General features: G+C 52.9%; 18 protein-coding genes across 21 annotated transcripts; 8 read left to right on the forward strand and 10 right to left on the reverse strand.

Annotated features, from left to right (window-relative positions):
- Positions 1-1,558: 1,558 nt before the first annotated feature.
- On the reverse strand, positions 1,559-4,290 carry LOC311194137 (aquaporin-12-like; the record flags this gene model as incomplete). Its single annotated transcript, XM_084267160.1, has 3 exons — positions 1,559-1,749; positions 2,752-2,868; positions 3,684-4,290. 3 exons carry the CDS (start codon positions 4,288-4,290, stop codon positions 1,559-1,561), a joined length of 915 nt encoding a protein of 304 aa, XP_084123286.1.
- An 8,674-nt stretch (positions 4,291-12,964) lies between these two features.
- PAK2 (p21 (RAC1) activated kinase 2) lies at positions 12,965-33,555 on the reverse strand (the record flags this gene model as incomplete). Its single annotated transcript, XM_084267643.1, has 14 exons — positions 12,965-13,111; positions 13,232-13,369; positions 14,706-14,902; positions 17,274-17,373; positions 18,919-19,036; positions 20,011-20,123; positions 22,115-22,163; positions 22,930-22,993; positions 23,633-23,765; positions 25,238-25,345; positions 25,664-25,695; positions 27,188-27,338; positions 27,837-27,937; positions 33,369-33,555. The coding sequence occupies 14 exons, from the start codon at positions 33,553-33,555 to the stop codon at positions 13,025-13,027; spliced, it is 1,578 nt and encodes a 525-aa protein (XP_084123769.1). The 3' UTR covers positions 12,965-13,024.
- A 27,478-nt stretch (positions 33,556-61,033) lies between these two features.
- PIGX (phosphatidylinositol glycan anchor biosynthesis class X) lies at positions 61,034-69,200 on the reverse strand (the record flags this gene model as incomplete). The annotated part of the gene is made up of 6 exons (XM_084267322.1): positions 61,034-62,264; positions 63,516-63,616; positions 64,492-64,705; positions 66,312-66,453; positions 67,863-67,926; positions 69,131-69,200. 6 exons carry the CDS (start codon positions 69,198-69,200, stop codon positions 62,091-62,093), a joined length of 765 nt encoding a protein of 254 aa, XP_084123448.1. The 3' UTR covers positions 61,034-62,090.
- Positions 69,201-69,743: 543 nt separating this feature from the next.
- On the forward strand, positions 69,744-71,148 carry CEP19 (centrosomal protein 19). Of its 2 annotated transcripts, XM_084267220.1 has the most exons (3): positions 69,744-69,853; positions 69,949-70,135; positions 70,422-71,148. In XM_084267220.1, exons 2-3 carry the CDS (start codon positions 70,006-70,008, stop codon positions 70,781-70,783), a joined length of 492 nt encoding a protein of 163 aa, XP_084123346.1. In that variant the 5' UTR covers positions 69,744-69,853; positions 69,949-70,005; the 3' UTR covers positions 70,784-71,148. The 2 variants fall into 2 exon arrangements, with proteins under 2 accessions (XP_084123346.1, XP_084123345.1); XM_084267219.1 differs by having other exon boundaries at positions 69,769-70,135.
- A 5,645-nt stretch (positions 71,149-76,793) lies between these two features.
- NRROS (negative regulator of reactive oxygen species) lies at positions 76,794-79,103 on the reverse strand (the record flags this gene model as incomplete). The annotated part of the gene is made up of 2 exons (XM_084267484.1): positions 78,981-79,103; positions 76,794-78,761 (listed from the first exon to the last, which is right to left on the reverse strand). The coding sequence occupies exons 1-2, from the start codon at positions 79,086-79,088 to the stop codon at positions 76,794-76,796; spliced, it is 2,076 nt and encodes a 691-aa protein (XP_084123610.1). The 5' UTR covers positions 79,089-79,103.
- Positions 79,104-90,205: 11,102 nt separating this feature from the next.
- FBXO45 (F-box protein 45) lies at positions 90,206-95,709 on the reverse strand (the record flags this gene model as incomplete). 2 transcript variants are annotated; one of them, XR_014617441.1, is made up of 4 exons in its annotated part: positions 90,206-91,587; positions 92,114-92,644; positions 94,892-95,248; positions 95,395-95,709. XR_014617441.1 is itself a non-coding variant. In XM_084267365.1 (3 exons), 3 exons carry the CDS (start codon positions 95,707-95,709, stop codon positions 92,459-92,461), a joined length of 858 nt encoding a protein of 285 aa, XP_084123491.1. In that variant the 3' UTR covers positions 90,206-92,458. The 2 variants fall into 2 exon arrangements, 1 of the variants encoding a protein (XP_084123491.1); XM_084267365.1 differs by having other exon boundaries at positions 90,206-92,644.
- A 1,601-nt stretch (positions 95,710-97,310) lies between these two features.
- On the forward strand, positions 97,311-101,523 carry WDR53 (WD repeat domain 53; the record flags this gene model as incomplete). The annotated part of the gene is made up of 2 exons (XM_084267145.1): positions 97,311-97,790; positions 100,282-101,523. The coding sequence occupies 2 exons, from the start codon at positions 97,311-97,313 to the stop codon at positions 100,867-100,869; spliced, it is 1,068 nt and encodes a 355-aa protein (XP_084123271.1). The 3' UTR covers positions 100,870-101,523.
- A 641-nt stretch (positions 101,524-102,164) lies between these two features.
- Positions 102,165-106,880, forward strand: SMCO1 (single-pass membrane protein with coiled-coil domains 1). Its single transcript, XM_084267380.1, has 3 exons — positions 102,165-102,311; positions 105,740-105,889; positions 106,498-106,880. The coding sequence occupies exons 1-3, from the start codon at positions 102,262-102,264 to the stop codon at positions 106,697-106,699; spliced, it is 402 nt and encodes a 133-aa protein (XP_084123506.1). The 5' UTR covers positions 102,165-102,261; the 3' UTR covers positions 106,700-106,880.
- An 899-nt stretch (positions 106,881-107,779) lies between these two features.
- On the forward strand, positions 107,780-115,897 carry RNF168 (ring finger protein 168). Its single transcript, XM_084267517.1, has 6 exons — positions 107,780-108,081; positions 109,416-109,492; positions 111,176-111,355; positions 112,033-112,157; positions 112,442-112,529; positions 113,166-115,897. Exons 1-6 carry the CDS (start codon positions 107,781-107,783, stop codon positions 114,195-114,197), a joined length of 1,803 nt encoding a protein of 600 aa, XP_084123643.1. The 5' UTR covers position 107,780; the 3' UTR covers positions 114,198-115,897.
- Positions 115,898-118,720: 2,823 nt separating this feature from the next.
- UBXN7 (UBX domain protein 7) lies at positions 118,721-149,357 on the forward strand (the record flags this gene model as incomplete). The annotated part of the gene is made up of 11 exons (XM_084267146.1): positions 118,721-118,793; positions 124,464-124,611; positions 126,656-126,723; positions 129,406-129,471; positions 131,705-131,817; positions 137,468-137,614; positions 138,428-138,518; positions 139,672-139,799; positions 140,208-140,601; positions 141,891-141,970; positions 149,196-149,357. The coding sequence occupies 11 exons, from the start codon at positions 118,721-118,723 to the stop codon at positions 149,355-149,357; spliced, it is 1,470 nt and encodes a 489-aa protein (XP_084123272.1).
- Positions 149,358-163,726: 14,369 nt separating this feature from the next.
- On the forward strand, positions 163,727-165,988 carry TM4SF19 (transmembrane 4 L six family member 19; the record flags this gene model as incomplete). The annotated part of the gene is made up of 4 exons (XM_084267568.1): positions 163,727-163,903; positions 164,012-164,089; positions 164,644-164,828; positions 165,802-165,988. The coding sequence occupies 4 exons, from the start codon at positions 163,727-163,729 to the stop codon at positions 165,986-165,988; spliced, it is 627 nt and encodes a 208-aa protein (XP_084123694.1).
- A 1,683-nt stretch (positions 165,989-167,671) lies between these two features.
- Positions 167,672-169,741, reverse strand: NEU4 (neuraminidase 4; the record flags this gene model as incomplete). Its single annotated transcript, XM_084267587.1, has 3 exons — positions 167,672-168,711; positions 169,121-169,376; positions 169,541-169,741. 3 exons carry the CDS (start codon positions 169,739-169,741, stop codon positions 167,672-167,674), a joined length of 1,497 nt encoding a protein of 498 aa, XP_084123713.1.
- Positions 169,742-173,350: 3,609 nt separating this feature from the next.
- Positions 173,351-174,789, reverse strand: GAL3ST2 (galactose-3-O-sulfotransferase 2). The gene is made up of 2 exons (XM_084267092.1): positions 174,516-174,789; positions 173,351-174,424 (listed from the first exon to the last, which is right to left on the reverse strand). The coding sequence occupies exons 1-2, from the start codon at positions 174,756-174,758 to the stop codon at positions 173,561-173,563; spliced, it is 1,107 nt and encodes a 368-aa protein (XP_084123218.1). The 5' UTR covers positions 174,759-174,789; the 3' UTR covers positions 173,351-173,560.
- Positions 174,790-184,119: 9,330 nt separating this feature from the next.
- Positions 184,120-195,237, reverse strand: D2HGDH (D-2-hydroxyglutarate dehydrogenase). 2 transcript variants are annotated; one of them, XM_084267090.1, is made up of 9 exons: positions 195,077-195,237; positions 194,177-194,234; positions 192,134-192,273; positions 191,323-191,516; positions 189,450-189,618; positions 188,491-188,634; positions 187,135-187,277; positions 186,166-186,331; positions 184,120-184,535 (listed from the first exon to the last, which is right to left on the reverse strand). In XM_084267090.1, exons 1-9 carry the CDS (start codon positions 195,147-195,149, stop codon positions 184,276-184,278), a joined length of 1,347 nt encoding a protein of 448 aa, XP_084123216.1. In that variant the 5' UTR covers positions 195,150-195,237; the 3' UTR covers positions 184,120-184,275. The 2 variants fall into 2 exon arrangements, with proteins under 2 accessions (XP_084123216.1, XP_084123217.1); XM_084267091.1 differs by lacking the exons at positions 192,134-192,273; positions 194,177-194,234; positions 195,077-195,237 and adding an exon at positions 191,866-192,108.
- Positions 195,238-195,689: 452 nt separating this feature from the next.
- On the reverse strand, positions 195,690-206,541 carry ING5 (inhibitor of growth family member 5). The gene is made up of 8 exons (XM_084267239.1): positions 206,410-206,541; positions 203,971-204,042; positions 203,346-203,512; positions 202,813-202,924; positions 201,888-201,981; positions 199,872-200,007; positions 199,647-199,708; positions 195,690-198,807 (listed from the first exon to the last, which is right to left on the reverse strand). The coding sequence occupies exons 1-8, from the start codon at positions 206,444-206,446 to the stop codon at positions 198,765-198,767; spliced, it is 723 nt and encodes a 240-aa protein (XP_084123365.1). The 5' UTR covers positions 206,447-206,541; the 3' UTR covers positions 195,690-198,764.
- A 245-nt stretch (positions 206,542-206,786) lies between these two features.
- Positions 206,787-213,680, forward strand: DTYMK (deoxythymidylate kinase; the record flags this gene model as incomplete). Its single annotated transcript, XM_084267251.1, has 5 exons — positions 206,787-206,916; positions 207,911-208,019; positions 209,827-209,917; positions 211,260-211,457; positions 213,185-213,680. 5 exons carry the CDS (start codon positions 206,787-206,789, stop codon positions 213,293-213,295), a joined length of 639 nt encoding a protein of 212 aa, XP_084123377.1. The 3' UTR covers positions 213,296-213,680.
- A 36,591-nt stretch (positions 213,681-250,271) lies between these two features.
- Positions 250,272-251,210, forward strand: LOC311194482 (olfactory receptor 14A16-like; the record flags this gene model as incomplete). The annotated part of the gene is made up of 1 exon (XM_084267588.1): positions 250,272-251,210. One exon carries the CDS (start codon positions 250,272-250,274, stop codon positions 251,208-251,210), a length of 939 nt encoding a protein of 312 aa, XP_084123714.1.
- A 7,638-nt stretch (positions 251,211-258,848) lies between these two features.
- On the reverse strand, positions 258,849-259,772 carry LOC311194558 (olfactory receptor 14A16-like; the record flags this gene model as incomplete). Its single annotated transcript, XM_084267676.1, has 1 exon — positions 258,849-259,772. The coding sequence occupies one exon, from the start codon at positions 259,770-259,772 to the stop codon at positions 258,849-258,851; it is 924 nt and encodes a 307-aa protein (XP_084123802.1).
- Between the last annotated feature and the right edge of the window lie 18,241 nt (positions 259,773-278,013).

A 278,013-nucleotide genomic window follows, 5' to 3' on the forward strand; every position in this document is an offset into this window, starting at 1 on the left:
AAGTCCAGACTGTGTTCCCACTGCCCTTCCCCACAGGGACTGGGCAGCAGCCAGCACCCAGCCAGGCAGGAGGCAGGGGGTATGGCTCTGGGGGCACTGGCTGCAGGGCTCCTGAGCCACTGTTTGTTCCATAGTTTCCTCCCTCACTTCCCCTGCTGGGATGTGGTGTGGTCTCCTGTTTGGCAGAGGCTCAGCTCTGCTCTCTCAGGTCCCAGGCAGTCTGTGGGTGATCCCACACGCAAGCAAGGGAGATGGGCAGCCCCCAGGCAGGGGCATCCCCTCCAAACCCACCAGGGACACGCTGGGAATGCAGAGAGGGGCAGGGCTGGCACCTGGGGCAGCGAGCAGCACGTTTTTTGGGTACCAAACCTGCACCTGACACCTTCCTGGGCTCTCAGTTGACTCCAGATTTTAACCAGGTGCCACTTTCCCCATTCACCTCGATGAACGGGAGCGGATCATCCCTGGGCCAGCTCCTGCCAGGGTGACCCAGGGGAGGGAGGGAGGGAGGGATGTCTGTGCACCCAGAGCATCGCATGAAACCACAGCCTGCCCCACAGTCGCTCTGGAAAGCTGCAGCACAACAAAAATACAGGTGGCTCAGGGAACAAGATCCTGCAAACCCAGCTCATTTTCGGCAGGGACATCTCTGGGTGGCAGCTCAGCACCCAGCCCTGCCCAGGGGACTGCCCCAGCCCCTGCTCAGCACCATGGAGAGACCCCCAGGGTGCAGCACGCAGGAGGTGCCTGGGGGGAGCCCCCCATTTACTGCCCAGATGCTTCCACCCAGATTATCCCCCTGCCAGAGTGAGCAGCAGGTGGAGCAGAGTCACATCAGGCACTTCCATGGCTTCTCTCATGTTCGGGGCTCAGATGGGCTGATCCCCCTCCCCAGAGCTCACAAGGAATGACATCACTCACCTGCACACCAACCACAACGTTTATTACTGTTTCCACAAGCCATGACTGCACCTTTAGGAGTAGTTCACACAGAGGAGCCTGGGACACCCTCACACCACCTGTGTCCAAATACCCACTTAGGAAACAGACAGGTCAAACCCTGCTTCCTCCTCATCCCACATTTCCCAGGCAGGTAACTGGTTCAGGCTTTGGTTTGATGGCTGCAAGAGACCCTGGCAGATTATTTCCAGTACCACACAGTGCAGTAAACTGGGAGCTGCTCAGGTCCTGGCTTTCTGGAGCCTTCCTGACAATACAAGTCAACCAGCAATTTATGTAAAAGCATCAGGGTTTATTTTCTTCCCCCCCTGCCAAGCCAGCAACAGAGGCTTGAAACATGTCAGGCTCTCCAGGGAGATGTTCCAAAGCTTTTCCCAAGGGAGCTGAGGGATTCAGACACCCTGCAAGGCCAGCTCAGACAGCTCCTTTGCAATGCTTTAAAAACCAACTGCAACCCCCCCAACAAAAACTTCACCCTGCAGCAGGGATCCAACAGGGAGCACGATGGATGCAGGATGAGCAGCGAAATCCTCCGTCCTGGAAAACCTGTTCCTGGGTGAGGGGTGGGCAGGGACCCCCCTTGTCCCACGCCCACCGCTCAGGCACGGGCCTTGGAGCTGCTCCTCTCCCCTCTCCTCCTCTGTGGCTGCTCCGCGCCCTCTGCACGCGCCGGCGCCGCGGTGGCCCTTGCCTTGGGAATCTTGTACTTGCTCTTCTGGCTGTAGAGGAGGTTTTTGTGGAAGAGGCGGGGGATGTTGCCTTGGCACAGCAGGAGGGCAGCGAGCATCCCTGAAACGAAGGCCCAGACCCCTGGTGTGAGCTGCTCAGGGCATCCCCACCCTCCCCACGGCGCAGCAGCCACGCTCAGGGCCCTGGCACAACCCTCACCACAGCCACAGAGCCGCCCACGGCCGCCGAAGCCCCCGCGCACAGCAGCTGGGAGCCCCTCACTGTGTCACTTTCAGGCTACATTAAACTCATGAAGTTAAATTAGTAATTAAACCATTGTGCCTTGAATACCACAGCAAGGGTCCTCTTGGCTTGCTCCTGTACTGGGCACTGGGGAGGCTGCACCTCCAGTGCTGGGTCCAGTTCTGGGCTCCTCACCATCAGAAGGACATGGAGGTCCTGGAGCGAGTCCAGAGAAGGGCAACCAGGCTGGGGAAGGGACTGGAGGGCAAATCCCATGAGGAGCAGCTGAGGGAGCTGGGGGTGTTCAGCCTGGAGCAGAGGAGGCTGAGGGGAGACCTTATCACCACCTCCCCTGCCCTGCCAGGAGGGTGCAGAGAGGTGGGCGATGGTCTCTCCAGCCAGGGGACAGGAGATGGGACAAGGGGCAATGGGCTCAAGCTGCCCCAGGGCAGGGTCAGCTCAGCTGGGAGGGAAAAGTTCTTCCCTGGCAGAGTTGTCAGGGCCTGGCACAGGCTGCCCAGGGAGGGGGCTGAGTCCCCACCCCTGGGTGTGTTTAACAGAGGGGAGATGAGGTGCTCAGGGATCTGGGTCAGCACAGGATGGGAACGGTTGGATTCCATGAGCTTAAAGGGCTTCTCCAACCTGGTGATTCTGAATCTGTGACTCAGAAGGGCCATAGGCCACGTAGAAATGGCATTAAAAACACAGCAAAGGGATGATTCGAGTTGTGGGTGGGTTGGTGGGGGGGACAGGACAGACAAAAGGACACTTGCTTCTGGCAAGGCACCTGTTCAGCCCTTTGTGTTACCCCGGTCTGTGCAACGTCACTCCTGCCCTGCCCACTCCCCTGCCCCCCAGCACCTCCCAGGCAGACCTCACCTGCGAGGGGTCCCAGCCAGTAAACCTGGACATAGTCCCAAAAGCTGCTCCCCGAGCACTGGAAGGTGGTGGCGGCGGCCAGGGCGGGGTTGAAGAAGGCGCCTGTGGACGGGCCGGCTGCGTGGGGGAAGGAGCACAGCCATCAGTCACACTTGCACCCTTTGGAAGGCCAGGGGGAAGGAGCACAGCCATCAGTCACACTTGCACCCTTTGGAAGGCCAGGGGGAAGGAGCACAGCCATCAGTCACACTTGCACCCTTTGGAAGGCCAGGGGGAAGGAGCACAGCCATCAGTCACACTTGCACCCTTTGGAAGGCCAGGGGAGAGCTGGAGCAGGAGACACGTGAGGCCTCCTGCCTGCCCAGAGCATCTCCCTGGCCCAGCTCCAGCAGCTGCATCTCTCAGGCTGTGGAACAGCCTGGATGCCTATCTGAGTGATATGTCCTAGGGAGCTGCTCTGGCAGGGGGGTTGGACCCGATGATCTCTCGAGGTCCCTTCCAACCCCTACAACTCTATGATTAAGGAAACTAACTATTTCTGTATCAGACTTTCATGTCATATTATACACCCACACACACCTATATACTGGGGATGAGGAAGACATACCTGTGGTATGATAATCAAACAGCAGCAAGGAGGGGGGGGAAATCCCACCCCATCGCCTCAGGCAGAGCTCAGGGTGGGACCCAGGGGTGTATCAGGGGATGTTGAGGGACAGTGCTCCCAGTCTGGGGCTCCTCAGGGGCCGAGGTGTTTCACCTGCTCCCCAGATGATACCCTGAACTGCTGTCCCCATCCCCAGATAAGTACAAACCAAACAGCTGGGTGATCAGTCTCTCTCAAGTCCTAGAAGATGAGAGGACTGTTCCTCCCCCCCACACGTTCAGCACCGTTCTGAGTGGCAGAGGAAAAGGCACGTGCTGCTGCTCACCTGCGTAGGTCAGGACAGTGACAGTCGCTGCCAGGGCAGGGACACGGAACGTCGGGCGCCTCTGCTGCGACTTGAGGAGGACGAGGTGGAAGAGGAAGGAGCAGGTGGCCTCCAGGAAGGCAGCGTGGCGCAGAGGCGTGCGGATGGAGGAGCTGCACTCCGACGCGATCAGGTTCTGGATCAGGTGGAAATGCGTCAGCTCCCAGGACCAGTACAGCCTGGTGACAGCCCAGCCCAGCCCAGTGCCCGCGCCCTGGGCCAGCAGCTTGGCAGCGGTTGCGCCAAGGCTGGACTCAAGGAGCAGGAACTCCTGGAGAGAAACGGTTGGGTTGGCGGATGCTCCATCAAACGAGACGCCGTGAACCACGCAGAGGAGGAAGAGCAGAGTCAGGACCACGTCTAGGCCAAAGCCACCGCCCCACGGGCCGATCTCCACCAGCATCCTCAGCTCAAGGCAGCTCGTGCACAACTGCAACGAGCCAGCAAGTTCTCTGGCAAGGCAGCTGTAGACCCCGGGGGACAGAACCCTCTTGGAAATCCACCTGAGCCCCTGGCACAGCCCGACAACCAGGAAGAAGAAGGCAATGGAGACGTTGAGGCCAGCCATAGCGAAGGGGCTGCGCTGGGCTGGGGTGGACTGGGAGCAGCAGGGAAAGCTTCTCCTCTGTATAAAGCCTGTAAAGCAAACGTGGCGCAGCCCCACAGGCCTGGGAACCGCCGCACGTGCTGCCTTCTCCTCCGCAGCACAGCGCCTGCTGGGGCCCCACGGGCAAGCTGTGTCCACCCCCCCCAGCCTCCAGACCCCAGCATTTCTACCCAAGAGCCTGCAGCAGCTCCCTGGAGTTGCTCAGGGCTTTGAGACTGAGCAAAACCCCCCTGTTGGTGCCATAAAACACACCCCCCCCCCCCAGCCCCACAGCCTGGAACACAAGGGGACACTCCCAAAGCTGGGACCCACACAAGGAGTTCACGTGTCTTAGGGGCAGCTGCTCTAACCCCCAGCAAAGCCCCTCGTGGGGCAGCTGGAAAGCCCAGCCTGCTGACCCCTTCCTGGCCTTGTCTTGGACACGACCTCCCTTGTTGGGTGACAGTGGCACCGACTGCACACACCATTTCCCTGCACGTGTCACCTGAGCCCCGGCAACATACCCACTCCTTCCACTAGTGACGTGTCAGGGACAGGATTGTCCCAGCCCCACCAGAGCCACCCCAAACCCCACACCATCTAAACACACACATACAGAATCACAGGGTTGGAGAAGCCCTTTAAGCTCACCAGCTGCTCTTACAGGACAAAGCAGCCGCCTGCCAATGCCTAAACAGCCGGTGTGTTGTCACCCCCTTCCTCCCAACACAGCCCTGCCCTGGGAGGCATCACACCACCCGCGGTAAAACTGGATAAACACTCCCAGCATCTCCCTCTTCCCACAGGAACTGACCTTTCCCTTCTCAAGCACTTCAAGAGCTGAGCCTGAGGGGCTTTTTAAAGACCCCAGAACATTTACTTCCCATTTCCCATCCATCGCCTGCAGCACATCCTGCAATTGTGGGACACTCAGCCCAGGCTGGAGCCAGGAGCTGGAAGCTGCTGCTCAGGACACTCAGCCCAGGCTGGAGCCAGGAGCTGGAAGCTGCTGCTCAGGACACTCAGCCCAGGCTGGAGCCAGGAGCTGGAGGCTGCTGCTCAGGACACTCAGCCCAGGCTGGAGCCAGGACCTGGAAGCTGCTGCTCAGGACACTCAGCCCAGGCTGGAGCCAGGAGCTGGAAGCTGCTGCTCAGGACACTCAGCCCAGGCTGGAGCCAGGAGCTGGAGGCTGCTGCTCAGGAGAGACATGACAGGGTTAAGTGACACTGCTGAGGGCTAACACAAGTGGCTCCTTCCCTCTCTCCTGTAGCACTGACAGCAGAAGGGGACACGCTGTGAGCTCAGGCCGCTGCAGAGGCCAGACCCCTTGGGGACCCCACGCCGCTCTGCGCGGCTGCTCTTCCAGGAACCCAGAACTCCCCAAAACCTCAGATCCTCCCCACAGAAAACCACCCCTCTGCAGCTTCCTGGGCTGCCAAGAGCCACAACAGCCCAGAAAGCAGATATTTACCTGTGGGGAGGGGGTGAGCCAGGGGATAAGTTGATAGTCCCACAGTTCAGTGAAATGAACAGTCTCCAAAAATCACTGAGAGGCAGTAAAGGCTGCACAGGACCACCCCAGCTCCCCCCAGGCACACAGGGGGTGTAGCCACAAGTGAATACAGCTGTAAGGTTATTTAAGGAGGGTTTGCTGGGCAGGGGGATGGATGAGAGCTGTCCAAAAGCAGCCCCCCCTGTTATCAGCTGCTGGGACAAGGCAGCAGGAACGCAGCAGCGAGCTTCCTCGTGCAGGAAAAGGGCTCAGGGAGCCACGGGCGACTTGTGCTCTGTGGAAAGACCTGGATCTTCAGAACAAGCACTTGCTGGGAAGAAAAATAAACAAGGATGGATCATCCTCTGCTCTAGAAACCTTGGATTCAAGGGAGACACCTGTCCCTAGGAATGTCATGCCTGCACCCAGGAATGGAAGAGCATCCATCCCTCCATCCCTCCATCCCTCCATCCATCCCTCCATCCCTCCATCCTAGCATCCTGTGGCAGACAGCCCACCTCTCAGCATGCTCCCCACTGACCCACAGTTGTGACAAGCCAGATTCATTATTTAAAACCCCATCAAGGCAACCCCAGAAACTTGAGTCTGCACCCTGAGACATACTGGTTGTTCTGCCACTCCCATCCTCCTCTCTACCACCTCACCACATCAGAGACGTGGCCTTTTCCTGCCCTAAGGAGAAGGAGCACTCGTTAACTTCCCATTCAAATTACAAAGTTCAAAACAGAAATTAAAGAACTGACAGGTCCCACGGGCTGTTGCCATAACCAGGCTGGTACATGAAGGCAGCCAGGGTGGGCTGGAAGGTGTTCCCCCCCAGCAGACACTGGTGGGAGGACAGGAAGGGGAAAAGGCATCACCACCACTGAGAAGCTGCATCAGCACCACCCTCCTCACCCAAACTGAGCCCAGGCAGAGCAGCTGCAGTCACTGTTCCTGCCTGTCAGTGGAAAACAAATACACATCCTTACTGAGGCTGGAGTTCAGAGCAGGGAAAAAAGCAGCTCTTGGAAGAATCTGCTTCCTGCACACGTCTGGAGAGCAGAATTCAGCTGAGCTCAGCAGTTTCCCAGACCCCTCTCACATGACTGATGGCTCTTTTCATTAAAAGCAATCTTCAGAGCAGAACCCACACTCCAAGAAGAGGGGCATCAGCACAGAGCTGCTGTGCCCACACTCCAGTCACACAAACAGCCCTGAAGCCCAGCACTTCTCTGTGACAACGCTCCCTGGAATGGGGATCCCCAGTTTCCAGCCACCCCAGGTTTATCTGGAGTGCTGCTGGCACAGGCTGGGTACCTGTGCAGTGAACTCGCTGCACCCGCAGCACAAGCCCTGCAAGGCAGGAACTGCTGCCCCCAGCCACACTGTCTTGCAGAGGGATGTTTTAAACACCTGGTGGGTGGAATAAATAGGCCAAAAAAGAGATGGGGCTGCTTGGGGTTGGAGTCTAGGGCAGGTGTAGGCAAGGGATGAGCCAGGATTTACCAAGCAAGGACTAGCTGGACCTCCAGCTCCTGCAAACCAGGCTGGGCCAAAGCCCTGTGCTGCTCCAGGCAGCACAAGCACCGACACCAGGATAGCCAGGGGGTGTCCAGCAGGCACCTCCTCCTGCTCCTCATCGACCTTTTCCCCTCTGCCCTGTAAATTAAAAGCAAAATCACTTAAATGCAGAGTTGGAGAATGTGAGTTTAACTGCATGAAGGGTCAATGATATATATAAAGACAAAGACAGTACAATGAATTAACCTGAAGAGACAGTGCTTTGTGCAGAACAACATTCTCATGGCTGGTTGAAAAGGCTTCTGAAGAGGAGCAGATTCTTCATTTCCCTCTGTCAGGGGTATGAGCAAAGCTTGTACAACATGCAAGAGAGAGGGAGGGACAATGTCCCAACACTGCATGGGAAACACACAACATGAGGAGTGACATTCACAACCAAGGCAGAAACTTCAGCTGGCTTTCAGCTGGTCTCAACCCAACATCAACTCATCCAGCCTCCTTTTCTTCAGCTAGACTGGCACCCCACCACACCACAGCCTCTTTCCTTTGTAGGTTCCATGAAAGACACGAGCGAGTCTCCACAGCCCACTGAGAGGCACCATCGAGCCCAGGCTGAGGTGAGCTGTGAACACTCGCTGTCTTCACCCCGTCACTCCCATCCCAAGTCAGAGGTGAGCTATCCACACCCAGCATCCTCACCCCGTCACTCCCATCCCAAGTCAGAGGTGAGCTATCCACACCCAGCATCCTCACCCCACCAATCCCATCCCAAGTCAGAGGTGAGCTCTCAACACCCAGCATCCTCACCCCGTCAGTCCCATCCCAAGTCAGAGGTGAGCTATCCACACCCAGCATCCTCACCCCATCCATCCCATCCCATCAGAGGTGAGCTCTCAACACCTAGCATCCTCACCCCACCAATCCCATCCCAAGTCAGAGGTGAGCTATCCACACCCAGCATCCTCACCCCACCAATCCCATCCCAAGTCAGAGGTGAGCTATCCACACCCAGCATCCTCACCCCATCCATCCCATCCCAAGTCAGAGGTGAGCTCTCACCCCATTGACCCCATCCCAAGATGAGCTCCTGACACCCAGAGTCCTTGCCCCATCGATCCCACCCTGAGGCCAAGGTGAGCTGGTGACACCCAGTATCTTCACCCCACCGATCCCGTCCCAAGTCAGAGGTGAGCTATCCACACCCAGCATCCTCACCCCATCAGTCCCATCCCAAGTCAGAGGTGAGCTATCCACACCCCATCCATCCCATCCCATCCCAAGTCAGAGGTGAGCTATCCACACCCCATCCATCCCATCCATCCCATCCCATCAGAGGTGGGCTATCCACATCCCATCCATCCCATCAGAGGTGAGCTATCCACACCCCATCCATCCCATCCCATCAGAGGTGAGCTATCCACTCCCAGCCTCCTCGCCCCGTTGGGCTCTGCCGGTCCAGTGCCTATCAGCTGGTGCGCTGCAGAACCAAGGGCCCCGTGTTCCAAGCAGACACTGGGACAGCTCATTCCCTGTGCCAAGATGCCTGTCTATGGGCTCCTGGATGATATCCACAGTGCAGTAAGGCAGTCTTGTTTGAAACAGTTACTGGAACATCATCCTATTGCCACAACTGCCTTTTCCAGGCCCAGCAGTCCCACCAAAGGGCCACCTTAGGTGAAGGGATGGTGGCAGATGCCACTGTGATCAACAAAGACATTCTTTGCTTTGCTCCTTTCACAAGAGCAGCAAGGGATCTCTCTTCCACAGTGGGTGAATTTCAGAGCTGCTCTCCACCAGCCAATGACCCAGACTATTTCTGTGGGAGGCATAGCTGCCTGCCAGCAGCAAGGAAAGCTTGTGGTTAGCAGGAGGTCGGCACAGACACTGGGGAGTTGTTATCCAATTTTAAAGAGAGACAGGCTAGGATAGCATAAAATGATACCCATCATAATTAAAGCATCTGTAAACCTTGATCACAAACACATACATTCTGTTAATCTCATTAAGGTGTCTGAGCTTGGACTCTTTTCAGCTACTCTTGTCTTGGAAGGCAGAAGAGTCGTGATGGGGAAGGAGGGGGGGGGGGGGAAATACACCCAAATGTTTTTTTTAAAAGTTTATTTCTAGCCCTGAAAGAACAGTTATTAACAAAGTCAACAAATACAGTAGTTAATATTGCAGTAACAATTAAATAACATAATGGGATTAAATTACACAAAAGGCAACATTAAAATCTGAAGACAGTTAACAAAATAAAATGAAAGCTTGCACCTACTTCCATTTCCACTGACAGCCTGAGGAACAGAGGGGAAACAGGCCAGAGACAGTCACTGACTCCACTCCAGCTGGAGAGACCCTTGACAACCTCCTTCCTCCCTGCCCAGCCCACCCCCTGTCCTGAGCCAGCCTCTCCCACCAGCTCCAGCCCCGCATTTCACACCTCCCCACGGCAGGGCAGGGAAGCAGCCTGCAATTAGTCTCATTAACACTTAAGGCAGGTCAAAGCCCCTGTTCCCAGTGCCACCTTCACCAAGGAGAAAACCCCAGGAGTCAGGCAGGCTCCCTGCACAGCTGCAACCCAGCCATCCCCTGCCTGATTCCACACCCCTACCTCACTCACTACAGCCCCTCAGGCATCAGATATGCCAGTCACAGGCATCCCTGATTGAAACCCAGGATTCACTTGCCTCAGGAATCCCAGGAGAGCAGGAATCCCAGTGCTTCCAGGCACAATCCTTCCCTTCCCACCCAGCTACTCCCACCAGGGCTGGTTTCTGCCTGCCCTAAGGATAGAGCAGAGGTGCAGCTGCCCCACAGTGAGTCTCACTGAGCCTCACCTGCTGCCTTCAGGGTGAAACCAGGGCTGCCCTTCTCCATCCAGCACACACATCCATCTGGCACTGTCAGAAACACAACACTAAGTCACAAAAGCAGAGTGCAGGGACCTTCTCCTGGCTCTCCTCTCCTGCCAGCTCCCCTCTCCCACCCTGATTTCTGGCAGTAGGAGGGGAGAGGCCTCACCCCATAACGATGACATCAGCACGTGGGGAAGGGGAGACACGGATGCTTCCCACCCTCAGAGCTAAACACCAAGATACCTTTTGGGAACTTGGATTAGGCCAAGTTTTGTGTGCTAAGGCAGCTGAAAGCTTGGAAATCATCCCCTAAGTAGACCAAACTGGACAGATTTTGTAATACATGTTTGAAACCATTCTCATTCATCAATAAAAGTGAACTAATAAGTTAAAATTACTCAGGATTTCTCCGGTCTCTACTTTAAACCCCCCCCCCCTAATTTATCCCAAGTTGCCTTACTGTCTAGATTGTGCCATCAAACAAAACACAGACAGACAAGAAAGAAAGAGAGAAAAGCTCCCAGTTTAACTCTGGCACAAGGAGTTTCACAAAGTCCATTGCCAGCAATGGACAAAGAGGAAACGGTTGCTACAACAGGGTTAGTTTGGTTCTGTCCCAGCTCCTTCCTTTCATCTGGGAGCCAGGCCTGCTGGAACCAGGGGTCACTCTCCCCTGTGACAGTATTTCCAGCTTCCAGGGCTTGCAACACATTTTGCCTGGGAAACAGCATCTAGGATTTACTTGCCTGGAATTTAAAGCCACAGCTGTCCTCACACACTGGGAGCCAGAGGAGGGGCTCATTCACCCAGCACGGCACCTGGTGGGTACCAGGCTGTTTTGGGGGTGCCAGCGTGTCCCAACAGATGCCCCCAGCCCCTAGCCCTGCTTCCCCTCCATCCCTAACACAAACAAGCCTCCACTGCACTGGCCCACCACTCTCTCAGCTGGAAGCTGGCTTTGTCATACCTTGGCTACTGGTCCCCCAAACACAGTTACCTCTACTGTCCCACCAATACTGTCGTTCTCTGGAGAGGACTTTATCTCCTGCCAGCAATGCTTAGAAAAGTGTGCAAAAAAGTGTTTCTTCAGGGCCCTCTGTCCATGCCCAGCCATGCCCCTCTCCATCCCAGTCCTGCCCCACTGGGAAAGCAGTACAAATCCTGCTGAAGCAATGGTGGTCCTTGCAGAGAATCGTTTGGCACATGTTAAGCACAGTTGGCTCTTCGTTTGCCCCTTGGGGAAGCTGAAATGCACACACTGCAGTGCTAGAAGCAGTCAGGGCACAGGCTCTTCTATGCTTGGCCCTGGAAAGGCCCCAAGAGCCCAACTGCTCAAGGTGCAGGCTGTCCTTCAGAGGGAGAGGCACTTGTTCTTGCACTGCCTGTTTTCAGCTGGTACAATGTCTTGAGTGAGGAAGGATCCGTGTGACACATCCCGGCTCCTCAGCCTCCAACTGGCCAAACAAGCCCCAGGGACATCTGGCATCTGATGGGCACTGTTCTCCCCTCCTCCCAGCTTTCCTCTTCTGGGAGCTGCACTTTGGCATTTCCAGGTGTCCATCATTTTCTGTTTGGATCAGGTTTTAAAATAAATCCTGTGTCTTCAGTGTCCTCAGATCTGACTGTTTGTTCTTCCCATCTCATTAGTACAAATGGAGCACGTACAAAACTGGAAAAAATAGCTCTAATACTTAAATTCTGACAACTCCATAGGCTGATGCATCATTTTCTTGGGGAGGAGGTGGGGGGGGGGGAGGGGGAAATTACAACATATACAAAAATGTATTTGATACAAAGAAGGGAAATGAAAAAGTCAAAGGCACCAGCATAACTTCCAAAGCCCGAGTCAGAGCTGATAATAATACATGTTTCTGAACCACCCACCACACCAAGCACATCATCCCTTAAGCTTCTGGCCAGCAAATCTATCAGGAAAGGAAAAGAGCAGACAGGAAGACAGCTGGAATTTTTCTTTTCTTGCCCTGACTACAGCTGATCATAAATAAAATCTCTGACCCCTACCTACATCCAAAGACTTGAACAATCATTGAGTGTCTACAGAGCGGCCACATCTTGGATGAAAAGAGCACAGGCATGGAACAGGTGAATGTCTCTCTCATCTCTGAATCTCTTCCCCCTCTCTCCATGTTCATCTCAAAAAGCAGAACCCATCTCAATGCCTTTTCTTAAGTAGCCAAGCTGGCAATGCAGTGCAGGAACAGCTCATCTGCAGAAGAAACGAGGGGCAAGAGGTACCTTCACACGTGTCACACTTGCCATGATTTAGTCATGGGGGAGCTTCCTAGAGCGATTTAGAAGTCACCAGGCAGAGGGGAGGAAGAGGAGAGTGGAAGAGATCAGCAGGTAGAATTAGTACTGCTCTCTGAAAGCTTGAATCTGTCATTCAAGTATTGGCAGGACCCAGAAGGGTACAATGAATGGGAGCTGTTACAGCGAAGTCGTTAAAAACCCTTAACCCCCTGGCACAGTAAGTGGCATTTCTGGGCTGTCTGGAGAGAACAACAACAACAAAAAAAAAGGAGGAAACCCCCCCAAATAAAAGCAGTAATGCAGTCCTCTGTTCCTTCTGGATCCCAGACAGGGATCACTGGAGTCACCACGATTTATTCTGGGTGTCTTCTGGATGAGAGGTGGGTTTTTTTTTTCCCTTTTGCAGACTTTTTCCACCCCACCCCACCCCCCTTGCCCACCCCCCTCCAAAACCCCTTCCCTCCCCCTCCCCCTCCCCCCCAGAAGTGTAGCAATTTCATATATTATAAAGATTTGTAAAATACAACCAACAACAACAACAACAACAGAGGGGTGAAGGCTGTGGCAGCGACGTTAGCGGTTACTCTTCATTGCCTCTTTGGCTGCCAGGATGAGCGGCGTCAGGCTGGACAGCGGCTTGGCCAGCTTCAAGAAGGGATGCTGCCCAGGAGGAGAGAAACACAGGGAACTGGTGAAAAACACAGCTCCAACAGCTGCTGAGGGCTGTTTGCTGCAGCCTGAGCTTGCCTGTGTGGCTGCCCTAGAGAAGCTGGTGCTCACCTGTAGCAGTTCTTTGGCTGAGCCTCTTTTCTCGACATCCATCTCCAGACATCGGTTCAAGAAGTCCCGGAATATTGGGGAGAGTTTCTCGGGGTTCTGCAGCTCTGGGGTGCCATTGGTTGCTATTAAATATAAAGCCTGCAAAAGGAGGAGGGGGTGTGTCACTGAGGCAAGAGCAGAGCTGCTGGCTGCAGTCCCTCGGGCTGGCTGAGAGGGGGCTCTGCAGCCTACTTCTCTCCCTGGGGAGAGGAAAAGCTGCCACAGCTCTCCACAGTGCTGACCTGTTCTTGCTGGTAGCAAAACAACGTCGAAGATCTTGAAGATCTTTTGGCAACAGATGCTCAATTTGGCAAAGGAAAGAGCAGACCCTGACACACAGAGTATTGTTCATAACCTGAAGGATTTCATTTCCCTCAACTAACACAGAGGGCTGAGCTCAAAGCCCAACGTTTCAGTTACAAGCAGGTGGTTGTAGAATCCCAGCCTGGTCTGGGTTGGAAGGGACCCCAAGAGTCACAGAGCTCCAACCCCCTGCCACAGGCAGGGACACCAACCTCCAAGGCCTGGAGCTACACAAGGTTGCCCAGGGCCCCATCCAACCTGGCCTTGAACACCCCCAGGGATGGGGCATCACCCCCTCTCTGGGCAGCCTGTTCCAGCCCCTCACCACCCTCTCTGGAAAGATCTTCCCCCTAATATCTCATCTAACCCTTCCCTCCTTCAGCTTCACTCCATCCCCCTTGTCCTGCCATTATCTACCCTCTTAACAAGCTGATTCCCCTCCTGTTCCTCTGCTCCCTTCAGGGACTGGGAGGCTGCAATGAGGTCCTCCTACAGCCTTCTCTTCTCCAGGCTGACCCAGCCCAGCTCCCTTAGCCTCTCTCCATAGGGGAGCTGCTCCAGCCCTCTGAGCATCTTCGTGGCTCCTCTGACCCCTCTCCAACAGTCCCACATCTTCCTTGTACTGGGGCCCCAGCTCTGGGCACAGGACTCCAGCTGAGGGCAGAGCAGAGAGGGACAATCCCCTCCCTGTCCCTGCTGCCACCCCTCTGCTGCTGGAGCCCAGGATGCCATTGGCCTTCCAAGCTGCCAGAGCCACTGCTGGCTCATGACACCCAGGTCCTTCTCAGCAGGGCTGCCCTCCAGGAGCTCCTCTCCCAGTCTGTATCTATGTCTGGGATTCCTCCAGCCCAAGAGCAACACCTGACACTTGGCAGTGCTGAACCTCATTAGGTTCAACTCACCTAATGAGGTTCAACTCATCTTCTAAACGTGGAGAAAAATGGGTGAGGGTGGTGCTGACTGCAGACCCAGGCCAGCTCTGCTCCTTTTGGAGGAGTTTTCTCCCAGCTTGTTGGGGCTTTTCCTGTTTGTTTCATTTCCTTACCGTAGATCCCACCGTGCGGACAGGGTTTGGTCACTAATAACCCCTCCCCACCCCAAAACCAGTTGTAGCCATAGAGAGGTTTCTTACCCTCAGTGGGTTCTCGTTGAGGTATGGGGGTTCTCCTTCCACCATCTCAATAGCCATGATGCCCAGAGACCAGATATCCACCTTGGGGCCGTAGGCTTTGCGCGTCACCACCTCGGGCGCCATCCAGTAGGGAGTGCCCACCATGGTGCTGCGCTTGCTCTGCTCGGGGGTGATCTGAGCACAGAAACCAAAGTCGGCTGCAGGGCAACAGAGTGTGAAGAGGTTAAAGGGGGGCACCCCAAGCCAGCCAGCTTCCTAGAAGACATCTCTAGTGCTATACACACAACTCCACTCCTCCACGTTTGAGGGGCTTGGAAAGGGGGTGTGTGTGTGTGTGTGTGTGTGTGTGTCTCCTTTTTTGATGCCCCCCCCCTCCACACCCAGTATTTGTCACACTACAAAATGCAATGTGCAAGGTAGAAAAGCTGAAGGTGTTTAAGCAGGGCAGCCTTCCATGGAATGCAGAGAAGGCTTTGTATCCCTTTTCCAGAGGACTAAAAGTACTGCCCTGTAGAAGAACGGTATTTTGCCCAGTCTTCAAGATTCTGGGACTGATTAACAGACTCCCCTCCCCCCCCAAAAAATAAAATTAAAATCAATTCAACCAGAAGGCAGGTGATGTGTGCATGGCACCCTTTGCAGCAGAACACACAAATCCACAACCCAGGGCTTCTGCCCAGCTAAACAGATTTAATTTGTGCAGCTACCGAGTTCACCGTGTCACAGCAATCTGGCTGTCACACACAGGCACCACAGCTGACAGAGACATGGGAGAAACAACGTGCTACCCCACTCAGCAGAAGGAACCTGGACAAACAAACCTCTCCACAAGGTAACTATTGGACAACCACACTCAAGAAAACAAGAAAAGTCACCTATTCCTATATCTGGCCTTCAGGTGCAGCAGCAATGCATGTTCCATCATGTTACTTTATCCAGCTGCAGCACTCCCACTTCCCAGGCATGTAAAGCATCAATAAGAACACAGTTAAGGCAGGAGACAGATTTTACCTTATCATTGACACTAAGTTTGAGAGAGAAAGAGAGAAAGAGAGAGAAAGAGAATTTAAAATTGAGAGAGAGAGAGAGAGAGAGAGAGAATTTTAAATTCTGAGTCAATTTTGAAAGCATCACGCCACACAGTGCTGACAAGAGCCACAGTCATCAAAGGGTCTTCTTACCTAGAGAACCATTTAACAAGGACCTGTCCCCACCCAACTGTCAAGATGCTGATAGAAAAAAAACCACAAAGCTGGGAACAAAAACCAAACCCCCCCCAAATAATCAAACCTACAGCAGCCACTGAGCTCCTCTCAGCAGCACTTCCTGGATTTATCAAGGTGTGTATGTCAATGGACATGCCAGAGAAGCAGCAGCAGCCTCTGTGTCCTGACCTACCAACCTTCAGCACCAGCAAGGAGAGGAGAGACAGCCAAGGTGCTGTCACACACAGTTCCACCGACTGGTTGCATGTGTAGGTGCACAGTGGTAACAGGCAGACAGGCACAGCTGAAGCTGTTCCCTCCTGCCTCTCTTTCCCAGCCTCCTGGGACCTCCACACCTTCATACAGCTTGCTAACCCTGTGCTTCTGCCACTCTCCTTGGCTTCAGCAGCTTGTTTTGTGCCCTCTCAGCCACGTCCTCTACAGGAAGGACTCGCTTGTGTTCAGCCTCTGAGCTGACAGAGTGTGTGCACAGCCACATCACACCTCTGAGACACACACACACAACAAAACCACCTCCTGCACAAGCAGCAGCACGTCCAGCAATGCTGCTCAGCACACTGAGGAGCTCAACCTCCCTTCACACTCCATCTCATAGCCAACATGAGCCTGGCAAGCCATCCAGAGCAGGGAATCTTGCTCAGATCCATCTTCACAGCACCTGGAATTCCTCCCCACCTGTCAAAGACCAGCCCTGACCCCTTTGCCTGCATTCTGCTCTGCACACTCCTGCACTCTGGGTGTCAGAAGATTCACCTCTCCAACAGTCCTGACCGATTCTTCACATGGTTTCACACCTTTTGGCTGCCACAGGCATTTACACACACCAGAACCTGACCTGCTGCACACAAGGCCACCCCCACACAATTACCTGGAAAGCAAGCAGCTTCTTTCACTTCCTGATTACATTAACAAAGTGTGTAACACTTTCAGTCCAAGAGAAAGAGACCCAGCACAGACTCCACTATGTTAATGACACACAGCATCCTCATCAGCACCTTCTGACGACCCCAAGAGACCACCAAAGCCACTGCAGCTGGCTGCAGCTTCTCTCTTGCCATCATTCTTGTGTCTCACTGCACAGCACCAGTTTCTTCACATTTACCAACATATTCACATGGCAAGAGGTTTGCTTCAAAACCCTTCTCATCTGACACACTCACAGCCTCAGTCCCAGGGCCCTCCAAATTTCAGTACCCTCTGCCTGGGAGTTACACACTCTGGCACACAGAATTCATTTCTATCACTCACAGTCAACAAATTTCCCTGCCAACTCTCCTTCTACTTGATTTACACTCTCTGAGAGGAAGTTTACAGGCTGCTGAAAGGATTGGCTGGTACTCACTGAGTTTCACTGATCCATCCATCCCTAACAGCACGTTGTCACTCTTGATGTCTCTGTGGATCACCTGGTTGGCATGGAGGAACTCAAGGGCTTGCAAGCACTGGGTGGGATGAAGAAGAAAGAAAGAAAGAAAGAAAAATCAGCATGAGGAAACACAATTTGTGCAGGTGAACACAAACTCAAAGGCAATGCTCACACCCTCAGCCAGCCCTGAGCAGAAAATGTTACAGGTGTTATTTAAAATAACCAGCAGAGGAAGCTCTTGTGCTAAAAAACACTCTGGAGAGCTCGTTTCATCATGGAGTGTCCCAGCCACCATAAACACAGAAATTCAACTCCTCAGTATCCAGTCACCACCCAAGATGCTCCCAAGAATCCCAGAGGTGAATTCTGGCACACACCACAAATCCCAGAGGAACTGTAGGGCATGAAGTGACAGCTTTTTAGCCTGAAGTCTTGCCAACAGGAACAGGGTGTGGGGGGGGCTTCATTCTTAGCACACAAGCAAGAGTGAAAGCTGTAAAACCTCCTCACTGCAGAAGCTGCTACTACTGGTTTAGCACTGGTTTTAAATGAGCACCTTCCACAGCAACTTCCTGCCTGAGAGCATTGTGCCATTTACTTTTGCTGTTTGAGAATTCAGAGGCAAAAGAAGAACTGCAAGCTGCTTGTCCTTGGGCATAAGCAGAGCCTGTGCCATTCACAGCCTGGCAGGGATCCAGCCCCCAGTGAACTTTCTGTGGCAGCTGTCATTTGCTTTAGTCCCTAACAAAGCAGGCAGCAGAGTTTTGGGAGAAGTACAACAGTTCAGCACTAGACCTTTTGCCTGAGGAAGGTTAATTACTGGTACAGTAAATAGTTACTGTCAGTTCTCTGCTTCCAGGTCCGGCTTCTCAGGAAATTACCACCTGTCCACACATGTCAGTGTACAAGTTCCTTTCCATCCCCTCCCCTCTGCCTGAGTCATCAAAAGCAGACGTCACCTTGATGCAGTCAGGGCTTTGAAAAGCCTGGGTTCCTCCTGCACAGCAGGTAACAGGATTACTTCTCCTGCTGCTGCAATAAATCATGCCTGAGCTGGACACCACCACTCTGACTCAGGGCAGAAACCACTGAGGAGTTGTGACATCAGCTATTTTTAACTGTGCCATCTGAAATCTCACCACAACCTTAAAATTATTCCACTACAATCTTCTGGATAATTTGTTTCTCTGTGAAATCCACAGGGAAAGCTGAACAGTCACAGAACTATGGATTTCACCTGCTGTGAAAACCACTACAATGAGAAACTACTTTCTTGCCTTTCCTTGAGCTTCAGCCCAGACTACCATCACCTTTCTGTGAACACTGTCACCAGCACTAGGCAAGCCAGGTACCAAAACTGAAGTCATTATTCACTCTGTCATCTAGCATTCCCAAACACCCAGCTCTAAACTCCCACTGGTCTTGAGGTGCTACACTTGCAAACCCCTGATTTTCCCAGCTTAACTCATTTTTGTTATTTCCCATAATTCTGCTTCCTGGTGTTACTCATTCTTCCCATGTCAACAGCTCTGATGGGAATTGCTGAGATGAGTCCTAAGCATAAACCCCAGGGCAGCAGAGTGCATGGTCATTCCTCAAGCCCATCAGCTCCACTACTCACCTCTCTGCAAACAGCAGCAATCTGTGCTTCATCCATACACGTCTCTGTGACCACATCTGTTAGTGAGCCCCCAGCCAGATACTCCATCACCACAAACAATTCATCTCCTACAAGGTAGCTGCAAACAGAGAACAAAAAGCATATGCCTGATTGCTGCCATCCAGAGATGGAGAGCTGAGAAAGAGGACTGCTAGGAGCTGCTCAAGGGAACGCTTCATATGCACTTCATGCCAATGGCAAGAACAGTTAATCTCTGGAAGGTGCCTGAAATGCAAACACTGATAAGAAGTCTGTGTGTTTCTCACTGTCTAAATGGGCAGGTTACCCCCTACACATCATGCACAACACAGGCACTGTTCCAGCTGTGCTCATCTGCCAGCAAGCCCCAACAACATGCAGCACAGCCTTCACAACTGAAGGAGGCTCCTTACTGAATCATAGAATCCCAGCCTGGTCTGGGTTGGAAGGGACCCCAAGGGTCACAGAGCTCCAACCCCCCTGCCACAGGCAGGGACACCAACCTCCAGGCCTGGAGCTACACAAGGTTGCCCAGGGACCCATCCAATCTGGCCTTGAACACCCCCAGGGATGGGGCACCCACCCCCTCTCTGGGCAGCCTGTTCCAGCCCCTCACCACTCTCTCTGGAAAGAAATTCCCCCTAATATCCAATTTAAACCTTCCTTCCTTGAGCTTCAATCCATTCCCCCTTGTCCTGCCATTGTCTACCCTTGAATCATCAAGGCTGTTCTCTAGAACAAATGCCTTTTCCCCCTTCTTTGAGGTGACAGTCTCAACACAGCCCCCTTTGCTCACAGCACCCTTGGGCACAGGCAGTCTGGCTGTGTCACAGCCTCTCAGGACCACAGAATGGTTTCAGTTGGAAAAGACCTTCAGGATCGAGTCCAACCACCTACCCAGCCCTACGAGGTCCAACCCCAGACCATGTCACCAAGGACAACATCTATTCTTCTTTTAAACCCCTCCAGGGATGGTGACTCCACCCCCACCCTGGGCAGCCTGTGCCAGTATCTGACAGCCCTGTCAGTACAGCCCTTGGGAGATGAAGGCATCAGCCAGCTGTCCACATTTACCTGTCCAGGAAGTTGACTATGTTGGGGTTCTTTAGCTCCTTCATTACCAAGATCTCATTAATAATCAGCTCCTTCTTGGGCTGTTTCTGCAGGTTTATCTGTTTTATAGCAACCTGAACAGGGGAAAACGAAACAATTACTTGAGTATGGAAACCTTTTGGTCATTTCCAGCAGAGGGAGAAGTCAGGAGAAATTCTGTGACAGGACTGCAGGAGGTCAGCAGAGCTTGCACCTGGCATGTTATTTCTTTATCAGGATACAACTTGATGAGTGTACAGCTTCCACCCACTGCCAACATCGTCCTCTTGCAGCTCCAAAGATCCACAAACAATCAGGAAGGCCAGAACAGGCAGCAAAGGCAACACTGAGGAGATATAGAAATACTCACCCCATTTCCTATCAACAGGCCTAGAGCAGAAGAGGATCATGTAGCAACCAAGAGAGATGGTGCAAGCCTTCCCAAGCAAGGCAAGGCAGCTTGGCTTTCTGTGTTCTGACCAAGTTAGTGCTTGGGGACAAGGAATGCTGGGAGGCAGAAGGATCTGCTCTCCAAGCAATTAAGCCAGTGGATAACCCCAGGGAGAGAAAAGAAGATACAGAGCTATTTTGCCCAGGATGTCACCTAACAAGGGTAACTATTCCAGATTTTAGGATGCCCTGTCTATGTTAGCTGCAAAACTTTGAGGAGGCAGTTTGGAGTTGACAGGGTGACCTCTCCACACATCCAAAACCAAATGCAAGAACCAATATCATCTCCTGCTAGCATATTGCCAAGGGCTTTAGAAGATGACACCTGGGGCAGAGAATCATTAAATAATGAAGATTAGAGGGGGCTTCTGAGGTCATCTAGTCCAGTCCCTTGCTCAAGGTACCACCAACATGGAGCAGGATGCTACAGGTCTTGTGTGCCTGAGTTCTGAATGGAGATCTCAACAAGCAGATACTCTGCAGCCTCTCTGGGCTCCTGTCCCACATTCAGCTATCCTGACTGTGAGGGGGGAAAGCAGTTTCTAATATCTAACCAGAATTTGCCTTCCAGCTGTATTTTTGTCTGTTACCTCTTGTCCTGTCATTGGGCAGCTCTAGGAGGAGTCTAGCTCCATGTTCTCTGCACCTTCTTGTTTGGGAGTTGAAAGCAACAGTAACAACCTCCTTTGGCCTCCTGTTCTCCCCACTGATCAGACCCAATTCCATCCTCAGACATTAAGCACTGAGAAAGCCAGAGTTCTGCATCCCTTTAACTCAGGAAGACTGCAAGCAACCAACTGTTAGCACACCAAACAAGACCAAAGGAGGCCTAAGAAAGGAACACAACTTATGCTGCAGTCAGTAAGAGGACACAAAGCACTGCAGCAGACAAAGCAAACCAAGGGACAAGATCCTGTGAGGACAGAAAGGATCATCCTTTGTCGCTCCACGACAGCACAGGCACACATGGCTGCTGGTGAAAGGGTAACTACTGATGGGGGATGGAAGGAATGGCTTCCTGCAGGCATTCCAAGGAAAATGAAGGAATTATGAATTTAAAGAGAAGCAAATAATTCCTAAACTTTGGTCCCAGGAACCAGAGATGATGACTAGATGACAAAAATGCAGAGTACTGCTGATGTTACCAACTTCACCAGGGCAGTTGGGAGGCACCAAGGAGTAAAAGCAGAGAGCCCAGTGTGGAGGAGACCTTCTAACTACAGCCCAGAATCACACTGAGCATGCTGTATCCATACAGACAGGCACATCCATCGTCTCTACTGAGTCTGAACTAGAGGATAAGGGTGCAAAGACTGAACAGAGTTTTGTTTCTGGAAATGCAGGACAACCCTGCCCACAATTCTTGAAGCACAAACTGTTTGCAAAGCCCATTTCTGGAACACCTCACTCCCTCAGCTTCTCAGTGGAAAGACAAAACTCTATTTTTAGCTTTCATCATCTGATCGCTCCAGAACAAGGCACACACTGTTACAACTGACTGTGACAAGCATTCTGCTGGGAGGTGATAGCAGAGATGGGGGACACAGAAAGAAACCCAGTCCAATCATTTCCACCACACACACAAGAACATTTATAGAGAAGCAGCATTTTCATTGCAAGGCACATGAAATCTTACCTCCTGCCCTGTCGCCACATCAATAGCTGTGAAAACTGTACCTGAAGCTCTGTGAAGAAAAGGAAGAACATGACAGTCAGTCACCTCTCTCTGTGTAACAAACATGCATGTGAAGAGACAAATCACAAGCACAGAAGTGTGTCACTGTGGCTTTCAGTACTGGGAGAGCTTTATCAAAAAGATGGCTGTTAAAAGCACGTGGTGTCACATGCCAGCCAGCCCACACCAAAACTCATCTCAAATGCACTCTGTTCTGACACCAGCTATGCCTCCTGCTTTCAGCCCTTGTAAGCCCCCAGAACTTGTGCTGCTCCCCATGATCAGCAGCCCCTTCTGTAGCAGGTGTTACTTTCTGTATTCCCCCAGAGGCAGCCCACCCACAAACACAGGCAGACTTACCTGCAAACACACCACAGGAGTTAGGCAGATATAGATATAAAGTTCTAGCTTTTCCATACCTATCATCAAAGCTGGAAAAGCTAGGACTTGCATATATTTTTTCTCAGAAGGACCTAGTGAAGGCAGTCCTTAGCTTTCTGATGTGCCCTTGTGCTGTCCAGCAGTCCTGTCACCAAATGGATGATGACATCTTACCAGAACAGGACCAGACACACACACAGAGAAGTTTGAGCTTTGCATTAGGAGGCACAGTCTCCACCACTGTGTAAAGCTCTCCCCATGTGGCTGTCACCACTGAAGACAGCCAACATTTCTGCCTGTTTCAATAAGCAATGGCTACTGACAGCATCAGGTAGGGAACAGCACACCGCCTGTAACGCTGGCTCACAGGAGCGGTCGTTGGGCTGAGCACTTACCCCTGCCCGATCTTTTCATATCTGTTGTATTTTTTCTTAGGATCTCCTATGCTCACAATAGTGCCTGAAGAAAACAAACAGAAACATGTCAGTCCTGCTGTCCCCTTGGCTGTCCCAGCCAAGAAGGATCAGCCCAAGTAGTAAAGGCTGATGCGAGAACAGCCAAAGCTCCCTGACTCGGCTCATCACAAGTGGCCCAACCTCAGACAATCATTACCCTAAGTTATACTCCTAACAAGAAGATCATGTGATTTCTCCCAGTATTTCAGTTTAATGGCAGTCTCCTGCACAGGAAAGCCCAGCATGCTGTTATGACAAACCCATGAGCTCAGCCTAGTCCAGAAACTGGGCAGCTCTCAACACAAACACAAGAACATTAACGTGGAGGAAAACACTCTTCAAGATGATTACAGAATGAGCAACAGCAGAAGCTATTTTCTGTTATCATGGTTGGATTATATATGCAGATCACATCACCACAACTGAATTTCAATCAAAAAACCCCCCTGTCCTACAGGGAGGGGTTTGCCCAATAGGGCTCCAAAGCACATAAATAAAACCTTCCGAACGCAGCGTGCTCAGCTGCTGACGCCATCAAGCACGGCGCTCACACAACCCTTGTACAGAAATAAGGATGAAGGCAAAGTTGAGTATCACCTCCCAGAGTTCAAGCCTTTGTTTAGCTGAAATAAAAGACACCTACGTAGTTTTTCCATGATCTCCTCATCTGACATTTTGGCTTTCTTCTTCTGCTTATCCCCCGATTTCGCGGCGCTGTCAACGGACGTGTCGCTGGCTGGTGCAGGGATGGGGTCAATGACAGAGCGTGTGTAAATCTGTTAAGAGAGCCCATTTACCTGAGTATTTTCTTTGCAATCATTCACCTTGGGCTGAAAACAATCACAACTTTTCAAATATCCCCAAGGAACACTTTACAGAACGGGTTGGAGGCAGGAATGAGTCCTGAGGAACTTTAACATCCAGTAAGTCAGGATGCTGGCAACCTCTCTGGCCTCAAAAGGAAGACCCAGGCACCTCCCAAACAGGGCAGATCCTAGGACATTAAATTGAACTTTCACAGAGGTTTTGGGGGGTTTCTACTTCTTTATTCTTTATAACCCATGCCAGTTCACAGAACAGAAATCACTATGTAGCAGTGATACCCACTACCAAAGTGATCTAAAGGAAAAGGGCCCATGCTTTGCCATGAAAAGCAGCAGGAGACTCTCAGAAGTCTCCCAATTGTCCCCAGTTCAGGGGAATTTCTTGGAGCTTTATTTAATTTCCTCCTGAGCCGCTCACAGACATCCACAGCCACCCCAGAAATATCAAACCACAGACCTGCCACATAATCCATGTTTACATGTAAACATATATATGGGCAATTATAAAGCAGAATCACCTGACAAGGTACACAGCTCACACTGGAGCTCCTGAAGCAAAAAAAAGCAGGCAGAGTGGCAAAGTCTACACCTACCTGGGATGAAGTTTAACATGGGCAAGTGCAGAGTGCTGCACATGGGACAGAACAACCCCCTGCAGCGCTACAGGCTGGGGGAGACTGGCTGGAGAGCTGTCAGGCAGAGAAGGCCCTGGGGGTGCTGGGTGACTGCAGGCTGAATATGAGCCAGCAGTGTGCCCAGGCAGCCGAGAAGGCCAATGGCATCTTGGCTTGTATCAAAACCAGTGTGGCCAGTAGGTCTGGGGAGGGGATTGTGCCCCTGTACTGGGCATTGGTGAGGCTGCACCTCGAGTGCTGGGTCCAGTTCTGGGCTCCTCACCATCAGAAGGACATTGAGGTCCTGCAGTGAGTCCAGAGAAGGGCAACCAGGCTGGGGAAGGGGCTGGAGGGCAAATCCTCTGAGGAGCAGCTGAGGGAGCTGGGGGAGTTCAGCCTGGAGAAGAGGAGGCTGAGGGGAGACCTTCTCCCCACCTCCCCTGCCCTGCCAGGAGGGTGCAGAGAGGTGGGCGATGGTCTCTTCAGCCAGGGGACAGGAGATGGGACAAGGGGCAATGGGCTCAAGCTGCCCCAGGGCAGGGTCAGCTCAGATGGGAGGGAAAAGTTCTTCCCTGGCAGAGTTGTCAGGGCCTGGCACAGGCTGCCCAGGGAGGGGCTGAGTCCCCACCCCTGGGTGTGTTTAACAGAGGGGAGATGAGGTGCTCAGGGATCTGGGTCAGCACAGGATGGGAATGGTTGGACATGATGATCTTAAAGGTCTTTTCCAACCTGGTGACTCTGAAAGCAGTGGGAAAAGCTCTGCTCTGCTGTGAAAGGCAGGTCTGTGCTGCACGTTGTACAGCTGCTCACCGATTTTGTGTGATCTGGCCGTGGAGCAATAACAGGAGGAGGAGCTTCTTCATCATCCTCATCATCATCTACCACGGCTGTTGATGGCTCTGAACCTTTGGCATTGGTCTACATTTTTACCAAAGTGAAAAAATAAAAGTTAACTAAATAAACAAGGTTCTCCCCCCCCCCCCCACACACACCAGTATTGAAGTCTTTTTTCTTTTAGTTCAAGTAATTCTTACTGATAGGGGATGAATGGGTTTACTGTCCTGTTCTTACAGGAGTAAAATACCACCAACCCAGTGAAATATGCTCTGTTGAAACCCCCCAATTTATCTTTTGATTCCCCCAAAATTCTCATTGTGTTTTATACCACAAGATTCAGCATTCAACCTGTTCAGAAGCCCTGAACTTGAAGATACAAAGAACAGTGAACACACTCACCGTGGGTGTTCCTGAAGGGAAACCGTCTTTCTCTGAACAGGACAAATAACAGAACACAGAAAAATCATCAGAAAAATACTCAGGACTAAAGACCACAAGCTGCTTTGGAGATTGTTCTTTTTTTTTAATCTCCCAGAAAGCAAACTTTCAGTCACAAGTGAGAGACACCAGGATTCCACTGTAAGATCACGCAGTAGGAAGGTGTAAGTTCCCAAAATCCTTGCCTAAGGGTAGGCAAACCCACTCATTTCCCAACTTGCTCTACATCTCACTTCAGTACCCACACCCAGTTTTGCAAATAGCTCTGGGAAGAGGAGAGCATGGCACTGCTCACCACACTGATGGGATTTGTCTCACCTCAGTGTGAAACCAGGATCACACTGGTATGACCCTTCCCTTAGTGGTATCTCGAACCAAGGCTGGGAATACTGCAAAGCCTTATTCCTAGCATGTTTTCAGAAAGGATTTGGAAGAAAACCAGGAAAACTGTAGGACAGGCATTCTCCCAGCCTCCCTCCACCATACATCTCCTGACCTAGGAGTCACAGTTTATTTTGCATCTTTGAAGTCACTGCACAGTGACATCAAGTCCACAAATAGCTGTTTCACCCCCAGACAGGAGGAGTGAGGTCTCCAGCACCAAACCAATTCAGTGCAGCCTCAGAGCCCCAGCTCCATCAAACACAGCCTGTTAATTCTGGGTGCTATGTGGAATCATCCAGTTCCACTTCTTCCCCCTTAAAGCAGGGAACTAATTGGACAATGCCAGTTTCCAGTGAGTTTTAAATTCATCCTCAAATATCTGTACCTCATTGAAGGGGTGGCAGCAGGGACAGGGAGAGGATTGTCCCTCTCTACTCTGCCCTCGTGAGGCCCCAGATGGAGTCCTGTATCCAGAGCTGGGGCCCCAATACAAGGAAGATGTGGGACTGTTGGAGAGGGGTCAGAGGAGTCATGGAGATGCTCAGAGGGCTGGAGCAGCTCCCCTACGGAGAGAGGCTGAGGGAGTTGGGCTGGGTCAGCTTGGAGAAGAGAAGGCTGTGGGGGGACCTCACTGCAGCCTCCCAGTCCCTGAAGGGAGCAGAGAAACAGGAGGGGAATCAGCTTGTTAAAAGGGCAGATAACGGCAGGATAAGGGGGATGGAGTGAAGCTAAAGGAGGGGAGGTTTAAATTGGATATTAGGGGGAAGTTCTTTCCAGAGAGAGTGATGAGGGGCTGGAACAGGCTGCCCAGAGAGAGGGTGAGTGCCCCATCCCTGGGGATGTCCAAGGCCAGGTTGGATGGGGCCCTGGGCAACCTTGTGTAGCTCCAGGCCTGGAGGTTGGTGGCCCTGCCTGTGGCAGGGGGTTGGAGCTCTGTGACCCTTGGGGTCCCTTCCAACCCAGACCAGGCTGGGATTCTCTGATAAGGGAGCTTGCTTTTTCAGCATTTGAATCTGATTTATTATTCTGAAAGAGAGGAAGCCTGTGTTCCAAACACCCAGCTCCTCTTCAGGAAGCCTCACACACACACTGGGCTCTCACCTGGAGCAGAAAAGCTCAGATACTTCTGTTTCGCTGTGTCTTTGGAGTCGTAGAACTTCAGCACATCTAGTACCGCCTGGGGGTTCTTCTTCTGCTCTAGCTTGGTGATATTTGAGGTCTGAAGCAACCGAGCCCATTGCTCTGGCATTCCCTGAGGAAACAGAAACAGGCTGTTTCAGGCAGCATTCTAGTGTTTTAGAGATTTAATCTTTAAGCAGAAGAAATCTATTTCCTCTATAAGAAGCACGACACCTACAGCCTTAAACACATGAATAAGTAGGATGGGCTTTTAATGGGGAGCTATAGGTGCAGAGGTGACACCACAGGAAGCACTGTGCCCACACACCACCAGCTCTCCATGTGTTATGGAGCCAGACACAAGGAATGGGAGCACAGAAGCGCTGGGTGGAACCAGTGTTACCCCACTAAACTAAGAGGGTTTCTCAGGGAAGGCTCTCCCAGGGCTCAGATCTGACATTTACCCTGCAGGAGTACTACCAGCTCACAGCCTCACTGCTCTGCATGCTGTGCAAAACACACAGCAACAGGATTGCTTGGAGAAGAGGAACTCGCTCACGCTTCACCCTGAAGCGCCGCAGCGGCTTCGCTACGGCTGCTGGCCGAGCACCTCCCAGGCAGGTGTACTTACAGTGAACTCTCCAGTCACAGCATCAAAGCCCACGTGGATGGTATGCTCAAAATCCGAGGGAGGGGAGATTTCTGGCCTTTCCTTTTCCTTCTTTTTGCTTCCTGAAAAAGGCAGAGATCTACTGAGTGAGGATTTAAAGCCCCACTGCATCCCACCCCAGCACTGCAGCAGTCAGGGTGAAGGCAGCTGTCGCTCTGTTTGCTGGATGGAGGCAGGATGCAGCGCAGGGGTTTGGTACTTCCAAGTGGGTACAGGCTTCAGAACCCAAACTTGCCCCATCCAAACCATTCATGTGGCACTAGCACATGAGATCTAGCACAGGGAGCTCCACAGAGCACATGAGATCTGAACTGGAGATGTTTACAATGCAAAAAAGGCCATTTAACATGGATTAAGAACAACCCCCAAGACAACTGCAGCCCAACCACCAGTTCACCCTAAAGACAGTTAAAACTCAGTTGCCTCACTGCTTCAATTCAAGGTAATTAATGCAAACTAGGACTTCCTGTGATGAAGATAAAGCCTTTGCAGCCTCAGAGCAATTACCTAATTTAAATTAAAAGGGGGGAAAAAAACAAAAAGAAAGCAAGTATAATAAGTACCAGAAGCAAGAAGAGATAATGAGAAGGACCATGTGCACAATCCAACTGAGATTCAGTTAAATGTATAAGATGTTTTCTAAAGCCTGGGGGCTTGGGGGGGAGGGGGGTATGGGTTGTTTTTTTGTTTCTGACAAAGAAAAAGTAAATAAAAAGTGGAAGGCAACTTGTTGTTAGGTCTACATACAAAATACACCATTCTGTTTCCTGCACCCAAAAAAGGTTCAGAGTTAAGTTGGACCGTTTCAGGAGCCTGTTTCCTTGTTCCTGCAGCAGAAGAGCCCAAGCCCTGCTCTGTCTCCCTGCCAGGGCAGAGGAGTGTACTTGCTGCTGGGCAGAAAGGTGATGCTGGAGGCCTCCTCTCAGGACTGAGAGGTGCAGAGGCCTGGCAGGGAGCCGTAGAGCGTGTCTAACCTGATACCAGGAAGGCTGCCTGTGTGATCCTGGGGATGCCTGCAGGCTCACAGAGCGTTGGATCAGCTGCATTTATTGTACTGCATGCAGGAAGCTGGGATACCACAGTGCTCATGAGGGACACACACACCCCGTTCTCTCCAGTCTCACTTCACTGCCAGTTTATGCTTGCATGCCAAAAGAAATGAAAAAAGCACTTTTGCTTTTAAATTCACCTTAAAAATAATCAAAAAATCATGCAGCCTTAGGACAGAAAAAGAATCTGAACTGGCACCCTCTTCCTTACCCCACAGGAAAAGGTTCCTGGAGGTGAGGCAAGCATAGATGGTGCTGCTCAGGGCCAGAGAATCCGTCTGAAATCCCCTCACACCAGTGGGAGAGGAAGGACAGGAGCTGAGGACAATGCTTACAAACGAAAAGCCATGTGGGCTGCCTCCAGCTGAACAATGCAGTGGAAAGACAGGGCTATTATAAACAGGATATCTTTAATATGGCTGCACAGGTCCCAGCCAAAAAGCAAACGGGCTGTCAAGTGTTCTCATTATTCAGTCACAGGACAGGAGAAACTCACGTGAAAACCTTTAAGGAAAGTACTCTTTCCTCCTGTCCTGTTCCAGTTGTTTATGTGAAAGCAAAGGGAAACAAAAAAGGAAGGGGAAAAAAAAAAAAAGCCACATTCCTCAGGAAGGTTCCTGTTCAGGAGCACCTGACATCCAGGGAGCCAGAGCTGGGGCTCAACCCCCCCAGCGTGTGCTGCACAAACCAACCCACCCCTTCCAAAATTACACACACACCTGACTAGCAGGTGAGGAGACTAAAACTCACTGCTCTGCCCACAGAGCAGCACTTCAAATGAAGACAGGCAGAGAGCTGGGGTCAGGGAAGTCCCGGGCATCGTGTGCTGGCGGGACAGACCCGGGGCACAGAGAACACTGGCAGCCTCTGGGTATCCCTGGGGCAAGGGGCAATGCTGCCTCCAACAGCAAGGCATTTAGGATGTGGTCCCTTGGCCCTGCACAGACAGCAGCAATCAGCCCCTCCTGCTCCTGGCAGGCAGCTCCTCCCAAAGGATTCAGAAAACTGGGAAGCTTCCGATGAGGAAAAAGCATCTCAAACACAACCAGACTCTTCCCATCCCCAAAGGAAGCCACAGGCAGTCAGCAAGCTGCCACCTAAGGTGCTTCACACACCCTCCTGCACAGCAAGCCCTTCGCCAAGCATCCCTCCTCCCAGCAGCCACCACACAGCCCAGCTGTGTCTCCGCAGCCGGGTGGCAGGAGGCAGGACTGCTGCAGATGCTGCCCTGAGCTGCTGCACCTCAGCTGACACCCCACCCAGACCTGCCCTGAGCCAGCAGCATGTCACACACACACACACACACACACACACCACCCCCCAGGCCATGCCCCACAGCACCTCCTTTGATAAGTTCTGCTCAAAGACAAACATTCCTTGGTTTAGGGGACTATTTTAAAGCTTTCCAAAAAACACAGGCAGGTTCAGTCTGGCTTCAGAAGTCTAGCCAAGTAGATTCATGGCAATTAAGTACTCTAGTAGAAAGATGACTATCACTTCATTTACCCTAAACAATGGGACTGGGGGGAGAACCTCCATTAAATAATCCCTTCTAACAAGGATTATTTCAGCACAGAACTAGCTCAGACTTGGGGGAGAAACCCCACAGCTGCTAAACCTTGCCTCCAAAGCACATCACCTCCCCAGTGCTATCTCCTAAGCCAGAGAAACCCCCTGAGAGAGGACACAGGGAGGTGGGCAGAGCTGGGGAACAGGTATGATGGAGCCACCCAGGAGGTGCCTGCCAAAAATCGTAAGAGAGATGGGCAGAACAAAAGCCAAACAACATTATCCCCCAACAGGTCTGTCTGCAGTAGCCTCAGACATCTGGCAAAGCACCCCTTCACTTTCTGAAAAGGAGAATTTACCATTTTTGTAGTAATTTGTTTTAACTCTGGCACTGGAAGTGGAAATTTTTCCCCTGGAAAAAAAAAAAACAAACCAAAAAACCCTTCTACCCTGGGTTGACAAATTATTTCACTTATAGTCCAACATATTTTTAAAAGCCAAGCAGCCAATTAGCATTTGTGTAAAGCTTCCCATCAGCAGAATCAAAAGGAATAAACAACTGGATGTATATTTAAGCAGGTAAGTCTGGTGAGAGTGCCCCTCAGCCACGCTAAGGAATCACACACCTACCATCTGCTGCCTGTGTCAGTGCTGCAAGGTCACTGTGTCTGTATCCTCCTCACATTTGACAGTCTCAGGGCCTGTCCTGTTTCCAGCCAACCAACCCACCAACCAGGTTTTTTTCCAAGATTAGAAAGAGATGACACCTTTCAGAGAGGTACTTTAAGCTAGGTAATTCAACTCCCCTTTTTCCTGTGCAGCAAGACCTTCTGCTTTTTTCTTTACATTAAATACTTTTGAACCCCTAGAGAAGATAAACAGACACCATTTTCTCTAAAAATGCACTTTTTCTCAGCAGAAACTATTCCTTGCTAGCATCCTTAAATACACACACACACATGCTTCACAAGCATGGAGATTCACTTCCACCAATTTGGCATTTTCAGAGGGGTCTGGATACTCCAAAGCTGTTTCAGATGAGGTGATGCCTTCAAACCACCTCCCCAGCCACTTCAGCAACGACCAAACCCAGGGTGAAGAGAGAAAGAGGAAATGGCAAGGAGAAGTGAAGGCGTAGGACGTGTCACAAAGCCCTCCAGCTGCACTGCGCCCGCCTGCACTGGCAATTCATTTCACAACACAGGGTTTACACTGTGCTGATCCTCCAGAGCAAGGCAATGAAACCAACATCTTCCTTGGTGTGAGCTGCTGTTCCCATCCCTTCTGCCCCTGGCTGGTACAAAGGGCTGTGAACGCTGCAGTGAGCCATCAGAGCAGAGTGTAAGGAGAAGTGCCAGCCCAGCTCCTGCACTGTTCTCCTCATCTGAAGATGGGCATGTTTGATCCTTCCAAGAGGTCTTGCAGCACCTGCCACAACGATTTCTAGGCAGTTCCTCCCATGACCAATGATACCATCGTGAAACACCAGTTCCCACAGCCCTGGAGGGCTGAGGCAGGACCCCCCTGGCACACAGCAGCACATCGAGCTGACAGCACCCAGAGCCACCACCTTCACCAGACTCACAAGGTCCCCAGTCTCTCTCTCAGGGTGCTGCCACCAACTGTAGTAGCTTCTCACATTCTCCTTACCTTTTTTAAGGCTCTTACTCAAGCCTAAGTAAGAGCTTACCCTACACAAACCCAAAGAGACCACCACTACTATTGCTGTGCTCTGGACACGGGCAGTTATTTCACAATAAGCAACCTTGTGAAATCACTATTCTGCTTCCAAAAGCTACACTGGCCTAATCTTTCCATCCTCTGAAGAGGAAAACACACCCACTGTTTAGAGCAGAAACTCTGCCAGATCCTGGAAACACAGGGACAGCCTGCCTCCAGCATTTGTCCCCAGAGCAAGGCATGGCTGCAGAGGGACTGCGCAGCTCAGGAGAGGAAAAACCAGCCCTGAGGAAAATACTCAGCTGAGCAAATAAATAACCAGAGGAGCAAAGTCTCTCCCAACAGTCAAACATGTGCTGGCATGACTGAACCAGTCCTGCCCAGCACGTCAGCAGCAAGGCACAAGGAGCCAAGGGCAGAACTAGAAGATGTTAAGAGCAGCAGAGTCTTCCCCTCACACATCTTGGTAGTAACTCACAAAAAATGCTAACTGGAAGCAATTAATAAAATGCATCAAGGCATCAGGTCTGGCTTGTAAGTCCCTGTGCTGTTTTACCACACCAGATGTTGGAAGACATTTCTGTCTATACACTGTTTTGTCCTACATGGATGCAGACACCCCAGAGAACCAGGCTCAGGGCTCCAGTGCTGTACATACATTCATCATAAAGGAAACAGAACAGAAACAAAGCACAGATACCATCTAGTTTCATTATAGCAATATTTTTCTCAGAGATAATCCTTGCTTACAGCAAGCCAGACTTTTCCCCCCACTAGTAATTATTAGCACAGCTACACAGACTTCATTCTCCTCAGTTCTCCTTCACACACCCCCTGCCCTCCTGCCATTTCTTTACTACCTTTTTTGCTTCTCCCCCCCCCCCCCCCAACAAGTGGTCATTGACATGAAGTAACTTCCAAACCAACTGGATGCTCAGTTTAAATTAGAAATCTGCATTTAGCCCAGCAAAAGGGTAAGGAATAGGATACCTGGGAATCACAAACCTTTATTAGCAAACACAACAAGCAACAGGTGGGGGTTTTCCTCAGGGAGCTATTGAGTTTCTCTTACTTGGCATTTCACTTTCAAACAGCCCAGAGCAAAAGACTTGAGCACACAAACCCACCTTCTGATGCTTCCTCCAATCCCCCTACACTGGGCCAGGCTGGACACAAAGGTCTAAAGAGGTACCAACACTTACAAGAGGAGTACAAGGCTACAAGGAGTAACCTCTAGAGGAGAGAGGCACCTTACCTTTTTCAGTGCTAGAGAATATGGAGATGATTTTATTCCTAGGTTTCCTCTCTTCTGGGACAGAGGGCAGGGGTTTCAAGCTGTGGTTGGCAGATAACTGGTCCTTGCCACCTGAACTGAAGATAGTACTGCTCATCCGGACGGGAGGAGCTGGGGGCTTGTCTTCCAGTTCTCCGTTGTCAGACATGGTTCTCAACAGCTAGTGAGAGCACTGCAAAACAAACACCTGTTTCAGCAAAGGAAGAGAGCAGAAAGGACAACTGTAGCATTTCCTCTGGCAGCCAACGGGGAGCTGGGAACAAATTCAGCTCTGGGGAGCTCAGCAAGCACAGCCCTGGCACATGGTGAGGTGCTGGCCTACTTCTGGGCCATTCATTCAGGTGGGGTGGCAGCATCATCACTGGGATGAAGTGACAAACTTCTCCAGTGATGAAAGCATCCCAGTCAAAAAGAACAGTCAGCTATAAGGTGGAGCAATTCCCAGATTTGGTTCACTACCTGCTCACACAAAGGCCCTGTACATGAGAGGTGCTGTACAATTAAGGGTGTAAATACACCTTTCAAGGGTAACAATAGCCTGAGGAGCTTTGTGCTCTAGAAACAAACACCTTTTAAAGCTTTAGATGTTTTCTTTCTTGTCATTCATCAGACTTGGGGAGAGAAGAACAGCTTACACTGAGAAGTCACCACTCAACACACTGTCCACATGAAGCAGCACTAAGCCCATCTCTGCCTGGAATCCTCAGCCCACGTTACAGAGCAGGGGCACTAAGATCCACCAGAAGCACTCACCTCCTGCACAATGACTTGGGTAACTGTGCCCCTTTGTGGCACACTTCCTGCATTTGTGAAATGAGGAGGTACTATCACCACAATCCCCTTCAGATCCTTAGCAAAACCATGAAAGAAAACCAACCCAAACCCCAAAATCCCACCAACGCAGCCCAACAAAGCATCTGCATGACACATCCCACATTCCCAAAAATCAGCACTGGCCTTTCCTCCCTCCCCATAATGCCCTGGAGATTGTTCTCTCATCACCAAGGAACAGGCAGCCTCTCCACTACAGAGTAACCAGCACAAAGATTTACCAAAATCACCTCTAATGCCCCCTCTGAGAGCGCTGAGTAACAAATACACCCTCCATTCCTCCACACGCTCAAACCACGAGCTACCCCTCTCAAAGAGTCAACACATCTCTATGTTGGCCTCTTCCTCCTCCTCTGACAACACTCTGGGAGATGAGTGGCCTGTCTGTGTCTACCAGCTGCCCATCAAAGCCCCAAAGCATCATTTGGTCCCAGCCACACTACAGGAGCAATCATGATCAGCACCATTCAAGGGTCAGGCTGAGGCAGCACCATCCCCTCTAAACCATCTCACCTTCTTCCTGAAGCACGGATATCACACCATACAGCACCTCTGTGCAGCACACAACTCCTGCAGCAGAATTCAAGCCAGGAGGGTTGCTGATTCCAGTCATTTCGTTCCCAGATCCCAGTGAAGAAAACAAATGGGGCCTGAATTCAGGCAAGGCCACACCACGCTGGTTTCAGTCACAAAGCTCAAAAAGGTAATTAATAACCTCCCTAAACGGCCATAAAAGCACCTGATTTCTGCACAAACACTTTGTGGGAAACCACTAAACTCTGGCAGTGTGAGTAAAAACTGCCAGAGCTGGTTGCTGTGTCTGCTTAGAGATGGATGGGGGGACCCAGCCCCAAACCTGCCTTCAAGCCCCTCCCAGGCCTGCACCACTCAGCATGCCTGCAGGCATGAGGGTGTGAATCAGGCTGCTGTTCTCATCCTCCATCCACCTCCCAAACCTGCCAGCTGCTCTCTCAGATGCTACTCTTGTCTGGTAGCTGCACAGGGCACAAATAAGACCCCTGCAGTCAAACAGCAGGTCTGAGCATCCTACCCAGAGGGGTTTCATCTCCAATCGCTCTTCTAACCACACGTTTTGTTTGCACAGTGTGTGCCACCAATCTGAGATGTACAACTTCTGGTCTGAACCACCCAGTCGTGGATGAGAAGCTTGACATGAGCCAGCAGTGGCTCTTGCAGCTCGTAGGGCCAATGGTATCCTGGGCTCCATCAGCAGAGGGGTGGCAGCAGGGACAGGGAGGTGATTGTCCTTCTCTACTCTGCCCTCGTGAGGCCCCAGCTGGAGTCCTGTGTCCAGAGCTGGGGCCCCCAATACAAGAAGGATGTGGAACTGTTGGAGAGGGTTCAGAGGAGCCACAAGGATGATTAGAGGGCTGGAGCACCTGCCCTGCAAAGAGAGGCTGAGGGAATTGGGCTTGTTCAGCCTGGAGAAGAGAAGGCTGTGGGGGGACCTCATTGCAACCTTCCAGTACCTGAAGGGAGCTTATAGGCTGGAGGAGATTCAACTTTTTAAAAGAGCAGATAATGTCAGGACAAGGGGGAATGGACTAAAGCTAAAGGAGGAAAGGTTTAGATTAGATATTAGGAGGAATTTTTTTACAGAAAGAGTGGTGAGGGGCTGGAACAGGCTGCCCAGAGAGGGGGTGGGTGCCCCATCCCTGGGGGTGTTCAAGGCCAGGTTGGATGGGGCCCTGGGCAGCCTTGTGTAGCTCCAGGCCTGGAGGTTGGTGTCCCTGCCTGTGGCAGGGGGTTGGAGCTCTGTGATCCTTGGGGTCCCTTCCAACCCAGACCATTCTATAATTCTATGATTCTCTATAGGGTGTTCAAGAGCCTCCTGAGGCTGGGTTGGGAGCAATAGCAACCCATGATCCATTTCCCTTATGCTAATCAAATCTCAGAAGAGAGCAGGACATTGGGTCCTTAGCTATCCAAATGGGAATAAACATTTAAAAGAAATGTCCCTTTGGACAAGGAAACGTCCCTTTGGACAAGGAAATACAATCAGATGACTAAGTAAATCACAGCAGATAAAGTGCATCACAGAATGACAGAATCACAGGGGTGGGAAGGGCCCTCCAGAGCCCATGGGGTCCAACCCCCTGCCAAACCAGCTCCCTAGGACAGGGCACACAGGGCGGTGTCCAGACAGGGCTGGAACCTCTCCAGAGAAGGAGACTCCACACCCCCTGGGCAGCCTGTCCCAGGGCTCTCTCACCAGGAAGAAGTTCTTCCCCAGATTGGTGTGGAACTCCCTGTGCTCCAACTTGCAGCCATCGCCCCTTGTCCCGTCTCACAAATCTTTAAGGCCAAAATGATACCCTGTGTAAAGAACAGGACATCATGAGTAGCCTTTTGTACTTCTCTAAACTAAACCCCATCATTTCCTCCATTGGTGCATTTCTTTGAGCTGCCTGGTATTAGCAAGAGCAGGATGTAAGAACAGCAAGCTAACCTGCATCTCAAACTGGACAAGCACAGACTTGACCCTCCAAAGCCCACACCAATTCCCTGCACACCCCCCTGGAGAAACTAGTCCCTGAGTTAACAAAGCTGTAAGTTGGTACTCAGGTTGCAAATTAAATACTCCCTTGTCAGAGACACAAACAGGACAGGTCAGCTCAGCACTACTCAGTGTTACAGCTTCTTGCTTGGAAACCAATTACTCCTTAGCATCTCATGTGGTCAAGAGAAGAAACTCCAAAGCACCAGCTGGAAGCAATATATGGGCATCCCAAACCTGACTATTCCACAAGGAAATCAGTCACTTCAGGAACCTGGTGTAACAGCATCTGTGCAGAGCTGCAGCTCTGATCAGCGCTCCACAACCTCCAAGTGTCCAGGAACAGCCTCCACCTTGCTGCAGGACAGAGCAAGCTGGCAGAGCAGACTGGGGTGGCACAATGAGCTCAGGCATTGGCTGCTCACCAGAGGGGTCTGGCTCCACCATCTGCAGCTAAATAAAATCCTTCAAGCTCATTAAACCTGTGGCTAGTAACACCTCAGCTTTAGGGAGAAACTTAAGAGCCGTGGTTTGTGGAATAGCACAAAGCAGGAGAATGTCTGACCATTTCAACACACAGCAGCTTTGAATCTGTAATTTAGATAAATGGCATCACCTCCACTCACAAGAGATTGGACCAGGAAACAGAAACCTGATCACAGAATCACAGGGTTGGAAAAGACCTTTAAGATCATCGAGTCCAACCATTCCCATCCTGTGCTGACCCAGATCCCTGAGCACCTCATCTCCCCTCTGTTAAACACACCCAGGGGTGGGGACTCAGCCCCTCCCTGGGCAGCCTGTGCCAGGCCCTGACAACTCTGCCAGGGAAGAACTTTTCCATCCCAGCTGAGCTGACCCTGCCCTGGGGCAGCTTGAGCCCATTGCCCCTTGGCCCATCTCCTGTCCCCTGGCTGAAGAGACCATCACCCACCTCTCTGCACCCTCCTGGCAGGGCAGGGGAGGTGGGGAGAAGGTCTCCCCTCAGCCTCCTCTTCTCCAGGCTCAACACCCCCAGATCCCTCAGCTGCTCCTCATGGGATTTGCCCTCCAGCCCCTTCCCCAGCCTGGTTGCCCTTCTCAGGACTCGTTGCAGGACCTCCATGTCCTTCTGATGGTGAGGAGACCAGAACTGGACCCAGCACTCGAGGTGCAGCCTCACCAGTGCCCAGTACAGGGGCACAATCCCCTCCCCAGACCTACTGGCCACACTGGTTTTGATACAAGCCAAGATGCCATTGGCCTTCTCAGCTGCCTGGGCACACTGCTGGCTCATATTCAGCCTGCAGTCACCCAGCACCCCCAGGGCCTTCTCTGCCTGACAGCTCTCCAGCCAGTCTCCCCCAGCCTGTAGCGCTGCAGGGGGTTGTTCTGTCCCATGTGCAGCACACTCTGCACTTGGCCATGTTAAACTTCATCCCGTTGGTCTCAGCCCATCAGTCCAGTCTGTTCAGATCCCTCTGAAGAGCCTCCCTACCCGCAGGCAGATCAACACTTCCTCCCAGCTCAGTGTCATCTGCAAACTGAGGGACTGTGATCCTTCAGGCCTCATCAGAAGTTAAAAATCATTCTGCACAGGTTCAAACCCCAACAGCCAGTCTCTCTCCCTCTCTGACAGAAGAAAAGAGCAGTTCCCCCCTTTTTTATCCCTCCCCTGCCTTCATTATACAGGGGAAGTTTCCACAGCCTCAGAAAGTCCTTTTGAAACAGTTGTGGAGGTTTGGCATTGTGGGCCAGGACTGGAGGAGGGATAAAATAAAAAAAAGAGAGTCCAAATGCACACTGAAGGGCTTTTTCTGCTCTCCCACTCCCCCAAAGAGGAAAAGGAGCCTGTGCATTTCAGAGCAGCTGGGCACAACCCCTCCTGCAGCATCACCCATGCAGCTGCCTTGCTGAATCACTGCTCGTGCGGGGCATGGCAGGGACCAGGGGACTGTGTGTTCCTGCCAGCAGCCTGTATGCTGGCACAGGGGATGCCAGAATCTGACAGCACAATTAAGGGTGGGGTTTGGTTTTTCCTACCTTGGTTGAAAGACATTTGCTAACATGGCTAATGTAAGCCTGAGCAGCATCACACAAGGATGCTCAATCTGGAGGAGCAAAGGTAATGTATGAAGAGGGCAACCAGGGGAAAAGGATTCACTTGTCAGCAAAGATAATGCCAGTAACAACAACATATTCAGGCACTTAGGTGACTCCCCCACCATCACTACTCACACTGCATTTAATTGGAGTAAGTTGGGACTCTTCAGCCTTGAGAAGAGAAGACTAAGGGGGGACCTAATTAAAGTTTATAATTATCTTAAGCAGGGGATGCAGGGGGAAACGGGCAGCCCCTTTTCAGTGTCTGTGGGGACAGGACAAGGGGCAATGGCTGCAAGTTGGAGCACAGGGAGTTCCACACCAACATGGGGAAGAACTTTTCCCCAGTGAGGGTGAGGGAGCCCTGGGACAGGCTGCCCAGGGGGTGTGGAGTCTGCTTCTCTGGAGATATTCAAGACCCTCCTCCTGGACACCTATCTGAGTGATCTGTCCCAGGGAGCTGCTTTGGCAGGGGAGTTGGACCCGATGATCTCTTGAGGTCCCTTCCAACCCCTACAATTCTATGATTCTAATTACAAGGAGCAGAAAGCAACAGAACAAACCAGAGACGAGCTGTGAGGCTGCAGCCTCCAGACTTCAGATTCACTCCCACCTCAGGACAGGGCTGCAACCCACTGCATCCACCCCACGAGCTAAAAGCTGTGCTGCTTACTCCATAAAACCTACTGACAAGGACCAGCACTGCTGATCACAGGGCTCCAATTCTCAGTCCTTATCCCCAGTATATGACACTAGTCCCAGTAGCTGCCACCTCCTTTTCACAAAGGTTTCTTGTCCTGCCCTGGAGCAGCAAAAACAGAAGTACTCTCTTCATCCTCAGCAGCCTTTGCCACCATCACAACACAAACTGCAGCAGCCAAAGAGCAAATGTACTCTCTCCTCTGCAGCAGAGCCCAGCAAGCCCCTGCTCTGGCAGGGGGTTGGACCTGATGATCTCTAGAGGTCCCTTCCAACCCCTACAATTCTATGATTCTATGATTCTAAGCAGCCTGTGCTGTCCTAAATCACCCACCACCACCAGCAGGGACCTGAAGCCAGATCCTTCAGGAGGGCAAGTCTCTTCTTTCCACCTTTGCCCAGTGAAGCTGAGGCAAGAAAAGCAGAGGGAAGCTGCCTGTGCATCTTAACCCACCTTCCTCTTCCTCCCAGCCCCGAAGAGCCCTGCACTGCCCGGTCTGCTCCTGTGCTCAGTTTCAATTTTCACACTGCTGCTCCAGGAGTCAGTTCTGCTGCTGGCTGCTCTCTTCCTGTTGGGGAAACAGAGGGCCCAACAACCTACAGCACACCCCGGGGTGCTGGGGGGACACAGCGGTTCCCACCACTACCACTAGTGGGGAAAACACCTGGAAACACACCCTTGAGGGTGAGTAAAAGCTGGAAAGTGAAGTGAGAACAGGGCAGAGGGTTCAGAAAGCTGCTGCAGACACGCTGCTGCAGCACATCAGTCCTTACCCCACGTACCATAAAGCAGGGATGCTTCCTGAAGAACTTCCTAGGTACAGCTCTTGTGCTGGTCCTTGGCTCCCTCAGCCTCTCTCATGATCAATATCAAGGCTGACAGGCGCTCCTGTCCCAGATGGAGGGGTTGCAGGCTCCACCAGGGAGGCCCCTCTCCACTGGGCTGCTAGTTAACTCCTCTAACTTCTAAAAAAGGACAAACGCTTTTCCTCTCCAACTTGTTTGCAGAATGACTAAAGGGAAGCAGAATGAAATTGAAGACAAACATTTTCCTATCAGCTATAGTGCACAGTCACATTTTTCATGGAGCACTTGGACAGGAGCAGGTTGCATTTTAAAGATGCATTATGCATGCAGAGACATCAGCAAGGCCCTGAGCAGGGGTAGGGAGATGGTACCAGGTGTCAAACAGAGCAGCTGCTGTACAAAGTCCTCAAACCATAATAAGTTCAATTTGTCTTCTTAAGATGTTCAAATGAATGTGTTTGAGGAGTCTGGGCTGTATCTGTATTAAACTGCCAGGGACTGTATGCTAAAGTACACTGGACAAAAACCAAACCCAACCCAAAACTCATCCAGCTCAGAGCTGTTTGATAACATGTACAGAAATCCCAACTCCTGGCTTTACATTGCCACTTCAGCAACAGATCTCCAAGGAGCCAGAACTAAACCAGTGAACTAAATCAAACATCTGTACCCTGCCAGGCAGCTCACAGATCTGCAGAGCCAACTCAGCTCTGTTCCCTGCAGGTAAAAATCACTCAGCCCATTTACTATCAAGCAGGAGCAGCACAAACATGACACTGGGGTCTGCTCTGCAGGGCTGAGCAAAATGCAGAAGTACCCAATTTCAGGCTAAGGACACATTGAGAAACACAACCACTCTGGTTTTGAAATCAGAGTGCTTGATGTGCCTTACTGGGGGCACCACCTGAACTGGGTGCTGGGGCAGGACCTGCACAGCCTTTGGGCCACGGGCAGGAGACTGGCAGGTACGGTGCTTGAAAGGGACACAGCCCAAGCATCTGCTGCCCCACAGAAGGGGTGGAAGAGGAGAAGAGATGGAAAGGGCAGAGAGCCCTCCTGGTAAGTGCATTTCCCTGTCCTGGCCTCTAGCAGAGGGCAGGAGGGTTGAGAAAAGAAAGTGACTCTTACAGCAATCTGCATGGCGCGGGGGCTGTCATACGCTGCCTTCCTGTAGCGCCTTATAGGGTGCTGCTGGCAACCCACAAGGCACAGCATCCGGGACAGCCCGGTCCAGAGCAGAGGGGAACAGCAACACAGGCATCCCACAAACAATTCTCCCAGGCAGAAGATGTCAAAAGCAAAGCAGGGTCATTAAGAGCAGTACAACAAAGGAGTTCGCGCTGTGATGCTCCCAGTACAGACTGGTTTAACAAGGCAGATTTAAGGGAGCCGTGTCCCACTCTTGGTTTATAGAATAAAAGTCCTTGCTGAACGTGTCTGGAGGTTCATCCCAGCCCACTGACACCAAGCCAGCAGTGGTTTTGGTAGCTAGCTTACCCTCAGCCTCCCCAGGGCACCTTCTAATACCTGAGAAAACACCTTACTGGAAGAAGTGAGACTTGATGCTTCATTATTCTGGAAAAGAGGGCAAACAGAATATATACATGGTGCAGTTTTAAGGGGAGATCAGATGGCTGCTCCCTTCATCAGATAGTCCACTTTCATGGACCAAACACATTCTGGAGTACAAAGGCAGAATGAAACGTCTGCATGGGTATTTTTTCCCCATTCTCCCCACCCCCTGCCCTTTTTTTTTTTGTTAAAGGCTCCAGTTGAGCAATAGATTTCCTGTGATTAGCTCACTTAGTACTGATTATAGCTCACTTCCTCCCAGGGATTAGCTGAAAGCAGCTTTCTGACAAGGTTTTATTCAGATGGTGCTACCTAGCCACAGCTTGCTTCCTGCCCCATCTCTGACAGCATGTTACAGCTCAGCAGCTCGACAGGAGAAAAAATCCACAGAACCAGCAAATCTCAGGCTGCCTCCTCCACAAAAAGCTAAACAAAACACTTTGGATGGTTTACCTTTGCAACTGAAAGCATCTGGATCCATTAGATTTATTCACTCAGCTCCAAAGAGGAGTCTTCTGGAACAGTACCCAGCCTACCTTCAGAGGCTGAAAATACTTATCTCTTCATTTCAACTCTGGAGAGTTGTGCAAAGAGAAAACAAACCAGCAGCAGACAAAGAATTACTTTCTTGCAGCCTTGGCAAATGAAGTTTCAGATCTTCTGCCTGCCAAGAGAGGACTTGTGGAAAAGCAAGAACAAGAGCAACCTTGATAATAGGCAGAGAGAGGCAGCAGGATCCTCTGTGCCACCTGTGGTTATTGAAAACACTGTGCAGAGGCTCCAATGCAACAGGCAGCACTCAAAGCCTTCCCAACCTCTAAAAGGACAGGCACCAATCTCAGTGGGACTTGCTGAAACTGCTCCTTCCAGCTTTAGGGGGTCTCACATAAATGAGTCTGGTCAATACCTGCAAAAAACTGTGAGTTATTTTCATTTAACTTTCCCCTATGGGGAGGGGAGAGGAAACCAGACTGACCTAAGATACTCCAAAAAAGCACAGAGCTCCCTAATTTCCCAGCACAAACAAGCAAGATACATCCCCTCCCCCTTCAAACGATGCAGTTGAGAAAACAGCTAAAAAAAATTAATTAATAAAACCCATCTGAGCCCATCAAACAAAATTTTTCATTGAGATTCAGGCAAGAACACACATTAACCAAGCTGACTGCTCAGCAAGGACATGATAAACTACCAGCATCCTTTTTTTTTCTGAATTAAGAGCCCCAAGCACCCATTTCCCTCCTCCAACCCATAAGCCTCCAACCATGAAGGCTGTTACAGGTCCTTTCCTTTCTTGCCATCCTCACGTGACAGAGACAACACAGAACACTCCCACTGTAACCACAGCACAGGAGAACCTGCCTCTTGAAAAATCTGGCTGGATGGCACCTGTAACAAACCCATTATGGTATTTATTTATTCCCTTTTTGGCTTTTTTTTTGCCTCCAGCCTCTCAATTTCCGGATGATTTTGGCTGAGAGCACGCAGAGTGGTAGCTGCCATTTCACTGTCAAGTGAAGAGAGTTGGGGAGGAAAAAAAGGAGGAAAAAGCAGGCCTGAAGAGAAGAAATAAAGCAGAAAGGCAACTCTTTTGTTCAGAAGAAGGAATAGTTTCTCCATGACTGTAATGAGACTGTGCTCACCGTGAACTGAGTTACAGAAGACAAGGATCCTATTCATAGGGTATCTGAAAGGGTTACGAAGGCTTCCTGAAGAAAAATGTCCTTCAAACCCACTGCCAAAGCACATCACAACCTAAAGCAATTCAGTTATTGACTCCTTAAGGCACTTTGCAGATGTGCAGAGGCTCGTGCTGAAAACCAGAAACCAGCTGGCAAAGACGTGGGTTTAGAAATGAAAACCAGGTCCTGGGGCTTCTAAGAAGCAACTGCCAGTGGGTACCAACCACCTTCTTGTCCCCCAGAGAGCTGACACACAAACACACTTCAGGTAGGACTCCCTCAGCCTGTCAGTGTGGGCACAATGCAGCACAGCTTCCATCCAGTCATTGAGAAAAGCCAAGCCAAGCAGATTCCACTTCTCAGATCCTGGCAGCCTCCCAGGCTGGCAGATCAGATCCACAAAGTCTGGGTATATAGCAAAAAGAGAAAGAAAAAACCCAAGGCAAAACCAAACCAGCAATAGCAGAAGCTTTGGTAAGGGCAGATCTTTCTACCAAGTGTTGAGCTTTTGCCTTTTTGAACTGGGGAGGGGGTGTGATTGTCTAGTTGCCAGCTATGATTTGTGACTGGGAAGGAGAAATCAGGAGAGGCACAGACTAGAGACAAGGTGTGAAAGAGCCCTGGTAAAAGCCAGTGCATAGAAAATTTAGGCAAATTAATGATAGCTGGCTGCAGCATATGCTGTGAGCCCTGTGTTCCATCTCCACTTGCTCCCTTAGACCCACCACAGGAAGCAATTCCCACTGGAACCATCCCTTCTGCTTCGGAATGGACACGTGTGCTGCGCCGTGGTGGCTGGCTGTACCAGCAGCCAACTGGAAACCTCTTCTCTGCTTCACCACCTCCACAGCAGCTCCAGCATCACAGGTGACACCACCACACTTCCCAACTGCCTTTATTTCCCATTCCTGGCAGGAAAACTCACTCATCAGCAAGGCTGTGGCGTTGTTACTGCTGGCTGATGATGCGCAGGCAGGAGCCAGGTGGCAGAGCCGGCAGCTGTGGGGACCCATTCCCACCTCACTGGGAGGAGCAGCCTGTGCAGGTCCCCCAGAGCTTGAGGGAGGAGGAGGAGGAGGAGGAGGAGGAATGAACTCAGGAAGGATGAACTTCCCCCCCTCTGCCACAGGGCTGGGTAGTTCCTGCCTACCAGCCAGGCTTAATTTTACACAGCCCACAGCCAGAGTGTTCCTTCAATGAGCCATTGTGCACCGCTGGAGGATGGTAACAGCCACTCCAAGGTGTTTGAGAAAGAAACCTGTTCAACCCTCAGGAAGGAAATGACTTGTCCTTGCTCTACCTACTGAAAAACCTGAGTCAAGGACAAGACAAGACAGCCTGCAAACCCAGGCTTCCAGGTGTTGGTGCTTACTCACCTTTCACTAACCAGAAGACACCTTTGAGCCTTTATTTTCAGGAGCTGAGGTTTCTGAAAGATCAAAGGAGAATGGGGAAAAGGGCAAGCAAGGGGGGGGAAAAGTTTACATGGAAGGAAAAAGAGAAGAGCAAAGCCTGCATCTCATCCTTGAGATTCCCTCTTAATTAAACCTGGCACTTACAGGCAGGGAGGGATCACACATTCCAGAGCAAAAGTTATTTGGAGAAAGGCTACCCCAAGGTGAGCTGCCTATACAGCCCCGTGCCCTGCTGGGTGCAGCTGGTTAGATGGACAAACACCACCCCACAGAGCAACCTCAGGCGACTGGTGGTGTGTGGGGAGATCACCAGGAACTCTAAGAGAAAAGAAAGGCTTTCTTTTTTAATGCCTGGAAATATTATTGGGCAGTGGGAAGACCAGGCTGGGGCTTACCCATCCAAATCAGAGGCCTGGGGCTAAGTGGGAAGAGAAGTGGAAACTTGCAGTGTGTGTACCAGGAAGGAAGAAGAAAGAAAAAAGAAAAGGATGAAAGGATCCACCACTCCCTCATCACACTGGTAGAGCTGTCAGATGTCAGCTACAGAAAAAAAGAAATAAGGGAGAAGAGGAGTCAGGATATACAGTGAGGATGAAGCACATCTTTTCTCTCCAGTCCCTGGGCAAGGCTTGGTCCAACTGCAGTTACCTATAAAGCAGAGAGCCCCAGAACCTCACACTGGTTTGGGTGGGAAGGACCTCACACCCCCTCAGTGCCCCCCTGCCATAGGCAGGGCCACCACCCCCACCCAGCCCAGGGTGCCCCAAGCCCCATCCAACCCGGCCTTGAGCCCTGCCAGGGACCCAGGGGCAGCCCCAGCTTCTCTGGACACCCTGTGCCAGGGCCTCCCCCTCCCCAGGAAGGATTTCTGCCTCCCAGCCCCTCTCCATCCCTCTCCTGCAGCTGAAGGCAGTTCCCCTGGGCCTGGCCCTCCCTGCCCTGGGCACCAGCCCCTCTCCAGCTCTCCTGGAGCCCTGTCAGGTACTGTAAGGGGATAAGGGGAACTTAAGCTCAGCTCAGCAGCCCTGGGGACCAAAGCCCTGACTCCTCCTGCAGTGCTCTGAACCAGCACCAGCCTGGCACAAAATGCCACAACAGGAAATTCTGCCTCTTCCAAGCTGGTTTCCCCAGCCACTGGACATACCAGTGGACACAGCACACCAGTACCAGTGGTTTTCCCAGCCACAGGACATACCACAGACACCAGCACAGCTCTTGCTGCCCAGATGCTCACAACCACTTGCAAGAGCTCAGCACCAGTTTGCCAAGACCCCACCTGAAGAGAGCTGGGCTCAGGATGCTGGCACAGCCCCCCTGGCTGTGAATTCACCCAGGAGCAGCACAGCCCCCAGGAAAAGCCAACACAGGACCTGCAAATCCAGAAAGCACTTGGGGCATGGCAGCAGGCCTGTCCAAACAAACAGGGAGCAATGGCTGGGGTGGATGCAGCCAATTCCTGCCAGCACCACACAGAGAACTGGAGATCATTTCTCCTGTGCCAATGGCATCACATCTGTGCCACGCCAGGCAAGCACAAGGACTCCAAACACCCCAACTGCTGCATGAGGGCAGCTCCCTGCAGCCTCCCACTTCTGCACCAGCCACCTTACTTCCCACTAGCTGGGAGAGCTGCTCTTGGCCAGCACCCACAGCCTCTACAGGTCTGGAGGAGCCCTCTGAGAAGCACACAGAGCTTCTCCAACTCCCTGCTGCCAGAACAACCTACCAACCAGCCAGTGTGGCCTTTCCATGGCTCAGAGAGCGCTGCTGCTGTGAATGGTTTTGCCAAGGTCTGGCTCTCCTGCCTCTATCCTTGCCTGTCAGTGATGTCCCAGCACAGTGGGACCACTCTGGGTAACAGGGGAAGTGCCAACAGCAGCTCAGGGCTGTCAGATGGCATCAGGTTGTAGTGAAACACTCCCCAGAGCTCAGTGCTGGAACCTGACTAACATTGCTCTGCCCACAGCCAGCTCCTACCCCTTTCAAGGTTGTCACATCCAGAGAGAACTTCATGACACTGCTGGAGTTTAACCTTTTCCCAGCTTCAGACAGAGAGATAAGCAGTTAACCTAGTTTCTCATGGTATATTTAACTCTATAAGCAGAGAGAAAGATATCTAGACAGGGCATCCAAGCAAATGCTGTAGCCTTTGCACACCAGCCCATCCTTCCCCAGCAGTAAACAGCACAAACTGAGTCACAACTCCTATCACAGTGACTCACCCCACCATGAGTTCCCAAGATCTCTAGGGACACAAACACCTGCATTTATCAGCAGGGGAAAACGAAGCCAACCCTGGTACCTAACACACCACAGGAAAAAGGGAGCCAGGCAAACCCCCTCCCTAAATCACAGGTCCAGGTCCATGCTCCTGACACCCCCCTGATTTACCTCACGTGCTGTCAGAAGGTTTCTACTTGAAAATTACCTGTGCACATCCAAGCAATGAATTCACACAGGGTTTAATGCAGCAAAGCCCTGAAACCTGAGCAGATGCCTTTCAAGCATTCATTCAGACCCAGGGAAGAACTGTTTACAAATGCCAGAATGAGGTTTTAAAACTCATTTTCTCTAATTCCTGGTAAAACTACTTCTCTCACTCTTCTCACACATAAATAGGATCTTACCTAAAAGGCTGAATAAATGAATCCAAACCAAGTGGAACTGGGCACACAAGCTACAACTCAAAATATATTCTAAAAAAATGAGCTAAAAAAAGGTTAGAAATTGCTTCATAATTCAAACCCAACCTATCTTTATTCCTCACATGCTGATGTGGAAGGTGATTTTTACCAGGCTGACAAGACAACTACAGGAACCACTAACCAGAAAAAAACCCAAATTAAGATACCCAACACCTTCTGGGAGGATCTGGGTGATCCTCCCCCTCTGCTCTGCCCTGCTCAGGCCCCACCTGGGGTGATGTGTCCAGTTCTGGGCTCCCTGGGATAAAACAGCCAGGGATCTCCTGGAGAGAGTCCAGAGGAGGGACAGAGATGCTGAAGGGCCTGGAGCATCTCCCCTGTGAGGAAAGGCTGAGTGAGCTGGGGCTGTTCAGCCTGGAGAGAAGAAGACTAAGGGGGGACCTTATTAATGTTTATCAATATCTGAAGGGTGGGATGCAGAGGGAAATGGGCAGCCCCTTTTCAGTGTCTGTGGGGACAGGACAAGGGGCAATGGCTGCAAGTTGGAGCACAGGGAGTTCCACACCAACGTGGGGAAGAACTTTTCCCCAGTGAGGGTGAGGGAGCCCTGGGACAGGCTGCCCAGGGGGTGTGGAGTCTCCTTCTCTGGAGAGATTCCAGCCCCATCTGGACACCGCCCTGTGTGCCCTGTCCTAGGGAGCTGCTTTGGCAGGGGGTTGGACCCCATGGGCTCTGGAGGGCCCTTCCCACCCCTGGGATTCTGTGATTATTACTCCTGTGTATGTTTCTTGCAGCTCACAAACCAGATCTGTGAGAAAAATACCTCAATTTTGAGTGGTCAGGTTTATCAAATGCACTAAGGGCTGTAGTACATCCTATCCCTTCTGTTAGCTCACCTCCCAGCAGTCACTATTGTATCCCTGCCTTACTGATGGAGAACCAGCCACAAATTATCTTCAGCCATCTACAAATGTTTCTATAGGACACTACAGCACCAAAATAAGTTTACAGGTGAAGAATTAAATACTTTATATAATAAAAAAACCCCAAAACAAAACCCAAAACAAAATGAAGATATTACCAAGTGAATAGCCAAAAGGAGCGTGACCATCACCCCACAGGATAAGCAGCACTTTGGGGAGCAGAAGATCCTCCAAAGGAAACCAGAGAGGTAAAATAATATTTAAACAGTTGACAAAACACCACATTGAACTTTAAAAGCCTTCATATAAGAGCAAGCACCACCTGAATCGTCTCTGTCTCTTGTGAGAGGCTGTCTTGGGGCATCTACCTACTTATCTATCAGGTTGCTGAACAATTTATACAAGATGTGAAGCGACTGTAAACGTGACCCTACTGAAGTTACCACTCCAAGAGCTTCCTTAGCTGGAATAGTGTATAACAACCTACTGCAGCTAAGCTGTAGGGCCCCAGCTGCCTAGGCAAGGGTGCTGCAGCACATGGAGAAGGTTAAAATCCAGTAGCCCTCCCAGCTCCACGTGTAACAATGATGTACGTACCTGTCCCAAAGGAATGAGGGATATTCTTATGGACAGAATGATACAGATGGAGTTAAATGCTGCCAGAGCAAGAGGAGAGCTTCAGAAAATGTGTTTCTGTGAGGTTTAGGCAGTTAAAAATGAAGAGGGCACAGTTCTTAATTCTTCAACACCAGCTGAGCCCCACAATCACAGGAAGATGAAGGGTTTAGCAGGCAGACACCACCCTGGATTGCCTTCTCCTTCATCTGGAAGCACTGCAAAACCTGAGCACCACAGACAGCAGCTGAAGCAAGCCCTGCCCCACATCCCAGCTCCCAAAAGCCACTTCAGAGCATCCTTCCACTAGAAATGGCTATCCATCACTAAGGGGCTGCAGTCAGTACCTCGGGTGAGACACACAGACAGCCTGACCCCACTCAACAGTCTGATGCCTTCCACACCTCCCTCTCTTTAATTCACAATACTGTTACCTGCCACTAGTTACCCCAAACATACAAACTGGGGCACAAAACATCTTTGTTGCAGCAGATCAGCATGGAAGGCACCCAGACTCTGTGAGTATGAAAACACAGATCCTTTTCTTGGTAAAAAAAAGATCATCACCCTCCCAGTAAATCTGTTGTAAACCTGGAAGAAAGGTACCTAACCCTGCTGTAATACCTCCAGAAGCAGCCAGCTTTCCAGGAGCTTGTCAGCTGAAGGAAAGCTTTCTCAGTTCCTTTCAATTGTGTTGAGAAAACAGGAAGTGAACTTCAGTCAGTCGTTTCAAAAGAGTAAAATAGAGATACAGATCCCCATTACGTTTGGCAATAAAGAGAACCCACAAAACATCAGTGTGAGCAGTCAGTCGCCACACTGCTCACTGGGAAAGGGTCCATCAGGCACTGCTGACCAGGTGAGAGTATAGGCAGTATGTGGGAAGCCAAAAGGAAAGCACCCATACCTCATTTCATAGAGCCACAGGGGTTGGAAGAGACCTTGAAGATCATCCAGTCCAGCCACAGCCTAACCCTGCCTTAGTCCACCTCCAGATCGTGTCCTTAAACATTTTATTCACACCCCTTTGAAATCCCCTCCAGGGATGGTGACTCTACCACCTCCCTGGGCAGCCTGTTCCAGTGCCTGACAGCCCTTCCAGTACAGAAATTCTTCCTGATCTAACCTACATCTCCCCTGGTGCAATTTTAAGCCATTTCCCTTTGTCGTATCGAGAGAAGAGACCCAACCCCAACAGCTCTGCAACCACCCTGCAGGTACTTGTGGAGAGCAGTCAGGTCTCCTCTCAGGCTCCTTTTCTGAAGATTAAAAAGGAAATTAGAAAGAAATTTTAAAAATTAAGAACATAAATAAGAGAAAGGGACAATGAAGACCCCAAATGTTGAGGTCCTGCTGACGGGTCGGGCAGAGAACAGCCCAGGAAACACCATCGCCCTCAGGAATCAGAGAGACACAAAGAGAGCCACATCTATTTTCAATCTGGACTGGGGTCCTTGAAACAAAGGTATTTCTGTAGTCAAGAAGCAGCTTTAAATGTAGAAAGCTGGTATCTCACTTTGGCCTGTGGGCTTTGGAAGGGCTAAGGATGCAAAACCACAACCATCCCACGCAGCCAAGCACGACCTGGGAGGAGAGTCCTGCTGAAGCCCAGCTCCCAAAGACTTGCAGTGCCAGGGCAAGGATGATGCTTCAAGAGTTACAAGATCAAACCCAGGGCCAACCACACAGCTGACAAGGATCTCCCAGTGGCAGTGAGGGAACGGAAACAGATCATTAACACTCACAGCATGTAAATTCAAACTGTGTTTTGCTGGAGTGAGGAGATCAGTTAATCCTGGTATTGTCACTTCAGGTTATTCCTCAATGCTTCAACTTATGTTAGATGCTCCAAGCAGTAGCAATACTACTGTGGATGTGCTACCACATCGGTTTAGTGGGTGCCCCAACTCCTCCCATGAGTACTACTTGATCCAGTTTTACTCAGGACATCTGCTTGTGCTGCAAAAAGAGCATAAGGCTTTCCAGCAGGCACACAGCAAGCCAAGGAGAATGAGAATTATGCCTCTCAGAATATTTTACAGTGGAATATTTATTAATAAGAAAATAAAAGGCATCACAACCAGATCTTGAAACACATGGGCCTGCTTGTGAAGATTGCACCCAAGCCAGATGGACCCTGAAGTTTTACTTTTCATTTCCAACAGCTACCTTGGCAAAACCATCTCACATGTAAAAAATCTCACCAGGGATCCCACCCTTAAACAACCCACCCCAAAAAAATAAATCAAACCACCCCCAGCACCAAACAGCCCTGTAACACACATACAGAACTCCTGCAAGTGAGTCCAGAAGGGCTGGAAAGAAAAAGCAGCATTCACAAAAGCAATGAGTCACCAGCACTGCCGACACATACCCCAGCCACTGCCAAACAGCCTCATCCCACCACTGCCACACACCAGAAACAAAAACCAGGAGGAGGTCCTTGTCTGGATTTCCTGAGCACCCCAGCCCAGGCTGCCTTCACCACAAGGAATTAGCTCCTAAGCTTGAAGTGTGTTAGCACCAGATTAAAGTGAACTCTTCTCCTTGCCAAGTATCTCTGGAAATCCTGGACTTGCAGCTTTGGGAGGAAAAAGCAGAGCCAAGCAGAAAAGGTTTGTCTGGGTGTTTCACACGTGGTTATCACATCTCAGCTCTGAAAATTAAACATTTCACCTCGTTCATTTCTGTAATTAACTTGTTACTTTGAAGGGGGGTTGGTTTTTTTTAACACCACTAGAAACCTGTGTTTTATGCCATGGAAAACGATGCCAGTGTTTTGTGAGGAGACCTACAAACAAACCTCCATTTGTTCACTCTGTGTTTGATCTGAAGTAACATCCCCAAAGCTCAGAAACACACATGACAAAGGCAGGAAGAGCCACAAGTCAGACAGACACACAGCTCCCCAGTTAGTACAAGCTGTGCCACCAGCCTCAGACCGCTGAGCCAAACTGGGGAGGTGAGTTCAGCATCAGTGATTCCTCTTCCATCAGCTTAGCTCCCCAACACAGACCACAGCAGATGCAGGGATGCCACAGAGCTGGCTCAGGGTGGGGAGATACAAACAGGGAAAAAGCAAGACCCTCTCCCCCTCCAGCCCAAACAGCTGGTTCTTCTATTTCCTGGGGTGTAAAAATCAAGCAGCACCCTTATCGTGTTGCTGGTTGAGAGGAGATGCAGCAGCTGGGCTTAACAGCCTGGTAAAGACCTCAGCACTGGTATAAAACATCAAGTATTGCAGGAGCCACAAGCAACCTGTTGGCCCAAAGCAAACCAGAACTAAAATCACATCTCCTTACACCACCCATGACCGCTGCTGAACTAGGAAGCATCTCTCTGCAGGTGGTAAAACTGCCTCAGCTGGGCAGTTAGAGCAACATCTCTGTGTGGACTGGCCAAAAGGAGCTTAGGGACATGTAGCTGGGGCTCTGTATTGGTGGCTGTTTCTCACCCTTGGGTCCTTTCTCCTCCAGCACCTTCAGATTGTGTTGGCTGCTGGCATTTTAGGCAGCCTCAGGGCTGTGGGAATGATGTGACTGGCCTGCAGTGGGACAGGGAGATCCTTTCTGGGACTGCCTCAATTCCCTTTTCAGCTGCACCTGGAATTGGGCCACAAATTGTTTTTTCCTTGATTCTGATATCCTGAATCCTGGAAAAAAACTTTAAAAAAAAATCTTTAATTCCTTGCCTTAAGAATTCCTGATGGGTCAAACAGTTTAAAATAGAAGACAAAGTTGAGATTCTTTGAGCTGCTGCCCAAGCTCTAGATAAGCAAGGCCCAAATCCCCAGAAGATCCTTTAGACAGGTTAGGCATTTTCATTTCCCTTCCTCCAAGTTCTCACTTTGTCAGACATCTTTTCAAAAGGAAAGGGCTTAAACATTCAAAGGTGACTTTATAAACCAGCCTCCCAAATCAGCCTTTTCACTCCCTTGTCCAAGGGATACCTCTGCTAGTTAAAGTGGTTCTGGAATGACAGTTAATGAAGAATAAATGCAGTTTAGAGTAGGAAGCATGACACTTGTTTCTATAGATCCCCCACTGTCAGGTAGAACTCTTAACTCCACTCATTAAATCAGCTGTGGGCAAGTCCAAGTACACCAACAGGTACACACCAAGCCAAACACCCAGCACCCAAGGAAGAAGCAGAAAACTTCAGGAGAAAAAATAAAAAAGGAGGCAGAAATTCCACTGTAAAGACTTTGTAGTGTATCCCCATCCCCTCACACACCTGCCAGCTGCCTGCTTGCTGGCTCAGGTTAGTTAATCCTCCTCCTCACACAGCACACCCACCATCGCCCTAACTCGGTGCCTTCTCACAGCTGCTTTCCTCTGCAATGAAACTACAGGAAGAATTAACCCCCTCTTATCAAAACAGCTCCTTTAAAGATAAGAAACAACGTTTGCTAATTGGCAGAGGGAAGAGTCCTGACCCAAGGCTCAGATATAGTTCAGCTGTTGGCAACAGGTAACCCTGTACCTCCAAGGACAACAGCCAGCACCTCCAACTCCTTCTGCTCACCTATACACCTTGGGGCAGAGCCACACCAACACCAGTAAAGCACCCAATATTTTATAAGAGTCTTAAAAATCCTGTGTTTCCCTGCTAAAGGGTGCTCACAGAAACACCACCACCTCACTGGTTTCTGAATTGTTTGAATAAACCATCACCTCAGCCTCTTGAAAGCATAAAGAATTCCTTTTGTGAACTCAGAGAGATCGTGTCTAATCACCCAAAATTTATCTGAACAGCAAAACCAAACCTCCTGCCACTTTTAACTCATTTTCCTAACATTTCCATCCCTGCCAGGAGAGACACTTCCAAAGCCTGGCTGATCCCTGTTCCCAGCTGGGAGAACAGACTCATCAGTTTGAGCTGGCAAGTCAGACACAGAATTAGGCCCAAGCCCTGTATGTCCAGCTCTTGGTGACAGACACTGTCCACTGCATCAGTCCAAATACAGGCAGTAAATTGAGCACTTTCCAATGAAAATAAGGCACAGCATTAGATAAAATCATGTTCTGAGACCTGACAAACCTCGTGTATAAATGGCAAGCTTCAACCTACACCTCACAACCTGGGCAGGTCACCAGGAGACCTCCAGAAAACAACCCCTGCCTCTCACTGCCTGCATTTAAATGCAAAGAGGAGCCTTCTAAAAACTCCTACAGCATCCTCCAGATACCCTAATTCCAAACTGCAAAGCCCAGCAGGAACCCTCAGGCCCTCAAGGAAGGCTGCAGTGTCTCCTTGCTGAGAACATCCTCCTGCCTTCAAACCTTGCTTGCCCCAGGGCTCCTTGCCCTTTGCTGTGAGGTGAGCACCCTGGGGCTCCTTTCCTCTTCTCCTCCTTGCAGGAGATGCAGCCACCTCCTCCACAGTGCTTCCCCTGGTTAAACTGACCTTGGTGAGATGCATAATCAATAACACAGGGCTGTATCCTTCCTGAGAGTCAAGCTGGGAGCTCAGAGTGCCTGGAGGAGGGATGAGTTATCTCTAGCTCAGGGCAAGCAGCGGCCTCTGCAGTGTTGAGCTGAACTGGAAAGGTATGTTCAGGTGATGTTACTGCTACAGCAGGTACAGGAACCTCTCTGACATGACTCTGAGTGATTACAAAGCTCTCAAAGTTTTGGGCCACACAGCCTAATTTGATTTGGATTGAGGAAGGAGGTGCCCTGCTTGGAAAATTAAAACCCAGCTTGCTGCAGCCTCTCAGGGGTCCAAGAGAGTGCCTCTGCTCTGACAGGGACAGAGCAGGACTGACTGCAGCAGCTACATTCCCAGAAGACGGGGAGGCTCCACAGCCACCTTCTCTCTGGCACCTCAGCTGCACCCCTTCCCCACCCCCAGCAGAAACACAGCTCACCAGGCTGCACCCCACGGCACGACACCCGGCTGCTGCAGACCCTCCTCCCTCCATCACTGTGCCCCCCAATAGCTTCTTCCTGGAGCCTTTGGGGAACCAACTCACTTCCAAAAAGCTCTGTTTCTGACCCATCTTTGCTTGTGTTACCAGGGAACAGCGAGCCAGCTAGAGCAGTGTCTCTCCAACCAGGGGTTGTTTTCCGAACAAACAGCTTTGTCTTTGTTGTGGCTGCCACACAGACAGGGCAATAAATGTCTGTGTTGTAAGAAAGGGGAATGCACTGGCACAGCACTCACAGGGAAGCTCTCACAACCTCCTTCATGCAGAGGACAGAGAAAAGGTAGAAAGAATAAACCAAAAACAAAGCCACACCAGACTGATGCAAGAGCTGTGGAAGCAGAAGTACCTCACAGTGAGAACATGCACCCAGACCTAGATTCCAGATCCCTACCACTTCTCATACCTTCCCAAGAACAAATTCCACAGCATCAATAACCTCAACACTTACCCTAAAGTTATCCAGAAACCAGAACTGCTTCAGTAACTCTCTCATTTGAAGGTAACCCCAAAAAATGACTGAAACAGCAGAAGCAGCATGAGCTTTTGAATGGATAGATTTGAAAATAAGCACAAGATTAGGGCTGCCATACATGGGCAAAGCACTCACTGCAGCATCCATGCCCCCAGAGAGGGAACACAGGCAGGTGTCTCTGGAAAGAGACTCCCCCCAAGTCAGCCTGATGTCCAAGTTGTAACTCAGGCCAAATTTCATCCCAGTAAACCAGCCTCCAACAAGCTGCTGCACCACAGCTCGCAGAGCAGACACCCCAGAGGCACTCCAACATGCTGCAGGGTGTTAACAAGTGCAAGGTAGGTAGAACTTTTTAAGGCTTTTCCTTGCCCCAAAACATGACCCAGTGAACTTTTATTCCAGTGCTCCTATTCTCTTAAAGACTTTACTAAAAACAAAACTCATCAGACCTTTGAAGGCTTTGGATTTCTGCATTCCTAGATGGCTTCAATTTCAGCCTGTAACAGGGAAATGACCAGCCTGTCAGGAAAGTGGAGCAGCTCATTTGCTCACACACACGTGGCTATTCCTCAACGTGCTTCCACAGTAGCTCTGCAAGTTAAATTACCCCCAGCCCCTACACGAAGGAACTGAATAGTCCCCAGTCCCTTAGAGAGGTGCCACTCCAGGGCAAGCTCTGTGAAGTCACCCTGGACCAGAAAGTAGATCTTTCAGACTTCCACAAGAGCAGGTCCACGTTTAGAAGCAGAAAACCCACCCCCTCCCCAAAAAAAACACAGACAGGGAAAGGCAGAAGTAAGTAAAACCCCCACAAGCAGGGGGTTTTACCTGACTTGTGCCCAATGCTGCTGTTAGCTCCAGACCTTCAAAATAAGGATTATTAAAACGCTGCCCTGGTCTGGACTGGCCTCACCCACTGTAAGGCAGCCCGGGGACTGGTTTGTTTTGGCTGCAGGCGAAGCCCAACGCTGCTCCTTGCGAAGGCAGCTTGCGAGCTCCCTGCTCCCCCGGAAAACCCTGGGGCAGCTGCTGCCACGCCGAGCTGAACCCAACTTCTCTCTCCCTAATCCCCCAAAGGGGGCCGCAGCAGATAAATACACCATCCGGGGTGGCTCTGACAGCGTAAACACGGGGAAAAGAGAGAAACCAGCGGGCTGGGGGCGGGATGGGGTGTGGGGTGGGCTGGCTGCCCCTGCGGGGAGAGCCGGGGGCTGCCCGGGCCCCGGGGCCGGGCCGGGCCGGGCTCCCCGCCCCCCCACCCCCCCGCCCCGGGCGGCGATGGGGGCCCGGGGGCGGAGGCCCGAGGCGGGGCCCAGCAGGCGCGGCGAGGAGTCGGGGCCGAGCTGCCGCCCCGCACCTCAGGCAGAGCGGGCCGGGGCCGGCGGGCCGCGCTCCCGGAAGCGCCGTGAGGAGCCGCCGCCCCGAGCTGCCCACAGGCCCGGCCCGCGGCGGGGCGGGGGGGGGGCCCACAAAGGACGGCGGAGCGGCAGGTGGGAAGGGACTCACCGGGCTGGGGCGGCGGCGCCGGCCGCCTCGGGGGACGGGACGGGGGCTGAGCGGGGCGCGGCCGCCACACGGCGCCTCTGCAATGGCGACGGGACCCACCGAGGCGGCGGCGGCGGCAGGAGCCGGAGGGGGAAGCGGAACCGCCGCGCGTGGCCACAGCCCGCGAGGGCGGGCGGGGGCGGGGCGCCGCCCAGGAGACTACGAGTCCCGGCGGGCTCCGCGCCCGCGCAGGAAGTGACGGCGGCGTCGGGAAGGGGGGGGCGCTCGCTTCACGGGGGGGGGGGGGGGGGAGCGCGGTGGCCGCGGGACGGGCAGCTCCGGGTGGGAGCGGGAGGGGCCCCGCGGCGCTCCGGCTCCGGGCCGCAGCCTGGAGATGGCTCCTTTCCACAGGCGCCAGGCCGGCTGCGGCCACGGCCAGGGACCCCCCCGCCCCGCCTCTCACCTGCCCCCCCCCCTCCTCCCCGCCTCTCACTTGCCCCCCCACCCCGGCTCTCACCTGCCCCCCCCTCCCCGCCTCTCACCTGCCCCCCCCTCCCCTCACCTGCCCCCACCCCCTCCCCGCCCCTCACCTGCCCCCCCCCCTCCTCCCCGCCTCTCACCTGCCCCCCCACCCCGGCTCTCACCTGCCCCCCCCTCCCCTCACCTGCCCCCCCCTCCCCGGCTCTCACCCGCCCCCCTTCCTCCCCCGCCTCTCACCTGCCCCCCGTCCCCCGCCTCTCACCTGCCCCCCCTTCCCCCTCCAGCTGCCATCGCCCGGCCTGCGGGGGCGGCGGTTCCCTCCGGGTCCGGGTCTTCCGTGGGGATACCGGCCCCGCACAGCGGCCCCGTGCTGCGGCCCAGCCTCCCCGCCAGGCCTGCGCCCCCGGGGGGCCCGGGGAGGCTGTGTGAGGGCAGGAGAGGGGGGGTCGCGCCTCACCTTCCCTCTCCTCACGCCCCCGAAGGCACTGGAAGGGGCTCATTCTTGTGTCAAGGTGCTTGACAACACGTTACACCTCCTCCTGCCAGCGGTGTTTTGGCTCCAGGAGTCCGTGGGGCTCCCCAAAAACACCCCAAACCAAGCCCTGTCACAGGTTTAACCTTCAGGTGGCCTTCCCAAACATCCAGCTGCCCTGCAGCTTGGGCCTCACCTCTTTCAGCCCGGGCTTGAAGCAGCATCTTCAGCAGGAGGTTCCTCAGGCAGCTCCTCCTCGCAGAGTTCTTGGAGGGAAAAGCTTCCCCGACAGCCCAGAGCCTCCATGCAGGCCCAGGCAGAAGAGGGGCAAGCCAGGCTTGCCAGCTGCCACTGCTCTCAGCCAGTGCTCGCTGGCTGGCTTCTTACTCTCCTCTGAATTCCTGCAGAGCTGAAGGTCACAGGGCACGTGTCCCCATGGGGCTGCAGTTCTTCAGCCCTGCTAAGTGGCCCTGAGACAGCTCTGCTCCCTACTGTGGGCAAAGCCACCATCCTCCCTTCCCTTCCCTTCCCTTCCCTTCCCTTCCCTTCCCTTCCCTTCCCTTCCCTTCCCTCCCCACCCTGCTTTGTGACTTCCATTCTGACTGGACTCCCTATTTGATCCTCCAAGGATCAAGCTTTTGCTAATTCATCTCTGCACAATAACCTATCCAGAAACCACAGCAGCTTTCTGAACTCCACGCTTCCCTCAGCCCTACTTTCCCTCCATAACCTTACTTCTTGCTGCTTCAGCCTTGTACCCCCAAACCCACTTGACTCCTGCTCCAAACCATTTTCAGAATCCTTCCTCCCTGCCTCCCCAGGCACTTCTGTTAAACCACACTAGGAGGGTTTTTAGGTTTGATCTGGTTTTCTTAGTCCCATTGTCATTCAGGACATCTTAACTTTGTACTATACTTAACACCACAAACACTGTGGATTTAAAAACACCAAGTACTTGCTATTTGCCATAACAAAAAACATCCACTGAGAAGTCCTGTGACTCCTCCCACAGTTGGTATTATTCAAGTTCAGCAGAAAAGCTTATCAGTGGGATCCAATTGAATTTTAGATACACGTAGTGAGCCATAGAATCATAGAATTGTAGGGGTTGGAAGGGACCTCCAGAGCCCATGGGGTCCAGCCCCCTGCCAAAGCAGCTCCCTAGGACAGGTCACACAGGGCCGTGTCCAGATGGGGATGGAATCTCTCCAGAGAAGGAGACTCCACAGCCCCTGGGCAGCCTGTCCCAGGGCTCCCTCACCCTCACTGGGGAAAAGTTCTTCCCCATGTTGGTGTGGAACTCCCTGGGCTCCAACTTGAGGCCACTGGCCCTTGTCCTGTCCCCACAGACACTGAAAAGGGGCTGGCTGATTCCCCCTGCATCCCCTGCTTCAGATAATTATAAACTTTAATTAGGTCCCCTCTTAGTCTTCTTCTCTCCAGGCTGAACAGCCCCAGCTCACTCAGCCTTTCCTCACAGGGGAGGTGCTCCAGGCCCTTCAGCATCTCTGTCCCTCCTCTGGACTCTCTCCAGGAGATCCCTGTCTGATCCCAGGGAGCCCAGAACTGGACACAACACCCCAGGTGGGGCCTGACCAGGGCAGAGCAGAGGGGGAGGATCCCCTCCTGTGACCTGCTGGCCACACTCCTCCTGATGCCCCCAGGATCCCACTGTCTCTCTCAGCCATGGGATGGCCAAACCGATTGGTCTGATGCTGTTCCCAAGTCAACTATTTTAGTGCAGACAGGGCTAAGCCCCCTGTAACTCAAGCCCCTCCTGCCTCAGTTTCTCCTGCAGCATCTTACCTGCACAGTGGGTTCCCATTCCCACATCCTTACTTGCACAGATTTCCACATCACCCACTTAGGTACCGTCTCATTTGTCCGAAGGACATTCCCTCTTCCTTTTCCCCAGGCTGTGACAGCAGCCAGCTTAGGAATTCAACCTGTGATTTCCAACTGCCATTATCTCACATGAATAAAGAAACCAAAAGCAACCACCTGTGAGTGCTGATAAAGGACTCAGCCAGAGCTGAGTGCCCACCTGGGGTGTCGCCATCCCAAGGGTCAGGCCGCAGCAGTACTCAGCTGTGTGGGAAAGAGAGAGCAGGAGAGCAAACTCAACTCTGGGAATGAAAAATCCCACTTGGACACAAGCGATCCAGTGCTGGTGAGCAGCCCTGCTGCTGTGCTGAGCTGGTTGCACAGGCTGCCTGGTCCCTCTGCGATGATTCCTGCCTCCCCTCGCAGCGGCCGCGGTGCGTGACCCCTCTGAGGCAGTGGATGAAGCAGTGGTACTGCCATCATCATCATCATCATTCAGCACAGTCCAGGGAGAACAAGAGCCCAGTGTCCCAGCCCTTGCTGACCTGTGGTGGGCGAAGTCACAAGACGAGCTCTCTGCTGACTGCCAGGAGCAGAACGATGCCCGAGGGGTGCTGAGGCTGGGCGGCCACAGAAGGCTGAGGAGAGGCCTGGGCTGAGCACAGAACCCTCAAGGAGAGAATTTGAAAAGCAGAATTGCCATTCACCCCCCTCACAGGCACTCCCCCAAAGCACCTGCCTTCACTGACTCCAAGCTTCTAAGGAGTAAACCCTGTTTTCTCAGTGCCCAGGAGTTACTGCACGCTCACTATGCCACCTACTGACAACTGGCAGCCAAGCCCTTCGGCCAATGCAGAGCAACTCAGGCTTTCCATGAGGTAATTTCCTCTTGTTTCCTTGTATCCATCACCTGTGCTGATGGCTGAAAGCAAGTCTTCTAAGTATTTGCTTCTAGTTAGCATCTTTTCAGCAGCTTTCACCTTCCAAGGGTTACTCTTTCCACTTCTGAAATAGGGTGAAACTTCTTCCAAACCCTTTCAACTCTAAATTGACCAAGAGCAGCTAATCCCTCCCAGTTACCAGAGCAGGAGAGATTATTTAAACCTTCTCCCAACCCAGGTTAAGCACAGAATGTCTCTTCACAAATTCATGCATAACCCAGCCAGAGAACAAGCTTAAAATGCAGAGACTTTAATGACTCAGTTATGCCTTTCATACCCATAATAGCCAACGGCTGAGGCAGTCAGTATGAACACAATACAAACAGCTCTGCAAGAGGCAGTGCTGGAGTCAAAGCAGCCTCTGGGCCAGGAGGAGAGGAGCAAGACTCTGCTTGTGTCCATCGCCTCATCGCCTGTGCCAGTCCTTAGGGCTGTCTGCAGCACTTTGCCTCCCCTCCACCTGCTTCACTGAGCCAGCAGTGGCTCTGGCAGCTCAGGAAGCCAATGGCATCCTGGGCTCCATCAGCAGAGGGGTGGCAGCAGGGACAGGGAGGGGATTGTCCCTCTCTGCTCTGCCCTCATGAGGCCCCAGCTGGAGTCCTGTGTCCAGAGATGGGGCCCAGCACGAGAAAGATGTGGGGCTGTTGGAGAGGGGTCAGAGGAGCCACGAAGATGCTCAGAGGGCTGGAGCAGCTCCCCTATGGAGAAAGGCTGAGGGAGCTGGGCTTGTTCAGCCTGGAGAAGAGAAGGCTGTGGGGGGACCTCATTGCAGCCTCCCAGTCCCTGAAGGGAGCAGAGGAACAGGAGGGGAATCAGCTTTTTAAGAGGGGAGATAATGGCAGGACAAGGAGGATGGATTAAAGCTGGAGGAAGGAAGGTTTAAATTGGATATTAGGGGGAAGTTCTTTCCAGAAAGAGTGGTGAGGGGCTGGAACAGGCTGCCCAGAGAGGGGGTGGGTGCCCCATCCCTGGTGGTGTTCAAGGCCAGGTTGGATGGGGCCCTGGGCAACCTTGTGTAGTTCCAGGCCTGGAGGTTGGTGGCCCTGCCTGTGGCAGGGGGTTGGAGCTCTGTGATCCTTGGGGTCCCTCCCAACCCAGACCAGGCTGGGATTCACCTACTGACAGCACACTGCAACAGTCTTCTGGTGTGCTAAAGGTGCTTCTAAGAGCTCAGCCAAGGGCACTATTACCCGTTACAGGACCCTGGTGCATCAGCAGGCCACAGCTAACAGCAGAGGAGGATTCCTTTAGGAAGCTGCTGTGTCACTGGGTGAGTTTTGCTGGATGGAGGTCAGTCACTCTGCACTTCCTCACCCTGAGGTGGTACTGAGAAGTGTCCATGTTTGCACAGGGCAAGGAGAATCAGGCCGGAGCAGAGCGCCGTGCTGAGGAGAGTCAGGGCACACACTGAGGCACTGTGCTGCCTCAGCCCCACTGGAACTTGCAGAATCGAGTCCTGGTATGTCTACAAAGAAAAACAAATGGATTATACACCTTTCACAAGCTATCTCTGCCTCACTGCAGCTAAGGCTTCCTCTGGGAGTCAAAGGCAGAGCTGAGGTGGGACATCACAGGTACTGCAAACGGAGCACCCGTCCTTCTCGCAGTACATGGATCTGCTACCACTTCACACAGCCCAGCCCCTTCTCAGGGGACAGGACAAGGGGCCATGGCCTCAAGTTGGAGCACAGGGAGTTCCACACCAACATGGGGAAGAACTTTTCCCCAGTGAGGGTGAGGGAGCCCTGGGACAGGCTGCCCAGGGGGTGTGGAGTCTCCTTCTCTGGAGAGATTCCAGCCCCGTCTGGACACCGCCCTGTGTGCCCTGTCCTAGGGAGCTGCTTTGGCAGGGGGTTGGACCCCATGGGCTCTGGAGGGCCCTTCCCACCCCCTGTGATTCTGTGGTCATTTCTGTCCTCTGTATCTCTGTTCTCACAATAGGTTTGCTGCTGGGGATGTGTACATAATGCAGCATGGAAGAGAGGAGCTCTTGGAATGAGCTTTTCACAGACCACTGAGAAGTCAGATTCCCCCAAGGTGAACAAGGATTTGGAAAGGAAAGCTCCAAAATGTTTTTAGCCAAGAGCTGCAGGTGTCTTAAATATAGAAAAACATGCATGTTACCAACCTAACTGTTCTGTTCTGAGACAAATGGGCCTTATTTCTGAATCTCTGCACTGCTGCAACACTTTTGAGTATCAAAGGCCACAGTAAGGATCCAACTTTCTTTGGTTTTGAACACAAAATAAAGGAACTTCACCTCTGTGTAGATACTCAGCCATTCAGATACCAACCCACACCACTACCAAAGGCTACTTGTGTAAGGTGTTATTCCTTCAATCTTTGGGGTTTCACACATCCTTTAATTAGATCACAAGATAGCTTTCCTCTGAAGCACCTACATTGTAAAGACTTTTCTTAATTTGACCAGCACCAATTATATCTTAGAATTTCAAGGAAACTATGAAGGAAAAAAGAAAAGGTGAGGGGAACAGCTGGCATCAAGGACTGGAAGAGCAGAGAGTGACTACAAGCATGTCAAAAGGGCCTGGCAGGAGGACACCTGGAGAGGAGGAAGGGAGCCTCTCTAATGAGGACTCACAGAAGTAGTCTCTGACTGATTAGTTCCTGCACTGTGGAAGTCTCTAAGCAGAGGAGGAAAAGGCAGTGGCTGTTAAAGGAGAACCAAGAACTCCCAGCAGGAAGGTGAACTCACAGGTTCCTGTGTTACACGGTACCACTGACAGGCGCCGCTGGCACTGCCTGGGCAGGGAGCTTCCACTTCAGCAGGCTTCCAGCACTCTGCTCTCAGGTGGGCTGCAGAAGATGTTAACCCATCAGCAGGATCCAGACAGGGTAAAGCAGCACAGCCTGCAAGACTTTTCCAAATGGGGCCTCTTTTCTGCACCTACATGGCCACAGCAGTGCTGGGCAGTCCCTTTTTGTGAGCCTTGAAACTCTTCCCTTCCTGACAGAGTGGGTACCCAAGGAAGGCTCTCACCTCTGTGGTACCATGGCCCTTCTGTCCTCAAGAGGACAAAGAATTCATCACCAGCCTGTCGACCCCCTCAGCTTCTGCCATACAGCTATCACCTCTCTTCCCCACAAAGCAGAGGTCATGCTTCCATTTCTCCTTGTCAGCCTCCTGCTGGCAGCTGCCAGAACTCCCCTCCAATACTTCAGATGCTTTCATGTTAGCAATAAATATGCTTTCCTGCTCATAAGTGGTCAATGTGGCAGAACAGGAATATTTCACACCCCTTTTTTAACTCATTCCCTTCCCCTAAGTTTCTCCCAGAAAATCATGGCTCACACAATGTGCAAGTGAGGACAAAGGAGCTGAGAATCCTTAGCACATCTGACTTAGCTAGCAAGAAAGATTTCGTGAAAGGAAGCCCAATCAGTAGCAAACCCCAGAGGATTTCACTGTTCCTATAACTGAACATCTCCATAGTCAGCAGATGTGAGGCTTGTGTTCCACAGGAGGCTGAGACCCCACCCTCTCTAACCTTCAGGCACACAACTTTCCACATTAGAAACCACCAGAAGGTTCCATTAACTACCAGGCAGTGCCTATTAAATACACCACACGTGGCTTCTGTTGAGAGCTCCCTCTCCAGCCAGATTCCCAGCTCTGAATTGCCCACAGCGATTCCTCTCCCCCCCAAAAGGACATGTAAGGAGAAGCTCACTGTCACAGCAGCAGGCCAGTACTTCTGGGCTCTTCAGAACAACCAAGGCTTCCTCACTGTCCTCTGCCGGCCGGTGGTATCGCCCGTGGACGGGCAACACCGCGCTGAAGCAGCGAGAGCACCCAGGGTCAGGTTCCATGTACAGGAGAACAAGAAGGGCTGTGGCTGAGTACTCAGGAGCCTCCACATCAACAGCATCAGGAATTAGCAGTGCCTGTGAGCAGAGAGAGAGAGATGTGGCTGTGATCAGCATCAGTGGGATTCATATGGATGAAGGTTGTGTGCATGACTGGGATTTAAGGGAAACCCACTGCAGCATCCGAAGGGAACGCTGTTCTCCTCATTCCATTGTCTGGTTTCCTCACTCTGGGCCCAGCTCAGGAACAACAGAGCCCTGGGACAGGCTGCCCAGGGGGTGTGGAGTCTCCTTCTCTGGAGAGATTCCAGCCCTGTCTGGACACCACCCTGTGTGCCCTGTCCTAGGGTGCTGCTTTGGCAGGGGGCTGGACCCCATGGGCTCTGGAGAGCCCTTCCCACCCCTGTGATTCTGTGACTCTGTGATCAGGCTGGGAATTCTTAAGTTGTTCCAAAATAACTTTGTAAGTTTTCCTCTCATGAGTCCTGCTCCGGTGTGAAGGTCACAGTATGGCCATGCCACAGCCAAACCCAACGGGCATGAGCTTCGTGCTGCGTGTAAGCAAGGCCGCGCCGGCCATCGCAAGCGTCCCAGCACCACGAGTGGCCCAGAGTCTTCATTTCCATGTATTCTACCCAAAATTAAGTGCCTAAGAAGATCTCCTCACAGCCACAGCCTGAGCACATCTCCCACCAAAACGCAAAGCACTGGAAAGCAGTAGTAAAGCCGCGGTGTCAGCACAGCTGTGAAGCTCCGCGGCTGAGATACACCGCACATGGCACAGAGCCACCGCCGCCGCCGCGCAGGCGCCAACCTTCCACCTTTCCAGCCCCAACAGCTCGTAGTGTAGCTGCTCAGCTGAGCAGAGGCTCCCTGGTACACACACCTATGGGTACAGCAGCAGCAGCACACAGCATCACCAGGTTGGAAAAGACCTTTAAGCTCATCAAGTCCAACCATTCCCATCCTGTGCTGACCCAGATCCCTGAGCACCTCATCTCCCCTCTGTTAAACACACCCAGGGGTGGGGACTCAGCCCCTCCCTGGGCAGCCTGTGCCAGGCCCTGACAACTCTGCCAGGGAAGAACTTTTCCCTCCCATCTGATCTGACCCTGCCCTGGGGCAGCTTGAGCCCATTGCCCCTTGTCCCATCTCCTGTCCCCTGGCTGAAGAGACCATCGCCCACCTCTCTGCACCCTCCTGGCAGGGCAGGGGAGGTGGGGAGAAGGTCTCCCCTCAGCCTCCTCTTCTCCAGGCTGAACACCCCCAGCTCCCTCAGCCACTCCTCAGAGGATTTGCCCTCCAGCCCCTTCCCCAGCCTGGTTGCCCTTCTCTGGACTCACTCCAGGACCTCCATGTCCTTCTGATGGTGAGGAGCCCAGAACTGGACCCAGCACTCGAGGTGCAGCCTCACCAGACCATCACTCACCTCTCTACACCCTCCCTTCAGTTAGTTGTAGGTGGGGAGAAGGTCTCCCCTCAGCAACACCCAACACCCCGCACCAGGTGATGCCAGTGGGGCTGATGGATGCAATGAGCTGCCCCACAGATGACACCACCCAGCATCTCCTCCCAGGAAGAGGATTGATCCCGTGGGTTCAACAAGCCCGGTAACCACCTGAGGGTAAAACTTCCTGAGCATACACTGAGTTACCTGCCCAGTGTTTAGCTCTGGGGTTGTTACCTGTGTTAAATTGTGCTGCTGCAGCGATGCCAGCTCATCGGGATCCACGTAGATTCCTGGTGGAAGATGAGTTCTTGCTGCCACTCTGCATCCTCCCACATCTTCCTCTGCTACGCCAAGTTGTACCTTCACCAGCAGGTCCCTTCAGACAAGGCACAGCAGTGACATGTTGATACCTGCACTTCACACCATGGCACAACCCCCCTGGAGACACCCACTGCATCCCAGAGACGCGGCTCTTACATATCACATGTGTCAAATTCAGCAAACAGCTCCCTGCCAAGCCAATGCCATCCCTCTCCAGTGAGGAAGCTCACCCCGACCCTGCATCCACAACCAAAACGATGTTCCACTTCTTTTTTAACTTCTCAAAACTCCCAACATCCTTCTAGATCATAGAATCATAGAATCATAGAATGGTCTGGGTTGGAAGGGACCCCAAGGGTCACAGAGCTCCAACCCCCCTGCCACAGGCAGGGACACCAACCTCCAGGCCTGGAGCTACACAAGGCTGCCCAGGGCCCCATCCAACCTGGCCTTGAACACCCCCAGGGACGGGGCACTCACCCCCTCTCTGGGCAGCCTGTTCCAGCCCCTCACCACTCTCTCTGCAAAAAACTTCCCCCTAATATCTCATCTAAACCTTCCCTCCTTTAGCTTTAGTCCATCCCCCTTGTCCTGCCATTATCTGCTCTGTTAAAAAGTTGATTCCCCTCCTGTTTCTCTGCTCCCTTCAGGGACTGGAAGGCTGCAATGAGGTCCCCCCACAGCCTTCTCTTCTCCAGGCTGAACAAGCCCAGTTCCCTCAGCCTCTCTCTGTAGGGCAGGTGCTCCAGCCCTCTGACCATCCTTGTGGCTCCTCTGAACCCTCTCCAACAGTTCCACATCCTTCTTGTATTGGGGGCCCCAGATCTGGACACAGGACTCCAGCTGGGGCCTCACGAGGGCAGAGTAGAGAGGGACAATCCCCTCCCTGTCCCTGCTGCCACCCCTCTGCTGATGGAGCCCAGGATACCATTGGCCCTACGAGCTGCAAGAGCCACTGCTGGCTCATGTCAAGCTTCTCATCCACCACAATCCCCAAGTCCTTCTCAGCAGGGCTGCTCTCCAGGAGCTCTTCTCCCAGTCTGTATCTGTGGCTGGGATTCTTCCATCCCAAGGGCAACACCTGACACTTGGCAGTGTTGAACCTCATCAGGTTCCCCAGGGCCCATCTTTCCAGCCTGTCAAGATCCCTCTGGATGGCTCCTTCCCTTCTGGGGTGTCGACCACACCACTCAGCTTGGTGTCATCCCCAAACTTGCAGAGGGTGCACTCAATTCCATCATCCATGTCATTGATAAATGATCTTCATCTTTGAAATGGGCCTCCTGTCCTTCCTCTGCTACAGCTTATAATTGTTCATGCCTGGATTCCTGCTGCCCAGCCATGCCTACAGACCACAGCTCAGCAAGCTCAGTGTACAGCCCTGCCTGAATTAGAAGGGAAGCTTCTTCAGGTACCAAACTGCCCGGCACGGTACTGTGATGCAGCCCCAGGGTGAGAACTTACCTGTGAAACCCCTCTTTGAGAAGATCCTGTGTGACAGCAGCACCCTGGCAAGCAGCCTGCACATCTACAGTAAGAGAGGAAGAGTGTTGATAGAACAGCACATGTTGTTATCACACAGAGGGACAGGCAGCCTTGGTGAGCAAAGGGGAAGCTGTTTCAGTTTGGGACAGCAGAACACCGAGCTGCTGCTACCAGAAGAGCCAAAGATCCCCCTTCTTTTCCAGTAAAGCACCTTTCAAGAGCAGGACTCTGTTACAATCCCCACTTGTCCCACTGCAACCCCCGTTCCAGGCACGATCCCTTACCTCCCCCTCCTGCACCAGCCCCTGGAAGAGCCAGGCTTTAGCAGCAAGCCCTGTGTGGCTGCCATTCTTCATCTGTATCCTGCTGCTGCGGGATTTCCCTTTCGGCTCTGAAACTCCCCCCTGCTTGAGCGGAGCCCCGCCAGCCACCCGGGCACCACAGGAGGGGCTGGAGCTGCCTCTCATAGAATCACAGGGGTGGGAAGGGACCTCCAGTGCCCATGGGGTCCAACCCCCTGCCAAAGCAGCTCCCTAGGACAGGGCACACAGGGCGGTGTCCAGACGGGGCTGGAATCTCTCCAGAGAAGGAGACTCCACACCCCCTGGGCAGCCTGTCCCAGGGCTCCCTCACCCTCACTGGGGAAAAGTTCTTCCCCATGTTGGTGTGGAACTCCCTGGTCTCCAACTTGCAGCCATTGCCCCTTGTCCTGTCCCCACAGACACTGAAAAGGGGCTGGCTGATTCCCCCTGCATCCCATACTTCAGATAATTACAGACTTTAATTAGGTCCCCCCTTAGTCTTCTCTTCTCCAGGCTGAACAGCCCCAGCTCACTCAGCCTTTCCTCACAGGGGAGATGCTCCAGGCCCCTAATCATCTTCGTGGCCCTTCTTTGGCCTCTCTCCTCTCGCTGAGGAGCAGCGGGGAAGGCGGCTGGGCTGCCGTTTGCCTCCGCCGCTGAACGGGCTGTGGCAGCCGGGAGGGGAGGGCAGGGCAGGGCCCTACACCGACCAGGCCCTGACAGCTTCGGGCCCCGGCCAAGCGCAGCGCCGGCAGGCTGCGGGCGGCCGGCCCAGAAGAGCCCCGGCAGCTCCACACGCCGGCAGGGTAAACGCGCCCGGGGCGAAGGCCCGACGCCCGGCCCGGCCCGGCGCCTCCCTCCCGCCCCCGGCTCCCCCCAGCGGGACGCGCGCCCAGGCCCGGCTGCCCCCCGGGAGCTGCTGCCCGCGGCCGCGCCGGCACTCACGGAGGGCGCAGAGCAGCGCGGCCAGCCCGGCGCGGAGCAGCGCCCCAGGCCGCCGCCAGCCGCCCGCCATGGCGGGCCCGCGCCGTGCGCCGCCCCGCTCCCGGTATAGGCGGCGGCGGCGCCCGCCTGACCGCACCGTGCCAGCCCGCCCCTCGCTCCGAGGCGCCGGCGGGACGCGCCGCTAAGCGTTACCCCGGCGCTTCAGCCGCGCTGCCGCCCCGACCCGCTGCACGGATCCGCAGCAGCGGGAACCTACCAGCAGCCGCCGCGTTCCTCAGGCGCCGGCACGGGCAGCCCGGAGAGGGCCTGCGGCGGGAGGACCCGGCCGTAGCCATGGCAACCAGCCCGTGGGGGCTCCCGGGGCGCGGCCCGGGCCCGGCGCCCGGAGCAGGCGCCTTCCCGCCGCTGCCTGAGGGGAGGCGAAGGGCGACCCCGAGCCCCGCTCCCCTTCTCCCGCAGCGCTGCGGGCTCCTCCTCGGAGCGCAGCATCCCGAGGGCCTGGCCGGGCCGCAGCCAGGCGGCTGTCAGCGGGGCAAAGACCCAGCCCGGGGCTGTTCCCGAGCCTTTCGGGGCCGGTAGCCGAGGTCTCCCTGCTCGCATTACCCGAAGGTGCCAGGCCTCTTCCCCCTCTTTTCCGTGGCCGCTTCTCAGGCTTGTGTTTCTCCCCGAGGGTCTCAGCACCGCCCCCGTGGCTGGGTGAAGGGCCGTGAAGGCTCATGCAGGGTCAGTCACCCTTCGGAAAGGGGCTTCTCTCTTGAGAGCCAGGAGAAGAGAGGAACTCACTCGTTCTTTCCCTCTGCTCTCCCCCTGGTTTTCAGTGAGCTTCCACACTGGCTAAACGTGGCCAGGCCTGAGCCAGCAGCAGCAGGGCTGTGATGTCTTACATCCCCAAGAAGTGTGGCATCTGCTTTCAGCCTCCATCCATCGTCCTGATCTACAAAGACGACGCTGCAGACAAGACTCGGCAGCGCATCATGCCCGTCAGGAACTTCTCCCAGTTCTCAGGTGGGGCCTCTTGCCTCCAGCATCCCCCAAGTCCTCTCCACAGCCAGTGAGAGGAACAGGTAGTTGGTAACAGCATTGTTAGCAGCTGCTGGGTAGCACCTCACCAGGGTGCTGGGCTTGCAGAGAGGGGGTTTTTGCAGGGTGACACTCTCTCCCCCAAGGAGAACAGTGTCTTACCCTGAGTAGTGGCTCTGCTAGGTCTGGAGGTCTCACACATGAGGGTTTGGGAGAAGAGAGTCTGGTTATGGGGAGAGGTCTCCTTGCAGCTGTAGTTCTTTCTCTGCAGATTGTGGCTTGGCTGCTGAGCAGCTGAAGAATAACCCCCGGCACAAGGCTTACCTGGAAGGGGTCTCCCTGCGCCAGCTGCAGAAGCTCTACAGTTTGCTGAGAGGTCATCTGGGTGGAGAGAGCCTGGCTGAGAGCTTGGAAAAGATCCAGCAGGAAGAGACCATTGACCCAGAGGAGGATCTGAACAAACTGGATGACAAGGAGCTGGCCAAGAGGAAGAGCATCATGGACGAGCTCTTCGAAAAGAACAGGAAGAAGAAGGATGACCCAGATTTCATCTACGACCTGGAGGTTGAGTTCCCACAGGATGAGCAGCTGGAGTCCTGTGGCTGGGATGGGGAGTCTGGTGAAGACACCTGACTTTGGACAAAGGTGTTTTAGGTGGGTGAGGGCTGAACCTCACAGTCTGAGTGACCTCAGCATGCGCTGCAGGGAACCTGTGGTGCCACAGCCATTCCAGGCAGCTGGGTGGCTTTAGTCCTTTCCTGTGTGGGAGTGCTGCCTACATGCTGTTTAATTACTTATTCTCTCATTCAGCTCTGGCTGCAGACCCTCTCCAGCTTGCCTTGCTGTGACTCTGCTCAGCCCTCAGCTCAAAATCAAGCATTAAATATTTACAGCTTGACAGTAACCCTAAAGCTGTCCTGGGTAGGGGTGCTGCTTCTTTATCCCCATGGCAGACAGATACTGGGCTTTCTGGATGAATCTACACTGCCTGGAGAATATATGACCCTCACACTTCCTGAGCCATGCTTCAATCTCCAGCCTTGTGTTAAGGAAATAGGCAATCTAGCAAGTTAATTAGTCCTGAAGGTACTTTGGAAACCACAGTGATTTCAAACTGATGAAGTGTTTTGCTTCCCTGTCCTTCCAGGTGATGCTTTTGTGAGGGTTGTGGCTGGGATGGGCCTTCCTCCCCCTCCCCCCAGCACCAAGTGGCCTCAACAGGCTCTTTGCTGGTGATAAGCAAGAGCTGTAAAGAGCCTCCAAGGCCAGTTTCTTTCCTTCCTGCAACCCTGAGTGAATTAAAACCCGTCAGTCGTATCAGTAAGTCATTGGATGCTGGAGAGGAGCTCTGTGGAGAAGGACCTGGGGGTCCTGGTGTGTGACAGGGTGGCCATGAGCCAGCAGTGTGCCCTGGGGGCTGAGAGAGACAATGGGATCCTGGGGGCATCAAGAGGAGTGTGGCCAGCAGGTCACAGGAGGGGATCCTCCCCCTCTGCTCTGCCCTGGTCAGGCCCCACCTGGAGTGTTGTGTCCAGTTCTGGGCTCCCTGGGATAAAACAGCCAGGGATCTCCTGGAGAGAGTCCAGAGGAGGGACAGAGATGATGAAGGGCCTGGAGCATCTCCCCTGTGAGGAAAGGCTGAGTGAGCTGGGGCTGTTCAGCCTGGAGAGAAGCAGCCTGAGAGGGGATCTGATCACTGGGGATCAATAGCTGAAGGGTGGGACACAGGGGGAAATGGCAGCCCCTTTTCAGTGTCTGTGGGGACAGGACAAGGGGCAATGGCTGCAAGTTGGAGCACAGGGAGTTCCACAGCAACATGGGGAAGAACTTTTCCCCAGTGAGGGTGAGGGAGCCCTGGGACAGGCTGCCCAGGGGGTGTGGAGTCTCCTTCTCTGGAGAGATTCCAGCCCCGTCTGGACACGGCCCTGTGTGCCCTGTCCTAGGGAGCTGCTTTGGCAGGGGGTTGGACCCCATGGGCTCTGGAGGGCCCTTCCAACCCCTGTGACCCTGTGACTCTGGGGTTCTGTATTGCAGTGCAGAAGGTGGGAACTGGAGGAGGTCTCCTCCTGCCCACTGGAACAGTAGGGCCAGTTCAGTGAAGGAAGCAGCAGTTGGGCCCCTGTGCCGTGCATGGCTGGAGGAGAGGGGAGCTGTCCCACTCTCTGTGCAGTGACCAGGAGTGACACCCATTCCTCCAGAGCTTTAAACAAACCAGAGTGTGTCTGATCCCCAGCAGAAGAGCATCCTCAGCGACTCAGCAGCACTGCAGAGGAGAGCAGCCTGGGACAACTGCTCTTGTGTTCCAAAAAACAAACCCAGAGACTGATGGGAGGAGAGGGGGGAGATGGGAGGAGAGGGGGGAGATGGGAGGAGAGGGGGGAGATGGGAGGAGAGGGGGGAGATGGAAGGAGAGGGGGAGATGGGAGGAGAGGGGGAGATGGGAGGAGAAGGGGGAGATGGGAGGAGAGGGGGGAGATGGGAGGAGAGGGGGAGATGGGAGGAGAGGCGAGGAGAGCTCCCCACCCGCGGGCCCAGCGCTAGTCTCTGTGTGCAGCTGGTGGGGGGGGGTCACACATGGCCCCTCAGGCTTGTGGCTGTTTGTGTGGTCTCTGCCTGTAGTTAACACCTCTTGACTTGGAGGGTTGTTGTTCCCAGGAGTTCCTGGTCTGTTGCACAGGCAGCGCTGTCTCAAGGGGTCTTCTGGGTGGTCGTAAGCCCCTTCCCCTCAGATGATGAGCACCAGCCATGCATCAGACCGTGGAGCTGTGCGTGGAGACAGGCTCCCTGTAGCTGTCTCCCACAACACCTGGGACATTAACCCTCCCAGAGCTTGTCCAAGGGACTCCAGTTCCAAAGGGAAACAGAAGCTGATTCCTCATTTGCCAAATGTCAGCTCTTCCCCCCACGGAAGGGTGTGCAGACACCCAGGACAGGCCTTCCTCTGGCTCCAGCCAGCTGACAGCGTGAAGAGATGTCCCACCCGGGTGAGAGGGGACCCACAGGGTCCTCTCCTCCACACCCAGCCTGCCCTGGGGTCAGGCCAGCCCACACCCCGCTCGGTCCTGGGGGGGTTCTGAGGATGGAGCTGGCACCCAGCCCTGGGCATGCCCAGCCTCACCAGATGAGGTCTGGGTGAAGTGTGGAGTTGAGGGGGGTAGTTGCCTCCCTGCAGCATCAGGTTCCTTCTGGCCCCTTCCTCCAGCCCACCCTTGGTCTTTAGGAGGGCAGCCCTACCCAGTAGCAACCAGTCCTCCCAGTTCAGGCTCATCTGTGAGCTGGGCATGGAGGCATTCCATGGTCTCCTCCAGACTGTGGACAGAGACACCAACCGGGACAGACCCCAGCTCAGACCTCTGCCAGAGGTGTCTTCTCCTCAGGCAGAGCGTGTCCTGCCAGCCACTACCCCCTCTCTTGCCCATCCCACCGACTCTTACCCTCTCTGGCTGCCCAGCCACCCAGCCCACACCTGGATGAAGGACCTTTGTGGGAGGTGAAGCCCTTGCTGGCGAGGTCGGCGGTGCCCACTGCGCTCCCCTTGCCGCCCCACCCCAGCCACGGCCGGGCAGGACTTGCCCATCCTCCACGCAGGCTGCTCCCAGCCACCCTCTTCCAGAGGGTGGGTGACACCCAGCTGAGTGGTGTGGTCGACACCCCAGAAGGAAAGGAGCCATCCAGAGGGATCTTGACAGGCTGGAAAGATGGGCCAGGGGGAACCTGATGAGGTTCAACACTGCCAAGTGTCAGGTGTTGGGACGGAAGAATCCCAGCCACAGATACAGACTGGGAGAAGAGCTCCTGGAGAGCAGCCCTGCTGAGAAGGACCTGGGGATTGTGGTGGATGAGAAGCTTGACATGAGCCAGCAGTGGCTCTGGCAGCTCAGGAGGCCAATGGCATCCTGGGCTCCATCAGCAGAGGGGTGGCAGCAGGGACAGGGAGGTGATTGTCCCTCTCTGCTCTGCCCTCGTGAGGCCCCAGCTGGAGTCCTGTGTCCAGATCTGGGGCCCTCAATACAAGAAGGATGTGGAACTGTTGGAGAGGGTTCAGAGGAGCCACAAGGATGATCAGAGGGCTGGAGCAGCTCCCCTATGGAGAGAGGCTGAGGGAACTGGGCTTGTTCAGCCTGGAGAAGAGAAGGCTGTGGGGGGACCTCATTGCAGCCTTCCAGTCCCTGAAGGGAGCCCATAGGCAGGAGGGGATTCGACTTTTTAAAAGAGCAGATAATGGCAGGACAAGAGGGAATGGACTAAAGCTAAAGGAGGGAAGGGTTACATTAGATATTAGGGGGAAGTTTTTTACAGAAAGAGTGGTGAGGGGCTGGAACAGGCTGCCCAGAGAGGTAGTGGATTCCCCGTCCCTGGGGGTGTCCAAGGCCAGGTTGGATGGGGCCCTGGGCAGCCTTGTGTAGCTCCAGGCCTGGAGGTTGGTGTCCCTGCCTGTGGCAGGGGGGGTTGGAGCTCTGTGATCCTTGGGGTCCCTTCCAACCCAGACCATTCTTTGATTCTATGATTCTATGAAACGTGCTCCATGGCTTTCCCAGCATGAGATGACAGCCCTGTTTCTCCCCAGGATGCCTCTTTGGCCATTACTGGAGATGGGTGTGACATTTGGCTTTCTCTGGTCACTGAGGACCTCCCCTGTTCTCCGTGACCTCGCACAGATGATGATGAACAGCAGCTCTGTAAGGACACCAGCCCCTCTTAGAGTGGGAGCTCATCGTGTTGCTTTGCAGGTCCCAGCTCTGGGTCAGCCTCAGCTGTGCCGGCACCGTGCCCCCGTGCCCAGGCAAAGCTGCTGCCCCCTCCTGTGATGGCAGAGCACTGGGTATCCCCCACATTGGCTCAAGAGGAGCAGCAACACCCAATTTTTATCCCTGTCCCACGCAGTGCTGGCCACCTTGGTCCCCACCTACGTGTGCACCCCACATCCCCTGGTGAAAGGAGAAGCAGCAGCGGCTGTGGCAGTGCAGGATGAGCACACATCCACCCTCAGAGGCTGGACCCAGCACTCACAGTGGGGGCAGAAATGGCCCTGGGCATGGGGTGCTCTCAGGGTGCTCTCACCCAGCCAGTGGAGAGACACCAAAACGCAGCTGCAGTACCTGCTGGCCATGCAGACCCACTGCAGGACACTGGAGGGGCTTCCAGGTCACCGCTGGCCCCTGGGCGTGCAGCTTACGGGCAGAACAGCTGAAGTAGCTTGAGGGATTCCCCAGCTGGGCCCTGCTTTGGTTTGGGCTGTTTTGGTCTAAATAGGGCCAGAGAGAAGCTGTTTTCTGAGGGGAATTTGACAGTTGGGTTTCCAGGGCAGGGCTGCTGCCTGGTCCAGCACAGCCCAACCTACAGCCTTCCCTCCAGCCCAGCAGGACAGCCGGCCATGCAGGGCTCACCAGTGACCTCAGTCCTCAACCCCATCCCTGTGCCGGGGACACGGCCGCTGTGCCAGCCCCACTGCCAGCCCTGGCCCCCAACATCACTCCCAGCCCCGTGCCAGCCTCGGGCACCCCCCTCCAGCACCCCCCAGGACACAACCCGGGGTGCAAGGCTGAGGGACAGCAGGGCTGGCTGCGGCGCTCGGGCCCCCAGTGCACCCCGCGTGACCCCGCTGAGCTCCGCTGGGTCCGGGCAGGGACAAACCTCCAAGGAAGCAGACTCCAGCACCACCACTGTGCTTCCCCACCTTCCCATCAACCCCAGACAACAGGTTTTTCTGGAGACACCCCGCTGAAGCAGCTGCTCTGGTTCTCAGCAGGGCTTTTGGCACGAGCCACCGTCGCTTCCCATTTCCCTCCCAGTGCCCCCAGGAGCAAAGCTGCACTTCCCCAGGTAGCACTGCTGGGGTGGCAGAGCTGGCTGGAGGAAAACCCCCCCCAGCCCACAAGAGCAGGCCTTGTGCAATCGGGAGGAAGGCTTTCTCTTCACATCTGCTTCACCCAGCCCTTGCTGGAGGAGAATGAACGGATGAGAAAATGTGACTGCTGATTGATAGAATTTATACTGGAGCCTTTCCATTGGGATCTTACAGCGTCGTGACTCAGGCTACGTGTAGCGGGCTCCGGTAGCCACAGTCGCCACCTGCCCAAGCGTTGACACCCCAGAACCTGTTTCTCAGCCCCTGCTGACCATGCCTGTCTTATCAACACACGCACAGGGGTGCACACCCAGCGCTGCCTATGCTTGCTCCAGCCTGGGGTGATCCGTGGAGCCTGGCTGCAGAGCTGGAGGAGGTTTTGCAGCAGAAGGTGGGCTGTGGGGGATGAATAAATAGAAGGAACTTCCTGAATGGGGGCAAAAACCAGCTCGCAGTGGGCCACTGTCTCTGCCTCCTTGGCCAAAGGTGGTCACTGTCCCATCTGCTTGGCTCTCACCAACACCAGCTGAAGGTTTCTGCTGAAGATGTGTCCCTTGGGAATGCCCAGCACGGCCCCAGGCTCCATCACTGGCCATGACCCTACATGGTTTGAGCACACTTAGGGCATCCATAGCAGGAGCAGAAGCTCTCCTGGCATGCCCTGGTCCTCCAGCCAGCAAGTCTCCATCTCACCCACCTCGGAGCAATAACCGCCTGTAATCCCGCCAACCCGCTCGCATTCACCCTTCCTGAGCTCTTCCTCCTCCTCCTCCTCCTCCTCCTCTTCCTCAGCTGTCAGTAAGGGCTGGACATCCCACACCGGCTTTTCACCATTTTCAGCAGCTTTTGCTTGAGCGTGAGGAAGACGATGGCGAAGGCCACCAGGAGGGTCAGGCAGGTGGGCAGGGCCAGCACCAGGTAGAGGAGCGCCAGGTCAGCCGTCTGCCAGCGGCAGCTCCACAGGACGGGCTCGGGCAGCGCCCCGGGGCTCAGCGTGCGGGAGGCGAAGCTGCAGGTCACCTCCTGCCCGTCGGGGATGCGCAGCCCCTGGGCGCCCCGCAGCGCGTCCCACCAGCCCAGCGTGCAGCAGTTGTAGGGGTTCCGGCTGAGGTAGAGCTCCCGCAGGCTCCTGCCCAGCGGTGTCAGCGCCACGTCCGGCGGCAGGGCCGGGAGGCCGTTGTCCCGCAGGTCCAGGCCGCGCAGCCTGAGGAGGCCCAGCGAGGTGGGGAAGGCGGGCAGGGAGTTCCCGGACAGGTCCAAGCGCACCAGGGCGTTAAAGGCGGAGAAGTCCAGCGCCGCGGAGGAGAGGCTGGTGTTCCTCAGGGACAGCTCCCGCAGCGTCAGAGCCAGGTCCTGCAGCCACCCCAGGTCTCCAGACAGAGCCTGGTGGTTGTCAGAGAGGTCCAAGCGCATCAGCGACGTCCCCTGGAAGGGGTGGCCGCTCAGGCCCCGCAGACCACAGCCGGCCAAGGAGAGATGAGTCAAAGTCTCCACACCCCTGATGTCCACGCACGGGGCACGTTCCGCCTGGCCTGCGACGGGTGGCTGGGGACAGAGGTCAACCCGATTGCGGCTGAGGTCCACGGTAGCGATCTTCCTGGTGTAGGTGAACACCCCAGGAGGGAGCACCTGCAGCCTGTTGGCGCTGAGGTTGAAGAGCTGCAGGTTGGGCAGGACGTCCCCAGAACCCGCCTCCGCCCCCAGCTCCACCAGCTGGTTCTGGCTGAGGTCCAGCTCCATCAGCATGGGTAAGGGACCCCCCTCTGACAGGTGAAAGGTCTCCAGGCAGTTCTGGTTGAGCTTCAGGTGGGTCAGGGAGGGCATCTGGGACAGCAATCCCTCCGGCAGGTACCAGACCTGGTTCTGGCTCATGTCCAGGAGGCGCAGGGCGGAGAGGTTGCTGTGGCAGATCTCATCCCAGAGACTGACCGTGGTGATGTTGGTGGTGTTGCCGTCGATGAGCAGGAACTGCACCGTGACGTCTGCAAGGGACGTGCCGTTGGGGAGGCGCTGGTAGAAGCTCATCTCGTTGTCCCTCAGCAGCAGGGAGTGCAGCTTGCTCTGCCTGGGCAGCACGGGGAAGAAGAGAAGGTGGTTGTGGGACAGGTCCAGCACCTCCAGCTCAAAGAGGTCATCGCTTTCCAGGGCCAGAAACCACTCGATGATGTTGTTGCTGACGTTGAGCACCCTGAGCTGGGTGAGGCCGAACTCCACCACGCAGGGGAGGTAGTTGTAAGCTATGTTGAGCCTTTGCAGCTTCTGCAGCCCTTCAAAAGCTTGGTCGATCTCAAAGATGTAGTTCTTCTCCAGGTTCAGCTCCAAAAGCTGCGTCAGGTTCGTGAAGACGGACGAGTCCAGCCTCATGATAATGTTTCTGGCCACAGACAAGGACTCCAAGGAGGACAGGTTCCAGACCAAAACAGACACCATGTCCTCAGTGAGGCGGTTCCCAGCCAGATCCAGCGTCCTCAAGGCGGGCAGAACAGAAAAAGCAGCTGCTGTCAACGAGTAGTTGGTGAAGAGGAGATTGTCTGCCAGGGAGAGCACATGGAGGCCCTGGCTGCTGAGGAAGGTGCCGGGCTCGATGAGCTCCAGACGGTTCTTGATCAAGCTGAGATGCCGCAGCTGGTGGTACGAGAGCAGAGAGGTGTTTCCCAGTACCTGGATAGTGTTCTCATCAAGCAACAGCTCCTCGGTATCCCCTCGAAGACTTCCTGGGACGGAGCTCAACCACCTCCTGGTGCAGTCCATGGTGCTGTGTACCTAAAGCAAGAAGCATCATGTCATGAGGGGTGGGACGTGGGGGGGAGGTGAGGCAGGAGGAGTTTGGGGAGCAGAGTGAGGATGGAGGCGGTGGCTCCACAGTGAGGGTCTTGGCACCCGTAGCTGGGAGAGGGAAGGTCTGGCCATGTGGAGTTCTCCTGGGCTTTGCAGGGCAGGACCAAGCAATCAGAAGGATGAGGGTTTGCAAGAGACACTTACGAGCTCGCAGCCGCCAGGAGATGTTGCCCAGGCTGCAACCGCCCCGCTTCCCCATCCCGCTGCCAGGAGGACCAGAAGCAGGGAGAGACCGGGGAGCGGGGCCTCCATCTCAGCAGCAGCAGCACTCCTGCAAAGACACAGACAGAGGTGAGAAGGTCCAAAGCTGCAGACCACTCATCTCGAAGGGTCTTCCCAGGGAGCCCATCGGAGCGGTGGTGGTCTGCTGCCCGCAGGCAGGTGCGCAGCTCCCACTGGTGCCCCTCACCAGGAGCACCCAAGAAGTGATGGGCTCCCAAAATGCCACAGCAGTGGCCACCATGTCCCACAAGACCTGGGCCAAGGCAAGCTGGCCACAAAGAACCAGCAAGGAGCCCTGGCACAAGCCTGCCTGCCCCAGCTCCTCACCAGGGGAAGAGGTGGGATGGGTTGCGACAGGCCGGGCCCCGCGCGGGCCCCGTCGCCGCCGCACAGCTGCTCGTGAGAGGCTCCCCCATCAGCGCTCACGTCCCCCTCCCCAGCGCCAAAGGGGCACCGACTGGGCCACGGCTGAGCTCCCTCCAGCCCCTGCCCCTGCCAGAGGTCCTGCTGGGCAGGAGGAGGCTCTCCAGCACAAGGTGCCCCCTGCTAACGTGGTGGAACCGGAGCAGACGGCATTTGCATCAGGGGAAAAGCTGAACCTCAGGCAAATGAGCAGCGAGGGCCCAGCCAGGCCTCGGCGAGCGGCCTTTTCATAACTGCTGGGGCTTGAAGAAGAAATGGTGGGTTATTTTTGGCAGCCTGGGCAGGCAGAGCCTGGCAGCACAGAGGGAGCAGAGACACTTACTAGGCTGTCTCCTTCCTTGGGACAGCCAAAAGCACGGAGGCCATCGTCTTACCGAAGCGGCACTGGTGACCCTGGTGGGGATGGAGAGGAAGCCCCCTCCCACGGGCTGGAGCTGGGGCACAGACCCTTGTGTCCTCCCAAGCCCTCGCTCTCCAGCCCTGCCTCACACCCAGGCGCGGTGGCAGCAGAGGGACCCTCACAGGGCCTCACTGCACCCGCAAAAGGGGGGCTGGGGAAACGACGAGACTTTGGCTCTGGCCAGCCCTGAGCCCCTCTGCAGAAGCTCACACTTCCCTCCACCCAGCTCAGCCTTTCTTCTCCACCCAGTGCCGGCCTCCCCCAACACGGGAAGAGCCTCTGACCTCCCGCTCTGGCCCCCGGGGCTGCAGGGAGGGCGCCTGCCCCTGCCAGGGCGCGCAGGCAGCAGCGTGGGCAGGAAACCTCTGCCCACAGTCCCACGGAGCAGCCCACATGCTTAGAGGTCTCAGAGTGCCCGGGGTGCTCCCCACGCTGCACGCCAGCCCCGGCACCAGCCCACGGGAGCCGCAGCTCTCGCCGGCGCGGGCAATAGCGAGGCACGGCTGCGTGAGGGCGGTGGGGTGAGGGTGGCTCCCCAAAAACCCCCAGTGGTTTCGGTTTCCACCCCCACCCTTCCCTCTCCCCGGGTGAAGGTTTTTGGGGGGGCAGATACTCACCGCGTGGGGCGGCGCGCGGGGCTCGCTGCAGCTCATCCTGCGGCCCGCGGCCCCTCCGGCTGCGCTCCGGGGGGGCTCCTGGTGCCCAGGGGGGGTGCGACCCACCGGGCTCCTCTCCCACCCTCTTTCTCACTTAGCACTAATTTAGCCTTTGCGGAAGGAGCGAACGGAAACTGCAGTCACATGGAGGCAGAGAGCGCGGCCGGGCGCTTCGCTTACTGATCTCAGCACTCACAACCCGGGTCATGCACTCGCAAACAGCTCCCCAGCAAGGAGGAACCGTGGGGCTGGGCGGACTGGGAGGGGTGTGCCAGGGGAACCAGCCCCTGCTGAGGGTCACACAGCTCCCAGCTCTCCATGGGACCAGCAGCCCTGGGGACATGCTCGGCACCCCAACTCCCACAGCAGCAGAACCCCTGCAAGGCTTTCGGGCAGCTGAGCTGCTCACCCAGGGGTGTTTCACACCCACAGAGCCACGTGAGGCTGGAGGAAAGCCAGTGGCTGGGTGGCACCCCCCCTGCGTGGCACCAATTCCCACCGTGCCCCCTAAGCCCCCTGCCTGCCTGCAGTGCCCAGCACAGGGGCTTCAGGGGGAGACAAGAGATGCGCTTCCCGCTGGGAAGGAAGGTGCTGTCCCCATGTCATCCCGAGCGGAGGGTGAACGTGCCCCCAGACAGACACACCTTGAGATGTCCCCAGCCACACCTTGAGATGTCCCCAGCCACACCTTGAGATGTCCCTGGATGCCTTGGGGTGCCGGTGCCCAGCCCCTCACTCTACCCTGGTGAGATTTGGGATGCTCCGATCCCACCGCCCACAGACCTTTGGGTCTCTCGGGCTGCACCCAGCACCCAGGGCACAAATCAGACCCATCCGGATACTGGGACCTCCCGAATGCTGCCCCCCCGTGAAAGTAAGTCAGCACAAACGGCTTCTCCCACAACTGCCAAGGCACAGGCAGACAGAAATCCACCTCTCCAAGGAAAAATGAACAGGGAGGTCCTCTTCTGCCCCATCCCCACCTCCCCCCCACTCTCCATCTCCCCAGCCCATGTCTCCCCTCTCCCTGGGTCCTTGTGCATCCCCAAATCCCCGGCAAATCCAGCTGCTGAGGGGAAATGTAGTTTGCCTGGAGGCACCGAGCTGGGAAAGGGTTCAGAGTGATCGAGAAGGGATTCGGGACCCTGTGCAGCGGGACCAGACGGTGCCACCCTGTGCTCTGTGTCCCACAGGTGCCAGCGGGACCTTCTCCAGCAGCTGGGAGATGAACCCCTTTATGGTGGCACACCAAGGGATGTCAGAGCTGGGGTCACTCCCACCTGCCAGGCCGAGCAGCCCCCACGCTCCTGCAGCCAGCCCAAAGGGCTGGGGAGATGTTCTGCCTTTGCCCTGCGCTTAATTTCTTCTCTGGAAGGAGCCTGAGCTCTCCCATGCCGCTCACCAAAAAGCCCTGTGGTTTCATTTCCCCCGTGTTCAAGGAAGTCTGAAGTACAAGAATCAAGAAGGAAAAGAGAGAAGCATTCCTCGCCTCAGCGAGCCAGAGCGGACGGCAGAGCCTCTGCAGTGGGGCGAAGGGATGGGACTGGCCAACGATGACAAACTCACTCCTCAGCCCCAAAACCCTGCCAGGAGCCCAACCTGCCCCAACCCACCCTATAGGACGCTTGGGAAGGCAGGAACCAGCAGACATTCACCCCCAGGGCCGGCGAGTGCTGAGGCTGTAGAAGCTGAGCATCCTCACCTGCGATCACACCCTGCCCGTGGTGGGCGATCCGGAGGCCGCCGGGACCCCTCCCGCTGCGGTGCCGCGGTGCTGTGCCCCAGAGCACCCTGCCTGGTGGGTGCTGGCTGCGGGACGGGAGAGGGGCCCGCGCCGTGTCCCACCCCCCCAGCCCCTGCTCCCCAGCGAGCAGCCGCCCACCAGGGCTGCTCCCCGCAGGGCGGCCGCCCGCTCCGCGCCAGGGCAGCTGGCAGCAGCGCTGCCTTTCACGCTTTCCCCACATCCTGCAGCCGGATGGGTTTTGAAAACGTCCCGGGGGTTGCTGCTTGTTCTCCTCCTCTTCCTCTCCAGCAGCACCATGCCCCCACCCAGCCTTCCCAGCAAGGCCTGGACACGTGCTTTGAGAGTTCTGTCGGTCTGGTTTTGGGTATGGGCACAGCAGAGGTGGAGGGACTGAGCTGCCAGGAGCTGGTCCTCTCTTCCTGGAGCTCCAGTCCCGCTCAGCGGCACAGGCAGGGTACACTGGAGGAGGCACAGCTGCTTGGAGAGATGTCCACACACACAGGGCTGCAATTCCTGAGAGGACCAAGAACCCCCCCCACACCTGGTTTTACACCCAGTGAGCTTCCTCCGTTCCTCACACCTCCTCTTCCCTCCAAACCAGCTTCTTCCCTTAACAGCCCTCAAGCTGACAAGCGCAGACCAAGGGAAAAGTGACAGTGAGAAGATGGGCACTGAGTTGACCCTGGACTGCAGCTCCCAGCACAGGATCCCACAGGAGAGGGAAACTGCAGCAGCAAACAGCCAGCCCATGGCTGAGCCACGGCGTGCCCCTCGTTCTCCTGCAGGAAGCGTGATTTCTTCCAGAGTGGAAGCACCCAGAGAAAGGCCACTCCTGGTTCAGACCCCAGCAGAGCCACAACCTCCAAAGGGTCAGGGCAAAGCCAAATAGAAATGCTTCTCCATGGGCTTCCTCTGCTCTGGCTGCTGCGGAGAAGCATCCAGAGGGAATGCAGGCATTCCACAAGGGAGGACGGCACAAAGCGTTCTCTGGTTCTGCTCACTCTCCAGCATCTTGCCTGACGAGGAGAGGACACAGAGAGCATCCCCACAGCAGGGGAAAGAGACGGTGGGAAGAACCAGAGGCAGCTCTGGGAAGGCTGTTAGATAGATACCTACAGCAACGTCAGGATCGCCAGGCTCACAGGACACCGCAAACATGCTGGGTGGGATGGAAGCGACAGACCCTGTCGCAGCAGCATCCTGCCCACTGGACCCGGTCAGGGAGGGAGGAGCTGCCGTGGGGGGTAAGACCAGCCTCCCCCTCCGGTCCTTCGTGCCCAGGCACTGTGGTCAGCGACAGTGCTGAAAACGAAAGAAACCCCAAACTTTGCCTTTTAAACCCCTCAGCAGGGAGGCAGGAGGGCAGAAGGTACCTGATTTAATCACCCACTGGGGATAGAACAAGGGAAGCCGACAGTCCGACGCATCCTCTGATGCTGCTGGCAGGGGTAGCTGCCTCTGATTGAAGATGAACTGTGAACATCAAGAAGGAAAGAAGCTCATTCCTAACACAGCCAGAAGGGAAGAGCTGGAGGGGCCAGCTGGAGGGCTGACCTTCCAGCTGCAGCCCCGGGGGCATGCCTGGCTGAACTCAGCAGAAACCCACCCCCTCTATCCCCAGGGACCAGTGATGTCCATGTCTGTCCCAGGCTGGCATCGCCATCCACGAACAAGCACGGGCATCTCTACAGCCCCAGCACTGCAGCTGGAGCCCTGCAAGCAGCGTGGCTTCCCTCCAAGGTGGTTCTTGCAGGGGAAACCAAGAGACAAAAATCAGCAAGCTATAATCAGCTTCAGGATCTTCTTCCCCCTCCGCCCAGCTGAAGTCAAACAACTTGCCTGGTTGTTTACCAAGCCGTGTTCACTCCTCTGCCAAGGGAACGCTCGTGCAAGCACGGATATTGGTCACTAGGCTGAAGCTTCAGGCTCTGGTTTCACAGCAGCTCACGTGCTGGGAACCCCCTATAGCAAGACCACCCCGCTCTGGGCCAGCTCTGCACCCCGCTCCGGCTGCCCTTGCAGCACCCCACACTCCTGGCTGGCTCTTGCTCTACAATTACCCATTTACCCACAGCCAAGCTCCCCTTTGCTCCCCCGTTTTCAGGCATCAGGAATCTCCAAGCTCTGGCCAGCTTTTCCAGTGGAAGGGAGCTGTCATCGTCCCCTCTGAACCCAGGATTAATTGGGGGTTGCTCTGGGCAGGGCGCGGGGCTCACCCGTGCGCCTTCGCAGCGACGCGCTGGCTGCTGACACCTGCCTGAGCTCAGGGAAGGGGGGGAAGGAAATAACCCCACCAGACCAACAACGTGCAAGAAGCCTGTGGGGAAGGAGGTGAGCTTCCAGCCCTTGGGAAAATGACACCTTGGGGATGGGAGGACACTTGACTAAGCACCCAGACACCAACCATGAGCCCCCCAGCGAATTTATTTGTATAAAGAACCCCCCCCTCTGGCCCTTTGGTTGCCAATTGGTCTGAGCATCCTCTACGGGGCACAGAAATAGGTCTTAGAAAGCCAAACCACGTTTCTGAGAGCGCAGCGCTGCGCGGGAAGGGAAGAGGGGAGCTGGTCAGCGGCTCAGCCGCAGCCACCTCCCGCGTCCCCCGTGTCCCCCCCTCCTGCAGGCTGGTCCAGCCCAGGCAGCTGGGTCCCTGCGGCCGCAGCTCTTCCTTCTCCCACATCTGACGGGCTGCGAGATGCGAATGGGGAGGAAGTGGGCCGCAGAGGGGAGAGCCGCAGGGTGAGCTCATTTCCCTCTCCGCTCGCCCGCACACGCGGCCAAAGCCCACCCACCCTGCGGCCGAGCGCCGGCGGCCTCTCGCTGCCTTCACCCACCCGCCGGCCCCAGCCCGGGGCTCTGGGGTCTGCACAAGGGAGCCGCCACCACGCCGAGCCCAACCTCCACCCCGGGGGTGCAGAAGAGCACCCAGAACACCAGCGGGGCGGGGCGGGTGTCGAAGCAGCACAGCCTTGTCTGGAAGCCAAGAGCGCCCATTGCCACTCAAGACCAGGGAGGGGGCACTGCTGGAAGGGGAGGTGCTCTGGGGAGCTGCTCACAGTGTGTCTGCAGGGCACACACAAGCGCCCCAGAGCTGGGCAGTGTGATAGATCTTTCTTCCTCGATCTCCTCAAGGGCTGGAAAGCCCCACCACCGGGCTGCTCACCTCTGCTGCTTGGTCTCTGGCTGTGCCTGCACCTCGTGGGCCTTGCCCATGATTTTCCCATGGGGTTGCCAGAGGTGGGTGAGTGGATCCCAGGCCTTTACTGCACAACAAATTAAACCAGTGAAAGCAATAACACCCCCACACCCCCCCACCCCGACCCACCCACTCCAGCACACCCACCAAAGGTCTTAGCACACAACTGGGGGCTCTAAGGCTGCAGAAGGAGAAGGGATGGAGAAGTCGCTGCTGTGACATCATTCAGCAATGCAAATCATGGCAAGAAAATCGACTCCCATCTGTACTCACACGTACCCCCTTCCTGCTGCTGTTCCCCTTAAGAGAAGTGAGCAATTGTGTCATTAATGCAAAGGGAACCGAAACTCTCTCAGCCCCTTGCAGAACTAAGCCTGTCCCACCCAGGTTTCCCCTCTGCAATGCAGGGGCCTTGGCTCCCAAGCAGCTCTTCTCAAAGCAGGTCTTAATCAGGGCTGGAAGCCAGGCAGAGCCCTCATGCCCCAAAGTCTTCCATTGCCAGGGCTTTGGGGCTCAGCATCCCTCCTTTCCTCTGGGATACCTGCAGGAGAAGTCACAGACAAAAGGCAGTCTGGGGATCAGCACACCCTCTCACACCAAGGGCTCCTTCCTTGGTCTCATGCAAGTGAACAGGATAATAGGTTTGTGTGGGGTTTGTAACCAAGCTCTGACACCAAGGTGACATCAGGGCTGTGTCTGAACCTTCAGCCTCACAGCTGTATCTGGGAGAATCTCAAGGCAGGCTTTCACCTTTCAGCTCCAGACCTGAATCAAGCCCAGAACAGAAGAGGAGGGGAAAGTTCCCACAGATGCACCGGTTCATGAAGTAGATCCCAGAGTCACAGGGGCTGGAAGGGGCCTCCAGAGCCCATGGGGTCCAACCCCCTGCCAAAGCAGCTCCCTAGGACAGGGCACACAGGGCGGTGTCCAGATGGGGCTGGAATCTCTCCAGAGATGGAGACTCCACACCCCCTGGGCAGCCTGTCCCAGGGCTCCCTCACCCTCACTGGGAAGAAGTTCTTCCCCCCTTGCACTCCCAGAAGGGCAGCTAGTGGTGTGCTGGTAGAGACAAGCCAGGTCCCAGAGACAGGCGACCCAGCGTGGAGAGACCACTGGGTTGGGACATCAAAACAACGTTATTTCCAAATCACAGAGTCCCACTGACGTTTGTTCCAGCTCTGCTCCTGTTCTCAACACCTCAGTTGCTGGGATAAGACACAAACAATACACTAAAGCCAAGATAAAAATCTCTCAGGTGTTCAGGGAGCACGAGGGCGTCGCAGAAGGGTTCAGGGGCCTGAAGTCAGGTGGGATCTGGCGTGGGAAAAGCATTTGCTGTCCCCTGAGCACCAAAAAAAGCCAACCAAACCCAGCAAGAGGTGGTTTGGGAGTGGCAGAGATGGAGGCTGTGAAGCTTTAAGCACTGCAGCGTGCAGGGCATCCCACAAAATGCATTTTCATAGAACGTGTAAGGTGGGAAGGGACCTTCCCAGCCCGTCCAGTCCCACCCTGCAGTGAGCAGGGACATCTGCACTGGGTCACAGAGCCCCATCCAGCCTGACCTTGGATGTTTCTGGGGATGGGGCCTCCAGCACCTCTCTGGGCACCCTGTGCCAGTGATCCACCACCCATTTTGATCAACATCCATTTCCTTATGGCCAGGTTTGTCCAGGACCCAGTCATTACTAAGTCACATCACAGAATTGTATTGCAGGGGTTGGAAGGGACCTCAACAGATCATCAAGTCCAAGCCCCTCACATGCTGAAGCTGACTTTTTGTTGCTTGTTAAAAGGGACTGGAGATGGTGCAGGGTACCTGGGTGAATCACTCCCTTGCCAGCTCCCTGTCTCCAAACGCTGCAGCCTCTGTAGCAGTGGCAGCTTGTTACCCACACATGGGTATGGTGGAGGTTCTGCAGATGGAGCCCAGCCCATGGCCCACCCACTGTCATACCTCACACCCAGGGCAGGTCACACACACGGCCCACGCTCGCCCACTGGGGCTGTGAACAGGTCTGTGTGTCCCAGTACTGGTCAGGCTGTGTCTTGCCCTGATGTTCAACTCGCCCACTGCAAACTGGAGGTTGGAAGAGACTGTTCAGAGCCAGACCTGAGGGATGCTGCGTGGAGCTGCAGGTCCTAACGAGCTGCTGGGTGTGCAAGGGAGTGGCATGGGGCAGCTGTGCTGTAAACCAGCTGTTGTCACATCTGTCCCTGGGTTGGAGTGCACCTCTCAAGATGCACAGACAAGGGGCACAGCCTGAAATCACCACTCCAAGAAGGACCCATGGAAAGGAGCGTTCAAGCCTGGCTGTGTGGAAAGGGGCAGCGAGGTGTTTGGGGAGGGAGCAGGAGAGCTCAGGCGGGACGTAGCGGGGCCGCGTCCCAGGACAGGCGCTCCTCTCCACTCCCGGGACCGCTCCTGCTGCCTCTGGCTACAGTCACTGAAGGTTCGAGCTGCAGGAGCTGGGGTGTCAGGAGGAGGTCGGACACGGCACAGGGCTGAACCTTCACCCCTCTCCCCGCGCTGTCAAACAGCCGGCGGGTGAGCGCATCGCTTCCGACACCGCTGGAGCAACGGGGCGCAGACAGGCGACAGCCCAGGAAACCACTGCAGGCAGCTCACAGCCAGACTGCAAGGGGAGGCCTGGAGGGAAACAGACCCTCGGGCCTTGAGCTGGTGAAACTGAGGAAGAGCAAACAAGGTGTGTCATGTACAGTCACAGGGGTGGGAAGGGGCCTCCAGAGCCCATGGGGTCCAACCCCCTGCCAAAGCAGCTCCCTAGGACAGGGCACACAGGGCGGTGTCCAGACAGGGCTGGAATCTCTCCAGAGAAGGAGACTCCACACCCCCTGGGCAGCCTGTCCCAGGGCTCCCTCACCCTCACTGGGGAAAAGTTCTTCCCCATGTTGGTGTGGAACTCCCTGTGCTCCAACTTGAGGCCATTGCCCCTTGTCCTGTCCCCACAGACACTGAGAAGAGGCTGCCCATGTCCCCCTGCGTCCCACCCTTCAGATACTGATAACCATTGATCACATCCCCTCTTAACCTTCTTTTCTCCAGGCTGAACAGCCCCAGTTCTTTCAGCTTATCCCCATAGGGGAGATGCTGCACTCCTTTGGAGCAGGGCAGCACCTATAGCACCCATAGCTGCGCCCCTGGCAGCTGTTGCTCACACGTAAAGCCTTAGCTGGCAATCTCAGTATTGAAACATGGGGGGTTCCCAATCACCAAGGGCTGGTGACCTCACAGAAACTTAGTGAGGATAAGGTTTGATGATCAGTATTACCAGGCTGAGGGTTTTTTGATGTTTGAACTGTCATCAGGCTGAGTGTTACTTAATTCATCACCACTGTCATCATCACTGCAGAGAAAAGGGAGGTGGATGGGGCGGGGGGAGGAAATAGAGGCAGCCATCTGGGAAACATGTCTGTGTGTCAGGGAGATTTAAAACTTGTAGTCTGGGGGTAAGGAGAGAGCAAAGTGTATGTGTCCAGCCTGCTCACAGCCTCGGTGGCAGGTGGAGGGGAGTCCAGGCACAGCCAAGGCGGCAGGTGTTCAGCCACAGGATCCAGGCCATCTGCTCCTGGCTGCTCTTGTCACCTGACACACAGCCAAAGGTAGCAAAACCAAATGGTGTTTGCTAGAGGGAGGCACTGACCTGACTCCCTAAACCCCACACTCACTGCTACATCTGAAGTGGGGAAAGAGAAACCCCGTGTTTTCAAGAAAACACCCCTACCAGGGTGAGTTTCCCCTGCCAGCTGGATTTATTAACTCTTCCCAGCAACACCTCCATCCTCCCATGGGAAGAAGTTGCCCGGCTGACTTCAGGCCAAGCCAAGAAGCCACCTGTGAAGCTACCATCAGACTGCCCCAAACATGCTGCACCAAGCTCTCTGCTTCCCCAGGTCACCCATTCATTACGCTCCAAACAGGTTTCACAGCCCCACAGAACCATAAAATGGTCTGGGTTGGTTGGGAGGGACCCCAAGGGTCACAGAGCTCCAACCCCCTGCCACAGGCAGGGCCACCAACCAGAACTCTGAGTGTCAGTCAAACCCATGAGCAGAATGCTCATGTACTGCAAAGCAGCTGCTGTCCCCTGGGATGCTGGAGACAAGCCCTGTGAATCCCACTGAGTTCTGCTAGTCACAGCAGGGAGAACACTCCAGACCACAGCTCAGCTGCCTCCAGGACCTCAGGCTGCAGAAAGCCCCCTCTGCATTTCTGCTGAGCCCCCATCCCACCTCTGTTGGCTCCTGAGGACACTGATGGAGACGTTACCCAGAAGTTCGCCGCTTCCAATCAAAGTCTTGATGCAGAGAATTCCGGAGGTGCTTCAGTGCTCCCAGCCACAACAGAGCCTCCTTCTTCTCCCTGAAATATCACCTCCTCCTTCCTGAAACGGCAGTGAAATGTAGAGCCTGGGTCCAGACCACGCAGCAGCAGGGTGGGGCACACACCTCTGTTCCCATCAAGAGCCCTCTGGCCCTCAGGACTGCGTTTCCCATGGTTACACACCAGCCTCCCCGTTCCTGAGGATGCCATTTCCCAAGCACAGCAATTAAAACTGCTGTTTAATTAACTAGGCAGCCAAGTGTCCTTCAGAATTATAGCAGAGTTTATTTAATACTTTGTACAGCCAGCATTGGTCTCCAGGAATAAGTTATAACCTTACACAAGTGAGGCCCCCCCCACCCCCCAACACCCACCCTTAAGGAATGTTCAACTTTCAGCATTTCTAATTGAGAGGGAAATTATTTCTAGGGGAAGATGCAGTCTGAAGAAGGGAAATCAATCCTAAGTTGTGACTGAAGCTCCTCAGAAGTTCTCAGGGTTTACTCCCATCTAATTGGACTGGTGAGCAAGTGCAGAGGTAGGTCACACCTTCCAGGACCGAGCTCCACAGTACATTCACCTCGGGGAACAACCAGATTTTCTGCAGTTGGACAGGGTTTTGTTTCCTCCCCCTGGTTCTGCTGTGCAGACACACCCTGTACAGTCTCTAGTACAATCAATGCTTGTAACAGATGTCTCCAAGAGGTCTGTGTGTGCCCCCCCCTGCTCTATCTATTCGGTTACAACATCTTCACTTCTCACCGTGGTGTTGCTGGGAGGAACAGACCTCACTGGGGCCCTGCAGCAATAAACACCACTCCAAACAAATAAATACTCTGAAATCCTTTTTAAACAGCAATAATGTTCACACTCTGCTCCAGTGCAGCACTTGGTTATCTGTATACTGGGTTAAAAGCACCCCAAGGACAGCTGGTGAGCAGCAGAGCAGGAGCCTCACTCACCTCCTCACCCTGCACTCCAACGAGGGGGTGAAAACCCAAGCCATGGCCTAGGAGTTCCCCTCTCCTCCGTGCTCAGAGCGCTGCCAGCCTCTGGTATTGAGCAATTCACATTCTCAAGCGCAGATGAAGCCAAAGGAGGGTGTATAAAGGCTTCCTGCTCCCTCTCCAAAAAGTGTGCCCAGGTCCCGGACAGCTCTGGGAAACACCCACCCCGGCGAAAGGGGAGCCAAGCGCCGGCCGCAGGGCTGACAGGTTGTAGGGCCCTACCCAAAGGAGCCCTTCCAGGGGTCCCCACGCACTGCCTGGCCTCAGAGGAAAGCGTTTTCACCCAAAAAGTGCCTCCTCCCTACACCCCCCAGCCTGGCAGCCGTGCTGGCCAGCGCAGGCCAGGCCCACACCAGCGGGGTTCCACACCCAGTGCCCAGGGAAAGGCTGAACCTGACCCAGAATCCCCATCAAAGGGGTGGGGGCAGCTCTACTTGTCCCCACTGACATGGGGCAGGTGAGTACTTGGGGGTGCTGGGGGGGGGTTTCACGTGGTTAAAGAACAGTTCCAGCCAAGCCTTAAAGCCTCACAGAGCCTTTCAAGCTGAGAACAAGATCCGGCTTCAGAAACTGAATGCTCCTTCCTGGTGATTGTGAAACGTTTTGCAACAGTGATCAGAGAGTGTGAGAACGCTCCCAAGTCTGTTTTTTTGGGGGAGGAAAGGAAGATGAGCTCAAGCACTGGGCTGCACCTTCCTCTCCTAAAGGGGCTCCACCAATTCCAGCCAGAGGAACCGCGCGGGGAGGCGGCTTTGCCTTTCCTACAGAGAACAAAACTTGGCTAAAGCGATGGGAACTTCCACAGAAAATGACCCAATAGAGCACCATACTCCACAAGAGCATCCCAAAATGCTTCACAATACAACAGAAGAAGTACACTCACATGAATGCTATATACCTGCCCCAGGTGTAGTTTCTGATGCCACGCAGTGGGGTTTATTTTATGGTGGTTTCTTGGTTGTTTTGTGGGGTTTGGGTTTTTTTTTGTTTGTTTTTTCCCCCCTCAAAGAAACGATGTCCCAGTTAGAATAAAGCAAACCCTTTCTTTTAAGTGTTCTTTTCACCGTGTTCTATATACACAACCCTTAAAATACACTTAAAAATAGCTGCACACAGGTTGTATCGTTAGAGTGGAGAAGGGCAGTCCGGACAGACCATGCTTCTCAGTAGGTTAAAAACTGTAAATAAAACCCAACCAGGCTCACCCTCCTCCAGCACCCCAGAGGAGGGAAGGGAAGGAACAAGCAGTTTTAAAACGGGAGTCTCTCACAAAAACACGCTACTTACAAATCTCAGGTTCAATTCCTCGAGCAGGTTGGTATCAAATCCTTTCTTACCCATCCGAGGTCACACGCTGCCGCCTTAGCCATGAAATCTGTTGCAACATGCATGGGTCAGCTTCCCACTCAAGCAACTGCAACCCTGAGGATTTTTTCTGGCCTGGTAGGAAGAAGGAAAAGTAACACAATTCCTGAAGTATGGCTGGTCCTCCGTTGGAAAGCTCCGTGCCGGCTCCTGGACACACCCCCACGCTCGTTTTCTCCTCTCAAACACGTTTCCCCTCTAACCAACATGCAGGTTTCTCCTTCCCCATCGTTCCACAGCTTGGTGTCCCAAGGGAACAAGCCACCATCAGCCATCCAGGGGTTTGCCCAGGTAGACCAAAGTCACTTCTGTGTTCCCGTACACCGCAGACACCGCTGGGTAGAGGCAAACTTTGGGCAGTCCTCTGAAGGCAACTCCCAGGAACTCGTAGCCCCTCTCAAACGCTAACGTTTTATCTTCCATGTCCAGGATGACACGAATCCTTTCACCTATCTGGAAACAGACACAGGAGGGGGAGGTGAGGGGAAGGGGGAAGAAATAATGCACAGGGAGAGGCAGCATTTTTAGAGACAGGAGAACGAAGCACAGCCCACCTACACCACAGCAAGGTCGTTTCCAAGCAAGCCCTTCCTGCCTGCCCTGGCTGCGGTACTGTTACCACAGCAGGTGCTCAATCTGGCTCAAAAGGGCACTAGGATCCTAAGCACCCCTTCCAGTGGGCAGCCTGCACCCTCCCTCCCCCCCAAAATATACATAACCCTCCTCACAGGAACCTCACGACGGCACAGGGTGTGAGCACACCACACGCCTCACTCTCCAGAACACTGTGTGGGCTTGGACACGTTGTGAGAGTCTCCAAGCTCCCCAAACTCTGCATCTCCCCATTGCCAGCGCTGAGCAGTAATTGCTCTGTGAAGAAGGGCAGTGAAATTGTCTCAGAAAGGTAAGCTCTGCGTGGAAAACACACTGGAACACTTGCTCCCCAAGGCAGAGGGCAATTCCAGTGCAAAGCTGGGGCAAAATAGGTGTGAAAAACCCCACATGCATTCACACATATATACAGACACGTGAGCAAAGCACATGCTGAACACAGAGGCTCAGCTCTAGGCACACCTGGCCCTCCCTGGGCTTATCTAGCCATTTTCAGGCGTTACAGACCAGTCCCAGACACCAGCACAGCTCAAACTCCTGAGCCCTCAGCAGCCAGCCCCAGTGCTGGGGATTCCTGCCAGGCAGCACACCTTCCTGCTAAGCAACACTAACACAGGAGCAGGCACCTTTCCCTGAAGCAGGCTCTCCAGGAGCCTCAAGAAACACTAAATGCTCTGGAGGATCACTGGCTTGAGCTCCCAGCAGGTTCTACAGAGAGAGGAGCCACCCTGTGCACCCCTGAGTCCCCACAGCAGCCACGCTCGGCTTCAAACCCCTTCCTCACACAGCTGCTGGGGAAAGGCCTAGGCAAGGACAGCAGAACAGGGCCACAAAGGGCCCAGTGTGGGAAGTGCCAACTCAGTTTGCACACCAGGGAACGTGTGAGCGGGAGGGAGAGCTAAATCTCTTCAATTGGGCTGATTTTAGGGATTATTCCCAAAACCAGCAGGTATAACCTGCCATATATATATCTATCTCTCTATGTATAGAATTACCTGCCATAATTTGGACAGAATTACAGGCTTGGAGGTGAGCTTTCATGTGAAATGTAGGAACATCAGACACAGCTCACCACACAGCCCTTCACCCACAGCCCAAACGTGCACCAATACTTGTCCAAAGCCACAGCAGCACCGGGATGGCAACTGTAACGTGCCCAGCTTGAGTTGCAAGGCGTGAGCAGCCAGGAGCACAAAGATAATAAAGGCTTCTGTAGGCACCAAAAGGTGAAGAGGCACTTGCTCTTTAATAACCTGAAATTATCTGAACATCACGTCCCAGCATCCCAGCCAAGGGATGTCACCTACGGGCACGCTGCCAGCCAGCAAACAAGCAGTACTCAGCACTGCTGCAGAGTTTTCTTTGTGGGAAGCCTCTTACCTAAGCACTAACCTCAGCTCACTCTGCCATACAACAAAGGTGTAAAACACCACAGACCTTCACCTTGCTGCGGGGCAGGTGGTTGGTTCAGAAGGCTACAGCAGCCTGCTTGGCTTTTATTGCATAAAAAAGCGAGATGGTGCCTAGACAGACACTCAGGGTGTGGGCTCTGCACTCAGTGCTTGAGATAAAAGGCTGGGAACAAGCAAGGGTCAGGTAGGTGCACTGAGCACCACGCACAGGGGTGGCCTGAGGACGCAGTGAATGCAGGGGGGAAAGGCCTCACAGAGCACAACTGCTTGCCTTCTGCAGGGAAGCTGGTGGAGTCTCCATCTCTGGAGAGATTCAAGACCCCCCTGGATGCCTATCTGAGTGATATGCCCTAGGGAGCTGCTTTGGCAGGGGGGTTGGACCTGATGATCTCTCGAGGTCCCTTCCAACCCCTACAATTCTATGATTCTATGAACATGATGGGAGGCAAAGCGGGCAGCCAGAGGGCATCAGGCCAGCGGGCATCAGGCCAGTGGGCTGCCAGGACACAGGGCTCCTGACAGGCAGGGTGGGTGGGTAGGTAGGTGGGTGGCTGGGTGGGTAGGTAGGTAGGTGGGTGGGTGGGTGGGGGGGTGGGTAGGTAGGTAGGTAGGTGGGTGGGTGGGTAGGTGGGTGGGTGGGTGGGTAGGGCTTCCCAGCCCGCCGAGCCCCGCTCACCTGGTACTTGGGCGCGTTGTTGCACTGGGGGAAACTGCCGTTCACCTCGCCGTTATGCAGCAAGTTATTGTCCACCAGGTTCCAGCCCCAGCTCTGGTCGTCGCTGCCCAGCAGAGCCACGTAGCCCTGGCACTGCATGGCCGCCCGCTTGGTGGCGATGCCGATGACGGCCACGGTGCCCAGCGGGCCCTCCCACCACACCTCCCAGGCGTGGCGGCCCTCGCTGAAGCCGATCTTGGTCCTGGCCCCGTCCGTGCTCTGGGCGATGGGGTTGCGGTGCAGGGTGAAGCCGTTCTTCTTGATGTAGACGTTCCTCGAGCAGTCGTTGGTGCTGAAGGCGTGGTGGAAGGCACGGACCTGGCGGGGAGGGACGGGGTGGGGGGGGGATCAAAACCCCGTCGCGGTTTTCCCAGCCCCCGCCGGCCTCGGCTTCCGAGGGGGGTAGGCCGAGGCGGGGGGGTGTGGGGGTGTGTGGGGTGGGGTGTGGGGTGTCCCGGACTCACCTTGCCCTTGTAGGTGGGCACGTTGCAGAGGATGTCGGTGCGCAGGGCCTCCTCGGCCAGGCAGCGGGCGGCCAGGCTGCGCCACACCTCGCTGTTCTCGTCGCCGTGCAGGACGTGGTGCCAGAGCTTGCAGACCAGCGCGCAGCTCCGCAGCTCCCGCAGCTCCAGGTAGGAGAACACCAGCTCCAGCACCCGCCCCGGCAGCCGCCAGCCCGGCCCGCCCGCCGCCGCCGCCGCCGCGCCGCCCCCCCCACCGCCACCGCCGCCGCTGCCCCCGCCGCCGCCGCCGCCGCCTCCTCCGGGCCCCGCCGCCATCGCCTCCCTGGACTTCCCCCCCCCGCCCGCACCGCCCCAAGCGCGGGCGGCGGGCCGGGTCGCGGGGGCCGCGTTACCCCCTTCCCTTGGCCGGCGACAGCGGCAGCGGCGGCGGGTCCCGGGCCGAGCGCGCGCTCCCGGCCGGCCCGCGGCCCCTCACGGCGAGGGGGCGCGCGCGCCCGGCGCCGCCGCCATCACAGCTGCGGGCAGCCCGCCCCGCCCCGCCGCGCATGCGCGGGGAGGGGCGCGGGCACGGCGCGTGGGAGCGGCCGGCGGGGCTGAGGTGAGGCGGCGCGCAGGGGAGGGGAGGGGGCCCGGCGGGGGCGGCACCGGCCTCGCCTCACACAACGGACCACCCCCCCGCCCCTTCACCTCCGCAGGGACGGGCACGGGGCTTCCCCGGCGCGGTGGAGGCTGCCGGACCCGGCGGTGCGGGGACCGTGGGGCGGCTGGCACGGGGTTTCCTCGCTCGGGCCGCGCCGCCGGTGAGGTACCCGCCGTCCCTCCGGAGCTGGCTGCGACCGGCGGGACCGGGGCTTTCCCGGGCGCTGGGTGAGTTGGAGCGGCCCCGGGCTCGGCAGGAGTCACGGCAGGGACGGGCGCCAGCAGGAAGCTCTTCGTGGCCCGGTAGCGCCGTAAAGCCGGGCGTTAAGGCAGCGCCCGCGGCCCCGGGGCGGGCACAGCTCGGTGCCCGGGTGCCAGCCCCTCCTCTCCGCAGCCTGCCCATCGCTCCGAGCCTGGCTTGGGTCTTTTTTTACTTCTTTGGGGTTGTTGTTGCCCTGTTTCTTACCCCCTGCTTGGTTCCCTCAGCAGTCGTGAGGCCAAGGAGAGGGCCAGGAGCAGGGTCAGCTGGAGGGAGGTGCTTTGAGGCCCAATTAAACCCGTCGCACACCCGTAGCTCCCTGGTTAAACCGGTAATGCTGCTTTCAGAAAGGTGCTTGTCTCTGTGCTTACCAGCTACAAGAAAACCAGCTTCACCTTGGCAATGCAAAGTGCACGTGCACAGTAGGCTAAAATTTATCCACACAAACGTATGCTTTTAAATGGTAGTTAAGGCGACTGCTTTGAGCATTAATTGGTTTATACAGCACACGTTTCTTGCTCCAGGTATTGGGAGGCTGCTCTGCAAATTGACCTTAGGTGCTGACTGCCTAGCGCCTCGGCAGCCCTCTCATCCAGACTGTGGCAACGGGACTTCTCTGCAGAGGGACTGGACTTGCCCAGTGTGCCGCCTTCCCCTTGCTCCTTTCTGCTACATCCTGTCAGGCACCGTGCCCCTGTTTGGCTGGGCGTGCCGTGTCCCTGCACAGTGAGGAATGGGCTCTCAGCAGCTCTGCTCCACGCACCGCAGTGAGATGCGGGACCTCACCGTGGCCGTTCCGTGCCGCTGTGGCTGGTGTTGGTGCTGTTTGAGCCAAAGCATCTCTTGGGTACTGATCTGTAGAGCTGCCTGTTGTGACTGGGCACTAGAGTTTCAAGCTGTGTGCGTTACAGCCAGAGATCTTGTTGCTAAGATGAGCTTTCTGCTCTAATGAGGACCAGAGCTCAATCCAAGCTGTGATGGGGGTTTTTTGTTGTTGTTTCAGAGACAGCCCTGAAGCATGGCAGTCAAATGGACCGGTGGACATTCGTCCTCTATATTGTGCTTGAACGTCAACAGGGAAGGGCTGGTGGCTTCAGGTGCGGAGCAAGGCGAGCTCACGCTCTGGGATGGGGGCGGCGGCACTCCGGCCGGCCGGCTCCAGCTCCCCAAGGCAGACGACGTGACCTCCGTGGTGTTCTCCCCTCGCTGTCCCACCAGGCTGTACGCTTCCCACGGAGAAGCCATCAGCCTGCTGGATGCCCGGTCCCTCAAGGAGCCTGTTGAACACTTCCACGTGAACGAGGAGGAGATCAACTGCCTCTCGGTGAACGAGACCGACGCTTTCTTGGCGGCGGCAGATGACTCGGGGGCGATAAAGGTTGTGGACTTGGAAAACAAGAAAGTCAGCCGGTCCTTGAGACACTCAAACATCTGCTCTTCTGTTGTCTTCCGACCTCACCGGCCTCAAAGCCTTGTTTCATGTGGACTGGACATGCAGGTGATTTGCATACAAGTAGATGGTTGTTAGAGAAGCGAAACACTACCTGTGTAGCGAGGCGCCGGCAGACTTTCACTACACCTGAGGTGTACAGTCACCAGGAAGCTCCTTAACTCTTCAGGAGTTGTTTTGGCAGAGAAGCAGAGGGGCTGCTCCTCTCCCTGGTTTTATCTGCTTTGATATTGACAGTCTAAACGTGAGCGTGGGGAGCAGAAATGAGGGTATGGTGCCAGGGACACTCCTGCTGCATTAGCTCCCCTCTGGACCCACACCCAGAAGTTGTCCCTAGCGATCAGTTAGGGCTGCAGATGAAATGCAGATGATTGTTAGGAAAATGCAAATTGCTGTCTGTGCCAGCAAGAGTACCTCACTACAGGTAGACAAATACCTTTCCAAGGGGCAGGTATCACTGTAAGGAGAAGTAATTTTTATAATTTATCCTTTGCTCCAGTTTACCTCTTGGAAGCATTAAATGTTCTTCGCCTCTTATGCTTCTCTATCCTCATCAAGAGGGAGCTCTGTCCTTTGCACACCACTTGTGGAAGCGTTCAGAGACAAACCATGCTAGGAGTTCCTGGAGTCTCCAGTTGCGTTGCCAGAGCTGGCTGCCTGGAACAGATGTTTTTCAGCCATTTCTTTCCAGTGGTTATGATTCTGACCACACTCCTGGTTTAGCCTGAGATGAAAACTATCACTTCTACAAAGGTTTCCGTGGTTCTAGTGGTATTAGGGTGAAATGTCAATGCTTTGACAGCACTGAGCAGTTTCAGCCTGTGTTCTTAAAACCAAAGCACACCTCACACCTGTTAAAACAAACACGTGCTGATGTTTAATATAAGCAGTATTCATCCATATTAAAGCCAGGGACCATAGAGATTCAGTACAAAGGGTGGTGCAGGGTTGTAAAGGAAGTGCCATGAAAGAGAGACCTGTTTGCAGAGGAGTAAACGCTGGGCGCTTCAGACAGCTGGCTTAATTTCAGATCCCTAAAATGCAGATTTTTTTAAAAATCAGAATTGTAGCTGTTCACATACCTCGTCTGAGCAAGTGAACTGGTTATTTTTTGGTGACTTTTTGGTTTTAGTGTGTTTTACTGTGGCTTGACAAGGAGTTTTTGTTCCCGTATCGAGGCTGGCTCGTCATTAAATGAAATAACACTGAGCTCCAGTCCTCCCAAATACTGTGCTGCAGCATGTATTTGGACAAGCTACAAGCTCTGTGAGCATCAAAACACATTCTGGCCTCACGTATCAAACCCTCAGTGAAGCTGTGGCTGATGAGGACTGGAATTAAGGTTGCTGCTCTTCTTGCAGAAGTGCCACAGAAGCAGAGGAAATGCCGCGAGGACAGAAAATTGTAGAAAACTAAACTCGTTGGCACTTGAAGAATTCCTAAAGCTGTTGCAGGGCTGTCTGTGATGAAAAGGGGAGTATTTGCCTTAAGCATTAGGATCCTGCCTCTCTGATGTACTCTGCACAGGTATCCTAGCAAGTTCTCCCTTTCCCCGGTAGCAAAGTGGTTTTACGTGGCAGCAACAGCAGTTACTGAGAGGGAAAAGTGACATCAACCAACCTGTTTTGGGTGTCTTGGTGTGATTTGGGTTCCAGAAACTCAGAGCCAGTGCAACAGCACTTTTGTGTCCCAAATTTAAAGACCTTGATACATTCTACTGGAGGTGACAAGTGGAGGAAAGCTTTATTAATAACACATTAAATCCTGGATTGAAAAAAAGCCAACAGAACACCAGAACTGCATCGGGCTGACTCCTGCTCCCCTGTCTGCTGTCTGTTGTCAACACAGACCCTGCAGAAGTATTGGGAGGATTATGTTTAACTGGCACGGTGTAGATCTGTAGCACATTGTGTTGCTGGTGAGAGAGGCAGGATTCATTGGAAGGCAGAGTTCTTGCTTCACAAGGGGCTTGGAGGTGGGGTGGAATCGTTAGAGCAAGTCTGAAAGCAGAGGAAAAGCACCCCCTACTGCAGTGCACGTGCCAGATCTACTCCTTGGATATAAAACAAGGGCCTGAGTTACTGTTTGGCTTTTTCTGTTCCATTTTTCAAACAGGTTCAAGTGATTCTTTTGGGAGAGAACTAAAATTCAGAATGGTGATGGTGAGCCCTATGAACCACCAGCATTTGCCTCGTCTCTCCTTTTAAATAATTGATGTGCAGTATATCATGGGTACTGCTGCTGAGGTGAATGCAGAAGCATTCAGAACAGCTCTTTCATCCATTTCCTGGTCGAAAGGTCTGAGTCACTGAGTCTGCTGAGTAAGGCAGACTGAGGGTTTGGAAAGCGTGCCATCAAGATTTGCTGCACTTCCCAGGTGCAGTTCAGTCACCCCTCATGACACACCTCGTGCTTGTGTGGGCTTTGCTCTGCCAGAGCAAGAAGTGTGGTTGGTTTGGGGGTTGTTGCTGAAAGGATCTGCTCGTACTTCAAATCAGAATTGGACAAATTATTGATTCATACTTTGTTTTCCCCCCAGGTCATGCTGTGGAACCTGCAGAAAGCTCGCCCCTTGTGGACCACCAACCTGCAGGAGTACGAAAGGGAGGAGGACAGCCCGCAGTCGGCTGGGCAGTTCTTCAACCCCCCGCTTGCACATTCCCTCTCCGTCGCGTCCTGTGGCAACGTCTTCGGCTGCGGCGCTCAAGACGGGAAGGTGCGAATCTTCAGAGTCACCGGCGTCAAGTTCCAACGTGAGCTGGAGTTCCAGGGTCACAGCCTGGGAGTATCCCAGGTCCTCTTCATGCCAGAAGAGTACTGGCTGCTGACTGGGGGAAACGACGGGAAAGTCTTGCTCTGGGATGTCAGCGGTGACCTTGGCAAGCAGCAGCAAAGTCCAGCAAAATCTCTGCAGAGAAGGAAGGCCCAAGCACCAGCTTCCACCAGAAAAGATGGGAAGCAGAACAAAGTGTCTTCCCAGGGACACGCTGGAGTTGTGCCAAAGCTCACCATCGAGCACGGGGAGAAGGTGAACTGGATCTCATGCGCAGAGATCAAAGGCTCCAAGAGAGTTTTAGTTGCTGACCAGAGTAGTTCTGTATCCGTGTATCCGTTGCCAGAACCTTAGACACAGAGGTGTTTAAAGAAGTTTGTGGGGCAAAACCACTTCTCAGAGTGCTTGAAATGAGCCTGGTTACACCCACTGACAGTGCCCAGCACAGAGAAACCTGCTGCGTGCCCGGGAGGGGAAGGGATTTGCGGTGTGCTCGCGCCAGGCGCTCGCCGTGTCGCTGGCTTCACGTGATGTTTTCCAGCCGCAGCTGGTATTCGCTGCAGCTGTTTCTTGCAGGGTTGGCAGTTTGCTGCTTGAGCAAAACAGGTTCCAATATATCTAGGGGTAATATTAGTTCATGACTAAGCTGACATAATTAAGATGGGAGAAAGAAATCCACACATAACAGGGACACCCACGGTGCCGAACGAGGGCGCTGAGCAGTAACTGGGATGTCACTGGCTATTTTGCAGGAGCTCAGGAGATTCTGTTGCTCTCCCCATCAAGCCCTGTTGCAGTTAGCTTCAATTTGCCGTAGTGGAAATGCATTTCTTGTTAGTTTGTCAACAGCTGCATATGAGGCTGGAGAAGCATTAACTAACGAGCAATCAAATTACCTTAATTGCCATTGCCTATTGATTTTTACACACTGTGGTAAACAGAGGAGTAAGGGGAAAATGTTAAAATCCGTTCAACGGGTCAGCTGTCTTATGCATTTAGTTGTTTATCCCAGGGAAAAAGAACTATTATACTTGTCTTAATAAATGCTTTCTCTCTTGCTACTCCCTTGCCTGTTACACTCGCCCTAGCGCTGCCAAACGTACACAAAATCGTGTCAAGAAGGGACTGCCTCCTCCTTTTCTTTTTGGTGGAAAAATTTCTAGCTTGGTTTTTGTACCCAGCTCCTGAAAATCATCAGCCAGTTGTGCTAGTTGTCCATCCTTTATGGATGAGATTCCAGCTGCCTTGGTTTAGCTATCCTTCATCCTCAAAACAGCACCCTGCAAATAAGTACAACTTATTCTCCACCAAATCTGATTTATCATTGTACCTTTTTAAATGGGGGAAAAGGGGATCTGCTTGTAGAGCCCTTAACAGGAGGAGACTTTGGCCCGAGGTGTGAACTGGGGACACAGCAACAAGGCAAAGCCAAAACAGAGAAAACAACTGTCTGGGCACCTGCTGTTGTGTCACCTCTAAATTGATCTTGTGTGTGAAGACAGGATCAGCGGGTCAGGGGAAGCGGTCCGGATGCGTAGCTCAGCGTGGGATGCGTTCATGAGCATGTGTCTGTGCATCTAGGGACCTATATTTGGATGCAGAGTCTATAAAAAGCCTGGGTACAAACAGCCTGCAGCAGGAGTCGGATCCCCTGTCCCTGGTGAGGCCGCCTGCTTCTGGAGGGACCATCGAGCCCGCTCCGGCTTTTATCGCCTTTCCTTCCTGCTCTTGGAGTCGTGGAGGAAGATGGCGAGAGGCAGCATCTCCCTGCGCTCCCTGCATGAGGCGTTAAACAGGTTGTGGAAGGGTTGTGCTAGCACTGCTGTGGAGCTGTGTGTGGGTAACAGGGCGTAGATACACTGGGTGTACCTGGGAAGGGAGCGGGTCGCCGGCGATCCCTTTTCTCCTTGCCTTGCTGGGGAGGGCAGGGGAACAGAGCCCCGAGCTGCGTGGTTTGGGGAACACTGTCTGTCTGCACACTGTTGGTCCTGGCTGGCAAAGGCCTGGTGCTGCCTGGACCACTGTGGGCAACAGGAGATTTGGGTTCCCACTCTGCTACGATCCCGTCTAAACGGGAGAGTGGGGATGAGCTGCTGAACTTGGGACAATGCCTCAGAGACCGGAGGGTTCAAAGGTGGGAAGTGGGTGGTTATTGTTAAAGAAACACCCCTGAGAACGGACGTTCCTTAGAAGTTTAGAGAAAAATCAGTCGCTGAGGAATTGGGATGTGGGGGGTGCTGATTCACTCTCCGTTTCCAAAGCCTGTGCTTGGAAGAGGAACGCTGGGCCAGGGTTCATTGGCTTCGTGTAAAAGAATCCCCGCTGGCACCGGGCCACCGTTCAGCTGCAGTGCGACAGCACAGTGGCGCTCAGATGGTGTCTGAGCAGCCGGGCAGCCAGCAAGCGCGGGAGCACAGGCGAGCTGTGAGCACGGCTCCTCAGAGAAGCAGGGCCTCAGAACCTGCTCCTCTGCTCAGGGCACTTCACCCTGTTCAGCAGCGGCTCTTCTGACTCCGATTCACACAATGGTAACTGTAAAAAAACCCCCAAAACCCCAGAGAGCAGATCAGGGAGGGAAATCATAGAATCATAGAATGGTCTGGGTTGGAAGGGACCCCAAGGATCACAGAGCTCCAACCCCCTCCCACAGGCAGGGACACCAACCTCCAGGCCTGGAGCTACACAAGGCTGCCCAGGGCCCCATCCAACCTGGCCTTGAACACCTCCAGGGATGGGGAATCCACTACCTCTCTGGGCAGCCTGTTCCAGCCCCTCACCACTCTCTCTGGAAAAAACTTCCCCCTAATTTCTAATCTAAACCTTCCCTCCTTTAGCTTTAGTCCATTCCCCCTTGTCCTGCCATTATCTGCTCTTTCAAAAAGTCAAATCCCCTCCTGCCTATAAGCTCCCTTCAGGATGCTGGAAAGGTGGGGAACAGAAAAATGGGAAACAGAAAAGTGGGAACCGCTCCTGAAAGAAAAAGTGAACGTTCAGGCTGTGGGAATCTGATGGAAGAAGTGTGTCTGACTGGAAGAGCTGTGGAGACGTGTGGGGCTCTGCATCGGCCTGGAAAATAAACCCCAATGTGACAGCTCTAAGATGATGCAAAATGTCATTCGCTGTAAAAACCTGAGCAGGGGAAGTAAGGTCACACAGACCTCCTGAGTGCAGGAACGAGGGGAGCAGAACTTTAACAGCTTCCTGGTAAAGGACGGGGATGTGGTTTGTGTGTACAGACCTGGGGGGTCACTGACTCAATGGCAGCTTCACCCAACGTTCAAGGAAAAAGGTGTTGAGAGGTTGTGGCTGCAGTGGAAGTAGGAGGTTTCATCCCTTGTTCTTCCTTTCAGGCGGGGTTTGGATCGAGGGGCGGCAGCGCTGATTCTGGCAGAGCCTGCAGAGAGCTGCACATGAGTTACAGAGATCAGTTGTGCTGTGGCATGAGCAAACAGGCCCTTTCAGAACCCAAATCAGCAAATGCTGAAGTGATGCTTAAAAATACAGGAGAGTCATTTATAGACAGGCCATTCCAAATAGAGTGCTGCAAAGATAAAACCAGCCAAGTTCTGAAGCACTGGCCCAAAGGCTGCTGAAAAACGACAGCACTGACAGGTTAATGATGAGATCCTTGCTTACTTCTACTGTTACTTGTAGAGAGCCATTAGGAGCCTTATTTGCCCTAATAAAAAGCTGCAACCAGAGCAACTCACTTTTACTACCGTGGTTTCTGTGCTGCCACGTTGTGTTATCCCACTGCCCTGTTCTCTGTGAGTGAGTGAGCCTGAAGCTTCCTCACAGCAAGTAGCCAGCCACCTCTCCTCAGCTTCTGCTCTCACTTGCTGTGTTGACAGACTTGATTTGCTATGAAGACAATCTAAAGTTAACCTCTGATTGTTTGGAGTTTGGGTGGGGAGGGGCAATTTGTGGTGGTTTTTAAAAATGATTCTTTTAATCCCATCACCTGGAAGCTGCTGGGTAATTTTGTCCTTAAAAACATTTCAGCCAAAGATAAGTGAAACAGGGCCACACAAGCAAGGTAAAGACCTTAATACAGTGTTTAATATGGGGAGGTCATGATCCAGAATCCAACTCCTGAAATACTACAACAATACAGTCACTGTAAGGGAAGCAGCAGAGCAAACTGTGGATGAAGAAAGAGGTAAAAATGTAGGGGCTTGACTGGAATAAAACGTAGTGATGGTGTAGCTTTGGACTAACTGATACAGCCTGAAGTAAAACACAAAGAAAAGTCACAAGAGCCCAGGAGGAAAGGCTGACCTGCTAGTAAATGGCTTGTGAAGTGCACAGCACCGAGGTGTCTGTTCAGTATTTAGGAAGGAGGTTTTGGTAGCTGTGAGATCCTCAGGACTCTCAAGACTGTGCCCTGGTGTAAACCAGCTAGAGCCTAGCAGAGGCAAGATTCAGAAGTGTCTCTAGGAAAAGCACCCCAGGAAGGACAGAAGCCCAGTGTGCCCTACTGCTCGGGGAGAGAGCAGCAACCAAATGGGTACAAAGCACAAGTACATGCCCTCCCCTCATCCCTAGGCACAGCAAGATCTTTTAAACCCATCTGGAGGATTGTAATTTAAGAGACAGTTTAAGGATTGTAATTTAAGAGATGCACTTTTCCTTAACTAAGGAAAAAACACACCAGGTACTAAGCAGTGAAGTAATAAATACCAGCTCTGAAGCAGTTTTCTTACTGCTGTTTGACTGAGGTTTTCTCATCACACGGCTCCTCAGTGGAAGGATGGTGGTACAGAAGAGCAAGTGAGAGCAGGATGAGCTGATGGAGAAGAGAAACAGGGCAGGTGGCTTGGATTTACATCATTTTTCAGGGGGGGAGGAATGAGAAGCTCTGGCTGATGTCCAGGGAAAAGGGTTCAAAAGATCATGATGCTACAGGTAAAAGCATAAATCGCCTCAGAATGTGTTAAGGGGAAAAAATGTGCTACTGATGTCAATTGAGACGTAGCTCAGTACAAATCCTGCATCTTATATTTACAGGTCATAAGACCAGGGAAGGGCCAAGAAGACCTGGGCCGTGTCAAAACCTCCTTCATTTACAGTGGTGTTACGTTCTCATGCAGCTTGTGAGGAGCCTCAGAGTTGGGGTCTGGAGCTGTTCACAGTGCCGTGCAAGCATCCCCCACCCTCCACAGCAGAAAGGACCACCGGGTGATGCCCAAGTCCTTACAAAACCCCCTTGTTTTCCATCCTTCAGGGTAGAAACCAAGCTGCAAAACGTGGAGGCTCAGTTTGCAGGCCTGGACTCGAGCTTGCAGCAGCTGGCCCAGAAGTTTGAGCTGCAGGCTGAGATGCTGGAGCAGGAGATGGGCCCGGAGGCCCCGTGGGCAGGGGTGCAGGAGGAGAGGTGAGCACAGGGAGGGGTGGCTTGGTCCTCGTCCTGCATGTGTGGGTGACGCTGCCGTGGCCTGTGCTGCTGTACTGCCCCTTCCCAGCCAAGCCTGCTGCTTCCTGCAGAAACGGGCAGCGTGAGGGAAGCAAACGTTCCCTTTGATAGTGGTTTCTACACAAGAAAAGCCAAAGCAACCCAACCACACAGTGTGTGACATACTTAGGGAAAGAAGCGCCAGTTCCAGACCCTGCAGCTCTCCTGGCTGCCCCACAGTAGGCGAAGGGGAAAGCCCCTCATCGCTACGATTACATTTCCCCATGAAGGACGGCCAGAGAACCCCCTGTTTTCAGCACCCTCGGCAAGGCGGCTTTACAGCCCTCCCCTCCTCCCCAGCAGCCCCGGGGAAACAGGCTCCAGCGACCCCCGCTCGCAACTGCTTATGGCTGAACCCGCTGTTTGGGCGGCACAACCGCGGGGACACGGCTGCGGGCCCCGCGGGCTGGGGGAGGCCGGTACCCCCGCGGGGACACGGCTGCGGGCCCCGCGGGCTGGGGGAGGCCGGTACCCCCCGCAGCCCGCCCGGCTCTCCCCCTTAACGACTTCCGCTCCGTGTGTCCCGACAGGCTCGGCTCGGAGGAGGCGGAGCGAGAGGCCGGGCGGCGGGAAAGGCCTCTCAGCGAGCGGCGGGGTGGGGCGCTTGGCGGGCCGCGCTGCAGCGGCCATTGCGGCAGGCCGCGGCTCTGCCTGCCGCCGGGCCCCGGCGCCGCCGCCGCGCCCCCCGCGCCGCGGAGCTGCAGCCCGGTGAGTGCCGACTCCTTGCTTTGACCCGGGGTTGTGAGCGGGCGGCGGGCCCGGCGATGGCGTGTGGGGCAGCCCCGCCGCCCTGCCCTCCCCTCCCCTTCCCTCCTCCCAGGCCTCGGCGGGTTGCGAGGCGCCCTTCCCGGAGCCGGCCCGCAGCAGGGAGGCGGCTGTGTCTGCCTTACCCAAGCGGCTTTATATCGGCGAGGAGCAGAAACAATAAAAGACAGCTTAAACTGTACACTTGTCTCCATGTCGCGTCCCTGTGTGGCTGGAATCGCCGCCTTTGTCTCAGGAGGGCCTCCTGGCTCCGCGCCGGGCTGTTTAGGGAGCTTCTAAGAGCTTCCTTAAGTTCCTGTGGCTGGTTTTTATCCTTTGCTGCTGTATGTGCGCTTTGTTTTCAGTCCTGCGGTATTTCTGGGCCGAGCAGAAGGCTCCTGTGAGGAGGGGCTGGTCGTAGAAAGGCTGAATGACCCCCCCACCGTGTGAGAAGGTGCTGAGGTGTTGGATGTGCTGGTTGGTTCTCTGCTCATATTAGCAAAACGTATCTGGGCTTTTTTAGTCCCAGCTGGAGCAAATGAAGGAGTGAGGAACAACCTCCTCTCCTCTGATGGGTTGGGATGTTGTAGTTCATGTTTAGAACGTGCTGGAACTGAGTCTTGTGCTAAAAGTGGCTTTTAAAGGGTGCATGTGTACTGAAAAACTGAGTGGAGGGTGGAGGTGCTGCAGTGATACAGCCACCAAGGCTCAGCATGCAGTATCACTGAGATACACCATGAGTAAATGCTGGAAGAGCCTTCTCTCCCTGTCTTCTCACCAGCTCCTTGCAGCCCCCAAAGCACCTGTGACAACTCCCAGGACACTGCAGTAGGAAGAGCTGCTCCAGGTTTTCTGTGTCTTCCTCTGAAAGTCAGGAATCTCTTAGGATGCAGACCAAAGGAAGCCCCGAAGCCGACTTCTCCAACCCACTGACACCCTCACAAACCAGCTGTGAACCGGAGCATCTTCTGCTTTATTTTATATCCATCACAAGGAGTAAAACACATGTTCCTTCTTGTTTTCAGGTACTGATGCTGTCTTAGTCTGGGTTCCTCTACTCCAAGTCAGCATGTCAAAGAAATCGGAGGCCCTGCTTTCGTTGTCTGACTGCCTCTGCCAGATCTGCATGGAGATCTTTGTGGAGCCCGTGACGCTGCCCTGCAACCATACCCTCTGTAACTCCTGTTTCCAGCTGACTGTTGAAAAGGCCAGTCTTTGCTGCCCTTTCTGTCGGCGTCGAGTCTCTTCCTGGGCACGGTACAATGCCAGCAGGAATACTGTTGTCAACTGGGAACTGTGGGAACAGGTTCAGAAGAAGTACCCAAAGGAGTGTGAGCGTCGCATTAACGGCCAGGATTTGGAAGAGGAAGGTAAGAGAGACCTCACTGGGCCTGGGATGTCACTGGTTTAACAAAGTAGGGAATGTTGGTGGACTTTGGATGCTGGGGAAAAAAAAAGCTGTGCGTAGAGAGTGTGTGTTGCTGCTGGAAGAGGCGGAGTCAGAGCTTGTTTGGGAGCAGGGCTCAGCAGGCAGGGGAATTGCTACACCTGCCATTCCCCTGTGTAGCACAGAGGGTAAGTTACACTGTCTGACTGTGCAGTGTGTGTTTGTTCATGTGCTTTGCGTGAAGCACTGTGCCCTGGGGGCTGAGAGAGCCCTGGGGGCATCAAGAGGAGCGTGGCCAGCAGGTCACAGGAGGGGATCCTCCCCCTCTGCTCTGCCCTGGTCAGGCCCCACCTGGAGTGTTGTGTCCAGTGCTGGGCTCCCTGGGATCAAACAGCCAGGGATCTCCTGGAGAGAGTCCAGAGGAGGGACAGAGATGATGAAGGGCCTGGAGCATCTCCCCTGTGAGGAAAGGCTGAGTGAGCTGGGGCTGTTCAGCCTGGAGAGAAGAAGACTATAGGGGGGACCTTATTAATGTTTATCAATATCTGAAGCAGGGGATGCAGGGGGACATGGGCAGCCCCTTTTCAGTGTCTGTGGGGACAGGACAAGGGGCAATTGCTGCAAGTTGGAGCCCAGGGAGTTCCACAGCAACATGGGGAAGAACTTTTCCCCAGTGAGGGTGAGGGAGCCCTGGGACAGGCTGCCCAGGGGGTGTGGAGTCTCCTTCTCTGGAGAGATTCCAGCCCCATCTGGACACCGCCCTGTGTGCCCTGTCCTAGGGAGCTGCTTTGGCAGGGGATTGGACCCCATGGGCTCTGGAGGGCCCTTCCCACCCCTGTGATTCTGTGAATCTGTAATTAGTTTGGCTATAAATTCCAGGGCAGGAGTCTCTGAGTGACACTGAAAGTGTGGTGTCAGAGAAAGGGAAGTGAAATCTGATTAACACTCTGAAGAAGGATTTGGGGTTCGTTACATTGTAAGCTCTCTTGGGGGAGGCTGGCTCTATGACATGATGTTCTGCTTGCAGCATTGTGAAGTCTTTTTCATCACAAAAAGCAAAAGGCATCAGTTACAGTCAGTGTATGTATTCACTGGAAAGACTGACTGTTCTGGCTGCTCTAGAACATGGTGCTTTTTGTCTTGTTCCTTTGTAACACTGAGCTGCTTTTTTTCCCCTCAGCACTTGATTTTAGTCAGAATCATTCCTGTGACAGGGTATGGAGGTGGTCTTCCTGTTGTTAAAATCCTTCATTGTTGATGGTCACAGTTTTGCTTTGTTCTTCACTTCCTTTTTTCTTCCCCCTTTCTCTCCTTTAGTCTGTGCCCCCCGCCCGCAGCACCGGCTGAGCAAGCCCGGCGAGCTGAGGCAGGAGTATGAAGCAGAGATGAGCAAGGTAAGCCTCAAAACAGAGATAAAAGCATAAATCAACCCTGGGGGCTGAGAGAGCCAATGGGATCCTGGGGTGCATCCGGAGGAGTGTGGGCAGCAGGTCACAGGAGGGGATCCTCCCCCTCTGCTCTGCCCTGCTCAGGCCCCACCTGGGGTGTTGTGTCCAGTTCTGGGCTCCCTGGGATCAAACAGCCAGAGCCCTCCCAACCCTTGTGATTCTGTGACTCTGTGAAATGCTTTCTGGAAGAGGAGAGGCTTCCTTGTGCCTGGCACGAGGCACAAGCTTCTCTTGTGCCAGTGGAGCTGTACCTCCTCCCTCTTGCCTCTACCAGTCGGTGTGTTTCCCAGGCTGGGAGGTGCACAGAGGGGCAGGCACAGCTGCACACCCAGGCAGGTCTCTTCGTCGATACCTACGTGTGTTGCCCAAAACTCTGCAGAAGGGTTCTGTCAGGGTGAGGGTGTCAGCCTTTCCCTTCCTGAACCCCTGCCCACACACACTGAAATGGCTTTTAGAGGTTCTCAGGTGCACAGAACCATTTCAGACTAGCAAATACACAAATGGGGAACTGTTTTGGCTTTGGTCTTGTGCTTGATACCCCTTCCTAAGGAACAGGCCACAATTAGGTGAGCTTCAGTAACAAACACACAATGTTTTCTTTGTTATTTGCCTGTTCCCTTGTGCTGTCTGTGTTCATTTGAAAATCAGGAAAGATTTTTCAGAAATGTTTATGTTTGCCTGTTTAAGGATCCTTCTTCCTCCAGTTTAGACCCAGTAGCAGTTAGAGTTATCACTGGAAATCGTATCAGAATGCTCCTTCCCACAGCAGCCCCTCTGCTGGCTCTTACACGAGCAGGGGCAGCAGGTGAAGCAGAGGACTGGGGGATTCTCTGTCGTGGCAGTTAAGGGACAGGGTTGATCCTGTTCATTAATGGACACGGTGGCCAAAACAAGTGAAACAGGTAATGGTGTTTGGTGCCAATCCTAAGGCAGCAGGACGTGAATGGAGACAAACCCAGGCTTGACATAACTCCTGTTACAGGGTGATGTTCTTCTCTAAAGCACATTCCCAAATTCCTTTACCCAGCCAAGAAGGCTTTATTCATTCTTGAGGTGCTGTGCTGTCCTTGTGGAGTTACTGGTAACTTACTTATTGAGAGAGGATGTCTGCTGTAAGAAAAGCAGAGTTAAAAGCCTTGGGCCACCACATTGGGTCTTTGTGTTTGAGGAGAGCAGGAGGACTCCCCTGGAGAGAGCTGTGCTGTCTTCTGGGCACCCTGCAGTAGTACTGGGATTGTGGTGATGGAAGCAGGTTGAGCAAACCTGGCATCCAGCCTCGTAAAGAGCCTTCATCTGAGTTTCTCTGCAGATCCTGGTATTTGGAGATCTTGTTGCTAACCTCTTGGAAAGGTGAGTAGTGGAATTTACCTGTGCAGGCAGGCAGGGTTAACCATGTAATCTTGTAGAAACCAACAGGTAGGTCAGGCTATCAGACTGAAGCCTCTAAACACAGTGTCAGTGTGATTCTTACATCCTTGGAGGGCTGTGGAGTTGAACACTGGCTTTGAAGGCTGCAGTGTCCTTGTGAATAGTGAGTTGCTCACATTTAAGGAGCATGAGCTGAGAGGTTCTGGTGTGAGCTGTGATGCTCCCATAGTAACCAGATGGGTTTAACAAAACCTGGTTTAGGTGGAGGCAGAAAGGCGAGCGCACGAGCAGGAGGAGAACAAGGCGAGCGAGGAATACATCCAGCAGCTTCTGGCAGAAGAGCAGGAGGAAGAGAACAGGTTGGCAGAGGAGAGGCAGAGGGAGATGGAGAAGCAGCTGAAGCAAGATGAAGAGTTGGCCTGGCAGCTGAGTAACAGTCTGGTGAGTTCGGGTCAAGGGCTCGGGGGGAAATGTTGATACCCTGCAAGGGATTTAGACTTTTCAGAGCAAAAATTACAATTCTCAGTAATTTATTTTAATTGTAGTTGGAAGCCCCAAATACTTTAGCTCCTTGTCTGACCATTAATTGTTGAAGAACCAGCAAGAGGGTGAAATACCCCAATAGTTTCTACTCATGTAATATTCAGTTGAAATGCCTGCTGGATGCTTTCAGTGTGGAACATTTCAAAATGCTGATTTTCTTCTGGATGCTTCCCTTTCCCTGTGACTTTAAAAGTACTTCTTGGGAGGAAATACCTGCAACCTGATATCTGTAACCTCTGCTGGAAAAGGAATGTGTGGTGAAAGTTTGCCTCCTGGTTTGGGGTCGATTGGTGTCTTTGTTTTGTTAATTTCTTTTGGGATGTTGGTTCCTTGGTTTTTATTCCCGATCATAGTCCTAGCAATGAACCTGTGTGCTTATTTGAGCAATGCCAGTTACAGGAGAGTGTTTCTGCTGCAGAATTATTTACTGTTGTCCAAAGAAGCTATGTAACAGTAAGTAAGGGATAGCTATGGATAAGAAATGTTATGTGTTCAATACAAAGGACTTCACTGGGTTTTCTCCTGTTTGTGTTGTGCTTTGGTTTCTATAATGCTGGTTTTATTTGTCCTCAAAGAATGAGGATTCCAAAGGCCATGAGATCAGCAGTCCTTCGCCAGCAGGCAGTCTCTCATCTGAAACATCCCCATCTAATGTGTACAAGATGAAGAACAAACCAAGCTACTCTGGAGACATTCAGAAGTAAGAAATTCCAGTTTTTTCTTTCATTAATCAATCTTTTCCATGGTATAGTATCCCTCTGCTCCATTTGTTTCCTTGGAATCCTGTAGTCCAACTTCCCTGGATAATCGGGGACAAACGTAAACTGCTGGATGTTAAAACATCTCCTCCTAGGAGAAGGAGAAGGGAAGCACTTGCTCTTCTCTTGGTTTTGTTTGTCAGAATGAACTTGGAAGAACTTGACAATTCAAGAAGAAGAGTTTAAAAAGGGGTTCCTTTCTTTGTTGTTGTTTTTCCCTTTAAAGGTACCTGTCTCCAAATCTTCATCATACGCCGGGATCAGCATCATTCTCCAGGACAAGAGGAGGAGGCAGGAGTGGCTCTGGCTCTGTGGTAACTGGAATCATTTTGTTATCAATCTCAGTGCTGCTAATTACAGCTTATTTTCCCCTTGCCCATCAGTGCTGGGCAGCTTATCTTGCCCTTCCTGAACTACCTTCAGTCTTCATGATTCTCCAGAGTGGAAAGGGATGAAACCATGCTTTGACAGTCCATGGATGCACACCTGTGGCTTCCTTTGATAGTTGCCTTGTGTAGCCTTTCAAGTGCCTCACCTGAATCCCATCAGTGAGCTCTGGGTTGCAACCAGCGGTGTATAAAGCTGAAGGGATGGTTCTGGAGCTCAGCAGAGGAGGTTGCACTCTGCTTTTTCATCATTCTGTATGTGTCTCTGATCTATCCTGCTGGAAAAAAGAAGATGGCAGGCTTTTGAACGGTCAGTTAGAGCTATTGATAACTGGAGAGTACTGCACTTGTGTTTTCAGTCCTTTAGCAAGGCTTCTGTGGGTGTTTTTTATATATTTTCATTATTATTAAACAATTAGGCATTTTTTTGAGGGAGAAGAATCCAGGTGAGTGCCATAGAATGGTTGTGAGCGGAGCAGCTGTGAGAAGCAAGACCAGCATTCTATTCCTACCCGTTGGCTTTTGGTGCACACACTTGATCAGCAGCCTCTCCCTTCCCTGCAGGAGACCAACAGCAAGGAAGGCAGCAGCTCTGCCTGGCAGGATGAGCAAGAGGAGATGCCAACACTCTCTCCACAGCTGACCGGTAGGAGTAAAGATTCCAGCGCTAAGGATTCGTTCTTGGAATCGTGCATGAAGTATTTCAGTGCCTCAGCTTCAGGGGAAACCAGCCCTGAGAAGCAGCCAAAACCAGCAGGACCCAATTGTCTGGGAGACAAAGTTCCAGATGCACTTGGTGGCACCGCTGAAGGGGAAGGGCCTCGAGCAGCCCTTCGTAGGTCTGAAGGAGAAGGGGGTGTAACAGGTGTAGGAAGCACAAGCCTTGACAGTACTGCTGAAACTTGTGCCTGTGTTCAGTCAGCACCACATGCTGTGCTGTCCAACGCCAAGAGTGGGCTGTGTGATGTGCTGAAGGTGAGTGGAGGTGAAGGGACATCAGTGAGATCGCAGAACACTAAGGAGACACCAAAAAGAAGGTCGCTGGAGCCCCCGGTGGAAGTGCCGGGGGACTGGTGCCTCCTTGATAAGAGGAGAAGAACTTCCCCAGAACATTTAGTGGGCCAAGAGGAGCAGATAAATGATTTTGACTTGAAAACGCAGAAAGCCTTTGAGCAGAAGTTCTATGAAAGGCGTATGCAAGAGGAGCAGGACAGGCTTCTGGCTCTGCAGCTGCAGAAACAGATGGACAAGGAGGAAAGGACACTGAACCGACAGAAGGGCTCTCCAGACGAGTACCACCTTCGCACCAAACCACCTCAGCCTACAAAATACTCTCCAGCTAGAATGGGAAGCTGTAAGGTGGCAAAAGACTCAAAGGCTCCCAAAAAACAGGCTGAAGCAAACCCACGCAGGAGTAGGAAAGGGTCTTGCAATGAGAACTGGCAATCCCCTGGCACCCTCCGAACGAAATCCCCCAGCAGCAAGGGAGGGAAGGTTCTCAACTGTGTGGTTAATACCAGTGACACGACTTGCTCGCTGCCCAAGAACAAGCAAACCACCATCCTGCAGATGTTTAAAAGCCCCTGTGCAGATTAGAGCAGCAGCACCACAGACAACGTGGGGGAATGAGAGTTAAAAGCCTGGTAATGTTCTCTTCTGTTAGGCAAAGCTTCCTGGTAACAGTTTTTGAGTTGAAGTTGTTGGGTTTGAGAGGGATCACTTTGAGCTGTGAGTTCTGAGGAAGTTTTAAGGATGGAATTGGCTGTTTCTCCACTGCAGCTCATTTGCTTGCACTCCTGTAATGCTGAATGTGACTGCTGGTAGTGTTCCAAACAAAAAAATAACCGATGGGCTTGCCTTAAAATAACAATTCAGAGTCTTTTGTGGAAAGGATGCACATTCCTCAAAGCAAACAAGTAGAAAAATGAGCCTGTATTGCCAGTTGTCTGCCAGCTGAGGGGTTGGAGCTTCCCTCAGCCCAGCCACTGTTCTGTTGGCCTAAATCCCAGTTGATGTTGTTTCAGTTGTTCACACAGCAGTTAACAGGAGCACAGCCAGACAGCCTGTCTTGCAGACACACTCATATACTATCTCCTTTCTTAGGCAAAGAGGGAAGAACCAGGTGGTCCTCCCACTGCCAGAGCCACTGCTCTTTTGTAGGTGCTGGCAGTGTAAGTGGTCGTGGGCTTGTGTTTACCTCTGTCCCTAGAGGTCACCACTGCAGGTCTGAGTTCTGTTGTTGGGGGGGGGGAAAGATGCTTCTGCTTTCTTACTAATGTTCTGCAACTTTATTCTTGTACAAGAATGTTCTCTCTCCTTAGTACTATCTGGTTTTCATACTCTAACTGGTAGGAGTATAATTTAAAACATAATATTAAAGAAGTCTGGAAGTCAGGATGGAAAAACTAAACCAAAAAAAGGGGAAATGAACCAAAACCTGACAAAGCTGTCATTAAAGATCCTCATAACTGCCATGCCTAACTGTTACCAATTCCCCCTGCCTCCACTTTCAAAGGGACTACCAACTACTGTCTTCCAGTTGGGTTTAAAGCTAAAAGAATTAGAATTCAAAAGAATTAGAGCTTAAACCTGTGGGGGAGCTTGAGGCCTGTACGAAGAAGAGCCTGGCCAAGAGCTGCCCAGCAGCTACTCAGCAGCACAAGTATTTTTGCTAGATTGCTTTATCTGTTAAAATCCCATGATCTGTCTACTGTGAAACCATCTTTTTGGCCTTTCTTTGCCATGAGCTATGTCTCCACTGCCTGGGTTTGAAGGAGAGCAGTCGGTGTTGCTGATGCATGTGTGCTAATCACCTCAGCTTGCAGATGTTCTGGATGGGTACTGTATTTGCCCTGGAGCCTAACTTGGTTCTGAGGACATGTAACAAAATACTCCAAAGCACTATCTTCTGTTGGTTTAAGTTTGGGAGGGGAGGAAAAAAAAAAAGCCAAATCCCAACAAAAAAAACCCATCCTGACATGTTATTGGAAGCAGGAGCAGCACACCAAGCTGACATTAATTAGTGTCTTTATTAATGGTGGTTTCTTGTAAATACAGGATCTACTTTAAGATGCTTTTTGAGGAAAGTTGCAACACTGACTGTTCCTCCTGCTGCCTCAGCAATTGTGCTGGAAGCCTTCCTTCAATGTGAATCTGTTTGTTTAATCCTTACTTTTGTTTGGGTTTTTTTTTCTGCTTTAACCCTGCAGTGAAGTATAATCATTAATTAAAGCATTCTTTAAGGCAGAGATAGTGTTTCCATGCTAATGAGGACATACAAAATAAAGGTTCCATTTTCAAAATAGCTGAGAGTTCATTTCTAAGTCTACTCAGCCTCCCTTTGCAATCCATTTCTGAAGTCTGATGTCTGTTTTTAACTTGCTGGAAGGGTGGTCCCCACTCCAGCATGGAGTTCCTCCTTTCCAGGTCAGGTCTCCTGGCATCTGAGCACTGTGTGCCTGTTTTGACCTGCTGGCTGCAAACCCTGATGCTGGTTACTTATGCCCCAGCTTTGGAGCTCCTGCTGGGTGAGAGGTGGGTGGTGAAAAAGAAAGCAGGGGCAGTCACACAGGTAAATACCCAGATAAACTCCAGAATGGTGAGCAGGATGAAGCTAGAAATGAAATACACATCCCCCACCAGCCTTGATCTTCCCAATCTACTGCTCTCAGTGGTTTGGGGGTTCACTCCATCCCTGACACTAAGTAGTATGCACTGAGTGATAAGCCAGGAGCCACTTTGTTTATAAAAGGCTCAGTGAGGGCTCACTAAGTCAGTGGGATCCTGTGGTCCAGCTGAGTACACCTCAGCAACACCCAGTGAGCTGCTCTGGCAGCTCAGGGCTAGTGACAAGGCTGCTGTGCTCCAGGATCTAATCCCAGAAGTTCAAAGGGTAGGGGACACATCAGAGGGGGAGATGGTGAGGGAGAAGGGAGAATTTCCCTTTCAGGAAGCTAGCTGAGCTAGAAACCATGTCCCACTGTCTGGGATGGCTGTGGCCAACACCAGTTTCATTCCATTTGCCTCCACAAGCTGGTCAGTGGATTCTTTTCCCTGGTAATGTGTTGCTTGTCCCCTCCATACAAGGTTTATGAAATGCACCAAACTAATCCCAGTTAGAATTTTGGGGGGTGGGGGAGCTTTTTGCACCAAACTTCAGTCTCAAACAGGCTTAGCTCCAGTCCTTGCCACCCATAGCAACCCTGCTGCTGTGGTTCCATTGGAAGCAAATCCCCAAATTACAGAAATTAGCTTATTCAAAGGTCTAAATGGTGCAGAAGTGTACTTTGGGGTGTGCATGTGTATTGGAGGGGGTGTGAAAGTATTTTAGAGGTTATGTGTGTCTGTCCAACTTAGTGAATTTTATGGGTGTAAGAATGACAATAAGAATTACTGTGTTTTAATGCAGGATTGGGAAAAAAAGCTAGACTAAAAAGTCAATCATTAGTTAAAACCTGACTTTGACTACAAAATATATAAAACCTATAGCATATATACCAGCAGGCCAGTCTGGCAGCCTCATTGGAGGCCAGGCACTGCAAGCCCTCTGGCCTCAAAGTTGACCACGTTTCTCACCAGGCACCTCTTCGACCTGGCCTTTTAGGTATTTCTTGCTGGAGGGTGAAGTTTGGCTGCTGCTGAGGGAATTTTTGTTGCACCAACACCCTTTTTCCATTGCCATGGGCACTTTGGAAGCAGGTGAAATCAGCTTTGACTGGTGTAATGGCATTTGTGAAGCAAGGGTCTGTATTTGAGCTTTCAGAGGTGGTGTAACAGTTCAGCCCAAAAGGGTGAGCTCACCTCTGCCTTCAGCTGGCTCTGGCATTTATTTGTCCCCTTTGTGAACAAGTTCAGCTCATCCAACCCTCAGGACAAGAAAATAATCAAGTACAAAAAACCCCAAATACTCAGGCTTGGCCACTTCCCTGAAAGCCAGAGCTGGTGCCAGGAGGGGAGGTAGGGAGAGGAGCAAGAAAGGGAATGGATCTACCTGTTTTCATGGCAGCAAGTTCTTTAAATTCTTAGAGATGTAAGGAACCCCCTGTTTCTGTGGGACTTGATTAGGTTGATGCTTGTTAATGACAAGGCTCACTCCAACACTCCTGCCTGCTGACAGGGTTGGCAACAAGGCAGCCACACACCCCACTAAAATAAAAGCAGCAAAAAATGAAGACAGGCTGAGAGAGTTGGGCTGGTTCAGCCTGGGGAAGAGAAGGCTCAGGGGAGCCCTAATGGTGGCCTATCAACACTTAATGAGGTCCCACAGGAAAGCGGGAGAGGGGCTGTTCCCCAGGGAGTGCAGGGACAGGCCAAGGGGCGATGGCTTCGAGCTGGGGGAGGGCAGGGGTAGGTGAGACGTGAGGAAGGAATGCTTCACTCTGAGGACAGTGAGGCCCTGGCACAGGGTGCCCAGAGAGGCTGTGGGAGCCCCATCCCTGGGGGTGTTCAAGGCCAGGATGGTGAGGGCTGTGGGTGACCTGGGCTAGTGAGGGAGTCCCTGCAGACTGGGACAGGCGAGCAGGGACAGGCACCCTGCCATTGGGGTTGGGACTTTGAGGGTGGATCTTTCAGGTCCCTTCCGACCCAAAGCATTCCGTGGAAAACCTTGGTTTCCTACATCTGCAAGGAGCATGGGGATCAGTGTGCTGGCTGGGGCTGTGTCTCTACTGCCTTCAGAGAACTGGCAGCGACACTACAGGGGTGACAAGGGCTGGTTCCCTTCGCAGGGGCAGCGACCCCACTTCTCAAGCCCTCAGCCCCTCTATTCCCTGGGAGGGCTGAGACCTGCCGGGCCAGCCCCCTGGAAGCTCACAGGCATCACCGCTACGGCCGCGGTGCCTGCAGCCCCGTCGGAGGCAGCTCAAGGTACGAGGCGTCCGGGCGCAATGGGAACCCGCGGAGGCGGCCGGACTTCCCCGTTGCCGTGGCAACTCGCGCCTTTCCCTGCCGTCGAGGCGGCGGGGAGGCGGGAGCGAGCGGGTTGCCATGGCAACTGCCGGCCCGCCCCTCCCGGCCAGGCGCCTCCCCGGCGGCGGGCAGAGGAAGGGCGCGGGCGGGCGCGGCGCCTGCGCAGAGGGCGCGGGCCGGCGGCGTGTGTGTTGTTGTGCGGCGGCGGCAAGATGGCGGCGCACGGGGGCTCGGCGGCCTCCGCGGCGCTGAAGGGGTTAATCCAGCAGTTCACCGCCATCACGGGTGAGGCACACGGAAGCCGGGGGGTCCGCCGAGCTCGGCTGAGGCCTCCGCCGCTGCTGCGTGCTTAACGGGCGCCTCCGGTCCGGCCCCTGCCGCCGCGCCGGGGGGGGGCGGCCGCCCCGGCGGGCCGGGGCCGGGGGCGGGAGGCCGGGCGGGCGGGAGGAGCGGGCCGCGCGGGGGTGGGGGGGGGTGTGAGGGGGGAAAGGCGGAGCGGCGCCCGGCGGGCCGCCCCGGGCCGCGTCGTCCCCGTCTCCCGGGAGGCCCTGCCGCTGCCTCCCTTGAGGCGAGAGGCGCTGGAGGCGCCCGGGCCTGTCAGCGGTGGCGCTGCCCGCCGCGGCGGGTGGTGCCTGAGGCCCGGCCCGGCCACCCGCCTTTCCTCCGCGCTGTGCGTCGCGGGGTTTCCTCCCTCGCCGGTTTGGAGGTGCCTTTGGCTTGTTCCCCGCTTCTGAAGAGGTGTGAGTGCGTGTGTCCCCGCCCGGCTGCGCTGCCCCGGGCACCGCGTCCCTCTCCTGCGGATGGAGCTGCCAGCTCGGGGAGCGGAGCCCTCGGCCCCCGCCTAATAAACCCCTACAAATCAACATCCTAAAGCCCCGGGGGGGCTACCGAGAGCTCTGTCCGGCAGCGGAAACGGCGAGTCGCTTTCAAACCCAAGTTTGTGGGAGGGGATCGTTCCTGCTTCGATTGCCTGACCCCCCTTCGCCTTTAATCTGCCTCTCTGTAGCTCCCCCTTGCTTAAGGCATCGCGTTTCGAGGCCTGGAGGAGCGTTTAACGGATCGTCTTCGGCTTTTTAGTTAGTAAAAGCGAAACTGCTTTTAACTCGGTTGTTCCAAGCAGCTCGATTCCAGGTTGTGTCCCTGTCACTCGGGCTCGGCTGCGCTCAGATCCCAAACGGGGCTGTTGAGAGTGTTTAATGTGCTGTGAATGTACCGGTAGGGTACACTGGGAAATCATTAATTGCTCAGCTATCCTTAAAGAAGCCTTTCAGAATAAACTGTCTTGAATTCAGAGTGCCTACAGCAAATATGTTTTCGTTACAGGGTGTGCCTGTGTGTGTCTCTCTCAGTAGTGCTGCAGGTACCAGCTGAACACGAACCAGAATGGGCAGAGTCGTGCTAGTTTGCTCTCTGCATAAGCTTGGTGTGCATATACAGGTGGTTTATGTTAAATGTCACATATTTATGCTTTCAGAAAGCAGGAAAAAAAACCCCAAAAAGAACTTGCTGGGCCTCACCCATCCATTGTTAAAGTAGAGGTCTGAAGTGAAAAGGTTTTCCCTTGTAACAGAATGGAAGGTTATATCTCAAAGGGTGTTGTTATGGGGCTTGCCTTGCCAACGCTGGTGTGATTTGACAGGTGCTCAAAGCACACCCCCTCAGTGGTTTCTGTCCAGTAGCTTTCAACTTTGGAGCTGTAAGTGTATGAAACTCACTCCTGGCTGTGGGAAAGAGGTGGACTGAACACTACCTAGCAGCTTGAGTCTAGAGTAAGTGACAGTGAGGGATGGGAGAAATAGCTTTTGATAGAGTTCTCTTAGGCAGGTGGCAGAATGGTGTTTCCTTAGTGCTCTCATCTGGAAAAGTATGGCTAAGGGAATGCAGCTGGAAAGTATGGCTAAGGGAATGCAGTGAGAAGTATGGCTAAGGGAATGCAGTGAGAAGAATGGCTAAGGGAATGCAGTGAGAAGTATGGCTAAGGGAATGCAGCTGGGAAGTATGGCTAAGGGAATGCAGCTGGGAAGTATGGCTAAGGGAATGCAGCTGGGAAGTATGGCTAAGGGAATGCAGCTGGGAAGTATGGCTAAGGGAATGCAGCTGGGAAGTATGGCTAAGGGAATGCAGCTGGAAAGTATGGCTAAGGGAATGCAGTGAGAAGTATGGCTAAGGGAATGCAGTGAGAAGTATGGCTAAGGGACTGCAGCTGAGAAGTATGGCTAAGGGACTGCAGCTGGAAAGTATGGCTAAGGGACTGCAGCTGGAAAGTATGGCTAAGGGACTGCAGCTGGAAAGTATGGCTAAGGGACTGCAGCTGGAAAGTGTGGCTAAGGGACTGCAGCTGGAAAGTGTGGCTAAGGGACTGCAGCTGGGAAGTGTGGCTAAGGGAATGCAGCTGGGAAGTATGGCTAAGGGAATGCAGCTGGGAAGTATGGCTAAGGGAATGAAACTGAAAAGTATGGCTAAGGGAATGCAGCTGGAAAATATGGCTAAGGGAATGCAGCTGGGAAGTATGGCTAAGGGAATGAAACTGAAAAGTATGGCTAAGGGACTGCAGCTGGAAAGTATGGCTAAGGGACTGCAGCTGGAAAGTATGGCTAAGGGACTGCAGCTGGAAAGTATGGCTAAGGGACTGCAGCTGGGAAGTGTGGCTAAGGGAATGCAGCTGGGAAGTATGGCTAAGGGAATGCAGCTGGGAAGTATGGCTAAGGGAATGCAGCTGGGAAGTATGGCTAAGGGAATGCAGCTGGGAAGTATGGCTAAGGGAATGAAACTGAAAAGTATGGCTAAGGGAATGCAGCTGGAAAATATGGCTAAGGGAATGCAGCTGGGAAGTATGGCTAAGGGAATGAAACTGAAAAGTATGGCTAAGGGACTGCAGCTGGAAAGTATGGCTAAGGGAATGCAGCTGGGAAGTATGGCTAAGAGACTGCAGCTGGAAAGTATGGCTAAGGGAATGCAGCTGGAAAGTATGGCTAAGGGACTGCAGCTGGAAAGTATGGCTAAGGGAATGCAGTGAGAAGTATGGCTAAGGGACTGCAGCTGAGAAGTATGGCTAAGGGACTGCAGCTGGAAAGTATGGCTAAGGGACTGCAGCTGGAAAGTATGGCTAAGGGACTGCAGCTGGAAAGTATGGCTAAGGGACTGCAGCTGGGAAGTGTGGCTAAGGGAATGCAGCTGGGAAGTATGGCTAAGGGAATGCAGCTGGGAAGTATGGCTAAGGGAATGAAACTGAAAAGTATGGCTAAGGGAATGCAGCTGGAAAATATGGCTAAGGGAATGCAGCTGGGAAGTATGGCTAAGGGAATGAAACTGAAAAGTATGGCTAAGGGACTGCAGCTGGAAAGTATGGCTAAGGGACTGCAGCTGGAAAGTATGGCTAAGGGACTGCAGCTGGGAAGTGTGGCTAAGGGAATGCAGCTGGGAAGTATGGCTAAGGGAATGCAGCTGGGAAGTATGGCTAAGGGAATGAAACTGAAAAGTATGGCTAAGGGAATGCAGCTGGAAAATATGGCTAAGGGACTGCAGCTGGAAAGTATGGCTAAGGGAATGCAGTGAGAAGTATGGCTAAGGGAATGCAGCTGGAAAGTATGGCTAAGGGACTGCAGCTTCTGGGTATCTTTGCCTCTGAAATGATGGGATCTCTTTGCAGCTTAGCAAAATGTTTAGTGTTTTCTGTTGGTGAGGGCTGAAAGCACTCCTGTGGCAGCAGTTGTCTCAGGAGCCCTGCAGGGTCAACAGGAGCAGCTTCTGTGCTGGGATCTGTGAGTAGCAGGGAGTTGAGTGTCGTTTTTCTTCCAGCCCTGGTAGATGAATGACTTTGCAGGACTGTCTGGGGAGGTTGCAGGGCAGTGTGTGTACCCCAGGCTCTATGAGCATTGTCTAATTGCTGCAGTCAACATCAAAATGAGCTGAAAATGCCAAAGAATGGTTCATTTGAGGAACACACAGTGTGCTCTCATGGGGTGGGTTTTTTTTTGAGATGTTGCTAGTTTTTATTTGACACTTCCTTGATTAAGATCTTAAACCACAGCTAACTGCTGCCCAGGTACACCTGTCAAGGCAGGTTGGATTTGGTTTTCTCCCTGCTAAGCAGTTCCCTCAGTCAGTTTGGCTCTCTGTGGGAGTTAATGGAACGGTGGGGATCATTCAGGGTTGATGTATCTCACGGTTCAAAGTGTGTTCTCTCTTACTACTGACCTCAAACTAGAGCTTCCTGAGCCTTTCACAGAAAATCTGACAACATGTGTTTGGCCCAAACTGATGTCATCTGCGATTCTGATGCTGGGGGAAGCGTTTCCTTCACTCTGGTAACTTGCAGTGAACTTGGTAAGAGCTGCTACAGATCTAAAATCTACCCCCAAACTGGTTTGGCTGCATTTTGCCATTCTTCCTCTCTACCAGGCTTTCCATATGAAAATAAACTCTTTGGCAGCCCCCATCCTCTAGAGACAGAGATGCTGTAGTAAGGGTGGGTGCAGGAGATGAGGGTGTGCTGGTGAGAGTGCTTGTGTTGATGGTGTGGCTTTGGAGGAGAAGTGGGGAGGCAGAAGCTGCCCCTCTGATGAAGGAGCTACACCTGACACTGCAAACAGGTGTTCCTCCTGAGCAGCAAGAATAAGACTGATTTAGTTGTGCTTGGGAGAGATTTTAAAAAATATTAGTCATTATACAAAGAACTGTGTAGACAGGTACTGCTTTCTCCTTGGCTGGGTTCCCCCCCCCAGCCTCCCCAACGTGAACTGAACGTCTGCTGGGCTTGGTTTGGCCTTTTCCTGCAATCAGTGAAACTGGGTGTCTGTTCTGCTGTCTCTAAGCATCTGTTGGAAGTGGGTAAAAAATCCCAGCAGCTGATTTCATCTTCTCCCTGTTCAACGTGTGGAGTCAGGTTTTCATGTGTCTGTGTCTGTCTGTGTGCTGGGAAAACTACTGGGGAGAAAGAGGCTTGGACAGTCTGGGGAGCTGGGCAGGGAGAATCCAGATGAAATTCAACAAAAGCAAGTGGAGAGTCTTGCACCTGGGAAGGAATAACTGCTGGAATCAGTACAGGCTGGGGGTGACCTGCTGGAGAGGAGCTCTGTGGAGAAGGACCTGGGGGTGCTGGTGGGTGACAGGGTGGCCATGAGCCAGCAGTGTGCCCTGGGGGCTGAGAGAGACAATGGGATCCTGGGGGCATCAGGAGGAGTGTGGGCAGCAGGTCACAGGAGGGGATCCTCCCCCTCTGCTCTGCCCTGGTCAGGCCCCACCTGGGGTGTTGTGTCCAGTGCTGGGCTCCAACAGTCAGGGATCTCCTGGAGAGAGTCCAGAGGAGGCTACGGAGATGCTGAAGGGCCTGGAGCATCTCCCCTGTGAGGAAAGGCTGAGTGAGCTGGGGCTGTTCAGCCTGGGGAGAAGAAGCCTGAGAGGGGATCTGATCAATGGGTATCAGTATCTGAAGGGTGGGACACAGGGGAAATGGGCAGCCCCTTTGCAGTGTCTGTGGGGACAGGACAAGGGGCAATGGCTGCAAGTTGGAGCCCAGGGAGTTCCACACCAACATGGGGAAGAACTTTTCCCCAGTGAGGGTGAGGGAGCCCTGGGACAGGCTGCCCAGGGGGTGTGGAGTCTCTTTCTCTGGAGAGATTCCAGCCCCGTCTGGACACCGCCCTGTGTGCCCTGTCCTAGGGAGCTGCTTTGGCAGGGGGGTTAGACCCCATGGGCTCTGGAGGGCCCTTCCCTGTGATTCTCTGATACTGACCCCCTTCAGCTGGCTTCCAATGAGCTTCCTCTTGGTGGAAGGAGGCAGCCCTGTGTGTGGGCACTGCCATTCCCTGGGAGATAAGTACAATTGTCTCACCTCATGCTTCAGAGACAAACAGACTGTTCTTCCTATCTGCTGCTGCTGCTTTGGGTGAGGAAGTTTGCCAGCCAGCTGTTCCCAGCGCTCCCAAACACATTAACTGTCCTTTGGCCTTACAGGTGCCAGTGAAAGTGTGGGGAAGCACATGCTTGAGGCGTGCAACAACAATCTGGAGATGGCTGTCACCATGTTTCTGGACGGGGGAGGCATAGCCGAGGAGCCCAGCACCAGCTCTGCGGGGGTCTCTGCGCTTCGGCCGCACTCCGAGTACGTACTCCAGGAACAGCTCTCTCTCTGAAGGACTCTGCTGTGGCTTAGAATTGAGTAGCATAAGCTGGGACAAACAAGGCAACTGGCACCTGCAACTTGCTGGCAGCTCACTGCACGGTGTGATGCTTTGATCTGGTTAAACTGATTGCTTCAAGATCGCTCTGGGTAAATAGGTTATTATGCAAGAAGTTGGTATGTAGGCCCACATCAGTCCCCCCTAAAACAGGGCTCAAGGCATTACAGGGGGGATCCAGTAGGAAGAGATTCTTACTTTTAAGTTGCTCCAGCAATCTCAAATTCCATTAATTTGGCAGTTAGAGAGCCCTGCTGTGCTGGTCATAGAATCATAGAATCATAGAATGGGCTGGGTTGGAAGGGACCCCAAGGATCACAGAGCTCCAACCCCCCTGCCACAGGCAGGGACACCAACCTCCAGGCCTGGAGCTACACAAGGCTGCCCAGGGCCCCATCCAACCTGGCCTTGTGAATGTAGCCCCATCTGTAAGGGTTTTATTGTGGTTTTTTAAGTGTAACCAGCTTTGGCACCGTAAAGGCTGGGTGGTGTGTGCTGGTGTGCAGAGGAATCAAGCAGCTACAAAATCCCCATGAGTGTCTTCCACATCAGATGCCAATAACAGAAAGCCTTGTTCCACTTGAGCATGGCAGAGTCTTTGAGTGCTGCCCCTTAATGTGTCCCCTTGGGATAAATGGGATATTGTGAGTGGCAGCTAACTGGTGTAAGTCCCATTCATTAAATGTTCTAAATTAAACCTAGCCATACTTTTGTCTTTATGAAAGTCTTCAGGAAAACAAAAAGCCCAGCTAACTTTTAAAGAAATTCTTGTACTTACACCTCTGAGGCATGTGTGTAAAGTTAAAGAGTTAACTGGTTTTGTAGTTGGTATCAAGTGCCTTCCTGCTTGAGCCTTGGGCAGGCAACGAAGTCAAAACCCTGTGTTCATGGTTCCAGACAGCTTCTGCCACATCAGAGACATAATACTCAAGTTTTTACTGGAACACTTTCTTTCTGTGTACTTAACACCCTCCAGGTGCTGGTCAGCTTAGTGTTACTTCTAGGAAGGGAGGACAATAATCATGCAAATGCAAAATGGAGAATAACTAGCTTCACAACAGCAATCAAAGGTGAGGAGGTTAATCACAAGGTTAGTGCATCGTGCTGACATTGTGAGTTACTGTTTGAAACCCTCACAGCCAGGAGCCACCAACCACACACTTCATAACTTGGAGGAGCCTGAGGGAAGAGGGCACATCAGGGGTGGCTCCTGGGGAGGATGTAGCAATGGATTTCCTCCAGTGAGCAGGTGTCCTCCCCCAGGTAGATCTGTGAGCCTGGGGCCAGGCAGAGTAAGTGATACTGTTTCAGAGCCCTTGTGATTGCCTTTCTTCTGGTCATTTCAGACTAGGCAGTAGTCTCTGCAGGTGTAACTAAGCTGTTGATATCTAGGGGAGCCCAGCTGTGGAAGCAGAGAATTGCTACAGAAAAGGGGGGCTATGACCATTTTGGCAGCCTTGGTTTTCTTCCTCTGGGAAAGAGAGGGCTGTGAGTTTTAAGTGGGGGCAACAAGACTTCTAACAGAAGGAAGCTTGTAATAACAAAGATGATGATATTTTTTTTCCTCTGTAGCTAATCAGGAGGAGGGTGGTAAGCAGATGGGTTAGCATCCTTTGCTAAGGTTTAGTAAACTTCCAGGTTTTAAGACAGTTATTCAAGAAGAAAAACCAAATGCTTGGATAGTAGATTGACAAAGCCTGGGATCTAGACACCCAGGGATCTGTGTAATCTTCTGTCAGGGCTTAGGAAGGTCATCTGTGCCAGATCTTAATGCAGAATGTGCAGAGTCCTGCATCAGTGCCATGCCTGGGAATGGATGGTCTCTCAAGGCCCCTCTTGACCCAAGATCTTTTGTTTCTGTGCAGCATCTTTAGCTGGTTCAAGTAGCAGGAGCCTTTGGTGGGGTTTATATAGGACTTGGAATATTATCACCTCTCTGAATTATTTTTTTTCCTTCCTCTTTGACAGGGATGAAGTACGAGCTCCAATTCCTCAGAAACAAGAGATTTTAGTAGAACCTGAGCCCCTGTTTGGAGGTAGGCTGGTCTTCTTATTTTGTCTTTTGTTTTCTTTGCCTGGAGATGAGCTGAGTGTCAAAAGAAAACCAGAACTTGCTGAATGTGAAGAAAGCATTGTATGTGTATATATTTTTATTGCCCTTTTCCTTTTGTTTCCCTGCTGCAACTCCACTGCTGTGTAACAGGATTCCATACCTGGAAGCACACCAGTGTTGTTGGAAACCTCAAGATTAGAGATTCTGCAGCCCCACTGGTACCAATTTGATCACTCCAGTTTCCTGAGACTTTGTCAGGCAACAGCCAATTAGCTCTGATAAGGATCCAACTGCGTCCTGGGGGTTGGGACCCTGGGGGTTGGGAACCCTGCTGTGCTTCTGTGAAAGGGTTTGAGGTGGAGAGAGAAGAGCTGGAGCTTTCAGGAGTGAAGCTGAAGAGGACAACTGCATGCTTCTGAGGGAAATGATAGACCTGAAAGAAGGGCTGAACTCTAGGGTTACTCATTGTTTTCTCTCACTTCCTCATTTAGGAATGAACTTGCCCTGTAACCTGCAGTGTGCAGGTAGTTTTCTTGTTTGTTTTATGAAGCACAGTGTGTTCCTCCCAGGAAGCAGGTGATGGAAATGCAGTGTTCTTTCTTGTCCAAACAGCTGTTCAGGACTTGTGTAATGCACTAGTGTTCTGCATCTCCAAACCTCAATCTCAAGCTGTCTCAACCCCCCCTCTCAGCACAGAACCTCTTCCTGGCACCCAGCCTGACCCTCCCCTGGTGCAGCTTCACGCTGTTCCCTTGGGTTCTGTCCCTGGTCCCCAGAGAGAGGAGGTCTCCCCTCAGCCTCCTCCTCTCCAGGCTGAACAATCCCAGGGACTTCAACCTCTCCTCATAAGAATTCCCCTCCAGACCCTTCCCCATCCTTATTGCCCTCCTCTGGACACTCTCCAAGAGTTTTGTGTCCCTCTTGTCCTGTGGCACCCCAAACTCCACCCAGTGCTCAAGTTGAGGCTGCACCAGCAGGGTGTAGAGCAGGACAATCCCCTCCCTGGACCAGCTGTCCTTAGTTCTTGGTGCTGTTGTCCCTACCTGTCACACACTGATGGCAGTGTCCCTGACCACCCCACTCATCCACCATGTCTGCAGCCCCACCACAGCCTCCTGGCCCTGGCTCACCCACCAGCACTGATGTGCTCACAAATGCTGCTTCTGTTTATGATGCCAGGAAGCAGCCTGATGCACCAGCTGAAACTGGAGAGAGAACTTCCCTCCCTGTTTTCATCTCTTGCTTCCAAGCAGGGGATGGGCCAGCTCCTGGCTTTACCAGTGTCAGCATGTGGTGGTTGTGTGAGCTTGGCTTTTCCTCCAGATAAGAGGTGACTCTGTCCATCTGTGCTCTGCCAGGTACCTGTCTTGCACCACAGAGGTTTTCATGTGTGGGAAGAGCCTCTGCCTGCACCAGTGTGCACACCTGCACCACCACTGCCAGGCTGTAGCTGAGCCTGGCAGGGAAAATGCTGCTTGTGCTGAAGTGGCCCTTCAGTTGCTGTTCTGAGCTGCAGTTTAAGTTGCTCTGAAGTTGGCTTTCATGGCTTGTGCTCGTGCCTGAGCATTTGGAGCTGTGTAAGATGTCACTCACTGGAGTTAGAGAGGCATTATCCACAAGTGTGTTCCTCAGTCAGCCCTGCTTGCTGTGATACTCTGTATGGGATACACTGACTCTTTCCTTTATGCTCTGAGAAGAACTCAAGGATGAAGACTTGTGTGCCAATCTTTATGCTCTTGGTGTGGCACAAGGTGAAGGATGCTGCATGTGCTATGGGTGCAAAACCAGAGGAGTCTATAAAGTCATGTTTTGGGGGTCCTTGTTTTGTGACCTGTGGGGAGGTGGTGCTTTCTCACAGTGATGTTTCCTGTTACAGGTTTCTGGGGGGTGTACATTGTATTTCTGTCCCTGTTTCATATGTGGATTATCTACCCTGTCTTGTAACAATTCTGCTTGAAAAGTTTTCACTTGCAATTGTTTTGCTTTCAATTATTAGTAACACAGTGAATAGTTGGAATAAGTCTTGGCAGGCAGTTTGGGGTTGCACCCCATGTTCAGTGGTTGTGGTGTGCTGTGGGACTTCTGGGTTCTACTCTGGGTACCTGCCCGGGCTACTGTCTCTGTTAGCAGCAGAGAACCTGTCCTGAAGGCTTCCCTGCAGATAGTGACACTGCATCCAGTGGAAGAGGGTGGCTTTTGCCAATCCAGCCAAGAAGTGGGGGCAGGATCTGGATAAGAGATGAGCAAAACATAGAAGGCCATTGTGGATAAAGCAAGTTTGCTGCCTCATCAGTAAAACATTCTCCCATGGGGTTTAATCCTTTGATATTTCTCATCTACTTTGTGAAACTCTTGACTGGAAATGTGGTGTGTTGGTGCTGTGACAGCACTTCCTCTAGATGCTGATGGGCTTTGGTGAGCCTTTAGAAATGGCTAACTTGAAACTTGTGTGTATTGTGGGCACAGGTTTTACTTCTGGGCTGCGTTAGGTCTTAACAAACTGCCCATTCCCAGCCTCCTCCAGCCCTTCCTAACGTGGGGCGTCACTCGCGCATCGGTCGAGCTCTGGGGTCCTTTCCTGTTTTCCCACCTGTGTGGTGGACAGTACTGACATGTCATTATAGTGCCTTTTGAGATAATTCCTGATTTTTCTTGTCTTTTCAAGCTCCTAAGAGGCGCCGCCCTGCGCGCTCGATATTCGATGGCTTCCGGGACTTCCAGACAGAAACCAGTAAGTGTCTCCAGCCCCGTCCCTGAGAGGCTCAGGCAAGACTGAAAAGCAGTTTCTGTTGGAGGCTATGCCAGCTCTCAGTCTCTGAAGCCTACTGTGTATTGGAAGAATGGTTTTTTACATCACATTATGAAGCTGTTCCCAGCTGCAGTGTCAGTGCTGTTTGCTGACAGGTCTGTTCTGCAGCTGTGGTGCAGTTGAAGTTGGTAGGTTCTTTTTCTGGGTGAGTAATGAACATATGAGGCAGGTAGTGAGGGTGGTGGTCCAAACACTTGCCTATAAGTAAAACCTGCAGACACTTGTGTTCTGTCTGCTTTGGTACAGCAAATATTTTCTGGATAATGCTCAAAACCCCCCAACTTTATCTGCTCTAGACCAAATTGAAAGAGGGGAAGAACCTAACACCCACGTAGAAGCTAACTTCATCCACTGAATTTTTCTTGGCTAGCCAGTGGTCATTCTGGCACTTGAATTAGATCTGAGTAGCCCTGAGGCTCCTCCCTGGGCTGCACACAGGGTTCTCATTAATTTAATTGCTGTTTACCACTATCTGTTCACACACAGAGTCTCCAAATGACAAAACATTGGCTGTATTTAAGCCATTAGGTTTCACAGAGTGATTTTTTTAATGGCAGAACACCAGATATTTCACAGCTGAGTTAGAGCTGTTGTGCAGTTGTTATCACTGGTGGTTGGTGTGTTTGAACAGTCTAACCATGGACCAGGTTCCCATGTAGTTATGTGCTTTTGGATGCAAAATTGAAAATAAATACTCATGACTACTTTATTTCCCCTGCCAGGTTTGGGCAGGGTTTGCCAGTAATAATGAGTTTGTTGAGTGCTGTGTAAATAGAAATACACCCATTGAAGAATCACCATACCCTTCATTTTCTTCTCATCATCTCCACTTTGTTATAGGGGACAGGGAGAGGCACAACATGTAATGCTCTTGTGAGGGTTTCTGATGCAGCTTTATCATGCTTTTTGCTAGAATCTGATAGATGAGTGTCAGTGGTTATCTCTGGAACAGCAGCCCTGGCCATCAAAGTCAGGATTGTTTCCTGGCTCCTGAGCCTCTTCCACAAGGTTGGCTTTTTTCTGCTGGGGGATCCAGCCTCTGCTTGAAAATGGTTTGTGCTCTACAGCCCGTTCACTGCTGGAAAGTTTCTGGTCATGGGATAGTTATTCCCTGTTTCAGCCTTCCATAAAATGTGTTGCCTCACTGCATTCTGGGGTAAGCATTTGCTGTGACTTACCTTTATTGTATATAATCAGGAGTATGGAGGAAAAACATGTTCTGTGTTGTTTTGATGGCACTAAGAGAAAGCTGCTCCAATTGTGGTTCTTGGGGATAAACAGGTCTGAAAAACCCAGAAGAGACAACAGTATCCCGAGCTGATTGTGGGAAGTGGAGTTATGTAATGTAAACATCCAAAGATATTTCTCCATGTAAACTAAGTCAAGGTTTTGGAGGTTTTTTTTCTTCCCTGTGGGAAAGAAAAAGAGAAACACCAGAACAGAAATGTACCAAGTAAAAGTTACCATGCTGCAATCTAGCTCAGTTCCCCTTTTTGAAAGCATCACAAGTCACAGCTCTTTAGTGTTCAGATCCTGGTGTATGACCCCTTCTGCTACTGCTCACATTTGTTAAGATGGTTTGTTCTTTAAGTGAAATAAATGCCCAGAGCCCAAGAACCACAGCTCGGGCAAGGTTCCTCCCATACCTCCTAGCAACTCTCGTTCAGCCTGGAATTGTCTTGGTTGGAAGGGACCCTTTAGATCATCAAGTCCAACCATCACCCTAACCTGACAACCACCACTCACCCACGTTCCTCAGCACCACATCTAACCATCTGTAAAATACACCCAGGGATGGAGACTCCACCGCTTCCCAGTGCCTAATAACCCTCTCTGGGAAGAAGTTTTTCCTGATACCCAAACCTAATCCCCTGGTGCAACTTGACGCCGTTTCCTCTTGTCCTGTCACTGGTGAGAAGAGGTCAGCTCCCACTTCTTCACAATGAGATCTCCCCTGAGCCTTCTCTTCTCCAGACTAAACAACCCCAGTTCCCTCAGCTGCTCCTCGTAGCATTTATTGTGCAGTCCCCTCACCAGCCCCATGGTTAGTCCAGAGAAGGGCTCACCTGGTGACTGCAGGGCTGAGGTTTTGTGTGTGAGCCACGCTGAGAACACTCTGTCTAATTCCTCTTCCTTTCCTCTTGGGGCTGTGCAGTCCGGCAGGAGCAGGAGCTGCGCAACGGAGGGGCTGTAGACAAGAAGCTGACGACACTGGCAGACCTCTTCAGGCCTCCCATTGACCTGATGCACAAAGGCAGCTTCGAAACGGTGAGCTCTGGGGCTGTGGTGCAGCCTCTGTACCCCCTCTGGCAGCCTTGTGTTGGGCTGCTGGCCTGGATGGGTCCTGGGGGTGATCAGAAAGCTGCCACGGTCCCTGTACTGATATGTGGGCTTCAGGTGGGGGTGTTGGTGATGTACTGAAGGCCCCAGCTACTCAGGGACAGCCCACACTGAACCTGTGTCAGTGCCAGCGTGGGGAATCACACCTGGTGGAAGGTGGGAGTGCACAGGGGAGGCTGCTCAGGGTGGAGCATCCCTTGGAGTGTGTCTGTGTCATGCAACACAGGAAAACCTGAAGCAGGAGTGCTTTTGATAGGTGCAAGGGGCTATATAGCTCGCAGCACAGCCCTGCTAACTTCACCTGAGCTGCTTAGAGATAGCAAGGCCAAGCTGCTCCTGATACCTGAGCTACCATCTGAGTGTCTGGAGCATTTGAATGTGGCTGTGTCACAAAGGCACAACTTTACCCTGAGCAGAGGCCTGGCACTTCTGTCAAATCACAGCAGTTGTCTTCTGGTAGTGGTGGGAAAAGTACCCAAGAGACTGTCTGCCTGAGGAGGGGACTCTTTAAATCAGTGTCACCTTTTCTGTCTGTGTAGGCATGCATGGGCCTAGTCACAAGTTGTTACAATACAGATAAGTGACTTAACTAATATGCAAATTGCCATATATGTTTATTTGGTGAGTCTAATCTCTAGATATTCTTTAGATGTGGTTACTATGGGACTTCCACCTGGTTGTCTTTAGCTGTGATGAACATGAGCTGAACAGAAACACTATTTGTATTCTTTTCCCATCTGCCTTTACTGCTGTGCACAAACACCAGAGCGCTGCTGGAGAGTTTCTGGAGGAGTGCTGTGTGCCTTTATTGAGCCTCCAGCTCTCAGCCTGTATTTTATGCCTCCCAGATCACCAGGCATCACTTGGCTTGTCACTAATTCCTGTGTTCCCACAGTGCCCTCTGTATGTTTCATCTTGTAACAGAATCCCAGGTTTGAAAGGACACTGAAAGGGAGCAGCCCTGTCTGCCTCAGCAGAGGAGCAGGCTGGAGCTGCTGGTGCAGAGCCATCCCTGGCTTGTGATGCCTGGGGCAGGGTTTAACCTCAGTCAGGGTTGTGTCAGGTCCTCTGGCTCATGGTTCAGAGGTGTTTGTGAGCCAGGTGAATGTGTGAAGGCAGCCAGTGCTGCTCTGGACTGCAACACCTGCAGGCAGCCAGTGCCCTCTGACCTCTGCTGTGGAATTGGAGATGTGGACCAGTCTGTCCTTGTGGCTGCCTGAAAACACTCCCAGGCTTCTCAGCAGTGTTGATTGTGGCATCTGCCACAGTCCAAAGTAGTTTCAGAGGATAAAGTAGCTGATGGATAAGCTGGATGGTCTTCAGGTCTTGGCATTTTTATTCAGCTTTGTAAATTCAAAACCAGAGAGGGGGATGGTTTGTGTATACACACCTGTCCTGTCCTTTGCAGTCACTCAGATGTGAAGACACTTCTGGTATTTGCCTTTGTGTGTTCCTGTATGGCTTCTTGTTCTGTGGGGCACCCTTCACTTCAGACCAACACTCCTTGACTACACTACACTAGAAGTCCTCTGCTTCTCAATTTGGGGGCCATTACCCCTTCTGTTTGACCTTCTGTGCCTGTGGGCTGGTGTTCTGCCTCAGCCTTGGGCAGTGTCTGGCCTCCTGTGAATCCAGTGACCAGTCTCAACACTCATCTCCAGCAAGCTGCTGTTAGCTCCTTCCTCCTCTGTACACTTTGATAACCAAACATAAGCTGTGTAATAAATGAGAGAGATTTATCATGTCCCAAAGCACCAGAGACTAAAATATCACTGTTTTGCTGCTCTTGAAGTTTAGTGTTACCCTAAGTGGGGGTTTCTGATTGTTTTGGATGTGTGGGGTGTTCTGCCAGCAGTGTGCTGTGTAGCTTTATCAGAGAATCCTTTGGGATTCATGACTTGATTCAGACTTGGCAGGAGTGGTGCTGTCTGGTCTTACCAAGGTCTTTGTGGATCTTTGTTGCTCTGCTTTGGGCACCCTGAGGTGGGGTTTGAGAGCAAGCAGATTTAGTGGGCTTTCACTTTCCTCAAGAAACCTAATTGCTCTTCAATTACAGAGAAACTTTGTTATTAGTATGGTGCAAAAACTTCCTGCTCCATTTTAACTCAGGAATACTAGCTCTGAAGAGAAGGGGAGAGGTAATTTTCTTTGAAGAGAAGTTGAATGGCATTGATTTTATGTTTTCTTTACTTGCTTCATGTGCAGAACAACTTAGGATCACTGGACTCATAAGGTGAAGTGTGTGAATAACTTCACTACACCACAGAAAACGTGGTGAAAAGCCTTGATATGGAAAAACCTGTAAAAGAGTTTCTTTTCATCCTGTGGGGCTTTTGAAGATGAAGGCTGAGCCCCTGGAGATGAGTTCCATGGTGGAACAGGGCTATGTCAAGCAGAGGTGATCAAGTGATGGGCCAGCCTGATGTTAACCTGAACTGCTTCTTTTTGTTGATCCTACTAGAAAACTTGGGAGAAGCTTTCAGAGCTGAACACAGCATGTCACTGAGAGGTCTGTGTGTGAGGGGTGTGCCATGGTTATATGATTGGGCTGTTCAGAGTCAGTTAAAATTGCACAAGGGATTTTTAACTGCCATTTCCTGACTGTAATGCTGAGTTTTCATGTGTATTAAGCCTCAGAGTTACCTCCTTAATGTAGCATCTGCTAGAAACAAATCCCTGGAGTCTAATAAATGAATTGCATGCCAAACATGCTTTGTAAAGAGCAACCTGGTTTCACTCAGATCCCAAAGACTGCTCTTGGCAATTGCAGGTGTTCACCTCTTCATGCTTATCATGTGAGATATGGTTACAATTTGTGGTGGGTACACACCAAATTGAGTTTCCACTGTGTCTAAATGAAGTTGCCTCATTTTCCAAGTTAAACTTTGTCTAGCTGGTGCAATTATCTCTGCCTGGGGCGCCTCTGGACTGGCTGTGGGTGTAGGCAGAGCCTGCAGCTGCACCTTTGAACCAGGAATGGCTGGTTATGAAAGGATGTGTGCCCAGGCCCAGGCAAGAAGTGTAAGTGTAGCACAGATGGGATATTTCTTGCTTGATAATCTCATGCTCTGACTTTCTGTCACCTCTTATCTTCCAAACTGAATCATCCTTGACTATCAGATATCCAGCAGGTCACAAGATGCTGGCACCACCACTTCCTTGTGTCTCTCTGCTGGCTTCAAGGAGTAATGCATTTCAACAAAGCTGAACAAGGAGGAGCCAGCAGGGCAGCTACAAACCATACATGGCTCAGGAAAGTCAAAAGAGGAAAACATGTTATTTTTAGGAGCACAGGAGCTAGAGGTGTCCAGGGAGGCCCAGTGCTGAGTGTGACAGAAGACTGCCTGACCAGGTGGCTGGCTTTTTGCTCTAAGGTATTGCAGTGGTGGAAACTCTGAATGGGTAGAAAGGGTAAAGGTAAACCCAGGGTCCTGGGTTTGTGTCTGGCCCTTTGTATCCCACATCTGCTGTCTCCTTGAGACCTCCTGTTCTGCTGATTGCTGAAAGCTCAACAAGAAACACTTGCAGAGTGGTTGTTCTGCACTTACCCCATCTGTGTGCTCTTGAAGTGCCTGGCCTTTATGTCTCCAAGGAGGAGGAGAAGTGGGGGACAGCTGATGTTGGAAACAGTGGGTCCAAAGCCATCAGACATAGCTTTTGAGACGTGCAGGTCAGCTCTTGTTCTTTTGGCACTCACCAAAATGACCTACCAACAGAAGCACCAAACCCACAGCGTTTCTTCCCCCCCCAACAACTCTTCTTCCACCTGCCTCCAACCCCTCAGAAAAACCCCAGCTGTTGTGCAAGAGTGGGGAGCTGTGTGTGTGGCTGAGATGGCAGCAATTTCACTGTGCCCTTTTTAAATGTTAAATGTGAAGCCTTCAGTTTTTAGAAGGAAGTTGAAAAGTAGTTGGAAAAGCTCTACCTGCTCTGCATATGAAAGCTCCTCTTTGCAAATGCTCTGTGTGGAATTTCCTGCTTGAATCCCTTCAAGGTCGTTAGCTGGAGGAGACCTTGAGCCAGAGCCAGGTTTTCACCAGTACTGAAAATTACCCAAAGTAAGGGCAGAAGAGTGAGCTGTGCTTTTTCCATCTCTCTAGTTACATGTTTCTGAGTTTATTCTTTTAATCCAGTGTGGATTACACCAGAACACAGGACTAAGGCGATCCAGTTGACTCAACATAAGGATTTATGTTCCTTTTAAACTTGGGCAGCACCCCTAGGCCTCACCTTTAACTGATTTCCTAGAATTAGTTCTCAAAATCCATGATGAACTCAAAATAAGTCTTTTTAAGTAAAAACATGATGAGTATATTGAAGATCCTTACCAGTTAAAGTGTCACCTGCCCAGCTTTTCTCTCCTGGTGACCAAACACTGGATTGTGACACTGTAATACTAGTGGTAAGTAGTTAGCATGAGGTCCCTGGTGAGAACAGGACTGTTCTGTGCTTCAACAGTCTCATGTTTTTCCTTTGAGTCAGATAAAAATTGGCTCTGCAGGTCACTTGGCCAGGCTGATTAACTCTCTAGGCTGAGATTCTTCAGGTTGGGAAGCAAAGTGTGTGGGGTTCACCTGTCTGTCTACCGTGCTTGGGATAGGCTGACTGTTTGAAAGTTCACTGCCTATAAAACCAGATGGAAAAATAAAACCAGATGGTTTGGGGTAACAAAATATTGCCCAAAACCAGCAAAATCTCATGGAACAGCCCAAATCCTTGAGTTTGCTGTGGAGTGTGTTACCAGCAGGATGGTGAACACACTTACCAATATTATTTTTTCCCCCTTTTTTTTTAAAAGGAAAGGGAATTCATATGCTAGTACCAGTCTTTCCAGGTGGTAAGAGCATTCCTGCTGTTGATATAGCCCTCTTTTTTTCAACAGGTATGACAGTTCAGCGATCAGGATTACATTCTTGATCAAACTCCTACCATTAACTTGCAACCAAGCAATCAGACAATGCCAGCTTTGTGACTCAAACCAGTAAGATTTCTTCCTGCGCCTTCCTGTCTTCCTCCCCACTTGCAGTCTGAATGAAGGGATGCCCAACCTGGCAGTGGCACCATCATAGAGTAACCCAAAACTTGGAGAGAGAAAAAGGAAAACACTCAGAGAGGGGGTTGAATTAAGGCAAATCCTCTGGCAATTATCCAACCTACGTAAATAGAAGATGATCCACAGGTTTATCTTTAGAACCAGCAGGTCTTTCCTCTCTTGTCAGATCAGTGAGATTAACTACACTCTTTCCTGAACAAACACTTTATTTAGCCTCCCTGTGTGTGTGCCCCCCCCTCCCCTGTCCCCAAGTTGCTTTCCCCACTCTGTGCTTGGCTTGTTGAAATCCAGCAGCTCTGTTCATCGATGTGATACTGTAATTCAACCAGTCTCATTTAAAGCAGGTCTCTCAGCCCTTCCTTCTGTTGTGTGGATGCCTTTTTGCTAGCACTGTCCATTTTTCTCACTGTGAAAGGGTTTTGGTGAAAAAATCGGACAGTGTTAGAAGCCATCGCTGATCATTGCTGGCATTGGCTATGCCTGGCTCTTCAGCTCATCTAACAGAGCTTTTCTCTCTGCTTCCAGGCCAAGGAGTGTGGTCAGATGCAGAACAAGTGGCTCATGATAAACATTCAGAACGTGCAGGACTTTGCCTGTCAGTGTCTCAACCGCGACGTCTGGAGCAACGAGGCTGTGAAGAACATCATCCGGGAACACTTCATCTTTTGGCAGGTGAGGGATGGAATGGAATGGAATGGAATGGAATGGAATGGAATGGAATGGAATGGAATGGAATGGGGCTGTGCTGGTGTCCCTTGGTGTCCTGGGACATGAAGCAGTGGTGGTGGGATAATAAAGAAGGAAAGCTTTAATTGAATACAGTGGCACTGTGGTAGTTCAAGAGGTGATGGGCACAAACTGGAGCAGAGGGAGTTCCACCTGGACATGAGTATATTGAAGATCCTTACCAGTTAAAGTGTCACCTGCCCAGCTTTTCTCTCCTGGTGACCAAACACTGGACTGTGACACTGTAATACTAGTGGTAAGTAGTTAGCATGAGGGTGGCAGAGCCCTGGGCCAGGCTGCCCAGAGAGGTTGGGGAGTCTCCATCTCTGGAGCCATCCCAACTCCATGATCCTGGACACTGTCCTGTGCAGCCTGCTGGAGGGGACCCTGCTCTGGCAAGGGTTGGGCTGAGTGATCTCCAGAGGTCCCTGCCAACCCCCCCAGCCTGGGCTTCTCTTGATGAACTTGCAGAAAAGGTGTTTGCATAGTTCATGGAGATGCAGTTTATGGATACAGATGTCGTTCAGGGAGATAGATTTGCACGTATAAACTGCCTTTCACTTGTGCATTCAGGACATCACCACAGTTTCTGATCCATGGACCATCAGGCATGTTCCCAGCTGCTCAGTTGGAGCGCTGTACGTTCCACTTGCAGTGTGTGATGTGAAATAGAGACAGACTTGGTATGTTTTCAAGACTGTGTTCAGTTTGTTTGCCTGCCTTCACCCAGTAATGTGTTCCCCACGTGGTGTTTCATAGGTATATCACGACAGTGAGGAAGGACAGAGGTACATACAGTTCTATAAGTTAGCAGACTTCCCTTATGTCTCCATCCTGGACCCCAGGACAGGTAAGACAAGTCACAGTTGTTTCCTGCAGCAGATACATCCAGTGGAGAAGGATAGCAGTTGTAGGCTGGAACACCATCTTCTGCAGGATGTGTAGGGGTCACCTGAAGAATCTGTTACGCTGCTTTGCTCTCTGACAGGCCTTTTGTGTCTCTGAAGAAGCCAGGCAATGTGTTTTGCAGGAGCTAAGGTGGTAAAACTCCCCCAGGGCTTGCTGAAATTGGGTGCAGTTTGGTGATGGTACCTTGCTCTGGGCTTTGCTTGGAAAGTGAAGATGGTACCACCTGGTGGTAAACCTCTGGAATGATTTTAAGTGTCCTAAAAGCTACTTGAAAATCACATCACTTGTGAGCAATAGGTGACACTGCTTCCTGCTGCTCACACAGAGGTGACTTTATTAAATTGCATCTTCATTTTGGTACACTGCTTTGGCTTTGGTTTTCTTGTTTGGATTTTGATTATTTACTTGTGTTTTAAACTGAACTATCAAACATTTACATCCCCCTCCAGCTCTTTCAGAATTGTTACTTTTTTCTTTTGTATTTCAACAGCCTGCCTTCTTTTATGATGATATAATGCCATTATCTTCACTGCATGGCCTCCTGCTTCTTAGGACTTCAGTAACTGTGTCTGTAACCAGAGCTGAGATTTCTTGCTGTTTGACTTTAACCACCCAAAACCCATTTTGATTGGGTTTGTTTTTTTTAAGGTAGAAACCAAAGCCAGGGTACTCTTCTTCACACTTTGCTTATGGAAACAAATGCCCTTTGCCAAGGTGTAGAATCAAAGCTGGCAAGGATGCAGAAATGCTTCTCCACAAACTTAGTGGTCTGGTCCTGGTTTTGTTGTTTGGCTTTTGGTTTTCATTTTGATGCCTGATTTACCATTCTGCACAAACCTTCCCATAGCTAAACAGAAAAGAACAGAACTAACCAGGGTCTGTATTTAGAGCTGTAACATGATTGAAACCTTTTCAAGGGGAGGGAAGGGAGGAAGCTTGGCCATTCCAGGTGGGAGCCTGTAGGAAGCTGCAGTTCCACACACGTGGCCTCTTGCAGAGCGCACACACAGCAGTCAATTGGTGTGTCTGACCTGAAAGCTGCAATCTTTTGCCAAAATTCTGTTTCATTACACCTTGTGGTTCTTTTTCTATAGGCCAGAAACTAGTGGAGTGGCACCAGCTGGATGTGACTTCTTTCTTGGACCAAGTGACTGGGTTCCTGAGTGAGCATGGACAGCTGGATGGCCATTCTACCAGCCCTCCCCAAAAATGCTCTCGTTCAGTAAGTATGAAGCCCTCTACAAGGAACAAGGAAAGAAAACACTTGCCTGTCTTTGTCCAGCTGTGCTGACTTCCCATTCAGTAGTACAGGCATGTGATGAGTTAGTGTGGCAGCCTCCAGAAACACAGTGCCCAGGGAGTGCCTTCTCCTGCAGTGAGCTTCTTGATGGGCCGTTGGTGCCTTCAGCATTTGTTTTGGATGTGGCAGGCACAGGATGTGTGGAAGGAACACAAATCACTCTGAAACTCAGCAGAGAAGCCATTAAATAGTCATGGCAGGACTCTGCTTTCCATGCTGGCTCTTCCTGTTGGTTTTAATAGCTTCTCTTTGGAAGACTGCTGTCCTCTTGATGGCTTTTTTTTCTTTTTCAGCCCATATTTAAAGAGCAATTTTTGTGTAACCCCACAGGAGAGTCTCATTGATGCCAGTGAGGACAGCCAGTTGGAAGCTGCTATCAGGGCCTCGTTACAGGAGACACATTTTGATTCATCACAGGCCAAGCAGGAGAGTCGGTCAGATGAGGAGTCGGAGTCGGAGCTGTTCTCTGGCAGCGAGGAGTTCATTTCGGTGTGTGGGTCTGAGGAGGAGGAAGAGTCAGAGAATCCTGCCAAACTGAGGAAGTCTCCACACAAGGACTTGGGGTATAAAAAAGAGGAGAGCCGGAGGCCACAGCCTGAGCCCTCTGCAAGGACTGAGCCTGGCACAACATCAAATCACAGAGCACTGCCCTGTGTTGATGCAGGGACGCTGGAGGAGTCCACTGACAAGCCTGAAACTACATTCCAGGGCCCAGATGTGAATGGTAAGTTGCCACCTTTCCTCTTTAAATTAAATGTGGTGGTGGTGTTCTTCCAGTACCTGCATTTTGAGGTGGTTTGGTTTTTTTTTTCCTGAAAACCTCAGTATGGTGACAACCACAGTTTGCTCCCTTGTTTTGAAAAGCTCAATTTCTTCTTCCTCCCTCCTTCACCCCAGAGGTGTGAGCAGCAGCGCTGTGGCGCAGCGATGCCAAACTGCAGAGTCCTGTTAGGGGCTGAGCTGGAGTTTCTTCCTTTGAGACCTTGGCCATGAGTAAAGTATGTGTTGGTGTAAGGCAGGTGCCTGTGATGGGGCTTCTCAGCACGGGTCAGGGGAGCAGAAGGACGTCAGCCCCACCTCACGCTCACTTAGTGTTGTGGTTTTGCCCCAGCTGAGAGCTGAGCACCACACAGCCACTTGTTTAAAAGAGGGGTTGGGGAAGCTGGGGTGGGGGGAGAGAGGGAAGGGAAAGGGAAAAAAAACAAAGCCAAGGAATCAAAACCTTGTGGGTTGGGATGAGAATAGTTTTCTGGAATAGCAGAAAGATATAACAATGATAACAGGACTTTATAGAAAAACACATGGAACTGGTGATACACAATGCAGTTTCTCACCAAACCACACAGCTCAGGCCATACAGCCCAGAGCCATCCCAAAAAAACCAGACTGTCCCCAAAACTGTGTGTCCTGGAGCCACCTGCTCCTCCTCCTCCTCCCACCAGCCCCCCTTTATGCTGAGCAGGACAGAATTGGCATGGAATACCCCCTTTGGCCAGTTGGGGTCACCTGTCCTGGCTGTGTCCCCTCCCTTCTCATTAGTAGGGAAATAGGAACAACTGTGAGAAGTCCTTGATTGCTTGGCAACACCTAGAAACATCAGGGTGCTCTCAGCACTGCTCCCATCCCAACTCCCACAGGCAGCATCCCTCCAGCCCAGCTGAAACCAGGACAGTTAGCTTGGCTGCCAGCATGGTTGGGCAGCTGTGGGTAACAGCACAGAGGCCCTGCAGGCTCTGCTCCTGCCTGAGCTGCCATGCAGCAGAGGGAGCTGATCTCAAAGGCTCTGGGAGCTCTGACCAGTTCCAGTTGCTGTTATTAACTCTTGAGAGACTCCTGACTCTGCTGTGTGTGTCTTAAACACGAGTGGTAGAACTGTGTGTTCACAGACTGGAGCTTGGTGTTTGTGACCAGTCCCTAACCCTGCTGTGCTGTGTGTGCCACCTGAGGCCTCCAGAAGAGTTCCATTCAACTGCTCTGTTGTTTATTAACTTACAGTAACTTCCTTTGTGCTAGGACCAAAGGCACAGCTGATGCTAAGGTATCCAGATGGAAAGAGGGAACAAGTTTCACTGCCTGAACAAGCTAAACTTCTGGTGAGTGGAGTTAATCGGAGTCCTGGTTTTCAGTCCACAAGCTGGAGGCTTCCACTTGCTGTGGTGGCACTGCTGCAGTCAGATCTAGTGGCAGTGGTGTGGCAGGGAGTGCCTGTGCTGTCTGTGCTCTGGGTGTCTTTCCTCTCTGCTGCTTGGGTTGTGTGTACACACCACTGTCAGTCCCCAGACTGCTGGGTTCCTTTCTGACATGACTCTAAATGGGTTTTATTAATCACTCTCAGCTCCCTCATTTGTGGGTTTTGTTTTGGGGTTGTTTTGTTGTTTGGGTTTTTCCTACATTGAAAAGTCTACCCTTTGCCCATGGTCAGACAGCAGTAAAATCAAAGGGAAAACACTTCATTCTTCTTCTCCATCTCCACTGCACTTCCACACTCCTTTCTGGACATGGGTGACAGAGCCAGCTGTGGAAGAAGCTGTCCCAAAACAAATTTGTTACAGTATTATTTACTTAACTGTCCTTCAGGTGTGTGTCTCAACTGTGTGTTGGACTTGTTTACCTTGGAGAAGGCAACATGGATAGCATTTCCATCAACATTTTGCAGGTGCTTCCTAGCAGCAGTGTGTGAAGGGGTCGCTGTATTCCTCTTGGCCACGGGTTTTCATGATGCAGTGGCCAGTGAAGCTCATAGTAATGTGACCAACCTAAACCTCTGTGTTGGAGTTCTAGGGAAGGCAAAAGCATGGCCCCTTCAGAGGGGGCTCCTTCAGATTTAGAAGTGCCACATCTCTTACAGAGAATGAGACTGTAACCAAGGCTGCAGCACTCAAAGTGTCGTGTCTCAAGCTCACATTCTCATCCCTGACTCTTGAAAATAAAGGGGGGGAGGAGGGGGGAAGAAGTTGCCTTTTTGATACTGTCACCTCTCAAAACAAAGCATGAGCATGAGGTGGTGGGCTCCCTGTGATGCTACATGAGGGCTCCTGGGCTGAAATACAAGGCCAGAGGAACACTGGCAGAGCATCATTCTTGAAGTAGGAACCAGCTCTACTTTCAGGCCTTCAGTCTTGCTTTGTCATAGCATTTATCAGTGCCTAATCTTCTTCCAAGTTCTTCTTTATATCTTGGCTGCTTTTTGAAAGCAGCTTGTTAAATAAAGTTATGTCTGTTATGAAACATGTAGCACTTCTGAAAACTCAATTCCTTTATTTAGGTGATAGGTAGGGGTAATGCTGATAACCTCCTGGTAATGACTTCTGGTTTGATCCCCTTTCTGGACTGCAGTAGCTAAAGGAGCTTGATCTCAGCATGTGATTTCCACTGCTGCTGCCTGCTCTGCAGTGAGCAGAGGAATTTAGGTGAGTCCAAGTTTGTGGTTAAAAGTTACCTTTTTATTGCAGAGCTGAACAGGCTGCTTTTGTGCTCATGCCATGGGATCTTCTAAAGCCATTCCAGTCGGATCAAGACCAGGTCTCAGCTCTTTCTTTGTGAGCATCCTTTCCCTGCTGATTCTCTCAGCTCTTAGTTGCTTCCATTTTAAAGCTGTCCAGAACTATAAAATGTAACTGTTTAAAGAGGCAGTTGCACTTCAGCAGCTTTATCTGATGACACAGTTGTTGTTCTCCCACCAACATGTTGGTTCTGTGTGGGTTTGGGGCCTGATGCCCCCAAAGCTGCTCTGTCACCCCCCTCCTCAGCTGGGCAGGGGAGACAACATCAAACAAGCAGGTAATGGGTCAAGATAAGGGCAGGAGCGATCCCTCAGCAATTATTGTCATGGGCAAAACAGACTCAACATGGAGTAAAATGCATCTAATTTATTGCCCAGTGGAACCAGGGCAGGATAATGAGAAATAATCCCAAATCTTACCCCATCCCACCACCTCTCCCTCCTTCCTGGGCTCAACCTCCCTCCCCATTTCTCTCCCTCCCCCCCAGCAGCACAGGGGGATGGGGATGGGGTCAGGCCACCACAGGCTGTCCCTACTGTTCCTTCCTCCTCAGGGGAGGACTCCTCACACTCCTCCCCTGCTCCAGCGTGGGGTCCCTCCCAGGGCAGACAGTCCTCTGTGGACTTCTGCACCATGAGTCCTTCCCACGGGGCTTCAGCTCCTCACCGACTGCCCCAGCGTGGGCCCTCCCATGGGGTGCAGACCTTCAGGCCCAGCCTGCTCCAGCCTGGCCCCCCACGGGGTCACAAGCCCCCCCAGCAAACCTGCTCTGGCGTGGGCCTGTCTCTGTGGGCTGCAGGTCCTGCCAGGAGCTTGTTCCAGCGTGGGCTCCCCACCAGGTCACAGTGTCCTTCAGGTGCCTCCACCTGCTCCAGTGTGGGGCCCGCCCTGGGCTGAGGGGAACCTCTGCTCCATCCTCCTCCTCCTCCCTGGGCTGCAGGGCACAGCCTGTCTCACCAGGCTCTTCTCTGGGGGCTGAGGGGAACCTCTGCTCCATCCTCCTCCTCCCTGGGCTGCAGGGCACCTCCTGCCTCACCAGGCTCTTCTCTGGGGGCTGAGGGGAATCTCTGCTCCTGTGCCTGGGGCACCTCCTGCCCCCCCTTCTGCCCTGCCCTGGGCTGCAGGGTCTCCCACATCTCCTCACCCCCCACTGCCAGGTTTCTCCTCCATGACTCTGCTCCCCAGAGGTGCTGCCGCCGTCACTGACGGGCCCGGCATGGCCAGGGGCAGGTCCAGCCTTCAGCTGCTGGTGTTGGCTCTGTGGGGCCTGGGGGAAGCTGCTGGCAGCTTCTCCCAGAAGCCACCTCCAGCCCCCTGCTACCAAACCCTTGCCACACCAACCCCAAACAAACCTTTTCATTTTAATAGTGCATTATTGTCAGCCAAGAGTGGCTCCTTTACACACTGTTATCTCCAGGGTGTGCTTACCCCTCCAGTAGTGCCATCACCCCTTTTCCCTCCCCCAGGCCAATAAAGCAGAGGCCTCCCTGCCTTTGGAGAAGCAAATAGCTCACTGTGCAGCCAAGTAGCTGCCAGCTCAGCCCTTCCCTCTGCATCACTGACTGGTTACCAGAGTCACTTGTTGCCTACCAAGCATTGTAGGGTGTGCAGGAAAGTTTGTCCTTTAGGCAGAACAGGGTGGAGATGTGAGCAGTAAAGTTAACTGAATGTTTTAGAAAGGGGCTTTGATCATCCTTGCTGCCTGCAGAAGGAGTCCAGCCCACTTACTTGGCACACCTCAGCAGACACAGGCACTGCTGCCTGCACAGCCTGGTGGGGAACAGTCCCTTCTCCTCATCCCAAAGCTTTGTGGGTGGATTTTGAGGGATGAATTCAGAGGAGATCTCCATGCAGGTCCTTCCCTGACTGTCCTGCAGTCATTGAGTTTTGGTGAAGTCCAGGTTGAAAAGGATCCCTGGAGATCATCCAGTCTGACACTCTGTAGATGAGGTTGTCTGGGGATGGGGGGGTGGCTCCCAAGCTGAGTTTAGAATACTTCCAGCAAGTGGTGTTCTCTGGGCAACTTCCTCCAAATTTTAATTTCTCTCACAGCAAAGAATTCCTTCCTTATACCTAGATGAAGTTTCCCCTGGAGCAACTTGTGTGTCTTGTCATCCTTGTGAAGGAAACTCTACTGCCTTCTCTGTACTGAACACTGTGGTGACATTCCCACCAAGCCTTTTCCTTGGAACAAATCCAAGTCCTTCAACCTTTCTTTGGTCCTATACCCCAGTCATTTGGATGTCCCTCTGCTGGGTCTGCTTAAGTTTCTCCTTCTCCTTCTTGAATCACAGTACTCCCAAGAGTCCAGCACAGGGGTAACTGCATCCCTTGAGGTGCTGGCAGTGCTCCTCTGGATGCAGCTCAGCTTTGCCTTGGCTCAGACACGCCCTGAGCTTTCTCAGTGAGCTGTGACAGTCTCCCTGTGACATCCTGGGTCTAGGAGAACAGCCAGCTTCCAAGGCTCAGAGTTAGCTCTGCACTTGGGGGCTCAGTCCCCCCAGCAGCACACATGGCTTCTCCCTGCTGGGTTTGAGCTGCACTTGTGCCTTCCCATGAGACTAATTTATTGCCATATGACTTTAGGGCTTTTTTCCATCATTATGGTATTTTTTTTCCCCAGATGAGAGGAGAGCTGCTGTCTTGCTGCCATAGGGCTCCAGCCTGCCTTAGCTTGCAAGCTGCTGTCCTCCCTTTGTGTTTGTGCCTTGCCCTGGTCATCCCATTCCATCTGCACCCCGAGGCCTCCGTTCTTGTCCCTGTGGAGTCGCTGCCAGCATCCTGCTGCTTTCCTGCTCATCTCCCCTGAAGCAGCAGAACAAGCTGAACTCTTTCTGCAGCTCCCTGACCTCATGCTTCATCTGATGCCCCTGGCACATGAGGAGGAGTGCTGTGGGACACCACATCCCATGTCCTGTCAGCACTGTGACCAACAGCTGTCCTACGAGAGCACGGTTGCCAACGTGAACAGCCCCCCAGGCCATCCCCCAGCCCCCTGCCTGTGCTCAGGCCCCCCCCAGCCCCCTGCCTGTGCTCAGGCCCCCCCCAGCCCCCTGCCTGCACCCAGGCCATCCCCCCAGCCCCTTGCCTGTACTCAGGCCACCCCCCCAGCCCCTTGCCTGCACCCAGGCCATCCCCCCAGCCCCTTGCCTGCACCCAGGCCATCCCCCCAGCCCCCTGCTTGCACCCAGGCCACCCCCCACAGCCCCTTTCCTGTGCCCAGGGCAGCCCCCAGCCCCTGTGGGCTCTGGCAGTAGCTGCTTGTTTGCAGCCCCTGTTTTCTGGGTGCTGGGTCACTGTGCTCCTGAAGTAGCAACGAGGAGAAGCGAATGGAATGATTTGTACTAATTGCAGCTTAGTACACCCAGTTTATCTCCTGGTACTTAATACAGTGGCGTAAGTCACTCACCAAGTATGTCACCTATTGCTGGGACCCCCTTGTTTTCTTCCCACTGTATTTTATGGCATAGGAATTGAGTGTTTTCATAGAATCATAGAATTGTAGGGGTTGGAGGGGACCTTGAGAGATCATCGGGTCCAACCCCCTGCCAAAGCAGCTCCCTAGGACAGGGCACACAGGGCGGTGTCCAAATGGGGCTGGAATCTCTCCAGAGAAGGAGACTCCACACCCCCTGGGCAGCCTGTCCCAGGGCTCCCTCACCCTCACTGGGGAAAAGTTCTTCCCCATGTTGCTGTGGAACTCCCTGTGCTCCAACTTGCAGCCATTGCCCCTTGTCCTGTCCCCACAGACACTGAAAAGGGGCTGGCTGATTCCCCCTGCATCCCCTGCTTCAGATAATTATAGATTTTAATTAGGTCCCCCCTTAGTCTTCTCCAGTCTGAACAGCCCCAGCTCACTCAGCCTTTAGTCACAGGGGAGATGCTCCAGGCTCTCCATCATCTCTGTCCCTCCTCTGGACTCTCTCCAGGAGATCCCTGGCTGTTTGATCCCAGGGAGCCCAGAACTGGACACAACACTCCAGGTGGGGCCTGAGCAGGGCAGAGCAGAGAGGGAGGATCCCCACCTGTGACCTGCTGGCCACACTCCTCCTGATGCCCCCAGGATCCCATTGTCTCTCTCAGCCCCCAGGGCACACTGCTGGCTCATGGCCACCCTGTCACCCACCAGGACCCCCAGGTCCTTCTCCACAGAGCTCCTCTCCAGCAGGTCACCCCCAGCCTGTCCTGATTCCAGCAGTTATTCCTTCCCAGGTGTCAGACTCTCCACTTGCTCTTGTTGAACCCCATCTGTTTTCCCCCTGCCCAGCTCCCCAGCCTGCCCAGGTCTCTCTGGCTGGCAGCGCAGCGTCCCGCGTGTCAGGGGCGGATCGCTCCGCTGCCTGAACGGCCGCGCCAGCCGCCGCGCCTCGCCCCTCTCCAAAGAGCCACGACTCTCCATCTTGCCCTGCTGCTGGACCCCTGACGCTCCTGCCAGTCCCCATTTCTCTGTCCCTGTCTGTTTGGACTTTACACTCCCATCTGCTGGGGTTCCTGATGTCAACCTGGGGAATTTCTCCTGCTGTAGCGCAGCCGTGAGCGGCTCTTGCCTGATAACCCTTCATCCCAGTGCCCCCAGTGTCCTGCCCTACTGCAGGAGGAGAAGTTAATGATTTGAGGTTAAAAAAAACCCCAACCAACAAACAAAAAACCCCAAACAAACAGCAAATCCTCTTGCTTCTTGAAGACAGGGGGGGAAAAACCCCCATTTCTAGTAAAAATACCACATTTTGTTTTGTCAGCATCACCTGCCAGAACTTCCTCTTTGATGGCATTTGAGTTTAATGTAAGGGTGATGCCTGATAAACAAGGGAGGGAGCTTCTCCTTGGGGGAATTCAGGCTTCATTTTTGCTTTCTCAAACCTTGTTTTACTGTGGTTTGAACATGTGCTGTGGTGTGCAGAGCCCTTGCATTAGGGTCCTATTATGTATATCTTCAGAGAATCAGGTAATGAATCACAAGGTAATTAGCTTTAATGAGTGTTCTTACCATGTGGGTGTCAAACTAGCTACTAAAACTAGTACTAGTAAAACTAGTGGATCAAACTAGCTACTAAAACTAGTACTAGTAAAACTAGTGGGTCAAACTCGCTACTAAAACTAGTACTAAACCTAGCTACTAAAACTAGTACTAAATCTAGCTACTAAAACTAGCTAGTTTGACCCCCACATGGTAAGATTAATCATTAAAGCTTATTCAGGATATAGTACAGACTTTAGTTAGTACTAAAGCTAGTTAGTACTAGTTTTAGCATGTGCCGTGGTGTGCAGAGCACTTGCATTAGGGTCCTGTTATGTATGTCTTCAGAGAATCAGGTAATGAATCACAGGGTAATTAGCTTTAATGAGTATTCTTACCATGTGGGGGTCAAACTAGCTACTAAAACTAGTACTAGTAAAACTAATGGGTTAAACTAGCTACTAAAACTAGTACTAGTAAAACTAGTACTAGTAAAACTAGTGGGTCAAACTCGCTACTAAAACTAGTACTAAACCTAGCTACTAAAACTAGTACTAAATCTAGCTACTAAAACTAGCTGGTTTGACCCCCACATGGTAAGAATAATCATTAAAGCTTATTCAGGATACACTACAGACTTTAGTTAGTACTAGAGCTAGTTAGTACTAGTTTTAGTACTAAGTAAAGTCTGTACTATGTCCTGACTTTCAAACTTTCCCGTGTGACTATAAACTTTTTTCTAAGGAAAGTGGGATAATTTGTTTGTTTGTCTGTTTTGGGGTTTTCTTACCTTCTTTTGGGTTGTTTTAAATTCTGTGGCCCTGCTTCACCTCCCTCCCCTCCTGCCTTTCTCCCCAGGCTCTGGTGAAACACGTCCAGTCGAAAGGATACCCCAACGAACGCTTCGAACTTCTCACCAACTTCCCCCGAAGGAAACTCTCCCACCTGGACTATGAGATCACGTTACAGGAGGCAGGCCTGTGTCCTCAAGAGACTGTCTTTGTGCAGGAGAGGAATTAGCACCGTGGCCTGAGTTCTCCCAGCCTTCCTCCCCTCTCCTCTTCGCCTGGGACGCCACCTCGTGAAATATGCAGTCGGAGGGTGGTAGGATCGCAGTGCTGAAATCAGGCAGGCAGCTGGCTGGCCCTTCTCTCCCTTACTTCCCTTCTGCTCCAGTGACCAAATGAGAGTGTGCAGAGGGTGCCTCTCTCCCTTGGCCCTGCAGAGAGCACTGGGGGGCACGTCCTTCCTCTCCTTTCACGGAGTAAAGCAAAGCAGTGACCCGCGTTTCCAGCACGCTGGGGCTTGGAGCGGCCACGGTACACGTACCCTTCTCCCTGCTGTTCTTAAACCTGTCTTGTTTAATTTATTTGTTTTAAATAGTGTGTGATAAGGCACTGAGTCATCTCTCTGTAAGGAGAGAGTGGGACCTGCAGTACAGTCTTTCCTTGTTTTGATGCTCCTCACGAAAGGTCTCCATTAACCTCACGGTCTTCTTAAGGGTTCCCATACCTCGTGTGCCATGAGAACTTGGGCTGGGTTGAGCTGTGGTGACCTACTTTGCCTCCACTTAATTTAAAGGCTTCTAGATTCCACACCTGTTTTCTTCTTGCTTTCAGTGCCACCAGTGGACAGAGTTTAAAAAAAAAAAAAACAAACCCACAAACAGACCACAAAACCACCCAACTGGCCATGGGACTGACTGCTTGGCCCAGAGGGAAAGCTGCTGGAGCAGAACTGACTCCTTGGCAGAAGAAGTAGGTGGTGTTTCCATTTGTTCTCTCCCAACATCCTTTTTACCTACTCTCAGGATTTTACAAATGATGATAGAAGGTGGCTGAACACTTTTAAAGACCTTGGAGACTCTAGAAAGCACTTGTAAAAACCAGACAGCTGTGTTCCTTCACGTGGTGTTTTGTGTTCCCCAGGAGCAATACCTGGCAGGGGGCTCAGAGCACTGACTGCAATGGGGTGGGACAGCAGGACCTTTCATTAATGAAAAACTTACACAGCCTCATCAACCTGGGGTGGACTAATGCTTTATAAAAGGCTTCACAGCCTGGTGGCTTGAATGCTCCAGGCTGCTTTTTATTCTATTTTCATGTTCATCTACTGTCACATACCTCTGAATCTGGAAGGCTGGGTGGAAATCTGCTCCTTTATCCAGGCTTGCTTTCCAGCTCTGGAAGCTGGCACCAGAACTCATGCTGCCATACCCTCTGCAGGCACTGGGCTCTGCAGAGTGCCCTCTTTTTCCAGCATCTTCTCTCTTGATCTGTGGGGTGTTACAGCAGGTTGGATAAAAATCCCCTCATGCAGCCTAGCATCCAAGTGAGTGTTGAATTTGTGGATTTACAGCTAAGGACCCAGTTGAGGCTGTGCTCTTCATCAGTGAAAGAAAGGCACATGAGACCTGCCATAGCTGCCAGCGTCACATCACTATACTGGTCACACAGAAAGGCTTCAGTGGTCAGGACTCTACTGTAGACTAAAACTTTTCAGGATATTTGCCTTGAATTTCACACTAGCCTCCCTGATTTGGAGTCTTTGGAAGGAGGAGATCACAGAAGATGTCTTGTGTTCCCTGTGTTCAGATTAGCTCACGACTAATTGATGTTCCACGTGTGATGACACAGCTGATTTCCCTTCCACACAGCATCTGCTTGGCTTTGTACTGCAGGATGCAGTGTTGGGAGAGCAAAACCTGGGCAGAGCTTCCTCACCCAATGGCTGATGTGCCATCAGGTGTTGGTTTGTGAAGAGACTCTGTTGTGGCAGCTCCTCCCCAGCACTGGAGAGGGAATGGCAAGGCTGGCAGAGAGGTGTGGGGGGTTGGTGTTTGGCTGGTCTCCCCTGGTCATCCCCTGGTCTCCCTGGACAGGCTGGATGGGGGCCTGTTGGCCTCTCCTGCTCTGCCACTGGTGTGAGGCTGGGAACCTCTGAGGCTTCTGGTTCCCCTCCTGGAGCTGCTGGTCAGCAGCATCGACCCGTGGAGGGGGCAGCTTGGCTTTGGAGGGGATCTGGTTTGTATCTGCTTGGGAGTGCTGTCTCCAGCAGTGAGCTGCACAGGGTCAGGCTGCCTTTTCAGCCCTGGCTCTGTTCTGTGGGTGGCTTCCCTTCTCCCCAGCCTGCCCTGCTCAGGGCTGGGCTGGGCCACTCAGAGCAGTCTGATGTGGTGGAACAGCCCTGTCAGCAGTAGGGAAGAGGGGAAGCTGCACTGCAGGCAGGAGCAGGAACTGCTCCCACTGCTGCTGCTGCTGGAGGAGGAGAGCTGGTGCCTCATACTCCAAAGCTTCCTGTCTGACCCTCTCCTTCAGAGCTGGGCTCATCCGCCACCCAGCAGCAGCAACCCAGCTACTGCTTCCCTTCCCTTTCCCTTCCCTTCCCTTCCCTTTCCCTTCCCTTCCCTTCCCTTCCCTTCCCTTCCCTTCCCTTCCCTTCCCTTCCCTTCCCTTCCCTTCCCTTCCCTTCCCTTCCCTTCCCTTCCCTTCCCTTCCCTTCCCTTCCCTTCCCTTCCCTTCCCTTCCCTTCCCTTCCCTTCCCTTCCCTTCCCTTCCCTTCCCTTCCCTTCCCTTCCCTTCCCTTCCCTTCCCACACCCCAGGTCAGCTTCCCCTCGCTGCTGCTGTGCCAGGAGCAGCCCCCTCACCCCTCTGGCAAGGAAGCACTTGTCTGCAGGTCTATTTTGGAACCCTCAAGGCCCCTGCCTCTCCCTGCTGCTGCAGGGGGACCAGCAGTGCTTACACTCCACTGTGATTCTTTCTCCCTTGGTTGTGTTAGGAAAGATCCCTGACTTCTCAGTAACCTCCCAGGGGGAAGGTGAATGTGGAACTGGGGATTTATCTTGAAAATTGGAATGTTTGGTTTGTTCTGGGCCAAGAAATTCTGAGGCTCTCTTGGTTTTCTGGCATGGTGGGGGTTTCTCTTTCACTTTGCTTTGGCTTTGGTCTGTGGGGGGAAAAATCATGAAGAAAATTGTGTCCCTGCAGATTTCTCCCCCTTGATTCGTCTCCCTCCTTTCCCCTTTCTTCCCAACCCAAATACAGCCAGTGCCCTGCACACACCTCAGCTGTGCTGTGGTGGCTGAAAGCCCTTCAGAAACACCCCTAAAAACAGGGTGGGACCTCTTCAGGTCTTCCTTGATGCTGAAACCCTTTGGAGCCTGGAGGAACGTGCCTGAGAACATTAACCAAGCTGTGACTAAGCACAGGCAAGTTGGGCTCTGGCTGTGAAGAGCCTTTGTCACAGTTGCTTCTAGATGTTAAGTCTGAACTTCCCAGGCTGCTGCTGGCAAGGTTGGGGGAAAATGCCTTAAATCTGATTGCAAAATAAGATGTTGAAATGCCAAGGATGAAGAAGGATGAAGAATCCTTCACAAGCTGTGGCTTGTGGCTGCCTGTGGGCGTTGCTTGCCCATGTTTGGTGTGTCAGGTCATGGTGCTGCCATGGGCTTGGGGCACCAGGAGGGACGTGGAGGCTGGAAGCTCTTCCTGGTAGAGAGCTGAACAGGGCTGATGTTTCCACTGGAGCTTCTTGGTGGAGAAGTTTCCACTGCATGTGCTCATCCAGCTGTCCTGTGGTGTTGACACTGAGTGCAGCTCACAGGCATGGTCAGGCCAGTGCTGAGCTGCAGGTCTCTTCCCTGCCAGCTGCTCTTGACATGTTTGTTGTTGACTTCCCACCTGTGATCCTTCAGAAGCCCAGGGAAGGACTCCAGGTCTTCCTGCTGATCCATGCTGTAAGTGAAGCTGATCGACCAGCTTCCACCTCCTCCTTCCTGACATGCAGAGGCCATGCCAAACATTTCTGGGTGTACTCAGCATTCCTGCCATGAGGCTTTGAATTGAGCTCTGTGATTTTCACCTTTGTGGTGTCCAGGGCCTGAAGCACGTTGCCCTTCCTGGTAGGTAAGGTGACAACACCAGCACTGAAAGGGCCTGTGTGTGTGTGCCTAACAGCCAAGTAAAACACAGTTCTCTGTAAAAAGACACCCAGAGGTGGCACCCAAAAGTCACCATTGTTCCAACACAGATCTGTACAGAGGTGTTTGCACTGGAGTGTTTCCCAGAGCTCACTACATCTCTGGCTGGATGCAGTTTTAAGACTACCAGGTTTATCTACCCACCTGCACCACCCTATACCAGCTTCCACTTCTGGTGCTGTGCTCTGGAACAACAAGGCAGCTGGGTTTAGCATGTGTTTTCATCAAAAGGATCCCATGTCTCCAACACACTTTGTAGGGAGCTTCCACCTGACTCTGAGCTTTGCTGCTGGGTGCACCTTCCCACTGCCTCCTCAAAGCTGCTCCAGGCCCAGTGCCGAGTTCTTGGTGGCAAAGGTGGGAAAGTTTTTTTCAGAGGAAAACTAGGAAGAATAAACCCAGCCCAGCATCCTGAGGAGTTAAAATCTCCTCTCCATGCAGGGGGTCTGCCCCAGAGCAGAGGGCAGGACGAGGGGTTTGCAGGTGCCCCTTGACCGTGCTCATGGCCTGTGGGAGAGGCTGGGATGCTGAATCCTGGCTGAATCCTGGCTCTTTTAGTCCCATCTTGTGAGAGCACTGGACTTGTTTGCAGGGATTGAAGAGCTGCACTGAGAGCAGTTCCCTTTTGCAGGTCAGGCAGGGCTTGGGCTGTGGCTCCTCAGGTACCAGACGCTGCATCAGGTGTGTTTGTGGGGTGATGTTTTCCTGAGCCCCGGGAAGGACCGTGACGTAGGGACCTGGGTGGGCCCATCCACGTGAAGGGGAATGTGTGTGCCATTCCAGGAACTGGTCTCTTCATTTTTACCCCTCCTTAGTCTCTGTTAAACATCACTACTTTCTCTTTGTTTAATCCCTTTTTTAGCCAAATCAGTGAGAAAGGGGCAGCCCTGGATTCCACGGGGAAGGGAAGCAGGAGCTGCGCTGCAGTGGGGTGAAGTCCCATGCAGACTGGGTGTGCCTTGCTGGGCTCTTAAGAGCTTTGAGTGTGGCCTCTCCTCTTCCCCCACCCCTTCTGTTTATTGTAACAGCTCCCATTTTCCCTAAATAGAGAAGCTGCCCCCTTAGAGTCAAAGCAAAACTGATGTGTTGAGCCCTGCGTTGGCCATGGGCGCTGCTGGGAATACCCACAGCAGTGGGGTTGGAGTTGCCCCATTTGATGCCTGGTTGGTGTGATCTCTTGTTGGTTGATGTTCTGCAAACAGCCTTGTTGGAGGGGTTGGTTTCTCTGTCTCACCTGCCCAGCTCTCCCCACAGTTGCATGGTTAATGGATAACCTTTCTGTGGTGTCGTTCACGATGGCTCTTGTCCCTGAGATGCTCAGTGTCTGTCCACTCCCCAGAAATATAGCCATATGTATATACATAGAGACACACACAGACACACACACACACATACACACACGGTTTTAACTGGAGAATGAGGCACTTCCCACCAGTGCCTCAGCGTGCCTCAGCTACCTGTCTGCTGTTTGCTGTGGGTATTTTAGGAAGGAGTGCAGAAATCCAGGGATTGGGTCACTGTCTTTCATTACTGTGAGTGTCTGCAGCACAGGGGAGAGTCAGGTCGTGGCTGCTTGTTACCTGGTGTGGAGACTTCTGGAAGTGTGGAGGGATAAACAGCCAAAGTACCTGGAGCGGGGGGACGAGGTGCTATTCTGCAGAACAGATTCATGAAGAGCAGCTGGGTGACACAGCCTGGAGGTGCAGTGACTCACCAGAGACACCAGGCTGGGGCACAGATGGATTTCTAAAAACAAGACTCTTTTCTGCTTAATTGATGAACTTAACAGTTTTGAGATGATGACTTTGCCTGTCGGTGACACGATGTGGGAGGAGGGAGAAGATTCATCCAGAAGGTTTCAGCTCACTGTGCTGGGAGGGACCAAACTCAAGGAAACCTCTGATCTATATACACAACTGCTGCATTTTTTATAAATATATGTAAATGTCCTATTGTAATATTTGATCCTGGAAATAAAACAAACTGTTTTCAGTAGCTTGCTGCTTCTCTTGGTCTTTGGGCTTGGGTTTTTGTGTTCACAGAATCATGGAATCAAAAGGTTGGAAAAGCCCTTTAAGCTCATCATGTCCAACCATTCCCATCCTGTGCTGACCCAGATCCCTGAGCACCTCATCTCCCCTCTGTTAAACACCCCCAGGGGTGGGGACTCAGCCCCTCCCTGGGCAGCCTGTGCCAGGCCCTGACAACTCTGCCAGGGAAGAACTTTTCCCTCCCAGCTGAGCTGACCCTGCCCTGGGGCAGCTTGAGCCCATTGCCCCTTGTCCCATCTCCTGTCCCCTGGCTGCAGAGACCATCGCCCACCTCTCTGCACCCTCCTGGCAGGGCAGGGGAGGTGGGGAGAAGGTCTCCCCTCAGCCTCCTCTTCTCCAGGCTGAACACCCCCAGCTCCCTCAGCTGCTCCTCATGGGATTTGCCCTCCAGCCCCTTCCCCAGCCTGGTTGCCCTTCTCTGCACTCGCTCCAGGACCTTGATGTCCTTCTGATGGTGAGGAGCCCAGAACTGGACCCAGCACTTGAGGTGCAGCCTCACCAGTGCCCAGTACAGGGGCACCATCCCCTCCCCAGACCTACTGGCCACACTGGGGCTGACACCAGCCAGGATGCCATCGGCCTTCCTGGCCACCCAGGCACACTGCTGGTGTGGTTCAGTTCTAATGAACGTCCATCCCTGCATTACATGGAGTGTTTGAGTCTTTCCTTACAGTTGTTGGGATACAGGGAAAGGGAACTGACCTGAGTCCCCTGTGTGTATCTGACCTGTTGGTAAGTCCATGGATTGGAGCTTTTCTTCTCCCCTGGCCTCCTGGCCTGTGAACCTTGACTTGGCAGGGTAGGTCTGGGTGCTGTAACGTCCCTGGGAAGCTTTACAACTTTCCAACCCTGGGTGTAGCTGCTTTCCATGGCCTTGAGCCTCTTTACCAAAGACACAGCAGAAGCTGCAGCTTGGCCAGGACCCCTACATGTGGTGCAGGTGGGTTTGGACACCAGCTCCAGGCGCTGCCCTCTCCTTGCACGTGAGGACAGGGCTGGCCCCAATCTGAAGCCCAATTTGCAGGGTGTGGGGTCTGGTTATAAACCAAACCAGGGCCCTGATGGCCACAGAGAGCATCTGGTACCTGCTGACACGGGATTGTGGAATGCAGAGAGCTCCTTGTGGAGCACAAGAAAGCTTCAGCCCTTTCTGGAGAGCACAGGGTCTTGAACAAAGAGAAACTTTTTGGTACCCCCATGGCTGAAACTGAATAAAAGGGGCAGGGCTGGGATGTTCCATCCTTCCTGGTGGAAGAGCAGAGAAAATGTGGCTTTCTGTTCCAAACCATTGGTCTCCTCCCAGCACAGGTGGTGTCAGGATGAAGCCTCTACCTTGTGGGCTCTGTGGGAGGTTCCTGTAGTGAAATGAAATGCCGATGAGCAGAGTCCCTTCTGGATGAGGACTTGGCAGGTACAGCGGGGAAATAAAGGCTTAAGGAACTGATCTCGGGCCCTCCTCGTGCTCCTGACTGTAGGTAGGTCCAGCCTTGCCCTGTCTGAACTCTGTGGGCATCAGGAGGAGTGTGGGCAGCAGGTCACAGGAGGGGATCCTCCCTCTCTGCTCTGCCCTGGTCAGGCCCCACCTGGGGTGTTGTGTCCAGTGCTGGGCTCCCTGGGATAAAACAGCCAGGGATCTCCTGGAGAGAGTCCAGAGGAGGGACAGAGATGATGAAGGGCCTGGAGCATCTCCCCTGTGAGGAAAGGCTGAGTGAGCTGGGGCTGTTCAGCCTGGAGAGAAGACTAAGGGGGGACCTTATTAATGTTTATCAATATCTTCAGTATGGGATGCAGGGGAAAATGGGCAGCCCCTTCTCAATGTCTGTGGGGACAGGACAAGGGGCAATGGCTGCAAGTTGGAGCACAGGGAGTTCCACACCAACATGGGGAAGAACTTTTCCCCAGTGAGGGTGAGGGAGCCCTGGGACAGGCTGCCCAGGGGGTGTGGAGTCTCCTTCTCTGGAGAGATTCCAGCCCCGTCTGGACACCGCCCTGTGTGCCCTGTCCTAGGGAGCTGCTTTGGCAGGGGGTTGGACCCCATGGGCTCTGGAGGGCCCTTCCAACCCCTGTGATTCTGTGATTCTGTGAAAGTTATGGAACAGGGTGACTGTGCCAAGTCACGCTAAAACCTTCAACCAGTGTTTGTGGTGACTCATTTCCATCAGGCCTTGGAGAGGAAGGCAAAAGTGCTCGGCTTGGCTTATCCAAACCCAAAGCTTTCTCCAGGGAGGCTGCAAGTGGGGTGCTTGGCACCCTTTTTGGAGGCATAAACCTTCAGGGCAGCCCAGGAGAAGTCTAGTGCTCTCCCTGCCTTTCTGGGGTATCTTGGAAGCCACTCTCTCTCTTTTCCTGGTATCTGCCCCTCCTCACTCCATTAGGAGAAATGGGTGATTCCCTTTTCTCTAGTGAGGACTTGCTCAAGCGCCTCTTGAGGCTGGAAAACAGCCTGAGCTCTTCATGCAGCTCCAGAAACTGTATCTCCTTCCAACGGGGTGGGAAATGGATTTTCATGGCAGTTGGAAGGTGGAGGAGCTGCAGGACAGGCTTCTGATAGGCCCTGGGTTCAATCTCTGTGGTTCTCCTGTCTGCAGACTCCCTCCAGCTCCCAGCCAGGTTGGTCTATCCCACCCGAAGGAGTAAACCAGGTGGAATCCCTGAGGAAGCTGAACCAAACTGGCCGGCGGCGCATGGGAACTCTGTCAGGCTGAGCTGCAGGGTTTGTGCAAGGGGATCACTGCTGGCAGCCAGCATGCCCACAGCTGAGGCCACACACATCAGGGCTGGTGGTAGGGACAGGCTTGCAGACCCAACTGGGAGGAGTGGGAGGGACGACGGAGCCTCCTCCAGGCAGGGCTTTGGCTTGGCACAGGATGACTCGGTCCCACGGTTTCAAGCTCAACTCAGCCTCTTTGGTTCTCCTTGAGCCAAACAGCTCGTGCAACCCCAGCTGCTGTATGGCTCCCACAGGGCCAGAGGTGTTTGGGGAAACAAGGAGCAGGGGAGCGTGGTTAACGAGCGGGTGAAGTGGTTGCAAAGAGCAAACCTGACCCTCAAGTACCAAAAGAGCCATTGCTGGGCGTGACCCACCAACCATGGACCAGAGAGGCCGACCCCTCCGACTGTGAGGGGAGAAACCAACATTAAACAACTGGGATGAAACCAGCTGATGCCTCTTCAGCTGTGATCTGGTGCCAGAGGAGCAGCAGGAGGATCTCACCGAGCCAGAATGGCTTTGCCTGCGGCCACTCGTGGCAACGCCGTGGCCGGGTGACTTGGCAGCCAGTTGCCTGTAATTGCCACGCTGATGCTTTCATAATTAAGTCCTCATGAGTGGAACGGGGACATGGAGCCACTCACAGTGCTCAGGAAGCTGGGCAGGGCTAAAATTAGCCGTGTAATATTGCAACCCCAGGCAGGAGTGAGTGTAAGAGATCCTGGGGGGAGGGAAGATTCACCCTGACGCTGCCTGGGGCTTTCTGCAGGAGATGATTTACCAGGTCATGTGTGTGGCCATGTAGGAAACTCAGAGTGCCGTGACGTAGGAGGGGGCACAAGATGAGCTTGCGACATGTTTTCTTCCAGTGGAGTGAGGAGCACTTCCTCTCTTGGCTCAGCAAAGAGAGACAGGAAGGAAAAAAGTCAGTTTCCTCAGCAGCCTGGGCTCCTACACCGCTTGTCCCTGTCGCGGCCTGTCCCTGTCGCGGCCTGTCCCTGTCGCGGCCTGTCCCTGTCATGGCCTGTCCCAGCTCTTCAGTCATCTTTAAGAATGAAATGAGGATTTAGATGCTGCTGTGCCCACCCTGCTTCTCCTTTCAGAGGAGTCACTCAGACATTCCACCCCTCTCAGCTTGTTACCAGCACTGGCTGGCATCGCCCAACCTCTCCCAGTCATCTCCTTCCCTGTGACACCCCAGGGCTGCAACTCCATTCTCACGCTTAGAGCAGGGGTTGTGTTCTCAACAGCCCCCACAGCCCTGTACTTGCTGCTCTGAATGGAGGTGTCCTGGTTTTGGTCAGGATGGAGTTCACTTCATTTGTAGCAGCGGATGGGATGCTGTGTTTGGGAGTTAAAATGGGAGTAGTGCTGAGAACACCCTGATGGGTTTAGTTGCTGTCAGACAGTCAAGGGCTTTCTCAGCTCTTCATATTTCTCTATTCATGAGAAAGGAGGGGATGAAGCCAGGACAGGTGACCCAAACTGGCCAAAGAGAGTATCCCATGCCAATTCTGTCCTGCTCAGTATAAAGGGGGGCTGAGGGGAGGAGGAGCAGAGGGGCGGCTCCGGGACGCGCAGTTCTTGGGGGATGGTCGGGTTCTGGGACAGCTCTGAGTGGCACGGCCTGAGTTGTGGGTTTGGTGAGAAACTGCATTGTGGATCAACAGCTTCATAGATTTTTTTTCTCTAGAGTCCTGTTAGCATTGTTATATTTTATCTTTCTGTTATCTTAGTAAACTATCCTTATCCCAACACACCGGCCTTTTAGTTTCTTGGTTTTGGGGTTATTTGCCCCTTCCTTTTCCCTTCCCTTGCCTCTCACCCCCGCCCTTCCCCTGCTCTTTTCCTTTAAGGAGCAGGCAGCTGCTGGATCTTGGCTCCCAGCCGGGGTGAAACCACGACAGGAGGAAAAGCTGCTTTCAGAGGTCTTGGCAAACGCCACTCGCGTGTGTTACCCTGGGCTGGACACCCAACGTTAGCACCCACGTCGTGCTGCTTTGAGTGCTTACTGCAGCTGTCCTGTGTGTCTCCCGTGGCTGTTGCAGACAGGGAAGCCCACATCCCAAGCAGCTGATGTGCATGAGGAATATGAACCTTCTCCAAACTCTTCTTTGAGCAGATTCTTCCTTTCATGGGCAATTCCCCTCCGTGCTTGTGCTGCCCACAACGACTCTGACAGAAACACTGCTGGAGTTTTGCCTGTTTTTTCTCCTTTTGTCCTACAGCTTCCCTGTCTCCATAGACATGGAGGTCACAGAATCACTCAGAATCACAGACTCACTGGGTTGCAAAAGATCCTTGAGATTGAGCCCAACCATTCCTGTCCTCTACTAACCCAAATCCTAGAGCACCTCATCCACCCCTCTGTTAAACACACCCATGGGCAGGGACTCAGCCCCCTCCCTGGGCAGCCTGTGCCAGTGCCTGATGACCCTTTTGGTGAAGAACTTTTTCCTAATGTCTAATCTGAGCCCTCCTTGGTGCAGCTTGAGGCCATCTCCCCTGTCACTTGGGCAAAGACACCATCGCCCACCTCTCTGCACCCTCCTGGCAGGTCAGTGGAGGTGGGGAGAAGCCTCCTCTGCTCCAGGCTGAACACCCCCAGCTCCCTCAGCCGCTCCTCATGGGATTTGCCCTCCAGCCCCTTCCCCAGCCTGGTTGCTGGTTATGTTCTCCCAGTCCTGTTCCCATCTTGGAGCTGCTACCATCAGACCTCCTCTGTGGGTACAGAAGAGGAGCTTCCCTGCTGCATGTCAATGCTGGTCATGAGTAGTCTGGAAAGGCCTTTTGCAGTGCTGGTGTCTGGTGACTCTCAGCAATTAAGATAGCCAGAAGTAACCTTTCTATCCTTAATGTTACCACCAAGGTGTGATGCAGGATATACGCTCAACACCTGGAGGAAGAGCTGGACCATCTGCAAGGAAGCAAAGGGCCAACCAGTTGAGAATGGTTTTTTAGAGGCTTTTATTGAAGTGTTGGTGCTCTCCCTCCCGTGGGAGGCTCAAACCCAGAGTGTCCAGTGGTCAAGCACAAAGCTCTTGCGTGAGGAAGATAAGGTGCAACGTGATGGAAGAAGCCCTCAGCAGAGGTGGGTTTGGTGGGTTGGTGGCTTCTGCTGGTGAAAGGGGGGCTTAAGGGAACAGGCGGATCAGCGGCGCTGGCGGATGGGACAGTCATTCTGCCTTCGAGCTGCCCGCTGTGTGGGAGAGGGAAGGATCGTGACTGATGTGGTGGGTGGACCTCAGCGTGGATGAGGAGGAAGAAGAGGTGGAGCACACACTGGGATGTTATAAATAGCCACCCATGGGTGATGCCTCCAGGCCAGGGCTCATCTGAGGGCTGGAGGCAGCTGGCTCCAGGTGGCATCACTCCCAGGTAAGCCGGGAAGGTGGGGGGATCGGTTCCCTGGGCTTTGCTTGAATCCCCTCGCTCTTGGCCGTGGAGACATGGGAATCCTTCTTCCCAGAGAGGCTGATTCAGCTGCATTTTGGCATTACCAGCCCTCACAGGGGGTTGTCTGTCTGAACTGGGTGAGCTAGTGCAAGCTTGCTTCTTGCTTAAGGGGGACGTTGGGGGGGGAACACACAGAGCAAACCCTGTGGAGTTTCTAGGGGGAAGAGACCTGTCTCCCCCAGGGAGGGGGCAGCGGCAGAGGGGAAGGGGTGTCCTTGGTGGGGATCAGGGACAACCTGTGGAAGAACTTGAAAGCCTCTGGCTGGTGTGAGTGGCCCACGCTGTGAGCTCCAGGGGGGTGAGAGCTGTTCTGGAGGGTCTGTCCAAGTGGGGAGGTGGGACTCAGCGCTCACAGCCCTGGGGGACACAACCCACGTGCCTGGACTGCAGGTGAAACCACAAGGTGAGCAGCCCTCAAGTCTGTCTAACCAAAGCAGGGAGGATAGAAATCAGAAGGGTGATGAGGCTCCGGGGTGGGTGGAGCTGGTGGTCCACCTTGGGGCTTCTTCAGCAGCGTGGTCTCCAGGCAGCAGGGTTTTTCAGCCCTGTGGCCCCACATTCAGCCCCCCCAGCCACCAGCAGCCTGGTAGGGCTGGTCTCTAGCAGGTCACAGCAAGCAAAGGCCTGTTGGGCTGATGCCTCAAGGGGCTGGCTGAGCAGCCAGAGCTGCTCCTCCCCACCGCTGGTGCTGCGTACGAGGGGGAAGGGGCAGCTCTCCCCACAGAAACAACCCCACAGCTCCTGTTCCCTTCTGCAAAGCCAGAGTGAGCCTGAAACAGAAACAAGCCAGCTGGATGTGGGGAGCTTGTGCAAAACGGGCTGAAAACCGGCGAGAAAGGGGGAAATGAGTAAAACCAACCAGAAGCCAGAAAGAGCCCAGGGTAGGAGAAACCTGGGAAGCTGGGACAGCAGGGAACCAGGCTGTGTTCAGCGGTCCCAGAGCTGCAGTGGACATTCCCTGTCCCACAGGTACAGAAGGGGGGAGCTAACGCCCAGCACCTCCAGCATGAGCTGGTAACTTGATAGGGTGCCAGCGGAGCGGGACGGTTTGTTGTGATGGGTGGTAGATGATGTAACCTTTTCTTAATTAGCTTTTAACTGGGCTTGGCATATTCCAGGCCTATGGTAGGACTAGTGTGTGACGGGGATGGAACTGCTGTTGGATCTTCTTGGATGCTGATGTGCTTTCACACAGCCTCACCCAAGGATTTTGCCCCTTCCCTGGCCCCCTCCTGCTCGGTGGAAGCACTCAGAGTCAAACTGAGTTGTGGTGGGTGGCCTCCATCCTCCAGTAATGTCTTGGAGGAGCCGACCCCACGGGGTGCTGGCTTGATGCAGGACCTGCCATCATCTTAAACTCCCTTGTCTGTTTGGTGAAGAAATACTATGCAGGGCTGAAGCTGGGCTTCTCCTTCACTGATGAAACAGCTCAACCTCTGCCCAGTGCTGGGCTCCCAGTTCAGGACAGACAGGGAGCTACTGGAGAGAGTCCAGTGAGGGTACAAGGATGATGAGGGCCTGGAGCAGCTCTGGTGGGAGGGGAGGCTGAGAGAGCTGGGGCTGTTCAGTCTGGAGACCGAGAGGGGATCTCATCAATGCTGATCAATTGCTAAAGGTTGTGTCCAGAGGATGGGGCCAGACTGTCCTCAGCGGTGGCCAGTGACAGGACAAGGGGCAACGGGTGCAAACTGGAACACAGGGAGGTCCATCCCAACATGAGGAAAAGCTCCTTCCCTCTGCAGGTGCCCAAGAGCTGGGACAGGCTGCCCAGAGAAGTTGGGGAGTCTCCTTCTCCGGGGAGATCCCAAACCCATCTAGACATGACCCTGTGTGACCTGCTTGAGGTGACCCTGCTTCAGCAGGGGTTGGGCTGGTCCCTTCCAAACCCCACCAGTCTGGAGGTCCAGAACCTCACAAAAACTGTTTGGCAGCAGTAGATGGGTACTAACACTGGATTTATTGTAACATTGAATGAATTCATGGTGTGGGGAGAACACAATTTCCATTGGACACTGCTAACGAGCGAGGGCCGTGACGATGGGTCAGGCTGGGACCTGAAAGCACGAACCCACAACATCCCATCCACCCCTGGCTGTGGAACGGGCTCCGGGCTGGGGAGCTGTAGGGCACCGTGGGGCTGAAGGCAGCCCCTTCCTCTCGTCCTCTTCCTCCCCATCCCCAGGCAGGGCGGCCATGTGCGTGGGGAAATGCAGCCGGATCGTGGGTCCCTGCCTGCTGGTGCTGGGCACTGTCTCCATGGCAGCCAACGTCCTCCTGCTCTTCCCTGGAGGGGCATCCAAGTACCTGGTGGAGGGGCACATCAGCAAGAACGCCAAGGCCATGCCGGGCATCTGGGGAGGCGGCATCGCGGTGAGTATGGCGGGTTGCACCGCGCCCTTCCTCACGCGTCTGCGGAGCCGGGAGGAAGGGACGGACAAGCAGCTCCCCCTCACCCCCTCTGCTTTCCCCTTCCCACAGGTGCTGCTGGCAGCGACACACATCACAGCAGTGGGGTGGCGATGTGCTGGCTGCTCCGACTGCGGCACCCGGCCCAACGTAAGGCAGCTCCGGGACACCCCTTCCCATTCGCCCCTGTGCCAAACTGGGTCCAAGCAGCATGTGGTGGGACGTGGCGAGGTGCCACCTCTCCCATGGCCCTGCAGTGGGACGTGGCGTGGGTCCCCCTCTCCCCTGGTTCTGGGGTGGGATGTGATAGGGAGCCCCCTCTCCCATGCTGGGTCATTGCAGGGTGTCCCCTCTCCCATGTCCTTGGGTCGATGTGGCATGGGTCCCCCTCTCCCGTGGTGGGTTGTGGCAGGGACCCCTCTCCTGCGGCCCTACAGTGAGATGCTGCACGGTGTCACCTTCCTGAAAGACAGCCCCCCCCTTGCTGGCACGGGCTCTGCCCCGCCAGGCTCCATGTCCCCGCTCCCTGCCCAGCTCAGGACAACCCAGCAACAGCTCCATCCTCAGCCTCCAAGGCTGGAGGCCCTTGGCATGGAGAGCAGCTTCTTCCCCTTACCAAACTCTGCCAATAGCCCAGAGCTGTGTTCTGGACCCTGCCTGACTTTTGGACACCCCCTTCCCTGTGCCCTGGGTGCCACCCACAGGCTTTCATCTCCGCGGTGCTCTCCAAGCTGGCGCTCATGGGCGCCGTCGCCTGCTTCGTCCTCTCCGGGGTGGGCTTGACCGACGGACCCCTCTGCCTGTACAACGCCTCGGCGCACGGCGGCGGGCAGGGCACGCTCTGGGGTTACCCCTTCCGGGACGCCAGCAGCCAGCAGCCGGACGCCAGGTGAGACGGCGCCGCCCCGTCCGCTCCCTGCTAACCAGCTTTGGAGGGTGGGTGCCTGTGCTTGCTGGGGGCGATGAGAGACCCCAGGAGCTCCTCATCTTCCACAGCTTTCTACCTGGTGCTTCCCATGCCATATATATGATTGGGGGAATAGTTCCTGGAGAGCAGCCCTGCTGAGAAGGACCTGGAGGTCAGGGTGGGTGAGAAACTTAACATGAGCCAGCAGTGGCTCCTGCAGCTCAGGAGGCCAATGGCATCCTGGGCTCCATCAGCAGAGGGGTGGCAGCAGGGACAGGGAAGGGATTGTCCCTGTCTGCTCTGCCCTCAGCTGGAGTCTTGTGCCCAGAGCTGGGGCCTCAATACAAGAAAGATGTGGGGCTGTTGGAGAGGGGTCAGAGGAGCCATGGAGATGCTCAGAGGGCTGGAGCAGCTCCCCTATGGAGAGAGGCTGAGGAAGCTGGGCTGGTTCAGCCTGGAGAAGAGAAGGCTGTGGGGGGACCTCATTGCAGCCTCCCAGTCCCTGAAGGGAGCAGAGGAACAGGAGGGGAATCAGCTTGTTAAAAGGGCAGAGACTGGCAGGGCAAGGGGGATGGAGGGAAGCTGAAGGAGGGGAGGTTTAAATTAGATATTTGAGGGAAGTTCTTTCCAGAGAGAATGGTGAGGGGCTGGAACAGGCTGCCCAGAGAGGGGGTGGGTGCCCCGTCCCTGGGGGTGTTCAAGGCCAGGTTGGATGGGGCCCTGGGCAACCTTGTGTAGCTCCAGGCCTGGAGGTTGGTGTCCCTGCCTGTGGCAGGGGGGTTGGAGCTCTGTGAACCTTGGGGTCCCTTCCAACCCAGCCCAGGCTGGGATTCTATGACACTATGATTCTATTATTCTATGCCCACCCCCTCTGACCCTGACATCCTCAGGGCAACGTGATTCCTGACCCGCCGCAGGGCAGCACATTCCATCTCCTCCTCTCCCCTCCACGCAGGGCAGAGAACTACCTGCACGATCGTCACACCTGGAGCATCTGCCTGGAGCCGATGGGCATCGTGACCTGGAACGTCGTCCTCTTCTCCCTCCTGCTGCTCGTCAGCGCCGCCGAGATGGTGCTGGCCTCCCTGCAGATCCTCAACGGCTGCCTTGGGTGCCTCTGCGGCTTTTGTGAGGGGAAGTAGGGACCCACCGTGGCACCGGGAGGCCGGTGCTCAGCAGAGGTGTCATCCCCAGGCAGCCCTTGGCTGGTGGGCAAAGCCGTGGTGGGGATACAGCGCGAGCTGTGCTCCCAGTCTGGTGCAAGACAGACTCACCTGCGGCGGACAGACACCGCCACACGTGGTGTCCGCACGCAGCCCTCCCGCCAGGCAGCACCTCTTTCTCCACCGTGGATTGGATGTTCCGTGGGGCTGGTGGCTGCCTGGGATGGGGAACCAGCGCTGCAAGTGCTGGAGGTGGAGACGTGGCTCCTGGCATCCCTGCACCCAGCCTGACACCCGCCACAGCGGCTCCTCGTCAGCATCCGGGGCAAAATGTGCCACGGTCGGTAGTTGTGGAGATAGGAGCTGGAACAGCAACTTATTTTTGTTAAAGCAACCTCTGTTTACAGAGTCACAGAGCTGTAGGGGTGGGAAGGGCCCTCCAGAGCCCATGGGGTCCCACCCCCTGCCAAAGCAGCTCCCTAGGACAGGGCACACTGGGTGGTGTCCGGACAGGGCTGGAATCTCTCCAGAGAAGGAGACTCCACACCCCCTGGGCAGCCTGTCCCAGGGCTCCCTCACCCTCACTGGGGAAAAATTCTTCCCCAGATTGGTGGGGAACTCCCTGTGCTCCAACTTGAGGCCATTGCCCCTTGTCCTGTCCCCACAGACACTATAAAGGGGCTGGCCATTTCCTCCTGTGTCCCACCCTTCAGCTATTGAGAACCATTGATCAGATCCCCTCTCAGGCCTCTTTTCTCCAGGCTGAACAGTCCCAGCTCACTCAGCCTTTCCTCACAGGGGAGATGCTCCAGGCCCTTCATCAATTAGGGCAGCTTGTGTTGGTGTTGGTCTCCTGTGTGGGGCAGGAGAGACAAAGGAGAGCCGAGGAGCTGAGGCTCTGATAAGCCTGGGGAAACTTGGACAGAGTTGTGCTGAGGACGTAGTGCTGCAATTGAGGTGTAGACACCAAAGTCCACCCCTCTGCACACCCACAGAAAATGCTGGGAGCTCATCCCCACCCGCCAAGGACCCATCAGACCATCTGCCACGCTCACAGAGGTGTCACCGGCTTCAGCACATCCCCCATCCCCACATGGGGCCAGGGATGGAGTGGGGGTTACGTGCCTGAGGCTGCTGGGAGGGCACCTGCCTCAGAGCTGCCAAGGCTGGGGGAAGGTCAGATGTCTGCGGTCCCTTAAAAGAAGAAAAAAAAAAAAGCCATCATCCAGATTAACCAGTAACTGGGTGACTTGGGAGAGACTGGTGAGGGAGAAAAGAGGAATTGGCTCCAATGGGATCATTAACAAGAGGCAATAAAACACTGTGACTATTTGTAACTGTGGAGGAAAGCCCTCAGAGCAGGGTGGCTGCACCAAGCACGGCACGGCTGGATCATCTCACTCCATGCCTGGGTCTTCTCCCTGCATGGCTGCCACTGCCCCCAGTACTTGCTGGGATGGCTCATGAGCCTCTGTGCCCAGCCAACCATGTCATTCAAAAACAGCGATAACAATGAGAGAAACCCCCAGTTTTGGGACAGTGGTGCAATGCCCTTCTTGTGGTGGCTGAGGGCAGGACCCTGGGCTGTGGATGTCCTGGGTTGGTGCCCCAGAGTCTGGCACAGGGGGGCTGGGGAGGGTGGGACCTGACCCAGGGGAGCTCTTAGGAGACGAGGCAGCTCTTCCAGCCCCGCTTCCTGCGGCGTGGGAGGCCACCACCCCGCCGGGCCGCGGTGCCTGCCAGGGGGATGTTCTGGAGCACGTCGTACAGCGTGAACATGCTGAAGGAGATCTGCTCGTAGGGAGACCGCGTCCCGTTCTCGTAGAGGCAGGCGAAGGCGATGGCTGGGCCACCAGAGATGGGGGCCTCCTCGTAGGGCAGCTCCATGTAAGCCAGGTCCGAGTAGGCACTCGGGCCCTCATAGATGACCCAAGGCTCAGTCCAGCTCTCCACATCCCTGGGGAAGGTGCTCAGGTGAACCCCCATGTTGACCCGCGCCATGGAGCTGGTGGGGTGGGAGTAGAGGACCCACGTTGGTGCTTGGAAGAAGGGAGCAGGGTTGGGGGCTGCTGCAGGATCCCCTTGCGCCGAGGTGCCACCACGGGCTTGGCTGTGATGCCTCGGGGCAGGACAGGCCCCCTCAGGCTCCCCTGGCTCATGGTGGCTGCCGGTGGCCACGGCGGGCAGCCCCTTGCCAGCTGCTTGCCAGGCGGGCGGGCACCGCAGCTGTGAGCGCGGGCGGCAGGCCAGGCCCCCGAGGGGCATCGCCGGGGCCTGGGGGGTGGCGGGGACGTATACAAGAGGTGCGGGGAAGCCGATGACGCTGCCGTGACAGCCGTGGGGGGGCTCGACCAGCCGCTGGACCAGCTGCCCGCCGTGGAAGACGGCCCCGTCGTCCGTGCTGAGCGCCTGGACCCTGAAGCCCAAGGGGCTGCGGGCGTTGCAGTAGAGGACGTTGGAGCCATCCTCCTCATCCACCGAGACCAGCTGGCACTCGCCCGTCTGCAGGTTGGGGATGAACTCCCCGAAGCGCCAGCCTTGCCCGTGGTCGTCACTGTAGAAGGTGAAGGAGTGGGGGGTGGTCTTGCAGAGCTGCCCGAAGCACTCCTTGCAGTCGATGTGGTAGCTGTAGGCGGGCACCAGGAGCCGTCCGGACCGCAGCTGGATCCCATGCCCGGGGCCCAGCGCAAATGTTGCCCAATCTGGGGAGTGGAGATGGGATGGGGTGAAGGGTGGTCTCCATGGCCTCCCTGCCATGACTGACAGGAAAGGGTCTCCAGAGCAACCCCTTGGCCTAGCTGGGCAAGGTGGTGGGGTAGGAGGGCAGCAGAGCCCAGTGCTGCCTTGGTTGTACTTATGCATGGTCCTACCCAAAGCTTCAAGGTTTCTCCACCTCCTCACCCACCCTGTGCCAGCAATACAGAAACTCCCTCCATCCCCCTCCCCTCTGCCTGAGGTCCTCTTCCACCCTATCTCTTTGATGCCTGTAGGCCTCCTTCCCCCGAGGCCACCTCCAGCCACACCACGGGTGACTCCAGGAGGCCAAAACCCATGGCCGCCCTCTTGCTGGCTGACCTCCCTCTGCCTCCTCACCCCTCTCCGGTGCGCTACCTTTGATGGCCCCACCAATGACTTGCTGTGTCAGGTCTCTGGCCTTGCTCCAGCTCAGGCCCTGGTCGGTGCTGGTGACGCAGCAGAGGCGGGTGACATTCTGGCCGGTGACAATCTGGTAGGCTTCAGGCGTCCTGCCCAGCACCGTGATGAAGAAAAGGAAGAGGGTGCCAGTGAACTCATCGTAGACCGGGCAGGGGTTCATCGACCGGTGGTGCTGCAGCGTCGCCGTCTCCAGCGCACGCATATCTTCCCACTGCCAAAGGCAGGAAGAGGAGGAGAGGATGGAGAGGGGCGAGGCCTGCCCCACCCCACCCACCCACCCACCCTCCCTCCCCATGGCAGATGCCTTCAGGAGCTGTGCCAACACGTAAAGGCTGTAGGACAACCCCCCAGCTGCCCCCTCCCCGCCTTTCCCACCTCCACGTAGCTCCCGTAGACGCTGCCGCGGCGCAGCACCAGCAGGTTGGCGTGAGCGTCGTCGGCGCTCAGCCGCTCCTCTGCGAACGCCAGCACCTTGGCCACGCAGGGCAGGTAGAGCAGGGCGGGCACGCGGTACGTCACGCCGTTGGACTCCTTCTCGAAGAGCACGGTCCGGGCAGGGAAGTGCCGGGAGCCCATGGTACCTGTGGCAGAAGGATGCAGCCCACACCCTGGTGGGATGATGGGGTGGGATGGGGTGGGGGGATGACACACCGCTGGCTTGGGGAGGGTTTTTGGGGTTTAGTTTGGGGAGCTTGGGTTTGGGGCAGCCCCTGGGAGCGTGGGCTGGAGGGCCGGTCGCCACGGGCAGGGCTGGGGCTGAGATGGGTGCTGCAGCAGAGGCAGGTCACTGCCACTCACAGTGGGACAAGGTTTTGGGTGGCACTGAAGCGGGTCACCCCGAGACAGAATTCAATTCAATTGGCCTTGGAGACGCTCCTCAAAAGGGGTTGCTGGTAAACTGAGGTCAGGCAGCAAAGGGCAGGTGGGACCCATGAATCCCAGCTCCCACATCAAGCAGGTGTTGGGGGGGGGCAGTGCCCATCCCTGCACAGCCAAGACCCTGGGACCAGCCCCAGCTCCTTGCAGGGGTGGGGGGCAAGGAGTGTTTTGTCTTGCAGGTCCGGTGCCCCCCACTTAGCCGACCCATCCAGCTCCTCATCCCCCTGTCCCTGCGGGGAGTCCCAGGGTGCCCAACACGAACGGCAGGGTGCCCAGCCAGGCTGCAGCCGCAGGGTGCCGGGGTCCCCAGCACCTTCCCGATGGGGTCAGCCAGCCCGGGCTGTCCCTGCAGGAGGAGATGGGCATCCTGCTCCGGGATGCAGCCAGAGAAGACAAGGGCTACCTGCACCCCTGCTGAAGTAGGAGCTTCCCCCCGGAGACGCGGAGGCACTCACCGGTCCTGCCCAGCCTGGGGGGGGGGTGTCTCCCCTCTGTCCTTCGCCCCCCGCCACGGAGTAACGCCAGCTCCCGCAGCCGCCGGCTTCCCGCAGAGCCCAGCACCTCACTGCCAGCCCCCCACCCCTCACAGGGTCCCCCCCCCACCGATGGGTCACGGGGCTCCCGCGGCGGCCAGGAAAAAGCCCTGACTCAGCAGTGGCAGCCACTCCTGCGGTGCCGGATGGCACAAAGGCTCCGTGCTCAGCCCTGCAGCTGCTGAGCCCCATTGCTTAGGGTTCCCAGGGGGTGCAAAGGGAGCTGTGGGGGGTGCTAACATCTCCTGCCTCAGTTTCCCTCCTCCTGCAGGCTGGGAGAGGTCAGATCTCCCTGTCCAGGTGCTGCAACCCACTGCCGCTGTGGTGCACCCCAGCCATGGGCTGAGCACGTGTAGGCAGATTAAGATGTTAAATTGTTTTTACACCCTTGGCATCAGCTTAGATAAAAGGGCTCAAAAAATTCATAGGGTGAGTCACGGATCAGAAGGTCCAAGGTGAAAGCTCCAGCTCAGGCTGCCCAAGGGAAGGAACAAACCGTTTGTTTCAGTACAGGCTGGGGGTGACCTTCTGGAGAGGAGCTCTGTGGAGAAGGACCTTGGGTGTCCTGGTGGGTGACAGGGTGGCCATGAGCCAGCAGTGTGCCCTGGGGGCTGAGACAATGGGATCCTGGGGGCATCAAGAGGAGTGTGGGCAGCAGGTCACAGGAGGGGATCCTCCCCTTCTGCTCTGCCCTGGAGTGTTGTGTCCAGTTCTGGGCTCCCTGGGATAAAACAGCCAGGGATCTCCTGGAGAGAGTCCAGAGGAGGGACAGAGATGCTGAAGGGCTTGGAGTATCTCCCCTGTGAGGAAAGGCTGAGTGAGCTGGGGCTGTTCAGCCTGGAGAGAAGAAGACTAAGGGGGGGACCTCATTAATGTTTATCAATATCTGAAGTATGGGATGCAGAGGGAAATGGGCAGCCCCTTTTCACTGTCTGTGGGGACAGGACAAGGGGCAATGGCTGCAAGTTGGAGCCCAGGGAGTTCCACAGCAACATGGGGAAGAACTTTTCCCCAGTGAGGGTGAGGGAGCCCTGGGACAGGCTGCCCAGGGGGTGTGGAGTCTCCTTCTCTGGAGAGATTCCAGCCCCGTCTGGACACCGCCCTGTGTGCCCTGTCCTAGGGAGCTGCTTTGGCAGGGGGTTGGACCCCATGGGCTCTGGAGGGCCCTTCCCACTCCTGTGATTCTGTGATTCTGTGACTCTGTGAATGGGCCAGGAAAGGCTCCAGTGATTGTCCAGGCTGAACTCACACCAACTCCTCGTCCCTGGCTGCTCACTAATGCCTCCTAAGCCTGCTTAATTTTATTTTGGGATGGAGCAGGAAACCGTGAAGGTGTCGTTAATCTTGTGTTGCTCTGGGTGACATTGCACGGGGTGTGTGGCAGGAGGTTAACTTCTCCTAATTTCAGGTCAGAAGGAGTGGTTGGGCATTGGAAGGGGTCGCCCAGGGAGGTGATGGAGTCCCTGTCCCTCAGAGTGCTCAGGGAAAGGTTGGATGAGGTACTGAGGGCCATGGCTTAGTGAGTAACAGAGGTGGTGGGGAACCAGTTGGACTGGATGAGCTTGGAGGTCTTTTCCAAGCTTGATGACTCTGTGGTTCTGTAACCCTTGCCTCCTCCAGCTGAAGGAAAGGTCCCAGCTCTTCTTCTTGCCCCTCTCCCCTCCGACAGCACCCGTCCCACTTCCCTGGCTGAGCTGCAAGCCAAGGAACCCCAGCTGCAGCATCCCAGTCACAGCCTCTGTGTGCCGGCGGGAACGGGAGGAGCTGGCTGAGCGCTGCGGTGTTGCACCACCGGCGACGCTGGGTTCCAGCCATGGGCAATCATTAACGGCAGTGACGCTGCTGGGGTTGGCACCACCACCCTTTTGACCCACCTGGCCAGCACCAGGGAGCTGGCTGGGGAGGAGAGCCATCCAGGGAGGAGAGGGGGGTGTTAATTACCTCTGCCAATAACAAGGTTGTGCCTTAAACGAGCAGCGGCCAGGGCTCCCTCCAGCCCTCTCCAAACCTGCGTTGGGAGGGGTGGCCAACGAAGCCTCTGCTGATAAAGGGCTTCAGGGCTGCCAAGCCCCAGAGACTGGGGACCCTTGCCCAAGAGAGAGGGGTGAAACCACAGTGCTGAGCTGTCCCAAGGGATGCAGAGACCTCCCCCCCGTGCCCCATGACACACACGAGAGGACGTTTCATGTGCTGGTGGGGAATGGCTGCCAGGCAGTGTGCCCAGCTTTGGGCATGACATTAGGGGGATATTAGGGGGAAGTTCTTTGCAGAGAGAGTGGTGAGGGGCTGGAAGGGGCTGCCCAGAGATGGGGTGGGTGCCCCATCCCTGGGGGTGTTCAAGGCCAGGTTGGATGGGGCCCTGGGCAGCCTTGTGTAGCTCCAGGCCTGGAGGTTGGTGTCCCTGCCTGTGGCAGGGGGTTGGAGCTCTGTGATCCTTGGGTTCCCTTCCAACCCAGACCAGCCTGTGATTCTGTGATTCTATGATGCTCGGATCTCCCATCCAAAAAGCAGCACCAGCGTTGGATGGGAGACCCAGCATCCCTCCTGCCTCCCCAAGTGCCACCATGTCTCCTCTCCCTCCCCCAACCCCCCCTCCCCTTTCCCTTTTTGTCACTAACAGCTGGAAGTCAGGACGGGCTCAGTGACCTGTGACCAGCCTGTAGACAATGGTGGTTATTCAATGAAGTCAAATGCAAACAAAATTATGAACACTGTGATTAATAATTAAGAGGCAGGAATATGTAAAGGCAGCTGGAAAGCTCTGTCAGGGCTCTTCTGTCTCCTCCCAGGAGCAGGGAGGGCTCCCCACTTGGATTGCACCAATGCAAAGCCTTTGGCTCAAGGTCCCCAAGAAGGAACTCACCACAAGCCCAGTAGCCCCAAACTAAGCTTGCCCCCCACAGTTCCCCACCATGGATAAGAGTCCTGTGGGCCAGCCACATTCCAGACACGAGGCAAAAACCACATTGGGCTGTTGTGTGACCTATTTGGGAGCTGTTGAGAGCTGTCTCTTCTCCTGGTAACTGGTCCATAACAAGGGCAAGCCTAACTGTTTCTTCCTCTTGTTCGGGTGTTGAACAGAGTACAGGTAGGACGTGTACTGGAGCTCTGGCATAACCATTTTCTGGCAGGTTTTTAGCGTCCTGTTGTCCAAGTCATGTCTGAGGTTGTACCCAAGGATGTTTGCAGCCCCTGACTGGAAAGGCAGGAGAGCTTTGTCCTTGATGTGCTCCCTCCCCACTGCCTCCTGGTCCAAGAGACAGGTCTCCATGAGTTCCTTTTGTCTCACCCGCAGGCGATTCACCTCCTTCTCCAGCTCCTCAAGTCCTATGGTCTCCTCAATCCTCCTCCAGAAGGTCTGGTTGAAGTGCAGGTAGAGCTGCCAGTCCAGCGAGCACCACGCTTTTATCCGCTCCTTGCTTTCCGGGGTCAAGGTCTGGACAGTGTCCTGGCTTCTGGAATTGAGCTTGAAGTAAAGCACGTCATCCAGATCCCAGCACAACGCGTGCTTCAGCAGGACCATGGACTCATCAAAGTACTCTGCGATCAAGATCAGGTGGAAGTTCCGTTCGATCTCCTGCAAGACCTCCTGGATGTACTGTTGGCTGCCCCGGGCGTTGTTATCGTAGCCAAAGTCAAACCACATGATGTTCCTGGCGTAGATGTTCTGCTCGTGGTCCTCCTGATGGTAAAACTTCAGGGGTGACGCCAGGTACTCGTTCACGTCCTTGGAGGTCTTGAAGGCAGGGACATAGTCTTTGTAGTAGATGTAGGAAGACTCCAGCAAAGCAATGGGGTTCCTCAGGATGGAGAAGTAGAAGGTGTTTGCTGCCATCACCTTCTGCACCTGTTTGCAGGGAGGAAGAAGAGAGGCTGTTAGTCCAGAGGCGCCGCTCCTTCACCCAGGTCTCCCTACAAGCACCTGGGGTGTTTCTCACCTCCGAGGGGTTAAACCGCAGGTGGTTGCACATGATGTTGTAGTGTTGTCCTATGGCTTGAAACTCCTCCACAAAGCTGGCCAGGAAAGTCTCTGGGTAGCCCAGGTGGAAGAGGTGGTTGGCTGGGAGGGCGACGGTGAGGTTGTACCTCTCCACGAACCTGAACATGATGTTCAGGACGGTGCTGCTGGCCGTCTTGTGGGTCTTGAGGAACATGACGTTAGTCTTGGCACGGCAAGGCATGGGAGGGAGCAGCAGCTCCTTGTGCCCCTTGGTGATTCTGCAGGAAGGCAAACAGATGGGAAAAAAGAGCCTCTCCAGTGCTGTGCCCCATCTCTGAGCCCCGGCAAAGCCCAACCCCAGCGGGTTCTCCTTCCGATACTGCACCTGCAGCTGGGGCGTGGCACCAACCCAAACCAGCCCCATCCCTCAGGCAGAGGTGTCGTACAGTTTCCTGCTCCTCCAGGTCCTCACCAACCCAAAACTTTCAGCTTGATGCCCTTTTCCTTCTCCCTATGGCTGGTTTTTGGTTGATTCGATCCCTTGCCTGTCAAAATGTGGACCTGGGACCTAAGGTTGGGCCACTGCCCTTCCAGCATCAACCTAAACCTCAGGAGCGTTAAATCAAGCATCACAGGTCAGGTGCAGCCTTGCTTCTGCCTCACTTACTCGTCATTTCTCTTGCTCATGTGGAAGAATCCCGACAGGAAGAGGAGTCCCAGGAAAAGGCTGAGGACAGTGGAAGACTTGGTATGCCTGGAAGGAAAGAAAGAGAAGAGGTTCAGTGGGTTTGTGTCCGATAGTCTTTCCTCAAGTCTCAACCACCCCATTTTGCCTTCTCCTGGGAAGTTTTATCCCTGGGAGCAGAGTTCTCTGGTCCTGTGGTGCATCAGCAGCGCTGGCATTAGAGGCAGGACAGTGAGAAATGGCACTTTCACTGTCACTGTCCTAGTTTTGGTCTTTGGCAAGACACAACCGAGTTCAGGCAGAGCCTGAAGCTCTTCCAACAGCCTCCCACTCCGCTCTGATGCCTTTTGTTTTGCTTTTCTGTTGGTTTTCTGGGCCTTTAGAGCTTATTCACTATTCAGACGTGTATCCAGTTCACTGAGCCCTTTGTGGGGACATGAGGAGCAACTTGGGAAGAAATCTGAGCAGCTCCTGCAATCTTCACTCCAGAAGATGGGGATCACAACCCAACACCCATTTATCTTTCCTTCCCAGTATAACAAGGAGTTTTCAATACAGAAAGGTGACAGATGAGGCAGCAGCACCGGTAACAGACTAAAGGTCCCGCTGTGAAAGAAGAGGGCTGTCACAACAACTCCTCCCCCCCAGCCCAGCTCCCAGGCTCGGCCTCACCCTGCTCTCCCTTGCATCAGAACTTCTCTCCTCTGCCAGATTTTAACTGCCCCAGCTCAAAGGCTGAGAACCCAGCACCGCCTCTACCCGTGCTTTGCCTGGATAACGAGGGGGTGAGTCTTTTCAGGTGCCACCACCCTTGATCATCGAGCTGGGATATCTTTTGAAGGTTTGACACCCACCAAAAAAAAGGAACTTTTCATCCCCAAGGTCCATCTGGCTTCTCTGACCCTAAAAGCTTTTCTGAGGCAGCGTGAATTCGCAGAGTCACAGGATCGTGGGGGTGGGAAGGGGCCTCAAGAGACCACCTGGTCCAACCCCCCCTAGAAAATTCCATCTTTCCAGCTGCTGTTTCTGAAACACAGCAGATCTGGCTGGGCTTAAAGTTCTTCTGCAAAGACAGAGTCCCATTTGCCACAGGGGGTGATCACCCCCCAGTCCCCAGGTGAGCGAGGAAGGCTGCAAGCCTGCCCAGGCTGAGGGGGGACAACGGCACGTGGCTTGCTGCAGGCTGGAACCTGGAGGTCCTTTCTGATGACTTTCTGGCCCAGGAGTCCTCACACAGGGTCCTGCTGCGCAGAGCTGTGGCTTTCACAGCCTCCAGCCTGAAAGACCCAGAACTGCCCCTTCCAGCTCGCCGTGTGAGTGTGCAGCCACCAGCTTCACCACCTGGGGTGGTCTGCAAGCCTCCCACCAACTGCCCACAGCACAAGCTGGGCTGTGACAGCCAAGATCCAGCCATGGGAAACTGGGTGGGAGCAGAGGCCACCAAAACGTGGAGAGCTGCACAGAAACCCCTCACAGCCAGGTGTGCCAGATGTGGTTGGGCGCCCACGAGCTGAAGGCAAAGACAGCATGGCACGGAGACAGGCAGCTACATCACATCACTGCGACTGCACTGCAGGAGAGCCTCTGGTTTTACCTGCCCAAAGCTGCTTCTGCTTGAAGCTCTGCTCTGCACAGAGCACTGTCCTTGTCCAGCAGCACCCTGGGCAATCCTCGGGCAGAAGAGCCCTTCCCAAAGCCAGGGAAGACCCTCAGCTGCAGCCAGTACCAACCTCCCATACAAGAGTTCCAAGCTGCAGCTGCAGGCAGTCTGGCATAAATATTCCTTCACTTTTTTTTGGTCCCAGGGCTGTTGTCCCAGGGTAATCCCCCCTCCTTTGATTGCTCACTGCATGGAAGTAGAGATGAGAGGAAACACACCGAGGGGGATGCAGGCAGTGACAGCTCCAAAGCTGGTGTTGGTGTCATGGCTTTCTTACCACCTCAAGGCATCCTGGGGTATTTTAACAGTCGTTTACTTTAACAAGAGGTTACACAGTGCTGTCCTGCCTCCACAGCTTCAAACTCTGCAGCACCCCCAGCCTGTCCCCAGTGTAATGGGGTGCTCCCAGCAGACCCACTTTGCCTGGATGTGCTTCAACAGCCTCAAACAAGAGCTGGCTCTCTGTGGTGCTTTGACCCTGGCTGAGGCCAGATGCCCACCCCAATCAGTCCATCACTCCCCTTTTCTGCTGGATGGAGGAGAAAATAGCTATTGCAAGGCTCAGGAGTGGAGACAAGGGCAGGGAGAGCTCATCCCACAATCAGCATCACGGGCAGAACAGACTCAGCACAGAGTGAAGGAGAGAAAACTGGAATTGATGTGCAGGGGAAGGGCCAAGGGTGGGGAAGGGCCAAGGGTGGGGAGTGAAGCCATTGGCGGGGAGGAGCGCAGGAAAATGGAGGTGAGGGAAATGGGGTGAGTGGGCTGCAGGGACACCGGTCAGTGTGCTGTGCCAGACCACTGCAGGGGGACCTGTCCCCATCTGTAAGGGGTCCTGTCCCATCTGTGGGGGTCCTGTCACCCCCAGGGGCTGTCGCTGCCTTTAGCACGTCTTGAGCAGCTGCTCCTGGGGCTTCCCCACCCATTCTGCACCCACTGCCCCAGCACACCTCTACAAGAGCCAGCACCCTTCTTAGTGACCGCTCCCCCAGGCCACAACCCCCCCACACACCCTCTCACCACTGGACTGCAGCCCTCTGACCCCCACCACTGCCTGACCCACACACGCTGGGCCAGCAGGCACCATATTTAACGCTACTAAAAGGTCCCCATCCTTTCCCCCCCACACGGTCCTGGAGCTGTGTTGCCACTGGGTGCCCTGCACAAAGGCTGAGGGTGTTGCAGAAGACCCACCCCATCTGTTACAGAGCGGGTACAGCCCCGGGCAGAGGGATTTCCTAGTGCCTGGAGGATCCCAGGAGCCAGGCAGGCGTGGTGCAGGGGCACATGGCAGCACCGACCCCATCCTCCTCCCCGGCAGGACAGAGGAAGCATTTCACCCCGGGCATGTGGCGTGGGGCACCATGAGTCACCATCTTCATTCCCTCCCATTAACACAGCCGGGAAGCGAAGCTCCAGAGCCGCCCTTCGATGCTGCACAGAGACATGCAGCCACCTCCCCCACTTTGGGGGACACTGAGGACCTGACTGCTAGGACTTAACGTTCCCCCAAGCAGCCAAAAACCTCGGGGAGCTTGGAGCAGGGGGGACTGAGGGGTGGTTAACACCCTGGGTTATTAAGAACCCGCAGAGATTATCTGGCCCGCAGCTCGCTGCACACCGCGGTTGAACCCGGCACCCGCGGCTCCCCCCTTACCTTGCAGTGCACCCAGGGCTTTTCATGCTGCTTCACTGCTGTGAGGGAAGGGATCCCTCCTTTGGGAATGATCCGATCGTCCCCCTGCCTCCGGCCCCTCCGGCTCCTCCAGCTCCCAGCACGGCTCTATTTCTAGCATCCCATCGCTGCTATAAATGGCTGGGAGAGGTGAGGACAACGGGAGTGGCTAGGTGTTCTCATGGGGGGGGGGGGGGGAGGAGGGGTGGAAGTTAATTAATAAGCTGTGGCAGCGCTGGTAATGGCACAAGACGAGCGCGGGAGCTGCCCGGGGAGACGGGAGGGTATCGCAGCGCATCGCTCGGGCAGGGGTCCTTCCTGCCCTCCCCCCGGCCTTTCCTCCGCTCCTCACTCCATGCTTTAGGACTGTAACTCTCTGTAAGCTGCGTTGGGCAACAGGAAATTAGGCCCAGCAGCGAACCAGGAATGGTTTAGCCTGTGGGAAGCCCCCCTGAAGATGTTTAGGCTTCAGACTCCTTCCCAGTGAGAAGGCGACGGCTGCGGCTGGAGGGGGAATGCTCGGGGACCTTGCTGCCCCAGAGCTGGTGGTATTCCTAACAGCCATTCCAGCTCCATGACATGGGAACTGGGGACTCCACTGAGGCTCCTGTACTTCCCAAACTGGGAAGCTGCAAACCACCCCTGGAGAACAGGATTTGTCCCACAGGTCTGGAGCTGGGGTAGCACCCCCACTCCGGGCATGTCATTTGGGGGACACAGAGCTTACCCACATCACCCAGCCTGGGACAGGGGATGGAGCTGGTGCCATTTCATGGCCATACCCCTTCCCAGGCGCTGCCTGACACATCCCCTTCACTCTCCCAAACCTGCTTTGCTGACAGCCAACCCGCCCCACCTCCAGCATCCTTCTCCATCAGCCCCCAGAGCACCCCAGTACACGGCCTCTCTTCACATCCCAGCTGCCTGGGGCCAGCTCCAGCTCCAGCACAAAGTCAGAGCTTAGCAAGATACTGTGCTGCTTTCCCTGGGCTTCTTCACCCAACGTTGAGCCAACGTGCTCCTTTCCATCCAATCCCTAGGGTCACTCCTGGCACAGCCTCCCCTGCTGCTGGCAGAGGGGTGGGAGGCAGGGAGGGGGGGATCAGATTTAACACATTTATGTCTCCAGTTACATCCCCTACGTCAGCCCTGCCATTTCTTGCTCAGAACCTGGTAGAGCCCAAGAATCACAAAAGGCCCTTTTTTTTTTTTCCCTTAACACTTGATTCATTGCTCCCTCCTGGGGTGCTGCACACAGACCATGGGGGTTGGTTACGCAGAAAATAACGTGGTGCCATCCAAAAATACTCAGCTTCACGTGGGGCTGGGCTGGCTTGGGAGCCTGGAAGTGGTGAAGGTCAGCACTTTCAGTGGTGAAGGTGACGCAGAGTGGGGGCAGGATGCTGAATTTTAATAGCCCCACGTTGCCTCTGGTTCATGGGAGAGTGGCACAGGTCAAGCGCCAGCGGGCAGCTCAGCCCCATGGAGCTGCTTGGCCCCCCTGACCCCACAGCAGGGTGGAGCTGGGGGGTGGGGCATACTTGGAGGGTAAATGGGGAAAAAACCTGTCTGGCTGAGGTGAAAGGCAGTTTAACTGGTGAAGCAGAAGGAATTCATTGCTTGTTTCCCACCGCAGGGGTTCAGCCACTCCCAGGCTGGCATGGCTCCATCACCTGTAACGGTGGCTTGGGAAGACAACTGCCACCACTCCAGATGTCCTCCTCCTTCCCCCAGCTTTCAGAGCCGAGTACAGCACCATCCAGGGTGGGATCTCCCTTGCTGGGGTCGCTGGTCCCTTGCTGTGCCCCCTCCCAGCTCCTTGCACAACCCCAGGGGACTTGCTGGTGGGGTGAGGAGGGAGGCAGGAGACACCTCGATGGCTCAGCAGCACCTACAACATCCCTGTGCCCTGGTCACAGATCCGAAATACAGTGTCATACCAGCTCCTACAAAGAAAACAAACTCCACCCCAGCCAAAACCAGTACAGAGAGCCAAGTGCTTCTGCACTGCACCAGAAGACCTCTGCTTTAAAGTGTTCAGCACCCTCATCATGCTAATATTTTAGCCTGCCCTAGAAGAAAACCAGAATTTCACACAGCAAAGCCCTACCACTATGCTTTGCTATCAAAATACCCCCCTGTGTATACACCCCCTTCCCCATCTCTTCCTCCTACATACGACTGTGAACTGGTGTTTGGAAGCATCATTGAGAACAGGGAAGAAAAGGGTCATGCTCTGTGGCTGAGCTGGAATGGTCAACTTAAGATTGAGCTCAAGGATCTCCACGTGGAAAGAAGATGGCTAAAAGCAGCTGTGCCAGCGTTCCCCTGGCCACAGCATGAGGTTATCTGCAAGCTCCAACTCCCTCCCCAAGCTCTCTCTCCATATGCAGCTGGGAAAAATAAAGCAGCATGGAAAGTTCTGCTTCCCAAAGAGAGCCAATCCCTTGTAAAGCCTGTCTTCCTGTATTTTAAAAGAGTTTTGGGTGGGGATTTGGGGAGGGAAAAAGAGAAAGAGCGGGGTAGGAAAAGGGCAGAGAATACAAACAGCCTGATCTGGAAAGAACCAGCTGCATCAGCTTCCCCTGGCAGAAAGCAGATCCTCCCTGTTTCTTCTCCAGCCACATCATGGAATTTCCCTGGTTTGGTGGCACCTGATGCACCAACAGCAGAGGCTGAGCACCGCTCACGGGCTCTCCTGGCTAAGGGCGGGAGAGGTGGGGAGAGCACTGACAGCAGCAGGAGGAAGCTGTGGAGCCCAGAGGGCAGGTGTAGCTACAGGCCCTGAGGGTTGTGCAACAGGCAGAGGTATTGCCCTTAAAAGCACCTGGGGAGGGAGGGAGTGGGGGGGACGACAAGCTGAGGCAGCTGTGCCCTTAAGAGCTGTATCACGAAGGGTGTTGCGACACAGCGCTGGGTGTACGTCATGGTGGGTAATGCAACTACAGCTTGCAGCATGCAGAGGTGGTGTTCTGCTTAAAAACAGAAGATAAACACCCCCTCCCCAACAACAACAACTCTGCAGGATGACTTTCTTCTGAGGAAAGGGCTCTGGAGGGGAGAGCTGGAGTCACTGAGGAGCAGCTCATGGAGAGGACAGCTACTGGGTAAGACAGCTGCTGCGTCATGGAGAACCATGAGGGCTCCCAGCCTGGCACCCTGACTGAAAACCACCACCATCCCACCCACCTCACAGACCACCCACCCTGCCTGCTGGGAGGAGGCCATGGGAAAGCACGTGGAGCGCTCTGCTGAGCCCCAGGCCACGGGAGACCTCACTGCTCTTGCAGGAGGTCAGGGCAGTGACACCATCTATCTCTGGTAAATCCCAGGTCTCTCCTAATCACCTGCTTCAGGTGGCTGCTGCAGAGCTGGGGCTTAGAGCCTGGCACACACCAGAAAACACGGATGTGAGCAGCACACACTGAGGAAGCCCCAGGATGACTCACTAGCAGGTGGCTTGGCCGGGCCTCTGACAACAGATGGGTGACAGGTTCGTACATCAGACTGTAAATGCCCATCTCTCCTGGCACAGCAAGACAGAGACAGGCTGTAGGGGAAATAAAGGAACACAGAAACCCCCCCAAAGCCCATCTGAGAACAGAACAGTCCAGTTGGAGGGGAGCTGTGGTGACCACCCAGTCCCAGTGCTGCCCTGCCCACTCCAGGGTTGAGCAACCCTTCAGCCTGTTGCTCAGGGCATGGTCTGCCAGGCTGCCAGCTCTCCAGGAGGCCTGCTGCAGGTCTGACCGCCCTGGAGCTGACAATCACTTCCTCATGTCCTGCCCACCCTCCCGTGGTGCAGCTGGGAGCCATCCCACCTGTCCTGCCCCTGGATCCCAAGGAGAAGAGCTCAGCACCTCCTTCCCCACGCCCCCTCCCCGGGAAGCTGCAGTGGCACCTGCCAGCTGCTCCTCTCCCAGTCTGTACTGGTGCTGGCATGCCAACTGCTCCTCTCCCAGTCTGTACTGGTGCTGGCATGACTCCCTGCTGGGTGCAGAATCTGGCACACAGCCTTGCTCAGCTCCACACCACTGACAACTGCCCGATACCCAACCCACCCAGATCCCTTTGCAGGGCGTCCAGAGCGCCACCAGTGCTCCCAGTTTGGTACCATGAGTGGGCTTGGATGGGGCATTGGATTTCCAACAACAATATGGACCAGCACTGGGGCTGAGCCCTGAGGAGCAGCGCTGCTGCCAGCCAGATGTAGCCCCAACAGCTGTAACTCTTGGAGCTCTGACCTTCAGCCAGTGCTTCACCCAGTAGAGTGGGAACCTGCTCGTCGTGCAGCTGGACCTGGAGGGGATGCTGTGAGGGAAATATCAGAGGTCTTACCAAAATCTTTACTAAAAAATACTCAAAACCAAGGAAACAGAGATGGTGCCTGAGATTTGTGGAGGATCAGGCAAGATGCCAGGTCCAAAGGCTCGTTCCACCACCAACACTGACTCCTAAGAGGTGTGAGATGTGCAGCCACCCCTTTTCCTCTCCGTGTCCCTGGGCAGACCGTATGGACAGGCAGTGCAGGGGACACACACGATGAGAATGAACACAAGCAACACCACCCTCCACTTCCACTGGGTCTTGGGCTGACTTGTGACTCTCTCCTACACCACCATCCTCCCTCGCCCTCCTGCACACACACACACCTGTTTTCCTGCCTCTTCTGCACTCAGGGATCCTCCCAAATGCCAGGCTGGCTCCTTTTATTTCCCTACTCATCTATCTCCCCAACTATCACTAGATCTTCATGGCTGCTTTAGGGCAACAGCTGCCACCAACTGTCCTGTGGCCTTGCCAATTGGTCAGGGCACTGGATGCAGGCACCAGCCTGGCTGGGCAGCCTCCAGACCAGCTCTGCCAGGGTAAGGGGGCACCTGGGGAAAGAGAGTGGCACTGGCAGGCACAGAAACCTCCTTGTGATTTTACCACCGGTGTCGTTATCTCCACCCAGCCTGCTGGCTGGGAGGGAAACAGGCTCTGACGTACCTCTGTAAATCATTAGGATAATTGTCTTCTGCCAGAGCACACCAGGACTTGCTTCCAAGGACAGTGGGAAAGACAAGGAAGCAGGAAATAACGGCACTCCTAAAGCCTGGCTGACCATTCCTGATCCCTTCCCTGGCATTTCCCCTCCCAGCTGATGCAACCCAGGGCTCTGGGTGTCCTCTCCTCTGGCCAGCCCTTCCAGGACTCAGACCTGTACCTGCTTGTACGTGGGACACCACTGATGCAGGTGGCACCACTGAAGAGGCCACAACTTGTTGCTGTTGTAGGCTTTTGGACAAGTGTATTAGATCAAACCAAGGGAGGAAGAGCAACGTTTTTCACTTGGAGCTGGTGGTACAGCATCCACAGGTTCTTCTCCTGTGCCTCTGCTGCTTCACTTGTACACCCTGAGTGAGGAAACACCTCCTCTGGCTGGTGTTGCTTCACAAATCAATCAGAGCACACCCAGGGGAAAGAGCTGGAGCTCCCACACGTGGTACCAGCACGCCTGGTTTGGGTGCTCACGTGAAATGGGAACCCCACACGATGCACACCAGTAACGTGCTCTTTTCAGAGAGGCCAGGCATGCCTGAACAGAGGAACCATGGTCCTTTACTGGTTCCATTACACTAGGGAAAGAAAAGGAGGAGCACTCCACATGCTCACTTCATCCATGAGTCTGTCCCTGAGGTTCTATGCAGTTCCCAAGGCAGAGGTGCCCACCTCTTGTGATGGTATCTGCTCCATCAGGAGCTGGAGGGCAGCACCTTGTAGGGGTTGAGGATCCCTTTGGGGTCCAGCATGGCTTTGAAACGCTGCATCAGAGAGATTGCCTCAGGGGGTTTGCTGTACTGAATGAACTGCTTCTTCTTGAAGCCCAGCCCGTGCTCTGCACTGATGCTGCCGTTGTACCTCGCAGCCCACTCGTACACAAAGGGCTCAATGGCCTCCAGCAGGGAATGGCTGTAGGAATCTGCTGTGATGTTCAAGTGCAGGTTTCCATCTCCTGGAAGAAAACATCACAGAGGTGGGGGGTAAGAAAAACCTGGTGGCCAAGCATCTCCCCTGTGAGGAAAGGCTGAGTGAGCTGGGGCTGTTCAGCCTGGAGAGAAGAAGACTAAGGGGGGACCTCATTAATGTTCATCAATATCTGAAGGATGGGATGCAGGGGGAAATGGGCAGCCCCTTTTCAGTGTCTGTGGAGACAGGGCAAGGGGCAATGGCTGCAAGTTGGAGCACAGGGAGTTCCACAGCAACATGGGGAAGAACTTTTCCCCAGTGAGGGTGAGGGAGCCCTGGGACAGGCTGCCCAGGGGGTGTGGAGTCTCCTTCTCTGGAGAGATTCCAGCCCCGTCTGGACACCGAGCTGTGTGCCCTGTCCTAGGGAGCTGCTTTGGCAGGGGGTTGGACCCCATGGGCTCTGGAGGGCCCTTCCAACCCCTATGGTTCTGTGACTCTGTGATTACTGCCTCCTTCACATACTCGCACAACAGTGCCTGTGCTTGGCTGCAAACCGTGTGAGAGAGGACAAGCTCACTGCCCTACAAACGTCAGGGCTCTCCACGCAGAAACAGTCCCACCAGGACCTGCTCCTCTTCCATGCTCAGTACAGCACTTGAGGAAGTGTTCCCAGTGAAGCTACGTCCAAACTCCCCCCCCTTAGGACGTTGCCATTCAAGGAGCCGTGCCGTGCTGGTGTGCCAGAGGCTTCCCCAGTGGCATTTCAGAGTGGCCATGAGGTTCTAACGTGGCCCTTCATCACTTGCTCTGCCCCTGCTCTGGCTGTGCTCTCTGGCACTGTGTCAACAGGAACCAGGCAAGCAGAACGTGTGCCCCTTCTGCCACTTGCCTGTGACGGCACCCGATGAGGCACGAGGTCGCTGGGTGCTCACACAGCACAGGCAAAGATAAACACAACGTACTCATTCTCCATCCAGAACCTCTTCCTGCATCCCAGCAAACCCTCAGGGTTTACTCTCAGCTTATTCCTCAATACCAAGAGCTACCAGAGGCAGCCTGTGCTACACAGGTGTGTCTTTCCAGGGCTTTCAAACCTTTCCAAACCCAGGGTGCTGAAGGCTGTTCTCCTTTTGTCTGTGGTTTGGTTTGGGGGTTTTTGGTTTGTTTTTTTTAAACAGAACAGCTGTTAAGTTACCCATTTACCTGCCTGTAAAATCAAGTTAGTCACAAAGCAATCTGAAAAGTGTACCAGCCCTTCTGTACCTTATTTTTATTGTTCTTTTTGGGAGGGTTTAATGGCTCAGACAACGCTGATTTCCACTATGACTGATGACTCTGGATGAGAAAGGGTTTATCTGCTGAACATGTCTAAGTACACTAATCACATTGACTGTCCAATTAACAGCCTACATACTGAAATAGAAAGCACAGAGCAAGAAGACAGAAGTGGCTGGGGCTGGTTCAGTGGCTGACTGGCCAGCAACCTGCTGTTCACACAGAGGACACACACTCTGCAAGCAGTGAAATTCAAACAAGACCTCACCACATCCTCCTCCTCCTGGCAGCTCTCAGCCTCCCACTCCTCTAAACCCCCCCTTTAACCACTACTGGGAAGCTGCACAGCACAGACTGGAGCCCAAGCAGCAACCACCTCCTTCCCCAGCACCCACACTTACCCAAGTGCCCGTAGCCCACCACGTTTTTGGCCCTGGGGCCCAGCCGAGCCCTGACGTCGGTGACGAGGTTGTAGAGCTTCCCCACAGGCAGGGAGAGGTCGTACTTGTAGACGCAGCCGTCGCGCGCGAGGGCCTCGGTGATCCGCTCCCGCAGGCCCCACAGCGCCTGAGCAACCACAGAGAGCCAGGTGAATCCAGCAGCCCCTGGGGTTCCAGGATTCACAGCCCAGAGGGACAAAGAATCAGAGAATCCCAGCCTGGGCTGGGTTGGGAGGGATCCCAAGGGTCACAGAGCTCCAACCCCCCTGCCACAGGCAGGGACACCAACCTCCAGGCCTGGAGCTACACAAGGTTGCCCAGGGCCCCATCCAACCTGGCCTTGAACACCCCCAGGGATGGGGCACCCACCCCCTCTCTGGGCAGCCTGTTCCAGCCCCTCACCACTCTCTCTGCAAAGAAGTTCCCCCTAATCCCTCATCTAACCCTTCCCTCCTTCAGCTTCACTCCATCCCCCTTGTCCTGCCATTATCTACCCTTTTAACAAGCCCATTCCCCTCCTGTTCCTCTGCTCCCTTCAGGGACTGGAAGGCTGCAATGAGGTCCCCCCACAGCCTTCTCTTCTCCAGGCTGACCCAGCCCAGCTCCCTCAGCCTCTCTCCATAGGGGAGCTGACTCAGCCCTCTGAGCATCTTTGTGATCCTCCTCAAGAGTCTTGATCCTCTGGATATAACATCAGCATGAACTTCTGATCTTCCTCAGTACCCTCTGCCTCTTGGAAGCTATTGATAACACTTTCTGGACACTGTCCTCAGAGCTGGTTTGGCTTTCCCAAGAAGCAGGGATGTGGCCTCTCTACTGACCTGCAAGGGGCAGTGTGGGAACAAGGGCTGGAAGAAACAGTTCCCTATGAAACAGTCCAGGTAGAGGATCGTGTCAGAGAGGTTCACACAAGGGGAAACAATCACTTGCCTTTATTTTCCCACTGTCTGTTGCCACGGTTCCATCACAGACCAGCCCAGAAGCCATGGCCTGCACCAGGAAGCTGTTCAGTTTCTCTTCATCATGGGTGCAGTTGGAGCCCGAAGTCTCGATTAGAACATAAAAAGGGCTGTCTGAAAGTGAGGGAGAAGAGAGTAAGGGGGTGCTCTGGGGTACAAGCACAGGAATCCAGTGCAGTTGCTGGAGCTTTCCCCAAGCTTGGCACGCTTCACCAGGTCGCTCTATTGCCTGGATTCTCTGGTGCCAGGCAGAAGGGCTGCTCAGCTGGCAATCCTTTACCTGCCCAGCATGTCACCCACGTGCCCTGTCCTTCCCCTCACACACTCACAGAGTCATAGGGGTGGGAAGGGCCCTCCAGAGCCCATGGGGTCCAACCCCCTGCCAAAGCAGCTCCCTAGGACAGGGCACACAGGCCGGTGTCCAGACGGGGCTGGAATCTCTCCAGAGAAGGAGACTCCACACCCCCTGGGCAGCCTGTCCCAGGGCTCCCTCACCCTCACTGGGGAAAAGTTCTTCCCCATGTTGGTGTGGAACTTCCTGCACTCCAACTTGCAGCCATTGCCCCTTGTCCTGTCCCCACAGACACTGAAAAGGGGCTGCCCATGTCCCCCTGCATCCCATGCTTCAGATATTGATAAACATTCATAAGGTCCCCCCTTAGTCTTCTTTTCTCCAGGCTGAACAGCCCCAGCTCACTCAGCCTTTCCTCACAGGGGAGATGCTCCAGGCCCTTCACCATCTCTGTAGCCTCCTCTGGACTCTCTCCAGGAGATCCCTGTCCTTTTTACACCAGGGAGCCCAGAACTGGACACAACACCCCAGGTGGGGCCTGAGCAGGGCAGAGCAGAGGGGGAGGATCCCCTCCTGTGACCTGCTGCCCACACTCCTCCTGATTCCCCCAGGATCCCATTGTCTCTCTCAGCCCCCAGGGCACACTGCTGGCTCATGGCCACCCTGTCACCCACCAGGACCCCCAGGTCCTTCTCCACAGAGCTCCTCTCCAGCAGGTCACCCCCAGCCTGTCCTGATTCCAGCAGTTATTCCTTCCCAGGTGCCAGACTCTCCACTTGCTTTTGTTGAACCCCATCTGGTTTCCCCCTGCCCAGCTCTCCATCCTGCCCAGGTCTCACTGGACGGCAGCGCAGTGTCCCGCGTGTCAGCCACTCCTCCCTCACCACCACTTCTCAGACCAGCAGCTTTGTGGGAACAAGTAGAAGTGGAATTGGAACTCTGGGTACAGAAAGGACCAGGGATGCTCTCACTGCTGTACAAATGCATCCCACTGGGCTGTGACAGCGGTTCCTACAGCGCGAAGGACACTGGTACCTGTCACAGGGCTGGAGAGCCTGAGGTGTCTCTCAACCAGTTCCATGCACTTCTCATCCATGAACTCGTAGGCAGACAGGATCTCCCCCAGCATGGCTCTGCAGGTTGTGAATGTTTCCAGAACCTTAGCAAAGCTCTGACACCCTTCAGACAGAACATGGAGAGGAATCAGGAACAAAAAACCCAAAAAAACAGCCCCTAAAAACCTTATGAGATGTTTCAAAAAGTCCATCAGGCTTCAGGTCATCCTTCCCACCTCCAGAAAATGCAAACTGCCACCCTGGGTGGGTTTAAATCAGCAGTGCCTGGGAAGGACTTCAGAGGAGAGCAGCAGGAGGATACAGAAATTAGCCTTTGCTGTGACAACACATCTTAAACACCGCTAAGACAGTTCATGGAGAAGTATCTGCCTGCCCCTCAGTTCTCAGCACAGGCAAGAGGGCAACCCAAGAGAGATTTAAAAGCCACTCTGAGACTCTGGGCAAACTCTAGGGTCCACTGCTTGCATTCCACAGGTCTGCCCCTCCTAGGAGTCCAGCTCTTGGCTCTCGAGGCCACATCCAACATGGACAAGCTGCCTGAGGAGCACCTGATGGCCTGGGAGGGGTTTGAGAAAAACCCAAAGCAGTCTCAGTGAAGGGTCCCCACAAACCCCTCTGACAGCCCTGCTGGGGGTTCGCTTGGAAGCAGCTTTTAAGGAGCTGTTCCTGGCATGTACACTGCTGATCCAGACCCTGGCCTGCAGACTGCACTTCCCTGTCACCACATATGAATACCCCAGCACCTTTACACCACAGGCAGCTTACACCTGGATTTCAGCAGCAGCCCCACACTGCTTCTCCAAAGAAGGTGCCACCAGCAGTTCAGCTCAGCAGGCTGGTCAGTGCTCTCCCCTCCCCATTCCTATTCCTTTCCCAGCCTCTGAATTCAGGTGTGAAATTACTGACACCAGCTCCTACCTAGGAATGCCAGCTTCACAGCCTGGGGCTTCTGAGGACAGAGTATGGAGACAGCAGTGATGACCCCCAAGGTGCCCTCGGACCCGATGAAGAGCTGCTTCAGGTCGTAGCCGGTGTTGTCCTTGCGCAGGGAGGCCAGGCAGTCCAGAGCCGAGCCGTCTGCCAGCACCTGTGGGAGGGCAGGAGGACAGGGACCCCCTCAAAGCACCCACTGGCAATCTGCTGTGGCTGGCTGCTCTGCTGCCAGCCTGAGGGACAGCTGCCACCAGCCCTGAGCAGCGGGCAGCACAGCCACTCCCACCCTCCCATCCCTGTTCCACCACATCCAGCTCTTCCTCTCCTCTAAATCCCACCCCAACCTTCCCTACGCACAGTGCTGTCTGCACATGTGCCACCAGCACAAACAGAGTGAGTCTGCTCTGCTTCTCTTAGCAGTGGGGGAGAAGATGAGCCCTTCTTCAGCCCTTCTTGCAGCTGCAGCTCCTGTTATTCCATGGGAACAGGGAACGAAACGGTGAGCACTGGTACCCAGAGTGAAGCAAGTCCTCCAGCACTTGTGCTGACCATCTCCAAGACATGTTATTAAAGGCTGTTTGACACTAGAGGGACCAACCTGATGGACAAATCTGTCTTTTCTGGGCCAGCACAACAAACCCAAAGCAGGCTTTTGCTCCTTGGACTAAAGCTAAAGGAGGGAAGGTTTAGATTAGATATTAGGGGGAAGTTTTTTACAGAGAGAGTGGTGAGGGGCTGGAACAGGCTGCCCAGAGAGGAGGTGGGTGCCCCGTCCCTGGGGGTGTTCAAGGCCAGGTTGGATGGGGCCCTGGGCAGCCTTGTGTAGCTCCAGGCCTGGAGGTTGGTGTCCCTGCCTGTGGCAGGGGGGGTTGGAGCTCTATGATCCTTGGGGTCCCTTCCAACCCAGACCATTCTATGATTCTATGATTCCCTACGAGCTCTCAGCTCCCAACTCTGTCAGAACCACTAAGCCCAGCCTTTGCACACAGCACTGAAGCAAAGACTCCAGGAGAAAGCCAACAGCCAGACAAACCCAAAGCTCTATTAAAACCTGAGTGAGCAGCCACTGCAACAGAGTGGATGTGGCAGGGCGTCCCACACACTCACCGCTCTGCAGAGGAGCCAACCCCACAGAGGTAACTTGGGATCACTCAAATCTCTCCCTGCCTTCTTTCCACCCCTCTGGATTAGAAAGCCACCTGCTATCACTTCTGGCAGTAAGGACAGAGGTGGGGGCTGGGGGCCCAGGGAACTGGGCTTGTTCAGCCTGGAGAAGAGAAGGCTGTGGGGGGACCTCATTGCAGCCTTCCAGTCCCTGAAGGGAGCTTATAAGCAGGAGGGGATTCAACTTTTTAGAAGAGCAGATAATGGCAGGACAAGGGGGAATGGACTAAAGCTAAAGGAGGGAAGGTTTAGATTAGATATTAGGGGGAAGTTTTTTCCAGAGAGAGTGGTGAGGGGCTGGAACAGGCTGCCCAGAGAGGTGGTGGGTGCCCCATCCCTGGGGGTGTTCAGGGCCAGGTTAGCTGGGGCCCTGGGCACCCTTGTGTTGCTCCAGGCCTGGAGGTTGGTGTCCCTGCCTGTGGCAGGGGGTTGGAGCTCTGTGATCCTTGGGGTCCCTTCCAACCCAGACCAGTCTGTGATTCTATGATTTGGCAGCAGTAACAGCTGCCACACACACACACACACAGACACACAGACACGTGCTGCCCTTTCTCCACACATGGAAAAGTTCAAGAGCCGAGGCCCACAGAGGAAAGTTGCCTGCATAAGGGACAGCTGAGGGTCAGAGCAGCAGGAAACAAGACAAGCAGTAGAGTTCCAAACACAGAAGGGACGTGCCAGCTACCCTCCTTACCACTTCCAGCCCTAGCACTGTCCCTCGCAGGGAGCCGTATCTCAGGAGCCGCAGGCCTCCAGCGTTCGTGGCCACGTTGCCACCGATGTGACAGCTGCCCTTCGCCCCCAGGTCCAGGGGCATGACAAACCCCTGCCCCTCCAAGTACTCGTTGAGCTTCTCTAAGATGCAGCCAGCCTGGCACACAAGGATTCCTGAAACACAAACGTCCTGCTACCAGCTGATGCCCAAGGAGAAGCTGCCCCCTTAAAAGGTGGGTTAAGGACAGCAGGTGTGACTGCCTCTTCTCTTCCTTTGGAGCTTTTTTGGAGTCAATTTAAACAGCCAAGGAGTCTGTGCAAGCTACAGGGCACTATCCTACCCCTCTTTAAGCTGAGGGGAGCTTTCCCATTAATATTTGGACAGGTAAGCCACAGCAGCATGAAGTGTACCTCTGCCTGCTGTTCTCCCTCTCCGAGAGCTGAAATCCTGATGCCAGCCTGATTCTCACCTCTCAAAGCCCAACCCACCTCTAAGTTTTCTCCATCCCTCCCCTCTGCTTACACAGTCACCAGGTGTTGCCTTCAATGCCATCACATGCTGGGTTTCTCATCTAATTCATGAGCAGGATGTCCAGGTTTCTCTTCTCTTCTCTTTCTGACAACACCAGATGCATTTTGACATCTGCTACTGTTACAATCTAAGGATTACATCAGGATGAAGGGGATCTCTGATCTTGCTGGGCTGAACCTTGCTGACCCTGCAGTTACTGGCTCCCAGAACAGCTGGCTTAGGGCCAGGGGTTCCTTTCCATGTCTCTAAGGGTATTTACCAGACACCTTGTCAAAGCTGATGATCCGGTTCATGAGAGCAGTGGAGAGAATGATCTCATCAAAGACAGGGACACTGCCCCCAACGAGGCCTGTGTTACCCCCCTGTGGGGTCACTGCCAGGTTCCTCTCGTGGCAGTACCTGGAAGGAGAAAGGTTTCTCTGTGTCTCACCCCTTTTAACACCATAATTCAGTCTGTCAGGAGACCTGCACCTCCACGTCCAAGTTTACTACTGCAAGTGCTCAACAGTCCTCCCAATTAAACAGTATTAAGCCTTAGATGGTGCTTTGCCTGATGACTGATAGAAGGACCAGGTGCTGGAGAGAAAGATGCCCCTGCAGCCCCTGGAGAAACCCATGGGAAAGGCCCAGCCCCCACCTGCAGCCTGTGGAGGGGCTCCAGGCTGGGTGGAGCAGGTGGAGACAGACAGGAGATGCTGTGACCCCACGTTGGAACAAGCCCCTGCCAGCACCTGCAGCCAAGAGGAGAGTCAGAGACACAGAGGTGAGAAATATCTGCATAGGAACAGGTTTGCTGGGGGGAGGCTGGGAATCCTGTGGAGGACTGGGACTGAGAGACACTGGGATAAAGAGATAAAGCCCTGGGGGAAAGGATTCACATTGGAGAAGTTCATGGAGGACTGTCTGCTGTGGGTGAGACCCCAGGTGCAGCAGGGGGGGGTGTGGAGTGAATGCCCCCCCTGCCCTGGGCTGGGAAGGAAACCAACTCCCAAGGGACTGACTGAACCCCCATCTCCCAGTCCCTGCCCCCCTGTGCTGCCATTGGGGGCAAGAAGGGAGAGAAATCATGTCCAGAGTGAAGTCTGCTAAGAAGGGAGCAGGGAGGGAGGTTAGAGATGTTGTAAGACCTGGAAAAGGAAAGCAGCTCATGAAGAAGTGACCCAGAACCCCACTGTTTCCCAGTCCCTGCCCCCCTGTGCTGTGAGCAGGGGGAAGAAGGGAGTGAAATCCTGAGTGAAGTCTGCTGAGAAGGGAGTGGTGGTGGGGAAGTGTTTTAAAATCTGCATTTGTTTTAAGATTTGGTCACAGGCCAGACTCCAGTTTCACTGTTCTTTGTAGTGTAGTGTAACAAATTAAGACAGTTTTCCTTCTTCACTCTGTGTTGAGTCTGCTTTGCCCATGTCAGTGCTGACAGAATGATCTCTCCCCATCCTTATTTTGACTCCAGAGCTTCTTAATGTATCTATTTTCTCCCCTGTCCAACTAAAAAGGGGAGTCACAGACTGACCTTGGTGGGCATGTGGCCTCCAGCCAGGGCTAAACCCCCACCCCCACCCCAGGAGTGAACACTGGGGGCTGTCCCCACACCCCCCTACAGATCTGCCACCCAGCAGCAGCCTGGAAATCACCACTCTCTGCCTGTATGAGAAACTACCCAGGCAGCAGCCTCTGCTGACACCCTGGCTTCCTCAGCACTCTGACACACCACCTCTGGCAGTGGTTTCAGGCATCACTGCCCTCCTCCTCCCCTCCTCCCCTGCCTCAGCCCCTCACCCCCCCACCTGCCCTGTCCCTGCAGAGCTCTGCCCATCACAACCTCTCCTCTTTGGGTTGAGGCAGGTTGCTCCTGCCTGCTTAGCCTTTGGGAAGAAGCCTGAACTTGATTTTGTAAAACAAACAAAACTTGGGCCTTTGTTTCCACCTGATACTGACAGGAGACCATCCCCCCAGAAAAGCCCAGGGCCAGGGGGAACACAAGTCCCTTTCTGCCTTGAAAAACTTCAGCTCTCTGTGTGAAAACATTCCTAGTCAGGAAACTGGAGGATTTTTAGACAAGCAACACTGCCTACCCATCAGCAGAGACACATGTACCCCTGGATAAGCAACTGGGATGCAGTGTTTCCTGTCCTGGGAGCAGCTGGATGTCAGGAAGCAGCCCCAGGGCAGTGGGGACATGAAGAGCAGAAAGGAGAGCTGAAGTCAGGAGAGCTCAAGCACAAGACAGGTCCTGCAGATAGTGCCTGAACACCTGAGGGTTCCCTTCACCTGCCAGCTCAAACCAGGAGGAAAAGGTGTGTATTACCTGAGAACCTGAGATACCTCTGCTGTTGTCTGTGGCTTCAACATCAGCTTGCTACAGCCTGCAAGGAAAGCAGAGAACTCTCAGGGCAAGGCGTGAGCTCTGGAGAGCTCAGGAAGGAAAAGGTGGGAAAGCATCAAGTCTTAAACACCACCCACACTGCAAGGCAGAGGCATTTTAACAACTTTCAAACCAGATGCTTCCAGCAGCAGGCTCTCCCTGGGAAAGCTCTGCAGGGATACAGAGGCTCAGTTGCCCCTGGGAGCAATGGGAGAGGCTTTAAATTCTCACTGAGCCTTTGAGAAAAGCAACAGATGATAGAATGGTAGGGGCTGGAAGGGACCTGGAGAGATCATGGTGTCCAACCCCCCTGCCAAAGCAGCTCCCTGGGACAGGGCACTTCACAGCTCTTGTTTTCTGAGGTTCAGCCAGAGCTGCCACCGAGACTGGTGATCAGCAAGGCGAGAGGACTCGGGTTGGTTTGTTCACGAAAGCCTGAGCGATCTCCAGCCGCCAAGCAGATCTCAACACCCCCTGTGGTGAGAGCTGGCTGTGCTCTGCGGCCGCAAACAACCCGGGAATCTTTTAAAGCTGAAGGAGGGAAGGGTTAGATGAGATATTAGGGGGAAGTTTTTTCCAGAGAGAGTGGTGAGGGGCTGGAACAGGCTGCCCAGAGAGGGGGTGGGTGCCCCATCCCTGGGGGTGTTCAAGGCCAGGCTGGATGGGGCCCTGGGCAACCTTGTGTAGCTCCAGGCCTGGGGGTTGGTGTCCCTGCCTGTGGCAGGGGGTTGGAGCTCTGTGACCCTTGGGGTCCCTTCCAACCCGGAGCAGTCTGGGATTCTCTGATTCCATCTCCCGGGGCAGCGGGGCTGGGGGGAGCCAGGGCGCAGAGAGCTCGCTTACCTCGCACCGAGCGCAGCCAGTCCACGTTGAAGGGCTCCAGCTGCTCGGGGTCCGTGACCACCCTGCCCGGCATCAGGCGCTCGAAGAAGGCCAGGTCGGCGCCGGCCACGCGGGCGAAGGGCAGCCGCCGCACGCCGTACCGCTGCCCGGCCGGAGCGACCTCGGCCGAGCCGCAGGCCCCGCGGCCCCAGGGCCGGGCCCCGCCGCGGCAGCTCCACAGCCGCCTCAGCGGGGCCCAGCGGCGCCACGGAGCGCAGCGGCGGGGCCCGGCCCACATCCCCGCGGCTCCGGCGAGGCCAGGCCGAGCTCGGCGGGGCTCAGGGGGGTGGGGGGGGTGTCCCTGCCCCCGCGGGAGGAGCTGCGGACAGACCCCCGGCCCTTCGCAGCGCTGCGGCTCGCCCACGGCGCATGCGCACGGCAAGCGGCCGCCACACCGCCTGGGCCGCGCAGGTCCTAGTGCCCGGCCGCGCCCAGCCCCTGCCCATCCTCACCCCCCCCCCCCCCACCCCAGGGACCCTCCCCACCGCGGCCCGGGGTACAGCATGGACTCCCCCCCCCCCCCCCCCAAAAAAAAACACACACGCTCCCGTCGCCGCAAACACGCTGCCGTAGCTCTCTGTTCCCAAAAATACTTTATTTATTACAATATACCCGGTATCTGTAGCATGATCCAAAAAATACAGATATACATCTCTCTGCCTCGAATAAAAAGGTTTATCGTCTCTTCATTTACAGGGGGGGGACACGCAGAGCTCCTTCCTTTAACCTACAGAACCACCCCATCCAAGTCCTGGCACCCCCAGTTTGCAACAGAGCTGCAGCCAGGGGGGAGGGACCTGGGGGCTCCACATTAGGGATCCCAGTCCTGCTCCAAGGGCAGCCTGTGCTTAACACTGTACATTCAAAATTGCGGGAGAAGGACTGAAATCCTTTCCTAAGCTAAAAGAGGAAGGCTACTGGTATTCCTGTCTAGGAGGAGTTTTAAAAAAAGTGTTTAAAAAGCCAGGGTGTGCCTGGCTGAGGGATGGACTTGAGCCCGGCCCAGCCCCTGTGCTGCTGGTGCAGCCTCCCACGGGGCAGTTTATTGCTGGTAGGAGCTGCCAGATGTTCTGACACAGTCCAGATGTTACATCATAACAATGACAAGCATAGAAGCATACAATGGGAAGGGTCACAGAGCTCCAACCCCCCTGCCACAGGCAGGGCCACCAACCTCCAGGCCTGGAGCTACACAAGGTTGCCCAGGGCCCCATCCAACCTGGCCTTGGACACCCCCAGGGATGGGGCATCACCCCCTCTCTGGGCAGCCTGTCCCAGCCCCTCACGCTGCTCTCTGTTTGCTTTGCTGGGTTCCAAGGAAAAACACCTGCTCTCCCCAGCCCCAGGAGGGCTGGCACAGGGACACCGTGGCTGCCCCCCCCTCAGCTCCTCCAGGAGGGCCCGTTCCCAGCAGCGCCTCCAGAGAGGCACAGCAGATTGTTTCAGATCAAAACACTGAAATCTATGGTGATAACACTACTGATAAAGCCATAGGGAAGGGAAAAGATGCACAGGAGGGCAGGGGAACCCAACCCCGGGTTGTATGCAACACCATCGGATGGGAGGGGGAAAGTCGAGCCGGACACGGCACCACCACCAGTTACACTCCTACATGAATCCAGTGTGGCAGGTCAATGAGGTACAGGTCTCTCTCACTGGTTACTGAATTAAGGCTGGCTCATGAGGTATCACAAATAAACTCCTCTCAAAAAAAGAGGCAGAAAGAGGGAAAAAAAAAAGAGGGAAAAAAAATAAAAAGAAAAGAGAGGGGTGACTATTTCCAAGTTGGGGTTTGTGTGACTCAGCTTCCCCCCTTCCCTCCAGCAACCTGCTTTCCACCTGCCTGTCTGCTTTCCACAGTGACAAGCAGCACATCATCTTGTAAACACGACTATGGGAACTTCATACACCACCTGTGGAGCGACAGGATGTAGGGGAACAACGTCCTGCTTTCCATGACAGGGCCCTGGAGCCAAGGGGGTTGGGCTGAGGGCTTCTTTCCCTGTAGCAGGTGCAATAAATCAATAGATTGAGTTGGAAGGGATCATAGGGATCATCAAGTCCAACTCCTGGTTGCAGAGAAGCTGTCTCAGTACCAAGAATGGTCTTAGGTCAGTCTTGACATACCTGCAGCATCTGCAAAGCCCAAGAGAGCAAAGTGGGGAAGGGAAACTGGCAGCTGTGTTCTGCTTCCTTCTGTTGCAAAACCCAAGGAAGGGGGTTTGTGTAATGGGAAAAAAATAATATCTATATTTTTCTTTTGGGAGCAGGTGCCAAATTTCAACTAGAAGTGGTTGGCTGGGCTTTTTTTTCTGTCTGTACTGTTTACTCTGACTGTTTTGACAGCAGAAGAAAAGTTTATCTTGAAGATTTTAACTGCCTTTGAGCAGTCTGTACCAAGTTCCTGCACAAGGGTACCCAAAGCAATGCCCAGCCCCACAGAGAGCAGCCACCAGCACCCCAGGGACCAGAGCCAGCAAAGCCCCTGTCCCACAGTGCCTACTGCTGTGGGCAGTGGGGGTAGTTTGGGCTTTTTTCCAGCAGGACCACATTTCCCCACAGCAACTTTAATGGTAGGTGGGTAAGCCCCATGATACAGGGGATATATATATGAAGACAAGAGTTACCCCTCAGCTTCTGTGTCCACTAAAACTCAGAGGAAGGAAAAAAAAAACACCCCAGGAAGACTTTTGTTTTCCTAGTCCTGATTTCCTTCTCTTCCTTCCTGTGATGAGAGGATTCACATTCATAATCTGAAAGGCAGCTTAAAGAAGTCAAGAGCATGCAAATGTGCTCCCACTAAAAGAGAAAGGATGAGGAGTTTCAGAACATTCCTACTCAGTGGCCTTCTTCAACAGCAGCACTATCACACAGCAAAGACATCAGGCCTTCATCTTGCCCTGTGAGTGAACCCAACCTTCCATCCCTCCCTCCACAGCAACGTGCTCAAAGGATATCCAACGGAATGGAAGCAGCCAGAAGAGGGAAGGCCTTCACTCTGGGTCACTAAAACACTGCAGGACATTTGCTTTGCTATTTGAGGATCTTCTCCCCAAAAGCCAAACCTTCCCTAGGAGGTGAGGAGCCAAATGGTTTCCTTCAGTTGGGGTTCACATCAATGGGTGCAAGAGCAGGTGTGGTAAAGGCAGCGTGAAGGCAGACAGAGGATTCCCAGAGGTGGGAGCTCACCCCTCTCCATCCCTCCCCTGCCAAAATGAAGCATGGTACTGGGAGGAAAAGGACCTTGGGAACAGCCAACCAGCTTTCCTGTTCCTTCCTGTACTACAAAGCCCCCCAACACAGGGGCTTCACCCCCTAACAACAGAGCCTAACTTCTTTCCCTCTCCCCCAGAGGGACTTCAGGCTCCTCTGGGCTACAGCCTCAGGCTGCCTGAGCCCTTCACAGTGACACCCATTTCAGTGCTGTGCAAGTGGGAGACACATTAAATCCCCATGGAAAACACTCTCCCTCCCAAAGTCAGTTTCTTAGGGAAGAACAGGAATAACAACTGGCCACTGGACAATTAAATATCATACCAGGAAGGGGAGGGCAATTTAAAAGAAATAATAATCAAAGATAATATTGCAACGTGAGGGAAGGAATATATTAAACTCTTCTTGCCTCAGAGGATGTATCCCCCTCTATTCCTTACTTCTTTTTCTTTTTTTCCTGAACACAACGTGGACAAAACCTGCAGGGAGAAAGAGGCAGAGATGAGTTCTTGATGGTAGCTGGAAATGAGAAGATGGTCCAACAGCAGCCAATTTAGCTGCAACGATGTTCATGCCATGCAGGAAGCCTGGGGGGAACAGAGAAGGGGCTGAACCAATGCTGGTGGGGAGTGGGAACAGCACCAGAGAGCTGCCAGGGCTCAGCAGCCCCTCACTGCTGTGATGCTCTGTATTTCAGTCACTTAGAAGTTACTCCAAGTAGCTCCTTCCTCTCCAGGCAGAAGAAGAGATACATTCCTTCAGCTCCCTCCATCCTTCCCCCTCCAAAGATCACACTTTGCTTTCAATCAAGCCTGTGCCCAACAGGCACCTTCTGTTAAGGAGAGCACTGAACACCAACGAGGTACCAGGGAAGCCCAAATTCTCTTCAAGATGAGCACATGCATGACCAAAACCCAGAGCTGCCTTCAAACCCTGCTTCCAGAAGGGAAAAAACAACCCCTAAACCCTGTTTTCTCACACAGCCACCAACTATGTGCCCATGCAGCAAACCTGAGATGTAACACACACACCAGTCCTCAGAGGTTCAGCATGCACATGCCTGCCTCTGTTTCTTGCTCCCAGGAGAAGCCAGAGCAGCTGAAACTCCTGGAGAGTAGACTACAGGAGGAAGGTTCCCCTCCCACCTTCTACCTTCACACAAGCATAATCCCAAACCCCAGAGGACACGAGTCCTTGATGACAAGAGCGAAGCTCCTCTGTCAGGAAGGGTCACCATGGGGGTTCAGTTCTTCCTGTGATCCCTGAGGGAAACTGGAGCCTGACAGGAGTAAGGGAAGCTGGCTCTGGTCACACTTACCATTTCCCTTTTGGTTTGGTGGTGAGGTCCACGCAGGCAAAGTGGAACCATTCAATTGGGCACTGCAAAACAGAAAGGGGGGGGGGGGGGGGAAACCCCCAAAACTCAGGAAGGATGCTTAGTGTTTCACAGCAGTTTGCTCTGTCTGAACAAGTGCTGCCCCCTGGGAAACCCAAGACCCCTGAGGGAGCAGTGAGCTGAACAGAAAGGATCTCAAGTGCTTACATCTGGGTTGTCACAGCCAATCATCTCTCCATAGGACACCTGGTGACACAAGCAGTACGTGGGTTCGTTGGGGTCCACTGGCATGTCCAGGACATCAGAGGGATGCACTGAGAGGATGGTGTCAGCAAACTCAGATCTGTGCAGGAGGACACAGTGAAGATGGAAACACTTGTCAGTTGTAGGTCACACCATGCTGCAAGAGCTGAATCCCACTTGGGAAACCTGGTTTGGAAAGAGTCACCTTCCCTCCAACCCACTGCCCCTGCTTTAGATTGATGATGTCATCAGGTATTAGCCAACAATTACCATTGTAAGGTGGGCAGTGCAGGATCACAGAGCTGTAGGGGCTGGAAGGGCCCTCCAGAGCCCATGGGGTCCAACCCCCTGCCAAAGCAGCTCCCTAGGACAGGTCACACAGGTCGGTGTCCAGACGGGGCTGGAATCTCTCCAGAGAAGGAGACTCCACACCCCCTGGGCAGCCTGTCCCAGGGCTCCCTCACCCTCACTGGGGAAAAGTTCTTCCCCATGTTGCTGTGGAACTCCCTGGGCTCCAACTTGAGGTCATCACCCCTTGTCCTGTCCCCACAGACACTGAGCAGAGGCTGCCCATGTCCCCCTGTGTCCCACCCTTCAGATATTGATCCCCATTGATCAGATCCCCTCTCAGGCTGCTTCTCTCCAGGCTGAACAGTCCCAGCTCACTCAGCCTTTTCTCACAGGGGAGATGCTCCAGGCCCTTCATCATCTCTGTAGCCTCCTCTGGACTCTCTCCAGGAGAGCAAACACTAAACAGGAGCTTGGCTAGAAAGGATTAAGAGGAGGATTTGTATGTGCCAGGCTACAGTAACAATGCACAGAGCACTTCTGCCTGCAGACAGAGGAATCCCACTGCAGCCCCTTTGCTCCCTGCCAGGTGACAGGAAAGGTTCAGGTTTACATGACAGTAACTCTCCCTGGAAACTAATTGTTTTTCTTTTCTGCCCCTCCCCTCCATTGAGCCAAGTGAAAAACTGGAATTAACAGGGCCCCTCTAACATAAACCAGGGGACAGAGAGAGGACATTTCCCCCTCACTTCACAAAGCCAAATTATTCATGACTATTTAGGGCATGATTGTTTGGAAAGCAACCTCCAGTATTCTCCACAATTAGACAAACAGAACATCAGTCTTTGTCCTGATGGGCAAGTGTTTCTTCTCACAGTCAAGTCCCACAAGCAACTGTTAAAAATAGCTGCATGACAAAACCCACCCCCCCAGCCCCAGTGGATTTCCTCCCAGCTTGCCAACAGCAAGAGGCTGATGCTGTCCTTCCAGTCCGAGGGCATTCCAAGCATGCCACATGCCAGCCCAGGAGTTAATTAACAAAGCTGACTTGTCCTAAGCAGGGCACTAATGAAACACAGTAAGGCCACAGAACACACCCAGATGCTCCCTATCCAGAGTCATAAATAGGGTAACAGGAGCTGGCAGAAGACTCCTGAGGCCCCAGCTGGAGTCCTGTGTCCAGATCTGGGGCCCCAGTACAAGAAAGATGTGGGGCTGTTGGAGAGGGGTCAGAGGAGCCATGGAGATGCTCAGAGGGCTGGAGCAGCTCCCCTATGGAGAGAGGCTGAGGGAGCTGGGCTGGGTCAGCCTGGAGAGGAGAAGGCTGTGGGGGGACCTCATTGCAGCCTTCCAGTCCCTGAAGGGAGCAGAGGAACAGGAGGGGCATCAGCTTGTTAAAAGGGCAGAGACTGGCAGGACAAGGGGGATGGATTAAAGCTAAAGGAGGGAAGGTTTAGATTGGATATTAGGGGGAAGTTTTTCACAGAGAGAGTGGTGGGTGCCCCATCCCTGGGGGTGTTCAAGGCCAGGTTGGATGGGGCCCTGGGCAACCTTGTGTAGCTCCAGGCCTGGAGGTTGGTGTCCCTGCCTGTGGCAGGGGATTTGGAGCTCTGTGATCCTTGGGGTCCCTCCCAACCCAGCCCATTCTATGATTCTATGACTCATGAAGTGCCAGCCAAAGCCATGCCTTACCCTCCTTTGAGCTTCTTCTTCTTTGGGGTGTCTTCCTCAGACGCTCGCCTGCCTCGGCCACGAGAGCCTCGTTTGTCCTTCTGACTCCGTCCCTCTGTAAAGGAGCAAACCCCACCCTGAGCACCAGCACCACTGCCAGGTGCTTCATCCACTTCTTGTTTCAAAATCCTTCTTTCACAGGGAGCCCAGCAGGAATGCTGATTCTGAAACACATCTTTTATGCCACAGATGTGCCAAGCTGGCACTGAGTGCCCAACTCCTGCACGGCACAGCAATGCCAGCCTGCCTGGCTGCACCAGGCAGCTTGATTAGATATGCCCTAACACTTCAAAAAGCCTATCAGGGTACTTTTAAATGCTCAGACAATTAATTTGTTATTCAATAACTAACGTAGCTTATCTCCAGATCCCTGCTCATACCCCTTATTTCCCAGTTCAAAGGTATAAAGCTGTCCTGCTGTTAACCCTGCTTGAATTTCACTACAATCAACCCAGATTTCTGGTTTATGTTACACAAACTGACAACTTCCTCGACCTCCTAATTTTTCCTGCTGTTCTCAGCTCAATTAATGTCCTAATGCTGACAAAGGGAAGAAACCGGACAAATTTCTCTCCTCAAAAAGCTCTTAGAACCTTCTCAGCAACAGATCAAGGCTGAAACTGAAACTGTTACACACTCAAGAGCTGCAAGGACATCCCTTCAGCTTTGCCAGGGTGAGCTCCCCCCTTGGACAGCAGCCTCCTTACACCCAGGCACCGTGGGTGATCTGGCAAGTGGAGCCAGATCCTTCTGTCGAGTTTGAAGGGCGTTAAAAAACGAGTAGAGAAGAAGTGCTTTCCTTCCTCCAGCAAGGAGAGGCTGTTTTACACCTCAGCCTTTCTGGTTAGTGCTGGAAAAGGCTGCTATATGCAGAGGGGATACACACTTTTCAGGCTTCTTGATCCAGGGCTTTCAAAGTCGCTGCCTTCCAGTTTATCTTTCAGATCTGCCTCGAAGCGCGCCAAGTCCGCGTCCAGGCGGCGGATGTGCTTATCCACCTGCACACAACAGGAAACCACCAACTGAACGTCAAGAAATAGACAGAATTGAAGTCCCCAGATGAAAACAGGAAGGTCTAATAGCAGGGGGCATGGTGATTCAGAGCAAGGGCTGAAAGGGGGACCAGAGTGGGAAAAGGGAAGGGGTACAGGACACGCAGAGGGAATCGAGGCGGAGGAGAGAAAAACAACAGCAAGCCAAAGGAAAACAGGGAAAAGAAAGAGCACCCAACCCCTCCAGAGGGAAAGGGAGGGAGGGGGCAGAGGTAAAAATAGCAACCTGGAGAACTAGACATTTGTTTCAGTAAGATATGTAACCCCAACCACGAATGTATCAGGGGAAAACAGGCGCTGTGGGGCCATCTGCACCCACTGCAGAGTAGGAGCAGTTTTAACAAGCCTGAGGGCCTGGGCTGCTCACCATCTCGTAGGTCTGCATGGCCAGCTGGACTTTATCATCACTGTACTCTTTGCACTTGCTGTAGGCACTCTGGATTTTCTTCAGGTGCTCCACTCTCTCCTCAGGTAACATGTTCTTCACAGACTGGATGTATTCTGCTGCCAGACCGTCGATTTCCACCTTCTTATCTGAGGGGCAGAGACACAGTCCCCACAGGTGAGAAAGCCACCTGCCAAAGGAAGTACTGCTTCCCTTCTCTCCAGCACTTAGAAGCCCCCCCCCCCCCCCCCCAGCTGACAGGTTTCTGACGTCCCCTGACCCCTTATTTACCTTTTCTTTTAAAAAAGAATGGAGTTATTCACCCTTCAACAGCTTGTGGTGTGATTCTGCTTTCTCAAGAGTTACTTCAGAGGAGAGGCTGACAGGTAAGGCCAGAAACTAAACCCAGGGAAGAAGGGGGGGGTTCCTAAACTTCAAACCTCTCTTCCTGCATGCAGAACACGATTTCCTTCAGGGCCATTCACCATTCCTCCAGGAAAAAAGGGGAACACCAGAGAGGGGAGAAGTGTCCCTTCAGGCTGAGTCTGCAGAGGGCCCTTCCTGGGCTGGGGGCTGAGGCCTGGCCTGCTGCAATCCCTGCACACACCTTCTGTCCGCTGGTCCAGCTCCCTCATCAGCTGGAAGTTCCTCTGGAGCTCACAGGGCAGGTTTTCAATGCCTGGAACACAGGAGGCAAGAAAGGCTGCAGCACGTTGTCCTCCCAGCAGCCACGTGGCCGTGGACACGCAGCACGAAGCTGAGCTGCTGGCTCAGAAGGTCTGTGGGGCCACTGGCTGGGTCACCCACAGCCACGACACCTGTACACGTGGGGAATCACACAACTGACTTGGCTGGAAGGGACCAGCTCCCCTGTGAGGAAAGGCTGAGTGAGCTGGGATGTTCAGCCTGGAGAGAAGAAGACTAAGGGGGGGACCTGATTAATGTTTATCAATATCTCAAGCAGGGGATGCAGGGGAAATGGGCAGCCCCTTTTCAGTGTCTGTGGGGACAGGACAAGGGGCAGTGGCTGCAAGTTGGAGCCCAGGGAGTTCCACACCAACGTGGGGAAGAACTTTTCCCCAGTGAGGGTGAGGGAGCCCTGGGACAGGCTGCCCAGGGGGTGTGGAGTCTCCTTCTCTGGAGAGATTCCAGCCCTGTCTGGACACCGCCCTGTGTGCCCTGTCCTAGGGAGCTGCTTTGGCAGGGGGTTGGACCCCATGGGCTCTGGAGGCCCCTTCCAGCCCCTGTGATTCTGTGACCCTTCAGATCATCAAGCACAACCATCACCCCAACCTGCCAAAGCCACCACTGAGCCATGTCACTCAGCACCACATCCACCCACCTTCTAAATCCCACCAGGGACGGCAACTCCACCACCTCCCTGGCAGCCCATTCCAGTGCCTGACAGCCCTCCCTGGGAAGAGATTCCCAACCCCTTCCTAAGGTTCACAGGTTTTCACTGAGAAACCGCCCAGTGAGAGCTGTTCCCCACCCCAGGATTCATCTGGTCATTTGGCAGAACGATCGATGTTCAAGCCTGCAGAGCTCCTGCTCAAAGGGATCACAGAGTCACAGTCTTTAAGGTCAGAAAAGACCTCTGAGATCATCAAGTCCAACTGTCAACCCAACCCCACTGCATCTGCCAAACCTTTTCCCAAAAGGGCCACGTCCAGAGGTTCCTTGAGCACCTCCACGGATGGGGACTGCCCCACCCTCCCTGGGCAGCCTGTTCCAATGCCTGATGATCCTTTTGGTGAAGAAATTTTTCATAAGATCCAATCTAAACCTCCCCTGATGCAGCATCAACATGATGCCATTTCCTTTTGTCCTATCGTTCGTTGCTTGGGAGGAGAGACCAAGCCCCACCACACTACACCCTCTTCTGAAGTAGCTGCAGAGAGCAAAGGGGTCTCCCTTCAGCCTCCTCTTCCCAAGGCTAAACAACCCCAGGTCCCTCAGCTGCTCCCCGACAGACCTGTGCTCCAGGCCCCTCACCTGGAGCTCTGTTGTCCTTCTCTGGATCCACTCCAGTACCTCCACGTCCTCCCTGCAGTGAGGGCCCCAAACCTGAACATGGCACTCGCAGGGCAGCCTCACCAGAGCCCAGGACAGAGGGACCATCACTGCCCTGGTCCTGCTGGCCACACCAGCGCTGACACCAGCCAGGATGCCATTGGCCTTCTTGGCCACCCAAGCACGCTCCAGGCTCACGTTGAGCTGGCTGCTGACCAGCACTCCCAGGGCCTTCTCTGTCCCAGCCTGTGGCCTTGTGTGAGCTTGTTACAGACAGGACGGCTGGACCCAGCCCTGTGAGACCTCACGCAGCTGCCCCCAGCCCACGGACCCAGCCTGTCCTGATGCCTCTGCAGAGCCTTCCTGCCCTCCAGCAGGCCGGCACTGCCACTGGGCCTGCTGCCACCCGCAGGGCTGCCGGGGGCACGCTCCGTGCCCGCACCCCGACGGCTGCCAGAGGCGTGGCACACGACGGGGCCCTGGCGAGCACCGCAGGCCACTCACTGGCTGCCAGCGGGGCCTAACTCCCCCCTCCGCAAGGCTGCCCAGCCGGCTTCTTGCCCTGGGCAGGAGCGCGGCCGCCCCGCTCCCCAGGAGAGGGCGGCAGCGCCCGGGGCGCCGCTCAGGCCCCGGCACCCAGCACCCAGCGCCAGCCCCTCTGCCGCCCGGGCCGCGGGGAGCGCACTGCCCGCCGGCCGCCGCGGCGCCTGCCCCGGTGCCGGGCGGACAGGCCAGGCCGGGCCGGGCCGGGCCGCGCAGCTCCCCGGGGGCCCGGGCTGCGGGGCGGAGGCCGCGCCGGGCCCACTCCCCCGCCTCACCGGCCGCCCGACGCGCGGCGCTGACGCGCGGCGCCGGCTGATGACGCGGCCGCGGCCCCGCCCCCGCCGCACAGCCCAGCCCGTGGCGCAGTTCTAATTCCCGCGCCGCCGCCGCTACCGCCCCGGCCGCCGCCGCCGCCGCCGCCCTCCCCCCCCTTCCTCCTCCTTCTCCTCCCCCTCCTCCTCCCGCCGCCCGCCCCGCGCCCCGCGCTCACTGTCCAGGTAGTGCTCCAGGTACATGGCGGTCGCCATCTTGCGGCCCGCGCCGCCCCGCCGCCGCCGCTTCCCGCCGCCGCCGCCGCCTGCCGGCCCCGCATGACAAGGGCCGCGGCCGCGGCCTCATCCCGTATTCAGAGCGCGCCCGGCCCCCATTGGCCGCGGGGGGAGGCGCCCGATGCATATTCATGAGGGGGCGGGGCGGGCGAGGGAGGGGGGCGCGGCGCCGCTCCCGGGGCGCTCCCGGCCGCCTCCGTGGCCTCCCGCCGCCCTGCCGCGGCCGCGCGGCGCCGGCCGGGATTGGCCGGGAGGGGCGGGGAGGGGGCGGGGATTGGCCGGGCCGGGCGGGGATTGGCTGGGGCGGGGCGCGCGCGCCATGGCGGGCCGGCGGGGCGCGCTGATCGTGCTGGAGGGGATGGACCGCGCCGGGAAGAGCACGCAGGGCCGGCGGCTGGTGGAGGCGCTGCGGGCAGCCGGACACCGCGCAGACCTCCTCCGCTTCCCGGGTACGGGGCCCGCCGCGCCCGCAGGGGACGGGGAGCGGGGAGGGAGGGAAGGTGGGGGGGGAAGCCCGTTAGGCCGGGCCGCGGAGCGCGGGCTGAGGGCTGGCGTGGCGGCCCGGGCCCTGCCGCCTCCCCCTCCCCGGCAGGGAGAGCAACTGCTCCCCGCCCGTGACAGACAGACAGACCCCTCCTGCCCGTGACAGACAGACAGACCCCTCCTGCCCGTGACAGGCAGACAGACCCCTTCCCGCCTGTGACAGACAGACAGACACCCTCCCGCCTGTGACAGACAGACAGACACCCTCCCGCCTGTGACAGACAGACAGACAGACCCCTCCCGCCCGTGACAGGCAGACAGACCCCCCTCCCGCCCGTGACGGACAGACAGACCCCCTCCCGCCCGTGACGGGCAGACAGACCCCCCTCCCGCCCGTGACGGACAGACAGACCCCCTCCCGCCCGTGACGGGCAGACAGACCCACTCCCGCCCGTGACGGGCAGAAGGACCCCCCCTCCCGCCCGTGACGGGCAGACGGACCCCCCTCCCGCCCGTGACGGACAGACAGACCCCCTCTCCCGCCCGTGACGGGCAGACGGACCCCCCCTCCCGCCCGTGACAGACAGACGGACCCCCCCTCCTGCCTGTGACAGGCAGACAGACCCCCTCAGACATGCCCACCACCCCCGGCAGGCAGGCAGACCGACCTTCAGACACACCAACCACCGACAGACAGACTGCCACCCTGGGGTAGACCAGCCACCTCCCACCCCTGGCAGACAGACAGACAGACAGACAGACCCTCAGACACACCAACCAACTCCTGCCTGTGCAGACAGACAGACAGGCAGACAGACAGACAGCCCCCCCCCCACGGTCAGACAGACCAACCACCTCCCACCCGTAAGAGACAGTCCTCAAACAGACCGACATCCCCCGGGACAGACGGACACGCCTCCGGCAAAGGGCGCTGGCTCCTTCTTGCCCTCTCTCCTACAGAGCGAACGACGGAGATCGGGCGGCTGATCAGCTCCTACCTGCTGGGGGAGAAGAACCTGGAGGACCACACGGTTCACCTGCTCTTCTCTGCCAACCGCTGGGAACACGTGTAAGGGTCGCGCGGCGCCGAACCCCCCCCGGGGCTGTAGCCTGCAGTGGGGGCAGTGGGGGCAGGGCCCTGACCCTGGTTAGCGAGGGGAGCGCAGCTGGAAGGGATGTTTCCAGGTCACTTGCAGCTTTGGGTTTAGAATCGTGGAGCCACAGGCTGCGTTAGGTTGGGAGGGACCTTCAGAGGCCACCCTGGTCCCAGCCTGCAGTGAGCAGGGAGATCTTCACTAGGTCAGGTCACCTGGAGCCCCATCCAGCCTGACCTTTAGTATCTCCAGGGATGCGGCCTCCACCACCTCTCTGGGCACCCTGTGCCAGGGATCTGCCAGCCTCAGAGTGAAGAGCTTCTGCCTCATGTCTCCTCTAACCCTGCCCTGCTCTAGTTTGAAACCATTGCCCCTTGTCCTGACGCTCCCTGCCCTCAGGAGCTGTTCTTCCCCAGCTTTCCTACAGGCACCTCTCAGGGACTGGAAGGTCACTATAAGGTCCCCCTGAGCCTTCTCTTCTCCAGGCTGAATAACCCCAACTCTCAGCCTGTCTCCATAGGAGAGCTGCTCCAGCCCTTGGGTCATTTCTGTGGCCTTCTCTGGACCTGCTCCAACAGGTCTGTGTCCTCCTTGTGCTGAGGACTCCAGAGCTGGACCCAGCACTGCAGGTGAGGTGTCCCCAGAGCAGAGCAGAGCAGAGGGGGACAATCCCCTCTCTCTATCTGCTGGCCACGCTCTTGGTGATGCAACCCAGGATGTGTTTGCCCTTCTGGGCTGCAGATGCACATTGGTGGCTCATGTCCAGCTTCTCACCCATGAGTCCCCCCAAGTCCTTTTCCTCAGGGCTGCTTTCCAGCCCATCATCTCCTGACCTGTATGGATAACGGGGGTTGACCCGACCCAGGGGCAGGACCCTGCACTTGGCATTGTTGAACCTCATGAGGTTCACCCAGGCTGACTTCCACAGCCTGTCCAGGTCCCTCTGGATTAACCCTTCCTAGCTCAAACCCCAGCATCTGCTTTTTAAGGTCATCAGGTGTGGTATTTCCCATCCCTGTGCTGTACTGGGTACCAGAGCTGAGGTTGTACCGGCCCAGGATGGGGATTCATTTTCCTTGCTGCATGAGGAGACCTGGCCTTGCACAGAAGTCCCTGTGAGCGATGGGGTGGGTTGGTCCTGGCCAAACGTCCCCCCTAACCATGGCCAGCCTGGGCTTTGGCCTCTGAGTCCTCAGGGGTGGAGCTGGGGAGCTGGCTGTGGCTGTTGTTTGTTGCCCAGAAATCTGCATTCCCAAACGTTTCCCCCGAAACCCAAACCCAGCAGAGCAGCGTTGCTGATGGCGCTGCGGTGGGGCTGGCAGAGCACAGGAAGGGGGTGAGCCAGCTGGGATGAGGAGTGTCAGTGTGAACACACAACCCCCTTTTTCTCTGGCTGAGGCTGAGCACCCCAACTCTGCCAGGGCAGAGTCCTGAGCTGTTCCTCTCTGGATGTAGCTCACCGGGGCTCTTCCCTGCGAGCCGCGGCGCTGCCGAGGGCCGTGCCCGGTGCTGGGGCACCATGAAGTTGGGCGCCTCAGGAGGAGGTTTGCTCAGTGGCTGTTAAAGGGGACAGTTCCAGCAGCCATTTCTCCACAGCCAGCATCACAGGCAGCCCCGGCGCCACTCACGATGGCTGCGTGTGGTGACACGCGTTAGCGGAGGGGAGCGCCGGCCCCGCCAGCCGCCTCGTAGGGGAACTGTGGTTCCTACCTCCATGTCACTGTAACCAGCTGTAACTGGTGTCTGTCTGTCTGTCTGTCTGTCCTCCCCTCTGGCTTTCAGACCGCTGATGAAAGAGAAGCTGCACCAAGGGGTGACGCTTGTGGTTGACAGATACGCCTTCTCTGGGGTGGCCTTCACGAGTGCCAAAGAGGTGAGTGAGACCTCCACCAGCTCCCCCCCCCCCCCCTCTGGATCTGTGGGAGCAGCTCCAGTCAGAAACCCCACACAGACATCGGGGTGCGTGGCCCAGGCTTCTCCTTGGGAGAAAGGAGGATTGAAAGGGAGGGATGGAGGTTTTGGCTGAGGTCAGCTTGCCCAGGTCCACCCCTTCCCTGGAATGAGCGGAGAAACTCCCTTCGTTAACCCTGTGTAAAGCTACACAGATCCCCTGGCTGTGGGGAAGCCACCTTGTTTGACTCTGGGGAAGGATTATGTGAGTTGATTTGGGAGCCTCCACGTTTGCTCTGCCTTGCTGGCCTGTCAGTTTGCAAAGAACTACAGGAGAGTGTCTGTTGGGACTGGTGGAAGTCACAAAGGCCAACCCCCCTCAGGGTCTGCCAAGGTTTGAGTATTTCCAGGGATGCAGATCCACAGCCCCTGGGGAGGTTGTCCTGGGAGATCAGCTGGCTCTCCTGGGCCTCCCTGCCCTACATGTGAGTTTCCTAGGACATCCTGCTCTCTCCTGAAGCCCGTGCAGGCGACTCCCTTTGCCTTGTTGGCTGCTCTCTGGATTTTAAACCCCCTCAGGCTCCCTGCAGCCACGGCTGCCCTCTACCTTCACATCTTCAACCAGGTTTTTCTCCTTCGTGAGTAACACCCCCAGCAGTGCCCCTTGTTGGTCACTGTGTCAGGAGTTTCTTTAGCATTCTCCAGAAGCCTTGGTGGTGGAGATGCCCTGTGAGTGCCTACATGCTCTCCTGCCCAGGCTTTTCTCCCCTTCCCAGAAGGATCGAGGGTCCTGATTCCTGCACCCCCATCTCCAGAGTCCCACGGTTGCTCCACACACGTGTAAGATCACCCAGTAGTATCAGTGGTGGAGGAGGACGAGCCTCTGTGGTATCTCCACAGCAGTGTGGATTCACCTGCCCTGATGGAAGTCTTCAGGTCTTGTCAGCAAGGTCCAAAAGCTGGAAAGCTTCATCTCTTGGACTGGGCTGAAATTCTTGGCTGGGCTGGGACAGCAACAGGCAGATGAGTGTGAAAGGGCCCGGGAAGATCCACACTAAGGCCACGTGGTGCCTGTGTTTGGGAGCAGCTCGCTTTTGGGCTGCTCACAGCAGTGCAGTGAGCATGAGAGGTGTGCAGCACCGAGCTGAATCTGCTCCCCACAATTCCCAGGGCTGAATTCCCACAGAGAAGCTCTCACATCTTTCCAGCTTGTAGGCTTGTGTTCTGTGGTCATTCCTTCCCCACCCCACCCGCCCCTCCAGCTGCTTTCCCTTCCTCACGTCCCTTTTTTCACCTTCAAACATGGTTGTCTTTGTTTGGGACAGAACTTCTGCCTGGACTGGTGCAAACAGCCAGACATTGGCCTCCCAAAGCCAGATCTGATCCTGTTCCTTCAGCTGAGCCCAGAGGAAGCAGCGGGACGAGGAGACTTTGGAAACGAACGCTATGAGAACAGCTCCTTCCAAGAGAGAGTTCTGCAGTCCTTCCAGCACCTGATGAAGGACAAGACGTTAAACTGGAAGGTGAGGAAAGCAAAGCAAGGTGAAGGTAATGCTTCACAGCCCAGTGCAGGGAACTGGGGTTCTGGAAAAGGATTTCTGTGTGCTGCCCAAACCTCAAGGGCCCAAATGTGCAGCAGTGGCCAGATGAGGACTTGGCTCCTGGAAAAGTTAGGCAGGAAACCATTTAATGACAGGAAAAATAGGCTGACAGAGACCACAGGTACCACAGCACAGAGACCCAGAAGAATTCATTTAACAGAAATAAGGATGCTGTCCTGAGAGACAGCATGGAGTTAGTGCGTAGTCTTTAAACCCTGGTGCTTCCCCAGAGAGTCCTGCAGGGGAACACATTTCTTCTGTTCCCTGTCTTACGTTATTTGCCTCCCATCCTTTGCCTGTGAAAGGGATTTTCCCCAAAAGCACCAGCAGTGCCTCTGTTTAAGGTGCTCCAGAGTGCACAACCATGGAACAGCTCAGATCTCGCAGCGCCAGTGACGAGGAGCTGGCGGGTCTCCCCGAACTGGGCGTGGAGATGCAGTGTCAGACACCTTAGAGGTGCAGTGCAGTGTTCCTCTCCCTGCCCCTCCACACCAGGGCCAGGGATCTGTTTGATTCGGGTGTGAAACGTGGGTAACTGGAGGATTCTGTGTGAGCACAGGTGGGGTGCTGGCTGGGCTGGACTGAAAAGGCTGTGGTTTAATCGTGAAGCCTGTTGTTTGTTGCACATCCCCCCCCAGGCAGCTCTTCCTCAGCAGCCTGGGTCGGGGTGCATAGGCTGCTCTCCTAAACCTGCCCCTCTGTGCATCTCCCTCAGCCCCAGGGTTTCTGGCCTTTAAACGCCAGGCTGAGCAAGGGCAGCATCTGCCACCTTCACAGACCTCAGCTTATGAAAAAAACCCCAAACCCCAACAAAGCTGAAACAGGAACATCAAGTGATGGATGTTTCGAGGTTCCTGCTCTCCAGGGCAGGGTTTATTTTGTGGAACCACTGAAGGATCCACACCCTGATGTTTCTGGGAGGCTTGGTACAGGATGAAACATACTCTCCTGCCTCTAGGTGTTGTGGGCAAACAACGGGCAGCTGCAGTTTCTTCTGTCTCCCCTCATCCAGCCCCACAGCTACTTCTTAAATGGCTGTTCTCAAAGGAAATAGGTCTCTCCAGTTCCACCCCAGAAATCCTACATGGGAGGTGCAATCCTCTCCATTCCCTGTGTGTAACCCGCTCCTTTCCCTGTGTGTAACCAGCCTTATTCCCTGTGTGTAACCAGCTCCATTCCCTGTGTGTAACCTGCTCCATTCCCTGTGTGTAACCAGCCTCATTCCCTGTGTGTAACCAGCTCCATTCCCTGTGTGTAACCCGCTCCTTTCCCTGTGTGTAACCAGCCTCATTCCCTGTGTGTAACCAGCTCCATTCCCTGTGTGTAACCTGCTCCATTCCCTGTGTGTAACGAGCTCCTTTCCCTGTGTGTAACCTGCTCCATTCCCTGTGTGTAACCTGCTCCATTCCCTGTGTGTAACCAGCTCCTTTCCCTGTGTGTAACGAGCTCCATTCCCTGTGTGTAACGAGCTCCATTCCCTGTGTGTAACGAGCTCCTTTCCCTGTGTGTAACGAGCTCCATTCCCTGTGTGTAACCAGCTCCTTTCCCTGCTCAGTAGTCACGGCCTGGAGTGAGGAGGGGAGTGGGTACAACGCTGGGGGGTGATTGTCCTCACTGGGTGTTCCTGTGGTTTGTTTCCTGGGACACAGATGATGGATGCTTCAAAGAGCATAGAGGACCTGCACAGGGAAATCAAGTCAGCAGCAGAGGAGGTGATGCAGGAGGTGCAGAACAAACCTCTGGGAGAACTCTGGAAATGAACCTCCAGGCAAGTTATTGGTTGAGACCAAAGGGAAAACTGACAGTTGGGCTTCCTCACTGGGGTGACTCCCTGCACCACCTGCCAGTAACCACAGCCTAGACCCGTGTGTGCCCCGGGGCCAGCGGTGCTGAGGTCCTTTCCCACTCCTCTAGTCCCTGCTGGGCTTTGTAACGGAGCAGGGGAGAAGCATGTTACAGACTCCTTCTGAAATCCTCCCTCCCCTGAGCAGGAGCTCCTGTTCTACCCCAGTCCTGTAGCACAGCTGTGGGTGTGGAGCCCCAAGCCCCCCCCCCCCCTATATCCAGCACCCACAGGCAGGCGTCAGCCTTCCTGGTTTGGGAGAGCTGCAGCGTGTCTGATTCTTCTGCCTCTCTACTAAACACACCCCCTGTGCTGGAACCAGTTTGTAGAGGACTTGCTAATAAATGGTTCTTTTAAACACTTTGCACTGGGCATTTTGTTTTTCCAGCATGGTTGGTCATTTGTCTCCCAGAAGGGTTTATGGGAGGGGAGGGTATCAGCTCAAGGGGGAGCTGTTTGCCAGAGCTGTGGAATGGAGGGAGGGATGAATTCAAGTCTGGTCCCCAGCTGTTCAAGGGGAATGATACAGAAACAACTGCTGCAAGCAGGCAGGAGCCTGAAATAGATGTATGGGCTCATGGCAAGGCTGGTTGTAGGGGCCAATGCTGCTTAAATTACTTCAGACTGGCTGAGATCAGAGGAAGAGTCACCTGTGGCTCCCATGCAGACCCCAGCAGGACTGAACCAGCCCAGCACAGGCTGTCAAACCACCTCAGCTGTCAGAGTTCTCTGTTACAACCAGCAAACTACAATATGGCACTGAGCTGAGTGGTGCAGCTGACACACCAGGACAGGATGTCATCCAGAAGGACCTGGACAAGCTGAAGTGGCCCCATGTGAACTTCATGAGGTTCAACAAGGCCAAGTGCAGGGTCCTGCCCCTGGGTCAGGGCAATCCTCATCATCAGTACAGGCTGGGGGATGACGTGACAGGGAGCAGCCCTGCAGAGAGGGGCTTGGGGTGATGGTGGGTGAGAAGCTCAACGTGAGCTGACAATGCCACTCGCAGCCCAGAAGCCAAGTAACATCCTGGGCTGCATGGAAAGGAGCATGGGCAACAGGTCTGGGGGGATTCTGCCCCTCTGCTGTGCTCTCATGAGACCCTACCTGGAGCACTGTGTTCAACTCTGGTATCCCCAACATAAGAAGGACATAGAACTGTTGGGATGGGTCCAGAGGAGGCCACAGAGGTGTTGAGAGGGCTGGAGCACCTCTGCTATGAAGCCAGGCTGAGAGAGTTGGAGTTGTGCAGCCTGGAGAAGAGAAGGCTCTGGGGAGATCTTACAGCACCTTCCAGTCCCTGAAGGGGCTACAGGAAAGCTGGGAGGGACTTTATAGAAGGGTCTGGAGTGATAGGACAAGGGGGAATGTTTTTAAATTGGAAGGGGGTAGATTTAGATTGGATATTAAGAAGAAATTCTTTGCTATCAGGGTGGTGAGGCCCTGGAACAGGTTACCCAGGGAAGTGGTGGCTGCTCCCTCCCTCATCAGGGAAACATTAGGTTTTAGACAGTACTCATAAAAGTAAACAAGGCACGTGGAGATGAGTGTGTTGCCATGAATCTGGTATCTGCCAGGTATCTGGTTTCGTTGCCTCTTGCTTGTGGTATCTCCTCTCCTCACCATACCTGTTCTGGGTCATGTGGGGGAAACTGTGACAGGGGCTTAAGATAGACCTCTATGGCAAGCATCCTATATATGTGCTTAAAAATATTCCAATGGAACTCATGGCCAGGGTTCTTCTTGGTCTTGATGAAGAAGGGATTACCCATAGAGAGCTCCAGGGGGAGGAAGAACAGATGACAATGACGTTGCAAGAGAGAAACCCAAGAGCCAGCTGAAGGTTTTTTAATGTGGAATGAGTTTTATTCAGCACCTGGAAGGTGTGAAATGCACAGTGGGAAGTACTCGGAGTTGACTAAATGGTCTTCAAAACAGCTTCCACGGGGAGAAGAATGGACAGAAGCTAGAGTGGCGTTCAGAGATGAGATGGAAAGAGGTCCCCACTGATGTTCCATCAAGAGGAAGTGTGCAGAGTGGGAAATGGGGCTTTTGGACTAAAAGCCTGATTTTCCTATGCTGGTACAAATCAAATGGCTTGAGAGCTCTCTGGTGTTTTGAAGTGAGTGCTGCTGAGATGGGGGACTGTCTGTCAGTCATGCCTCAGGATGCAGCCAAAAGGAAGGAGGAGAAAGGACACCAGGCTGCTGAGTTCTCATACTGAATCCATTGCTGGAATTACCTGTCGCTTGAATCCCCTGTTGGAATCTGAAGGGTTTAATTGGGAGACCCTGAAGGCTCCCAAAGCAAACAGTGGAGCAGAGTAAGCGTTAAGCAGCTGTGGGTTGGTGCTCAAACCCTCAGCCAGCTCTCCAGATGAAGCTGCTGCTGCGTTTGTTCTACCTTTCAGCTCTCAGCTCCGTGCTGCACTGCAGCAAACAGCTCCCAAATTCTCTCTCCTTGTGCTTTAAGAGCTCATAGCTGCCTTTGCAATCCATCTCATTTAAATCCCTGGGACTTCACTGGTTGTTCTGTCCTGATGTCATGGCAGCTGCCTGGCAGGGTGATGGTTTGCAGCAGCAGAAGCCACTGCTGCAATCGATTGGGACTTGGATGATTTGTGTCCCTTTAGAAATCCCCCTTCTGTACTAACCTGTACATGTGCTGGAAGAGCTGTTGTTAGGAGAGAGCGAAGGGAGGAGAAGGGTATCACCCCAAGATGATGTTTTTTGGGGGGTTTCACGTTTCTGCTCAGAGATGAGTCTTGACAGGTGAATGAGCACCCTCTGCCCAAGGCGTGCAGACAGCTCTGTCAAAGGACTGTGTCCTCGGTGATGAGGACTGTGAAATACAGACACAGTGACACCTCCAGCACTTCACTGCTGTGGGTTTTCTGAATTCTTTACCTGTTGATACAATAGTCTAGTCTTAAATTCCTCACGCTACTCCTGCACTCAGGCTCACTGTGGGGTGCTGTTTTTTTCCCCTTGTACATTTACTGGTACTTTATGGGGTGGATGCTACTGGTTTTCTATCCAGACTATTGAGAGGTGGTGTAAACCACAGCTTCAGTTTACTCTTGATGAGTAACATTCACTTCCTTGTGAGTAGGGAAGATTGCTTGGCCAGTGGTGAGGTCCTCTGAGCTCTTATTTGGGGGCTGCTTCTGCTTGAGCTGGTATGTGGCTTGTGCCACTGGAGTTGCTCGGGATCTGCATCTATGGGAACAAGGTGAGTCTATGCATTTAAATACCAGTTAGCAGAAGCATAACTATACTCTTAATATGTGGCACTGATGAGGCCACACCTTGAGTGCTGGGTCCAGTTCTGGGCTCCATAAGGACACTGAGGTCCTAGAGTGAGTCCTGAGAAGGGCAACCAGGCTGGGGAAGGGGCTGGAGGGCAAATCCCATGAGGAGCGGCTGAGGGAGCTGGGGGTGTTCAGCCTGGAGAAGAGGAGGCTGAGGGGAGACCTTCTCCTCACCTCCACTGCCCTGCCAGGAGGGTGCAGAGAGGTGGGCGATGGTCTCTTCAGCCAGAGGACAGGAGATGGGACAAGGGGCAATGGGCTCAAGCTGGGCCAGGGCAGGGTCAGAGCAGATGGGAGGGAAAAGTTCTTCCCTGGCAGAGTTGTGGGGCTGTGGAACAGGCTGCCCAGGGAGGGGGCTGAGTCCCCACCCTGGGTGTGTTTAACAGAGGGGAGATGAGGTGCTCAGGGATCTGGGTCAGCACAGGACAGGGATGGTTGGACTCAACGGGCTTAAAGGGCTTTTCCAACCTGGTGAGTCTGTAATAAATCCAGATTCACTGTTGGAGTGGCTACATTAGAAAGGGAATTTTCATTTTTATTCCTTCCTACATGCTGCCTTTCCCTGTAGGATACGGACACTCATGTTCTGTGCTTCTGACCAAAGACATGAGGTCACTTGACTCCCACCTGTCCTGTGAGTCCACATGGGATTTGCTTTATGTCTGGGAAAGAATAGTAAGTTTATGCTAATCAGGGAGCATTCCAAATTAATCTTGAAACGACGTTGGACGATGTTTAGGGAATCAAAGCCAAGGGGTGTAAAATGCGATCTAATGTGAGATTCCGGCAGCAGCCTTGTGAAAGGGTTGTTACCATGAGCTTAAAGAGAAGTAGGAAAGTTTTCTGTTGTGGTATCTATCTTGGTTGTCTTTCTGCACTTCTGCATTGATCTGTCACAGAATCACAGACTTGTAGGGGTGGGAAGGGCCCTCCAGAGCCCATGGGGTCCAACCCCCTGCCAAAGCAGCTCCCTAGGACAGGGCACACAGGGCGGTGTCCAGACGGAGCTGGAATCTCTCCAGAGAAGGAGACTCCACACCCCTTGGGCAGCCTGTCCCAGGGCTCCCTCACCCTCACTGGGGAAAAGTTCTTCCCCATGTTGCTGTGGAACTCCCTGTGCTCCAACTTGCAGCCATTGCTCCTTGTCCTGTCCCCACAGACACTGAAAAGGGGCTGCCCATTTCCCCCTGCATCCCATACTTCAGATACTGATAAACATTAACAAGGTCCCCCCTTAGTCTTCTTCTCTCCAGGCTGAACATCCCAGCTCACTCAGCCTTTCCTCACAGGGGAGATGCTCCAGGCCTTTACTCATCTTCGTCACACCATAAATCATCACCATATCTACCAAAGCTCTATTCTGTGCCACTTTTCCACTCCTGAGGAATTAGTATGGATTGAAGCATATATTACATGGGTGACCATCTTCTCAGTTAGAACACAGCTGGATCAGCTTCCTTCTGGGTAACCTCATTTTGTTTTTCGTAATGTTTTCAGTACAACTGTAGACTCAACAATCTGAACTTGAAGGAAGTGGAGCAGATGAAATTGTTTGGGCTCTTACAAGAGGAGGAGCCATTCTCCTCTGAATACTGGCATCCAACCCAAACACTCGGCTGTTCCGAGCGCTTCCATGGAATGGGAGAGGGAAGGGATGTAAAGGTTTTTATTTTCATTGAATTTAACCTCCTTTGGCAGGGGGTTGGAACTGATGATCTCTTGAGGTCCCTTCCAACCCCTATGATTTGTGATATTGCAGTTCTCCCATGTGAACTGGTTTGACATACACACCTTAAGAGTTTGCCATTGGCCTCAGTTATTGATCCTCATTACTGATACAGATGATATGCTGGAGAGCAGCTCTGAGGAAAAGGACTTGGGAGAACTCATGGGTGAGAAGCTGGACATGAGCCACCAATGAGCATCTGCAGCCCAGCAGGCCAACCCCATCCTGGGCTGCATCCCCAGGAGTGTGGCCAGCAGATTGAGAGAGGGGATTGTCCCCCTCTGCTCTGCTCTGGGGACACCATGGGGTTTCCACACTGAAGAAGGCACAAACTGTCCTGTGCAAGTGCAGGCTTCATCCTTCCCATTTGTTTGGTACAGATGTGTTCTGGGTTTGACTGGAATGGAGTTTTTGGGAAAAATAAGGAAGTGTTTTTTCTTCCAGAGAGGGGATTCAACATCTTTCTTAGTTGAATGGACATCTTAGTTGGCCATGCAGAGGCTGAGTCTTTGAAGTGTCTCTGTCTGCTTAGGTTTGGTATGTAAGGAGTATGATGGGAGCAGTCTTGGAATGGAAAACCAGCTGGGTGCCTACCAGCACCAAACCAAGCTTTCCTTAGTTGTGTATTGCACAGAGTTACATCAACTATTCCCATTTATAGACCCATTCCTTTTGGCTTTTCCTTGCTGTGGCTGATGAATGACCAGGTATCAATGATGTGCACGTAGAAAGGACACTGCAGGCTGAAGCACTTCAATGCCAGTGAGACCACAAAGCTGCATGAATTGTCTTACGGTCTGAAACTCAATTTAGAAGGGTAGTGGTGAGCAACCCATAACTATCAGAAGTTACATGAGTAAGCAAGGAGGAAATCTGGCTGCAAAGGCTCTCTTCACTGATGTTGTCGTAAGGATGGAATAATGGCCAGACATCAAAGGTGCAGTTCTTCAAGGATGTGAAAGCACCTGCACTGCGGGTACAAGGCTGTTCTTGGGTGATGAGTGATAGGACAAGAGGAAATGGTTTAAAATTATCCCAGGGGAGAGATAGGTTGGGTATCAGGAACAATTTCTGTACTGAAAGGGCTGTCGGGCACTGGAACAGGCTGCCAAGGGAAGTGGTGGAGTCACCATCCCTGGAGGGATTTCAAAGGTGTGTAGATGTTGTGGTTGAGGACACAGTCTAGAGGTGGATTAGGCAAGGTGAGGCTGTGGTTGGAAAGGATCTTAAAGGTCTCTTCCAACCAAAGAAATACGATGACCCAGTACCACAGTCAGCATTTCCAGTCTGCCCCGCAGCTTGATTCCTGTGTGTCTGTGCTTAGGAAGAGCTTTGTGCCACTCTCTCTCTGGTAGCTGGAAATGTCCCCTGGGGTTACTCCTCTCAAGAGAACACTGCTGGAACAGTAGCTTCACAGCTTGTGGGCTGCCTGGGGAGCTTTCAGGCCAGCTATGTCTCTCGGTCCTGGCTCCTTTGGTTTGGGAGCTATTGCTGGACATTTGGCATGTTGGCTGGGGAGCGCTTCTCGGGCCGCGAACGGCAACTATGGAGATAGCTCCAAGGTTCCCTGGCAAACCAAAGCCCTCAGAGCCACAGTGCCAGGGGCTGCTTGTAGGCTGCTTTGGGAGGTTTCCAGCCAGGTATGTCCTGGCTTTTGTTTGCCAGGCAACACATACACATTTAGCATGGTACTTTTTTTAAACTTGGCTCATTATTTCCTCTTTACACAGACTTATTTTGCTTTAATACTCCAATTTGCTCTTACATGTTTCTCAGGGGAAAAAATAACAGGTCTGCCTTACAGGACACCTTGTCGCCAACTACGCCCACACTTAAGCTAACAGAAAAAATTACAGCACAAATCACAACATGATACAAAACCCATCACATGTGCTTCCTAGGTCACAACCCAATTAGGACCAGCAATACTGCAATCCAGTCCTCCTGAGGCCATCCCTGTAGGATCTCTCCCCACTCTTCCACCAACACTACCACAAATCTCTCCCTGTAACCATTTAAAAACCAACAGACCTTCCTGCAAGAAGTCACAGCTGCGACAATCCATAAAACCCTACCCAAGACAACACAAGCCCTACACCCCCAAAAAACACAACCGGCACAGCACACCTCTGGAACACGGTCCCCGGGGGCCTCCAAAAAGATCGCCCTGCCTGCCAAAACCCCAGCCCGAGCACCGCCTGCGCCCAAACTTAGGTGACACCAGTCGCCTCGCAGACCGGCCGGGACCAGGGAAAAGAAACCCAGCTGGGGGAAAAACAATAATCCCCTGGCTGGGGTTTTTTTATTCTTAAATATCCAATTCCTGAGGCTTGAGCAAACCTGAAACAGAACCAGCACACACATGGTGGTTAGCCACACTAACTCCCCAACAGCCTGCCCACCCCTGCTGCTGCACACCTACATCAGAGCCATCCCGCCTCCAGCCGCCGCAACGGGCCATCGCCCCAAGTCTACAGCCGTGCCTGGCATGGTCTCCCCCTTCAAACAGCTTCATCGCTGGGACACTAAAGTGTCAGACCTCAAAGTCCAAAGCCTAGGAAACCACTTCACCACCTGAGGCACACTACCTCCTGCTTCTCTTTGAAATTTACACTCTGGGAAAACTTCTTGCAGAAAAATCTGCAGCAATCCAAACCTCCATGTAGTGCCTGGCAAAAACCAGACCTAACAAAGACATTGCACAGTCCAAGAGTGCACCCCAAGACAGTGTCATACAATGCAAGACAACCCAAAAACACAGCCAGACAGCAACTTACAGCCCCATGATACAACAGTGCTATTGATTATGCCATCCCATGACCAAACCAGACAGCACAAGATGCAAAGTAGGTATTGAGTCATATGTTGCAAAGCAGGTTCAACACTGCCAAGTGTCAGGTGTTGCACTTGGGATGGAAGAATCCCAGACACAGATACAGACTGGGAGAAGAGCTTCTTGAGAGTAGCCCTGCTGAGAAGGACTTGGGGATTGTGGTGGATGAGAAGCTTGACATGAGCCAGCAGTGGCTCTTGCAGCTCGTAGGGCCAATGGTATCCTGGGCTCCATCAGGAGAGGAGTGGCCAGCAGGGACAGGGAGGTGATTGTCCCTCTCTACTCTGCCCTCGTGAGGCCCCATCTGGAGTCCTGTGTCCAGAGCTGGGGCCCGCAATACAAGAAGGATGTGGAACTGTTGGAGAGGGGTCAGAGGAGCCACAAGGATGGTCAGAGGGCTGGAGCACCTGCCCTACAAAGAGAGGCTGAGGGAACTGGGCTTGTTCAGCCTGGAGAAGAGAAGGCTGTGGGGGGGACCTCATTGCAGCCTCCCAGTCCCTGAAGGGAGCAGAGGAACAGGAGGGGATTCGACTTTTTAAAAGAGCAGATAATGGCAGGACAAGGGGGAATGGACTAAAGCTAAAGGAGGGAAGGTTTAGATTAGATATTAGGGGGAAGTTTTTTGCAGAGAGAGTGGTGAGGGGCTGGAACAGGCTGCCCAGAGAGGGGGTGGATGCCCCGTCCCTGGGGGTGTTCAAGGCCAGGTTGGATGGGGCCCTGGGCAGCCTTGTGTAGCTCCAGGCCTGGAGGTTGGTGTCCCTGCCTGTGGCAGGGGGGTTGGAGCTCTGTGATCCTTGGGGTCCCTTCCAACCCAGACCATTCTGTGATTCTACGATTCTATGAAAGCACCACAGAGATACAATGCCCGGTGACACAACACTGCATCTCACAACGTGACGATGCTATGGATTCCACCATCCCGTTACAGAGCCCCGCGGCATGAGGCACCGCCCCAAGACAGAGCCCTACGGTGCAATACAATCCGAAAGACGCAACACTACCAAGCTGACAGCTGGTCGATGGGCTTCCTGACGAAGCGCTGAGGCTCAAACGCAATGATGCTCGCTGAGGGTGGAGAACAGAGAGGCACAACTTAGCCAGTGGCTGTAAGGTGCGAGACACAACAGGTACTGTGGATAACAACTGTCAATTCTAAACAGAACACCCTGCTTATCCGAAAGGCAGTGGCATTCCACTGGCCCACTCATTCCAGAGAGAGACGTGCTGGTGGTCCTGGCATGTGGTACCTACCACCCCAAGAGATGCAAAATTGCTCTTACCCTGGTAGAGAAATCACTGCTCCCACAATCGCCTTATAGCTGGCACCTGGATGTTATTCCAGCTCACCTCCACTGCTCCTCCACTTCCCAAAGTGGCCGTGCAGCACCTGCAAGAACAGAGAGACAAGCGCTTCACCTGCCTGCCATGGTATTAGGCACCACCACAGGTAACAGCCGCCTCGCCTTCCCCGTGTGCCATGGCCATGTCCCGTCACCACCTCTAGGGCCTGAAAAAGAAACCGGCTCCCACCTTCCATTACCTTACCTTAACAAATTGCTCACCTGGCCTATGCCATTTACTGGTGGCTTCACCGAGGCTCAGGCCTGGCCTATAACACACAAACAAGGGATGCCTGTAACACTCACCTGCAACACAACGCTGGCCCATTAGGAACGGCTCACCTGGCCCGAGTGGCCTTCCCTGGAAATGGCCCCCTTTCCTCCTCGCTTCGCACCTTCAAAAGAGAAACAGCCACACACACAAGTCTTAAAGGTGGCACAGAGCCGCTGACCATTTCATCACGCTGATGCCACTGGCCGACCTACCTCCTTGGGGTCTTCCCCTTGACAGCTCTGTCACTGCATCGGTATGCATCGCCTCTGGCCCCGTCTGAAAAACACAACAATTCATTAAGCAAGTCACCCCGATGCCAACTCATTGCTGCACCATTGCTGACCTCTCGCTTCCATTTAGGAACCCTATCTGGAGTCTAACTGCAAGCAGCCATTAAAACACAAACAGAAAAAACCCCAGCAGGCATACCTCAGAGCCCCACAGCCTTACACCCCTGCAAAATCCCATCTGCTTCTTCCAACGCTGTAGGGCCCCACCCAGGCAGCTCCCATCATCTCCCAGGAACAGGACGGAAAGGTTGGTCCACACACCCTGCTGATGGTACTACCTTTACCAAGGCCTCCCGGGCAGAATCCTGCACGCTAACCCTGGACTCTTACTGCTGTGCCATGTCACCCCAACTCCACAGCGCTGGGCAGAGCAGCTCCAAGCCAAACATGCACACAGAATGACACAATGCAGAACCCTGTGGACGATGTGACTCCCAGATGGCCAAAAACTGTCAGCAAGAAGGGCTCCTGGACAGGCAACACTGTCAAACAACGCCACCGAGAGCGGACAGGAGGGAGGTCTATGGCAACCCCAGAAGAGAAGGGACTGGAACAGCTCGTTGGAAGGACTTACTGTCAAAATTGTGATGACACATGCGCAAGAAGACCGCCTTCAAGACCTAATGATGGAAAGATGCAAGGAAAGAGCCTCGGGACATGAAAATAGGTGACTGGAGAGCAGAGCTCCTGGCAGAGCCGGTGATGACGCCGCAAGAGAGGACCGACTGGAAACTTCCAAGACACGAGGACAAACCGTGCCGTGACCTTGCCAGGCAAATCAAGAAGAGCCCCGTGGTTGTTATGCTGATGAGCGAGCATGGGCATCCGAGACCCTAGAGACTATGCCCATGAGGCACGCTGTGCCCCTCTGAGCACAAAGAGGATGCTGACACCCAGAGAAGGACTAAGACAGAGAAGACACACCAAACAACAAGCATACAGACAGACATGGGCTGGAGCTGCCTTGCGTGGCACAGACTGGCGTTGTGCTGACAAGTGACCCGCTCCTCCCCGTGCAGCCTTACCCAGCCTCCCCCACACCCCTCCCATTCTTGCCCTTTTCTCTGTCTCCTTCTACTTAGCTTTGAGGAGTCTGGAGGTCCAAAATCCTTTGTTGACAGGGTAAAGTGTCTACTGGATGTCTGCTTACTGTGACGCTTTGCTGTGTCAAGCCTCGGCTATCGCCTGTAAAGCAAAAGAGATGGTTAGAACTTCACAGACAGTCACCCCTGAAGAAGTGATCACTGATTTAGGCCGCTAGTCTCAGCTCCCCTGGCCGAGGTCACCGCTGGTGCTGACATCTGCCTTTGCTTGGCACTTTGAGACTTCAGACAAAAAGGTTACAGACTGAAATGGATAAGCTAGTCATACAGCCACCAGTCACATCTTACCTTGCGTAACACATGCTGACCTGCTTTCTTATGGCACTCTGCTCGTCCCTCTGCATTTGCAAAGAGCATTGAGCGAGTCACCCGGATGCAGACGACAGCTTACCAATTCCTAAGGTCTCCGCAGGAAGCCTCCCTTCCTCCCAGGCTCAAGTCCATTCATTATTTATCTCCCTTGCTCCCCCCTCCCCAGTTGGCACACTGCCCCAGAAACTGCACTTGCAAGGCATACCTCGTGTTTTGCAGACAAGTGCTATGTTTGGTCTTCTACTGGAGTCTGGGCTCTGCAACAGGCCCATGAAATAAAGGGCTAATGCTTACAGTCCATGAGGGGCCTGCTGTGACATCCAAACAAGCTAGAAAAAAACAAAGTGCTTTGGAAAATGCTAGGAAAGCCATGACCTCTCCTGAACTGGGAGAAGGTGACCTATTGGATCCCTGTTATTGTATTGGGAAAGGCTAAAGCTCTATAGGCAGACAAAAGGCTTGCCCTGCCTGACCCTAGCTAGATAATCTCAAAGTCAGGCCTGTTAGGAGAAGCAATGCTCACAACTGATACAGTATAGAGAAACATCAACATTTGCACCCAAACCTCAAATTCTTGCAATATCTTTAACCCCAAACATTTAATTCTGAATCAAAACCATTCAAATTCTTGCTCCAAATCTGAAATTCTTGTCTCAAAACTTCCAACATGTGCCCTAAACCTTGAATTCTGGACCCAAACCCTCAAATTCTTGACCCAAAAACCTTGAAATTTTGCCCCAAACATGAAATCCTTGACTCAAAACATCAACTTCTTGACCCAAAACTTCTAAAATTGTTTCACATAAACATCACATTCTTGACTCAAGACATGAAATTCTTGGCCCATAACTCAAATTCCTGACTCAAACTATCAGATACTTACTCTAAAGCTCAAATTCTTGCCTCAAAACCTCCAATGTTCGCCCTGAAACATCAACATTTAGACCCAAACCTCAAATTCTGGACCAAAAACCTCAAATTCTCGCTCCAAACCTTCCAATTTTTGACCCAAACATCAAATCCTAGGAAAAAAACCCACCAAATTCCTTACCCAAAACCTCAAACATTTGCTCCAAACATCAAATTCTTGAGCAAAACATCAAATTCATGAACAAAACCTAACAATTTTGCCATAACCATCAAATTCTTGACAAAAACATTAACTTCTTGGTCCAAACCATCAAAAATTCTTTCCCCAAAACATCAGATTTTTGATTGAAATTTCAAATTCTTGCCTCAAAACCTCCAACGTTTGCCCTGAAACATCAACATTTGCACCCAAACCTTGAATTCTGGACACAAACATCAAATTCTTGCTCCAAACCCTCCAACTTTTGACCCAAACATCAAATATAAGAAAAAAACCATCAAATTCCTGACCCAAACCCTAAATTCTTGACCCCAAACTTCAAACATTTGCCCCAAATCTCAAATATTTGACCAAAACCTCAAAATTTTGCTCTAAACATCAAATTCTTGCACCAAAACATTGACTTCTTGGCCCAAACCATTAAAAATTCTTTCCCCAAAACATCAAATTCTTCACCCAAACCCTTAAATTTTTGCCCCAATCATCAAATTCTTGACAAAAACATCAAATTCTTGACCCCAAACCTTCAAATTTGCCCCAAACGTGGAATTCTGGATCAAACCCATCAAATTTTTCCACCAAATCGGAAATTCTTGCCTCAAAAATTACAACATGTGCCCTGAAACCTCGAATTCTGGACCCAAACCCTCAAATTCTTGACCCAAATCCTCAAAATTTTGCCCCCAAAAACAGATCCTTGACTCAAAACATCAACATCTTGGCCCAAAACATCAAAAATTGTTTCACAAAATCATCAAATTCTTGACTCAGGACATGAAATTCTTGGCCCATAACTCAAATTCCTGACTCAAACTATCAGATACTTACTCTAAATCTCAAATTCTTGTCTCAAAACCTCCAACGTTCACCCTGAAACATCAACATTTGGACCCAAAACTCGAATTCTGGACCTAACCCTAGAATTCTTGTTCCAAACCCTCCAATTTTGACCAAACATCAAATGCTAGAAAAAAAATCAAATTCTGGACCCAAACCCTTAAATTCTTGACCCAAAACCTCAAACATTTGCCCTAAACATCAAATCCTTGACTCAAAAAATTGACTTCTTGGCCCAAAACATCAAAAATTGTTTCAAAAAACCATCATATTCTTGACTCAAAACATCACATTCTTGACTCAATACATCACATTTTTGGCCCATACCTCAAATTCCTGACTCAAACTATCAGATCCTTACTCTAAATCTCAAATTCTTGCCTCAAAACATCCAACGTTCGCCCTTAAAGATTGAAATTTGGAACCAAAACTCAAATTCTTGACCCAAACCTCAAAATTTTGCCCCAAAAAACAAATCCTTGACTCTAAAAGTCAACTTCTTGGCCCAAAACATCAAAAATTGTTTCAAAAACATCACATTCTGGAACCAAAACATCAACATCTTGGCCCAAAACATCAAAAATTGTTTCAGAAAAACATCCACTTCTTGAGTCAAGACATGAAATTCTTGGCACATAACTAAAATTCCTGACTCAAACTATCAGATCCTTACTCTAAATCTCAAATTCTTGCCTCAAAACCTCCAATGTTCACCCTGAAACATCAACATTTAGACCCAAACCTCAAATTCTGGACCCAACCCTAGAATTCTCGCTCCAAACCCTCCAATTTTTGACCCAAACATCAAATATAAGAAAAAAACCCTCAAATTCTTGACCCAAACCCTCAAATTCTTCACCCAAAACCTCAAACAATTGCCCCAAACATCAAATTGTTAAACAAAAACCTCGAATTCATGACCAAAACATCAAAATTTTGCCCTAAACATCACATTCTTACACCAAAACTTTGACTTCTTGCTCCAAATCATCAAAAATTGTTTCCAAAAACATCAGATTCTTCACCCAAAATCTCAAATTTTTCACCCAATCATCCATTCTTGACAAAAACATCTAATTCTTGACCCAAAACCTCAAACATTTGCCCCAACATGTAATTCTGAATCAAAACTCTTAAATTCTTGCTCCAAATCTCAAATTCTTGCCTCAAAATCTCCTACGTTTGCCTTGAAACATCAAAATTTGCGCCCAAATTTCGAATTCTGGACACAAACCTCAACTTCTTCCTCCAAACCCTCCAATTTTTGACCCAAAATTCAAATCCTAGAAAAACCATCAAAATCTGGACCCAAACCTCAAATTCTTGACTCAAAACCTCAAAATTTTGCCCCAAACATCAAATCCTGGACTCAAAATATCAACATCTTGGCCCAAAACATCAAAAATTGTTTCACAAAAACATCACACTCTTGACTCAAAACATCAAATTCTTGGCTCTTACCTCAAATTCCTGACTCAAACTATCAGATCCTTACTCCAAAATGTCAAATTCTTGCCTCAAAACCTCCAATGTTCGCCCTGAAACATCAACTATTTGGACCCAAACCTCGAATTCTGGACCATAAATCCTTGAATTCTGGACCATAAATCCTCAAATTCTTGCACCAAACCCTCTAATTTTTGACCCAAACATCCAATCTAAGAAAAAACTATCCAATTCCTGACCCAAACCCTCAAATTCTTGACCCAAAACCTCAAACATTTGCCCCCAAACATCAAATTCTTGACAAAAACATCAAATTCTTGACCCAAAACCTCCAAATTTGCCCCAAACATGGAATTCTCAATCAAAACCATCAAATTCTTGCTCCAAAACTCAAATTCTTGCCTCAAAACCTACAATGTTCACCCTTAAAGATCGAAATTTGGAACCAAACCTCAAATTCTTGACCCAAACCTCAAAATTTTGCCCAAAACATCAAATTCTTGACTCAAAACATCAACTTCTTGCCCCAAAACATCAAAAATTGTTTCACAAAAAACATCACATTCTGGAACCAAAACATCAACATCTTGGCCCAAAACATCAATTGTTGCAGAAAAACATCCACTTCTTGACTCAAGACATGAAATTCTTGGCCCATAACTCAAATTCCTGATTCAAACTATGAGATCCTTACTCTAAATCTCAAATTCTTGCCTCAAAACCTCTAATGTTTGCCCTGAAACATCAACATTTAGACCCAAACCTCAAATTCTGGACCCAACCCTAGAATTCTTGCTCCAAACCCTCCAATTTTTGACCAAACATCAAATGCTAGAAAAAACCCATCAAATTTTTGACCCAAACCCTCAAATATTTGCCCCAAACATCAAATTCTTGACCAAAACCTCGAATGCTGGACCCAAACCTCAAAATTTTGTCCTAAACATCAATTTCTTGACCAAAACATTGACTTCTTGGCCCAAACCATCAAAAATTCTTTCCCCAAACCATCAAATTCTTTACACCAAATTTCAAATTTTTGCTCCAAATCTCAAATTCTTGCCTCAAAACCTCCATCATTCAGCCTGAAACATAAAAATTTGCACCCAAACCTTGAATTCTGGACCCAAACCTCAAATTCTCACTCCAAACCCTCCAATTTTTGACCCAAACATCAAATGCTAGAAAAAAATCATCAAATTCCTGACCCAAACCCTCAAATTCTTGACACAAAACCTCAGACATTTGCCTCAAACATCAAATTCTTGACCAAAACCTCAAATTCATGGCCAAAACCTCAAAATTTTGACCTACACATCAAATTCTTGACAAAGACATTGACTTCTTGGCCCAAACCATTAAACCTTCTTTCCCCAAAACATCAAATTCTTGACCCAAAAAGTCAAATTTTTGATCCCAATCTCAAATTCTTGCCTCAAAACCCACAACGTTCGCTCTGCAACACATCAACTTTTGGAATCAAACCTCGAATTCTGGACCCAAACCTCAAATTATTGGCCCAAAACATCAAAAATTATTGGCCCAAAACATCAAATTCTTCACTCAAAACCTCAATTTTTTGCCCAAATCATCCAATTCTTTACAAAAACATCAAATTCTTGACCCAAAACCTTGATATTTGCCCTAAACATCCAATTCTTGACCAAAACATTGACTTCTTGGCCCAAACCATGAAAAACTCTTTCCTAAAACCATCAAATTCTTCACCCAAAACCTCAAATTTTTGCCCTAATCATCCAATTCTTGACAAAAACATCAAATTCTTGACCCAAAAACCTCCAAATTTGCCCCAAACATGGAATCCTGAATCAAAAAGATCAAATTCTTGCTCCAAATCTGAAATTCTTGCCTCAAAACCTACAACCTGTGCCCTGAAACCTTGAATTCTGGACCCAAACCCTCAAATTCTTGACCCAAATCCTCAAAATTTTGCCCCAAACATCAAATTCTTGACCAAAACCTCCACTTCATGACCAAAACCTCATAATTTTGCCCTAAACATCAAATTCTTGCATCAAAAGCTTGACCTCTTGGCCCTAACCATCAAATGTCTTTCCCAAAATCATGTCCGGAGTGGACAGGTATCCGGAGTGGCGAGAGTTTTGGAAGGCACTGGGAGCAGCGACCAGGGAGCAGATCAGCGAATGCTGGACATGTGCGTCTGATCGAAGGCTTGGGGCCGTCCTGATAACGGGGGCTCGTCGTGAGCTGGCCTGATAGCCAGGTCCCGCCATCTGGGATTACAAACATGTAACGAGCTGCACAAGTCAGAGCTGCCAGGAGTCAGCAGCAAGAACGCTGCCAGCAGGCGCTGCCAGGAGTCAGCAGCAGGAAGGAATCTCCATGGAGCGTGAGGTAGCCTAAATTTATTCTTATGCTTTGTAGAAAAGTGGGGGGTAAAGGAGTTTAACCTTAAAAAAGAATTAAGAGGGTTGGTAGCGTACAGGCAGGAACAGGGATTTTTGAAAGACCCGGAAACGTTGTTTCAAATATCAGAATGGTGGGAGGATGGAGATAAATTGCGGAATATGGCAACAGATGATACGAAAGACGCCAAAAAGCTCATGAAGCTGTGGTGAGCAGTTATCAACTGCATAAAGCAATATCAAGCGGAAAAGCACATGGCAGCCGTAGCGTCTGCTCAATTAGAAAATGAAGGGGATAAGCCAGGGAAGTTAGTCTTGGGAAGTGATTATGTACCTACCCCCCCAACTGGCCTATCGGTAACAGTTGAGCCCTTTAAAACATCAGGGGCTTGTGAGGCACCAGTACCCTCTGCTCTACCACTGACTATGTAGCCTGGACACTTGCTCCAGTATGAAAAACGCATCCTGATCTAATCTTTTATCATTACATGGATGGGAATTTGATTACAGAAAACAGCTTGGACATTGAAAGTTTGATTCATGAGTTACCAGCGCAAGGGATTACAGATTCCTGTGTTTTCTGGCAGTGTGAGCTACTGCACAAAAGGGGGAATCCAGTAAACGTGCTCTGCTTTAGCAGCACTTGAATACCCCGTGAAATCAAACTGGACAACAGCTCAGAATATACAGCACAAACATTGCCTATGTTGCGGGGACACCACATTTGCCTACGGGCAAAGCCATGGTAGAACATATGAATCAAACTCTCACAAAGCTCTTTATGTTTTGAACTACTTATATCTGTCACAGAACAGTTTGGTACCTCCAACGGTGAAACATGCAGGAGGTTTAAAAGAAGACTTGAGGAAAAAAAAAAACCAAAACCAAACTCAATGTCAAGTGTTAGTAAGAAATCCAGTTACAGGTACTAACTTGGGAAGGAGATCTGCCTGTGTCATTACAGAAACGGGACCCAAGCTGATAAAGTCATGGATCCAGAAGAACATGACCCAGGACGAGATCCCAATCCCAGTAACTGAAGTCAAGTGTTCCAAGTGCAGCCACAGTGGACTATGTGGAATTTTGCTGCGGGATATTTTGAATGATCTAACAGTCTTTGAAAAATGCATGTGTTTGTGCTAAATGAAAATGTGGAAAATGCTGGGAAATGTTGCATTTGCAAATTGAAAAGGGTTATTGTATTTTCTGTAGAAGAATTTAAGATATATAGAAACCCTTGGTTAACTGAACAAAACTGAACTTTATTGGTGTCCACAGCTGTAACAACAATAGAACAACAATAGCCACAACCAAACCCAAAACCAAAATAACAAGAGCTCCTAACAGTGCATAGAATTCTATCACACGGCATCGTTCACACATCACCATGGCATCTGCAACCCTGCGAGGAGAAGCATGGGTCCTCTGCCTAGAAGGAAAGCAATAACAGAACAGGAAAACCTTGATTCTTTCTAAACCAACTATCTGAGTTTGAAGAGACCTCTCAGTCTCACTAACACCCACCTCTCTGGTTGCTCCGGGAGGTGAAACTGCACATGTTGGGTAGACTGTGACGACCTGAAAGTCTAATGGAAGGGGAACAATACACCACTATAGCCACAGCAAAGACATTGTCCCTACTGCCTGGCTATAGTGCTGGAGAAAGGAAACCTTCCCACTGCTGGAGTTGAAGGACGAGGTTCGGGGGAGGGATTTGGGGTCTCATCCTCACCAACACCAGCCATTTTCTGCTGCTCCAGTGCTTGTTCACCTAACTGGGTGCTTTTGGAAATGCACATGATCAGTTTTCCCTCACCACCTCCCCACAGAAAGTACTAGAAAAGGAAGCTCACGCATGCATGAACCCAGTGAACCCAGTAGTTCCGCCATGATGGTGGCGCATGACAAAAATGAAGACTCCAGCTGGTTTTGACCAGGCCTGGGGACCCACCTAAAGCTTAATTTGTTAAGTAATGGGTGACGGGGTGGGAAAGCTGTGGACTGCCTGCATTGCATATTCCAGCATTGATAGGTTTTGCATTTCCAAAACCACAACAAACAAGGGAATGTATTCATTTGATGGTGCCAATTTATGATGCATTTTTTTAATTTTGTTGACTTTTGCTTCATGTGTCCTTGTGATCCTCACAAATATTCATCTTGTAAATGTTCATGTAAAGTGTCATTGTTTTGTTTTCCTCCAGCCCCTGAACTACAAGGGAACAGTTCTTATTGATTATTGCAAATGCAAATTGTTAATTGTTTGAATGTTTTGCTTGTAGCTATTGAGCTACTATGCACACACTTTTCTTTTCCTTCCTCCTTTATCTCTCTCTTCTGTCTATCACGGAGTGCCATCTATAAGATGGCAATGTCGAGCCACAGGGTGGTGGGACGTACTGTGTCCCTCAACAAATGCCTGTACCAGTGGACTTATGTCTCAACATTGCTGAAATATTGCATTAAGATGCTTGTAAAGGGTCAAGGAAGACTTTCTAACAGCTTGAAGTGCCATAGCGGTGACCTCCCATAAACAATGCATCGCTTGAACGAGTCTAACTCACTGATAAAGAAGAAACACCAATTGGGACATAAGTTCGAGTCTAACACCCTATTTTAAGTAAATTACACACTCAAGGACTATGTGCTCTGTGGAAATACAATGACTTCTTTGACAAGTCCCAGTACCCTCCTCCTCCTGATCTGTTCAATGAATTCCTTGCCTGTCTCTAATTGGTCACAAATGCAAGCAAAGCATTTCATTGTAACTAGTTCAAGCTCCCCCTTGTCCTTGAAGGTACACACAACCTGCTGAAACCAAACCTGTAGTTTGGATCAGAGTCAAGGGGTAACTGAGTCTGAGCAAGACGGAAGGTTACTTGCAGTGAGGGAGAGGAGCCACCCGACTTCATCCCCACGACCCTCAACGACCACCACCAAACAGCAGTTCGCAGGCGCAGTGGGGAGGAGTTGATGGAAATTGCTTCTTGGAACTCATTTTAATATGAAGTGGGACAGGTTATGAATATGTACAGGGGTATGAGGTAACCTAATGATTGTTGAATAAGGATATTGTACAAAAGTGCTACAAACTCTGACCAAAGTTGTGCCTACTTTGTTAGCTCACCCGCTCTTGCAAGAATGTATAATAGATTACTGTTTCATTAACGTGTCTACCTCAAGTCCTTTCTTTAGGACCATTGATATTTCTAACAAAAATTAGGGAAATAGTGCTTTCTGCACAGCCTAAGGTCACAGACTGCAATCGGTGCCTGTAGGAAAACGTGAGGCTGATGTTATCTGCACTTCTGACACTCCTGATTGGCAAAGCAAACAAATTCAACAGCAAAGGTATCAAGGCCCTTAGCTACAGATGTGGATTCTGTAAAACACGCAGCAGGTGATTTGTGCTGCTGGCTATGACACATGGTTGTGAAAATTTGGAAAGGTGTGTGCTGCAGGAATCTGGCTGACCACTCGCAGTCGGTTCATGCAAACATTCCGAAATTAATAGACCAAACACAAAAGATACAAGAAAATGGATTCTTTGGATTGGACAGTTGGTTTCATGACTGGGGAATTTCAGGATGGATATTGTCAATGGTCAAATTTGGATTATTGGATTTGGTAATTATGGTACTTGCCTTACATTTGCTGTCATGTTAATTGAGCTTTCTGCAAAGGGCCCTTGCAGAGACCTCAGAAAGCAGTTTTTGTAACACAGATAGCGCCGCAGGACCGAGGAGCATGTGCCAGTAGAGCGCACTGAAGCTGCCCGAAGGACCCTGCCCATGCTTCCTGGGGCGATGAGGTGCCCCGCGGGATGAGGACAGGCATACTGCGCAGGAAGGCTCGCCCGTGTCCCGGCATCTGCCGTGGAGCGCGTGAAATTCACCTTGGTTCTCGCTGCCGGTCCCTCTCGCCTCGGTTCTCTCACCGGGGTGTCTGGGCTGGGAGGGGGGGCTCCGTGGTTTGCGGGCAGTGCATGGAGGGGGTCATGGCAGGGTCTCAGGGGTGCGGCCGGGCCAGAGCTCCCCTTCCCCGAGCAGCCGGCATGGGAGACACGAGACATCGAAGGGGCCGGTGGGGCGGGGTGTTCCTGGATGGTTTCCAGTCATCCTGAGTGTGTCTGGGCCATGGGGTTGGGCCTGGCGTTGGGGCAGCGCTCAGCAGCTGTTTGGCTTTGGTGCTCGGCGGGGTCGGGGAGGGGGGGGGGGCAGGAGGTGGTGCGGGGTTTGTTTTTCGGGCTTGTGGTTTTCGCTGGGTTTTGGGGGTACGGGGGTTCTGTGGGGCTTTGCGTTGGGGCTGGGGTTAGCGGGGTCGGTGGGGGCTTGTGGGGTTGTTTTAGCTGGAAGTTGGTTGGGGCTGGCAGGTTTGGGGGGATTTTGGGGTGTCTGTGGGGTTTGTGCGGGTTTGTGTCTCTCTCTAGTTGCGGCTTGTGGGTTTTCTGTCTCGTGGGGTTGTTTTGGCAGAGGAGGGCTTAGGGCTTCTGTTGTGGTTGTTGTGGCATTCAGTGGTTATTTGGGGTTTTATGGTGTTTGGGGTTTCCGGGTTTGTTGGTTTTCTTTGGTTTGGTGGTTATTTTGGTTTGGTCTTTTGTTGGTTTTTTGGTTTGGTTTTTTTTTTTTTTTCTGGTTTTAATTGGGTTTTTGGAGGTTCTGTGGCTCGCAGGGTTTTAAGATTTTTTACTGTAAATGAAAACGGAGCACAGATTCTGCTCTGCCTTTTGTTTCCTTGTCAGCAAACATGTGCAACCTCAGCTAATGTAACAGACGGGCCCTGGCAAGTAGGTCTTGCACTCGGGTGTCTCTGTTGGGAATGGTTACGCTGGTCTCAGCTCTGCTGGAGAGGAGGAGCTGGTCTGGACTTGTGCTTTGCCCTTGCAGATGCCGTCCTGGAGAAGGCCGTCCGCAAGTGCGTTCTGAAGCTGTTGAAAGGCCCCACTGAAGCGACGTTGAGAGAGTTTCATGCTGTAGACAGGTCTTTGAAAGAGCTATAGGAAAACCTGCAGCTGGTGCAGCAGAGGAGTGCTCAGGAACCGGGCATGCTTGTTCCCACACCAGACTTTGTGGACGTTGAAAAGATTCGTGTCAAGTCGGTGACCGTGCAGAAAATGCATTCACCGGAAAAGCGAGTCCTGCTGCTGCTGAGAGTCTGCAGATGGGTTCAGGGGCTCCGGAGAATAAGTCAGGTACAGTGCTTCACGTGGCTCGAGTTCCTCGATGCTCCTCCAGACCTTGCCTTTAGTTTAAGTTTCCAAAAAGCCTTTTGTTGGTGTCTGTTACATATCCAAGGGATAGATTTCTGGGCTTCATATAATAGTTTGTCTGCTAAACCCTAATGTGTGATCCAGAGCCGACACCATCCCGCCATTCCCAGAAAGGCTGTCAGTTCATGTACAGCCCGAGGCTCTGGAATACCACAAATTGCCTCTTTTTGGTCTGTCCACAGCCTTTGTTGCCCTTGTGAAATCTCCAAGCCCAAATATATTACAGTTTGGCTTGCTATTTGAGCTTTCTTCTTAGATACCTTGTACCCATTAAGTCCCCAAAAGTTGAAGAGTTCGGTGGTTACCCGTCTCCAGGCCGACTTTGGTAGCTGTTAGAATGCCATCCAGGTATTGCAAGAGTGGAGTTGCTGTCTCCTGGTTTGTTCAGATCTCCAGTCCCTTTGCAGGTTGGCTGCCAAAGTCGGTCAGGCCGCTTTGAAATCCTTGGGGTAGCCGTGTCCATGTCAGCTGTACCTTGCGCCCTGTTTGTGGACTCCTCCACTCAAAAGCAAATAATTTACAACTCTTTATTTTTTTTCCAAGGGTATGCAAAAGAAAGCATCTTTTAAATGAAGCACTGTAGACCATTGATAATTTTCCTCCAGAGCAGTCAGCGCTGGATAAGGATTTGTCACTACTGGGTGCCTATCTTTCACCATTTGATTTATAGCTCTTAGGTCCTGTACCAATCTGTACTCACCGTTTGGCTGTCGTGCTGGTAAAAAAGCTGTGTTATATTCTGATTCACACTCTCTAAGAATCTTCTTTTTCAAAAATCTACCGATCAACCTTTTTAATACCCTGTTTTGCCTCAGGTTTAATTTGGTATTGTTTAACCCTAACTGGTTTTGCAATTTCTTTACATTCCATTTTTACTGGCTGTGCTCATTTAGACTTTCGTAGGATGTCACTATCCCGTACCGCGAGGACCAGCGCATAACTCATTTCTGGGGGAATTTCTTGTAGCTTTTGGTTTTTAACAACAATTCTCCATTTTCGAAAACAATTGATGTGTTCACAGTAGAGTGCTGTTCTGGATGAGAAAAACACCTAGGGAGCTAGCTGGAGTGTTTCTTGGCAAATGAAAGCCCTCAGAGCCTGGATGCTAGGTGCTGCTTGTGGGCTGCCTGGGGAGGTTTCAGGCCAGCTATGTCTTTCAGTCCTGGCTTCTTTTTGGGAGCTATTGCTGGACGTTCAGAATGTTTTCAAGGGAGTGCTTCTGCGGCCATGAACAGCACCTATGGAGATAGCTCAAAGGTTTCCTGAGAAACGAAAGCCCTCAGAGCCACAATGCTAGGGGCTGCTTGTGGGCCTCCTGCGGAGCTTTCAGGCCAGCTATGTCTTTCAGTCATGGCTCCTTTGGTTTGGGAGCTATTGCTGGACGTTTGGCAGGTTTTCAAGGGAGCGATTCTGAGGCTGTGAACAGCACCTATGGAGAAAGCTCGACGATTTCCTGGCAAATGAAAGCCGTGAGATCCACAATGCTAGGGGCTGCTTGTGGGCCCCCTTGGGAAGTTTCAGGCCAGCTATGTCTTTCAGTCGTGGCTCCTTTGGTTTGGGAGCTATTGCTGGACGTTCGGCATGTTTTCATTCGAGCGTTTCTGTGGCCGTGAACAGCACCTATGGAGATAGCTCAGAGGCTTCCTGGCAAACGAAAGCCCTCAGAGCCACAATGGTAGGGGCTGCTTGTCGGCCGCCTGGGGAGCTTTCAGGCCAGCTATGTCTTTCGGTCCTGGCTCCTTTGGTTTGGGAACTACTGCTGGACATTCAGCATTTTTTCAACAGAGCACTTCTGCGGCCATGAGCAGCAGCTATGGAGATAGCTTGAAGGTTTCCTTGCAAACGAAAGCCCTCAGAGCCACAATACTAGGGTTACTTGTGGGCCGCCTGGGGACTTTTCAGGCCAGCTATGTGTCGTGGTTTTACCCTGGCTGTGAGCCGAGATGCATGCAACTGCCTGCTCCTGAGTAGGGGAAGAGGGAAATGGCGGGGGGAGGAGGGGCGGGGGTGGGGGGTGGTGGGAGGCAAGGGAAGGTAAAAGGAAGGTGCAAATAACCCCAAAACCAAGAAACTAAAAGGCCCGTGTGTTGGGATAACGATAGTTTATTAAGATAAGAGAAAGATAAAATATAACAATGCTAACAGGACTTTAGAGCAAAAATATATGAAGCTGTTGATACAGGATGCAGTTTCTCACCGAACCCAGAACTCAGGCCGTGCCACCCAGAGCCGTCCCGGAACCCAACCGTCCCCCAAGAACCGCGCGTCCCAGAACCGCCCCTGCTCTTCCTCCCATCTGTCACCCGATATCCTGGGCAGGACGTAACTGGCGTGGAATACTCTCTTTGGTCAGTTGGGTCAGCTGTCCTGGGTTCGCCCCTCCTTTCTCATGAAGAGCTGAGAAAGTCCTTGACTGTCTGACAGCAACTAAAAACATCAGGGTGTTATCAGCACTGCTTTCATTTTAACTCTCAAAGACAGCATTCCATCTGCTGCTACAAATGAAGTTAACTCCATCCTGATTGAAACCAGGACATTATCCACCCCTTATTCCATACCATTTATGTCATGACCGGTTCCAACCATTTCTTTTGGGTACAACCAGTTTCTTGTTTCAGATACACATGTATGTATGTACACTGTATACACACACATGTGCATACAGGTATTATTCCCTTAGTCCATGGACCATTCCTCTGAGTTTGTTGAGTGAATGAACATTTAGTCCATGATGATTTTCAGGCTTCATTCATCGTAACAGTCTCTCATGGTGTCAGTATGCGCCATTGGATCATTGCATGCTGCATCTTGGGCTCTCGACCGATACACCTGACATGGTCCGTGTTCATAGTCTGTGAATCCAAGGTGTTCATTTTCAAAGGTAAAGAGGAAAAAAAAGTTCTTGGAACACCAGGTCTTTGTCCCATCATCGTGGCACTCCTCCTTCATTGACTTGTATGACTCTGGCTGTGACTCCATTGGTACAACATAGAACAACATACAGCAATAATAGCAATAATGAAGGTACAGTAATGGGTTATTTAGCAATTATTATAATAAAATTTCTACCTTATTAATTATGATGGCTATTCTCACCTAAAATCAAATCCCTCTGAGGTACACATTGAACTTCTCCATCCTTCTGCATTACCCACCAAGTACAACCAGGTTCTTGAGCAAAAACAATCCCAGACATGGGTTTACTGTTGCCTGAAGCAGGGATGACCCAAACTAGCTTCCCTAATATACTCTTCATATGCACCACTGGGACTCTGTCTCCTTCTACAGTACGTGGAAATTTTGACTGGGCAGGACCAGCTCGATTGGTGGATCCTCTAGAGTTAACTAACCACGTGGCTTTGGCTAAATGTGTATCCCAATGTTTGAATGTTCCACCACCCATCGCTTTCAGGGTAGTCTTTAAGAGTCCATTACATCATTCAATTTTCCCAGAGGCTGGTGCATGATAAGGAATGTGGTACACCCACTCAATGCCATGCTCTTTTGCCCAGATGTCTATGAGAGCGTTTCGGAAATGAGTCCCGTTGTCCGACTCCATTCTTTCTGGGATGCCGTGTCGCCATAGGACTTGCCTTTCCAGGCCCAGGATTGTATTCTGGGCAGTGGCATGGGGTACAGGATATGTTTCTAGCCAGCCAGTGGTTGCCTCCACCATCGTAAGCACGTAACGCTTGCCATGGCGGGTTCGTGGGAGGGTGATGTAATCAATCTGCCAGGCCTCCCCATATTTATATTTCATCCACCGTCCTCCATACCAAAGGGGCTTCAACCGCTTCGCTTGCTTGATTGTGGCACACGTCTCACACTCATGGATAACTTGTGCAATAGCATCCATGGTCAAGTCCACCCCTCGATCTCGAGCCCATCTATATGTTGCATCTCTCCCTTGATGACCTGAGGAATCATGAGCCCATCGAGCTATGAATAATTCACCTTTGCGTTGCCAGTCTAGATCTACCTGAGCCACTTCAATCCTAGCAGCTTTATCTACCTGATGGTTGTTTTGATGTTCCTCTACGTCCCTTAGGTACATGGGCGTCAACATGACGTACCTTTACAACAAGCTTCTCTAATTGGGCAGCAATATCTTGCCATAAGTCAGCAGCCCATATGGGTTTGCCTCTACACTGCCAGTTGTTATTTTTCCACTGCTGCAACAACCCCCACAGGGCATTAACCACCATCCATGAATCAGTATAAAGGTAGAGCATTGGCCACTTTTCTCTCTCAGCAATGTCCAGGGCTAACTGGATGGCCTTCACCTCAGCGAACTGGCTTGATTCACCTCTTCCTTCAGTGGCTTCTGCTACTCGTCTTGTAGGACTCCATACAGCAGCTTTCCATCTTCGATGCTTTCCCACAAGGCGACAGGAGCCATCAGTGAACAGGGCATATTGCTTCTCATTCTCTGGCAGTTTGTAAGGTGGGGCTTCTTCAGCGCGTGTCACCTCCTCATCCTCTGGTGACATCCCAAAATCTTTGCCTTCAGGCCAGTCTGTGATCACTTCCACAATTCCTGGGTGATTAGGGTTTCCTATTCGAGCCCGCTGAGTAATCAGTGCAACCCACTTGCTCCACGTAGCATCAGTGGCATGGTGTGTAGAAGGGACCTTCCCTTTGAACATCCAGCCCAGCACCGGCAGTCGGGGTGCCAGGAGGAGCTGGGCTTCAGTTCCAATCACTTCTGAAGCGGCTCGAACCCCTTCATAGGCGGCCAGTATTTCCTTTTCTGTTGGAGTGTAATTGGCCTCAGAGCCTTTGTAGGCCCGACTCCAAAACCCCAGCGGTCGACCTTGAGTCTCCCCTTGTGCTTTCTGCCAGAGACTCCAGGTAGGGCCATTCTCCCCAGCCGCAGTGTAAAGCACATTTTTAATATCTGTCCCTGTCCGGACAGGCCCAAGGGCCACTGCATGGACTATCTCGCATTTGATCTGCTCAAAGGCTTGCTGCTGCTCAGGGCCCCATTGGAAAACATTCTTCTTCTGAGTCATGTGATAAAGTGGGCTCACAATGAGACTGTAGTTTGGGACATGCATTCGCCAAAAACCTGTAACACCCAAGAAAGCTTGTGTTTCCTTTTTGTTATTTGGTGGAGACATAGCTGCTATTTTATTGATAATGTCCATTGGGACCTGATGATGCCCATCCTGCCATTTTATTCCTAGAAACTGGATTTCTTGCGTAGGCCCCTTGACTTTACTTTGTTTTATAGCAAGACCAGCTTCTAAAAGGATTTTAATTATCCTTTTTCCTTTCTCAAATACTTCCTTTGCTGTATTGCCCCATACAACGATTCCATCAATATACTACAGGTGCTCTGGGGCTTCACCCTTTTCCAGTGTAGTCTGGATTAGTCCATGGCAGATGGTGGGGCTGTGTTTCCACCCCTGGGGCAGATGATTCCACGTGTATTGGATGCCTCTCCAAGTGAAAGCAAGTGGCCTGCACTCTGGCACCAGTGGTATTGAGAAGAAAGCATTTGCAATGTCAGTTGTGGTGTACCACTTGGCTGCCTTTGATTCCAGTTCATACTGCAGTTCCAGCATGTCCAGTACAGCAGCACTCATACCTGGAGTGACTTCATTTAGGCCACGATAATCCACTGTCAGCCTCCACTCTCCATCAGACTTCCACACTGGCCATATGGGACTGTTAAAGGGTGAGCGGGTTCGGCTGATCACTCCTTGACTCTCCAGTTGACGAATCAGCTTATGGATGGGGATCAGGGAATTTCAGTTAGTACGGTATTGTCTCCTGTGCACCGTCATCATAGCAATTGGCACTTGCTGTTCTTCGACCTTCAACAACCCCACAACAAAAGGACCCTCTGAGAGTCCAGGCAAGGCACGCAATTGTTCAATGTCTTCTGTCTCCAAAGCAGCTATTCCAAAAGCCCATCGATACCCTCTTGGGTCTTTAAAATACACTCTATGGAGATAATCCATACCTAAAATGCATGGAGCTTCTGGGCCAGTCACAATTGGGTGTTTCTCCCAGTCCTTCCCAGTTAGGCTCACTTCAGCCTCTAACACAGTCAATTGTTGGGATCCCCCTGTCACTCCAGAAATGCTGACAGGTTCTGTCCCTACATGATTTGATGGCATTATCGTACACTGGGCACCAGTATCCACCAGAGCCTTGTACTCTTGTGGGTCTGACGTGCCAGGCCATCGGATCCACACAGTCCAATAAACATGGTTATCCCTCTCCTCCACCTGGCTGGAGGCAGGGCACCTCTATTGTTGCTGTGTTGGCTGTTCACTGGTGCATCGTTCTTCCTGGCAGAATCGCGTTGTGCAATTCTTTTGCCTCGCAGCTCATTTACTCGTGCTTGAAGGGCTGAGGTGGGCTGCATATCCCACTTCCTCATGTCCTCACCATGGTCACGCAGGTAAAACCACAGCATCTCTCGCGGTGTGTACCTACTGTATCCTCCCTTCTGGGATGATGGACACTTTCTCCCAGTAGCTGCAACATCACTCCATACGGGTTGGGAGTTGGACACATTTTTGTCAAGTCGCTTGACCAGTTTCTCTACTGCTGCGATCACAGAGAGGGAAACATTGTCCTGATATCTCCGGAGTTGGCCGGACACCTCAGATACGGTTGGTGGATATACATCACTCCAGTCCATTGTTGCCAATGAATTGGTGTGCCCTGCTGGTGCACTTCGTACAACCTTACGCCACATATCTGGGGTGCATAGGACTTCATCAGGATCAGAGGGGAGCTGTGAGTTGTCCAGATCATAATAAATTATCTCCTGTACAGCTAATTCTCTCAGGTGCTGGATAACTGCCTCTAGGTTGTTACACTTGGGTGTTTGACATGTGATGTATTCCTTAATGGGATACCTTTCCCTCAGACTTACAGTAGTCGCCTCCAGAGGCTGAGGATTTCTGGCTTTTCCCCAATTGCCTTGTCAATGCCTCCTTCTCTAGCTAGGGATCCCAACTGCTTGTCCTCCCAGCCATCTAGTTCCAGACTATTGGCCCCGTGATCCCAGCATCGGAGCAACCAAGTGATGATGTGCTCACTTGGGTGGCGGCTGAAATCTTTTCGAACCTCACGCAGCTCACTCAGGGATCGTGTGACAACAACCTCTGGTTCTGTCTTATCTTGAGATGGTTGAGATGGCCCTGCTTTATCCTGACATTCATCAGATGGCCCTGACTCATCTTCATCCTCATCCTCCTTCACTACAGGAACAACTTCCTTTGTGTATTTCCTCTTTCGTACGGGAGCAACAGACACTGTGGGTTGATTTTTTGTTTTACCGGCAGTATCTGCTGTAGGGGCAGCAGTAGCTGCAGCATCAGTTGGGCAGGTTGCAGTAGCCACAGTGCTAGTCACAGAAGTTACAGTGGCCTCAGTGCTAGTCACAGTGGTTACAGTAGCTGCAGTGTCAGTCATAGGGGTTGCAGCAGCTACAGTCTCTGCTGGTCTGTTTTCCTTCCTTTCCCTCTGACAGTGTTGACTGCTATCAAGCAGTGTTCGGTAAATAGTGGCCAGGGCTCAGCACAGTGCAGTAAGGTGTGCATCTGTGGGAAACTTACAGCAATTTCTTTTCAGATATGCAGTCACTTTATCAGGGTCCTGTAACTGTTCAGGGGTGAAACTCCAAACCATCGGGCGTGAGAAAGTGCCTAGGTAGTTGCCCATACTCTGCCACGTATTCTGCCACTCGTGATTATCTGGCCTCGCAGAACACTCTTGAGTGGTATTCATAAACCTGTACTTAATATTTAACAAAAACTGAACCATATGCACCAAACCTACCAACAGCACAGTGCTAGTTTGAGTATCCCAGGGATATTGGAAATTTTCAAGAACTGTTACCAGAGCTGTTGTATTTAGCCCAAAGGAAGAGAAAGCAGTGTAGATATTTCTTTCTGTACTCCCACGATACCAGCTGCCATTATTAACTCCTCCCTGTCGAAAGAATAGACAGGGCAGCAAAATCTCATACAAATACCAGCACAAGTTCATGATCATCGATATCGCTGTATCATAGACTGTTGTCATGAAGTACACCAAAATGAGGTATGGGAACGAAAACAGGAGCTGCAGCCCCAGGATGTTAAAGGATCCTGCTAGGATTGCATACAACAGACGGTGCTTTTGCTGCCACAGCTGTGAGCACAGCCATGTAAGTAAATACCAGAGCATCGTGACCAGAGACTGCTTCAAGCAAAGTGCTTATCACAACTTTGACTTAATTACAATCGGGCCAGGGTCAGATCTACAGTTATCCCAACCTTTCGTGCCCCACGTTGGGCGCCAAAAAGACTGTCGTGGTTTCACCCCGGCTGAGGGCCAAGATCCACTCAGCTGCCTGGTCCTTAAAGGAAAAGAGCAGGGGAAGAGGGAAGGGGGTGGGGAGGGAGGGGGAGTATGAGGCAAGGGAAGGGAAAAGGAAGAGGAAGGGGCAAATAACCCCAAAACCAAGAAACTAAGAGGCCCGTGGGTTGGGATAAGGATAGTTTACTAAGATAACAGAAAGATACAATGTAACAATGCTAACAGGACTTTAGAGCAAAAATATAAGAAGCTGTTGATACACAATACAGTTTCTCATCAAACCCACAGCTCAGGCCGTGCCACCCAGAGCCGTCCCAGAACCCGACCGTCCCCCAAGAACCGCGCGTCCCGGAGCCGCCCCAGGCCTTCCTCCCATTAGCCCCCGATATCCTGGGCAGGATGTAATTGGCGTGGAATACTCTCTTTGGTCAGTTAGGTTACCTGTCCTGGCTTCGCCCCTCCTTTCTCATGAAGAGCTGAGAAAGTCCTTGACTGTCTGACAGCAACTAGAAACATCAGGGTGTTATCAGCACTGCTCCCATTTTGACTCTCAAACACAGCATTCCATCCGCTGCTACAAATGAATTTAACTCCATCCTGACCAAAACCAGGACACATCCCCAGTGCCTTAGGGCTCAGAGCGTTCAGAGACAATGGAACAGTCCTAACATTGGCTGATGTCATTTTCCAGCTATACCAGCTGGAAACCTTTGAACCTGCTAAATGCACAGCAATACATCCCAAACAAAAGGTGTGAGCATTGAAAACTGTTTGTGGCCTTACATATCTCCAGATAGCCCTCTAGCAGACCCAGTGACATGAGGGAAGGGGGTTTAGTAGCCATGGGAGTGGATGTAACTCTACCTGACATAATTTTCTAGCTTTAACAGTGTCCAACTTTGGAAATGCTGAATGTCCAGCAATAGCTCTCAAACAAAAGGAACAAGGGCTAAAAAGGTTCCTGACATGAAAACTCCCCAGGCAGCTTTGAAGCAGCCCCAGTAACCTTGGGGCTCAGGACTTTCCTAGTTAAGGCAATGGTGCAAACTGCCTGACATAAGTTTTGGGCTCTATCAGCTTCAAACTTCAAACGTGATAATCCTCCAGCAATAAAAAGGAGGGAGGGTGGAAAGATGTTCCTGGCCTGAAACCTCCCCAGACAGCCCACTAGCAGCCCCAGTACCCTTAGGGCTCAGGGCTTTCATAGACAACAGAATCATCCTAACAGTGCCTGAAGTCATTTTCAGGCTCAACCAGCATCAAGCTTTGAAATAGCAAGATGCCCAGCAATAAAACCCCCAAAAGAAAATCAGAGGCTGAAAGATCTTCCTGCCCTGAAACATCACTAGGCAGCTCACTAGCAGCTCCAGTTACATTTGGACTCAGGTTGCTCCTTATCAAGGGAACGGTTGTAAAATGCCTGATGCCATTTACAGGCTCTACCAGCGTCCGTCTTCTAAACAGCTGACCATTCAGCAGTATCTCCCAAACAAAAAGTGAGAGGGCTGAAAAAGGTTCCTTTGAATAAAACCTCCCCAGGTAGCCAACTAGCAGCCCTAGTACCCTTGGGACTCAGGATTTTGCCTGCTAGGAAAACAGTCCTAAGAGTGCCCAATGTAATTTCTGGGCTCTACCATCGCCCTGGTCTGATCTCTGCCTCCATAGCACACAAGAAGCCCCTGTAATCTCGAGGCTCAGGGCTTTCCTTTCCTAGGGAATGGTCCTAAGAGTGCATGATGTCATTTTCAGGCTCTACCAGTGTCCGTCTTTGAAGCTGCTAAACATCCAGTAATAGCTCACAAATCAAAGGCTCAAAGGATGACTGATGTTCCTGGCCTGAAACCTCACTAGGTAGCCCAGTAGTAGCCCCAGTACCCTTGGGAATCAGGGCTTTCCTTGCCAAGGGAATGTTTGTAACAGGGCCTGATGTAATTTTCTGGTCCTAACAGCGTCCACCTTCAGAAATACTAAATGTCTAGCAATAGCTGCCAATCAAAAGGTGCCAGGGCCTAAGGATCTTCTTGGGCGGAAACCTCCCCAGGTAGCACAAAAGACGCCCCAGTAACATTGGTGCTCAGGGCTTTTATAGAGAATGGAATGGTGATAACAATGCAAGACATGAGTTTTTATTTCTACCAGCTTCTAGTTTTGAAACTTCTAAATGTCCAGCAATAGCTCCCAAACAAAAGTTGGGAGTGCCTAGTAATCTTCCTGGCCTGAAACGTCCCCAGGTAGCCCACTAGAAGGCCCGGTAACCTTGGGGCTGAGGGTTGTCATAGACATTGGAACTATCCTAACCATGCCTGATGTAATTTTCCAGCTCAGCCAGTGATCACCTTTGGCCTTGCTAAATGTACAGCAATACATCCAAAACAAACGTTGAGAACGATGAGAAATATCCATGACCCAAAACATCTCCAGGCAGGCCAGTAGCAGCCCCATTAACTTGGGGGTCAGGGCTTTCATAGCCATGGGAGTGGACATTTTTCTGTCTGATGTCACTTTCTGAGTTTAACAATGTCCACCTTCAAAACTGCTAAATGTCCAGCAACATAACCCAAACAAAAGGTGCAAGGGCAGAAAAATGTTCCTGCTCTGAAACCTCTCCAGGAAGCACAGTAGCAGCCCCAGTCACTTTGGGGATCAGGGCTTTCCTTGCCAAGTGTTGGTCCTAAAAGTACCTGACATAATTTTTGGACTCTACCAGCCTCCAGCTTCATGCATGCTGAACGTAGAGTAATGGCACAGAAAGAAAAGTTGAGAAAGATGAAAGATGTTCATGGCCTGAAACCTCATGAGGGATTGGACAAGAAGACCTGGTAACCTTGGGGCTCAGGACTGTCCTTTCCAAGGGCCTCAGGACTTTCCTAACAGTGCCTGATGTCATTTTCCGGCTCTACCAGCATCTAACTCTGAACATTCTAAACATCCAGAAATATCCCCCAAACAAAAGATGTGAGGGCTGAAAGATGTTCCTGACCAGAAATTTAAGCAGGTAGACCACTACCAGCCCAAATACCCTGGGCTCAATGATTTCAATGCAAAGGGAATGGTCCTAACAGTGCCTGACGTCATTTTTGGGGTCTACCAGCATCTACCTTCAAAACTGATAACTCCCTAAAGAAATGTGCAAGAGCTGCAAGATGGTCCTGGTCAGAAACATCCCCATGTAGCCCACTATCAGCCCTTGAAACCTTAGGATCTGGGCATTGCTAGCCACAGGAATGGTCCTCACTGTGCCTGGCATAATTTTTGTGCTGTACCAGTCTCCAATTTCAAAACTCCAGAACCTATAGCAATATCTCCCAAACAAAAGGTGGAGGGATGAAAGATATTCCTGACCTAACCCCCCGCCAGTAGCCCAGTAGCAGCACCAGTAACCTTGGGGATCAGGGCTTTCCTTTCCAAGGGAACAGTCCTAACTGTGTCTGTGTCATTTTCAGGTTATACTCCCATCCAACTTGGAAAGTGATAAACATCCAGCAGTAGTTCCAAACAAACTGTTTAAAGGCTGAAAGATTTATTGGCTTGAAAGCTCCCAGGGCAGCCCACTAGCAGACCAGGTTACCTTTGGGCTCAGAGCATTCTGAGCCATGGGAATGGTCCTAAAATTGACTGACATCTTTTTCCAACTCTACCAGCGTCCATATTTGAAACTGTTAAATGCCTAGTGATAGCTCCCACCCAAAAAGCTGTGAAGGCCTAAGAGGTGCCTGGCCTGAAACCTCCCCAGGTAACCCACTAGCCGCACAAGCAACCTTAAGGCTAAGAACATTCTTAGCAAAAAGAAAGACCTGATGTCATTGCAGGGTTCTACAGTCTTCCACCTTCAAAAAAGCTAAACTGAAGCAGTAACTCCAAAACAAAAGGTGTGAGGGATGAAAGATGTTCCTGTCCTGAAACTTTCTCATGTAGACTACAAACAGGAGCACTGACCTTGGATCTCAGGGCTTCCCTTGCCAAGGGATCGGTCCTAATATTGCCTGACTTCATCTTCAGGATCTGCCAGCATCGGCCTTCGAATATGCCAACCGTCACTAAAACAAAAGGTGCCAGGGCTGAAAGATGTTCCAGGCATGAAACCTCCCCTGGGATCGGATGAGAAGGACCAGTGACCTTGGGGGTCAGGGCATTTCTTGACAAGGGAAGAGTCCTAACATTGCCTGATGTACTTTCCAGGCTCTACCAGTATGCATCTAGTAAAATGGGAAATGTCTACCAATACCACACAATAAAAGTCATGAGGGCAAAAAGATGTTCATGGGCTGAAACCTCCCCAGGTAGCCCACAAAACACCCCAAAACTAAACAGGTACTAAATATAAGAAGACCAGTCTCCCTGTGGAAGGCATCCCAGGCTGATGATCTGGGGTATTTCATAGAACTGGTCAACAACATTGCCCTTGCAGAGGAGTAGGGAACATGTCTTGGCCGTGTGCAGCACAGCACTGAGAAACCCGCTGCAGCTCCCGTGTGTCTGTAAAGCCCAGGAGGAAGAAGTGGGTAATGAAGCTGCTGTTGGACATTTTCTGCTTCTTTGCATGCAGCCCTGTGCAAGGAGAAAAGGGCAGTGAGACCTTGGGGCACTCTTCACTGAGCAAAATGTTCTCATTGGAGACCCAAGGACTACCTATTCCTGATCTATAACATATTGGAAAGGTCCTTTTTGGGAGGTGCATTTCCTGATGGCTGAGGGTACCATTGGCTGTATGGGGCTCTGATGTGACCTCTCCAGGTGTCAGTTCGACCTTGCAGCAGAAGGTCTATCTTTTTTGATCTATATGATATTTCTGGATGGTGGTTCCCACTTCCCCCACTACAGAGCAGAGCTTTGTAGATTTGTTTTTTCCTTACTTTGTTCTTGTGAAACACTGAAAAATACCCTAATGCTCACCTAAATCCCTTCCTTTCACAGAGGGAAAGAGATCCCTTCCTGTTCCTGCCTGCGGGTCCTGTCTCATGGGGAGACAAAGAAAGGTGATTGCCCTGCCAGGTATGGTTTGATCCAGGGAAAGGAGTCTGCTGGTCTCTCCCCAGCTGAGAGACGAAATTTCAGAGATGAGATCATAGATCAATCCCCATGAGGGTTGAGACATCAGGAGGGAGCCTAGAAGAACTGCTCTTCTCCTGCTGAGCTGGGCTGGGCTCCTGGGATGGAGGGAACTATGACAACCTTGCAGCGCTGACAAGAGACAGCTCTGCCCAGGAACAGCTCCTCTGCCAAGCGCACAGGGCTGGGGACACTGCCTGTAGGCACCAAGGGGAGACCTGTGAGGCTGAGAGAGCTGATGGATGCTGAGAGCTCACTGGAGGAGAAATCTCCACAGCACTCTGCCTGGTATGTCTGTGGGTGCAGGGCAGTGCAGGTTCTGTTCCTGGAGGGATGTCCTAAAGCTGGGACATGGGGCAGTGTGTGGGGTCTGTCAGGAGGACAGGTTCTCTCTAGGACAGGAAAGTGCTGCCTGGAAGGGATGCCCTTCTGCCCCACCAGAGGGACAGGGCACTGTCTTCTCCTGGACATTGTTGCATTAGCACTGCAGAAAGAAGCTGTGGATGGAAAGCGTGACACATGGAAGGACAGTGTAGGATCCTTCTCCCAGTGAGGGGAAACCCCTGAGTTCCTCTCTGTCTGTCCCTGTCCTTCCAGCCTTTGCTGGAAGATTGGAGAAATTCTCGCTGTTTCCCCTCCTGTCCTTGCTGCCTTTATCCCACAGTTACTTGGGGCTCCGGGCACATGCATTGTTGGGGCTGCCCCTGATGTGACCCTCACTTCAGGACCCCCATCTTACGGACGGAGGATTTCCCTTCTGCCAGCAATGGTAAGCTCAAGCCAGGGTGTGATCACAGAGCGTCCATCACCGGGCAGCTGAGACCAGGGCTGATGGACAGAGCAGCTCTCCCCACGCTGCACTCAGGGGAAGGTTTCACTGGCACTGCAGCAGCAATGTCAGGCAGTTCTGACAGAAGAAACACTCCTCAGGTACAGGCAGCAAAAAACCAAATCTCCAAAGCTCTGCTCTGCCCTCGGGTGAAACTGGAGTGACAGTGCTGAAAAGCTCATTCCTCTCCGCAGGGGACTTAGTCTGAGATCACACCGTCCTTCTATTTACTGACTGCTGGCAGGCAGGACTGAGTTCTCCAGAGCCACAGCTGACCCTTCTCCCAGTAGTGGCACTCTCAAGACAGCACAAAACAAAACCCTCAAAAGGGATCTGCCAAAAGTCTTCCTGAATCCAGAGGGTCAATCTGAGGGTATTCCATGAGAACTGGAAGAGGTTTTTCTCAAAGAAGAGCTCTCTAACTTCTTCCTATGTCTTTTACTCCTTGGACAGGTCTCCACACTTGATGGCAGCAGATGTACAACAGCAGCTCCATCAGCCAGTTCCTCCTCCTGTCCTTTGCAGACACACGGAAGCTGCAGCTCTTTTACTTCTGGCTCTTCCTGGGCATCTACCTGGCTGCTCTGATGGGCAATGGCCTCATCATCATCACCATAGCCTGTGACCACCACCTCCACACCCCCATGTACTTCTTTCTCTTTAACCTCTCTGTTTCTGACCTTGGCTGCATCTCCACCACTGTTCCCAAATCCATGGCCAATTCCTTGTGGGACACCAGGGCCATTTCCTACACAGGATGTGTCGCTCAAATATTTTTCTTTGTACTTTTGATTTTCACAGAGTACTTTCTTCTCACTGTCATGGCCTATGACCGCTACGTTGCCATCTGCCACCCCCTGCACTATGGGACCCTCCTGGGCAGCAGAGCTTGTGTCCACATGGCAGCAGCTGCCTGGGCCAGTGGGTTTCTCTTTGCTGTGCTGCACACAGCCAATACATTTTCACTGCCCCTCTGCCATGGCAATGCTGTTGACCAGTTCTTCTGTGAAATCCCCCAGATCCTCAAGCTCTCCTGCTCAGATGCCTACCTCAGGGAAATTGGAGTAATTGTGATCACTGCCTGTTTATCTTTTGGGTGTTTTGTGTTCATTGTGGTGTCCTATGTGCAGATCTTCAGGGCTGTGCTGAGGATCCCCTCGGAGCAGGGACGGCACAAAGCCTTTTCCACGTGCCTCCCTCACCTGGCCGTGGTCTCCCTGTTTGTCAGCACTGGCGTGTTTGCCTACCTGAAGCCCCCCTACATCTCCTCCCTAATTCTGGACCTTGTTGTTGCATTTCTTTACTCGGTGGTTCCACCAGCAGTGAACCCCCTCATCTACAGCATGAGGAACCAGGAGCTCAAGGATGCCATGTGGAAACTGATGACTGGATGTTTCTCTGCAACAACCAACTGATCATCTTCTGTATTGATAAGTAACCTTTACATATACAAATAAAACTATTCTAGGAGAGAATTTCCTCTGAAATCTGACCCCCTTCACAGGCTGCTTGGCCGTAGCAGGCAGCTGAGGAGAGAGATTTCATGGTTATTAAACTGTGTCATGTTTAACTTCTATTTGTTGTCAGAGAAATCTGTCTGTGCCTGTGAGCACAGATGATATGAGGAAAATTTTTGGTAGTCCCTGGAGGCCAGTGAGGGAACTGCTGGGCTTGAGGAAAAGCGAGGTTCTCCAGACAGGGTTGGATCTCCAGAGACTGCTTTTCCTGCCTGTCCAGATCTCCTTAGGAGACCGATATCCATCACAGTATGCTGCTGTCACTTCTTCTGTCAACTGAGCCATGACAGAATATACCTGTGACTGAGAAAAGGTCCTTCAGGGAAATTCCGTTGAAATTTTCATCACTAAGGACCTAACTGAAATTCAGTTAGTTGTAGAAGTCCTGAGTTTTTTAATCACTTGAAGAGACATGCCTCTAAGGGATTTCTGGATGTTAATGAGCTCCACGGGGTCTTTTCTTTAGAGTCCTCAGCTACCAAGAGGAGAGTGAAGAAACCTCTCTAAAAGTTACATCACCAGTAATGGAAAAGTACTCTGAAGCACTAACAGGCCCCACTGGGAGCCATTACTTACAAAGCCTCCCCATGGGCTCCTTAGAGCAGACAACTGGAGGCCATGAGGACAAACACAGGCACAGCACAGGCAGCTCTGTTGCTGAGGACACCCTGGCTTCGTCTGATGAAGCAGAAAAGCCAACCGCTCACCCCCAGCCTTTTGGCAGGGAGATCCTGGCCCTTACCTCTGATGCTTGTTGTCAGGGACCTCAGCCATAGCCAAGGGGGCAAAGACCTCATTTCTATCAGGCCCTTTCAGCCTCACCATCATCCCTGGCCCTCTGCACCACAGCCCATCCCACACTGCCCCACACCTTTGCCTTTTCCTTTTCAGGCTTTGTCGGCAGATAGGGCCTGGCGGTCTGAAGATTTTGGGCTGCACAGAAAGATAGGAGCCCCCCCCCTCTCCTTAGGTAACCAATAGTAGGTAGCCGGTGAGGTAAGCGGATGGAAGTGACATCGTAGCCCTAGGCTGTAAAACACTGTGCCCCTTGCTATTAAACGCCATTTGCCGTCCACCACATTGGTGTCTGTGAGCTGATGGACTGTGCTGCCAGAGTGTGGTGCCGTTGCTGTTCCTGACCCAGGTCACCACGCCTAATAAAGGCAACAAGTGGTGCCGAAACCCGGGAAACCTGCCTGGATTCGGGTGAACGGCGGCTGGAGCAGCGCGAGCTACCCGGCGGGGAGGATGCTCCCGGACCCACAAGGAAGATGGACGCCCTTGTGAAGGTCGTATTGGAATGGCATAAGCAGTGGGGTATTGATTGTAAGCCTAAAGATTTTACTCTCGCCGTTGCGAGACTTTTACAAATCGGGGTCATCGACCAGCCGGTTGATATTCTCTATCCTGGGGTGTGGGATGTCCTCAGGTAGTGGGAAAAATCTTAAATCGTGGGGGAGAGTTGTGCAGGCACTCCAGAAAGCGATACAAGAGCAGAACACTTGGAGGGCGGCAAAAGAATGTTCGTTGGTCACCCCAAAATTGGGAATCGGGGCAGCCACAAAAGCTTTGCAGCCCCCAGACAGTGATAAGCCTGCTGAGCCCAAACATCGAGAGGACGATAAGCCTCCTCCATCCCCGAACCCTGATCCGCTCACGGAGAGTCAGGAGCAAGCAAAATCTCTTAGGGAGGGGCAGGAGCGAGCGAAATCTTTCTGGGGTGGGCTAGCCGAGGAGGCCAGGGCTGCCGCTAAGATATCAGAATCTCAGGAAGTGGCTCGGAGCCACCTCCCTATATGCCCAAAGATGGTGCCAAGAGCGGAGAAGAAGGGCGGGGAAAAAATACTTTTGGCGTGAACAGGGAGGAAATTCCAGAGCTGGCGAGCTCACGTGAAAAGGAAGGGGAGGAGAAGGGTGGTAGAGATAGAGAAGGAAGGGACAAGAACACGAGCGACAGGCGGAGAGCCAATCAGAACCTGCCGAGGAGGAGGGGTGGGTCGAGGGGGAGGGAACAAGGAACCACCCACAGAGCTGGTGGGTGTGGTCTGAGTCCGACAAAAAGGAATGGAAAACCAGAAGTGGCCAGTCAGTCGAGTTCCGGCTCCGAGTTGGATACTAGCCAAGGCGAGTGGCTCACAATTGATCAAATTAAAAGCCTAATTCTCTCCATCAAAAGCAAAAAGGACCAGATCATCGGACGCCTTTGTGACCCGTGCACCCTGGTGGCTAAGGAGGACAAGAAGTCAGCAAACACCCTGTCCGCACCTGGAGGTTCCACACCGTCAGAATCCAAACGATGGCGAGACAAACCCCTGTGGGAAAGAGCCACAATGTCTCTGTGTGATTTTACTTTTAGGGTTTTTTGTGCCGATTATGGGTTTGTACGAACATTGACTGCGGGAATGGGTGTTAGGGAGATGACAGGATCAGAAAATACTCCAGAATATCGTCACCTCAGGCCCTCCTAGTTTTAAGGTGCACCTCTGTAGCTTAGCCCCAGTGGACCCTTGTCGGTGGGATGCAAGGTACTACGTATGTCCTAGCTTTAATCCAGGCAGACCTCAGTGCTACTCCCCTAGTCAATACTATTGTCCTTCTTGGGGATGTGAGACCATAGCCTCTGACTGGACACCAGCAGACGGACCAGAGGGGTACCTCAGAATGCAACTCGGACCTCACAATTGCGTTAGGTACAGAAAACTAATAGTGGAGAGTTCTTGGAGGGCTCCGAGCGTAAAAAGACCTAAGGAGGGAGAGTTATGTAGATATTATATGTTAAATGTAACAAATGAGAATGACTGGGGATGGACTACTGGCAAAACCTGGGGCTTTAGGTACTGGGAAGGTGGCATTAATAGGGGGGGACTAATTTTTATTAGAAGACAGGAGCTGAGAACCACCTCAGCAATCGGTCCCAATGTTGGGATCAAAAGCAATAACCAACAAGGAAAAGACAACTTGCCAGTTCCTACTTCTGTCCCAACTGATCCCCTACCAGCTAAACAAAAGGTTCCCTTAGGCAATTTGATCACAGACTCTCACCTTTCGGCTGGCAAATCATTCTTAGGTGTGTTAGATGCTACTTTCCGATCACTGAATCAATCCAACCCCAATCTTACAAATGCATGTTGGCTGTGTTATGATGCGTATCCCCTTTACTATGAGGGTATTGCCCTCAACACTCCTTTTAGCTACTCATCGAAAGATAACCTGACTCGGTGCAAGTGGGATACACCACAGAGAGGAATCACTTTGGAACAGGTTAGAGGCCAAGGCATATGTTTTGGCAATGCCACCTTAGCGAGCTGGAACAGTGCGGTTTGTGCAGAAACCGTTGCAATTGATAGAACCTATAAATGGGCAATTCCATCCGCATCAGGGATGTGGATCTGTCATCAGACAGGTCTAACCCCCGTGTGTCCATTAAGTGTTGCAACTCTACAACTGACTTTTGTGCACGAATTTTGATTATTCCCAGGGTCCTATATCATTCGGATGAAGAAATGAGCTATCATTGGGGAGATGTAGACAACAGGATCCAAAAGAGAGAAATACTGACAGCACTGACAATAGCAACACTGCTCGGCCTGGGAGTAGCTGGCACAGCTACAGGAGCGACCGCTATGCTGAACCATCACCAAGACCTGGCTCGACTACAAACTGCCATCGACGAAGATCTGCAAAGACTCGAGGAATCTATGACCCATCTAGAACAATCTGTCTCTTCACTCTCAGAGGTTGTCTTGCAGAACAGATGGGGATTAGACCTCCTGTACATGCAACAAGGAGGCCTTTGTGCCGCCTTGAAAGAGGAATGCTGCTTTTATGCTGACCACACTGGATTAGTCAGGGATTCGATGGCTCAACTGAGAGAAAGGTTAGCTCAGAGAAAAAAGGAAAGAGAGGCCCAGCAAGGATGGCTGGAATCATGGTTTAATTATTCGCCATGGCTAACCACCTTAATATCTACCTTGTTGGGACCAGTTGTACTGATCATAATAGCACTGATTTTCGGACCCTGTGTACTGAACAAGCTCGCAGCATTCGTCAAGAGTCGTCTAGAGAGGGTTAACATTCTCTTTGTAGAAAACAGACAGATGCTTTAAGAAAGTAACCACTGAGCACTTCCTCAACTGTTCTGTAGTTGTCCCTAGTACACCCTACTGTCTAGGCTACCTCTGACTATCAGTCACTTAATGTGCCTTATGCTATCAACATTATAAGCTATCACTATTATAAGCTATCAATATTATAACTTATCACTATTATATATTATCACTAATACATTATCACTATTATTATCACTATTATATATTGTCACTATTGTAGTCCAACACTGTTATAAGCTATCACCTTTTTATATATCAGTATTGTGTGTCACTTTTGCACCTTGCATTTTGCACTATGAGTAGTTTTAGTGAGCATGGGGAGGGGGGATATGTCGGTAGATAGGGCCTTGTGGTCGGATCATTTCGGGCTGTACGGAAAGGTAGGACCCCCCCCCTCTCCTCAGGTAACCAATAGTAGGTAGCCGGTGAGGTAAGCGGACGGGAGTGACATCCAATCCCTGGGGTATAAAGCCCTGTGCCCCTCTCTAATAAACGCCATTTGCCGCCCACCACATTGGTGTCTGTGAGCTGATGGACCGAGCTGCCAGAGTGTGGTGCCGTTGCCGTTCCTGAACCAGGTCGTGGTGCCTAAACAAAAGGCAACACAGCGCCCACATTCCAACCTTTTAAAGGTCCAGCAGTACGTCCCAAGCAAAAAGTGTGAGGGATTGCAGATGTTCCTGGCCTGAAACCTCCCCAAGCATACACAAGCAGCCCATAAACCTTGAGGCTCATGAATTCCCAGCCAAGGGAACAGTCCTAACAGTGCCAGATGTCATTTTCTGGCTCTTCCATAGTCCAACATCGAACATGCTGGACGTCCAGCAATGGAGTCCCAGGGTCTCTAACACCTATTGCTGGCATTTCATTGGAGGCATCACAAGTTGGAGAGGCACCTGCAAGCACATGTGGACCATTAAAAAGATGGAGTTTCCCTTTAAAAAGACCTCGATAAACCTCCACAGGTGATCCAAAATTGGCCAAGGAGGGTATTTCATGCCAATTCCATCAAGCTCAGCATAAAGGGGGCTGGTGGAGGGGAGGAGCACAGGGCTCTGAGCTGTAGGGCCTGAGCTGTGTGGTATGGTGAGAAACTGCACTGGGCATCACCAGTGTTGTATGTTTTACTATCTTTTTGTTTTCGTTTCCCTCCCTTCCCCCTGTCTCCAATCCCTCCCACCCCACATCCTCCTCCTAGAGAGAACGTGGCCTCTTGATGTCCAGCTCTTGGCTGGAATGAAACCATGACAAAGGGTTCCAGCGCAACACCCACACATCAAGACAGGCTCAGACATGATGGGTGGAGAACAGGCTGGAGGGAGAAGAATTTGGTCATTCCAGGGGATGCCATAGCAGTCAGAGGTGCTGAAAAGGAATCTGCCCATGAGCACATTGGGCTGCACTGGGAGGAACGTGGCCACGCAGACAAGGACCGTTCTTGTCCATGTGGACTCAGCACCGGTGAAGACACCTCTAGAGCAGCCAGTCCCAGTGCGGGGCTCCCCAGTATGGTGGGATGTGGAGAAACCCTGGTGTGGTCACAGAAAGTCGGACCAGATACAGTGAGGGGTCTTGTGTGGAGAGGCTGAGAGACCCGGGGCTTCTTTAGCCTGGGGAAGTGCAGCCTGAGGGCAGCCCTCTTTGTGCTACAGGGAAAGAACATCAGAATGGAAGTCCATGTGAAACTGCAGCTTTGAAGGTCAGAGTGGACGTGAGGATAAAGAAATGTCATTCTGAGGGCAGTGCTGTGGTGCCAAATGTCACTTTGAGGAAGTGTGGATGAGCTGGTGGCTGTGTGTTTGTGGGAACAGCTGGCAAGTGTGGAGACACAGCAGTGCAGGCAGGGACATCATGGGGTGAGAACATGGTCGGGAAAGGGATAAGGTGCCTGCAGGGAAACAGGCACAGGTGTTGGGAACTGTAGGATGGACTGTGGTACAGATGGCCGAGGGTGCTGGACAGGCTGAAAGGGCCTGAGAGAAACGAGGTCTTTACCCCTTTGGCTATGGCTGATGGCCCTGACACAGAGGCCTCAGAGGAGACACATTGTCCTCGTGGCAATGGAGCATCATTGCCTCCTTGCACCCACCCCAGGGTAGGCCTCCATGTTTCATACCACTGTCCTTCCCTTGATGTCACACTCCCCACATCCCAAGGAAGAGCCCTCAGTCACATGTGGGGGTCAAGATCTCCTTGCCCTGGAGATGGGGGTCAGCACTTGGCATTTCTGTTGCATCAGACCAAGCCAGGGTGTCCTCAGCATCAGAGCTGCCTGTGTTGTGCCTGTGTTTGTCCTCATGGCCTCCAGTTGTCTGCTCTAACGAGCCCATGGGGAGGCTTTGTCAGTAATGGCTGCCAGTGGGGCCTGTGAGTGCTTCAAGGTACTTTGGGCATTACTCCTGACTTAACTTCTGGAGAGGTTTCATCACTCTCCTCTTGGTATCTGAGGTCTGTGGACTCAGAAGAAAATGTACCGTGAGCTCATTAGCATCCAGAAAGCAGTTACAAGCATGTCTCTTCAAGTAATTTTCATGAAAGAACTCAAAACGTCCAAACCACTTGGATTTTACTTGGGTTTAAACAGTTTAGTCATTTAAATATTTTAACAGTTAAACATGACACAGTTTAATAACCATGAAATCTCTCTCCTCAGCTGCCTGCTACGGCCAAGCAGCGTGTGAAGGGGGTCAGCTTTAGGAGGAGATTCTCTCCCAGAACAGCTTTAATCAGATACATAGAAAGGTCACTTATCAACACACTGACCTGCTGATAGAACAGTTCATTAGACTGCTGAGAGATGGGATGTTTCCATCTCTCTGAAGCCCAAAGCAGAAACCGGAGAGCTGAGCGGAGCTGAATGACCAAAGAGCAGAGGTGAAAACCTGTGATCAGAGGGAAGTGCAGATATCCAGCTAGGCTGCAGAAAAGGATGTCCTTAGGCATGGCCATATCATCAGGAGAGGTGGAAACACCTGAATGATGAGGGAGGTGAAACAGACAGCCGAGCGGTGATGCCGGTACAGGGGAAGGTGAGTGTTTCTTCTGCTGCCATGGGCACCAACCCTGGAAATTCCCGTTCTGTCACGGTGGGAAAGCATTGCCATTCCAGACAAGTAGTTGACTGATTCAGCTGAAAGAAATGTGCTTGTAATTTTTTTCTAAATGTAAGGAAAAAATAAAAAATTGGGAAAAATTGGCCTTTGCAGGCAGACATGATGCAAAGAGAGCACAGTGTCTGGGTCAGACAAGACAGGGAGATACTTCGTTAGGAATGGGATGAACATGGAGCATGTTATTAAAGCTTAGACAGAGTCGAAGGCAAAAAAAGAAACCAAACCTTTCCCTCCCCCAGCTATAAAACCTTTCTAAATAGGGAGTGGTCGTAAGGTGAGTTTCATGGTCAGTGATAGGAGCAGTTTATCATATTTTAGAAACATCCACTCGTCAGTTTCCACAGGGCATCCTTGAGCTCCTGGTTCCTCATGCTGTAGATGAGGGGGTTGACTGCTGGTGGAAACACGCAGTAAAGAAATGCCACTACCAGGTCCAGAATTAGGGAGGAGATGTAGGGGGGCTTCAGGTAGGCAAACACAGCAGTGCTGACAAACAGGGAGACCACGGCCAGGTGAGGGAGGCACGTGGAAAAGGCTTTGTGTCGTCCCTGCTCCGAGGGGATCCTCAGCACAGCCCTGAAGATCTGCACATAAGACACCACAATGAACACAAAACACCCAAAAAAAAAGCAGACACTGACCACAATGAGTCCAGTTTCCCTGCGGTAGGCATCTGAGCAGGAGAGCTTGAGGATCTGGGGGATTTCACAGAAGAACTGGTCAACAGCATTGCCATGGCAGAGGGGTAGTGAAAATGTATTGGCTGTGTGCAGCACAGCATTGAGAAACCCACTGGCCCAGGCAGCTGCTGCCATGTGGACACAAGCTCTGCTGCCCAGGAGGGTCCCATAGTGCAGGGGGTGGCAGATGGCAACGTAGCGGTCATAGGCCATGACAGTGAGGAGATAGTACTCTGTTGCAATCAAAAACAAAAAGAAAAAGATTTGAGCCAGACATCCAGTGTAGGAAATGGCCCTGGTGTCCCACAAGGAATTGGCCATGGATTTGGGAACAGTGGTTGAGATGCAGCCAAGGTCAAGAACAGAGAGGTTGAGGAGGAAGAAGTACATGGGGGTGTGGAGGTGGTGGTCACAGGCTATGGTGATGATGATGAGGCCATTGCCCAGCAGAGCAGCCAGGTAGATGCCCAGGAAGAACCAGAAGTAAAAGAGCTGCAGCTCCCGTGTGTCTGCAAAGGCCAGGAGGAGGAACTGGCTGATGGAGCTGCTGTTGGCCATATGTTTTTGCTGGCATGTAGACCTGTCCAAATAGGAAAAGGCAGTGAGAATTTAGAGAACTCTTCTTTGAGGACCAACTGTATTCGGGAAGAGTTTTCCAGGTCCCTTTTGGCAGGTCTGCTTTGTGCTGGCTTGAGAGTGCCACTGCTGGGAGGAGGGTCAGCTGTGGGCTCTGGAGAACTCAGTCCTGCCTGGCAGCAGTCAGTAAATAGAAGGACGGTGTGATCTCAGACTAAATCCCCTGTGGATAGGAATGAGCTTTTCAGCACTGACACTCCAGTTTCACCAGAGGGCAGAGCAGAGCTTTGGAGCTTTGCTTTTCCCCTGACTGCTACTGAGGAGTGTTTCTTCTGTCAGAACTCCCTGACATTGCTGCTGCAGTGCCAGAGAAACCTTCCCCTGAGTGCAGAGTGGGGAGAGCTGCTCTGTCCTTCAGCCCTGGTCTCCGCTGCCCTATGCTGGACTCTCTCTGATCACACCCTGGTGTTCCTCCAGACGAAACTGGACCCCACAGAGAGCTGAGGAATCCATTCTCCAAAGCCCTCCTAAGGTCTCATCCTACCCAAGGATGATCTCAGCTGCCTGCTCCCAGCCAGGGACACACAGGGCTCATTGCAGCTGCCCACACACAGGTGATGAGCGGCATTGACACAGCCTCAGTGCTGAGATGTCTTCTGCATGTCCAGAGCCCCAGGTAAGGGTACGACACAGATGACAAGTACAGGAGGGAAACAGTGAGAAATGCTCCAGCCAAGGCTGGAAGGACAGGGACAGAGAACCAGACAGGCACTCAGGGGTTTCTGCTCACTGGGGTTTGGGTTGCCCAGAAGAAGACTCAGCCTGAAATCCTGGAACTAAGGGTGCAGAGTCTGTTCTGATTGGCAGAAACCAGGATGTCAATGTGGTAAAGTGTCAGCACTGTGGGGGATGACAGGGAAATTCCAAATCCCCCCTGCCATGTTATTTCTGAAGCAGCTCCTTCTCACTTCCTGCCAATGTCTCTGATGCCTGGAGCTTTCCCTGCAGCTGCTTCTCTCTGCCCATGTCACCTCCTGCTCTGTGCTCACAGACCTCATCCAACCTGCCCTGCGCTCAGCTCTGCTCTGCAGACCCCTCCTGGCATCAGGGCACTGCCCCGGGGAACCTCTGTGTGTGCAGAGATCAGGAAATCCTCTGATGTGTTCATTCTTGAGGGGAGAAATTAGTTCTAATACACCACAGTCAGCACAGCCCACAGGAGAGGAAAAGTCAAAGCAAAGACTCTGCCTGACACAAAAATGCTTCCTTGATGTTGTTCTTCAAATTCCCTTTGGATTTTCTCAAGGATCAGCTGCAGCTGGGAGCGAAGTTGACCCAGGCAGCTCTGTCTTACTGTAGAAGGACTTTATGCTGCTCTACCCTGGGTCACTCCTTCATCCCACAGGTCCTTCTCTATCCCTGTGGAAAGCCCACAAGCCAGGATGAGTGCTGACCCTGGCAGCAGCAGAGTCCCTGCCCCAGCACACAGCCCCCTCGGGGTGAAGGGACCCTGCTCACAAGGACAGCCCTGGGCACCCCTGGGTGCACACGCTGCTTCACACCTCTGCAGCCATGCCCAGGAGAAGACAGCTGTCCTGCCCTGTCCCTCTGATGGGGCAGAAGGGCATCCCTTCCAGGCAGCACTTTCTGGTCCTAGAGAGAACCTGTCCTCCTGACAGACCCCACACACTGCCCCATGTCCCAGCTTTAGGCGATCCCTCCAGGAACAGAACCTGCACTGCCCTGCACCCACAGACATACCAGGGAGAGGCTGTGGAGATTTCTCCTGCAGTGAGCTCTCAGCATCCATCAGCTCTCTCAGCCTCACAGGTCTCCCCTCGGTACCTAACAGGCAGTGTCCCCAGCCCTGTGCGCTTGGCAAAGGAGCTGCTCCTGGGCAAAACTGTCTCTTGTTAGTGATGCCAGGTTGCAGTGAGCTCCCTCCATCCCAGGAGCCCAGCCCAGCTCCCAGCAGAGGAGCAGGCGAATACGTCACATTCTCCATTCCCCAGAGTCTCCTGGGTCGTGCCCCTGGAGCTCCAAGGAAACGCCTTGGAAGGACAGTATGTCTTTACTGAATTTCCCTCCCTTGGCTGGGGAGAAACGCTTGTGTCCAGCAGAGTTGTTTCTCCTGATCAAACCAGATCTGGGTAGGACATTCACCTTTCCTTGTTCTCGTATAAGACTGGACCCCCAGGTAGCGACTCTTCCCCCTGTGAGAGTCACTCCACACCCCTCATCCTTGCTTTGCAGCCCTGGGGCTGGAAGGAGAAGCAGCTGTGACCTATGGCTACCACAAACCCACCAGTGCTGGTATTCCACTTGCTAGAGTTTTGGTGGCACAAATAGGCTCCTTCTGTCTGGGAGCTGCTGGTCTCAGCTGCCATGGGAATTATTGGGAGTGGAGGCAAGTTGTCATACTCCCTTCTCCATGAGAGTGAGCCTCATCTGATGGAAACTGTGTGTCACCCCCATTCACCTGTACCCATAACTGAAGACCAGGAACGACTCTTTGGGAGCCCGTGCCAGAGGCTGCTGCTGCTCATGCACACCTGGGAGTTTGAGAGACAAATCAGGATTGTAGTTTTCCTTTTTGTAAATCTCTCCTCACTCCTGTCTTTTACTTCGGAAAACACTTTTCCATACCCAGAGGCAGCAGATTTCCAGCAGCAGCTCCATCAGCCAGTTCCTCCTCCTGCCCTTTGCAGACACATTGGAGCTGCAGCTCCTGCACTTCTGGCTCTTCCTGGGCATCTACCTGGCTGCTCTTCTGGGCAAGAGTGTCATGATCCTTACTGTAGCCTACGACCAGTGACTCCACATGCCCATGGACTTCTTCCTCTTCAACCTCTTGTTGAAGTGGTTTGACCCAGGTGCTCACCAAAGCTGCTCTATCACTCCCCTTCCTCTGCTGCATAAGGGAAAGAAGATGTAATGAAAGGTCAAGATAAGGACGGGGAGAGATCATGCAGATGTCACTGTCCTGAATTTCTCTCAATAAACCAATATGATTCATTACCCAATCAAAGAGAGCAGAGGAAATAGAAAGAAAATAAATAATTAAGACACCCACAACCATCCCTCCCTGTTTTTCCCAGGGTCCCCTTCACTGTCTAATTCTCTCCTTCCTCTAACTGAGCAGCACAGGAGGATGAGGAATGGGCATTGGGGTCAGTTCATCACACATTGTCTCGGCCGCTCCTTCCCCCTCATGAGAGGACTCCTCACAGTCTCCACTTGGTCAAGCATTGGGTCCCACCCGTGGGAGAGAGTCCTGCATGAACCCCTCCAAGTTCTTCTCACACAGCTTCAGATCATCACCAACTGCTCCAGGGTGGGTCACTTTAATGGGGTGCCGTCCATCAGCAACAAACTGCTCTAGTGTGGATCCTCCACAGCCCTGCCAGAAAACCTGCTCCAGCACAGGCTTCCTAGGAGGTCACAGCCTCCTTCAGGTGTCTGCACCTGCCTGAGCGTGGTGACATCTACAGGCTGCATGTAGAATCACTGTTCCACATCATCCAGCATGGGCTGAGGGGGAACAGCCTCATTCACCATGGTCTTCTGCATGTTCTGCAAGGGAATCTCACCTGTGGGGCTGGGAGGACCTTCTCCCATTACATCAGTGATCTTATTGTCTGCTAAGTTCCTTCTAGATCGTCACTCTTTTCTCTGACAGCAAAAAGCAGCAGATAATTATTAATTCCTTAATAAATATATTGTCACAGCCAATACATTGTCACTGCCCCTCTGCCATGGCAATGCTGCTGACCAGTTCTTCTGTGAAATCCCCCAGATCCTCAAGCTTTCTTGCTTATGGGCCTCACTCAGGGAAGTTGTGGTCTGTCCTTTTTTGGCTTTTGGGTGTTTTAGTGTTCATCATGGTGTCCTATGTGCAGATCTTCAGGGCTGTGCTGAGCATCCCCTCGGAGTAGGGATGGCACAGAGCCTTTTCCACATACCTTCCTTACCTGGGAGTGGACTCCTTCTTTGTCAGCACTGACATGTTTGCCTACCGGAAGAGCCCCTCAGTCTTCTCCCTATTTACAGATTCACTGATTCACAGAATTGGAGTTAGAAAGGATCTCCAGAGATCATCCAGTCCAACCTCCCTGACAAAGCAGCTCTCTAGGACAGATTGCACAGGTCGGTGTCCAGAGAGGTCTTGAATATCTCCAGCAAAGGAGATTCCACAACCCCCCTGGGCAGCCTGTCCCAGGGCTCCCTCACCCTCACTGTGAAAGTTTCTTCTCCATTTGGTGTTGAACCTGCTATTCTCCAACTTGAAGCCATTGCCCCTTGTCCAGTCTCCACAGACCACTTAACCTGGTAGAGGTATTTCTTTGCATGGTTGTTCCACCAGCAGTCAACCCCCTCATCTACAGCATGAGGAACCAGGAGCTCAAGGATGCCATGTGGAAACTGATGACTGGATGTTTCTAAGCAGCAACCAACTGATCATCTTCTTCATTGTATTGCTGGCCCTGGTGATTCAATGAAGTGTAATAATGTTGAATAGATTCATGTAGATGCAGCTTAAGAGACAATTAATATAACTTTAATATAAGAATTTTCATGTTTTTAAGAATATATTTGTTTTGGATTTTAGTAGGTGTGGTTTTGCCCCAGCTAAGAGCCAAGCACCACACAGTCGCTTGCTTTTTAAAAGGTTGTGGTGGGGGAAGTTATGAGGGGGAGTGGGAGGGGAGGGAATGGAAAGGGAAAAAACAACAAAACCATGGAAACAAAACCCTGCAGGTTGGATAAGGATAGTTTACTAGAATATCAGAAAGAGAGATATAACAATAACAGGACTTTGTAGCAAAATATCTGAAACTGGTGATACACAATGCAGTTTCTCACTGAACCCACAACTCAGGCCGTGCAGCCCAGAGCCATCCCGGAACCCGACCGTCCCCCAAAAACTGCACGTCCTGGAGCTGCCTCCTCCTCCTCCCACCAGCCCCCTCTTTTGTGCTGAGCATGATGTAATTGGCATGGAATACACCCTTTGGCCAGCTTGGGTCACCTGTGCTGGCTGTGTCCCCTTCCTTCTCCTTGGTAGGGAAATGGGAACATCTGAAAAGTCCTTGATTGCTTGGCAACAACCAGAAACATCAGGGTGTTATCATCAGCACTGCTCTCATCTCAGTTCCCAAACAGAGCATTCCACCTGCTATTAGAAAAGAAATTAACTCCATCCCAGCCAAAATCAGCACACTGACATAATTTCCCTGTTGAAGGGGCTGGCTGGGGAGGGGTGGTCGTGGCATGGTGCAGCACTCTGTTATTGTTGGGTTTGTCAGGTACTCTCTGTGCTGTCACTGGGTGTGAGTGCAATTTGGGCTGATATTGCTCCCTTTTTATGGTGCTTTTGTCAGTAAACTGTCCTTATCCCAACCCACAGAGGCTCTGTCTGTTTCTCCTCCAGGAGTGAGCGAGCAGCATGTGGTGCTCAGCCATTGACTGGGGGCTCAACCACCACTGTTTCGAAGCCACAAGCAGTGAGCTTCTCTAAGAGAAAGTTCTGGAAAACTGTGTCCAAGGCCATGCTAAAGTCAAGGTAGACAACATCCAGAGCCCTTCCCTTGTCCAGGAAGCAGGTCACCATGTCATAGAGGGAGATCCAGTGGGTCAAACAGGACCTGCCCTTATGAACCCAAGCTGACTGGGCCTGATCACCTGGGGGTTCTTCATGAACTGGTTAATGGTGCTCAGGATGATCTGCTCCATCAGCTTCTCTGGGACTAAAGTCAAACTATGAGGCCTGTAATTTCCCTGACCATCCTCCTGTTCCTCCTTATATAGGGGGGTATGTTGACTGATTTCCAGTCTTCTGGTACCTCTCCAGTCATCCAGGACTGATGGAAAGTGGCTTGGTGAACCCCCCTTGCCAGATTTTCAGCACCCTTGGTTGCATCCCATTCAGCCCCACAGATCACTGCACATCTCTGTGGCGCAGCAGGACTACCTCCTCCTGGATTGAGGTGTAGTCATTCTGCTCCCTGTCCCTGTCTCCTAGCTCAGGGAATTGGATTCTCTCTGTACAACTGCTCCTATTACTAAAGACAGTGGCAAAGATTTCATTAAGCACTTCAGCTTTGTTCTCATCTTTCAACGATGTTTTCTTCTGAGTCTGATAGGGGATGGAGTGTCTCCTTAGTCTTTCTTTTATTTAAATGGAGGACAGATGAATTTCTAGCTGGGCTTTGGACCTACAACTAGGAGAAACTCTCATCCTGTTGTTCTTCCCTCAGCATTACACACCCTGCGCTGACCCAGGAAGAGCCTGAGCAATGCCTGAGGGCTCTGTGTCAGGGCTTGGCCTTTCTGCTTCATCAAACTAATCCAGGTCTTGCTCAGCATCTCAGCTGCTTGTACATTGCCTTTGCCTACCAGCCAACATGGCCTCCAATTACCTGTTCTAACGAGTCCCTGGGGAGGCTCAGCCAGCAATGGCTCTCAGTGGGACTCATTAATACTTCAGGGTACTTTGGCTTCTGCTTTTGACATGGAGTTTTTTGTGTAAATTCCTCTCAGTACCTGAGCTTCAAGGACTCAGCACCAGATGCACCCCAGGGATCATTAAAAATAAAAAGGAAGCCCTAACGAGCTATGTCTCTTCATGTAATTATCTTCAAGTCTTCAAGAGATGTACAGATCATTGAAGCTGTTTCAAAGGGATTTCATAGTAAAATTGATTTCTTTTTAAGGGTGTAGGTTATTATTTTCACTTTAGAGGAGAGGTGATAACCTCTGACTGAGATTGGTCCAGGTTGCCTCCTAAAGAGGTCTGGACTGTTCAGAAAAATGGACCCTTGAGGTCTGGCACAGTGGGGAAAACCTTGTTGCACATCTCCACAAGCCCATCATGACTCTCACCAGCCAACTGGGACTTGCATCCCTTGTCCTTACAGGTCTCTCTGCTGCACTCCACAGTGGGGCTTTACAGCCCATCTATACCTGCTCCCCTGCTTTCCTTAGAGAACTGGCTGCATACAGGCAGCACAGAGGCAGTTATTTTCCCACCAACAGAAGAAACCTGACAAGCTTCACCATTAAATTAAACACTCCTCACTCTGTGCCAAGTGCAATCTGCCACCAATGAGGTTCACCTGCCACAAAGCTTAACCCTGTGAGAGAATTCTAGTGAGCAAGGAGACTGTGAAATCCCCACAACTCAAGAGTTGGCTAAAGACAAGAGAATGAGTCAGACAACTGCCAGAAAGGCAAGGGTTTAACTCCCTGAAACTCAGAGCAGCAGCTGGATGGTTGAGAGGTGTCTGAATGGTCCAAGGGGAAGGGAAATCTAGAGAGCAACCCCAAGTGCTGGTGTGCAGATCCACTGCTAAGTGGTGATTTCAGTCATGGTCATAGAATCCTACAATCTCCTGAGTTGAAAGGGACCCATAAGGATCATCAAGTCCAACTCCTGGCTCCACACAGGGCCAGCCAAGTCAGAGCACAGGACTGAGTGCGTCATTCAGATGCTTCTTGAACTTGGTCAAACTCAGCGCTGTGACCACTTCCTTGGGGAGGCTGTTCCAGGGCCCGACCACCCTTTCAACAAAGAATCTCTCCCTAATATCTAGCCTAAACCTCCCCTGTCACAGCTTCATGCTGTTCCCTCAGGTTCTATCACTGGCCACCAAAGAGAGATCACCACCTGCTCCTTCGCTCCCCCTCCTCAGGATGCCACAGACTGCAATGAGGTCTCCCCTGAGCCTCCTTTTCTCCAGCCTGAACAAACCAAGGGACTTCAGCCTCTCCCCATGAGACTTCCCCTGCAGATTCTTCATCCTCATTGTCCTCCTCTGGACACTTTCCAATATTCTCATGTCCCACTTGTACTGTGGTGCCCAAAACTGCACCCAGCACTTCAGGTGAGGCTGCGCCAAGACAGTGTAGAGCAAGACAATCCTCTCCCTGGACCTGCTGGCAAAGCCATGCTTGATGCACCCCAGGATACGCTTGGCCCTCCTGGCTGCCTGGGCACACTGCTGGCTCATGTTTAACTTGCTGTCGACCAAGACCCCCAAATCCCTCCAGTGTCTGACCCCCCAGTCTGTATGCGCAGCCAGAGCTGCCCCTTCCCAGGTGAAGGATCTGGTGCTTGCCCTTGTTAAACTCCATGGTGTTGGTGACTGCCCAGCTCTCTGATCTGTCCAGGTCTCTGCAAGGCTTCTCCACGCTCAGCAGAGTCAAAAGCTCCTCCCAATTTGGTGTCACATGCAAATGTACTTAAGACACCCTCTAGTCCAGTTGTCTGGTCATTTATGAAAACATTAAAAAGAATCAGAGAATCACAAGGTTGGAAAAGACCATTAAGACCATCAAGATGATCAAGTCCAACTGTTTCTGTCCTAAGCTAAGCCATATCCCTATGTACCTTATCCACCTTTTTTTTGAACACATCCAGGGAAGTTGACTCAACCCCCTCCCTGGGCAGCCTGTTCCAGGCCCTGACAACTCTTTCAGTACAAAATTCTTTCTAACATCTGATCTGACCTTGCCCTGGGGCAGCTTGAGGCCATTTCCCCTTGACCCATCTCCTGTCCCCTGGCTGAAGAGACCATCACCCTCCTCTCTGCACCCTTCTCTCAGATCAGTGTAGGTGGTGAGGTCTCCCCTCAGCCTCCTCTTCTCCAGGCTGAACACCCACAGCTCCTTCACCCACTCCTCATAGGATTTGCCCTCCAGCCTCTTCCCCAGCCTCATTACCCTTCTCTGGACATGTTCCAGGACCTCAATGTCCTTCTTATGGTGAGGAGCCCAGAACTGCACACAGCACTCGAGGTGCAGTCTCACCAATGTCGTTGTCCTTCCTGGCCTCCTGGGCACACTGCTGGCTCACGTTCAGTTGGCAGTCACCCAACACCCCCAGGCCCTTCTCTGCCTGTAGCGCTGCATGGGGTTGTTCTGTCCCATGTGCAGCACTCTGCACTTGGCCACGTTAAACTTCATCCCGTTGGTCTCAGCTCATCAGTCCAGTCTGTTCAGATCCCTCTGAAGAGCCTCCCTACCCTCAGGCAGATCAACACTTCCTCCCAGCTTAGTGTCATCTGCAAACTGACTGAGGGAGCATCCAATCCCTTCATCCAGGTCATTCATAAAGATGTTGAACAAGACTGGACCCAGGACTGAGCCCTGGGGGACGCCACTCGTGACCGGCCTCAGCTGGATTTGGTTCCACTCACCACCAGCCTTTGGGCCCGGCCATCCAGCCAGTTTTTAACCCAGCTGAGGGGCCACCTGTCCAGGCCTGTGGCAGCCAGTTTCTCAGTCAGAATGCTGTAAGAAACTGTGTCAAAGGCTTTACTGAAGTCCAGGCAGACACATCCAAATCCTTACCCTGGTCCATTAAGCGGGTCACCTTGTCACAGAAGAAGATCAGGTTAGTTTGACAGGATCTACCTTTTGCAAACCTATCTTGGCTAGGCCTGAGCCCCTGGCCATCACGCATGTGCTGCATGACAGCTCCCAAGATGACCCTCTCCATGATCTTCCCTGGGACTGAGGTCAGACTGACAGGCCTGGTGTTGACTGAATCCTCCTTCTGGCCCTTCTTGTCTATGGGTGTCACATCTGCCAGCCTCCAGTCGAGTGGAACTTCCCCAGTCTGCCAGAATTGCTGATAGATCACAGAAGGGGTTTGGCAAGCACATCTGACAGCTCTCAGGAGCCTCGGGTGGATCCCATCTGGCCCCGGTGGATTCATCTTCAATGAATTGGCACCTTTCCCCCACACTTGAGAGAAGTCGCCTCCAGACACTGAGGGCTTGGGACTTCTTCCTAACTGCCTTGTCAATGGCTCCTTCTCTGGACAGGGATCTCAGCTACTTGGCCTCCCTGCCTTCTAATTCCAGGCTGTGTGCCCCATTGTCCCAGCCTCGGAGTAGCCAGGTGATGATGTGCTCCCTTGGAAAGGGGCTGAAATTGTTTCTCATGTCTGTCAGCTCACTCAAGGACAAGGATCTGGATATAACCTCTGGTACCGCTTCTTCCTCATCATCTTGTGGTTGTCACGGTTCATCATCATCTTTCACAAGGCAAACTGATTTCTTTGTGTATTTCTTCTTCTGTACAGGGGTAACTGATACTGGTACTGGTTGGCTGTCTGGCTCAGCTATAGCATTGGACTCCGAGGTAGAACAGTGGCAGCCAATTACACTTAAACCTGGTGATAACACTGAGTACCTTATTGACCCAAGGAGTACAGAGAGCTGCACGTTGTGGGGACCAAGTCAATGCCCGCCAGCACTCATATTGCCCTGGAGGCACCCAGGAGTGCCCCTCCCCAACCAGCCTCTGTTCTGGGGAAGTAATGTCAGGTGGTGTGGAAAGCAGCCCTGACTAACTCAGCTCACCTGGGCTGGCTGCTTGGGAACGTTCATTCTGGCCTTTCCATAACCAGGACATCATTAAGGGGAGTTTGGTGCTTAATAAGCATTCCAGATGTGGCACAACAAACTGCCATTGTTGAGCTCCACATTCAGTGCCAAACAGGACAGTGGTTGTTTGACCTTCGCTGGACACCAGGTGCCCACCAAGCTGCTCTGTCAATCCCTCCTCAGCAGGACAGGGAGGGGAGAAAAATGGGAAGGAAAAAACCCACAACCCAAACCTGTGGGTCAAGTTACAGTTGGTTTAATACAACAAAAGCTAAAGGCCAGGGGTGAAATCAAAGCAAAATGTGATGCTCTGCTTCCCATCATCAGGTGATGCCTGGCCACTTCTCAGAAGCAAGGTTTCAGGAAGCAGACTGGATGCCCCTGCAGACCAATATTGAGAAAACAATGAATGCCTGCCATTTCCACCCCTCTCAGCTTCTTATTGCTGAGAAGAAATCATATGGCATGGAATATCTTGTTGGTCAGTTTGGGTCAGCTCTCCTGATTGTTTCACCTCCCCAGATGTTGCTAATGCCCAGCCTATGGTGGAGGGAGGGGCAAATGCAGGAGAGACTACAAGAATGATCATTACACTGTTGCACAAGGGAGCAGGCCTGCAGATGTCCAGGAAGAGCAGAAGTGCAGGAGCTGCAGCTCCCGTGTGTCTGCAAAGGCCAGGAGGAGGAACTGGCTGATGGAGCTGCTGTTGGACGTCTGCTGCTGCTGGGCATTGAAAAGCCTTGTAGAAAGGAAAGACAGAAAAGCTTTATAACAAAGAAAACTAAAATGCTTGATGTGCCTCACAGACTCCAGGAACAGCCATGAGGAGCAGAAGCCTCTCTCATGGGCTCCCAAGGAGTCATTCCTGGTCTTCAGTTTTGGGTACGAGCGAATGGGGGTGACCAACTCTGACACACAGTTTCCATCAGATGAAATCCCCTGTCAGGGTGAAGGGGATCATGGAAACTTCTCTCCCAGTTCTGTTGAAATGCTTAGAATTATTATCAATTTTCCTCATTTTATTTAGACACACCTGTAATTCAAACACAGTCTTCACGGGAGGGAAAATCATCTGTAAAGACGGTACCTGGGACAAATGCCATTCTTCTCAGGGGAAGCCTCATCAATCAGGCTGATAGAGGTGACAAGGAGAAGATTGAGCTGTCCCATCAGCAATGACTATCCCTATAGCTGCAGGCCAAGAACATGCTGAGGAGGGAATGTTTCATTGTCCTAACCATGATCATCTGCTGTCAAATCATGTGGCCAAAGGAATTCCCCATCAGGCTCAAAAGCGCTGCTCCCAGGCACTGCCCTCTTTCAGCAGTGCTCCATTGGAGCTTGGCTCTCCCTGCATGCCTCTTGGAACACATCTGGCACCTCAGTCTAAACACCTCCCTCCCAGCCTTCACTCCAAGGAATTCCCATGGGAGCTGGGACAATCAGCTGCCAGGCAGCAGGTGCCTGTTTTGTGCCCACTGAAACTGAGGTGGGGTTGAGGAAGCCATAGGGCAGAGCTGTGTCCCCTTCCAGCCCCAGGGCTGCAAAGCAAGGATGAGGGTTTTGGAGAGAGTCACCTGACTCCTTCCTTCCACAGGGGAAAAGAGTCCCCTCACTGTCCCTGTCTGTGTCTCCTGTCTCATGCAGAGACAAGGAAAGGAGATTCTCCTGCCCAGCTCTGATCAGGAGAAATGACAGAAGGATTTCTCCCCAGACGAGGGAGGTAACTTTAGTGAGGACTTCAGTGTCTTTCCAAGTTGGTTCCTTGGAGCTCCAGAGACACCTTGAAGGAGCCCGAGGGGATGGAATATGTGACACCTTCACCTGCTCCTCTGCTGGGAGCTGGGCTGGGCTCCTGGGATGCTGAGAGATCATGAAACATGGCAGCACTGCAGAGAGACAGCTCTGCCCAGGAGCAGCTCCTCTGCCAAGCACACAGGGCTGGGGACACTGCCTGGAGGTACTGAGGGGAGACCTGTGAGGCTGAGAGAGCTGATGGATGCTGAGAGCTCACTGGAGGAGAAATCTCCACAGCACTCTGCCTGGTATGTCTGTGGGTGCAGGGCAGTGCAGGTTCTGTTCCTGGAGGGATGTCCTAAAGCTGGGACATGGGGCAGTGTGTGGGGTCTGTCAGGAGGACAGGTTCTCTCTAGGACAGGAAAGTGCTGCCTGGAAGGGATGTCCTTCTGCCCCATCAGAGGGACAGGGCAGGACAGCTGTCTTCTCCTGGGCATGGCTGCAGAGGTGTGAAGCAGCGTGTGCACCCAGGGGTGCCCAGGGCTGTCCTTGTGAGCAGGGTCCCTGTGCCATTGGGGCTGTGTGCTGGGGCAGGGACTCTGCTGCTGCCAGGGTCAGCACTCAGCCTGGCTGGTGGGCTTTCCACAGGGATAGAGACAGCAGCTGTGGGTTGGAGGAGAGACATTATAAGGAAGGCAGTATAAGGTCCTTCTGCTGAAAGAAAGTGCTGCATGGGTCAGGTTTGCTCCCAGCTCCAACTGATCCCTGAGAAATTCCAAAGAGACTTTGAAGAACACCAAGGAAGCATTTTTGTGTCAGGCAGAGTCTTTGCTTTGACTTTTCCTCTCCTGTGGGCTGTGCTGACTGTGAGCACAGAGCAGGGGATGACATGGGCAAAGAGAAGCAGCTGCAGGGACAGCTCCAGGCAGCAGAGACATTGTCAGGGAGGGAGAAAAAAGGAGCTGCTCCGAGAAATGCCCTGGCAGTGGGGATTTGGTATCCAACTGATGTCCCACCAGTGCAGACACTGATGTTCAACAGAAAACACAAGGGTGTGATCACAGAGCATCCAGCACAGGGCAGCTGAGACCGGGGCTGATGGACAGAGCAGCTCTCCCCACTCTGCACTCAGGGGAAGGTTTCACTGGCACTGCAGCAGCGATGTCAGGCAGTTCTGACAGAAGAAACACTCCTCACCTTATTGCTATCCACAGGGGATTTAGTCTGAGATCACACCATCCTTCTATTTCCTTACTGCTGCCAGGCAGGACTTAGTTCTCGAGAGCCCACAGCTGACCCTCCTACAGCAGTGGTACGCTCAAGCCAGCACACAGGAAACCTCAAAAAAGGGACCTGCCAAAAGTGCTCCTGAATACAGAGAGGCAATATGAAATGGAAGAGGTTTTCCTGAAAGACAAGTTCCCTAACTTCTCACTTTGCCTTTTCCTCCTTGGACACATCTCCATACTGGACAGCAGGAGATGTCCAACAGCAGCTCCACCAGGCAGCTCCTCCTCCTGGCCTTTGCAGACACACGGGAGCTGCAGCTCCTGCACTTCTGGTTCTTCCTGGGCATCTACCTGGCTGCTCTCCTGGGCAATGGCCTCATCATCATCACCATAGCCTGTGACCACCACCTCCACACCCCCATGTACTTCTTCCTCCTCAACCTCTCTGTTACTGACCTTGGCTGCATATCTATCACTGTTCCCAAATCCATGGCCAATTCCTTGTGGGACTCCAGGGCCATTTCCTACACAGGGTGTGTGGCTCAACTCTTTTTCTTTGTATTTTTGATCTCAACAGAGCTCTGTCTTCTCACTGTCATGGCCTATGACCGCTACGTTGCCATTTGCCACCCCTTGCACTATGGGACCCTCCTGGGCAGCAGAGCTTGTGTCCACATGGCAGCAGCTGCCTGGGCCACTGGGTTTCTCAATGCTGTGCTGCACACAGCCAATACATTTTCACTGCCCCTCTGCCATGGCAATGCTGTTGACCAGTTCTTCTGTGAAATCCCCCAGATCCTCAAGCTCTCCTGCTCAGATGCCTACCTCAGGGAAACCGGAGTCGTCGTAGTCAGTATCTGTTTATCTTTTGGGTGTTTTGTGTTCATTGTGGTGTCCTATGTGCAGATCTTCAGGGCTGTGCTGAGCATCCCCTCGCAGCAGGGACGGCACAAAGCCTTTTCCACGCCTCCCTCACCTGGCCGTTGTCTCCCTGTTTCTCAGCTCTGGTGTGTTCTCCAACCTGAAGTCCCCCTCCATCTCCTCCCTGTTTCTGGGTTTGGTAGTGGCATGTCTTTACTCAGTGTTTCCACCAGCAGTCAACCCCCTCATCTACAGCATGAGGAACAAGGAGCTCAAAGATTCGATGTTGAAACTGATGAATGGATGTTTCTAAGTAGCAACAAACTGCTGATCTACTTCTGCATACCACTGGCCTTCACTTTGCTCACCAATTTCCACATCCGTTTGGTCTTTGGTTATTCACCTCCACTCATCTCATCCATTTCTGCTTTGGGATTCATAGAGTTGGAAACGTCCCATCTTTCAGCAGTCTAATGAACTGATCTGTCAGAAGGTCAGGGTGTTGACAAGTGACCTTTCTATGTATCTGATTAAATCTGTTCTGGGAGAGAATCTCCTCTGAAAGCTGACCCCCTTCACACGCTGTTTGGCCGTAGCAGGCTGCTGAGGAGAGAGATTTCATGGTTATTAAACTGTGTCATGTTTAACTGCTGTTTGTTGTCAGAGAAATCTGTCTGTGCCTGTGAGCACAGACAATGGGAGGAGAAGTGTTGGGAGTCCCAGGAGGCCAGAGAGGGAACTGCTGGGCTTGGGGAAGAGCAAGGTTCTCTATGCAGGGTTAGATCTCAAGAGACTGCTTTTCCTGCCTGTCCAGATCTCCTCAGGAGACCTCTGGACCAGCCCCCATTGCAGCATGCTGCTCAACTTCCTTCCATGATCTGAGATATGACAGCAAGTTTTTTCCTATGAAAAAATCCTCCATTGTGAAACTCCCTTGAAATTTTCAACACTCAAATAAAACCTCTCCAATTAGTCATACAAGTTCTATTTAATTGAAACAAAAATACGTGGAGAGCCATGCTTGTAAGGGCTCTCTGGTTGTTATTGAGCCCCGTGGTGTGTTTGCTTCTGAGTCCACAGACCTCAGATACTAAGAGGAGAGTGAAGAAACCTCTCAAGAAGCCCAAGTCAAGAATAACACTTGAAGTACCTTGAAGCTTTCAGGAACCACAATGGGAGCCATTCCTGACAAAGCCTCCCCATGGGCTGGTTAGAGCAGACAACTGGAGGCCATGAGGACAAACACAGGCACAGCACAGGCAGCTCTGATGCTGAGGACACCCTGGCTTGGTCTGATGAAGCAGAAATGCCAAGTGCTGACCCCCAGCCCCTGGGCAGGGAGATCCTGACCCTCACCTTTTTCTCAAGGAAGGACAGGGGCAACACACATGGTGACCTCCCCTCGGGTGGGTGCAAGGAGGCAACGATGCTCCATGGCCATGAGGACACTGTGTCTCCTCTGAAGCCTCTGTGGCAGGGCCGTCAGCCATAGCCAAGGGGGCAAAGACCTTGTTTCTCTCAGGCCCTTTCAGCCTGGGCAGCACCCCTGGCCACCTGCAGGACAGCCCATCCCACACTACCCCATCCATGCCTTTGCCTGTTTTACTGCAGGCTGCAGACATCAAAACCCCTCCCCCACCACACTGTCACCCCACAATATCCCTGCCTGTTCTGCTGTCTCTTCCTCCTCGCCTGCTGTTCCCACAAAGACCTCGTATCTATCAGGTACTTTCAGCCTGGCTGGCACCCTTGGCCATCTGCACCACAGCCCACCTCACACTTCCCTCTCCCTCCTCACCAGCTGATCCCAGAAACACAAAGCCATCAGCTCATCCACACTTGCTCTTGAGTGATGTTTTGCACCACAGCACTATCCTCAGAATGACATTTCTTTATCTTCATGGCCACTCTGACCTTCAAAGCTGCAGTTTCACATGGACTTCCTTTCTTGTTTTCTTTCCATGTTGCACAGAGTGGGTTTCCCTCAGTCTCCCCTTCCCCAGGCTAAAGAAGCCAGGTCTCTCAGCCTCTCCACACAAGACCCCTAGCCATATCTGGGCAGACTTTTATCTGACAACGTGACAGTTCCTCCCTTTCCTGCAGACCGGGGACCCCCACTCTAGGACTGACTGCTCCAGAGGTGGCCTCTCTGGTGCTGAGTCCACATGGACCAGATGGGCCCTTGTCTGCGTGGCCACACTCCTGACAGTGCAGCCCAATGTGCTCATGGCCAGATTCCTGTTCAGCACCTCTGACTGCTATGGCAGCCCCTGGAATGACCAAATTCTTCTCCTTGCAGCCAGTTCTCCATTTAGTCATGTCTGAGCCTGACTTGATGAGCAGGTGTTGTGCTGGGACCTTTTGCCATCTTATCTCCCCAGAGGAGATACAAGCACCACACAGCTGGTCTCGGTCTCTATGTGGTCGTGTATGTTTGGAGGGAGTGAGAAGCTGTAAGAAGCCGTGCAGACACAAAGGCCAGGGAAGAAGGAGTTGGGGGGGAGGGGGGGGGGGGAGGAAATGAGGCACTCTATGTGCCAGAGAGAGAGATCCCCTGCAGCCTGTAGAGAAGACCATGGTGAAGCAGACTGTCCTGCTGCAGCCCATAGATAAGGACAGGACCAGAGACCATCTATGGCCTATGAAGAGACCAACCCATGCCCAGGAGGTTTGGTGGGGGATTTGTGACCCTGTGGGGGACCAGGCTGGAGCAGCCTGAGCCGGAAGGTCAGCACCCCAAGGAAGGGAGCTGTGCTGAGGCACGTGGTGAGGAGATGATGCCCAAATAGAAAGGATTCAAGTTGGAGAGGTTCTTGGAGGACTGTGTGCCATGGGTGGGATCCCACAGCGCAGCAGGGGAAGGGGGTGTGTATCACCCCCCTCTCCCCAGCAAAGAAGTAAAACAACTCAGGAGGAACTGACTGAAACCCCATTCCCTAAGTCCCTGCCCCTCCCTGTGCCACTGTCGGGGGGATGAAGGGAGAAAAATCATGACTAAAGTGAAGTCTGCTAAGAAGGGAGGGATGGGGGAAGGTACTTTAAGACCTGGCCACTCTTCTCATTACCTGACTCTGGCATCACTGGGTGTGCAGTTGTAGTGTAATAAATTTGTTTTCTTTCCTTTATTCTGTGTTGAGTCTGTTTTGCTCATGACACTAATTGCAGGGTGATACCTCTCTGTCCTTATCTCAAATCCTAACTTTCCCAATATCTATGTTCTCCCCTTTCTGGATGAAAAGGGGAGTGATAGGGGGATTTTGATGGGCATTTGTCCTCTAGACAGGGTCAAACCATTTCAGTCCTCCACAGACTATGGAGGGGCATAAAGCTCCTGTATTACACATGAAAAGCCTGTTGGGGAAGACACTCTGGGACGTTCCTTCTTCAGACAAAGGCAAAACCGTTCATGGGATTGCTTTTGCTCAGGGACCTGGGTGCACTTGGTGGGGGATGCAAGCATATGGGGAACCCCCCAAGGGAGTTTAGTTCTAGGAAAGGATAGCCACTAAATTTTTGGTGTATAAATAAACCGGTCCATGGCAGATGTTCTACATAATAGATCAATGATGTTATGAACATTCCCAGTACTCTGCAAATGTAAGATCTGAGAATGATGTAGATGGTGTAGAAAAAGGGGTGGATAATGTTTTGGTTCTGGCCAGGTGAGAGTTAACCTCCCCAAGCAGCCAGCACAGGTGATCTGAGTTCACCTGGACTGTTTTCCATACCGCCTGACACCACTTCCACATAAAAGAAGCTGGCTGGGGAAGGGTATTGGATTGGTGCCTCCAGAAGAGTCAGTCTGTCTGTCTGTCTTTCCTTTCAGGCAGTACTCTATAATTGTCATGTAAACAAGGTACCCTGTGCTAGCACTGGGTGTAACTGGTCACTTTTGTTCTACATTCATGGTGAATTTTGTCAGTACACTGTCCTTATCCCGTCCTGTCATGGTGGGAAAGCATTGCCATTACAGACAAGTACTCCAGTTGTTCAGCTGATGAAAAT

Source organism: Gallinula chloropus, assembly GCF_964237585.1.
Source record: "Gallinula chloropus genome assembly, chromosome: 8".
Taxonomy (NCBI): domain Eukaryota; kingdom Metazoa; phylum Chordata; class Aves; order Gruiformes; family Rallidae; genus Gallinula; species Gallinula chloropus.

Excerpts from the sequence above, each read along its gene's own strand:
- D2HGDH (XM_084267090.1), bottom strand. The coding sequence starts at position 195,149 with ATGCCGGGCAGGGTGGTCACGGACCCCGAGCAGCTGGAGCCCTTCAAC. Across the intron at positions 192,274-194,176 it reads GAGGTATCTCAGGTTCTCAG|GTACTGCCACGAGAGGAACC; the intron begins GTAATACACACC and ends TTCTCCTTCCAG. Across the intron at positions 188,635-189,449 it reads TGTGAAGCTGGCATTCCTAG|GGTGTCAGAGCTTTGCTAAG; the intron begins GTAGGAGCTGGT and ends TTCTGTCTGAAG.
- RNF168 (XM_084267517.1), top strand. The coding sequence starts at position 107,781 with ATGTCAAAGAAATCGGAGGCCCTGCTTTCGTTGTCTGACTGCCTCTGC. Across the intron at positions 109,493-111,175 it reads ATGAAGCAGAGATGAGCAAG|GTGGAGGCAGAAAGGCGAGC; the intron begins GTAAGCCTCAAA and ends AACCTGGTTTAG. Across the intron at positions 112,530-113,165 it reads GGAGTGGCTCTGGCTCTGTG|GAGACCAACAGCAAGGAAGG; the intron begins GTAACTGGAATC and ends CCTTCCCTGCAG.
- SMCO1 (XM_084267380.1), top strand. The coding sequence starts at position 102,262 with ATGGCGAGAGGCAGCATCTCCCTGCGCTCCCTGCATGAGGCGTTAAAC. Across the intron at positions 102,312-105,739 it reads CTGCATGAGGCGTTAAACAG|GGTAGAAACCAAGCTGCAAA; the intron begins GTTGTGGAAGGG and ends TCCATCCTTCAG. Across the intron at positions 105,890-106,497 it reads GCAGGGGTGCAGGAGGAGAG|GCTCGGCTCGGAGGAGGCGG; the intron begins GTGAGCACAGGG and ends GTGTCCCGACAG.
- ING5 (XM_084267239.1), bottom strand. The coding sequence starts at position 206,446 with ATGGCGACCGCCATGTACCTGGAGCACTACCTGGACA. Across the intron at positions 204,043-206,409 it reads CCTGGAGCACTACCTGGACA|GCATTGAAAACCTGCCCTGT; the intron begins GTGAGCGCGGGG and ends CCTGTGTTCCAG. Across the intron at positions 198,808-199,646 it reads ACCAAACCAAAAGGGAAATG|GTTTTGTCCACGTTGTGTTC; the intron begins GTAAGTGTGACC and ends TTCTCCCTGCAG.
- CEP19 (XM_084267220.1), top strand. The coding sequence starts at position 70,006 with ATGTCTTACATCCCCAAGAAGTGTGGCATCTGCTTTCAGCCTCCATCC. Across the intron at positions 70,136-70,421 it reads GAACTTCTCCCAGTTCTCAG|ATTGTGGCTTGGCTGCTGAG; the intron begins GTGGGGCCTCTT and ends CTTTCTCTGCAG.
- GAL3ST2 (XM_084267092.1), bottom strand. The coding sequence starts at position 174,758 with ATGCCTTGCCGTGCCAAGACTAACGTCATGTTCCTCAAGACCCACAAG. Across the intron at positions 174,425-174,515 it reads TGCGGTTTAACCCCTCGGAG|GTGCAGAAGGTGATGGCAGC; the intron begins GTGAGAAACACC and ends CCCTGCAAACAG.